General features: G+C 43.2%; 5 protein-coding genes across 14 annotated transcripts; all 5 read right to left on the reverse strand.

Moving 5' to 3' along the window:
- Nucleotides 1-41,721: 41,721 nt before the first annotated feature.
- On the reverse strand, nucleotides 41,722-45,090 carry BCL2L10 (BCL2 like 10). The gene is made up of 2 exons (XM_075045280.1): nucleotides 44,586-45,090; nucleotides 41,722-42,897 (listed from the first exon to the last, which is right to left on the reverse strand). The coding sequence occupies exons 1-2, from the start codon at nucleotides 44,985-44,987 to the stop codon at nucleotides 42,766-42,768; spliced, it is 534 nt and encodes a 177-aa protein (XP_074901381.1). The 5' UTR covers nucleotides 44,988-45,090; the 3' UTR covers nucleotides 41,722-42,765.
- Nucleotides 45,091-46,395: 1,305 nt separating this feature from the next.
- On the reverse strand, nucleotides 46,396-78,775 carry GNB5 (G protein subunit beta 5). The gene is made up of 13 exons (XM_075045281.1): nucleotides 78,557-78,775; nucleotides 76,179-76,322; nucleotides 70,526-70,637; nucleotides 65,949-66,085; nucleotides 64,189-64,230; nucleotides 63,332-63,408; nucleotides 61,666-61,798; nucleotides 57,651-57,794; nucleotides 54,389-54,480; nucleotides 54,219-54,267; nucleotides 51,499-51,595; nucleotides 50,277-50,443; nucleotides 46,396-49,947 (listed from the first exon to the last, which is right to left on the reverse strand). The coding sequence occupies exons 2-13, from the start codon at nucleotides 76,302-76,304 to the stop codon at nucleotides 49,936-49,938; spliced, it is 1,188 nt and encodes a 395-aa protein (XP_074901382.1). The 5' UTR covers nucleotides 76,305-76,322; nucleotides 78,557-78,775; the 3' UTR covers nucleotides 46,396-49,935.
- Nucleotides 78,776-79,038: 263 nt separating this feature from the next.
- On the reverse strand, nucleotides 79,039-116,755 carry MYO5C (myosin VC). Of its 2 annotated transcripts, XM_075045282.1 has the most exons (41): nucleotides 116,614-116,755; nucleotides 113,035-113,145; nucleotides 111,892-112,057; nucleotides 111,446-111,590; nucleotides 110,877-111,033; nucleotides 110,170-110,313; nucleotides 109,188-109,269; nucleotides 108,478-108,585; nucleotides 107,805-107,911; nucleotides 106,902-107,167; nucleotides 106,389-106,470; nucleotides 105,898-106,038; nucleotides 105,492-105,617; nucleotides 104,771-104,854; nucleotides 103,726-103,860; nucleotides 103,272-103,369; nucleotides 101,677-101,763; nucleotides 101,479-101,590; nucleotides 100,340-100,551; nucleotides 99,490-99,655; nucleotides 98,922-99,068; nucleotides 98,161-98,325; nucleotides 97,840-97,933; nucleotides 97,192-97,255; nucleotides 95,788-95,968; nucleotides 95,108-95,201; nucleotides 94,215-94,278; nucleotides 94,048-94,128; nucleotides 93,483-93,663; nucleotides 91,268-91,361; nucleotides 90,439-90,490; nucleotides 90,065-90,230; nucleotides 89,739-89,826; nucleotides 88,932-89,027; nucleotides 87,817-87,971; nucleotides 86,016-86,105; nucleotides 84,563-84,713; nucleotides 83,854-84,136; nucleotides 82,650-82,824; nucleotides 82,055-82,135; nucleotides 79,039-81,800 (listed from the first exon to the last, which is right to left on the reverse strand). In XM_075045282.1, the coding sequence occupies exons 1-41, from the start codon at nucleotides 116,638-116,640 to the stop codon at nucleotides 81,648-81,650; spliced, it is 5,211 nt and encodes a 1,736-aa protein (XP_074901383.1). In that variant the 5' UTR covers nucleotides 116,641-116,755; the 3' UTR covers nucleotides 79,039-81,647. The 2 variants fall into 2 exon arrangements, with proteins under 2 accessions (XP_074901383.1, XP_074901384.1); XM_075045283.1 differs by lacking the exons at nucleotides 111,892-112,057; nucleotides 113,035-113,145; nucleotides 116,614-116,755 and having other exon boundaries at nucleotides 110,877-111,007; nucleotides 111,446-111,550.
- Nucleotides 116,756-117,658: 903 nt separating this feature from the next.
- On the reverse strand, nucleotides 117,659-223,188 carry MYO5A (myosin VA). Of its 9 annotated transcripts, none has more exons than XM_075045286.1 (41): nucleotides 222,825-223,188; nucleotides 202,891-203,001; nucleotides 201,307-201,478; nucleotides 195,450-195,594; nucleotides 179,632-179,788; nucleotides 175,304-175,447; nucleotides 173,983-174,064; nucleotides 172,374-172,481; nucleotides 171,770-171,876; nucleotides 168,983-169,248; nucleotides 168,331-168,412; nucleotides 165,601-165,741; nucleotides 164,681-164,806; nucleotides 162,354-162,437; nucleotides 158,131-158,292; nucleotides 156,013-156,110; nucleotides 155,237-155,323; nucleotides 155,030-155,138; nucleotides 153,283-153,494; nucleotides 152,165-152,321; nucleotides 148,990-149,229; nucleotides 148,203-148,451; nucleotides 146,990-147,083; nucleotides 146,119-146,267; nucleotides 145,270-145,383; nucleotides 142,942-143,085; nucleotides 142,150-142,203; nucleotides 141,227-141,454; nucleotides 138,345-138,445; nucleotides 137,703-137,783; nucleotides 135,564-135,762; nucleotides 133,912-133,986; nucleotides 131,878-131,971; nucleotides 129,021-129,167; nucleotides 128,469-128,623; nucleotides 126,369-126,458; nucleotides 125,492-125,642; nucleotides 124,363-124,645; nucleotides 123,357-123,531; nucleotides 121,911-121,991; nucleotides 117,659-121,033 (listed from the first exon to the last, which is right to left on the reverse strand). In XM_075045286.1, exons 1-41 carry the CDS (start codon nucleotides 222,849-222,851, stop codon nucleotides 120,881-120,883), a joined length of 5,634 nt encoding a protein of 1,877 aa, XP_074901387.1. In that variant the 5' UTR covers nucleotides 222,852-223,188; the 3' UTR covers nucleotides 117,659-120,880. The 9 variants fall into 9 exon arrangements, with proteins under 9 accessions (XP_074901387.1, XP_074901385.1, XP_074901391.1 ...); XM_075045284.1 differs by having other exon boundaries at nucleotides 142,942-143,088; XM_075045290.1 differs by lacking the exon at nucleotides 137,703-137,783.
- Nucleotides 223,189-227,930: 4,742 nt separating this feature from the next.
- On the reverse strand, nucleotides 227,931-240,357 carry ARPP19 (cAMP regulated phosphoprotein 19). Its single transcript, XM_075045294.1, has 3 exons — nucleotides 240,143-240,357; nucleotides 234,952-235,074; nucleotides 227,931-231,448 (listed from the first exon to the last, which is right to left on the reverse strand). The coding sequence occupies exons 1-3, from the start codon at nucleotides 240,185-240,187 to the stop codon at nucleotides 231,278-231,280; spliced, it is 339 nt and encodes a 112-aa protein (XP_074901395.1). The 5' UTR covers nucleotides 240,188-240,357; the 3' UTR covers nucleotides 227,931-231,277.
- Between the last annotated feature and the right edge of the window lie 4,667 nt (nucleotides 240,358-245,024).

The following is a 245,024-nucleotide window of genomic DNA, read 5'->3' on the forward strand; positions in this document are numbered from 1 at the left end:
GTTGAGCCTAAATCCAGCATGGTGCTTCCCTGCCTCTGACTTCTAGTTGTGCTGCAGAGGAACACTGTACAGGCACTGCTGGCTGCTTTGGTGAAAGCCATGCTGGTAACAGGCTTCATCCACGGATCATCGGGGGGGTACAGCTAGGCAGTCTGGCTTATTAAGTAGAAGTAATTCCTTATGTGGAGATGATTAAAGAAGGTCAAAGGGCTTTGTAAGGACCATGCAAAGTGAAATCTACTGCTAGAAAGTGAAGATAACTCTTGAGTGTGGTGTTGGATTCTCCCTTGGTAAACCGCAGGAGTCCTGCGTTGGGAGAGCAGCCTGCAGAAAGTGCAGGGTTTCAGGGGGTGTTCGCAGTGGGTGGAAGATGGCTTCTGTCCTACGCTCATCAGCAATGGCCATCCCTGAAAGAAAAGAATAGGACAGTTAGTTACACGCGTAGCCCTTTGGCTGTGACCTAGCAACTGGATTGTCTTTAAAAAATTATGGAAGAGGCTTAAATTATAAACCAGATAAAGGGACCACTGTTTCATGCCAGGGTGCTTGCCAAGTAAAATGGGACACCCTTATTAAACAAAAAAGCAAATAAGAAATGAAGATGCTAACCATCTTTTAAAAATACCTTTTCTTCTCTATGTGGTCTTTAGTTAAAAGGTAGCATTTTAAAGTATATCTAACAAGAACTTCAGCTGGAAGAGGTGATGTTTACCGTTGCTGAACAGACCAGGACAGAGCATTTGACATGTACTGTCATCACATGAGATCTAATAATTGCAAAGTGGCACAATGCTGAACAGTTTGTTCTGATCAGGAGTTCTCAGCCATGGTCAGTTAACTTTCTCACAATTGTATTTAAGTTTAATTAAATAAAGAGTTGCTATATATGTATAAAATCTCAGCTATTTATAGAAGACTGCCCATGCTGCTGTTAGTGGTGTGATTACCACATGAGTAGTGCATCTTAGCTAGTCTTTGCCTTGAGCACAGCTGGTCTGCTGGGGCTGTAGGCTGGCTACCAGGTTCTGTAAACCAGCTGGGAACTGGGGCAGCCGGCCAGTCCCTGCTGCTGTATCTTCTCTGCCCCTGGTCAGCAGGATAGCCTGCGTCTGCCGCAGTGAGGCCACTGCCTGCAGCTGAATTTATACACCTTGACTTACTTTGTTTTTCCATCACCATGCTATTTGTTTTTCTGTGCTGTAGAAGTTCTCAGAAGCGTGCCTGGTACATACGTTTAAAGCCTTGCTAAATTCTCGCTTTGGTCTGGCTTATTGCCTGGAGGCGTTAGTTTACGAACAGGTTTTTAATGCCTTTTTTACAGGGGGGAGGCTTCCTCCTGGAGAGGTTTTCTTCCATATGGAACTAATGTTGCTCTGGAACTATTTTTGCTATTTTTTTCTGTCCCCTTCTAAACTCTGCGATAGTCAGGGGTGGCAAGTTTTTCCACGTGTGGACTTTCATCCCCTACTCTACAGGCATGTATGCTACAAAACAGAATTGTTCTTGGGGTTCTGAGGAATTCAGTGACGCACTGTGGTGCAGATTATTTCTGGGTATCGATAGAGGGGAAAAGCATCCTTGAACTAAATCTGGTCTCACAAGTCTTATTTCCTTTATTTATCCTCGTGTTGCTTTTCTGTTGCTGAGATTTGGAAATGCTTGTCAAGGCTTTTGTTAGGTTCTACACATAATTAAAGAGTAAACTGTCCTCGTCCTTCCAAAGATGCAATCCTGAGCAACAGCAGCCCTGAACCAATTTGTTCCTTATTCCTTCAGTTATTTTGGTGCTTACAAAATGCTGCAAATTCTTGTTTGTTGTTCTGCCACTGTTTGCGTCAGACTTGAGCTGGACAACCTGGGAAGTAATGCTGTGGGGTATTTAGTAACAAGCAAATAATCCAGATCACTGCTGGCACCCAGCACTCTTGGGCTTCCATTCCAGCGTCTCTATATTTAAAATGGTTATCTGCTTACTCCGAGTGCTATCTGAGAACTCCTTAAAATATTGACTGTTGAAAAGTTCAATGGCTTCTTTCGACTGAGAATTAGCATCGCTGATAGGGTGATTTGCATGCACCAGACCATGTGTGGAGGGAGCTCTGCCCTGGTAGCCCGTGTGGACGTGGTGATAGCCGGGTACGGCCGCGCTCTGCAAATAGCTGTGTCAATAGCTGGCAGCAGTCACATCGTGTCATTGGCTTTCCTCTGGCATCTGTTGCATCCTGACTGCAAAGCAGCCCTTCCTTCTATAGTGAACTCTGATAATAAAATTCCTCTTGTAATCTATGTGCTGGTCTACCACAGCCAAAATTACTTTTAACCTTTATGTCACCCAGCCTGGATGTTATGTGTGGTATGAAATACGAAAGCGTGCTTTTTTGCAGTTGGGTGTGGGACGGCGAACTTACGACTTGTCCGGCTTCGGAGCCAGCGATACCGTTACCTTTCACAACCCGCTCACCGTTCCCACCTTCGGTTCCCTTGTTGATAAAATAAAGGTGCCGGGCCGTGATTACCAGCAGGACCGCAGGCGGTGTGGCGGGGCTCCCACTCTGGGTAGCGCACCCTGCGCTGCCACGGGGGCAGGGGTCCCTTGCTGTCCCCTGGGATGGAGGGACGCTGAGTAAGAGCACGGCTACACGGAAGGCGACCTGGGGAAGGACTTCTGCATTAGTGGGGGACTGGGGTTAACCTGCCCTTACTGATAATACACTCGATCGGTGTTTCTAGGGTGCAGAGTCATTACTAAATTGGTGGCTGATGGTTTGTTGGGGTTTTTCTTCAGCTTTAGCATTTGTTTCCTAGTTGATAGAAGGCTGATACGCTTTGTCCTAATTCAGTATAGTTCTACGTTACTTGTGTCTTCGCTTACACATTTGATTTTTCCAAATTTCTCGTAACTTCTGGTTTAGGCTTATTATATTCTTCTAGTAATCATTTGTGGCCGAGTACAGTCCAAGGCATGTGGGTGACCTCCTGCCTGCTTGGTTAAAGATTACTGGCCACTCAGAATAGATGTGAGGCCTAATAAAATACAGGCTTTCCTTTAGAGCTGAATTTTGCCATGTTCCTCAAGCCATACCCCAAGGCTCTGGTGCTGTGCAGTGTGGAAGCTTCTTTGCCCCATTAATCCCACCATGGCTGGTGCAAGGTAAGTATAAACCTAGTCATTTTTCTGTGTCATCGTCTCCGCAGCATCTTCCCAAGAAGGTGTCTCCACACCAGAAGTATAGCCAGGGTGCAGTTTCTGCCTTACAAGATGGTTGATCCTTAGTCACACTTTCACTCTGCAGCTCAGGCTTCAGCTGTGGATGCTACAAACCCAGACTCTAGCAATAAAAGGACATTTTCTTATTCTCGTTCTTGCGGATGCCGTTCAGAGTGGATTTGAGCTTAAATCCTCAGTGCTAGAGGCTGTAGAGAAACAACATCTCCATTTAATGTCTGTCTTGAGTTTTATCATTTTTACTCATTTAAAGTGATAGACCTAAATAACAGATTTATTCTGACTTCTGTGTTTGTTTGGATATAGATTTAATCAGTACAGCTCTTGAAATAGCTGGATAACTAGCAGAGACATTTTTAAAGCCTATGATTAAGAAAGCAGATAGGTTTGGTTTTTATTTTGTGTTATGTCTGCCTCAGATTTTTTTTCTGCTAATGCTACAGAGTCTCTTAGCAAGTTTGATGTTGACATGTACTGAAAGATTAAGTTACTTCTACATACTAAATTATCTTTTGAACCCTCAGACATTTCACTGATTTTTCCATGATTCTTTATATTCTTTTTACTTGCTTTATGCAGAGAGACCCTCAGTTGTTTGAATCTCTCAATTTTACATCATGCCTAGCCCTGTGAAGTGCCAGTCTATACAGCTATTGAAGTGCAGAGCGGACGGGAACGTCCTTTGGGTACTGCTGGCACTTCCATCCGTATTTCTATTGACCTTGCTAACTGCATCACCTAGAGTACAGCATCGATTTCCAGCGAGACAAGGTATAAAACCTCACCGCGACTGGCTTAGGGACCTGTACAGGGCAAGGAGATTCATCATCCAGGACAGAGTAAAGCAAAACCTGCAAGCCTAGGTGGAGCCACGGCAAGCTGGGCAGCCACTGAGCAGCTCACAGTTCGCAGCTGCCAAAAAATCACCGCTAGCTAGGAAGAACATGAAGGAGTCTGACTGTCCATACCTGTATGGCTCTGGGATAGTTAATCAGTACCTTGCATCATTTCTCTTGTCCTGACAAAAGCATAATTATGTCAGCAATGAAGCATGTTTTCTGGTTCTTCAGCCATCATGGAGCAAAATATGGAAGCACGGGGCTGCTCGAGCAATTTAGTGGCTGAGTGAATTCAAAATGACTTGATGTGAAGCAGGCGGTCGGCCGTGGTGGGGTTTGGGGCCAGCAGCAGGTACCAGCGCCGGCAGCGGAGAGGAGCCAGGCGCGATCAGGGGAGAGTCCGGCTCATCTTCCAAAACGCTGGCGCAGCCCGGGGAGGAGATTTCCGCCCTGCCTGCCAGGAATTACAGTCTGCATTGGCATGGGCAGGAGGAAAAATATGATGGGAAACAGGGAGATGAAAATAACCCGGTGAAAACAGGATGTTGGAAAGCTGGTAACGGAGCGGGGCTGCAGGGCTGGCTGGCTGCGGAAGGCTGCCGAGGGCAGGGAGGCTTTCGCATGGGGTTTGTCTGGGGGAAAACACCCAGTTCTTGCATGTTTGTAGGCCCACACCAAACCCCCGAGGCAGAGGCAGCACGGCTATGCTGGCAGCGGGCTGGCGTCTTGTGTTCTCCAAAATATGACTGATTATGGCTATTAAGACAAACGTGTTCATTCACCTTCTCTCAACACCTGCCTGCTCTCTTTTCCATTGGATGAAGGTCATAAACCATTCCCTACAACCCATCAGCCTGGCATCGTATTTATTTAACTGATATGACCTCACAGGCGCTGCCAAGCAGCAAAACGAAGCTCTATTTCACAGCCCGGCTGTCACTAGGGAGCTGTATTTTTCTCAGCTGATCGCAGCCTGCTCTCCGAGCTGTGATCCATGGCTTCCTTCCAGCCTAAGACAAAATAAAAACCACGGTGTTTTTCTCTTGCTAACTGGCTCTTCCTTTCAGGGGCTGACAGCTACAGTTACCGGTGTACCTTTACAGGAGGGGTCGCTGGTCCCTGCAGGTGGGGGAGCAGGTTCCCGTCGCCTGTAGGCAGTTTGTGAACTGCCCGAGTTTTTTGGTGCAGCTGGCGAGGGGCTGCTGACCGGTGCTCCGCCAGCTCATCAAATCCCTCGCGCACCCATCGCTGAGGCGTTTCTGCTCCTTTGCGAGTGGGGAGAGCTTGGGTGCCAGAGGCTGGTTTCAGCCTGGGAGAACGGGGCAGGCTCATGAGAAGGCTTTACATCGTGAAGTCTCAGTCTCCAGCACGTGGAGACCGTGCTCAGAAGCAAGCATGAACTCGGCCTTAACCCCATAATTTATGAGTTCATTGAGCCATTAGAAAATGCTTACTTAAAATCTCTGAGGCTAAGCCAAACTGCTTTATTCTTTAAGATAAAACAAAAATTGCCGTCTTCCCTGAGTCCAAACTGCTATCTGCTTACTTGCCTTCCATGGTCGAACTGAATCTGCTATATACATTTCAAGTCACCAGTGTTTGTCAATACAATGCAGACTCAGACGGATGCAAAACAGTCCTTGGGTGAGGACCGTGTCATCAGTTTTATTCAGCTGGGCTGGTTAACACAGAGTGATTGGTCTCGATCATCTGGTCTTCTCCCAGTTAGGTGCCACAACCGGTGCTCTGCAGCCTTTCGGCAGAGGAAGGAAAGCTCAGGCAACGGTGAGCTCCCCCAGGCTCTGCCCAGCACCGTGCAGGTCCCGCAGCAGCGAAGCTGGGCTCCCCTGGGTTCCCCAGGTGGATCTGCAGGTTACTTTCATCAGCAGCATTGCGGACGATCTGGGTCCTTGGGCTGCCAGCATGACTAGTTTTTCCGATGGCCTCGGTTTCTCTTCTTCCACGTTCAAAAAATGAGACGGATTTGCCTTCCGGGTCCATAAAATAGTTGAAATGCTATGCTCATCCATGAACATCACAGATGTTCACTACGCTACTTGACTTTTACGACAGGTGAGAAATAATAGAAGGTGATGGACTGCTTAAAGCGAAATAATCAGCTGGAGTTAGCGGCCTGCCCGCCCCGGGAGCTCAGGCAGTTCCCCAGAGCAGGGGGATGCCCAGCTCCTTTAACAATCAGCCCCAGAAAAATTTTGTCCAAGCAGAAATGAAAGATATGTTTTTCAGCTGAACTTCTTCCCTGTTGCAGGCTTTGACATCGATTTTAGCATCTGCGGGCAGTGTCGCAGGAGAGCTGGCTTCAAACCCACGGAGCTGGAGCTGGGGAGCCCCCCGCACGCTGGGGGGTGGGGGGGGCACCCCCGTGGCAGCCCACAAAACAGTTCAAGTTCATGTTAGTTTTAAATATTTGGCTCTAGAAATCTCTCCAGGCACCACTTTAATCCAATTTACAGTGTCTGGCTAAAGTGAAGTATGAGAAGAATTTGCTTAAGCTAATTGAGCGGCGATGTGCAGCGGTGGGGAGCTGGGCGAGCAGGCAGGGCAGCTGCCTGGCAGCGAGCCCCCGGCCCTGGGGGGGTCCGGCAGCCCGGTGTCGGGAAACCTTGGGCTGCCCCCACGCCGCCACCGAGGACAGTGGCAGCAGGTCAGCGGCAGACCACCTCGGCCCTTCCCCACCTTCTCCTTAAAACACTCGCGAAGCTGCTGTAAAAATCAAGCTGGAGACCCCTCTGCTCGTGCCCTTGGGTCATTTGCCAGCGGGGCACGTTTCCTCCAGGCGTCGGGGCACCTGGTTGCCATCTCGCTGCCACGCGCCTCCCCAGCCCCATTGCCGGCCCAGAAATTTGAGCTCACAGAAATTTGGGAATGAGATCGGTTTCGAAGAGTTTAAGCCACCTTCGCTTCCTGGTGAGGGAAAGAAAGCCCCAGCAGATTTTGCAGCATGCTCAAATGTTAGTTGCTTTACTCCTGCACCCCTAAGAAATTTGTGTGTTGTTTTTTCCACTTTATGGCAGGGAAAATGGAAGATGGAGCGGTTAAGGCTCGCCCTGCTGGAGCAGGGTGCTGGCTGGGGTGGGACAAACTGGGCTCCACCAGATGCTGGAGTTTGAGTCACCTTGCGAGAAGCCTTCGGGTAAGGAGAAAAAGTCACTTACGGCTTTAGCTCTTACTTTGTCCCTGAAATCTATGCAATGTCCTGGCCATTTATAGAAACTAATGAACCATGTCATCTGAATATGGAGCAGCTGCAGGGAGAATTGGAGTGGTGATGGTGATTAAAGGTAGCGTCCAGATGAGAAAGCAGCGGGAGAGCTCAGCGCTGCTCCTTTCCGAGAGCAAAGTGCGCCGGTGCCGGGGAGCGGTGTCATTTGGTAGAGGTAGCACATCCCGCCTGGAGACAAGGCTCCGGCCGTGCCACCTTGGAAAGGCGAGTAAGGCTGCTGGGCTGTGCTGGGGTTCGCTGCCTGGCCTTTGCGGCGGCAAAGGAGCGGGGCTGGCCGGGACGCACGCTGCGAGGCTGGGGTAGCTCCCGGCCTCGGAGTGGACGGTGACCGCGGTGCGCGCCGTGCCCAGCTGCGGGGGTGATGCCGGCGGGCACGGCGGTGACCACATCTCTGCCCGGGCTCTCGGAGCTGCTCTGCTTCGTCAGGAGTCCTGCGGGAAACCCCACCGGCCCCCAGGCTCTTACCATCGCGTGGCCCAACGACGCAGCGCGCTGCAGTCTTACCCCAACCCTGGAGTAAAGCAGTTTGTTCTGGCATATGATGGGAAACAAACCTTTTCACGGCCTTGGCAGAGCGGCGTGAGCTGGCCCTAGGGCCGACTTCTGCAGTCACGTGGCTGTGTATCCAAAGTGGTTCAGCTGCCTCCGGTGCAGTTTTACATGTATTTTATGACCGCTGTCACCGTCTTTCCTGCCTTCCCCTCAGGAAAGGGCTTGGGGAATAATTAGTTCATTAGAAAATATTGTTGCGTGAATGCCGAGGTAAGTCATTTTATATTGCTAAATAGTTGGTTCCAATTAATGCTTTTTTTTTTAATTTCTGAGAACGACGCTGCGATCACTCAGGTGATGTCAGGATTGTTCCCGCGCGCTGTACCAGCCCGGACTTCAGGAGGCTGGCCGGGCAGCGCTGAGCTGCCGTCTCCGCCGTGTTGGCAAGACATCCGGAGCATTACAAATGAAAATTTCCAAACATGAAGGCAGCACTGAGGGAGAGGAAAACTTCCCTCCAACGAAGCATTCTGCTATTGTCAGGGCAGTGTGGAGTGAAAGCAAAAAGGATTCCAAGACCAGCTTTCGGCTGCCTGTTGAGGCTCAGATTATAAAACGCCGCCTGAATGCACCATGCCTGAACCAACCCCTCCCCCTGCCCAAACCTTAAGCCAAAGGATTTAAACGAGCTCTTACGTAATATGGTTTTAGTGTTTCCAGTAGAAAGAGGTGTTCTAAATATAACTGATTTGCAGATAAAATAGGCTTATATAAAATGCTTTTACATTTATATAACCCTATATTGGCATTGCACCCGACACTTCCCTCGGCCACCAGCCCGGCGGCGGGGCGAGCGTGCCCGCTGCCGGCCGTGCCCGCTGCCGGCCGTGCCCGCTGCAGGTGCCTGCCTGCCGGGGCACGGGCTCGGGACTGCCCCGGCCTCTGCGGTCACAGGGCGATCCCGTCCTGTCCCCAGGCGAGCAGCCAGTGCCCCTCCGGGGACGGTGCCTGCTGGAAGAGAGGTACTTGGGCTGGTACTTCTCCCGTTCAACTCCCTTCCTTCTCCCTGCCAGGGGTTTCGCTCGCAGCAGCGATCGCAGGATGCTCCCGTGGTGGTCCCGTTAGCGTCGGCCCCCGGGGCGAGGGGGGCACCCCCAGTTTGTAGCAGCAGTGCCGTGGTAGCGGTGATCGGCCGGACTGAGCAGCTGGACGCTGCAGGTACTGTCCCTTGGGGCCAGCTGCTTTGGTCCTTTAGGCGAAGAAAGTTGTTTTGAACATTGAGAGCTGGAATTCTTCTCCATCCCGACGTGCACGCAGGGATGGGTGCGTCTATAGGTATGTACGTATTTATACATACATACGACACAGTGAAAGAGCTGACCGCCTTGGGCTCAGGGTTTGCAGCGTGGCCTCAGGCTGTGGGTTCTTCCCGAGCCGTGGCCACAAGCCCAGTCAGCAGCCAGGCGCAGCTCGCCGTCACAGCGAGGCCGCCTCAACGCTTCAGGCTCTTAAGCTAAATATCTCCTTTGCCGCAGAGCGTGCCATCAAAGGGTGAGCCCTTGTTTGCGACACCTCTTCCTCCAAGGCCAGCTTCATCAAGACTGTAGCTGATCAAAGCCACTGTGCTTCTCGTCCGGCTCAGTAGTGCATCAAGAACCATGACAGCAGCCACTAATAAGGCTAGGAACAATTAGCTTGGAAATAGCGTCTTCTGAGCAGAAAACAATGGTTGCTACGTTACAACCTTTATGTATGGGAAAGATACTTAGCCAAATCTTGCACAACAGCCTTCAGTGCATCACACCAACCGTTTGCTCTTAGGAGAAGGACTGATCACTAAGTATTTTTGGTTACCAACTTGTGTACAACACATACGTAGAATTATACACAAATGTATAGACATATGAATAGATATGCATATCTTGTTTATACACACATACGTATTATCATTCGTATGAGAAACAAGAATGCATTTTTCAGCTACGGTGTATTTTTACAACAGACCAATATGATTTATAGCTCTTTGCCATTAACATTTCCATTCAAATAATGCCTTATTTATGCCCATACCAGAGAAGCTCTTTTGACAACGTGGGAAGATGCTTTTTATTGTGAAGCCAGAACTGTCAGCAGCCTCTATTATTTCTGGTGGGACTGTCAGTTCTCCAAGTAACATGACTTCATTTTTAATCCAGGTCTGTTGGAAGACACTTGATCTGTCCTGCTTTTGTCCGTCACAGAAGGCAAACTTGCCATAAAGAAATGGTATGTGTGACCTTCGAAAATGACTGTCGCCCTTTCCGTCTTGGTCTGTGCTCTATTTGTCATAAAAGCCTGTTTCTGTGGTGCATTACGGGGGAAATGAGCCATTCATCTTTGTCTGCTTCTGCTGGGGGAGTCACTCCCTGCAGACATGTGGAGAGTGCTGGGTCAAGCAGCACTTGGGCATCTTCTAGAGCTGGACCTGCAGCAATTCATCAGTCGCTTTCTTTTTGGAAATCAATAGTCATCTGTAGTACAAGCACTTCTGGCCCCTGAAAGTTATTAAATCAAGTCATGCACAGATTAAAAGCAAAAAACAAAACACAAATAGACCTACAAAGTGGTCACAGAGTGTTTTATGCCTCCCAGCACTGAGACCACCGTAGCAGCCCTGCCGTGGAGGCTGCGCTCGAGCCTCAAGTGTACCTGCAGGTGCAGCAATGTAGCTGGGGTGCAGCAGCTTTTTATATTTAAACTAAAGGCTGTCATAAGTACACAGAAGGCTTTTGGGAGCTTAAATAGGAGGTGTCTATGTAAGGTATGGTTGTGTGAAAAACAGCATAGCAGTGTGAGCTCTGGAGATCGCCTTTTGCTCAGGATACTGACATCACGGCCGCGTCGATGCAGCATTTCGGAGCAGGCCTGCTGCCGTGGCAGGTCCTTCTCCTCTCCTCCCCTCTCCTCTCCTCTCCTCTCCTCTCCTCTCCTCTCCGGGGAGGAGGTACAATGTGTTTTGCAGCTTCCAGGGGGGTCCACAGACCTTTGTAGTCAAACCACCTTGACACAATATACTTAAGCTCAGATTTTACTTTACCCTTTCATCAGTTTTTGTCTCTGTGGTTTGAGTTTCACAGCCTGCCACTGGCTTTTGGGCATTTACCTCCCCGTATGAACTGTCACTGCTGGTGTCCCTGGGGCAGTGGGCTGAAGAGCGTAGCATAGCATAGCCCTTTAAAGAAGGGTCTTTAAAGCAAAGCTGAGCCGCTGCCCAGCTGCCTGCAGCAGCACGAGGATGCAATCCACTGGTGAAACTCGCCAGTCTAATTCTAGTCCTCCGTGGGACAGCTTCACGTGCATCCTTAGCTTACAGAAAGAGGCTCAGCACGCCTTATTCTTCCGGAGAGGGCTATCGATGGGGCTGGGGCTATGCTTTCTGCGAGGGGTGGGTGCCCTAACCTTTCCCTCGATGGCCCAGCGCAGGGTGAGCCGGCAGTGTCCCGGGAATGGGGGGTGTGACAGTGAGCGGGGGACACAGGGCACACGGTGGAGCTGGGACACGCTGGTGGCACCAGCTCAGCACGGGAGGGCGAGACCTCCTGTACCCCTCCAGAACGAAACCTCTCCTTGCCAGCACAGCTGCCTGGGGGCAGCCAAGAAACACCTATGGTCTCCGTGGCGGTTTGCTGTGGGGAGCTCAGCAAATTGTCTCTTTCCTCCCACTTTCCCCCGGTTTAGCACACAGACAGGTCGCAGGCTGCTGGAGCAGGCGAAGCCACAGGCTGTCACGAACGTGGTGCTGAGCACGTGGAGTTTGTTCCTTCGTGAGGGAGAAGATAGAGCGGCATAAACCACTGCTATCATAATGGAATTGGAACCTCCTTCAAGTTATAATACCTCTGTATTAGTATTGAAAAATTCCCAGGGCAACCAAGGTAGAGAGTTACCATGGGAGAAATAAATACACTCCAGTGTATAATCAGGGCCACAGAGAAACCTTCTCTTCCCCCCCAAGTGCCAGATAATACGCCAAAAGCAAGCCAGGAGCAAAACTGAGTTTGCTCTTCGTACAGTGACATGCTGGCTCCCAGGTAAGGCGGCAAAGCATGAAGAACTAATGACCCTTGGTCTAAATGCTTGGTGCTGTCATTGCTGTTTAAACTAAGGGCTCTGCCAGTTCCCACATGCCGCGGCAGTCAGTAAGGTAGAGCAACCCTTCTACCAAACGTGCTAAGGCTGAAGAACATGATAAAAAACGCCACAGCTGCAGAGTGGGCTGCAAACCAGGTACATCCCCTGAGGCTCCTTAGGGATGGTTTGATCTCAACAACAAAAAAAGTTATATTACATATATAATATATAACATTATATATACATGTATATTATAGCATTATACAAAATGTAACTTTATATTATATATACACATACATATATATGTATATGTAAACGTTATAGATGTATAACATGCACATACACATAGATGTGTTGTATATGTGTATATATACATACATATAATGTCTATATATACATATATGTGTATGTCTATAAAATATATAAGGTGTCTATATACATGTATGTGTATATGTGTGTATATACATAGACATACATACAGACACGGAGGGAAGTTGACCTTCTGCAGAGCCCTGGCAGTCTGTAAGCAGGCGACCCAGGCAGCGGCACAAGGCTCTTGTATGCCGGTGCTTGTTCTTTTCGGAGTTTGGTGGTGATGCTTAACCCAGGGGCCTTGCAATGGAAAGTGAGTCCCAGTACCTTGATGCAACACAAACCTGCATTTGCACTAATGACACTTTTCTCCCCCACTCCTGTGAACGCAGACGGTCGCCGCTGTGTTTTCAGCACCGTGCTTGGGTGACACGCTGCAGAGCCCCACGGGGTGGTAGTGACTGTGTTCGCCCTGCTGAATCAAGGGAATACAGTGTACTTCCCACTTTATGGCCTTGACTGTTCAGTGCCCCAGTATGCAGCAGTACCTAGCCGGTCGCTCTTCCAGAGGTAGCTGTCACTTTTGTCTGGCGCTTTTAAAATAAAGTAGAAAGGCAGCCTGAGTGTTGTGCAAACACATGGCAAGTTCTTTCCCTACTGAGCTTTATGCTTACAATTCATTAAGGAAACTAAATTTCGGTTACAGTGATTGGCCCACAAACTAAGCCATCACTAAAAACCCACCCCTTTCCCTTTAGACTGTTTTGCTGTATTTCTGAAGAAGAAGGTTATTAATGTGCCACTTTTTATTTTTCCAGTAAGTATGCAAAAATAAATGCTAAAAAAACTGCTAGAATAATTTTGCTTATTTTTCCCAGTTTGAAGCTGGGAGATAGAGCACATGCCATGAAGATGTACATAAGACTATGAGCCGCACTCATTAAGACTTAAGCCAACTTCAGCAGCAGCTCCTGGCAGCAGCCCTTGGCAAGCTTCGGTCTGTGTGGGTCGGCGCCATTTCTTCGGACATCGCGGAGACTCTGCTAGAGGCCTTCCTTTGGGCACGGCGCGAGCGCTGCTGGGTGACAGCTCAGGTTACTTACCACGCTTTTCCTACTGTGCTGTATTAGCTTATTTTTAATGCTGTGCTCCTTCCCAGCCATCTTGCTATTCCATAGTCCTGAACTTAAAACAAACCGATAGCTATGTGCTGCAGAAAGGCAGGGTGCTGGAGGGAGCGTGGTGTGCTGCAGCAGCGGTAAGGCTGGTTTGAGGGCCTGCATCGAGTGTGCATGAACCCAAGACAGGGCAAAAACTCTGCCCAGCTGGAGTCAGAACGCTGCTATCCTACCCCTGCACGCATCTAGTGTCATCAGAGCTGCACTGCCCGGGTCAGAGGGGTTTGTCTGAACGGCGCAGGAAAGTAGCCCCCTTCCCACCGCAGCAGGGACCCCGGTGCGCGGAGGGGAAGGCATGCCTGTGCCCTGCCTGCACTGCCCGTGCCCGGGCTGGAGCTCACCAGGCACTCGTGCTGCCTGCGTCGGGGGTTCAGCTCAAGCTGCCGCTCTTCTCTTTCCTTGCACAGGGCTCCCCAGGTGCAGGCTGACTCGGTGAGTGGTGGGGACTGCAAGGGGCAGGGGAGAAACTGAGCCAGAACCCAACCGTGAGCCCGGGGGAGCATCACACCCCTGCAGCGTGCACGAAGGCAGGGACCTCCTTCCCCATTTCAGCTTCATTTTCAATGAGGAAAGCCTGTACCCCCAGGTACTGCATTGCCTTTTCTAGCAAAGGTCTCTTGCAGTCTCTACACGCATAGTATGAAATTGTCAAATGCCCAGCACACTTCCCACCTTTCTGTTACTTTCCCACAGAGTTAACCTGTCGGTGCTGGTCTCTCCACCCACACCCGCACATATATGTATATAGACACGTTCCATAGATATAGGTATATGTGGGTACATACACACGTATTAATGTTTATATACACATATATGTGAATATATAAAAAAAATATGCATCTAAATATATAATGTGTATACATAGACATATATGCATTTATGTGTATGTATACAAAAAAATAGAGAGAGAGAGACTTTGCAGTACTTGCAGCCAGGTAGGAAGCACCTGGAGAGGTGGTGACTAAACTCTGGGTTTAATGTCTAAAACTGCAGATGGAAAAAAGAAGTCATTTTACTGGCAAAAATATTCAGGTGCGTACTTTTGCAGGCACAAACCAAGCAGCTGCTTGGTGGCCAGGTAGCCAGAGGACTGTGTGTTGCTGTGGAGGGTGCTACTGAATTCATGCTCATGGAAAGCTGACAGCCACATTTCTGAACTAGATAGACATCTCGGCGGAGAGGAAGGCAAAGGCAGCTGAAAGCAGAGCTGACCCTTGTTAAGGGAGTAGATCCTATCTGTTTCTGCAAGAGGAGTGACATGCATACTTCTGTTAAAGTAACAGCACAAAGCACCAAGAACAACCGCTGAAAACATGCCAGCCTGCTCAGGCAACGTGGGGCAATTTTAGGAGATGAAAGACAAAAGATGAAACGGAGCTACGCCCTTGTGCTTTGTATATGGTGTGGTGAGAGGCTGGCCACCACGGTCCTGTGCTCTGCAGGCTGGCTGGCAGCCTGCTTCTTCCCCGGACACTGGCCAGGCTCCGCTGCAGTCCCAGCATCCCCAACTCAGGAGCGAAGCATGCCGGAGATGTTGCCTTGATTTGCAGACGAGATGGTCTCTTGCTCACCAGAGAGCGCTGCTTGCCCTTGACCAGCTCAACTTGCCTTTCCACCAGCAGGCAGCAGTCCCAGCCTGCTCCTAACAGAGCACCCAAGGTGCAGGACTCCAGCCTTACCCACTGATCTGAGTTTGCAGAGTAGCAGCAATACAAACAGGCGAAAAATGACCCCAGCAACAACCTCAGCCTGCGCTTGACTCGGGCTGCTTTGGTAGTTTCTCCTGAACGACGAGATGAGGGCTCCACTCCGCCTGGAGCAGACCCCTCACTGACTCCCGGGAGCATCAGCACTAGCAGGGCTCCAGGGGTTCAGCCCTTTACCAGCTTCGCCCCGGGGGCATCTGGGGCTCGACCTCTAACCACCACAGCAGGAGCTGGTGTTACAGACAGGGCCTCCTTCACTACGACCTTCACCTCCTGTTCTTTGAGGCTATACCGAAGGAATTTAGATTTAAATTAATCCTTTGGCACCATCAGGTTCAGGACTTCCACCCTGAAGACTAATGAGCTGCATTAAGATTAAATCCCATCAAGGAGAATACCAATGTCTTTGCTCCTCAGTGCTCGTTCAGATCCTTCCGAAACCGCTGTTGCCGTGCCGTGGGTCACACCGTTCAGGCTCAAGGGGCTCATTGCCACTGAGCAGCCCGATGGAGCTGGACCCACGCTGAGCAAGAGGGAGGGCTAGATGGCCTCAGGAGGCATCGTCCAACCTAAGTTTCCCTGTGGTTCTGATACCGAAAGCCATCTCATGGAAATAACAACAAACTGAAAAGAAAACTACCCACAACAGATGGAGACTCTGTCTTCTGTTGTCGGGTTTGTGTATACCGTGGTCACAAACAGCACTTTCTTCTGTACCTGTCTTATCAGGAATAAAAGCGACAGAGAAAATGGACAAGAAAAGAGTCATTTTCTAGTAAAGTCTTTGGCATAAATGAAGAACTGTGACTTGCAGGGCTTTTACTTGGACTCTCGTCTCTCTGGCCGAAGTCCAGAGGAGCTGTAAGCCCAGCCACACTCACCACAGACCACACGGCCAGAAGCACCCAAAATTCATGGCCACTTTCGAAATAGCAACTGCATGAAAGCAGCTTTAAAAAGAAATGAAGGCACAAACCTACACTATGCTCGGGCATCACACAGCTGAACCAAAACCCTCCACCCGCCTCTTGAACTTTGGGAAGACTGTCTCGGGATTTGGGCGCAGATTTGTGCCTGAACTTTGTGCCTCTCAGCCATCTCAAACATGCAGTTTAAACTCTTCAGTAATCTCCGATCTTTCAGGGTTAATGATCAGACGCAACTTTGAAGCCGCTGAACTTGTGAACCAGGATGTGCTGGGAAAGGTCGAGGCATGTAAAGATTAGCACTTTCTCAGGAGGAGAGTGTTAGCTGAAGCGACGGGGAGGGTTTGCGGTTGGCAGGGATTTTGCTAACTGGGGGTGATGCCATGGCCCTGGATATCCGCGGCAGGCCCTGTGCTTCAAGAAGCTCAAGCAGCTTTTCCCCCTTTGGTCTCTTCATGCTCATACAATGCTGTGCAATCAGCAGTTGGCATAAATCCATGGCTGCTGCATTGTGCTATATAGGGTTGTTTGGGGTTTTTTTCAGTTTGTTTCAGTTTGAATGAGGTCAAACCAAATCATTTATTACAATTTTTCTGCAAAGCTCTGCTCTCGTCACCCTGCAGCTACTCACCCAAACCAACCTATCCCCTCCCCTTGTGAACCATTTGGACACAGGTGGAGGGTACCCTGCCTCGGCTGGCCCAGAACTCAAGCCTGGGAGGAGGCAAGCGAGGGGCAGCAGCTCTGCAAGCCCCGCTGGGGGCTGCGTGGCCATGCCCGTACCCCCCCCACCAGGCTGCTCCAGCTCCAGCCTGCTGCCACGGCGTGCGGGTCCCGGTCCAAGCCGGGACAACCCCTGCTTTACCTTGGATTCTTTTGCCCTTCGCTGCTCCCGGGCACAGCAAATATTTCCCAAATGACTTCAATTTTACAAGCTATTAGGACCTTATCTGGTAGGAAAACATAAGCAGAGCAACTCTAATGGGATGCAAGATGTGTTTGTGTGAAAACTCGTTTCTGAAAGAGAGAAATTTGAAAACGGTGTACTTCTCCAGAAGGGGTTTTTTTTTCTTCCCATTTCTGCACGACATACTTGAAAGCTGAATCACATCATAAGATTTTCAAGTATTAATCTTTTCAAAGCCATACTTGACCTGGCATCATGCCCACCCTGTTACCTCCTCAGCAAATCTAGATTTCACCATGGGGTGACCTAAATAAGAAGGGTAGTATCCTTAGGGTTGAGAACACCCGTGCATGAACTGAGATTGCTGGATTAAACATCCCTCTCTTCCTCCTGTTCTCCCCGGGCCTCTCCTGCAGCGCCAGGCGTCCCGCCGCCCCAACGCGAGTGCCATCTTCGGCCAGGGCACCTATTCCTTCAGCCCGGCGCTTCTGCGGTCCTCCCCCAGCTCGACGGCTGTGGGAAGGCAAGAGCTTCCTCCCCTGGAAGAGAAGGGAAAGCCGCAGCCCTCCGGCCGGCGGCGGCCGCCGCTCCGGCAGAGGTTGTGCCGGCCGACAGTGACACCCGCCGGGCGAGAGCGGAATGGCCGCCCCGGCAGCCCCGCTCCCACCCAGCGCTCCCCAGCGGCCGCGGCTGCGGGGGGGCACGGGCACACCTGCAGCCCGCGCGGCCCTGGCGAGGCCCACCTAGTATTTACCGAAGTATTTAAGTAGGTATCACCGTTTGTAAATAGGGGGAGAACTGTGTACCTATACATGCGTATGCAAATCGAATACATAGAGGCATTGTGTGCAGCACATGCACGGGAGTATGTGGGTACATACACGCAGATACGGATGTACATAGTCATACGTGTGCATATGCGTGCATATGCATATAATTTGCATATGCACATATGTCTGTGTGTACACACACGTATATATGTGTGCATATGCATGTACATGCATAGAATTTGTATACACATACGCACGTTTACGTATATATACATGCATAAACGTGTGTGTGTCTCTCTCTAAATCACGTGTGTATGTATATATAAATTGTTTGTGCACGCAGCTGGTGCGATGACGAGTTTCACCTCTCCGGGCCAGGCGGACGGTGGAAGCCGGCTCCCCTGCAACCGCGGCGGGGTGCCGCTGCCCTGCAACCGCCCCAGCCGCCGCGGGGGGGCGGCTGCGCCCGGGGAACGGAGGGAGCCGGGCACGGAGGGACGGAGGGACGGAGGGAGGGAGGCCGGGGTGGAGGGGCGGGGAGCCCGGTCCCGCGGAGGCCGGTTCCCACCCCGGCAGCTCCGCCGAGAGCGGAGGGGTTTAAAGCCCCCTAATGCCATCACTCGGCTGCTGCCTCGGCTGGCTCTCCGATACCAGACAAAATACTCTCCTCGTTTAGCTGTTCTCTGGTGCCGCCGAGGCGGGAGCTGACATAGGTGGCAGGTGGGAATGGAAATACGAGCCTCCATGATTAGCAGAGCGTTCATTTAGAAACACTAATCCTGCCAGGGCAGCCTTGGTTCGCTCCTGCCCTCAGCCACTGCAAACCCCGGCTCGGGCAAGAGGGCGAAGCCCGGCTTTGCCGAGACCGGCACCCCAGAAAGCTCCTGCTGCGGCTTGCAAACCCGGGCGGGCTCCATCCCGCAGGACAAAGCCAAAATGCCGGCCCCGTCCTGCCTGCAGGGATAGTGCCAAAGGCACCCAGGCAAAGCACTAAAGGCCCTTGGAAAATTAACTCCCTGCAAGCACATAAGATCTTCGAACCTGCAAAAAGGAAACGGTGCAAAATTAAGAATTCGGGAGGTGGTGGGACCACCCCAGCCTCTGCCCTTGCCATAACTGGGCTGGAGTCAAGCTGGACATTCAACTGGAGGCCTCCTGCTACAGCACGTGAAGGCTTTAAAGTTCAGCTTCCCTTCACCCGTCACAATAAAACACGTACTTTTAAGTCCAAAGTGCAGCAGAACATCAACGCTAGCCATTAGCAGTCGCATTGCCTACAGCCAGCCTCCAACAATATCAGGTTTCTGCCATTACCTCTTTGGAAAGTCCAAAGACTCCCCTGTGAAGAAGTGTCTCATTTATTTTAGAAGCAGAAGATCCCTGTACCCAACATCAAACACTTATGTCCCACAGTCAGCCTTTAGCACTTCAGAAAATTTCAGATCACCTGCACAATATTGAACTTCTACAGAGTAAGGGGAGGGGAAAATTTTTTCCTTACGTTTTGCTTTTGGCATTGCCAAAGCCCTTTCATGTCCTGATTTTCAGTCACTTGATTACTGCTGCAAGATGCACCATATGATCCAGGCTTATGACACAGCATATGAAGGCAGGGACCTGTTGGCTCTTGTTCCCACAGTGCTGACGGCCCCGCGCTGGCCCTTGACACAGATGCTCTGCTGTTGCGGTGGCGGTGGCATTGAGCTGGGTAACTCTGTCCCTGCAGCACGCTGTGGGCGTAGGCAGAGCACGGCTGGAACTTGGGGCTGCAATTCATTATGGCATCTTGTGAAAGCCCTAATTTCTTGTGCACGTTACCTGGGCTTTCCTCTCCCCAGCACCGACCTGCTGCCCAGCCGCCAGTGGCTCACCCAGGAGGGCTGCGGGCGTTGGAAGGGGCTGAGCTCTGGCTTGGCTCACTTACAGCCAAAAACGTGTGGTAAGCTCTAGTGAAAGAAATCTGCAGTGCTCCCCAATATGTCGCACATGGCATCCTCCACCCCAGCTGCACCGCAGCCCAGCGGCACACAAGGTTTGTCGTGGGGACTGGTGCTGATGATAAGCCATGCGGTGCCTCCGGCTCGCGTCCTCCACGCAGGACTTGCAATAATTATTAAACTTACTACTTTAACCAGCAGCTTTGCCCCTGGGAAATACCCAGGGCCTCCCAGACTGCCTGCCTGCCAGCCCCACTCATTAATCTGCACCACTGTCCCATTGCAGAGACAAGGGCTGGGACAGAAGAAGCTATTGGGATGCAAGGAGCTATTGGGATGGAAGGAGCTATCGGGGTGAAACACAGGCACTGGCAGTGGGGAGATAGTGGGTGCCCTGCTCGCCTCGCCCCAGCGGGACAGGGTGACCCCGAGGGGTGCTGCTCACCCGATGGGACAGGGAGCGGAGAGCCTGGGATGGGCTTCGCAGTCAGCTCCGGCTGCGCCTCTGCTCAGCGGGGCTTTGGCGGCGGCCCGGACCCTCTGCCTAGGCTCTCTGTCATCGTCAGCTGTATTACTGCACCCATTTGCATATGGAAAGGCCATGTCAGCCCTCAGCAAAAAGCCATGTCATGGCCAGTAGCAAAGGCAGCGAGTACCCTGGCCGCAATGGTCACCAACTGCTTTCACAGGCCAAGGCAAAGAGTCTGCAATAAAAAGAAATAAATCCCAAAGCAGCAAACGGAAGCATCTCTGAGCGACAACCGTCTGCCCCGCAGGAGCGCTCAGCAGACCAGGCACCCTGGAGACGTGCAGAGCTGTGCTGGTTTCGCTCTGATCAGATGAGGATGAGGTCGGTTTTTGCAATTTGCGATAACGGCAATTCTGCAAGCACGATGAAAATGTGCGGTAAACCCCAGGCGAACTGGAGCAGCCTGCGCGCACATACCATGCGACGTGGGCTTTTTAGCGGAGTCAGGCTAAGGGCTTTAACTCCGCCGTGCCTGTCCCCCGCGCTCCTGCGGCACAAGGCAAGCCCCGCCGCCTGCGCCCGGCCGCCAGCCACCTCCCGCGGCTGCCTGGCTTCCTCTGGGGCCTTCGGCCGTGCCGCCTCGGAGGGGACCCGCCGTGCGGGTGGCCGCGGTCCCACGGGGCCACGGCTGCGGCTCGGCACCGGGCAAACCCCACAGGCAGGCCAGCGGGGGCAACGAGCCCCGCGGGAGCGGGGGGCTGAGCGCAGCAAAGCGAAGGGCACGCTCGCTAGCTGGGCAAGAACCTCGCTGGTGGCTGCCCCAAGGCTTGCAGCGGGTGAGCAAAACAGTAGACAGAAATCGATTTGCTTTGACGGCGTGTCCTTACTGCCCGTGAACTGTTTTGTACTAATAAAATCATTACAGCAGGGTAGCGAACTGCTCGTTTGTTTGCTTTGCTCACAAGAACCCGACATTGAAGTATCCTTCGCACCTACTTGCTTCGCTCCTAAAATACACGTTGTACCTGGAGTAATCGAGGACATCCACGCTGGCAGAGGGAGCGGCTGTTTATCCTGCCCTCACTCTGGCTGCCGAGGGACTCATCTGAAAGAAAACTAAGATGCCAGTACTTTGAAAGAGTAAACAGGAGAATGCTAGAGGCAAGTCACCATGACCCAGGCACATGCTGATTAATTCGGTTCCCCTCCCTTAAATAGTTTATTTCTGCTAATCAAGAAAGGTTTGCAGAAAACAGGTCTGGTCACAGTAACTTGCTGATACAGGATGCTTACATGGAGTACACCTCTTGCTTGGTATTGCGTTTCGACTGAGAGCCGGAGTAATGCAAAAGGTAATACAGCACATAGCAACTGTGGCAAAACCTGGCCAACTCATAGGTCTGAAAACCAGTTCTAAGTTGTGAACCAGCATCAAGCAGACACTTCATCAGAGAAGAATTTTTTTCTTGCCTCTTCAAAATTTCATTTTTAATCAATGACCTGGATGAGACCACCATAATTAACACAGAATCCAGGTCCTGACTCCAGAGCTGGGCACATTGGACATGCAGTAAAAGTTTTGCTACCGACAAATATAAAAATCACAGCTAAAGCTAAGACAGATTCAGGGATGGGACGTGGCAGTTGGACCAGCCCCTCATGGAACTAACAGGGCTCATCCAATTTATGAGCAAAGACCTCTGAGTGGGAAAATCCCCAGTGGGGCCCAGTATGAGTGCTGCCGGGATGGTGCGTCCCATTCTGGTGTCCACAACCCCTCCCCAGCAGCACAGGAGCTTCTCCACTGCTGAGGGTGAGACATACAGCGTGGACAAAGCCACCTACAACCCCCCAGGTCTGCTCCGGATCACCAGCCCCTGTACGACATCCCTGCCTGCCAGTGCGCCCACACAGCTGTGAGCACACGGGGGAATCCTTGTGCTGTGGAGGCAACATCACAAATAACACTCAGCTGCTTCAAATGGACAACTACAGGTGGCATCGGCAGAAATAGACCCCATAGAAGAGCCACAGAGTCTGTAAAAGTCTTTTATGGCAAGACCAGCTAAGACCAGTCAGGCACATAGACGCTGAAGTGAATTTTAAAGGAAATACTATGTTTGGGGGATCTTTTTTTACAATTGCATGTACTTTTCAAAGTCCATGGTGAGATTATTAGAGGTTCCTCTCACAAGTGAGAAGCCACAAACCATGCAGAGCAAAAGGTACCTTGAAACCATGACCGGATCCATGAGAAAGCCTCTCCCCTGAATGGTATCCCCAGGCCCACAACAATCCCACCAAAAACACCCTTTGGTGGGACACGGTTAAACCATACTGGCCTAAGCAGCTTGATGCCTGAGATGTGGGCTGCTGTAGCCTACTGCTCTCGTGCAGTACTTTTTTCTAGTTATTAGCTAAATCAACTTTGAGACTTTAGTCCTCAAAATAGCTTCAGTTATCCCAGAGGAACAAGGAGGCAAGAAAGCTCAGTTGTTACCAAAGCAAGACGCTGGCAGCTCTGGGCGTCCTTTTCTTCTCTTTGTGACAAATAAGGGTGACCAAAGCTGGCCAAGAAACTTGTGCTATTCCCCAGTCCCAAGCCTCAGAAATAAACGCTCTTGGACTTCTTTTTTGTTTAGTTGTTATCTCCTTGAGGAGTCTCTAGGACACTTTGGAGGCTTCAGATAAGATTATGGCAAATTACGAAGGGAAGAAAGAGTTCATCTCTCGGTATCTTTTTGGACAAACAATCTGAGGCAAACAAGGTTTAGCAACCTCTCTGGGCTTGCAGGGTTTAGGATCCCAATAACTCATCCTGATGCTGTAAACTCGAAACGCAGCCCAGCCAGTTTTCCAGCATGGCAGTCTCTTATCTGCTCCCCCCCGCTTGCTCCTGCTGGCCAAACCCACCAGCCGACCTTTTTCTTGCAATCTGCCCGTGAAACGCTGTAGGGATGATGTGGTTTCTTCACCTTTTGTCCCACTCTTTGGAGCTGTGAGTAGCTGTCGGCTGCCTTGCACCCTGGCTGGGTTAGTGCCAAGTATACCCGGTGGGGACTTTGTGTCCCCAGCGCAACCGACACAAACCCTGCATGTCTCCTCTGTGACCCTCGTGCTTTGCAAAACCCCAAAACAGATGCTCACCAGCAGACTGGTGAATGGGCCCAGTTTTCTGCCCGAGAAGAAGGACCTCCTACAGAGGAGCTGCTCTTCCCGGCACCCCCCTTTAGTTGCATTACCGCCACTACAGCCCACGCCACACACCTGGCACCACTGAGGAGAAAAAGGAAAAGAAGGTAAAATTCCTGTGCCCACACAACGACATCTTTTTATAGCCAAGGGGATGAGGTTTTTCACTCTCTTCCTGTTCTCCACTTTGGGAGTAAACAGGAAAACCAACCTGGCCCGGTAGCTAATTTGGGAGCACACAGTGTCTCTCCGCGTGTGTCCTCGTGATGCTTTCCGCCCTCTCCTGCCATGCCAGGGGCGGCGGGACGGCACTGGGGCCAACACCCCGTGTCCCCAGAGCGTCCCTCGGAGGAGCCGACAGCTCTCGGCTGCTCCTGAATGGGGACGGAGACCCCACCGGGACTGTCACCAGTTACACCCAGAGCCAGCGTCGGGTGCGTGGGGCTGGTCAGCCTCTGTGCTAACGGCGGGCAAAGCAAAGGGTGAGAGCGTGAGCACTGCACCGCAGCCACTCGCAGGGTGGACAGTTTCACCTTGCTTTGCCACTGGGAATGTTTTCTCACGCCCTTACCTAGGGCAGTGCACCCTGACGGGCTGGGACGTTACTCTGCCGCAGTGCTGGGGGGGGGCCTGGCGGAGGGCTGGGGGAGCGTGAGGACACAGGCTTAGTTCAACATATGCAGCTCCCTCGTCTCCTCGGGACGTTCAAAATATCTCTGCAGCTCCCGCCACAGACGGGCTGGGACCCAGCGCCTCTGAGCGAGCTGCAGATGGCCTTGCGCTTCCCTGCACGTGGCTGAATGGGTTTGTGCACACTGGCATCCACGTAGCCAGAACTCATCCTGTACCTGTGGACCTTCACCTGTGTTCATGTTTGTGTCACCACATAATGACTTCCCGCAAAGAGGAACCCAGGATCTCCAGGGAACCCGAGTACGGCACCACCATATGTCATCCTTCCTTGACTCGCTTGGCCACGTGGCTGGGTGATGAGCTAGCCAACATCTGCCCCACACATACACACATGGGTGTCACCACCGGCTCTGAAACTCCTCCCCTTGAATCCATCCACGTGGAACCGAAGGAACACCCCATCCATACCAGCGTTCCCACCTCCCGCCTCACCCAGCCCTTCCCTGGCCACGTTTACCCCCGTGCCGCTGCCTGTGCCTCAGCACTCACCCCACCGGGGGGGGGGGAGATGGATGCATGGCCCCAGGGGGGGCGACCACCGTCACTGAGCAATTGTTCTTACAGCAAAGCATCGCCTCCTCGATGATGCTGTCCAAGAGAGAACACGTCTTTGCCTTTTGCAAGGGAAAGACATCGGCAACTGCAAGAGAGAAAAAAAATAAGCAGTAGTGCTGGCAACAAGTGGAACCCAAACTGTGGCGAGTCTTCAGGTCCTAAGAGATGTAGCAAATCTCTGGCCCGCTCAGCGAAACAGCTAGTGTAAAAGCAGGGAGCCCAGCGGAAGGAGCCTTGGTAGCAACATGATGACTTTAGTCATAGTCACAAGGCTAAAACAGCCAGGAGGGGGAAGTTTTCTCAAATACCAAATAGGAAAGTTGTGTAACTGCTGCCCAGATTCTTCAAACAGGGCCTGATTTCCCCCTCCAAAATTAGGATGACTTCCCCTTCCATCAGTTTCTAGCTGCATCTGTGGCACAGAGTGAACCGGAGGGGTTGCGGTCCCCATCCGCAGGAAGGCTGTGGAAGGAGAACGCCCACCCCACCACAGCTCAGCAGCCTCCGGGGAGTCCCACATGCTCGAGGGGGTGGAAGAGCATCTCAAAAACCGTCACCTGCAAGGCTAATCACAGCAGACAGCTTTGAAGCTCCTTCGCTGAGACATCACACACTGGTAACCAAAGGGCTGAAGCCGGGGGACACCTCCTGCGGGCACTCTGCCGCAACACCTCCTGACATGAGCCAGGGCAAGGCGCTTTGCCGGACCCTCTCCCAGGCCTGGCCTTTCGGGCCACCTGGGACAGCAGCAGAAAAGCTTCGAGAGGCTTTGTCAACAAGACTACAGTAAGGGGTTAGGCTCAGTTGTTTTTGATCCCCTTCCAAAACGGACAGCGAGAGCAAGGCAAACAGAACTCAGACGCGGGTGCAAGAGCTCACTGCGTACAAACGGGTGTTTGCCCAGCGCAAGGACATCTGTGACAGCGGCATCGGTACCCCCAAGCAGCGGGAAACAGGCTCGATGCTGGAATTAAAAAGCCGCCTCAGTCAGTGTTGCTCATTCCCAGGCACCGTTCGTGTGCGTGAATCACTGGCCTTCCCTTTGAATCATTAATCACTGCAAAATCAATACAGGCCACATACGTTTTTTGTGTATCAGCCATTAGTCTGACCTTGTGTCTATCTCTGCAGAGGGTACAAAATAAAAGCATTTCAGATCAAAGCAATCAGCGCTAAATTTACCCAGCACTAGCACCCGGTGGAGCCTGCTGATTTACAGCCACTGAGCTCATACGGAGGTTGTTTTGGTTCCCGAGAGCCCTGGGCAGTTACAAAGCCCTCGTTGTCCTCTAGGGACACGAGCAGGCAGGAGGGGGCTGCTCCAAAAGGATGTTCTTTGGGATTTGTTTCTTTCCTTAAAAACAGGGACTGCTTTTTTGTCCAGGAGCAAGCGTCTATGCCGCCTGCACTCAGGGATAAGCAGATGCATCTCCTTCCCCAGGCACTCACCCGTGGAGTGCTCCCACCCTCCGCGCTCTGCTGCAGCAGAACAAACACCTTGCACAGCAAAACCTGCCGGAGACTCACCATCACCGGTAAGGGAGGCCAGGACTGAAGGCATTCACCAGGGATGGGGCAAGGTAAACTCAGCCCCCTGCAGCCCTTGGAAGCCCCCTCCAGCCAATGCCCCAGCCACCGGAGCCAGACTGCCTACATTTTTTCTGAATGCATTTATTTCTTTTGCGACTAAGATGCCGAGAGCCAGGCAGTGCTGCCAACCAGTTACCATCACTATTGGTCACTTCTGCATCCCACTTCCCGGGTCAGGCCTGCTCTAATTTTGTTAGAGACAGGCAAAGGGCCAGCAAACCGGGAAACCACAGCGCTCAGAGATGCCCCTGGGGCACAGGGACAGGTCAGCCAGGTCCAGAAAACCCAACTCCTTCCAAACGCCCATGAGCCAGAGACAGGTATGCTGCTCTCCTGCACGGACCACTGATGACTGCACACCAACCCCCTCATCAGCCCGTCACAGTGCTTGTAACCATCTCTGGCTAATGCTACTGCAGAGGCCACAGAAATATTTGCCTAAGGAAAGAGGATGGTTTGCTTTTCAGAATAAAAAAAATGGTCTTTGCACTACGTGGGGAGATGGGAAGGTGGGTTAGGACACTGCAAAGTGCAGCCCATGCTCCATGTAGCAGGAGACACACAACTCGGACCTAAACAGTTTCAAGACTTCTCAAAACCTGCAGTCAGAAATAGCCCTGCTTACTAGAGACAGCTCTTTATTGTGGATTGCTCTGGTTTTAATTTAAAATCCTATCCTTTCCACGCTTCCCCAGTTTTGAGCCTCGGGACCGTAGCAGGTCTCTCTCGGGAACGCCGTGGTCCTGGCGAAGGTGCAGGGGCCAGCTGGCCCTCGCAGGCTGGATTTCATCCACTTCTCATTGCAAGTCCATCATTCAGCCATCCTCCCCGAAACATCAAAGTCTACCTTCCTACCACAGTAAAAACGCCATTCAGCCCATGGAAGGCACCCAGCAGACGCCCTCCCTTCGGTTAGGTGGGGTAGCTTTTCACTGCGCCCCTCTGTCCCGCCTCCCCCGCTCCCCGCCTGACACCAGTGCGCGTTTTTACTGGAAACACCTCCGCGCTCGGTCCCCTCTCGGCACCGAAATAGCTGTGGCCAGGCTGCGGCCGGGTGCGCTGCTCTTGCAGGCAGCGCTTTCGTAACTGGGTTTGTGCTGCCTGCCTCCCTCCAGCGTGACATCCACCCCTTTCTGTTCCTCCTCGCAGTTACTTATTTCCAGGGCAGCTCCAGCAGAGTTTTTCACCCTGTGTCAAGCTGGCACACGGGGTGTCACACGCAGGCGCAGCCCCTTTGGCGTCGCCCGGAGCGTCTCCCCTTCCATCGTCCATTCCCAGGCCAGGGGTGCAGGTTGGGTCCAGCCACCCAAGACCCTGCAGCCCCCTCCCCGGAGAGGCAGAGCCAGGAGACCAGCAGGCTTTAGCCAGGAAGGTATGAGGCTTACACGCCTCCCTCCTGAAAGACCACGAAGTTTCTGAATGGTCCTGGGGCTCAGCCTCCGCGGACCGGCCGGCTCTCCAGGCGCCACCAGCCCCCAGGACAGAGCGCTCTGCAGTAGCTCGTTGATGCCATCAGCCTCCTGAAATATTATGGGGCCTTTTAGTTTCGAAGGAAACCACAAGCGCCTTTCTGCTTTAACCTCTCTTCTCACTCACTCAGCTGTAGTTGCAGACACAGCCCTTGCCCTCCCGTGCTCCCTGGTCCCCACGCCGAGCCTGGGCACACAGGGACCCCCCGAGGGACCCAGCAGCGCGGGTGGCACGGCACGGCACTGCAGGACACCGACGCTGCACACGCTAGCTCAGCAGTGCCGGAGGTGAGGTACGGAGCAACCGGGGGTGATGCCAGGCCAGTCATCCCGCACGTGGCTGCAGAGGACGCCCAGCCTTGGTTCTTCCTACAAACGTGAGCGCCCCGCAGACATGCAGCCAGGGGCATCCCATGGTGATGGGATTTTGGAAAGTATGGCCATGACCCGCTGCATTTTCCATCTCTGCGTAGTTGCTCCCGGCACTGAGCAGACAGGCGCATGCACACACTGCTGATCTCAGTCTGCCGGTCCCAGAGTAATGCCTCTGTACATGCAAGGCAGGTTTGCTGCATGTATGCAAATCGTGGGCAGCGACCTCCTTATTCAAATTTGGTAGTCAACGGTACACACCTCTCTGGCTTGGAAAACAAACAACCCTGCCCCATTGCTCTGCCTTGGTCCCTCTTCAGGGTGAATGCCTCTCATGCCAAAGCCTTCAGCAGCCTGAACGCTCATTTCCCAACAGCCCCCGTGTCAGCACCGTGATGGGTTTCTGGGTTTTTTTTGGTGCTTGACAGGCATCATCTCACAGAAGTAAACATACCAAGCTGCACTAGCAAAATTCCCCAAAGACTATACGGGAGATTTTATTCAAGGGTGATTCTGGTTTAATCTTGCAGCTGGGCTTACTCTAAACCTTTGGACTAGAGTGCGCATCAAATAACTCCACCTGCCTAGCTGATTACATTGGGGTATTGTTATTAAAAAAAAAAATTACTTTTGACATTTATAATCAAACATGCAAGTTTAAGGATGGCACAGGGCCAGCACTGGGCAGCCACGCGGGGAGGACAAGCTCCCCCTGACCATGCCAGTGCAGGTCACCCTGGGACAAGCAGCCCCTGCCCACCTCTGCCGGCACACGGGTGCGCTCGTGCTGGAGGGAGGACGCCCACGCGGCTGAACACACCAGCAGTGATTGCTCTGCCCGTGCGGACGCTCTCCCCACCAATGCTCTGCCCGCTCTGATCAAAGCTCTCCATCGTGGCTGCAGCAGGCACATATGCAGCCCATCGCGCTGAAGCCGGTCTCCTGCCCTGTCCCAGCAGCAAGCACAGTGCCTAGAGCAATGCTAACCAAAAGTGGCAAGGGGGCTTTTTTTTTTTTTCCTCCCTTATGCTACTTTTTGCTCTTTTCCTCTGCCTTTTAAAATTCCAGATGAGAAAAGTAAATATTGGAAGGTTATCCTTTGTATCTCATGATCAGATCACAAGTTAGCATGTGACTTGGGAGGGAAAAACAAGTCTTTCCAGCAGATGTCAACGCAGCAAGCGAGCTCTGCTGACTGCTGTACCTTGAAGTCTGCTGCCAAAGTCAATTCTCGGTGCATCCTTGAGGTAAGGAACCTCATGATTCATCAGGATCTTATTCTAATTAAAGAAAACTCAGATGACTTTCATTTTGGCTTTGCCTGTTTAGCAATCTGAATGTGATGTGTATGTAAGGATAAACAGCAGCCCTCGGCCGCTGTTTTGTAAACAGGCTCCAGCTCAGGAAGGGCAAGGGCAGGTTTGGAGCCACCCTGTAAGTTGTGTGTGCGCTTGGGGGACTGAGAAAAAAACTCCCACTGAGCAAAGCGACCGATCAAACAGGAGCCCTGGTAGCCACCCTGCTGGCCAGTAGCCTGCAAAATGGCCTATAATGCAGTCTGAAGGCCGGGGCAGGCATCGGTGAGCGGGGCCACGCTGCCCCAGCGCAATGGGGAAGCATCTTTCCGTAGGGGAGGGGTTCCAGTGGTAACTAAGCTTGCTGCCTTCCCTCTTAAAGCACATCAGGGTTTGCCCATTCCCAGAGGCTGGTGCACGGGTGCTGCCCGTGCTCCGGCACACGCAGGTGCCGGGAGGCCCTTCCCCACCGGAGCGCCAGGGCTCGCCCGCGGCCCCGGCGCGGCTCGATAAGCCGGTGATACCGCATCTCGCTCCAGCGGCCCCGCCGCGGCTCCTGTCACATGATGGGTCAGCAGTTCGTGGGAAGTAGCAGGCTGAAAACTTAAAAAAAAAACACAACAAGTTACTTTAGCCAGCTCCCTCCCCACAGGAAATAAAAATTGGAGCTGAGCTTTAGCAATTTGGGTTTGACCAGACTTACCTCGCCTGGGGCCCGGGGTGGGCTTGTGTCGCCTCGCTCCTGACCGAGCTCCCAGCCACGAAACCTGGCCGGGAAGGGACTCGGAGAAGGGCGGGGGGCAAAGGGGGTTGCTGTAGCTCTACTGGAGCCCCACACCGGGACAACTCTGCACGGAGAAGAAAGTCTCTCCCAGATCTTCCCGTCCCCACGAGGCCGATGGGAAAACCAGCACAGCAAACATTCCCACAGCCATCATCCTCGTGCCCCGGCTCGGCCGGCAAAGCTGATCCCGGCGCATGGTACGCAGCGCAGCACCGAGAGGCTTTTGCCCTTCCTTTGCCCAGGCTCCGCGGACAATCGGGCAGCTATTTTTAAAGTGGCTTTTTCTTTTCCCCGGCAGAGGCATTTGAATGGCTTTCCCCTCACACATGGAAGTGCAGGGAGCACGGACGTCGTCTCTCATTGTGATGGGAAAGGTTATCGGGTACAAAACAAAAGTGAAATCATCCGCTGGCATTCCTGGGACCAAAATAGCCGCCTGCTCTCCAGCGCTGACGTTATCACAGGGGAAGGCAGGCTCCGGATACAGGCTGTCCCGCTCCAGGGCTCACGTACCGACCCCGCAGCAAGCCAACAGCCAGGCTTCCTGCGAGCAAAAGCGAAACGAGGCATTCTGGCCGTGACAACTTAGCGAGCGAGATCCCAAAGTTGCCATCGCTGCCAAGCAGCCAGAGAGGCTCGCACGAGCATCACGCCAGCGACAGCCCAGCAAAAAAGCTCGTCCGTCTCACGTTAGCGTTCAGGGCTAGAGACCTCCCAGGGATGGCAGAGGAGCGGGGAGAGCTATGGCAGGTACACACTCCTAACAGGGGGATCTGTGAGCTGCCGGCCCCAGCGCCTGGCAGCCTGGGGGCTGCGGTGCCCTGCCGAGCCTGCCGGCTGCGCCCGGCCACCCAGCACCAGAGCTGGGGCCGTGCAGGGACACAGTGAACTGCAAAGGCAAGGCTTGGCTCTCAGCTCGCGAAAAGCATCTTTGCTATTGGACTCATCTGGGGTTTTTTTCGTTATTGTTTCTTCCTCTTGCACAAATAGATCAAATCCAAGAGCGAGCATCGCCGCAAAGCCAGGTGCGTCGATCAGGCCTGTCCTGACAGAGCCGCTTCGGCGTTTCTCAACTGAAATTTGTCACAAAACACTGGCTTGCTGAAAGCAGAGCTTGCCACCAGCCTGCAGGCCCACGCGCTCAGGAGGGCTCTGGTGTGGGGCTGCCCAGCACCACCCTGAGCCGGCAGCGCGTCCCCGTAGGACCGAAGCTCTCCCCCTGCCCCGGTCCCCTCGTTGCCTCGTGCCTTTTTGCAGCCACTCGTGTCGAGCCCTCTGCGAGAAATGTCAGGGAAGCACCCAGCTCCGGGGGATGCCCGCTGCCGGCTGCTTCCCGGGGATCTCCTACACCTCCCACTACAGGAAACGCAACCCCTCGTTTCGATTTCTCTTCTCAAGGCAGGACCGTGGAGGCAGGGAGCTGAGCCCCAGGCTGGCCATCCCTGGGGTGGTCCCGGCCAAAACCATTTCTAGCAGCACTCTGAGGAGCCCGAGGGGGGGGGGGTCACGGGGAGACTCCAACACCCCAGACCGATTGCTGCTCGCAGTCCTGCTTGCCCTCTGCAGCTAAGCCAAAAACCTGGGTAAGGGCTGCAGGGCCAGGCCGGGAGGGCTGCGGGGTGCTTTGCAGCTGGAGAAGGCAGGGACACCCCAGAGATCCTGCAGAGCCCAGTGCAGATGGAGCGGCTGGCAGCCAGCACGCCAGAGCTACGGCATTGGCCGGGACGTGGGGAGAGCGGGATTTGGGGGACCCTTCAGTGCTGAGCAGCCTTCCCAACGTGCCCTCGGCACTTGCCAGCCTGGGAGAGGAGCTCATGTACTGGGCATCTGGACTGAAGAGGTAAACCTCCCGCAAAGCACAGAGACTTCATTGGTTAAATATCTCCCTGTGAGACGACTGCCAGGGGCGAGGGGCGAGTCGTGGCAGTGCTGAAGCTGAGAACCGAGGAACGTGAAAACTAGGGGTAAATTTTACTTCCCCCAAACACGCAGTAAAACATTTACCAAAATTGTCCAAGGCATTTTCAAAATAAGCCGAGGGCTCCGCTGCCTGCCAAACCCAGATTCTTTTCAGAGAAGATTTAAGACTCTTCCTCATTTGAATTGCAGTAATGAACTAATACTCTGAGTGCCTCCAGCTGCCAGCAGCTGGCTCGGACTTAATTGCATCCAGGAGCCTTTCCCGGGAGCTGCGGAGCCGCCCCACACCCAGCCCAGTCCAGCCCAACTCCGGGCGGCAGGAGCGGCCCACGGGCACCGCAAATGTTGGTTTATGCAAAACCAAGCAGGTCGGGAAACGCAAGCCAGCGCTGTCCATACAGACTCCAGTGGGGATGGCAGAGCCGCCAGCGTGGGCTCCGGCGCAGCTTTCCTGGCTTTGTTGACGAGTGAAGCTTTATCGCTGTTAAAACACCGTTTGTTGCTGTGACTTTTTCCCCCCTTCTTAAATGTCAACTTGAAAAGAAAAATTCGGGAAAGGTCATTTACCAGAGAGACTGGAACAACTCCAGTCACTTGGATAAACACGTGTAGGGTCAGCTGCTGCAAGAGGGGATTTTAAACCAGTTATTTACCTGGTTGAACAAGTGTTGTGTTTCTACAGGAGGGCAGAAGAGACTTTATGTACCTTGTGGGAGGCAATCAATCTCCTTACCACCCAACTATCCGCTGCCGGGATCGTTAACCCTTCAGGACACCCACGTGGAGAAGACGCTTCACTCAGGGTGGCTAATTCCATATTCTAAGGGGGCATGAGCACCCGTCAAAGCCCCAGGCTTACCCCAACACCACTGCTCTGATCCTATGGAGAGCTGCTCACCGGCAGCCCCGCCAGACGTCTTCCCCAGGCACCCGCTGGGGCTGCTCTGCGCCCCTGCATCGTACTTGGTTCTTCAAGCCAGTCGGGTCACTAATACTTGGCTGGAAGCAACACGTCAGAGGGTCCGTCAGTGAGGAGCAGCGTTACGTGTAGGTAGATGTACGCAGAGCGGATCCGGGGTCAGGCGCGCTGGGTCCTGTTCTTACCAGCAGCGTGAGCAGAGACCTGCTGCACTCCTCAGCTTCCCTCAGCTGCGAAAAAAGGATAACCGGGACATCCCGTTCATAAAAAGGCACCCATTTAGAAGATTAGGGGAATGGGATGGGGTTTTCACTACCCCCAGCTAAGGTGGGGAATTGGAAGGCGAGAGCTGTGCGCCGCAGCAGACGCAGTGAGCCAAGCTTTCCCTTACTGCCTTCCCAAGGATGCTTCAGCATCCAGTAAACACCCTGCAAACCCTGGCAAAGAGCACTTGGAACAGAACCCCTTCCCCTGCTGCCCCTTATCTCCCGTTCGGTGCCCGGCCACCTTCAGCGCATATTTGAGTGTGCCCAGCGCTCACAGCCCTCCTGCCCCTGCGAGCGGGCGGCAGTTTGCCCCTTGATTTGCAGGTAGGCATCAAATCTGGCGATTGCCCCTGCTGACAACCGTAGAACAGGGTAGGAGCTTGCCTGCTGACCCGGGGAGCAGGGAGGGGCTGGCAGTCCCAAGCATGCCCGCTATCCTTTTTGGGGAGCCTGGACAGCTTAGGTGGGGCAGAACCGCAGAGGCTTTCCCGCAAGGTCTCACCCTGCTATGCCGCTCGCCTGTCGGGCAGCGGAGCAGTGGGCATTCCCAGCAGCTCTAACTGCTCCCCTCTGCCCAAGCGCTGTTCCTATTTCAGTGCCAGCAGGGCACGGTCAGAAAATTTTTTTCAGAAAAAATTCCCAGCTACCATAGGCACGGGTGGCAAGGGGCTGCTTTCGCAAAGAGGGCAGCAGGCACGTCGTTAAGGAGCAGCCCCTACAGACACGGCCTCGTGATGCCCTTTAGCTCTACCTGCCGCCGCTGTGCTTGATCTCGGCGGGTATGTTTGTCTCTCACCTGGTATGTTTCCACCCCACCGCTGAACGTGCTGGCTGCAGACAAGTCAAGGACTTGACTAAAGTAATAAGCATTTTTCCGTTTGTCTTCCCTGTCTCAGCCTTCATCCCTATGGCTTCTCAACACGGGAAACTTCAGAAATTCATTAAACAAAATGCATTGACTTTTGCCCTTATTTATAGCCGGTATGCTCATTTATGACCTGCACAGAGTGCTCCGTAGCTCTGTAGCACCAAAACTAGCACACAGACCAGAGCAGTTCCAGACAAATCTGCTGCAAGATGGGCCTCGGAACCACCACCACCGGCCAAACCTGTTTGGTTGATGGAGGTCCCCAGACACGCGCCACCTCCATTCCCTCAGCATCCTCTCGCTGCCCGGTGCGCATCCCGCACCCAACGCTTCCATGAGGGCCTGGCTGTGACCATCACCACCACAAGCTGGGAAGGCTGGAGTTACTCCAGAGGGCTGGCGCCGACCCCACAGCAGGCGGGGAATGGCTTTGCAGGCGCCGGCTTCGTGGTCATCCCCTGCGGCCGCACCTGCCAAGAGATTTCCCGGCGGCAGCCCCGGTTTCAGCAGGGAGCAGAGCACACACCTCTGCCAACCCAGCAGCAGCCCCAGCTTGGACCGTGGAGAAATCAAGCCAAGGTGCACGCTGAGCCAGACCGAGGTATTTCGGTGTAAGCACTCTTCCCACGGCAAAAAAGGCACTGTCTGTGATCACGGTTAGCTCTGTTGACAGTTGCTGTGCTTACTCCTAAGTAGGAGCAGAGCACACAGCCTTATTCGGGACAACTGCTCGCCCACAGGAACCTGAAGGCTTATGTGGACCCTGTAAGGAAACCAGCTCCGGCCAGGCACCCCACGTCAGCCCCGTCCAAAACAACCAACACCGCTCGAACCTAACGACTCGCGTTATTGTGCGCAAAGAACGGCTTTTATGGCCTCCGGCAGCCACGCAAAGGGTACTGCAGCGGTGCGAGGTCAAAGGCATAAGGTCTCTGCCCAGTGGGAAACCACCACCATGAGGCTTTCAGAAGTTAAACTAGACAGAAGAATTGTCAGCGGTGGGGAAAGGGCAGCTGTTGGTCCTGCCAGTAAAAACAAAAAAGGAGAAATCGGCCCACCACCGCTTCCGATCGGATGTGACAGCGCTGTCTGAGGTCCTCAGCAAACCCAGCCTGTGTCGCAAGCGCAGCAGGAGACCCAGGAGCTCCCAATCAGGGGGGAAGCGGCGAGCCCCGGCCGCAGGGACGCGGGAGGGGGAGCCATGGAAAGCGGCCCCCGCTTCTGCTTTTCCCCACAGAAGCCAGCACCACGCACCGGCACACGCACGCAGTCCTGGCAGCCTTCCCCAAGCAGGGGGTGGGTTTCTCTAAGAAAACCAGGGACAGATTGTTTCCTATAGCTAGGGAAATGAAGAGCCTCTCACACCTCTGCGCTGGCCAGGGGAGACAGCTTCAGGCAGCCTGCTCCCAATCACAGCAAAGCATTCCCACTAGGCCCCACGCACCGTTGCAATAATTAATTTTTTGTGGAGTTCAGTCACTTCAAAAAAAAAAAAAAACCAACCAACCAACAGAAAACCCTTCCACAGGCTTGCAGCAATATTTTGTCTGTAAATAATCTAGAGCGCAAGGTCACATTCCCAAGTGAAAGCGGAGCAGGGGAGGGTGGGCAGAAGGATGGAGGAGGGGTGCAGTGCAGAGGGGTGTGCAGCCCGCGCTGGGCTGGGGGACCAGGGGGGGCACGGCAGAAAACTGGGGCTTGGGGGAAGGGGCAGAGCAGAAAGGGGGTCTGGGGGTAAAGAGGTGAGATGATTTCCCCTTTCTTTTTTTGCCGTCCTTCCCCAGGCTCTCCCCGCAGGCACACGACGTGCCAACCCCGGCACCCCCTCCGTTCGTGCCAAAGGTGCCGAAGCCCGCGCTTTGCCGCATCGCTGCCGGAGCGGCCACCGGCACCGCCTGCAGCCCCCGGCCAGGCCGCAGCGCCCGGCTTTGCCCTGCCAAAGGGCAGCTCCTCCGGGAGAAAGGAGATGCCAATCTCGCCCCGGCTCGGCGGTGCCAGCTCGGCGAGTTCAAAGCCCTCCGCCAGCTGCGTGGCAGCGAGGGGAGCGGGAGCGCTGTGGGAAACCACCCACGGCCCTGGATCGAGCGTACAGCAGATGGCAGAACAAACAGCACCGGGATTTCTGTTTCACATAATCTTTTGCCCTACTCGCTCCCACTTTTAACCTTTTCCTCCCACAGAGCAGACCTCCGCTTGGAAAAAGCGACGAGGAATGCTGGAAGGGTTTCAGAGCGGCAGGTGGTGTTCCGCTGGGAACATCACCAAGGACAACGCACAAGACCCCAGAGGATCTTTCTTTTCCTTTTAAAGATTCAGGCTAGTTTCGTGCCCTTTTCGAAAGAGTTTTATGAGAAATTAATTTTTTTTTTCCTAGACCGGGGCAAGGGTAGTGCTGCTATGGCAGAGAGCTGCCTACACAACTGGCAGTAAGAACATTGAAGGATGGCGGGTTCTTCATGCCACGGCTGTGAGCGGGACCTGTGCTGAGCAGGAGCGGTCCTGACGCTGGGACTGCCGGCAGGGCTACTGCAGGTAGACATTCTTCAGGGCATGTAAGGGTTAGGGGAAAAAAAAAAAAGAAAAAAATTCAAACCCCGCACATTTTACAGACTTCTCACACGCCGGGAAACTCGGGGGGTTTTGTGGAGTTTTGGGATGGAAACCGCTCAGCGACTGGCTGCCTCGGCAGGGCCGAGCTTCACCGGCGGCAGGCGGTGGCCGCGCGACAGCCCCGCGCCCCCGGTGCGGGGGACGCCAGCCCGGGCCGGCGGTGCCACCGGTACGGGGCTGCCTGAGGAGACAGGAGCCCAGGCGGGAATCCAGCCCTCCTCGGCAGAGCTGGCGCCGGCTGGACCGCATCCCACGTTCCGCTTGAAAATGCCACCATCCAACCCGGGCACGAAACGCGCAAGGAAGCACATCGCTCGCGGGCTCCCAGTACAATTAGGTTCGACGTTTAAAGCGCTTGTCCGTATCGGAGCACCCGCCACACACGTGCTGGCTGTCAGGAAACAAGCGTTTGCCCTGCGTGTCAAGCGCCATCAGCTGCCGCTGGTCTCGTCGCTGCCATTTTACAAGGTTCTTTTACACCCGACCGGTGGAAGTCGTTCTTGCTCATGCATTATAATACTTAGAAAGTCATCTAACCACCACCCAGCCAGCACAGCACCAACACGACCGCTCCTTCACAGCCTTCTGCTTGGCACCAAGAGGCGGCGTGGCCTTGCTGCCAGGGGCAGGACGACGCTGGATGCATCCCAGCACGGCCACGCTTCCAGCGGGCAGGCTGCTGGGACCTCTGAAGCTTCACAGTTAACACTTAGAAATTAATTACAACAGTCTGGGAGTCTTCTAAAGACACTAATAGCTACAAGGAAGAAGCCAACCAGCCTATTAGCTCAGAGCACTACAGTCAGGACTTTCTCTCTAGCACTTGATGAAGCCAAGCACTTATGCACTTTCACTATTACGCACTGCAAATTAAAATCACCAGCAAGAGCTCCTGGCTTTGGCATCAGGCTGCAGAGCGGGCTCCCCTAGCAGAGCTCCAGATACCATGCCTGGTCCTCCCCGAGGTGCAAGGCAGGACGGACAACTTCCCCGCCGTCACACTGAACCCGGCCATCATTCCCCACAGACCCTGCTGGGTATAAGCCACATTTAATCGGGCGGGGGGGGGGGAAGACTATCCAAAAGCTATAAGCAGGGTGTGGGGTTCCTGCTGTTACTCACCATGGGCTGAGCCTGTTCAGAGACAAACAAAAGAGCAGGTTGGGTCAAACGCAGGAACTCCCTCAAGTGAACTGTTGTCACAGGTCAGAATCATTAAAGGGATTAAATCCGGAGAGCACAAACTTTCTGCAGCGCCTACAGCGGCTTTCTGCAGACAGGCTTTTCTAATTCCCTGCGCTGCGGTGTCTCTTACTACAGGACTTCATGGATTTCAATCGCCCCAATAGCTGGTGTGGTCCCCTACTGAATTAAACCAGCCATTTTAACAGGTTTAATTCTTAGCTGACAGAAACACCTAACACACTTCAGCTCTAACACAAAATGGGTGAACATCCAGAAACCATGAGATTGCCAATTGGCGAGTATCAGTTACAGGCTGCGGGTGCTAGAAACTTATCACGGGCTGGGCAGAAACAAATGGCCTGTTTGAAAGGAGACCTATTTGACAAGGAAAGCCAGGTCCTCTCTTCCTCGTCTCATTTGAATAAAACAAACAGACCAAGCCCAGGCAGAGAAAAAAATCCAGCAAAACAATCTTGTTAGCTCAGCACAGAGTTGATTTTTAGACTTCCTACATTTGACGTCAAGTAAATCAGGATTTTTTTTTTATTATTTTTAACTCTGTTCTCATTTAAGAACGTCAGTTTGTGACAGGATAATTGTTAAAAGTTTGAAGGTAACATTTTTAAGTGCTCCCAATAACAGCAGTAGTTATGAAGGAATTACACTGACTCTTGAAACCTGAAAGTAAGCCATTTCCCAGCTGCGCTTGCTCTCCCCCCATCGAATCTTGTCATTGCAAGGATGACCTGGCTCAAGTCTGGTACAGAAAGCTGCCAGAGAAACAGAAGCGAAACCCAGGAGTTTGTTTTCATTATCTAAACTGGATGAACACAAGAAGTGAAATTATGTGAATAAATGCCACATGCTTGGTCTTTTTCTTTCCAATGATTCTTTGGGGAGTTTTTTGGCTGCCCAATGAGTAAGTCAGTTGTAACAGGGCTCTCCCGTCCTAGCCAGGCTTGGGTACCCCCCTGGAGGGCAGACCCGTGCTGCCCCCCCTCACAAGGGCAGCATGTGTGGGCAGAAAAGGACACAGCACCAGCACCAATTCCTTCAGCGAGACATGCCAGACCAGATTTTTCACATACCACAGCAAAGCAGCTCACAAACTGCCGTATAACACCATTCTGCAACTCACATTTTTTGAGCTCTAACAGCGTCTCATTTTTTCCAAAAAGAAACCCACTGGCTAGTTCAACGCTCTTAAGAAGCCTGATGAATAGATTGCTTTTTCCTTTAACGAGAAGGCAGCTGGGCTCCTGCAACAGCACTGCACTCTTTGCCCGCGGTTACAATGGATGGCCCTTCAGAAGGGAACTGCGTAGGGAGCAGGTGCAGCGCCAGCAGATAACACCAAGAGCTCCAGTAAGACGATTGCGAACGCCACCGTAAGCTGGCACGCCACCGTCTCTGCCCGTTAGCCCTGCGAGGGTCTCTGTACGCAGCAGAGCGGGAAAGACTCGCAACCGGTATGAGCAGCCAAGTGCCGGACGCGGCTCAGCCAGCACCCTCACTTCTCTCCCCTCGAACTCAAGACCCTGCCCAGCACTTGGGTGCCTCGAAGCAACCCACGACTGGTGGCTTCTGCAGGCATAGGCGCGTCGGGGTCCCAGCAGAACCCGCAGCAATTACCGCGTGCTAATCGTTAGACAGGAGGAGGCCCGTTGCATCCGCCACCTGCCCGGGAAGTACCCCGGCACTGAAGGTCTGAGAGCTGTCATGAGGATTAGACACCGCCTTGTACTTAAAACACCGCCTACTCTCCTTCTGCATTTAAAGAAAGGAACAGCAGCGTCTTGCTTCCCTTTTCTGAGGCAGAAAAGAGGATGAGCAGCAGTTTTCAATTAAAATACAGGACTTCATTGAGACAAACTGTCAGGCTGAAACTGAAAAAAAAAGAAAAAAAATAAATTCAGAAGTCATGCAAATGCGAGTGAGTCTAAACTGCCTCGCAGTCAATGGGGCTTCAGTGGTTGAAGCCCCGGTCTTCAATCCCACATCACCACAGCCCCCACCTCAGCAGAGCGTGGCTCCGGCTGGGACAGGCAGGTTACCCCCTGTGCCAGGCTCCGGCAGCCTGGGCTGTGCCCACTGCTCGCAGGGTGGCCGAGTGGAGCACCCTCCGGTGCAGGCTCCCAGCAGAGACCGGAGCAGCCTGGCTCCAGGTGTCAGAAAGCTACAGGCAGCGTTGCTGCTAGGCTGCTGAGCTGCGCTGCAGTCTCCTGACACAGCCTTACAGCTTTCCTAAATTAACCCTGGTTCTTCTAGCTCTTAGGAAACCTACCCCAGCTGCTCCCAGGCGGAGGAAGAGCAGCAGATGCTCTCCGAGCTGCACCTTGTAAAGAGTCAGCTTTATGCCAAAGGCTGATGTGACTTTAATCAAGGACATTTGCAGACCATTTTCTTCTCTTTTCCAGAGCCCACTGTAAAAACCAGCAAAATATCCCCTCTGCTATTGCTTTTGTGGGGCCAGCCAGATCAGGTTACACTGGAAATCAAGATACTGATATTTCATCTTTGTTCTGCTTGGTACTGGAGAGACAGCGAGATCCACAGCAGGACATTTCCGTGCAACATTTCAGCTCCGTTTAGAGCACTTCTTGCCCTGTCGTTTGCCATGCTTTTCAGCGCACGTCCCCCTAAGCATCCCACGTTTTGGGAACTACCTTCGCTTCCTAGCACCAGACAGCTCAACCCCACCATAGCCGAAGTTTCAGGCACCGCAGCCTCCTGGCCGCCCAGGAGGACGGGAGGCAGACCCCGAGAGCATCCAGCTGCCGCAGAAGCAGGCGCCATCCCTGTGGGAACTTGAGAGAGGAACTGAGCGTGACGGTCCCGCGCTGCGGGCTCTTAATCCTTTTGCCGAGAGGAGCCAAGCCGGAGTTTAGAGAACTGGAAGTCGGAGAACAAGCGGACATTTGTTCAGAGCGGGCGGCGTGAGGGGGAGGACCACCAGCTCCTTCCCGCCTCCGCGGGACTTACCGTCCTTGAATGTCCCTTTTTGTCCTTCTCCCCGCATCTGCAGCCGGTCGGCACAACGCCGCTCTGTCCGGCGCGGGGCCGCAGCCCCCGCCGCACGCCTCCCCCGGGGCCCGGTGGCCAGCAGAAGGAGAAGCAGGGTGGCCACTGCTGGCCACTGCAGACCTGGCTGCCAGGCTGATCTTTCCCAAGGGGAAGTCTGCCGCCCGCCGGGTGCTCTTCCCACGGAAGGGCATACCCGCTCGAAGGCCAGAGCAAGGGGCCGGTGGGCGGCCAGGGAGGGAGGCTGAGCGAGGGGCTTAACAGGTATCAGAGCCACCCGTACCAGAGAAACGTCCGACCCGGAGACAGAAGCGTGGCACTGCTTTTTAAAAGAGTTAAACCCAACACCCTCAAAAGTTACAGCTGCTCAGTATTACTAATCCGAGGAGGTTGAACTTCATCACCTATGGCTCAGTCGTCATCATAACTTGTATCAGAAACTCCAGTTTCAGTAAAAAAAAGCATGCATGTGTAAAAGAGAGGCAGCAGCAAGTCTTGGCAGAGAAGAAACAAGAGCTCTTTCGCTCTCTACAAGCGGGAGCAGCTCTTGGAGGAGCCCGTCTGTACCCAGCTATGTTAGTAAACTTCGGAAAGTTCTGGCCTACAAAACCACCCGGTTATTTCCAGTCACAGTGGTGAAGACGGGCCTTTTGGACTGGATTTTCCCCTTAGGCTGTCTTAGCCCTAGTTCTGACTGCAGGACTCCTCCGCACAAAGACTGGTATCGCACCGCTCTGTGCGGTATCACACAGCTCCTTGCTGCAGGGCAAAGCAGCAGGAAGGTGAACAGAAGCTGACGCATCCAGGTAACCACCGAAACGCTCGCCGTCCGAGTACCGTCACCCATCCGATCGAGTAAGCAGAAAGTTAAGTTTTGTAAAATAAAAATACTTAACATTTATTCACCTTTGAAGTCACCATAGTAAAATTGTACACGCTATGAGTAACCCAGGAACGTTATTAAAAGCTACCAGAAACATAAGGCCATTTGTACAACCATTGAAAGAAATACACGGCATGTTGAAAATAGAGTGAAATATTACTCAAACAAGACAACGCTTGATACGCACTAGAGTGACAAGAACCAGCATTAAGTTTTAAACAAAAATAAAGATGTCATGGCTACAAGTATTATACAGTGATAAATACTTCAAAAATATATTAAGATATACGGAAATTCTCGTTTTGTCACGGAAATCCAGAGAAATTCCAGCCTCCACTGGATTTCAATATACCAATTAAGGTTTAATATTTAAATTCCTTTCCTTTCAGTAAGAACGAGTACTGCAGCCATTACCTTCCTGTATCAATACTTATCTTCTTGTAGTGTCATGAAATCAGCCTTATGTTACATTAAGCCCTAATGCCTCTCGCATCACGGGCGCTAATTGCTCTAAATCAAACAATGAGTTGCCTTTCGGTAACAAGTGCTGTGCACCACATTTGAGGCTATAAGACATGTTAAATCACAGTCAACGTTCGCCCACTTTACAGTATTAATGGAAGGCAGGTTCGAAGACTTGCCTCCATGTAAAAAAGACGTCTCGAACAGAAGGTTTAGTAGCGAGTCCACCATAACGTTTTCCTAGCATAACATCGAGCACTCAGAAGTTACAGTACATGAACCATGCTAAAGTTTAGGTTACACCTTCAAAAAGAAAGTCCAGAGGATGTTTGGAGACGGACAGGTTTTGAACATGCACAAATGGTGGTTTAGTACACATTTGTTTGTGTTGTTACTGGGTAGCAAGTGAAGCAGTTTATAGCCAAGGATTTGGTGAGACAATTTTCCAAGCCAGTTTAAAAATATAAACTTCTTCTTAGAGGGTCTGTTCTATAGAAAATAGAGTGGAATCTGGTAAATTGTCAGTTTTGAGAGTACTTTCCCATAGCAAGATCCGCTCATCAGCCTACCGCACCACCAAGAGAAAAGCCAATCCTGCTATTCCAAACCCCGCCGCAGCCATGATCGCATTGCTTATGGTACTGCTCTGGTCAGCCGGCTGGGAGCCATGTCTGCCGAAGAAGCGACAGAAGCCATCCTAGAAAAGCAAGAGAAAGGACATTGAGTTGGTTGGCTCGCAATTAACCGGACTTCTTTTAACGAGTCTTTGAGCACAGGTTGGTTCGCATTCCCAGCACGGCGTTTGTCAGCCGCAGAAGCCTCTACTTAATCACGAAAGTCTAAGCCTGCTGCCTTGGGCACACAAAAATGCTTTGTGAGAACCTTTGCACAAGGCGACTGAAAGCAGCAGCTACCAGCGTTTGCACGGTTTGCTCAACAGTCAACTGCAAACTTCCTACCGAGATGCTCGGCACGTCATTACGTTATTTTCGCCCTTTTAGGCAAGTTTCTGATGGGAGCTGCCAGCATTGTTCCCCCTCATTCAAGTTTCAGAAAGCATCTGAAATGCAGGATATGGAAATTTCCACTTGAAAGACAGGAGCCCGAAGCCGGTCCCATCTCGGTGGACGTGGGACTGACTACACACTCTTGGAAGGGCCAGGCGGACACTGCTCAGAGCTGACCTATGACAGAGCAAAGCTGGCAGCTGCTCTCCCAGATCGTTATTTGCGATAATCAGAAGTGGCAGCAATACAACTCCAGATGGTCGTGTTTGAACTCTGCTCCACAGATGTCTATGTAAACAAGTCATACTCTTAATTTCTTCCGGAACTTTGTTCTTTACACTTTAATTTGTGCGAACGGGCAGCGCGGTTTTGCCAAGTGACAGCGTACGTTGTAGCCAACCCCTGTACTGTCCTCAGCAGTCAGATGGACCAGCGGCCACTGGAAAACCAAGTTCATTTTGGTCTCTGGAAAAGTCAACGAAACCAGCGGCTGCTTCCCCCCGCTTCCTATTTTTAGTGCTTATTTGTACTGGCATCAAATATTCCACTAGGACTGAAAATAGGAAACGTGCAGTTCTGCGGGATAGCTGACATTTTGTTCGGAAACGCAGGCAGGGCCGCGCGGACGCCTCGGAGGCTGTACTTGCCGCACGCATCTCAAGCGGCGGAGAGCAAGAGCGGCCATCGCTTCGCATCGCGACGCCCGCCAACGCCGCTGCCCACACCTTCCCGATACTGCCCACACCTTCCCGAGGCCCCGACCCGACCAGTTTCGGGACCAGCAGGAACCAGAGCAGCAGGTCTAGCCGACGGGTGCCTCCGTACACCGGCACGCCGGGGAACGGGCAACACCGCTGTTTTGTGCCTGCGCTTGGGAGAAGCCCCGCGTCGGGCCTGCTCTCCAAAATCTGGAGGCTGCGGACCTGAGGAGAAGCCAAACCTGCCGTGTGTGTGTGTGTGTGTCCCCTCCCCGAGCCAGCAGGGCCGTTCCCGCACTCGCAGGACCCCGCGGCCGGCCGCCGGCCCCTCCAGCGAGCGGAGCCGGCCTCAGCCGCAGCGCAGGACACCCGCGGGCGCCTTCCACGCCCCCGCGCGTACCCCCCGGAGCGAAGCGGGCCCCGCGGACGCCCGGCGGCCCCTCCCCGCGGGGACCTCCCCGCCGGTACCGCACACGCCCAGCGCCGGCAGAACACCCGCGCGTCTCCCGGGCAATACCCCCCGCCCGGGGCCAAGCCGCAGCACGGCGCCGGGGCCGGAGGAGGGGGGCGGGATCCAGGCCCGCCGGTACCCACCCCGGGCCGCGCTGCCGGGCCTCCCCCCGCCCTTCCTCGGTCTTGGCGCGGCCGCCCCCCGCCCCGCCGCCCCGGTCCCCGCTCACCCATCCGCCGTGCGCCTCCAGCCACTCGCCCCGCTCCTCGGCCAGGTAGGCGGCCAGCGCGGCGGCCAGGCAGCGCGGCCCGTCGCCGCAGCCCCGCTCGGTCAGCGCGGCGGCCAGCGTGCCGGCGAAGACCACCAGCGCCAGCAGCCGGCCCCAGTTGAGGCCGCCCTCGGCCTCCAGCTGCGCCGCCACCCGCTCCAGCAGCGCCGCCGCCTCCCGCGGCTCGGCCCGCGCCAGCGGCGCGCAGGAGCGGAAGAAGGGCCGCTCCCGCCGCTCCAGCTCGGCCGCCGCCCGCCGCAGCGTGGCCGCCGTGGGGCTGGGGGGCAGCGCGGCGCCGCCGCCGCGGTGCTGGAAGTAGTCCTCCAGCAGCAGCGCCGTCTCCTCCTTCAGCGAGCTCGGCATGGCTGCGGCCCCGCAGCAGCAGCTGCCGCCGACTAAGAGGCGAGGCGAGGCGGGGCGGCCCCTCCGCCCGGCCCGGCCCGGCCCGGCCCAGCCCAGCCCGCCCCGGGGCGCTGGGGGAGCGCTCCCCTTCTCCGGGGCGGGGCCCGGCGCGGCGGAACGCCAAACGCGGGGCGGGGAGGGCGGGGAGGCGGCCCCGGGCCGCCACGGCCCGCCTCGCCTCGCCTCCCTCCGCCTCGCCTCGCCCGGCCGGCGGGGGGCTGCCGGCGAGCGAGCGCCGCGTCCGCGGAGGGTCCGCCCGCATCCCCGGCGAGGGCACCGGCTGCCCCCAGCCGCGCGTTGCCCGGGGCGGTCGAGCGAAACGCTGAGCGGCGGGGTGCCGACTGCGGGGTGCTTTGTCATACGGGGGGGGTTTTCCCCCCTTGCTGGCCCGAACCTGTATTCTTTGGATCAAAGGAGCTGCAGGCTTTCGAGGACCGAAGGGCGAGCGCATCGCGTGTTTACCAAACAAATGCAGTGGCGTTTGCTTTTTGAGGGGCGTGTAGGCAGAATCTAGGGTTAGGACCTTCGCGGAGCAAAGGTTGGGCCCTTCGCCGCTGGTGGTGTAAAATAAAACGGCGAGAACACACCGGCCGAGCGGTGTCATTTGCACGGGGCACAGCACCAGGAGAAATCTCAGCTAGAGGCCTCCCCTGCATCCCAGCTGTGCTCGTCGAGCTGTGAGTGCCATCAGCTGCTCGACAGATCATCAAGACTCCCATAAAAACCACCCCCAGATTTATGGCAGGCCCAGCACAGGTACACCCAACTTGCGCTTCCTGCTCAGCACCAGTTTGCAAGCGAGGTTCAGATGGTGGCCCGGTGCAAAGCACGGCTGCGACAGCACCGTCACCGCGCAGCCCCGCGCCAGCACTGGGAGGAGAGGGGCTGCCACAGCTGCCTGGGACCAGGTCATGCTCTCATCTCTCGTCGCACAACAGGCTCAAGGTGCCCAACGCGCCAGCACGGGACTGCTTGGCTTCACTCCACCTATCTTGAGTTACAGCTCTCTGTCTCCTTTTTACATCCCCGTCAGAAAACCTAAAAATAGATGGCTGGAATCAATCCTATTGCGATTTCTCAGATCACTATCAAGAATTGGCCTGAGCTCTTCAGAGTTGTTCCTAAAGTAAACTCTTCGTTTTACGTGCCCGTGTTTGGATTTTGTTTTGTTTTTAACTGGGGAGATCTAGTCTGTGTTTATGTGCTAGAGCAGTAGCTGGACTGATATCTTTACTTTTCACCAGCACTTTACACACATGCTTTTTTAACTAGAGTTTTCCTTACGATTGTTAATCCTAGGCAGGAATTTCCTATTGCATTCCTCACAGCAGAAGAGGGAGAGGCTGCTCTTTCTCTAGCAATATCCTTTTCCACCCTTCCTGTTTATATAGCGTTTTTGTTTAACAGGACGGAGCCGTCTGACAGTGACTTTGCCCTAGCTATAGCTCCCTTCCTCTCCATACATTTAACCTGGTTATAGCCCGCTTGCGCAGCCTTTTGGGACTGCTTTTCCTTCACCTCCTGGCTTGAGCTGAGGAGCGGGTCAGGAAGGTAGGGCCAGTGCTGGGGCTCTGGGATGTGACACTGCTGCTTCACTGCTGCATCCAGAGCTGCAAGGCTGGGACATGCTGGGGAAAGGACAAGAGGCAGGTTAAAACCTCTCCCTCTGGAAAGGAATAGAGGCATTTCTGAGACACAAAGAGCTTGACAGACCAAAGCAGGGGGTCTCGAAACGCTGGGTTTTCCAAAGCCTCCCTGGTCAACCTTTAGTGACTACAAAATACAACGGATACTTCAGTGCCCTGTTCCTCTATCTTCCTTTATCTGGCGGGAAGTCGAGGCCCATCCTGGTTCGCAGCTTTCACTGTTACCTCAGGACCAAAAAGGTGATTTTCACAGGTGCCAAGTCCATGCAGCCTGACTTACGAGTCCACAGGCAGTGGCCCTGAAGTGCAAGAACCACACGATCTCTCCCTGCAAGAACAGAAGTGCAAGATGCGATGTCAGCCTCGTTCTCACTGGAGCTGGTGATGGTTTGGGCACCGATGTCACTCAAAAAGAGCTGGCTCAGCACTTTCCCTAGCCCCTCAGAGGAAAGGAAATGAAACAACGTGCTTAAGTTAAGGAGGTGCTTTTTTTCAGTGTCTAAACCGAGCGCGTCCACCAACCACCTTCATGCTGACCACAAAACCTACACTGAAGTGGAGAGGACAGCTGACCCCAGCACAGTTCTCCTCTACTGACAAGGCAGAAAGCTGAACTGCTGCATCTCAAGGTGATCTGCAAATACGGTTTACCTAAACAGGGATAGCCTGAGCCCTCAACAGCGTTTTGGTGCCCTGCTTTCACTGGCGTCCCACTGCCATGTGAGGAGAATCATCCTGTGCTCCCACAAAACATATACTCTGCATTTTCCAGTGCATTCCCGGGTATAGCAGTGAAGATGTGGAAGGAAAACACCACGTTAGCTGTGAGCCTTCTGAGCAGGAAAACACAACCTGAGTTCTGGCCTCCTGAATGCAGAAGGAGCTCAGATGGAGTTTCAGGTACTTTCAAGGACTGCTCGCTCTCAGTTGCTGTGGCCCACCATGGGTATTTCCAGCAGATATTCCAGAAGCAAATTTCTAGTAGATCTGGATTTTGCCCTAGATTTTTGCAGGACAAATGATCTAAGAAACTGTATGGTGCAAAAAGTAAATGCCAAAAACCCAGAAAAAATAGCTACCATTACAAGTACCTAACTGATGGGACAAATGACTATAGACATGTTCTCAATATGTAAAATACAATTTATTGTATTTAGGCCATTCATAAGTATCAACACAATGTAATATGTTTGAAACAAACTTCTTACCAATAAATACTATCTAAACATTAATATTAATCTTTTGATCAAATGTGTACAGTGTATTGACTCAGTATTGCACAGTGAGCTCTACATGACATTTCCATAGTGCATTCAGTTTGTTACAGGGATAGTTTGCCACAAATATTGCAAAGCGTCAGAGTTGACTTTTCCAAGTGAAAACAACTGAGCTCTTTCATTAGGGACTGAAGGCTGATAAAAATGTCAGTGTCCTAGGTTAACCGGTTATGGATTCATGGAACCTAGTGTTTTCATGAATGAGGAGACTTTGTTTCTAACACAATTTTTATAGAACTCTAAAAAAAAATCCCACCTTCAAATAGAATGAGCGTATTCCCATCAAACTTGTGTGAACAGCCAACTCCAGTGATCAGTGAGCTTGTGATCAAGCTCACTCCAGTGAGCTTGTTTTCTCTTGTTTCAATCTAAATATAAATCATGTCTTTGATCTTTTCAGAGATGTATCTCCCCACTTGCATTTCAAAGGCCAGACCATGCAAGCTCCCAGCATTACTCCAGCACTTTGCTCCCTATGTGCCTCCGCTCAGGTGAGACTCAGTACCTGACAGTATGAGCAGAGGTGACACGCACTAGTCTCAATGGTTTTCAATGTATAAATGCAAATATAATTTCCCAATGGTTCTATCATTAACTGTATCTCAGCTTTATCTGATTAAATCTTAATTCTAGAGCATCAGCTCCGCATGGGGGTAGTCCTGCCAGTCCGTATTGCATTACCACGCTCACACAGAGGGCTGGGTGCTGCCAGCAATGTGGCCGGCTGTACTGCTTCCCTGAAACCCAGTGGCTCCTGGATCAGATGGGCTTGTGAGCACGGTGTCAAATGCTGGCAGGACTGTGGCTCACAGCAGGTTTTCAACAACTCACTGTTGTTCATTCTCAAGTCCAACTGTGACAAAACTATGTCCACACCAGTGGGAGATTACTGTTAAGAGTAAGGACTGTATGATTTGCCCTTGTAAGGTTTGACCCGCGTTTGCATGAACTTACACTGCTCTGACGTTGCAGAAGGACCTTAAAATGGGCATACACTGCCTTAATACACATTTAAGCTACATTGCCCTGCCAAAGTGGTATGAACTGCTCGAAATGCAAATAAGAATCATGATCATAGAATGACTATGACTGACTTGGAAAAGATTTGACCATCAGCATAACAGTGCTTAGTGCTTAGCGTGTAGTATCCCTTAGTGCTTAGCATGTAGTATTCCTTTAAGTAAAAGAAAATTCACTCACCAAGTGATACAATTAAAAATTTCTAAGAAACTACTGGTTAAGTATTACCTCATGATTATGTAAATCATGTTTATATCCCTCCTCTTTGCAGTTTATCAGTTTGTATATATTTAGATTCTTTATATTCATGTAACAGAGATGAAATACTTATTTCTATCTAAAAAGACAGTAGGAAAAAACAGGGATTGAAAGGATTTCTTTTCTGTACAAAAAATACATTCTTATGACAACAGCCAGTACCTTCACAGTAGGTCCGTTGCTCCTCTACTTACTGCCAAGGTCCAGTCATCCATAACGCCATCATAAAGTACCAGAATTGTTTTTCTTTTCACTTTTCAACACCAAAATTCAATGCACTACTATGGAATGTTTCCAAAGTTTTATGCTACATCCCGATAAAATCAATAATCTTTTTTTCTTTTTTTTCTTTTTTTTTAACTTTAAAAAGGAACTAAATTCATGCAAATAAATACATAATGTGCTCTGAAATACTCAATTCTGTGATACAGGTGACTTCAGAGAAAAGTCCCTTTATAATTATCTAAACTAGTTCTAATAAAAGAAGATAATTTCAAAACAGAATTAAAAACATTTCATTTTACTACAAGTTGATGTTTGCTATGTGTTCAAGCAGATTACATTTTCTACCTAGCTGTGTTAATCTGTGGGTTCAGTGTCACTCTTTTGTAGTGTAGTGAATATTTGATTTTGAGGGGTGGCTTTTTTATGCAGTTTTTGTAGTCCAGGGTTTCAGTCTTCATTTGATTCTGCATACAGGATCTCAGGTTAAGCCCAGATCTGCAGAGAAAGAGAGTTGAACAATGGTTTATGACATTAACTATTCTATCAAACTTTTAATTAAAATTTGGCAAGGCAGTCAGCTTAGTGGTATGGAGTATCAGCAGCAATGATATTATTTAAGCCATGTTCAAAATTTAACAGTTCTGCTAGCACTTTGTGGGGATTTCTTTAATTTGAATTTTCTGTTCATGTTTTACACTGTGTTTTTATATCCTCATTAGTCCCTCTAGAGTCAATTTTCCTGTAACAACCCTTCCCCCTTGCCCCCTTTTTTAAACAATAAACAAACAAACAAGCACCCGAAGTAACGTGCTCCCAACACTTACTCGGAGAGTGTGGTCCCAGGAGCCTGAGCAGAACGCCGTCCCATCGGGAGAGACCCGCAAGGTGCTGACACGATTTTCATGTCCAAACAGAATGGATACACGGGACCCTTTCAGCACATCCCAGACATTTATGGTGTAATCATTATAGCCTGCAAACAGTAGGCGACCTACAAAGAGAATGAGGTTTTACACAGTGAGGTCATAAGCAGGTAACATGTCCTGACTGCAGCAAGGGCCTTCGGCAGGACATTCATCGCCCCGTGAGCCACAAGCCAGCTTTCCTGTGCCACCCTCCGCACACAGCGAGCCCTGACCCCTGCCTCCCGCCGGCTAGCTGTGCTCCCCTTAGACACCCCTGCTCCACTGCTGAGCTGTCCATACTAAATGCTGAATCAATTAAAATTTGCTAGTTTAAAATATAGTTAAAATTGAGTTAAAATATAGAGAATCTGTTCAGTCGTTAGAGACAGGGGATGCCTCCAAATGATGACAGACTGAAGAGCACTTCAACAGCTAATGCAGGGTGGTAATATTTTGCTCAGTCTTTACGCAAGAAGTTGAATACAAATGGTTGAATGATTAGTAGACAATTTGGTAAGTGATTCACGGTCCCCAACGGGACATGCTGTGGTGCTTGTGACCATGACAGAGACATTTGCCTCTGTCCCAGGCGGAGCAGCTCACCACCCACTCATCCCCACACAGGGTGACTGGAAGAGCTCTGCATTTGTTCTGGGGCAGGAGAGAGAAGACTTGAGCTCATGTCTCTGGATCTGTAGTGAAAAATGGTAATCATCTCTCTGTCTTCATGCTCCTCTAACATACTTCTACTGTCTATTAATTATTTATTAGCCTTTTAAAAACTATTTATGTAAGTGTGCTTAATAGTCAGTTACATTTCATGTTTCCTTTGAAATCTTTTTAATCATTATTGTGAAATTCTAGCCCAGCTGTAGTTAAAGGCAAAATATTTCCTGCCTTCAGTAGGGCCAGGAAAATACTTTTGATTGCTACAAAGAAACAATAGCCAGCTAGGTTATTTAAAGAGTAATTATTTTTATGGAGGCAAAAAAAGGCTTCCATGCATTAAATTTTTCTTTTGGTACTTACTATTACTTTTAATAACTTTTAATAACAAATGCTTCATCAAATTAAACTGGCAAAATTTTACAGTTCCCCTCAAATCCCAACACTAAGATAACCTCCGAAGTTCAGGTCTCACCACTGAGGGAGAAGTCCACACTGGATGCTCCAAAAATGATGCTCTCTTTGGAATAAATTGCTACTTCTCTGTCTGCACGAAGGTCATATAAACGACACTAGGATTAAAACAAAACCAACACGCGTGCCTCAGTAAAGGCTGGAGTCAACAGCTACTACGTTTCATTGAAAAAATGGGAGTGGGAAGGACCACAGCCTAACAGGCATCATGGGAAGCGGCTGTTTGGCTTCTTTCCTTCTGCTATTTCTGCCCGCTGTAACTGGCACTCCCCTGGAGCCTAACAGGGATCTAAGCAACACCAGGCTGTGTTGTATAAACTGAGTGAAGAACTTGCTTTTCCAAACCGCTTCTCTAAGCCTCCTGCCCGTCCTGCTATGAAGAGATGAATGGTGGGCTTTGGACCATGGCTACCCACTGAAAGTCCCCCTACCCTCTTGCTTCCCCACCGTGGTTTCCTGCATATGAGGGCATCCTGCTGCTGGGGAGGTGCATGGAGAGACAGTCTCTAAAGACGACAGTTTAGCCACAGCTGGAGCCTGGGAGACACAGAAGATTAAATCTCTAGTCATCTTTGAGAACACGGACCACATGGCACAGTGCTCAGACAGTCCCTCAGCACCGGGAACCTTAGATGGTAGTCCTTGCTCTGAGTAAGACAGGATAGCAAACAGCCCCTGCCCTTCCACGAGGCCTCTCTGTCTGAAAAACCTACGGGAAAATAATTCAAGTGAAATAACACATTTTTATACAGATCTTTGGTTTTCATTTCTCATGGAAAATCCCCAATCACCTCTACAACCTGCACTTCCTGTTTTTATCACTTGCCAGTGTACTTAGGCTTGTTTGACATGGAAATAATGTATAGACAGACCAGACTTCATTGCCATGCAGAAAGGCAGTCTGTTAGCCCTGAAATCAAAATGCACTTTTAAAACTATTTGAACTGAAAACCTTCCTTAATAAGTTAAGTTTAAGCAAACACTGGCCATATGGATTTGCTAATATTAAGACTTTACTAATGAAAAATGGCTGGTATTCAAGCCTGCACATAAAGAAGAGGCTGTTTCATTCGTAGGGCGGTGGGGAGCTGCCAGGTATGTGAAGTCCAGGTTTCCCAGTGCTCCATGCTGGTGAATAATTCCATCAGACTGTCCTGATAGGGAGCTGGGGTCACCGCAGGTGACAGCACTGCCACGTGAGCACGCTTTTATGGTTTCCCTCCAGGCAGTCAGGATTATCTATCTGTTCCTCAAAATCCCTAAGTATATAAATCAGGTCAAGGATATCAGTCAGTGTATCAGTCTGTGAAGCTGAAAATACCAACCTCTTCATTTAAAGAATGAAGTAGATGGAAACTGCCAAAACCTCTGTCAAAAGTACGGAGATGGAATTTCCCATTCTCCTGCTCAAGTTGGAGGTGTCAGGAATAGTTAAGAGAGAGAAACCTCATCAAATAAATTAATAAGCACAGGAGCCCAGAGCCCATGGTACTGGGTATAAAAAGAGAGTGCTCTCATTGGAATTTAATGATGGACAATTTCTCCATCTCACTCCCTCAGCATCTCAAGTGCTCAGAGTACCGCATCTGAATGTGCAGAGAGCCACTGGGCTCACCACAGAGCTAGAGGTATTAATTTATAATCACAGCTTTTAAGACCTAAAAGCAGTGTACGTTTTCTCCAGAAGAGTCTTGGAAGGTCTCCACATCCAGTGAAGACAAAGGGAATGTTTCTATTGAGTTTAGCTAGTATTGGAGCGGACTCAAAATATGCTCTGAGGGCAGAGTACTTTAGAAAGAATAGACAAGAGAAAAAAGGTGCCAGGTGCCTCCCAAATGTCTGCTCTCCTCAAGTTACACCTAACTGCCAGCTCAGTCCCTGCAGGGCTGTGGTACAGGCAGAGCCTGGTCCCCCATGGGGACCCAGCAGCTGCAGGGAGAGCCACCAGCCCTGTGCATCGCTCAGGGGCCCGAAGGCACCAGGAGGTAAGTGGCATTTTACATACAATGTGTGACCAAAATTACCTGTCAATACATACTGTGCCCCTCCTAGCAGCTTGCTCATAGATAAGATCCAGTAAGAACTATTGTATCATCTAGGATGACCTGGATGCGGTGGTGACTCATTGCAGTGAGAAGTGTTGGCAGTGAGTCAGGCTGACAGGGAGGAGATGTTTGTGGCCAAGGCCACCCTGGGGCTGCACTCTCAAGATGGACAGGGCCGTGGAGGCCAGCTGACCAGGTCTGCCCAGCTCTGCGCTGAGCCCACGGCCCCTCTGCTTGCCGGGGCGTGCACACTCACGTGCAGGCTCCCTTCGTGCCCTTGCACTGTGCTGCTCCTTCTGACACAAGCTGCAGCATTTCCTCTGGTTCCTCCCATGTTGTGACCAACAACTACATGAAGCCAAAACTCTTCCAGTAAGACAACTAATTTTGACCACGAATCTTCAAAACACAGAAAATCTGAAATGAATATTTGGACAGTACCTCAGGTAGAAAAGTTTGCAGAGGTGACCTATGAAGTGTTACTAGATTTTTCCCTATAGCATTAGATGTACTATTTAATATATATTATATTATAGCATTATTATTTCTGCAACTTTGGTGTCACAGGCCCAGTTTAGTCACTTCAAGTCCTCTGTGGATGTGGCCTAGTCTTTTAGGAAAATCTGACTTGGGAAGTAACAGACCTTCCCTAAATTAGGCTGCTGAATTAACATACCGTGGCATCGTCTGAACCAGAGGCAAAAGCATCTCCACTTGGGTAATATCTGTGCATGAGTAAAAAAAGACCAGAACACATTACATTACTTGGATGAGGTCAGACTTCAAGAATAGAACCAGTGCATTGCTCAACATCGCAAATGTGTCCTCTCCCAGAAACATACTGACCTGACACTGTTGATATCTGAATCATGGGTTTCAAATGACTGGATGCACTGACCAGACCGCATATCCCAAACCATGGCTTTCTTGTCACATCCCTAATAAGACAAAAAAATTCACTACAGTTGTGCAAATGGTGACATTCACCCCTCATGTGCCTGATACACAGCATCAAGCCCAGCTACATTCAAAGGCTCGGAACATCACAGCTCTGAGGGGACGTAACCAGCAAAGCAGCCCCAGAACTGGCTGCACTGGTACCCCCAGGCCCGGTGCAGTTGCAGTTAGGAGCAGAGTGCGTCGCTAAGGCTGGAGCCTCAGCAGTGCCACGGAGCAGCACAGGCATAGCGCTGCCGTGCAGCACGGTGGGGTGCAGACAGGCCTGGGGTGTTTGTGCGGGCAGTCCCACACTAACCGGCACTCGCAGCCCTGCTCTGCTTGCACTGCTGCTATACCTGCATCTGCAGTCTCCCCATGCCACAGAGCTGTATAACTGGCTCATTCCCTCACCACTTAACATGCCCAATATAAAAAATTAATAGCCAGCATTTAAAGTTTTATAACTAATTCTTTTCACACACTGAAACAGAAAGTGAAATAAGTGTGTCTGGAGGGTCTCTTGCCCAGCCTCTTACCAGAGTTAACGCCTGCCATGGCTCCACACCCACGTGCTCAATGGTGTGGTTGGGATGAGAAAAGAAGTAGAACAGCATTTCATCTCGTTGTCAAGCTCTAACCTGCCCTTCCAAGCTGTGCTTTGAAAAGATCATTTAACACTTGGTGCTTGCTGTGAGATGCTCATCACCCTGAACGCTTTGGGCAAGGGGCTCAGCCCATATAGTCTGCAACGTCCTCGGGGCAGGAACCATCTCATACCCCTAGGGCCACGCTCTCAGCTGCTATGTCTCGCTGCTGTCATAGTGACAGGAAAAAGAACACGGACTTTTCTTTTAAGAGTGATGGAAGATTTTAATAAATATGACCCTGCTGAGGGGCAGGCTGTAGGTAGGCTCAGCTCTGGGGGCCTCAGGCTCTCTGAGGCTGTGTGGGAAGCACAGGGCAGGCCAGGCGGCTGCTGCTTCTGCCAAGCTAGTGCATCCTGCCCAGCAGACCGTGCCACACATGTTATTTATTATTAAGCAGATATGATTGCTAATTAAATTAAACAGTGTCTTCACAATCCACATCTTTCTCTCTTTCTTTTTTTAATTCTCTTGTTAAAATGAAATCCTAGGGTTTTTACTAATGATGTCATTATTTAAAAGAGGTAATGTTCCTTTGTACCAAATTGTGGTTTCTGCACTGGGGAAACCAAACAGGATAGAGGACATTTTGGACTCAGCATATTTCCTTCTCAAGCCCGGCCACAGCCCAAACCCAGCCCTTCGAATTGCTTCCATATGCACTGTTCTTACTGACCTCTCTGGGAGTTTGGGGGCAAGACCAATCTGACAAGCTGGTGCTTTGACTCCTAAGGTTTTGAAGGAGAAACCAGCAACCACCTGTGGAGAGATGGGCTCCCTGAGTGCTATCCAACTCACCCCAAGAAGCAGTGCTCAGAGGGCACTGAGCACAACAGCCGGGACGCAGACCTGAGCTCACTCAGGAGGGCTGGGATTTTCAGTTAAGTTGTTAAATGTAACAGCATCCAGGCTGCACGCTGATGTATTAGCGTTGCTTATTCCAGCTCAAGGTTACTGCATTACATAGGTACAATATACAGGGATTCTCTCTATTCCACTATACCTTCAGGTTGCACTGTTCTGGCTATACCTGCATTGACACAATATAAGACAGATCTTCACTGAAGCGGTATTCTGCATATGTGATGAATTAAGCGAGTCCCTGTAAGCACGGACATGCCCAAGCTGCTACATCGACACAAGTATGACATATTCTCTTAGCAGTACCATAGCTGCTTGCGATTCTTTGCCCTATAATAAGCTGAGCTGTTCCCAGGGAAAATGAATCTATCCTTTCTGGGAAGCAAGCTTGGTGACAGAAAAGCCGGGGAGGAGTAATGTACTCGGATGGAATTAGCTTTCAGTCACGCTTTGGAGCAGCTGTGCTAGCAGCAGGCAAACTGGGCCAGTGTGCTGGGCTCTGCTCCTGATGGGCCAGCCAAATTTGATAAAAGAGCCATAACAGAAGAGGTCCAGGTTTATTGTGTAGGGATGGGACCGTGACTCCGAGCACACGTGGAATCCTCTAATCCATGGTCAGCACCCTCTGGCACAAGGGCCACTTCCATCAGCAAGCACAGGACCAGTCCTGGGCTAGTGCTGGTGGGGCTCAGAAACCAGGTACCTTCAGCAAAGTTACTGGTAGCAACCTGCCTCCAGTAAGAGAGGTCATCTCTCAGCTCCTGCCAGCCCTCACCTGCACACTGAACTTCTGATGTGAGAAAGATAAGGACCACCTCGAAAAGGAGCTGAGCCCCATCTCACTCACCTTTATGCCTTGCCCACCTCACTGCCAGGCTGCATGCCAACAGCTCGGCTGCCTGGGAACAGCAATCCCTCAGCAGCAGGACAAAGATCTGGAAGATGCCCTGGGTACTCTCCCAGACCAGTCCTGCAGCCCCAGCGAGGTTTGTGCGTTCCTCTGGGCCAGAACAGGGAGCAGGCACTGACAAAGGGGCTTTAAATGCCTCTGGTACCGCTGGAAGGCACAGGGGACTCTGCAACAGCTGAAGACGTGGCCACACCTCATCTCCCTGCTCCAACTTGTACAAGGGTTTAGCCAGCGTCCACGCTACCCCTTGGCTTCTTGGGGAGCGGTTGAGGGACACAGTGGCACGCACGCTATTTGCACCCCCACTTCAATGCCCTGAGCAGCCCCCTGGTCCACCCCGTCCAGCTCCAGAGAGCTGGGCACGAGAAAGGAGCCAAATGCGGGAAATCGTCCGCTGTGCTGGGCTCCTACCCACAGGGGCTCACACCTCTGCTGTGGTAGGAGCCCGCTGCTCTAACTCTGAGCCTTTCCCTTCCCGGGAGAGGCGTTGTTTTGATCTTGGGCTGGATTGCTTTGTGGAGTGGAATTTGCTAAGTAAGCAGAACTGCAGTCAGACTGGCTGGGTGGGTTTGACCCCACAGTCAGGGGTTTAATTTGCTCCAGCTTGGAAAATGTGCTTGCAATGAGTGGATTGCACTGGGGCTTCCAACACATATTCCAGCACCCTCTCAATAAGATCACGAGCCTCCTGCTTTGCTGCCTTTTCCCTTCCACAATCCTTAATTTTGTATTATGATAGGAAGCTCCTGCTTACCCCAGAGACAAATGTATTTCCCGTTTCAGAAGGGGCCAGGTCCAGGCACAGGACATCAGCTCCATGACCATGGAAACTCTGCAGAAGCTGCCCACTCTCAACGTCCCACAGAGCACAAGTTCCATCTCCACTTGCTGTCAGGATCTATAGGAAGTGGCAAGAAGAGTCACAATAAAAAAATCAGGAGATGATCTTCAAGTTCACAAAGAAACAACTGACATCCTATACATAGACCAAGGACAGCTTTAATTTAATGAAATACTATGCAATAAATCAAAGCCATAAAAACAATGTGAATCTAAGCACAGTTTATGGTTTTTATTTTTAAGGAAAGAAGTTCGAGCGGAAAGGACAGCTGTATTGACACAGCTATACCTATACGGTATTTCAATAATGGTCAGTTTTGTGCAGGGGGGTTTGGAGAAGTGATGGCAGTAAGGATCTGCTGGCATTTCCATATCCTCCAAAAAGGATGTAGAACCAGACTGTTATTCCTGTCTGCTCCTGTATTTAACCCTACCCATATTTAGGCTGCTGGAATTCCACCCAGCTAAAGAGAAGAACTGTTGGAGTTAAGTATACCTGTTTACTCTCTGAATTTTTTTTCTGCTTGAAATAGCCAGGTTAAACCCAATTAATTGGGCTTAAGACATGGATTTTCTGAAAGGGAAGTAAGCCTGTCTAGACAGTTGTTTGATAAGTCCATCACCTCTCACTTGTCCAAAACCATTTGTGTGTGAAAGGGCTTGAACATACACTGACCGAACATAGCTCACAGCTTCCCTCATCTGCTACAGTGCTTGTAGAAAGCACATGTGATCAGCGCTTGTTATTGTGGCTAAATCCTGATGATGCTCAATTGTTCAAAATTTCCCCTTGGCACTCGAAGCTGTTACGCAATCTCAAAATCTGTAGGTTGAAAGGGTCCCTGTGCGCTGGTGTGGAAGAAGGCAAGGGTGAACATAGGAGGGCTCTCAGTCTTGCACACAGGTTTTTCTCACGGTTGGTGAGGAAACTCAAGGAATCCCCGTGGGTAGTCAGAAGTTAAAAAGAAAATATCGTTCAAGAAGATGATGATCACACAATCATGAAACCATTCACAGAGTTGCATAAAGGTTAAACACTGAACATGTTTGACAGATGCTCCAAAAACTCCTCCCACAAACAGAGGTCTGCAAAGCTGCAGAACAGCCTGTTCTGAATCCTGCAGTAGAGAGACGCTAGTACTCTGAGATGATAATAGCAGAAGAAAGTCCCAACTTCTTTCTGGCCTAGATCAATGAACTTCTCTGTTCTGAGGCCTATTTGTACCTGGCTGAGGAACGAGGGCTTTCAGCTCAGAGGATTTGCTCTTGCAATAGGGCATAAGAAAGATACGAGGGGAATCGGAGCAGCTCGGGGCGGATGGGAAGGGTCTGTTGGCAACCCGGAGCTCCAGCTAATGCCTAAAGAGGAACGTTACGGACGCACCTTCAGGGTATTGCCACTGCAAACCGCACCAGACCGAAACCCCTCCCAAAACCCAAACCCTGAAGGGAATTCACAGTCTTCGCCATCAGCCCCCGGCTTGCTGCAGGAGGGACTGGGGCCGCGCCGGCCGGGGATCCTCGCCTGGCGCCTGGCGGCAAGAGCCGGCACTTGCAGCGGGAGGGGACAGCGGGGACACGGTCCCCGCTCGCCGGGGGCACACGCACCGCACCGGGGCCGCCCTCGCCTCGGCCTCGGCCGCCGCCTCCTCCTCCTCCTCCATCGCCACGGGCCTCATCCTGCTTCTCAGCCCGGCCGCACCGGCGCTACGGCTGCCCGCCCTGCGCAAAGCACTTGAGATCCCAATTAACTGCTGCTATTAATACACGCGGAGCACTGCCGCGTGGGGAGCGTTATCACACCGCAGAGCTGCAGATAGACCTAATTTAGGAAGCGAGGCTCCCCAGCTCCCTGCGCACGGAGGCGGGGGAGGTTCTCTCTAGCGAGACTGGTTTGGGGCACCGAGAGCAAGGTGCGCGGGTCGCCCAGCCCTGCAGCTCAGCGCTTGTCTCGGCCCGGGGGGGGCACACGATGAGGAGCAAGGATGGGACCCCCTATTTCAGCACCCACACGGCCCGAGAGCGGCTTTCATCAGTGACGAACCACCCCCGGATCTCCTGCCATCGCACTGCCAGGCGCCCACGGGCACAGCAACGCCTGCCCTGCCTTTCGCTCCTCCGAGGGAAAACCGAGCTGTAGTTTAAGAGAGCAGCCAAGGCAGAGCAGCGGCACTCACAGCACCTAGCAGCGGGTGCTGCAGGGCGCTGGGCTGGGGGACGCACACCAGGGCTGCTCCAGGACAGGGACCACCATCCCTCAGTGACGCAAGCCAGGAGAGCAGAGCTGCTCCGCACGCAGCTGGGAAGGCTCCTGCACAGTGGGCTTGTTACGCTGCGCACCCCCAGAGTTACTGAGTAATTTTAATTCTGTGGCCGCTATGTAAAAGGAAAAAGATAAGAAGTCTGGGATTCTCTAGGATCCTCTACATAACGGTGTCCTAACGGGAGCCTGGCCAACCCACTTGCTTGTATTTATTTCAATAATAACATGCGGTGCTATAAATGATCACTTATAAACCTGTCAATCACAAGAAAATTTCTTTTTAAAGTCTTCAGAAAAATCTCTGAATCGCTGAATATAAGGCACTTCAATCCACTGTGGTATTATTTAACAATAGTAATACATTACCTTCAATATCAGTGCAGTTTGCTGTATTTCACATGGGAAAAAAGACCGAATTTTTCTTTCTTCTTTTAATTATGAAAGATAACTATTTTTTCCTTTCATAGGATTCAATAATGATGCATATAGGTATGGACGAGGAAAGAGAATACTGGTTTTCTATCTCGTCAAAAACATTCCACTTAATTTAGACTGCTCTAATTACTCAGGGCTCCTGCACAGTGAGGTCAGGGCTAAGCAAGCCTTAGTGCTGGGTACCTCCACCACTTGTTTCCATGGCAATGGACTTAAATTAGCACCTCGGAGTCATTACAGAAACCATAGAACGCCAAACAACATACTCTTGGGCATCTCATGTCCTGAAATAGAAGCAATGAGAGCTGGTATTTCCTTCAGAAGAGCTCCAAATATCTGGAAGAAGGGGACAAGGTATTCCCTTTCCAGCAGCTCTGCTGATACAGAGAGTAATGAAAATGCTCCCTTTTGCCACGTACTTTGTTGCAGACCTGCACTGAGCAGAGCTTCAATTAAATTAAAAAAAAACAGAGAGGACAAGGCGATTATCCTGGCTCCTTTCATCATCTTTCATATTCCCAGAGAAAGAGATCTTTTGAGATATTCACTACAGAGGAAGGCTGGCCTGGTCTCAGAAGATCTGCATTTAGTTCCTGGCTTTGCCATCGCCTCCCTCTGTGGGCCTCTGCGCTCCAACCCCCCCCCCCCCACCGGGCTGCGAGATGGGGAGAGCATCACTCCTTTCCCTGGAGGGAACACACCACTGCATGTGCGGAAAACAGGGCTGGCTAGCCATCCTCAAGCTCAGATATCTCACTGGGTATAAACAAAAAATACTAAGAACGAAAGCAAAAGCAAAGTTGGCTGGGTGTCCAGGACAAAGCAGGCAAACAACACGGTCGCCATTGGCTGGCATAGCACATACCCGACCCAGTCCTAGCTGAACTGGGTTTTTAGCTATTTGTATTAGTTTGAGCTCCTAAAAGCACCAGCCAGCACGGACCCAGTGAGCAGAGAGCACACAGGTACCAGCGAGCTCCCTCTGCAGAAGTGACAGGCCTTTGCAGGGTGCAGGCGCGACAGCCTGGCCACAGGCTGTGACAAGCATTTCCTTACAGCAGCTTTTGCAGCACCTTCGTTGCCCCCAGTGAGGGTTTTCCAGCAGCCGCTGCATGGAGCAGGACATGGCCCCGGGTGCCTCAGGTGCAAGGAAGGTTACCTGCACTGCACACGAGTGCAGTTCATGTTAGGTGTTGCTGGACAGCGAGCAGCGGGTAGGGAATGCATTTACCTGCATGTCTGAGTTAGTGAAGCTGCAGGCAGACAAGTAGTTTGTGTGCATTGCAACCGATTTCTTCTTTGCAGCCATATTTTCATTTTTGTCAAATGTCAGAGGGTACACAGAACACTTGTTGTCCAGGCCACTAAAGAGAGTAATAATAGCAATAACAGAGAGAGGAGAACTGGTTAAAACTGCAACGACAAAAGGCGAGTGGTGATAAGAAGGAAACCACCTGTCAGTGCTGCGCTGCCAAACCCTTACAAGTACCGACTTCCCTGTATTGTGCTGTCCGGGATCTCCCTGTGCAGGGAAGCCCCAGCTGCCTCACCAGGCTGGCTACTTTACAGAACTTGAACAGCTGCGCCTCAGTATTTTTTAACCTCATCGAGTTTATAAATGGCACTGAATGAAACCTCATGAAAGTATGAACTGGGAGGTGACACAGTAGTCACCTCAGGGTTAATGTTTCACATGCAGCCAAACTGCCATCTTTCTGTTGACATCCATCATTGCGAGGATCAGTATTTAAGCATCATTATTTATCTACCTTAATAAATTTGACCTAACTCCTATGGAAGAGACGGTATAGCAAGTAGTGGGTGTGAAGACAGGGCTTTTAGAAGAGTTTGGAAAAAAGGTAACAGAAGCACTGACCTCTGTAGCTGGTGTGCCCCTCCTGGACAGTTGCACCAGTTAAACTGTGTCTCCCAGGCCAGATGCGGGACTCTTTTCTAAAGGGTCTGACTTGTGCCTGACCCTTTTCCAGAACCATGGTAGATCAGCCCTGCCCTGGTCCCTGGGATCCCGGCATACCACCAGGTGCTGGTTCTCTGCCTTATATTAGGTGCATAGCACTTAACTGACAGCATAACAAATACAGAATTAGGTAGTGCAATGCATATATGCCCTCCCTGTCTCTCTTACAAGTGTGAAGGTAGAGCTTTCTTGCCATTCTTCGAGTTTTAGTCAAAAACATGCAGTTTCTGGACTCCCTCTCCACACACATTTATGGAGTCTGCATATCTGTCTCAGTCTGCTGCTTTCTAGATTTGCAAGCTACACAGTGAAGTCTCCCTTTGTTCCTTTCTCTTGCCCCAAGCTTGCTTTGCCTGTCTGATCCACCCAGTCTCTTTTTAAAAGATGTTTTGCCAACATCTTATCTCTTTGTTGTCTCCCCTGCATAAACTCAATTTTTTCAAACCTGAGCCCTCAGAAAACTTGGAGAAGACTATTGAGGATGGGGTTACTTCTCCCCACCCTGTCTTGGCAAGATCTATCCACGTGCTGGCAATCATTAGTGACTAACCTTCTCTACATTGTAGAAGAAAGAGTACAAAGTAAGAACAGGATTAAAACCATTCTCCCTCAGAAGATATATCCAACACACACAACCAAACTGGAACAGAGAAGTTGCATGCATGCGGAATTCCTAACCCATGATATAAATGCTGAAAGAGGATTACTTTCCATGCTTACACAACAAATGTTATGGCACTGAAGTCAGTGGAGATAATGTGTACGAGCCATTATGGGAATAGAATCAGAGGCACTGAATGTAGTCCTTCCACCTGCAATCGAGGCACGCAAACTTCTAGCTGTCAGCATCTGAAGGCACCGGACCATCACTACAAATCAAGCTTCTCTGTGTAAGCAGCTGTGGAAACTGGGAACTTACCCACAAGCGATGGCACATCCAGATGGGGCATATGCACAGGCCATCACCCAGGTACATGGCATCGTCACTGCGTGTTCCTGAAACACAGCATTTCTTTAAACTGGGATCTCATTGTTACCCTAATCAGTGCAAGGAGAACAGTGTAGAGTAGTAAGTTCAGTATTTCTGTGGGACATTCCTTGGGTCAGTGAAAGGTACAGGTGTTTCCCCCAGCCATAACTCACATGGAAGGCTGGGGCAACCCTTACCCAGTGGAGCAGCAGGGGGATGGCTTGTCCCTCCTTGACACTTTCCACCTTATTCGTGAGCCCCAAACTGATCACACAGCATGTTTTATTTGGGTTATTCAGTGCTGTAAAAGGTCCCCACTGCTGCAGGTGTAAAAGTGAGTTACAAACAAGCTTTTTTTTCTCAACTGTGTGGGGCAGGATGCCACAAGACAGCCCTGGCAGGGCTTGGAGGAGCAGTGGCACCGTTTCACAGTGACCACTACGGCTGAAGGATCCTGGGTTATCACACACAGCATCTAGTACAGAGCTTACCCAGGGAGGGCCTCTGTTTTGTTGACTGGGTTTTGTCACCAGCCAGGAGCCCTCCCTGTCAGCGAAGAGGCAGGATCGGAGCCTCCTGCTGGAGATCACAACAAACCCCAGTGCCCTGACAGGGACTTGCTCAGAGATGGGTCAAGGGAGGTGGTTTGCCCTGGGCCCCTTGGTTGGAGGTGCTGGTGGAGGTTTGCTGTTATCCCATCATCCCACTGCCTCCCGTGACACCTGTGAGCCCTTCAGCCCTCCCTCTTACCCCACCACCATTTGCCCTGTGCACAGAAATCTGACTTTTGCTGAAGTTTCACTTACCTTGTTGGTAGTGAAGGAATCCCACACAATCACCTTCCCATCCTAAATGAAAGCACACAAACAGAGAGAGAAATTGAGGGCTTCCAGAGACATGGCTGTCAGCCTCCTTTCCAGATTTGAGGAAAACTCTGCTGCTCATTTCCATCCCCCAGTCTGTTATGTCATGAAATTTTTGTCTCCATTTTAACAGCAGCACAACGGTCACAGCAAAGCACTGAGGAGACACTCCTCAGTCGTGCCAGTCATGTCTTTGACCAGAAGAAAAGCGTATCTCCTCCTCACTGAGATGACTGACGTCTGCTTAAAAGACCAATTTATTTTTTTATTTTTTTCCCTTCCCTCTTAGAGGGTTTACGAGAACTCCTCTCACTTGCAGCACACACCATGGACAGGACCATCTCCTCAGGAAACTGCCACTAGTGAGCCCTCGCTTGCCTCCTTTCAGCCATGATGTGTTTCTCCCAGCCTGTAATCACCAGCTGCAAAGCTGGCCACCTCTCCCAAGTGATATCTGTCAGTGGCTCAGTACGGGGCCTTACAAATACAAGAGGTGACCTGTATTATAAATCACTTGCCAAGCTGGCAGCACTCACGGGGACTATTTATGGACATTGCACTGTTTATTCATCTTCCCTTTCCTGTCTTTTCCTGGTTTTCCCTTTACTTCTCACTATACTTACTTAACCTTCAATTATCCATTGATACAATCTGCTAAATAGCCATTGTAAGAACCCTCCACAGAGAGCAACACAATCACTTTGTGTATGCCAGCTACACTCATGCCAGCTACTTTGCCTTATGCGCACAATATTGTTATGCTCCCCGTATCGCGAAAGCGAAATGTTTATTACTGAGCAACAATTGTTGCTGTACCTGGACTCACTACGGTTCTTAAAATAGAGTAAAAAATGCAAAAATGCATTACAACTTGCCCATTCAGCTTTCTGATCTACACACTGACATTTTAACCACTTTAAAAAATGTGACATGATTTAAAATTATTCTCTTTGCTGAGATCACCATGAATGGTAAAAACTCACAGTAACTGAAGGTGGCTTGCAATGCAGATTGCCTATTTTTATCCCTCAAGTGAGACCCCTGACAGATTTCATATAGGTCAATGAACAGCTGTGAGATGCAACAAGCTCACTCACTGCCATACTGGGCTCAGGATGAACCAGGGGATCTAGAAAGTAATTATCTCATTACCTCCTCCAGCTCATGAGACTGGTCTTGAGCAGGTGTTAGGACTATTTCTCAAAATGCCCAAGTAAATGCAGTAATTTTGGCAAGATGTTTGAGGCTTTCAACGTCGCACCAATCATACAGACTGCACAAGAAATTTCTTTGCACAGAAATCTCTAGAAGAATCAACATTTCTTCCTTTCCATTTTCCTGATTATTTTCTCTGAACACAAAACCTCAAATTGTTACTAAATATTTGGTCTGTAAAGAACAAGGAAATAAAAGCGGCCTCAGATGAGTTCTCTATTTTCTATTGTAGTAGGGAATATGGGGAAAATCTGTATATGACTGGACAAGAAATATTTAGGGTATTAGCTACCACAGGTGTAGCAATGATCAGAAGCTTGGATTTATGCTCTCGGAACAAATACATTGCCAATGAACTGCTTTAAGGGTATCTTGAAAACATTTACACTCTACACAGGTATCATCTGCAAAGACTGGCACATCGCACAGCCAGAAGATTAGTATAGTGCCCAACAGTAGCTTTGAAAAACATGTGCCCAACAGCATACCTGGGAAGAGCTCACAATTCTTCTCTTGTCTTTGCACCAGTCCATACAGAGAACTTTATTTCCGTGGCCCTTCAGGGTCCTCCTGGTCTTCATCACAAACTGGCCCAGCGCCTCCACACGCTCTGCCACCTGATGAACTGCAAACAGCTGATGGTTAGAGAGCCCTGCATCAAAGCTCTGCCCTGGCAAATCTCTATGTTTATGAGTAATGTCACTTGAAGGAATTAATCCATGAAGTTTGAGTTATGGTGCAAGCCAACAAATTCTGCTTCAGAGCTGACAGGTAGTAAAACCAAGGTGGGTGGTGTATGAACATGTTCATCAGATAAAGATAAGGATGAATTCACTCAGGGCTTGAATTCCAGGGCTGTAGCTGCTGAAGCTCTTGCAGATCATCACACCCAAGTATAACTGGAAAATAGATTACCCCCTTGCCCCCTCTTACTGGGAAATCCTCAGCCTGACTGAGGCTTGAAAGTGCACAGACAGCCTCCAGGCTAACACATGCCTCAAGGTACTCAGCAGAAGTGAAGACCACTACTGGGTCTTGGAGGAAAAAATCAGACAAAAGAAGGGGGTAAGCACCAAATCTCCGAAGTTTCAACGGTAAAACACTTGTTTTATGTGAGGCTGTGATGTGAGCCTCTGGATGTGAGGCTCCCAGCTGCCATCGGTTCTCGGTACTGCAGCAGTGGTGCAATGTGATACAGGTACTAGCCACTGGCGCTTCTCTGCTGTGCCATCCCTTCTGGTGGCCAGGGGAGCACTGGGGGCCAGGACACAGCTCTGAGTGAGCAGGGAAGCTTGGCATTTGCTGCAAGAGTGCGCTACTCGACTTCTCAACAGTGTCTACGGACATCGAGGACTTCATAGGGACAGCTCTTTCTTTTATAGGAAAGAGAAACAGAGAGGGCTGGCAAGCAACTTTCCTGAGTAGCATCGTCTGGTGGTGGAGAAGTCTGTTCTTTGATACCTCATTTAATAGCAGTACTTTCAGCTGGTATTCTTAAAAACCCAACAAATTTACACTTCCAACTGTGCAAACTCACTTCGACATAAAATTCATCCCACTGCAGCTGACAACTAAAGGTGTCTCATGTAACCCTGATGCCTCATGCTGGGGTCATCTGCCCGTGTCTGGGAGAAGGCGTCATCTGAGGAAACCTATTTGCTCTGCTCCAGCGTTGTTCATCCAGCATGGAGCCGAGTAGGGCCATGATGTATCTTGGCATGCTGTGGCAGCTCTGACACACTTCACACGGAGCATTAGGGAGGGTGGGATCTGCTTCAAGTCTCACAGTAGAGTAGGGGTCCTGGGGCAGGAGACCCTGGCACCAGAATTAAAAATAAGTCTGTCTAGAGAAGAGCTAACAGGATCCAGTGCTTCCCCATGTTGTGTGTTTGTCCACGCTGAAACCTAAGATGATCCAGCTGCTGTTAGCTAAGGGGGCAATGCCTGACTCAAACCTTTTGAAATAAATGCAGCAGCTCACATTGTAATGAGCTGGTGGAAGAAATCTTAAGCTTTTCAATGCCGTGCTGGAGGCTGAGCTCCACACGTCACATGGCAGGTGATTGCTCTGGAGCTGCATTGCTGCCTCACCCTTTGTCACTTTTCTAGAGCTGCAAGAAAACTCATGGGCTAGGAAGGGCTGCCACAGCCAGAGAGCAGGCACCCTTAACTTTGAGATCATTCCCTGGCACAGGGTCAGGGGAGCAATTTCTGCCTAAGGCAGGGACTGATTTCTAGTGGATTAGCTTTTTAAGAGTTGTCTTTCAAAACCAGCAGCCCCACAGGCTGTGCCAGAATTATGTTCTCATCTGAAATCTCTGCTCAACCAGTCTCACCCAGCCAAGGGACAAGTGCTGTCCACCATTCCTGACAATTTGTCCATGTCACCTCTAACAGGAGGTCGAAAGCAAGTTTCTGAGAAAGTACCATATAAACCCACTGAGGAAAAGATAACATTTCCCCCTACTTTTGCCCATGGAAACCTGCCAAATGATCCAATCAAGAGACATGAAAACACAGGACAGGAGGTTATTATGGCAGCTGGAAAGATGCTTGTGTCCAGAACATATCTGAAAAAACAAACGTTTCACAGACAATGGACAAAGTGTTTCCATTATGTCAACGCAGCTGAGACTCTGTGGAATTGCCTGGTTTAGCCTTACTGATTCTCTGAGGACACTTATCTCCAACCACAGCCATAATAATCCTGCACCCGCCTAGCACAGGTTTTAGAGTCAGATAATTATTTTGAAGCATTCTCCAATATTGTTTCAAGATAGTTGAAAATTATGCACTCAGGCAAGTAGATCAGCTAAAGCCAATAAGTAGCTTGAGTGGTTTTACAAAGATCCAGATAAAACAGGCTTTTTTTCTAAAACGTATTGTTTGGCCTGAACAGGGGATGTGGACTTGATGCAGATACTATTGGGTCTTTGATCTTTTCTGTGCTGCAAAGTCAGTTGGTCCTAATGGTCTCTTCTGGCCTTAAACATCTGTGGATCTCATGAACAGAACAAACTGTTTTAGCTACACTTAAAATTCTCAAGCGGTAGAATTGAATCCTTAAAATTTTAGATTGCAGATCAAATGCATGTTTGGTATTTCCTTTTTCTATCCACATTTTTGAGAGCTGCTGTTCAAAACGAGTTGAACAAATAAGGGCAATCCTAGTTCAGCCAGCTGTTTGTTTTGGGAACCACAGAGGGAAAGTCATGATCAGAGCAAAAAAATGCAAAAGATACAATTTTAGATTAGGAAAAAACCCACCAAAACAGAAGAGATGCTTTATTCTGAAACTTACAATCTCTGCAGAAATAGTTCTTGGGGATAATTTAAGTGCAAAAAAGCTCTGATACAGAATCAATGATATAAAATATCATAAGGGAGCATTATTCTACAGCAGCATAAGACTTTTATCTTAGAAATCATGCCACGGCTACGCAAACACAGCTTTCCAATGTAAGTTTACAGATTTTACATATGACAAAGATATAAATATCCTATGACTATCAATGACATGCACAGTTACAGTATCACTGCAATCATAAGTAAATCTCTCTGTGAGCAAAAATGGATTTAAGCATATGCTTAAGAGGTCTGTTAAGCAGAGGCCCCACTACTTCTGATACAGAAATTATACTGTAGGAATATGACGATTTATGGTAATGTTTCTGTAATGAGGCCATCTCCGTTTGTTTAATGATTCCTATTAATAGGACACTCATATAACATATGATTGTCTAATTTAGACAAGAAAATGCTCTATTTACTCCAGAAAAAAAATCTTTTAACCCTCTCCCACCTGAAATTTAAGAATGTTTGCCGGTCCTTCAGTCTTACAAAACACTAAGAGCTAAATCACTGTCTACAGGCTCAGATTCCTTTTCAACATTTAAGTCATCAAAAGGGATGAAATAATGACCCACTAATATTTCTAATAAAGCGAGTTATGCGATTTCAGAGGAGTACAGTAATTTACATGTTTTTCTCAAAAAAAAGCCCTGTAATATATTGTATCACTGTAATTACAAAAATGAAATAACAAAAATAAAAGGATTTTTATATCTCAGGTCAGATGAATTAATACCTAGTTGAGAAGCTCCATAAAAATAAGACTAGCTTATTTTTTTGCTGAACAGGGGTGGGAGGGCACGGGGGGAGGGCAGGATTGAAATCTGTCCATGTCATTTCTGTTACGTTAACCACGGATCTTGAAACCGCAGCTGATAACGGTGAGTTACGCGTTGACAGCTCGCGCATTGACTCACCCTGCACCTCTGAATCAGCACTGGATCCCTGCAAGTTGTTTCCCTGGGGGGGAGGTGTTTTTGGAAACAACGTTCCTTTTTAAGCCCTTCCACCCTGGGTGAAATCCCGGCCTCGTTAAAGCAGATTCCCATCAGCTTCCACAAGGCTGGGTTTACTCTTTGCTCCTGCCACTAAGATGTCCATTAAAACGATGCAACTAAACCTCAGAATCCGCCAAAAGGGGTACTTCACGGTCCCTTCCCCTCCCCGCCCCCCGGCCCGAAGGCAGTGCAGGAAGCACAGCTGCCTCCGCGCAGCCCCAGCGAGGCCAGAAGCGCCCGCGGCCGGGCGATGGGGGCCGGCCGGGGGCCGGCGGGCCGAGGCGATGCGGGGCTCCGGGGCGGCCGTCCCCGCGCCCGGCCGGTGCTGCGCGGCCCCGAACGCCCGGGGAGGCTGCGCCGGCCGCACTCCCCGGCCGCTTCCTATTTACACCGGTGCGGGGCCGCGCAGGATTTGAGCAGCCATCGCGCTGTCGGCTGGAAAGCCGACTGTCGTGACACCAGACGCGTGCACCGGGGTTGGGGGTGGGGGTGGGGGGTGTTAGGTCTCTCTGCACCCTGCTCCGGAGGGGGATGCCTGCTTTTCCCAGGCAGGCAGAGCCGGCTCCCAGCGGCGCTCCCATTTTGGGGCGGCAGCAGCCGCGTGTTTTCCCGTGGACCCGGCGAGGCCAGGCCCGCGGTGCCGGGCGTGCGGCAGCCGCGCTCCCCGCGCAGGGCGGCCGCGGCGCCCCTGGCCCTCGCGCCCCGGCCCCACTCACGCTCCACGTCGTGCAGCTTGGCCCGCTCCTCCTCCAGCTTGCCCTTCAGGCTCTCGGCCTCGTTTTTCAGCGATGCCAAGGTCTCGTTCTCGCGCAGCCCCTCGGTTGCCATCTTTGCAAAGGAAGCGGGGAGAGAGACGAGATGAGAGCGGGAGGGAGGAGGAGTTTGCTCGCCTGGCTCTCAGGGATGCTGCTGAGGCTCCTGCTGCCTCAGCAACGGCGCCCGAGCCGGCCAGGGCTCCCTCCCCCTCCCCATGCTGACGTCCAGGGCCAGGCGGGATGCTCCTCCAGCCCTACGTGCAGCCAGCACCTGAGCGCACACACCGTGCGGAAAAACACCCGCGAGAGCCGGCAGCCCTCGCCCGGACCCACGCGGAGAGGCAGCACGGCAGGCTCGGCGTCCCTGCCGGCCTCCAGGCAGCCGGCCTCGCCTCCCACCCTCCTCCTACACACAGGCTTCCGCTTGCTGGGCATCCCAAGCCATTTTCACAGCCCAAAGGCTTCGTTTCCCCAATACGCGCAAAAGCGTGCTTCTGCTTTGTACCCAAACTTCTTTGTACCAGAAGTTGCATGCTCTGGGGGGAAAGATTAAAAAAAAAGTCATCGGTCACCCCAAAGGCATTTTAAAATATCAGACTGGGAAGACAGTTCCTGTCCAGGCTTAGCAAATCCCAGCTCAGCTCCATCGTTCCCTTATACTCCTATGGGTAGGGAGCACTAGGAGACTCGGTCACTCAGAAGGTCTCCGGCCCTGCTCTTGTGCCAGCAGGACAGATGCAGCGAGTGGTCTGAACCCTCCTCTCTACTATGCTTTGAATCCCTCATTTTTCAATTCGGTGTTGCCAGAGTTTCCTTCCCTTTTTTCCCCCCTAAACACCTCTTTCCCCTGCACACAGATAAGCACATTAGGGTCCGTGGCCTTCCCAGCCCTTGAAAGGGACCAGTTTCCAAAACCCCAAAGGGAACAAAGAACCCTCCGCTTTGGTGCTGGTGTGAGCCCAGGGCACAGCTCCACTGCTCTGCGGACTCTGCTTTGGTGCAGATCGGGAGCGTGTGCTGAGCGCACGGAGCAGCTGATGCTTCCAGAGAGCGAGCCGTGGCACATGGCCTTGCAGCTTTTTGCTCCCTGGAGTTCCTTGAAAACGTCCTCTTCTTATTGCAGTCATTGTCCTCGATCTACACGGAGTAACTCTGCTCATATTGACTCCCATTGTCTCCCTTTAGCCAGAAAACAGACAATCCAATGGCTATTGTTTAACCTGGAGATGTGCCAAGATCGGAAGGGGAGATAAGAAAATACGTGTTTGCAGCTGTTGTTTAGACTCTGGGCACATCCTGGACACAATGTGGGTCTCGGAGAAAAGAAAAGTCCTTTCCCACACTGGGCTTAGCAGCAGTGTCACTGTCCGACCAGGATGCACAGGCAGAGCTGCTGAGCTCTGCCCTGTCACTCCAGAGGCTGAATTCAGGCCCTGGTCTGGCCGTGTGCTCCAGGTCTCTCTGAGTTGATGGATCTGCAGGCAGGAGCTGGGTTACTTTGCTGGAGAGTCAAACGCAGTGGATGTATTTCCAGTCATCTTGTTTGTCCACAGAAACTGGTGTGACCTAACCCCACCAGCCTGATGGCCACGTAAGCAACCCTGGACTTGAAATTTTGAATCCCGAATCAAATTGATCCAGTTACATTCAGTATCACGAAAGAAAAAGTAGGCAGTATACTCTACGGAGTTCACAAACTGCTGGATATGGCAACATCCTTCAAAGCCTCTCAGAGTAAACAGCACATAGGAAATGCTTTCCAGCACACTCACAGTGCCAAGGAAATAAAAAATCAGTATATTTCAAGTGATACCAAAAGAAAAAAACCCACCATCTTTTAGCAGGAAAGTGACAGGAAGCTTCTAGTGTGTTATCTTCATGTCTGAAAAATTAAACCTACTTATACTAAACTCAATAATGCAGCTGTGTCCTGGGCGAGTGGCAGGGGAAGATTTTGAAGAAACTTCATTTTTGAAGGATTTTAGTCTATGACAAATGCCCTACTTCTGACACCTCGTAAGTGTGAAGGGGCCCAGAAGTTAAGTCTAACAAAAAACATAGGAAATTTCCTTGCCTTGATAGGAACACATCAGCTCTAAGGAATTTGGCTTAGATAAAACCTGTATGTCAGATAGTTGGCACAGTTCTGACAGTAAAAACCCCAGATTTTCTTGCCTTACTGATGTGAACAGTCTCGCTGCCTTGGGGAATGGGATTAAAAAGTCTACAAAGAACAGCATGGAAGGTGAGATTCTCTGGGAACCATACATGTTCAGACTGATACATGATACTAGTCCCAAGATGACAGGGATAAGCAGAGCCATGAGGTGAAAGAGAAGCCTCTACCAGAGTGAGCTACAGAAGTGTGTGATACTTAACACGTATTTCATTAGTTTGAATGAAAAAAAGAAGTATTTAGCTCATCTGACCAAGCTACTTAACTACTCATGTAGTTGTTAGCTAACCATGCGAAAAACACAGGTTAGAGTAAGGCCATTTGGGAGCTTTAAGTAAAATGCACCAGATCAGATGGTAACATAGTACTAGGTCAACTAAAAAAGAAAAAAGGTTTCCATTTAGTAAACAATCAAGGCTTTTTGTTTCTCCCTTTTCATAAAATCTAACCATACTGAAGGCTAGGTACTTTTAATAATGTATTAGCAATTGCAATTTGAAAAAAAAAAAGTTAGTAGTAAATCATTTGTTAACACAGTTTAGAATTCACTATACAGAAGGCACGTTTAACCTGAAATGGCAGTTCAGTCAGCAGCAGTGGATGAAGAATAGGTTCTCTTAGTCTGGTCTCTGCTTTCAGATGAGTTTCAAAACACATCAGCACTGGACAAAAGGCTGTGAAAACATCCTGCACAGGAGGTATGGTATGCAGAATATATGGAAAAGCACTAACAAGTAGTTGAACTCCACTTTGTAATGTTATGATCCATTAATTGTGCAGTAATGACTGGCACATAAAAGTATTTGTTGCTGTGGCTTCATACTGACCACCAGCATTGCCTAGGAAGCTGACCACTTCCAAACTGGCTGCTATGTCCTCAGCAGCACTGAGCTTCCAAGTTGCCCAAAACAAGGACAGCTTCTTATAAGACAGCTTTTTTCTCTGATTCTTCCCAATGGAGCAAAGGCAAGCTGACCCTTGGTTTCATACATTTTGAGGCAACCACTCCGAAAGTAGTCAGCTTTCTATAGGGCATTATTCTATAGAGCCGCTACAGAAACATTAATCACCAAGAACTGTGGCAAAACCAGTCGTTTTTGCAATCATAAACCTACCTTCCGCACATGGCAAATACACCAGATGGGGATGCATGGAAGAATGTTGGTAGTGTTCCATTAATAAGGACGCTGGGGAAAATGGACGGTCTAACAGTGTGTGACAAATTGTTGCTTATCTCAAAAGTTAGGTCTTTAAAGTAAGTCTCACTCTCGCTAATTCACCAGCTGAACTCTTTTTAAATTGTAAGCTAATTTACTAATACTTCTGTGGGGAGACTAAACCAGCAAACACTGACGGAGTTTCTACTGATTAGCACCAATCTCCAAAGCAGGCAAAACCCCAGAGAGAAAAGATTATTTTGTCTAAAAGGCAAACAATTGAAGTAGGATGATCTCAACACCGGGAATCAGCAACTTCTAATTCTGTTATCCCTCAATATATGTTGGTTTTGCGGAAATCACAAACACTGGCTGATGAAAATGCATGTGTGCATCTGCTGGACTGAAATTAGGAGTTGCATGTGCAAATCAGGAAGTTGCAAAGAGATCAGCCACTTATACACCACATTATGCACAAGCATCCACAAACACGTGCACAAGAGCGGCAAAGATATATTGTGCATTTTGATGTAAGTCAAAGCATACCCACAGCTCTGAAAAATCAATTCCATAGAGGCTACAATTTCCCTACCCATATGTATTTTCAGTGCAAAGAGCTCTCTGTGTTCTGAGTATTTGTTTTTAAATCTTTTACAAAATAAATATGAAGAACCAAGCTAAAGCCAGATCTACCAGAAAGCCCAAGATCCTGCAGCAGTGCTAATAGGAAGCCTAACAGGCTGTTAGGTACTGACGCAATTCTTCCTGAAGTCTCAGCCTGTTTCCACCTACCAGCTGTTTCAGTTGGTAAGAGTCTAACTTCCATAATGCGAATAATAAGGAGAAAGTTGCAGGAACTGTAAATAATAAACAGGCAGTTTCCTGCAATTCCAGCATGCATTTATCAAGTCATGCAAAAATTTACTGGATAAATAGCTATTTATAGGCTGTTGGCCAAGAATGACCTGAACAAAGCAGCAATTTCAAAGTCAGGAGAAGCAAATAAACCGGGAAGGGACTGTCTTTTGTCTTCCAGTCATTAAATCTAAATTTCCTCCTAAACAATGTAACACATGAACATGTGCTGTGTCAGTCAGTGAACTGTACACAGTGCACCACCTACAACCACCAAATCAGTGCTCTCATTTGCCTGTAAAACAGTGTTTTGTAAACACAGCTAGTTAAACCTTTTAGCATTCCTGCAGAGATCATTTCATCTGACACTCAAATACAACAAACTGTTGGACCCTACCCAGTCATGGTAGAGACCAGTTCTGGGGAGGAAACAGCGAAGGATGTCTTCTCCAACTGATAATACACAATGGTTCAGGAAGATAAAATAAAACTACACCAAGTTGCAGTATAATCAGGACAACAAAATTCTTAAGTTTACAAAAGGAGTTCTGGAGACCGGCTCTTCGGTAGCCACATAGGTTCATGACCTTAGCTTTGTATTTCATCTAAAAAACCCCACTGTGAACTCTCTAGAACAGTGCTCCCTAGCAGGAGAGTGGGATATCACCTCACCAGTAATTGCTGGAGATTAGAAAGCCTCCAACATCATCCCTTCTTCATGCAGGTATTCTGGCAGGACCTGCTGGTCAAGCTAGTAGGTTTGCTAATCTCCCCTATTACAACCTTCTGTGGTGATGCAGACACATGGTGACAGAATACACACCACTGCTGTGCAACCTTTTCCCACCTTATCCTCATTGTAGCTACTTCCAGCTCTCACCCAAGTATTGAACATAGCCTACGAGACGACATGGTCTCAGTATGAACCGTGGGCCACGAAGGAGTTCTGACAGCACTTCACTTGCGTCTCGTTTTTACTGAGACAGACTAGATGAACTTTGTATCCCCTAGTCACTAGTGAATGAGTTTATTGCAATGGTTTAATCTTTTTTTTTTTAAGTTCTGTTAAAGGTAATGGGAAACGCTCAAGATTGTAGGCCAAGCAGACTTGCACACATATACCTCAGAGCAGAGTTTAGACAGGCACATAACATTTGCACAGCTGAGGAATGTGGTACCCTAGGGAAAAAAGCTCATGGCCATTTTTCAATCAAGAATCATAAAAAGTATCCCTGAACCCCCAGGCCACCTCTGTTGCAGGCTCATGGAAACACCAGGTGTCTGCAGAGCTGTTTGTTTGGCAGTCCACAGGCCTAGCAATGCTTATTTGCTGTCCATAAAAATCCAACGTAACAGACCATTAATACATCCAACCCCCATTTTTTGCAGTCTTTCCACATTCTGGCTGATAAAATCAATAACGTACCATTTCCACACATAGCGAGCAGTAGCTGAGTTGTTCTGATTTGATGTAAACAGCCCTAAGGGGCTTCTCTTTGAAGCATTTGTCACATGGACCAAATACAACTGCTAAAAAGGTCTGGTCACACATCTTTGCAGTTCAAGAGAGCTGAAAGAGAGAAGAAGGAAAGAGTGCATTCCAGGCCAGCGCAAGGCTTCCCACTACAGCTCTGCTAGCTAATGCACCTTAGACTGTATATAGACATCTGTAGGCTGGATAATCTCTCTCTGTGACTAATCTCTTGAGCTTGATGAATCATCACTATACAAAAGACAGTCACGTGCTCTGCAGATTATATTTTTATGAAGAAAAACACAAAGCAAAATATATATCGTGTTATAATGTGCACTGATTACACATTGTCAAAACGTGCACTGTGCATATGGATTCACCACATGCAGGAAATTACTCTCAGTTTTTACTTAACTACTGTCAGCAGACAGTAACCAGAAATGCATAACAACAGCTGGATTTCTGAGAAATCTGCACTGATCAATATTTATTGTTTTTCCACTGCATTATTAAGTAGTCAATATTATGCACTATTTTTAAAGCTGAAAAGATGACCTAGGATTCAGTCAGCAGCTACAAAAATTTTATGAACAATGTATTGCTTGAGCAGAAATTGATGCTTCAAGCACACAGAAAGCTGGGTCATTATGAACCCACTTTTGTTCTCCAGTCAGGTATCTCTAGGATCATAGCATTATCATCAACAGAGAATTAAAAACTACCTGAGAGTGAGAAAAACAAACAAGAATAACAGTGTATAGTGCCATTTTTTCTCTGTACATTTTTCACAGGGAAAATGGGACCTTTCACCACTTCTAAAATGAAAGCTTTTAACGTTATTTAGACATATACATAAATAACGAGTTTATGGTTAACCATTAGAAGATATTGCAAGGTTGTTTTAAATAGAGCAAAAGAAATTCAATGAGCTATGCAGATTTTAGAATTTGTTTGGCTGGACATTATATGAAAACCAAACCAAACTTCATTCTATGCACCTGCCTGAATTCTGCTGCTTATTCTTAAGTATTTCAGTGGACTACTTGAAAGATGAGATGATAAACTCAGAAATCCTGCCCATACTGAAATCAATAAAAGTTTTGCTGTTGTCTTCAGGAGATGCATAACTTCATCCCAAAACATGTGGGAAGCAAGCTCTCTTGAAAGGAACTACAGCGCATTAATCTGAAATTTGCAAGGAGCTTTCAATTAGCTACATGCAGTCAAGGAGATTTATATTCCATTTGATGAAAAGCAACAAATATGTTCTGAAGTTTTTAATGCATTCTTTTGCAAACAACGAGCTTGAGACCACAAGCTGCCATCCTTTCAGGGAGCTTCTCTGTGCTAGTCTTGCTTATAGCATTAAAGTGACTACAGCACCAGTGCTCAGTTCTGCCAGATTCTTAAAACTGGACATTTACAACTGAATAACCTGTTATTCCGAGGTTCTTAGAATTAGTATTTCCCACTGAGGGCACCTCAGGTGAAAATCACAGATTGATATACTTGGCATAAAGCCTCAAGACACTAGGCTAACTAGACTTTGGGAAGAAAACTTTCACTTCAGAAGAAGTGTAAAATCAAGGTAATACAGGGGAAAAATGCCATCTTATTTGAACAAAATATCATTACTAGATCTAGAGACTTTAGACAAGGACCTATTAAGTTTGGAATAAATAGTCCGGGCAGAATTAAAATTTGATAAAGTGTGAGAATTTGCTGGAGTAACACACAGGGTGAATCATACCTGCTATCAGTATGTTATTCAGATGAGATTATGATATATTACAAAATTTTGCTACAAGAGAAACCAACAAAACTTCTGAAAAATTAAAAAGCAGTATTATTCCTGAGATTGACTGTGATAATGATGGATTTCCATACTATTTTATAAAGATATAAACTATTTAAACAAAAAAGGTCTAAAAATATTACAACTTCTTGCACTTTAGTCTGAAATTTTAAATTTACTAGGTTTTTAAAGTTACAGCAGAAATTTAAAAATGGTAGCATGGTAAAACATTAAGAAATATGCTACCTACAGAGAAATTCTGTAAAATGAATCTTGATAAATATACAAAATTACCCACCTTTTCAAACAGCAAGAACCTGGAGATTCTCAAGAGGACTAAATAAGCTGTGTTCAACTGCTAACATAGAAAGGCAACCTTCCTATTAAGTCTACTTAAAGGGTATTTAAAGCTCAGCCTCTCTGGTCCTATCACCTCAGGTCAGTTATGTGCTGATGATTACAGTTTAAAAGGCTTTATTTTAACTGCCCTCTTTCAGAATAAAGAACATAAACTATTAGGCAAACTACATCTTACCTGCCTGTTCCATATAGCAGCAATTTTTGGATGGTTTCCAAATGTTAAACATACTGGGCAGGTGACTGACAACTGATTTTTCCAACTATCAAGTTGACATTCTGACAAATAGCACTGTCCATGTTAAGTTTATCTCATATTCTTAACAAAATTTAAAAGTCAAACAAATTGATTAGTGTCCATGCTGGTTCTTCATTGGATATACTTTTACTATTCACCTGTTTTAAGACAATAAATTTAAAATCAGTGAGATTAAAAATTGCTGCTTTTTTGCACTCTTTGAAAAAACTCTGGCAATATTTATGAAAACATGTCTGAAAAGTTTAAAAAGTGCTGAAGGTCACATCTACTATTGAGACTCTACCGAAGTCGCTGAAATCATGCCATTAAATGTTTGCATTTGATAGCCAAGAGGATCTAAGACAAAATGGGGGGGGGGGGGGGGGGAGTGAAAGGCCTCAGCCCAGCAGAGACTTGGGTAGAAGTAACCTGTCCTAATCTTTTCTATTAGAATATAATGGGAACACAGGACTGAAAGGGACCACCTATGCTGCTGAGTCCTACCCCAGAAACTGCAGGAGCCACATGTCTAAACACATCCAAAGATGCCAACAGCATCTTACACATCTCTCCATAAGTCATTTCAGTGCTTTCCCACTGCAGTAATGATCATCATTTGACATTTTCCCATTTGAATGAAATACTTTCTCCTTTAATACCATTCTAGGAAAGTTAACCTCAGTAATACCTCTTCCATGTATCTGCCTTCACTAAAACTGCTCCTTATATTCAGAAAAATTACAGATAACAAACAGAATTTTGTAGCTACACACTGGTTGAACACATTAACGTCAGCAAAAGCAAGATAAGTTTCTGAGAGCATACAGCAGACACTGATCATTTTCAACTTTCTTTTACAAATGTATTTTGCTGATTGCATACATGATGTTAATAGCATACTTCACACAAACCTCTCAAAGTAACCTAGCATCAAATTGTCAGAACAACTTTCCTTGATCAACAATTTTTGTCATAAAGACATACATGCCTTCTGCCACTTCTATGCGATATAGACTTAAGAGCGGGCTGTGATTTTACTCATACCGTCCCAGGTAACAGACATACAGCTCCAGTAACTGTGAAAAAAGGCTATCTACAAATTACAGCAACAAAACTTGCTTGCATTAAAATATTTACAGAAATTCCTGAGGAGCCAAGGACAGCATACCATTCTGACAGGAAGATACAATGTTACAGGAAAGCAACTAGACCATGAAATAAATGTTTATGGTGCAATACAAGACTGACAGTATTAGTTAATGTTCGCATAGTTCCAGGTAACTTCTTTCAAATGATCCCATATTTAAAACATAACTGTTGCATCACTCAAAGCACTACAAATTGATTTAAAACCTACTTTATTTAACAGATTAAAATACTAGTCTACCTACATGTCTGCAATATTTTGTACAGCTTCTATTGTTATTGAACAAAACACAAAATTTTTCCTTCATATATTTTGAATATATCTCTGTGGATATCACCGTGAATATTTCACTGTACATAGTAAACACCAAGAACACTAAAGAGCAAGAATGATTCCTTCTTTATATTTACAGATAGTTCTGTGAAGTTAAACAAACAGTACTAACACTGTGTAATAATAATTAAAAAAATCAAATCACTTATTCCTTCCTATAATATTTAAATTAACTAAATTAATTAGAATCCTTTAAATATTTCAAAGCTCTAGTACTTGATTTTAATAACTATGTCTAACAGACTAGCTAAAAAACTAGCATTATTTACTGAGGAATTTCTAAGGACAGTCAACATTGTGGTGAGGCGAATGCTGTTTCTCCAGTTGTTCTGACAGGGTCCAGTACTAAATAAAGTTACTGTTTGTTGCACTCTGACTACAGGGAGCAGGCTGAACAAAGCAAAATGGGGACCACTTTTGCTTCTAAGGATCCTGCAATGGAAATGAAATAAAGATGAAATGTAAGGAATTAAGCTTGGTTTATCAGTAAGACCAGACCACAGTAGCTGCATTCACTCCTACTCAGTGTCTGGACTGGAGAAGGGAAACCAGCAAAAAACAGAAAGGGAGAAAGATGATGTGCACATGTGTGCATACTCAGTGTATACTCTGAAATACACTGCACTAGAGATGGAACCAAACCAGGATATGACTCCAGTTTTTTAGAGAAACAAGTCTGTAATTCAAACCTGGATCATGACATGAGTTTTATATCTGACTTTTCTATTATAATGACTGATACGAAAATCCAGACTTGTCACTGCAGAGAACAAAACTGAAATCTGTCTTCAAGAAGAGCCCCTGAGTCCTTCCCCTGGCTGAAGAGCTGCCTAGTGTGCCTGAGCTGCAATGCAAGCATTCAGTGAGCTAAGCCAGCATGCCTGCAAAAGGACAATGTGGGTTTGTAACAGCAATTGTCTTTGATTGATCTCAGTTCCCCAGTTTCAATGTAGCTATTTATATTAATTTTTTTTTAAACAATTGTGGAAGGACCTTCCCTTCCCTCCTGCCACAGTCTTCTGGAGGAACTCTTATAAAAGACTTCTCTTACGAAAGGAATAAAGGTATAAGAAGTACAGAAGGGTGAAAGCTACTGTAAAACAGAACCAGTATATCAAGGCAATGAATTGAATTACCTTGGCAAAAAAAATCTCGTTACAGGAAGTGAAGGCAAGAAAATTGTAAAGTAGTAACATTTATCACATGGCAGTTTTCCCCTCTGACTGGTGCTGACAAGGCACCAGTGCAAGCTTGTCAGATAAATGCTTTTCTTGACAGGTTTGGGCTAAAAAACTGTATGGTTAGCTTTGTGTCCAGCTGATGATATAAAGTTATCATTGCAGGACTGTAATGAAGGGAGAAGAGTAAGAAAAGAGAGAAGGAAATCACAAGCTGAAATTATTCCTGCTTTTTAAGTCTTGACTCAAGAACAAGCTTTTAACAGTTTAATTCACTGCAAGCTGCTATACTATTCAGCAGCTGGAGGAATGAACCATGAAAGTCAGCCTGTCTTTATATATTCTCTGACAAAATACCATTGCATTGGTTTTATTAAACCCTTGTGAGAAAGCCAAGTTTGAAGCTGCTGGGGACTTGTATCATTTCCAAGGCATGTGGAGAAGGGGTGAAAGGAAACGTCACTTGAAAGAGGTATTTGGTATCGAGCATCAACTGTGGAACATCCTCACGACTGTTTAGCATAGCCTGAAATTATAACAGAAAAGGTAAGAAAATATTGTATTAAGAATCAAAGCAAAACCAGTATATTGTTTACTTCCCATTGCAAATCTTGCTTTCACATGATGTTAAGGAGACTTGTTTTGGTCAGTTCCAAATGTCTAGAAGCTGAGCAACTTAGTAATAATATGATGTAAAGGTCAAGTATAACTAAGTAGCATCAAAAACTATGCGAAGTATCATGCAACTTGAATATGAGAAATAATAGTTGTCGCTCTTACCTGGACTTTACGAACAAATGATGGAGTCACTCTTTTCTCAAAATCATCTATTGGAGTGTATGAGTTGAGGATCTTAACTATCTGTTCAAAATACAAAATACTATTTTACTATGTCACAAAAAGTAAGGAGAAAAAAAGAAGAAAGCATTAATATGACATCTTTATTGATATTTAATTAAAGTTTCAGTAAAGAATTTTACAATAAAGAATTTTGACTGGTCATGTAAGGAGTTGTTACATATATGATGACTGCTATGACTCATTTCCAGAGGTGTCAGCAGGATCAAGGAGATGCAGAAAAAGCTGAATCGATTAAGGGAAACAACAAAAAAAGCCTGTGACAAGGTAAAGAAAATATACTGTGGAATAAAAACATGGGATAGAACAAAGCAGGCAAGTATTCACCACGGGAGCAGTTAAAATGCTAACAAACAGGAATAAGGAGTTAAAAATTCAATTTAACAAGTGGTGACGTGGAATGCTGAAAAATGCTATTTTTATCAAATGAAAGGCCAATAGCTCTTTGCCACAAATTATTTCAGATAGCTAAGATTCTGCAATTGGTGCTGCCAGATGAAAAAAGATGGTTCATTACCTGCACAGTAGAAAGAGATGTGCAGTGTTCACATATTTCCTTGGCATCATCATCTGTGATCTTTTTGACCTGAAGGAGCCAGGCTGCTTGAGATAGAGGCTCCAAAGTTTCTTTGGCATTGCTGCTTTGAAGATTCTTGTCCTTAAGCCATTCTTCCAAGTAGCTGATATTACATCTGGGTTAAACCATGAACAGACAAGAGAAATGTCAGGTTCCCCCTAACAAGCAAGTTACATTAAAGACTTCTAAAGAAGGAATGCTTCTCTAATGCAGTGTTTAAATTCATACATTTTAAGTTAAAGACTATACCTGTAGATCATAAAAATCAAACAATAGCTCATTGATCTGTAAGTTTAATGCTTTGTATATTTCAATTCTTTTTATGTTTTTATTTCTTAAAGCTTGGATAATAGAAAGCAAGTTGTTAGTTTTGCTGTTTTTTACAGAAAATTACTAATATATATATACTGGCATTGCCTAGTACACTGTAGCACTATATGTCTTTAAAATATTCATTTACAACTGAGCTTGTACAGAAAACGAGAACAATCTTTGCACATTACAAAGCAGAGCTGGGCTTATAACTGATGACTTAAAGGCTAAAGAAGCTTTTTTCTAGTAATGTTCCCAGATGGGTCAAGATTTTACTGATTTTCTTTCACCTCAGTCTGCAGACTGTCTAAATGGAGAACAAATGAACAGTTATCTTCTGCAAAACTGTTAGGAGCATGTTCTCTTGATGCCTGTAACAAGACAGGTGAATCCCAATCTACACCCTCAAAGGCTCTGTCTCAGTGCCTTTCTCATCACTAAGCATGAAAAATGCAAGTCAGCTTTTGTCTGTCTGCCAGCCAGGAGATGTTGCACCTGTTCACTATTGTAAGAAAGAATTAAAAATACTATTTGTCACATCAGGAGTGAACTAGCATGGAAAGAATCCTAAACATGTCTGACTTTAAACTCCAGACTGTAATTTTCTGTCTTTTCTTCCATTAGTGTTTCCATGGAAAGAACACTTTGTAATATGTTATGTTGAGAAACCTGAGCCCAAAATGCAAAGATCTACTTTTTCAAAAAGAGTAAAAAACAGTTGGCTACTTCCAGCCAAACGGTTACAGAATATCCAGTGACTTAGAGATAAAAGACATTACACAAAAGTGTTAAAAATTCATTCCCAAGCTTGTTGCGACTTCACTGGCTTTACCTTATCTGCATTCCTTTTCTACACGAGCACATGTCCTTGCGGAGGAAGAGACTATTGAGGGTGATAGCTCCAATCAGAAAGAAAAGCTGCTTCACTGCCTGTTTTAGAAGCTCAGGGTCCAAGCCATTCTGGCACATAGTACTATAAAAATAGCTGAGCTGTTGCAGGATAGAGGTCATTGTGTAGGTATCTGTGTCGTCTATACTAGAAGAACGTTTACGGAACCCTGTAGGTTTCAAGCCAGAAATTCCCTGAAGACTTTCATATTCCAGCATGCCTGGTACTGAAATACAATAGAAAATAACTGATAAAACCAAAACTCTTAAGGCTCCTTTCAGTTACATTAACTTTATTATTGAACAACACCTACTTTCAGGATATTTTAAAAGTTAAATGATACAAGAAAAATAAGATACTGACAAAGGCTTCTAGAGCACACAAATTTTAAAAGGCCTTTTGTTTTTGTAGAATGTTGATTGGTTTCAAAGCATTATCCCACAGCAGGAGATGTTGTGAGGAAAGAGTCTTTCCAAACCCTGTGGGGATATACCATTCAGTGGAATTTATATGTGCAGAAACACACATGCAGGTACACATGTATAAATCAACAGGAGAAGGAAGTCTGTCCCATCCTTTGCCTCCCTATACATGCTTTATTTGTATACTTTACAAGCTACATTTAAGTCTATTTGGATTGCTGCTGTCTTACCGATCATGGGCTGAATGTTGTTCTCCATTACAATAATGAATTGGTGATAGATACAAATGGCCAAATCACTAAGGATTTGTCTGTATTCTGAGAGATCAAAATGCTTCAAACAGTTCTTATTCTGACGTGGAGTGTTACACTTCATAAATCCCTACAAGTAAGTTGTAAATATAATTATTAGAAATCACATAACATTATAATTATAAATTGTTACTATAATGTAATGTATGTATTAGAGCAACTCATTCCATCTCTGGCTGAACAGTCTCAGAATGAGTCAAAGCTACAGCTAACTTCAATGGATGCTTCCAGTTCTGGGCCTCCTGTACTTAATTTTTCAGTCTGTGTCCAGTTTGTGTTCACGTTTACTCTGTTCCTAAAGCCTGCTGAAGCCAAAGGAAAGACATGCATAGACTTGAATGAACTTTGGAGCAATTCCTAGATCACTTAAACAGAAAGTAAACATCCCGTGCCCCCCCCCCCCCCCGCAAAAAAAAGCCAAAACGCAGCTGTTTAAGCTATGTTGGCCAAAAAAAAAAATTACATTTTATTGCTGCAAAGGGATCCCATTTTTGGACTTTTCATCAGGAAAGTTCTGACTTCAAAAGTCTAGACTGAATCCTAACTTGTGTGAAGTCTTGGGTGTTCATTAGCAGTATAGATTAAAACTCTAAATTGTGGATTCAGACCTTTCTCTACTGTTGCAACTAAATTGTAAAAGACTGTTACTAATTAAGTTTAAATGTTTTCAATCCTCCACTGCTCTTTAGATGTTATCGATATGACCACAAGAGGGAGTACTGCTGTCTAGATAGTACAAAGTTACTGTGATTTCAAGGCTTTAGCCTACCTCTTTGCTTTAATCCTGAAGACTATATTCTTATGTGTCTATGCAATTTCAGTTCAGTCTACCTAAGTTTATAAAACCTAGCAAAAAAATATAGTAAGAGTTTTCAATTTAAAAGAATTAAAAGAATTTTGAATGTCAGGATAAAACTTATCTTAAATAAGCAAGTGAAATAAGGAAAAATACGCATTTTATTGTTTTGCTCCTTTACTGAGATTTTCTTCTGTAACCTTACTTTGGTAGTAGTAGGTGTTTGAATGGTCACATTATAAAATAGTAAAAATGTTTGTTATATATATACATAGCTGGATATCTGAAGTCCAGCTCGCATTAAGCTCATGTGGAAGAGTTTAAATTAAGCAGCAGTTTCTATGTCATGTCTTTAACCTACTTTAGCACTTTAATGTCTCCTTGATTTCACTTGCTCCATTAGTTCTATACTGTCTTATTATTTGTGCAAGACATATAACACCACTGCAGAGCACTGTGAATATGTAAGTATCTGGAAGGAACAGTGGTGAGCTGGTGAATATTTATGTATCTACTATCACTGTTTTTAATTCCGATTAAAGTCTGTCAAAGGTAAAATACTGAAATCAATCCTACCTCTTCCCCACTGTACTGCTTCAAACAGTTAAGAAAATAATGTGTATTGGAAAGCCAAAAGGACAACATCTCAAAGTCTTCTGAATGTTCCTGAAAATGGTAAGTAAAGCAGTCTTATAATGGTATTGTCTCATGAAGTTAATTTAATAACTAAACTTAAGACCATTACCTAATTGGTATAATAGAGCCTATCTATAGCAGAATGAGCATACAGCATCTATAACATGCTAGCTGAACAAATCATTCTGTGTTTTCAGGCTAATATACACATAGCAAAGATCCCTCTTCTATTTGGTAAACGCTATTTAAGACTCATTTATATGACAGACTGGCTACATAAATTATCCTGAACGAAACAGTTCTACACATTTCTGTGCATAGTGTTGTAGTGTACTGGAGGCCTTCCTGCAAAAAAAGTGTGAACAACACCTGTGTACACAAACGAAACTGAACTACATATAAGCACAATTCTAACTATGTTTATGGGTTTTTTTTTTTTGCTAACTAAACACAAGCTTTTCTAATGGATTGTCTTGCTTTTGGCTGGGATAGAGTTAATTTTCTTTCTAGTAGTTGGTATAGTGTCATGTTTTGGAGTTAGTATGAGAAGAATGTTGATAACGCACTGATGTTTTCAGTTGTTGCTAAGTAGTGTTTAGACTAAGTCAAGGGTATTTCAGCTTCTCATGCCCAGCCAGCAAGAAGGCTGGAGGGGCACAAGAACCTGTGAGGGGACACAGCCAGGACACCTGACCCAAACTGGCCAAAGGAATATTCCATACCCAGTATATAAACCAGGTGGGGTTGGCCAGGAGGGCACAGGTCACTGCTTGGGAACTAACTGGGCATCGGTCGGTGAGTTGTGAGCAATTGCATTGTGCATCACTTGTTTTGTATATTCCAATCCTTTTATTACTATTATTGTCATTTTATTATTATCATTATTATTTTCTTCCCTTCTGTCCTATTAAACTGTCTTTATCTCAACCCATGAGTTTTACTTTTTTTTCCGATTCTCTCCCCCATCCCACTAGATGGGGGGAGTGAGCGAGCAGCTGCGTCGTGCTTAGTTGCTGGCTGGGATTAAACCACAACATGGATAAACTGTGGTATAAATTTATTTGTGAAAAAACTATAGGCATTCTTTACACAACAAATTCAACTGCATAAACCATAGTCCATTCCTGCCTGTGCTACAAAGCATGCTTGGTGTTTTATTGCATTATAAATCCATAATAAAGCATTCACATGGCTGAATTTGTCATATAGATGAGACAACAGGCTAACAATTCTTGTTTATAACTTGATTTTGTAGACTGGCTGGCAACATAACTTTAAGCATTTGGGTACTAATGCTGCAGTACCAAATGACATGTCAAAAAAAACATTACACTAGTAGAACAGCAGTGTAAAAACCTCTTAAAATTCCGACATCCGCCTGCTGCCAGACATACGAAGCTTTATGTCCATCTGACTTTTACTAGTGCTGAAAGCACAGGTGCAGTTCACCTGATTAGCTACTCCCTGTAAAATGGAAATACTTTAAATGATTTTGTCAACGAGCTCTTCAGATAAAAATAATTTATGTTAATGCATTCTGTGTTCAGCACAGTAGAACCTTAGCTGGAGGCTTTACAGGGATACTACTACACACTTCAAAAAGAGTGTCACTAATGATTGTTATTCTATTATAGGAATACTAGGAAAGGAAAGCATCAGCATTCCCCAAGTCCTATGCATGCATCTTGTAAACCTTACATTAAAAATCAAAAAGTACAGTACAGCCAAACATAATTCCTACCTTAACAACTTGTTTGATACCATCAATGGTTACATGCATGAAAGATTTCAGCATGTCAGCATCATTCAGATAATCTGCATACCTCACACACATGAATAGGATGTGAGCTGGAAGGCCAGGTATCATATTAACTACAACTCCACGTGGCTTTAAATCTGCATAAAGGAGAGTCATAAGGTTTATTATACAAAAATTCAAAGATTGGATGTATCATTCTGAAAAAGACAAGCACTATGGGGTTCATTTCTTCTGTGACCAGTCACTTGATAATGGATTTACTCATTAATTGCTTATTTCTGAAAACTTCTGTAACAGTATTGTTCATATAAGAGTATTAATTAAGTTTTCCAGAGAGGTAGGAGAGTATTGTAGCAAATTCTAAGGTCCAGCATGGGCTATGCCAGACAGGACAACTTCAAAAAGCAATTTGCATTTAACTACTCAGTGGAGGTCCCACCAAATTCTGGCATTGCTTAATGATGCACCTTTGTTCACAAAGATATAAACATTCACAAGACTGAAGTAGGTGAGAAGAAAAGGAAGATGTTGTTTCCAAGCAGTATTTAATAATGGTACTAATGTACATGGAAAATTTGTTGAGTTTACTATTAATTGTAAGCTAATGCAAAAAGCTGGTTTGGCAGTAAGATTGATATTGTAAAGTAACTCAGAGGAAGGACAAAATTCCTCTAGAAGAGAAACATGAAAGTACATTCCCTTCCAGTGAAGAGAATGATATGGAAAGGACAGACAGGAGAGTAATCCATCACATGTGGATACAAACCCAGTGACTTACAGACTTAGTAGATGACCAGGAAGAAAGTAAATTCAAGTCCCTGTTGTGCTCTTGAGATTTATAGCTTTATAAGTGAATAAATAATAAGAAAGATAATAGAGTCAGCATTATGTAGAGTCAGACAAATGGTTTTTACACAGATAAAGCACTTCTGTACTTGAAATGTCTGGCAGTAGAAAAAGAGCAATATAGAGCCCCCAAGTTGTACTGGTGGTAAGAGAGTGGGAAAAAGGCAACTTTGAACATAAGTGAAACATGGCGCCTAGTAGTTCTTGTTGCAGTGTTCTACACTGAATATCATTGACTACTGATAAAATACCGAGGATCAGATTTTGAATGATCCTTTCTTCATCCTCTTTTTTGTACTCCATCATTCCAATATACTCTTTGGACAAAGTTGGCACATGAGCTTCAGCTGTCAAACACAAAAGCACTGTTACTTGCAGGTAAACAGCTAAGCTAATGTTCACATTAGAACAAACTATTGGAGAAAAGAAGTTTTCTCTGTAATAAAGAGTATGGTCCCTGTTCACAATAATGTTCTTAGCTTATGGTACCAAGCATTACGAGTTAAATAACATTTCTATTATTCATGTGAATAGCTTCACTGGATTCAGTGGAATTACTTGCATTAATAACACAAATAAACAGCAACAATACATGTCTACATTAGTCACCTCTGCAATGTTTTTAAGAGTATTCTACAACTACTTGCTATATGAGAGCTTTGTACAAACTAACTTCCTATCAGGAACCATCTGCCATTTGAAGGGTAATGGGAGGAGTTACTCATCTGATGCAAAACTAACATTCTGCTGGCTCAGAGATAGTTTGTGTGAGGATATGTATTAACTTTTGTTGACAGAACCTTATGCCTCTGACTTAACCCATGTCGTATAGTCTAAGTCTCATATGTGCCCATTATTTAGCTGGGAAAAAAAAAATACAGGAAAGGACTTTTATGTAATTTCTGTTGATGGTTGTCCTAGCAATTTTTTCTGAGGTGTTAGGTTTCTAACCCTGCCCCAAACCCTACCTTTTTCCTTTTTTCAAATATACTTTCCTTCAAATATACACTGAACGTTCAACACTATTAAAAAAACCCCAAAACATAACAATATCTTACCTTTTTCAATGGTCTTGGTAAGAGTTTTGATTTGATCCTCCAATTTTTTTATTATTCTATCTTTCATGTCTAGTTTTTCTTCAAGATCCTGTAATAATCAAAGTCTATGAGTTCAGAGCAGCCACAATTAAAAAATGTCTTCTACTGCTACATGTTATTGCCACAATTAAAGAGCATTATGATGTGGTTTTACTTATATTTGATATCTTTTTTTCTCCCCAAATGAATTGAGAAAACGTCCTGTCCTGTCCGAAAGAAATCATGATTTCTTTCTTTTCATCCTGCGTTTCAGATACAGTTTCTTAATGATGATTTCATTTCCTCACCATGTTTTCCACAGTAAGTCGAGTCGTTTCTTGCTTTATTTTGCTTTGTACTTCATCCTGGATTTCATCTTGCATCAAACCATTGCTCAATCCCTCAATTTCTTGGGTTGTGACTTTCAGCCTCTCTTTTTCTTTTATGTCTACTTCATTCTGGGCCTCATTAGTTCTAAAAATAGATAGATAAGAAGCTTTGTCTTTTATTCTTCTTTTGTTAAAGCATAGTCATATCATATCTGTCCATTACTTATTTACTGTACACAAGGCGGTAAAGCAAATCTTACATTGCATGTGGTACTTTGAAGAGTTTAAGTGACTTTGTCACCACAGCTTATAGCAACTACATTTCTTACATTAAAAAAAAATAATATATTTACCGTCTTTGTGTTCTATCTCCTTCTAGCTCATAATGCAGCCGATTAGACATCTCTTTCATTTTTTTCAGTAATAATTAGCAACAAAGCCCAAAACAAAAGAAAAACAACAAAATCAGATTTGCTTACTGTTCTGTACCAGTATTCAGTAAATCTCTTCTTACACTTACAATTTTGTTCCATCTAAGGAAATTGAATGACATGCCAGATAATGTATCAGAGAAATATCTGACTACTCCACACCACACACAAAATTATATGGAATGAGGAATTTTGACACTACTAACTTCTTGCAGTTGGCAGTAAAACTACTTGCAAATTTTAAATCAGTTGCTTAGGAAGGCACTGCAGTGAGAGAGACTCAGAATCCTCAGCAAAGTATGCTTTCCTAAATTGAGAAGAACTTTCAAACAAGCAAATTTAGCAAGAACTTTTCCCTCTGTCTCTCACTCTGAATTTTTCAACACCCTCTGAAGTCCACCTCACAGAGTACGCCTAAGTTCCAAAACATCTTTCCTTTTTATCACTGTTTCCAAAAGGCATACTCCATTATACGTATTCTTAGCAGAACCCTATTGAATACACTTGCAGACATCCAAACCATAGAGCTGAATGACCTCAAAAAAGTAAAAAAGAGAAAAAAGCACACATACTTGTAAACTATACAACACTTTTTTTTGTTGTTTTTCTTACATTTTACTAGCAAGAAAGTAAGTAATAAGGCAATGAAGTTATCATGTAATATTGCTTCACCTTTAAAATTTCAAATATAGGGACTTCATCATGTTCATCTTAAACAACTGAAAGACTAGGGACCATACTGGTACTTTACCTTTCAGCTTTACAGTCTGTTCTTGAAGACGGTTTTCAAGATCTAATTTTTGATTTTCAAGTTCAGAAACTTGCCGTTTAAGATCTGGGATCACCTTTTAGAGGAAAAGCAGATTTGCATATTTCAGCACCTTCCTTCTTTTCAAATTTCTGCAACAGTTCCTATGACACTGGAAGACCTTCAACTGCAAATAGTCACAGATGGGGGAGAGCCTGTGGAGGAGTACTGCTACCTGCTTCCCTGACTTGTTTAACTTTTCTGGAAGTACCTGCTGCTGGCCACTCTTAAAAATGAAATAGTGAGCTAACAAAATGTTTGGACTGGCTCAGTACTACCATTCTTCCGTTCTAGTTTAAAAGGAAATTACACTTTAATTTCCCTAGCTCAACTAACGTTGGAAAAAAAATCAGTATGTTATAAAATCATTTTTTGTAAAATCACATTATAAGTAACTTTTCCTTATGTTTTCAATTTTAGTAACTTTGTTTTGAAGGTATTTCTTTAGTTATTTTTCACTCAGCAGAAAAGTAATACGGTATCTACTGCCTTCTGGAATAGCACTTCCTTGTGTTAGGTAGGTCTTACACAGTACTAAAAATTAGACTTTTAAGCCTTGCCTGCAATTTGTTAGCAACTTGGTGCTTAGCTGCCCTCTGGTGCAGAGAGCCTCAGAACAGCACAAATGTGTAACCACTGGCAATCCCACAGGCAGCTGGGTTTTCACTATTAAATCATAAAACTTGTCAGCCTGAGAGACAGAAATAGCTTTAAAGAGGCTTCTGAGAAAAAGATGCTGATTTCTGTCCTCTGACTACAGGGAAAGAATGAAGTAACTAAATTCTCAGCTTGAATGCCTCAGTACAATGAAAACTGAAGCTGGTTGCTGTGGTTTGACCCCGTCTAGCAAGCAGCTGAACACCCACAGAGATGCTCACTCCCCTGCTACCCCCACCCCATGCTCCCCATAACAGGGAAGAGAATAAGAGAATAGGGAGAGCAGAAGCAAAAAAACATCTGGGTCAAAATAAAGCCAAACACAGCTTTCTTCCTCCTCTACCTCAGTTTTTAGAGCTGAGCATGACATTATATGGTAGGCAATATCCTTCTGGTCTGCTTAAGTCGGCTGTCTGGGCTGTGCGCCCCTCCAACTTCTTGCCCAACCCCAGCTTAACTTGCTGAGGTGGGGCAGAGTAGGAAAAAGAGAAAGCATTGACACTGTGCAAGCTTTGTTCAGCAACAGCCAAAACACTGTCATGTTATCAATACTGTTTTACCCACAAATCCAAAATGCAGCATCATACAGACTGCTACAAAGAAAGTTAACTCCATCCCAGACAGACCCAGTACACTGTTATTAATACTGACCCATAGAAAGTTACAGTATCACAAAACTGCTTTTCATTAAGGCTGAAATACTGAAAGTGTTCCATCAGAAAAATGTATGGCCTGACGAAGAAATAGGGTTTTTTTTAATTAAGAGGTGAGAAGTTTAAATTAGGTAGGTATTAAAAAATATATGGTGAGCTAACTTTCTGGTCACTGCTAAACATCTGATTCATTTCTAGTTAAAAGTCTGTGTAAACAAAAAACCTAAATAAATGCTTGTTTCTTCATGACTTCCAGTATAAAGCTGCATACCTGTAGAAATTATTATGCCCTTCAAAAGTTCCTCACATTGTTGAGAAACTGCAAAAAGCACAACCAAAATATTTGTATGAGCTCAGCAATGGACACCCTGGCAACATTTTGATGTTTGAAACATCTTTTATAAAAACTGAACATTCAGCCACATAAGCGTACAAGGATTCAAATGTATTCTAAAAACTCTCAGTGTCTCCATAGCTATCAACAACAGAAGCCAAAGCCCGTGTGTGCACTACACACCAAGTCAGAGTTTGTAAAATGGTTGCCATTCTGTGATTAGAATCAAATCTCAATTCAGGTTTACGCAAAAGAAAAAGCAAAAAAGCTTCTGTGAGGCTGCCCCAACAAGCTGTACATTTGGACAATAAATTTGGCTGCCTCCTTACGCACCATGCCAGCATGTAGGGAAAGAGCCTGTATGGATGTGCAATCTTAGATGGCCATATCTGTTCGAGCCTTGAGATTTCAAGGATGTGACCGCAAGATTTTGAGGGCTTTGTGCCACAAACATATTTGGATTGTATTAATAAGTAACAAAAACATACTTTGCTTTACTACACCTTGATCTTACCAGGTTTTCTGAAGTTAGCCTGCTAACTTCAAGTCGAATACCATCATTTATGTCATTTTCCTCTCGAAATAATTTTTGTAGATGATTAATATCTTGGCTAAGATGTTCAACTTTAAAGTTCAAACCTTCAATCTCCTTTTCATATATTTCTTTCTGAGACTGGAAATGACTTTCCAATACTCTGTTAAAAAAAAGGAGAAAGAACATGGCAGATGTAGTATGACCTCAATGCAATGGGTCAAGTTTAAGACAAAGTGAAAACAAAGTACTGTGGTTAACAGGCAGGCATTCCATTACATCACCTGCGCATTAAAGGAGTTGAAAGTTATGCATATCTCAGAGGAAACACATTTCCGCAACTGACACATACACACTTATCTGACTGACCTAGTAAAAGTTTGTTAAACTGATTTTAAGCTGCTCAGCCAGTCATATAATGTATTGTTTGTTCATTTCTTAAACATTTGTTCAGAATTGCACTGTCAAATTAGTTACTCACTGATCTTTCCATTTATTTTCTAGATCACAGCTTTGAGTTATGAAAACACTGAAGTAGTGAACTAACCTTGTAGCTTTTTTCAGGCCCTCGTAAGCAAACCACAGTTCTCCATCCTCATTTAAGTGTTCCAAATCCTCCGTAGAGAGTCTAGAATACAAGGCAGTATCATTAGTGTGCAGGTGAACAAAATGCATTTCTTAAGCTTTTTTAAAGAGACCTCAGAACAAAATTACCTGCTTCTTACGTCTTCAAAATCATAGCTTTCAAGAAGCTGTTTTGTAACTTCTGACATCTTTTCTGGAAAAAACAAAGTTTACTACATGAATAATTTTCTCCGCACATTTCAAATTAAGTTTGATTATAAAGGTCAAACCAACCTCTTCCTAAATCTACAAGGTTCCTTCCTGGTACTCAGTAAATGTATCTGATTTACTACATGAATATGACGAGGGACTTGGTGCTACTTCTGGACATGCACTGGATAGGTATACCACCAATATTTTTTTTTCTAAACACATTAAACTTTCAATGCAAAGTTACATCTTTCTGTTCTGAATTTGGACAACTCATAGAGTTGTATAGATGATCTGTCATCTACTGCTAGGTTAAATGCTGCAGATATAGGTTCGCTCTATGATATTGTTAGCATTAAACAAAGTGCACAACAGTACTGATTCTTATTAACTACCTTTTCCCAAAGAGAACCCAACTCAGCAAGTTATTTAAGCATATTTGACATTTATTGCACCCAAGGCTAAAGACAGGATGAATGAAAGCTAGATAATGTATTGCTTCCATATTCTTGAGTCTCTATAAGCTACTTGTTAAATTCTAAGTGAAGTTTAAATTATTAGTATTGATTTTTAAACACAAAGGAGAAACGTTTGAAATCAGAGCTTCTTCAAAGGGGTACCCCAGATCTCAGTATTCAGTGATCACTCTGTAAAACTCACCTATTGGGGTTTTTTTTCCCTTTGCAAGTAAAGGTATGAATAGAATGAAATCACTACCAGATGGGAAAGAGAACTGGGGTTTTGTCAAAGCTAACATGGAAAAAATCAATTTAAACTGGCCTGGTTCACATTGTACTTGGTAAGTTCTCTGAATTATCTAGTATGTAGCTTACCCCTCAATTCTCGCTTCTGTGACTGGGCCTGCTTTTCGACATCCAATTTTTGTGTCTGCAGCAGTTCAATTTCCTTTTGCAACTCAGGTATTTTCTGAATCAGACAAAAAATTACAGACTGAGACAAGGAGTGAATAACAAGGGCTGAGTATCAGTTAAATCATAATTATAATTAAGAACCAGTTCATTTGGTAAAAAGGCTTAAAATGTGCTGTGTTTGAAGCATCTGGTTCTCAGGCATCAGAGCAGAACAGTAATGTGATGTAGTGAAAACATATGTGTTTGTGTCATGGAATTCACTCAGAGAAAAAAATGTGACTTTACACAAAAGTACTATTTTCAGGTTCAGTTTATAAACTACATTTATGAAAAATCCCCTGAGAAACCAATACTTTCTTGGAAAAAGGAAGAAAAAAAGATCCACACATTTAAACGTATAAATATTCAGGCACAATTACTCTTCAAAACATGCACTTATTTCTGCGAGCAGTAACTTACTCATATTGTGTACTGCATGAAAACAATGCAACATAGTGGTGTATTAAATACAGGTTACTAACTACTTCTAAAAATGCACTGGAGATAAAAAAATTAGTGAAGATAATCTATAAATAAAACTCCCACATTCTCTACTTGGTTTATCTAGCAAAGACTCCAAAATGAAATGCATCATACTTCACCTGTGCTTGTTTTGTAAGTTGTCCTATTTCCATTTTCAAGCCATCCTGAATGACAATTTCTTGCTGAATTTGATGTTGTAGCTGAGTTTTTTCTTCTTTTAGAATCTTAATTTCTCCCTTGAACAATTCAATCTCCTTTTCATAGTCCTGCTTCTGATTTTGGAAATTTTTCTCAAGTATCCTGAACAAGACAACGAAAAGGCGGTTTTATTTTCCTACATTCATAAGTGAAAGAATGGGCTTTGGTTTCATTTTAATTTGAAAGACAGGTTTCATTGAAGAAAACACAAACTAACCATAATTACTTGAAAATGCTATTCTCCATCCTCCAAATCAATCTGCAAAATGGATGATAATGGAATGAGAATGCATCCAGATTTCCTTACATGTAATTCAGATATTGGGACTGAATTCAAGGCAAAACTGAGTTCTTTCCACTTAAAGGCTAATTTTCTAACTGAGAGTTAGCCTACCTGAGCAGCTTTGCACTACATTTATGGCCGCAGTCAGCACTGAAAAAGGACATAGCAACAGAAAGCCCTGCGTCCTTCCCAGTAAAACGTTGCAAGAAGCTTTCCATTTTCTACTAGTCCCTGCTGGAATGGACTGGCTTCCAACATAATACAGCTAAGGGGCAAAGCAGAAAAAATAGCAAAGAAGTCCTCTTAGTATAGTCTGAAGTTATTTGCAGCTGAAATCAGACTGAGCTAGAACACCACACAGCTTCGAACCCTCAGGAACAGTGACTGACTGCACTGTTCACACGTCAGAGAACAGCATTTATCTGTACCTAAGGTTCTCTGTCTTATACTGGAGAAGAGTTACTGGAAAATAAACACTTGATCTGAGAAAAGCACGCTGCAAAGCAACAACCATTTATTGCTAAATAATAGGATTTTTAATACTGCAAATGAAATACCAAAGGGGGAAAAAAAAAAAGTTTTTCCCCTGTATTTTTAACCAAATGTCCTTTACAAACACTGCCTTTCCTTCAAGCTGAATCTTTCTATTCTGTCCTTTAATATTCACTTCACAGGAATTCTGACTGGTATGGCCATCAGCTGCTCCTCCAGTCCTGACTGAAATCTGAGGATATGTCCAAAGAAACCATTATGATCAGGGTTGCCTTTCAATTCTCGGAAAGACACATGGAAAGACAGGAAACTACAAAAGCAAGAACAGTCTCAAGTTTACAATACAATTTCCTGCATGTGACTGACCCACAAACAAGCATGTGCTTTTCCTCAACTATACATGAAGTACTTCAGTACTAGCATTAATGCCCAAGAACACTCACAGATTCATTAGTGATGTGAGCATAATACATTTTCAGCAGGAGAAAGAAAGGCAGGGAAAGAGAAAAAATGAATGCTGTTTCAAAGCAATAAAATTCTGATTCCATACATTCTCTGATTTTCTTCTTTTTGTACATCATTGAAGAGTTGCTTCGTGAGGTCATCCATTTTCTCTGTCAAAAAATATTTCAATATTTCAAAGACCTTCATGCAATTATATGCATTTATTAAAACAGTATGGCCACAACAAGAAGTTTTGCTTTAATAAGTAAACCTTAACATATTTTAAGGCTGAAATTACTCTCTCAAGTGCCAAAAATTACCACAGTAAATTTTACAAGTAATGCTATAGAATAAAAAGGTTCTAATACACTGAAGCGTAATTCATCTAAAGTATACTCAATCTCATGGGCTGCTTGTGTTCTTTAAAATTAGATTTTTAAAAGCAGTATATTAAAGGAACCAAGGACGAAGTGACACTTTGAAGGAATGCATGTGCATGAGACAGGAAACATAATAGAAGAGGTTTTGCTACTGAAAGAACAAATTTAATTTAATTATTAAATTAAATGCATTTGTACTACACATTCTCAAGCAAGAGAAGCTTAGGACCAACTTGGAATTTACTGTAAATTCAGCATTTATATTGCTTTTATTAGAACAAAAGTCATTTACCTTTGCTGAAAACCTGACTTTACAACTTTACCCCACTATAACTCCTTTGTAACTCCTTTAAAACTCCTTTTAGTTATTGTACCTTTCATTTCCTCAGTTTTTTCTTGGAGCTTTATTTCTAAGGTCTCTTTCTGTTCTTGTAATTCTTTATTCTGATTCTCAAGTTTTAAGATTTTCTGTATATACAAAAAGTAAGCATAATATACAAATTACAAAGGAGGAAAAAACAGGTCACAGGAGGTCTTACATTTTAACAAGCATATATGGACTCCCTTCCTTCCCTGCCACCTCCCCTAAAAGTGAAGTTACTTAGTAACTCTCGAATCATACACTTGATAAATTCAGTAACTGAAGAAATTATTTAAACTAAAATAAAAGCACCCAGACGGCAATCAAAATTTACCTGTTCACTGTCCTCTTTATATTTTTTCCATTTCTCTTCATATGTTCTCTTTTGAGCAGTTAACTTTTCGAGATCTAATTCAAGTTTCTGAATTGTATCCATGTCATTCATATGAGTTGAAGCCAGACTGGTCAATCGTTCCAGCAAACCATGATTCTCTCTATTCTACAACGAGCAAGACAGGTTAAAAGAAAACAGAAAAATGCACACCTGAAACTGTTTAATAGAATTTTGAAGGAAGCACCTGACCTATTTCTGCTCACCATCCCATATCAGTCATGATTATTTCAACCAAGGATTGTTTCCATTAGATTAAAGCTACCATCTTAAAGATGATTTGGCTGGTATGGCTCTCAAAAATAAGCTGCAAAATAAACATAATATGGAATTCCCAAAAGTTACTAAATATGTTGCACCAGAGCAGTACCTCCACATCCTTCATCCTAATACAAGTAACCCCATCCAGAGACTGGACAGACTACTCAAGAAACAGTAAAGAAAAAGTTTATTGCAGACTCTTCTCATTGGAAAAACTAACCCCAAAATAAAAGGAAACCCTAGACGATTCTTTTTACCCTGGATGTAGGAAGAATAGTAGTGGTTTATTATAGAGGACCGTATACCTTATGTATTCTCCCACCTTGTCAAGTAAAGTATGGCTATTGTAATTCACATAAGCCTCTAGTCAACATGAGAGCTCTGAATAAAACATATATGATAAAAAAATTAGCACAAATCATAAATTGACTGGTGTCCCTCACCTGTTCTTCCATCTTTTTCTGCAGTTGCTGAACTCTGTATGAAAGCTGAATATTCAATACAAACCGCCGAATATTCTGAAATCTGCGTCTGGCAAGCCATGCACGGGCATATTTCTGAAGGATCACAGCCTTGTGTTCTTCAAGCATCTTTAAAATATTAACATCTGTCTGTAATTATCTCTGGCTCAATCAGCATCAATTATAACATTCTGTGGATCTGCATACACTGATAATGACAATGCTTCTCACGAAATATCAAAATACTGAAATACCAAGGCTGCAGACACATTTGAAGCACTGTAGTAATCGCACTAAATGATCTGCATCAAGTATAAACCAGACAGAGTTCTTGGTAACTCGGAGATTAGATCTAAGCTACTGTGTATCAGTATTTTTATAGTAACAATATATATATAAAATATATAAAATACATAAAATATATAAAAATAGACTAGAAGATATGAGAACCAGACATGTAAAGGGTAGGAGTCATTGCCCTAGTTTCCATCTTCCTTATAGAGCAATAGTGGCTTCTAGTCACTGAAATAAAATTTTTGATAGGCTGTACCTTCCGGTATTTCTTTCTTGCTAGAAATCCTCTTGTATAAGCTTGAATTGTTACAGCAGCCACATGGATGAGCTGGCAAAGTCTCCGGACCAGGTAACCCCGACAGTATTTCTGAATTATTATAGCTGCCCATGTTTGCTTCAGAGTTCTTGCAGTTATAGCTTGCCTTAATTCAAAAGACAATAGAGTTTACTTAGGTCACATTAGATTTCTCATAATCATTCCCTCAGTCAGTCAAATCACACACACAAAAAAGATGATGTTGAAAACAGGCATGCACTTTCTAAACCACAGCTTTTTCTTCAATCAAAGTGAGAGGGAATTATCCACAACCTTTGAAATCTGTTCCACAAGTAATTGTTCTGATGGTCTCTCTCTCAAAATTTCAAAGCCTACATAGTGACATCTTCCTCTTAGTCTGCTCTGTGAAAGACTGGTGCAGTTTCTCTGCTGCATAACTCCTCATAATAATTTGTACACACTAATTTGTAGACCCTTGTAAATTGCTTTTCCTTTCTGCTACCTGATTTCTTCTCTGGCTCTGAAGCTAAGCAGTAAGCCAGCTGACAACTGGGTCACACATCATTAGCTAAGGACTGAGCTTACATGTAGACAGTCCTCTCAGGAATCTGGCAGACAACATCTGAAATCTGCTAAAATACTTTCTTCATATCATCTGAAGAACTTGAACATTTTCAATCCGTAATTACAATCAAGAGGAAATGGAAATAAAATCTGAATGGCTCTTTCATAAAAATTACACTTCCAAATTAGTGTTGGGCATTAGTTTGACCTTCTATATCCCTTCAGCCATGCCCTAACTGCAAATTCATTTATCAGCCAAAAGTACCGCACAGTCCGCTGCCCCCGGAAATACTGCTGTATTATAATAGCTGCTTGTTTCATGCGAAGGAATTTCTTCCGATGCAGCCAGCCTCGAACACTCTTTTGGATCATGATGCATGCGTGTCTCAGTTTATCTGATCGCAGTTTTTCTAAGTAAGCAACCTGTCCTGCTCTGAAGAAAATTTTTGTTCTCCCAAACTGATATTGGTTATGATCCTGAAAAAAACCACAATAGGTATATTAAGTTTTTGGTTTATTATTGTAGACCAGACACTCTCTTCCTTTTATAAACTGTCACTTCAGGCAAGCTCTTCTGAAATTACATGATCTTGGTAAATAAGAATATCCTCTCTGCCTTCTTTGTAGATAGGTGTATATGGGGGGGAAAAAATCCACTTAGCAGGAAAGAACCAGAGGATTACATCCGAAAATCGCACCCTAGTGATCTCAAATAAAATGGAGGATCTGGATTTATCAATCTTCAAGACCTTGAAAGCAACCTCTTCACCCCCTCCTACAAGTCTGGTTCCTTGGGTTCAACAGTACCTTTTGGTGCACATGTCTGGCCTTGAATCAGTGGGAGAAGCTGCTTTCAAGCTCAGGCTCCCACGCTTGGTCTGTGCTGGAGCTATGTGGCAAGTACGCCTGTGTTTGGCCTTATATATCCCTGAGTCTGCATGCAGTCCTGATTTGAATCACTGGCTTGAGTTGGACCAGCCTCATCACTACAGGCTTGTCTAACAAATAGGAGCAATATGCAAAACAGCATGTTTTTAGAACAGTTCTCCAGTATGCTGCATTCCACCATCAAAAGCCCTCTTGTGTGCATAAACTTCTAATACTTGACAAATGTATACCATTTACTGTTCACTGGTTTGTAAATATAGGTAGAATATCTTCCTTTTTACAAGCAAAGATACTAAGCACAGAGAGGTTAAATCATCTGTCTACAGCCACATCATGACTGTGTCAAACACAAGTTTATTGACTCGCAAGCCTATGTGCAACACACTACATCAGGAAAGATAGTAATAACGTAAATATCTTTCCTATTTGAGGAGTGAGATACTACTGTTGGCAAAAGAGACCTTTTATTAATAATAGATGCTATAATACATAATGTGTCAGTGCATACAAACCAACCTGGATTAGCCGCTGCAAAACAATCTTGCAAATCTGCTTCTTGTCATTTATGGAGAGTTCCTGCTGTGTCATAAGAATGCTGTAACGGCTGAAAAACTCAATGTAAGTCCACCTGGAAAATTAAAAGTTAGTAAATGCAATTCATTTAAGAGACACCTAAGTATTTTTTGACATATGGAGGCCCACTGACATCCCTACCTGGAAGGGTAGCTCTGTGCACTAATTCGAATAGTTTCCAAAACACCACAGGCTCGCAGTTGCTGAGCAACTCTCTTTGAATCAAACCTAAAAAAGCAGAGTTATATTTTACATTTTGCTGGGTTTGGCATGCTATAATAGTTAGAACCATTCTACTAGCGGGATTTCTATTTCTGCCCGTAGGACGCAGAGCTCCCTACTTTTTATATGGTGTCTTGGTTTCGGTTTTTTTAAATATGTGATAGGTAGTATCTGGGTTTTCTTCTTCTTCCTCAAAACAAAGGAAGACTGTATTTATTTCTCTCTTATGAAAAGTCCTGTTTCCTTTCAATATTAACCGTGACAGTTCGCATCAGGAAGTGGCAAAGAATCATGCCACTCTCAGCACAAAACATACAGAGAAATAAATTCCCTCAGCAGTCTAAGAAGAAACTCTCTCTACGTACTCTTTAGCACACTGATTATGAATAAACCAGGATTTACTCATTAATATCTGGGTTCAAGATTATCAGCACAAAGCATGGAAAGACCCTTTCCAATGCTGGGCCAGAGCTGATATGCCCACAGAGCACTATGCTACAGTGTCGATCCAGTACTAGCTAAGAGATCCCTGTGGCTGACAAATGACTGTACTGTTCTTTCACAAACTTATGGTATATTCTTCTAGTCTAATTCAGACATGTTTTTATATTATCCAAGCTATTTCCCCCCTCATTTCTATTACACAGAATAATGAGGTCTCACTGCAGTGTCAGTGAAACAGTGCCATCTGTAACATGTTTTGCATGGACAGATTTTGTCTGGCTTCAATAAAATGAGCTAACACACTTTAAAAGCTTAATTTAGAATCAAAGTTTGTCTCTTTCCTCCTACTCAGATATGATAAAAGCTTTTATTTAATTTGTCAGTACACCACTTTCCAGCTGAAAGCTGTATAACTGAAACCAGAGTGCTTCCACGTCTGCCCACAAAACAGACCAATAGCTGCATCAGGGTTAACTCATACTTACAAGTTAGTAGTTATCAAACTGGTCATAGGAATTATGCAAATTATCTGGCATATGTGATTGTATTATAAGATTAAAGTGATATAAAGTTGTGGGAAAAAGCCAAGGCTATGTTCAACACTGGTCATACCTTTTTTGACTTCTAAAGCTCTTCTAAGTATTTCTGTGAACAAAAGGGAAGTTCACAAAGAAAATGGCATTGGCTTTTATCCCCTAAATATTAACTGGTACTAATCCATACTGTACAAGAGCAAACATACCTATACAAAATATCCATCAACTTGAATCAAAGGTGGACAACCTTTCCCCTAAAAATGTTATGACAAATACACAAATATCCAGCTTGAAAAATTTTAGGATAATAAAGAATTTGAAAGGTATCAATAACTATTACTGCATGATTCTATTTTTGTAAGATGACAGTTGTTTTTTTTTTTTACTTCAGCTATCTTGAAAGGAAAAATATGTTCTGTATGGGAAGTTGTTCAACAATAAGAATTTAGCTTGCTTACATTAGCTACTTTGAAATAGAAAAATACTCTTAATTTTAAAGGTAATATAACAGCTCAACACCACTAACATACTTACTCAAAAGGCAACTTCTCATCATTTGGCTTTATGCATCGTACATAATGAGGGGTGGTTGCATTGAGTGTCACCATAAGTAAAGACAAAGAACTCCGGAACTAGAAAATATCAGACATAATAGTTTTGCTAATGAAACATTTACAGCTAAGTATAAAGTCAAATCTTAGGTTTTTAATTATTTGTTAGGTTTTGGTTGGACACTGGGAGATTTTCTTAGGGTTTAGATCTTAAACACAGGAAATCTAAGAGTCCTACTGTACCTAACAGTCTCCTATATATAAATTAACCACACCTACTTATACCCAGACAGCACTACACTGTGGCTGGCTCTTGCTGTCCTGAAAACTGAATAGTCCCCCATGAATAGTAATAGAATACAGTATCATAGTCTCAGACTGCCCAGTACACTTCTCTGAAAGTATAAGCATCACAGAATAGCACGTTTATGTAGTACCTTACTACCAACAGTCATCCGGAGTTGTTTGTTAGGTGACTTTAGAACAGGTCTTGCAGATTTGATGTTTATACTTGAACTGAAAGGTGAAATGGACACTGGATCGTCTTGAAAAAAATTTGCACACAGATGAAACTAAAAGTGTGGTGAAAGAATCACAGTTAAATACTGTGTAACTGTAATAACTTTTAAATAAAAACTACAATTACTATAATGTAAAATGCAAACTCCATCCATCTTAATGCTTAAGCCAGTACTGCAGGATGTTGAACCAGATCTTCAAGCTACAAACAAACAACAATTGAGGAAACAGTTGCAACAGAGTCTACTGTGAACTAACACATTTCACAGACAAACCTCAACAACTGTTGTGTAGGCTTGCAAAAGCTCTTTCAATATGAGCAAACATGGACATAAATACAGAACAGAATTAAAAATAGAACCACTTAAGGTTATATTTTCACAATATTTAATTTAAATTAAGAATATGGTTTTTGGTCAGATTAAGTTAGCTTCTTAATAATAAGCCTGAAGTCTCAAGGCTGTAGACTTGAAAGGGACAGGGCCCTCAAGCAGATGGGAAGTGGCAGGCACATATAAGACATCTGATGTTTTCCCTGCCCTGGCATTCTCTTAATCTCTTTTGAAGAATAAACAAAGGCTGCTGTTAATGATAAACTACCTATCAAAGCTACATGTAATGACTATAGGGGAGAAAAAATAAAAATTAAGTGAATCGATTTAGGTACAAGGATTCCAAAATGCTCTTCTAAGGAGATATTAAGGAAAAAAAATTTACTAAGATAACTTAGTAATAAATGCACATATACAAAAAAGTTGAATACTATGTTTTTCCATCTTGTATGTTATTTTGACATTAAAAATAAACACTTGTAGAATATAAATAAAAATTAAGACTAAACTAATTGATTCAACCTATTTAATAAAATCTTTTTATCAGAACAAATCTTTTAAAATCAGATCTGAACAAATTCCAGTAAAATCAGGTATTCAGAAAATTAATCGTTACTGATTGTTCACAAACCTTGCTCTCTTTCAAGATTTCAATCAATACTTCATGTACTGTATCTCTGTTTTTTTCCAGAAATGCTTCACATTTATATTCTACCTGTGCAAACAGGTGAAATCATTAACTTGTCAGCCAGACATGAACAGTTAGCAAAACAATAATTTTTATTCTCTAAGCTCTGGTGGCTAACAGCTCTCTATTAGTCTTAAACATGATGACTGAAACTCTGCTTTTTCCAGTTTTGTTATAGCAAGTATACATGCATGCATGCTGCAAATTTAGAAGCAGGACAAATTGTCAGAATCCACTATCAACTGCAATTTCCTTCTGCCTTCCTTAGGAATTTCTTTCCTCCTCTCTTCATTATTCTGTGATTTCAAATTAAAATACCCAAAAAAGGAATACTACACTTGAAATGTAAATAACTGAGACTAAAATGTGTATGGACTACAATCTTAACCTTTTTATTACACATTGTACTCTTTTTCTGCCTCTTTATCTTGATGATTTATTTTTATACTCTGAAATTCATTAATCTTAAGCACTTCTTATGTTTAAATGGCATGTTATGGGCAGTATTACCAATAAATAAATAGTAGTATGTATTGAAGATGAATTTTATAGAAGTTCCAAACAAGTGTGGTTAATACTTCCTTTATTTCTTAAGTTTGTTTCTTTTCTGAATGAGCTACTGCTAGAAACAGGGTAAAATAATACTGGGTTGTTTACACTCTACCTTATCAGCAAAGTGTTGAACGATGAAAGACGTGTTTGACATCCTCGGCTTTTCAAAGAGTGCATTTTTATTGACAAAATTATTATATAGCTTTTGAAGCCAGTTTCTATCTGTTCCATGAGGTAACTGTCAAAATGAGAAAGGCAATCTCTTTAACAAAACTCTTTTGGACTGTTAAAAACAGCAAAAATGCTTACTGTCAATAAATACTCTCTGAATAAAGCACCTTCAGTGAGTTATGAGGCCTGATAATAACCAGTTTTTGTGTTTTCAAAAGACAAAAGTGGCTCCCTGTAGCAAATCATTTTAAGAAAGAAGGTTGTATTAATCCACAAATTTGCTGACTAGAGTTAATTCTCTGATGAGTCATAAATCATTGGTATAATCATCATAATTTTTAAATTACCAAGCACTCTTCATCCAGAAGTTCTAAAATTCCCATTTTAGCTTCAATAAGGTCAATGACAGGCTGGTTGTCATAGAAGTCTATTAAAGTCCATGGGATATCTTCCTTCATATATTCTTCTTGTTCAAGTTTAAAGACATGCTAGATATGTGAAAATTATGAAAATGTAAGGTTACAATTAAGGAAGAAAATAAACACGATGTGTGCATGTGTGTGATTGTACATGTAAGATAGAAACAAAGTATTTATATATTTTGTAAGATACTACATGTCTGCCTTGTAAGAAAATAAGACTCAGAAATTTTCATTTATATGTATGTGTGTATGTATGTATATATATAAAAATAAAAACATTTTTATCTATTACTGGATAGCCATTATCCAGAAATATCCATTACTCAAATACAATTAGCATTTGCTAATATCCATTATTGATAATCTCAAAATTGAAGCAAAATAGATAAAGAACTGTAACAAATAAAAGAACATACCAGGTTAAATTGCTGCTGCAGTTTTTCATTAGCATAATTGATGCAAAATTGTTCAAAACTGTTCACATCAAATGTTTCAAAGCTGAAACACATGTCAAATAAGAAAAAAAAATTTCCCTTGACATCTTAATACAAATGGTTGTATCCTTGTGAGACTTCGGAGCTATCCTAATATTTCTAAGAAAATTAAATAGCCATAAGACTAATGAAGGTGCTAAGGCATTTGAAAACTTCCCTAGAAGTTAATGTTACCAGACATAACAGAGGAAATAAGCCAGAGTTAAGTCTAACAGTATCATATCAAAAGCTAAATTTAAACCTCATTCACAAAAAATACTAGTATTTATAGTGGCTGAACATATTCATTACTCTGGATGCTAAAGAACTTCCATGACTGTGACCTTTTAGTAAAACAAACCCCTCCAAATTCATTACCAGCACAAACTAAAAAGTGCCTCTTATCAACTCCAAAGAAAAGGCACAACTTAAAGTAAATTTGTTTGACATTCTTACCCATAAATGTCCAAAACACCAATAAAAGTATGTTGTTTGCCAGGAAACTGCAAAGCTTGGTTAATTCTTTCCACAATAAAGTCAAATAAATGAGAATAGATCTTCTTTGCCAGAGCATCCCTTGCATTAACAGCCTGAGCTCTTGTCATTGGCTTTATTACAGTCTCTGAGGTAGTGATAATCTTTCGGTGGCACAACCATTGTGCCATTTTGTCACAATTTAAATCCAGAAGTTCACAGAATATGTTGAGATGTTTATCTTCCAGCTTTAAAGAAGATAAATAAATATTATTAGATTACATTTAATACTTTAACTGTTGTGTAGACAGTGAAATCCTGGCACCCCTGACATCAAACTATGACTTTTACTTTTAGATAGACAAGGGGCTCTGCTCACTTCATCTGGCAAAATATCAAGAAGAGCTAAAGCAAATAAAACTGGATAGAGCTCCTCATATAGGAGAGAAAAACTTAGACTGGATGACATGCTTTGGATTAAGACACTGGAAGAAAAAGTTACTTTAGTCTATGCTTAGGTGTCCTTGCTTTTTAGACTTGCATAGTCTGCTGGGACACATTCTGAGCAGCTCTGACAATGCTCTGTTTCCTGTATCCTGCAGACAGTCCCAAATGGCTTTTCCAACAGCTGTCGATCAATTGGACATGGGGTTCCAATAGCCACATTTTGCCTTTTGTTCAGACTTTCTGAGCTTGGGCACAAAACAGGATTCGCATAAACACTTGCTGTGATTCTATACAGATAAAGATGGAGAAATCTCTCAAGTTTAGTATACCAGTTTTAATGCTACTCTGAGCCCCAAATATGAGAAAAAGTATTGCTAAAGGACTTTTGGCATAGAATATAAAAGAAAACATTGGTATCTGAATGAGCTACTTCCTTACACTGATGGATGATTTTTCATCTCCAACAGCTGTTATTTCCACGTTGCCTAAGTGCAGGATTGCTGCCAGCATTTTAAAAACATCCATCTGAAAATCCCCCTTCAGACCTAAAAAAACAATTATTGATTAATTAATTGTACTGTTTCTGAGTATTTAAAATAAAATAGCACACTGCTGGATTACTTGCTTTGTTGTGTAGCCAAGAATTGTATAGCATCTCTGCAGACTACTATACTACTATGCAAAGCCTTAGTTCTGCCTACTTTCTGCCTGTCTGATCTGATGAGAGATCAGGCATAAACTCCCTGCACCTCCCCAAGTGCCAGCTCAAGTCTCATCTGGTTTCACATATGCCATATAGGGGCAAAGAAGCTTCCAATTCCTATGGCTAGCGTTCATTGTTAATGGTCAAAATCACTAAGGCTGGAGTCTTATTGGCCCTTAAGCTAACATGCTGTGACAGAAGTGGAATTGGAAGCTTCTTTGCTAACAGCCATTTGCTCTTGCCTAGTACTTCTAAACCAGACCATCAATGCAATGGATAAGGTATGAAAGAAATTATTTTGGTAATTACTAATAATGTTTTGGACATTTCAGAAACAATCCACCCTTGCACATTTCAGAAAAAAATCCAATTTTTAAATCTATTGAAAAGGTACACCCAAGAATTTACCCAGTAAGGCAAATGTCTTCTGAGTCTCCACCATATTTGCTCTGTCATCAACTCCTTCAATTACTGTGCTGCCGCCCATTCTTGTGTAGTTAAATTCTTCTGCACTTCCTATAGATAAGAAGCAAAATCTGTAATACTGGAAAATTCAGGGCTGGGGATAGCCATTTCTTAAAGACTCTTATAACACCAGAAAATTAAAGATTCTGTCAGACAACAGCTCTTCAGCCATGAGCTGGAGGTCCTCTTTTTCTGAGACAAATTCATGTGCCTAACTCGGTTAAGCTGACACAAATTAGTATTCATAATTCCTAGCAATCATAATACTTGATCTAATAAACAAACAGGAATGAAGACTGAGTAAACATATACTTAAGGTCTGTTCCTCCCAGGTGGCATTAAAGCTTCTCTGTAGATAAATGAATCAAGCCCCTAAACTGTCATTATGGCATCTGTCACTGCAGAAAGTATTAGGATAAGATTTTCAAAGACACTTAGGTACTTACTTGATCATGCACTATTCAAGTTACTAGGGATTTGCTACCAAGTTCAATACAAGCAGGATTAATAGCTAAGTGACTTAAAAATGCAAGTCCCATTGTAAGTCTGTGAGATTGATGCTATAAAGCACTTAACATCCTAGCATTTGAAAATCCAATCTTCAAAATACTGCACTGCAAAAATGAAGAGTAGGTTATTTTCTTGAGACCTACCCAATTTAAGATGCTTAAATTCAGGTTGCATAGCAGATGCACACAACTGATAAAATATATGGTAGTTTCTCTCATTCTCTGACTGTAAATTAAGCAAAGAATACCATTACAGAAAGAAAGAAAAAAAAACAATGAAAAAAAACAACAAAAAACCCCAACAAACAGAAAAATGTTCAATATTCAACACTACTGTAAAGACACAATGATACTTGAAGGCTAAATTCTCCTGCAACATAGTTTGGCAAAGAAATTGCCCAATATTAAAATGGCACATCTTAGACTTCAACAAGAGCTTTGAAAGTGATACATTTAATTATACTTTATTTCCATTACCGATATGCTGAGTTCTTTCCCCAAGGCTGTTACTCGAATAATTTCTTCAGCTTGAACAACCATCTACTAGTAAGAACTGAAAAATACTGTAATGAATAACTGTGTAGAAGTGGCAGCTGAAACACTGCACCACGGTAACTCAGAAAACTCTATTTCCAAACCATCCTTTAGGCAGCAGATACATAGAAGTATTTTTCATAGAACTTAAAAAGTTACAATACTACTAAAAAGTAAAACTTTGTAAAAACAGTTTTATAAAATTAAATGCTTTCTTCAGTAGATTATCACAATTACGCTCTGACACTGTAACAAGTCACATGCAATAAGCTCTAGCCTTGTACGCTGTTCCTTTCCAGATACAATTGGCATGTGTTACTATTGTGACTGAAAGTCACAGATTTCTCAAATACTCTTCACACTTAACTCAGGGAATTGTCCCTGAGATACATTCTCCACTTAACATAAGGAAGAACATGGAATAAATTAGTTTCTTACTATAAGTAAGATTAGTTCCTATTAAAAAATACATAAAATGCTAATTAGGTATACTATTCAGAACTTCACATAACATTTTCTATATAAAACTAGTAAAGAATAGTACTTTAGTAGCTATACTGACATTGGCTGTTTTTAACTTTATTTCACCCACCTGAAAGACAACTCTGGATTTCTCAAGAAGGTATGTTCTCATGTTAGCTCCAATGATTTGATAACTCTGATCAAAACTGATTTCAGTGTATTTTCCAAATCGACTGCTATTATCATTCCGCGTGGTTTTTGCATTGCCGACAGCCTACAAAAATTATAAACTTTTAGAATTTGTTTTACTTGCATCTTTCATAAAAATAAGTTTGTCAAAACATGACTCAACTACAATTTCCTAAAATCAAAGGTGGTCAAGGATCAATCTCAGCACTGAGCTGTGAGATTTAAATTTTGAGGCCCAAATTTGAAGATAAGCCTCAAGTCAAATAGTATAACACTACATAAACTAAGAATCAGAGAAAGTACTTTTTCCCACCATAAGGAACCTTAACCAGTTTCTATTCCAATTAGTAAAAACAAACAAACAACTGTTCAATATTGTTTTCTCATCACCTAGTTAACTGGATGTGGTAAGAGAAAACTATGGAGGCAAACTAGTGCCTCCAAAGGGCCACTGGTAAATTAGGCAGAACCTGGGTGTTCCTGAAGCTGACTACCTCTTTCCATCAGTAACATTCAGAGGCTAAACTTCTAATTTAGATATCTAACTCAGGCAGATAAAACATTCCTAAAGATTCCAAAGATTCCCGGCAGCTCCCAAAATTCTTTCTTTGATGAGTACAGACTTGAAAGATACTCTCTGAAACTTACCTCAGTTATTGGATTGGATGCCAGTACTTTATCCTCCACATCTGCATTGCTGTTTGACTTACTCACAGTGGCAAAGTATCTCATAGTGTATCTTGCAGACACAGTCTTTCCAGCTCCTGATTCTCCACTAACTATAATAGACTGATTTTTGTTATTTCTAAAACCAAATAATCAGACAGTTTAAATCAGACATGTCTAAAATGTATGTGTAAATGTAAGTATTATATATATGAAACAAATGTATGAAAACACAGCTGTGGTCAACTGTCATATCGGTTCCATCTTTCATCTGTTCTTCTCTTACCCCTCTTTGGCTGTAACCTCTAGGCTGATGTCATTGCTATTCACTCAGCTAAGACAGTGTTTTGCCCCTAATCAAGAATGAAAATAGTTATGAGTTCTAGAAACTCCTCAGCTGGTTAAGGAATTACTCCTCCTCTAGTTAAGCCACCCATTCAAAGGTATTCTTAATAGCCAGTGGCACATACACAGTTAAATTAAATGACAAATAACACTGACTGCCACTAGTCTTCAAGTGTTATTTATGAACATTAAACAACATACTGAACCTTGCCATTTGCTTGTATGCTTCTTCTGCCACAGCAAATATATGTGGATCCATGTCCCCCATGTTTTGCCCACTATATGCATGGATAATAGCATCTCCATATATTGGCAACTGTTTATAGGGGTTTATTGCAACCAAAATTATTCCTACAACCAAGTGTGCAAAACAAAAATAAAACACAGGTTAGTTCAATGAAATGCCAGTTTTTGGCAACAACAGTTAAACTGATTCAAAGTAGCAATATTTTCTAAACTAGGTAGGAGATCCTGATCAACAAACAAGTCTATACTCATATAAAAATGAGTTAACTTGAATGAGTTAAAATACACTTGAGGAAAACAGTACTCACATCATATTGCAAACTAACCCAAGATTATTATTTTTTATTTTAAGAATTTAAGAAAAACTCAAGAATTTTTTTTAAACCTTGCATTTTACTTTGCTTACCACTATAGGTGTAGATTAGCTTAGACTCCACAAAACGAACTTTAAGATTGTGTAGAACAGCTGGTTCATGGAGATAACTAAGTGCAGTGAGATCATTTTCACCAACAAGTATGTCAGGATTTCGTAGGGGTGGCAGAGCAGTTGGATCAACAGGGTAATTCAGTTCCTGTCAACAAAAATGACTTGAAATATCCTAAAATGCATTATGTTTGCATAAACACAAATTAATCTTCTATTTTTTAAACGGAGCTACAGGGTTGACAGAGCCCTGTCTGATCTTGTATTTCATCAGTTGCATACATTCCACTGAACTTAGGGGACTTGGAGATCACAAAAGTAAGATGGAGCTCTTCATCATTTATGAAAAAGAAAGCCACCTTCTCTTTATTTACAACATTTTGTATTGAAATCTGTAAAAATGAAAACGTGTTTAGCTCTCTAAATGCATGCATATTTCAAGTACAGATGAAAATGGTAGACCAGCTGCAACTGAATGAAAGTAAGCACCTGGTCAGAATTTAAGTCAGCTCTAAAACCATCCTTGTAACCCTTCGGTTTTCTTAAACCCTTTTCTTAAACCTTGTAACCCTTCGGTTTTCTTAAACACTTCGGTTTAAACTTTTAAACACTAAGTTTAAAACTCACTTCTGTTTCTTTCAACAAATCCATTTAATCATATATTTAATAGTTGTCTTTACAGAACAGGAATGCAGAAATACAGAAATACTGTTTTCAAAATATTAAATTTGTAAAGAACTCAGATACTAAAATTAACAGATCTTACATAAAGCACCAACTTTAGGGAAAAAAAAAGCAACAGCTAGTTCTGTGAGAGATAACTATGCCTGCCTCGCACTTCTGATTTACTTCGACTTGAGTTTCAGCGTTTGTTTCAAAAATGAAGTGATCTTCAAGGTTACGTGTTCTATTCTAATGTTATACAGATAGTAGAATTACACTCTTCATATTTTTAGGTAACAGCTGTTTACTGTACAAATTTCAATATGATAAACTTCTGGTCACTGCGCGATTAGCATAAAAGAAAATATAGACAAGTCATTTAGATCCTGTAATGGTGAGTCCTATGTTTCTACATTAACATATCTCAGCAAACCCCACAATAATTAAGGCTTTCCTCCTTACAGTTCCATCTTCTAATTGCACATGGAGAAAACAGTCTCCAGTTTTGTAGTTTTTTGTGATTTCCGCAGACTGCCAAACTTCTTCATTATCAGGGATCCAAACCCTATTGTACTACAACAGAAAAACAAGATAATAGTTAGCTTAGCTATTATCATAATACCAGACTAGCATAAAAAATAGTTTTCAAATGTCAAGGGCAACCTAAAAGCTGAACTGGATGCCAGAACTTTTGGGGATTATTATTAGCTCTGTACAGCAGGCTGTGTTTTTGTGTTTTAGTTATTCTTTGTGAAAGAAAAAAATGAAAGCAGACTCATTTCTCAGACATGCTTGTTCTGCTCCTGGTTAGTGTAGAGTCTGCAGAACAACACAGTGTGCAGGAAGGTGAAAAAGGGCCAGACCGTTGCCAGGCTCTTCAAACCCTCTAACACTGAACAAAGAGAGTAAAATACACTTAAGGCAGAGCCCTGATTTCTAGGAGATTTCAAACGAGCAAGTACCAGAGAAAGCATCTCGCTTACCAGAATTTACACAATCACTTCCCTGAAATCAAGTATAGGATACTGAACTTAGAAAGCATTTTGCCATAGGCACAAATGTATACACAAGGAAGACCCTGCACAGTTACCCTTCTTTTAATGGGACTGAAGTGCAACCTCCAAACATCTTCCCCTCTTCTAGGGCAAACTTCAAAGACTACTGGCAGGTTTCTTTCTTTACAAGCAATCAGCTGGCTTAACTGAGCTCAGTCCCAGTAAGGTACTTCAGCTCTGCCTCAGGAAGAAAACGCCCTTCCTAAAAGCACTTCTTTCCAACAGAAGCAGATGAGTTGTAATTTTCTTTTAGGTATTTGAAGAATTGAGACAACAGAATTACCTCTAGCTTTCTGAAGCATAAATGTTTGAATGTAGATTACACCATTCAAACCATTTGATTCTCCTGTGTTGGAGTTAAAATGCTGAAGCAGTAGCAACATCTTTAAAGCTCTGCCCTAGAAGCTATAGGAAACACCCTAGAAACTATAGGGAACAGCATTCCTTAAAAGGGCATAACACAGCTGGCAACGTCAATAAGTCAGGAATTTCTTCACTGATGTGGAGTGTGCCCTTCTCATCCTGCCAGAGTTTAACAAAGCAGCAGCATCCCTAAAAGCCTCCCTAATGCATCAACTATTAACATTGAAATCACTTCTGTTCAGGGAATTGCAGTTTGAGACCACTTCTGACATGTCACCATCTTCCTTAAATCTTGGTGCAAAATTTTTTTTATACCGTATAGTGTTTATCTCAGAAGGCAATGAAGATAACATTGAAGACTATATTTGGATGTAAGGAGAGGACAGGAGGAAGGACAGTGATGTCAAAAAAAGCGCCTGAAAATCACCAGTACATGCTAGTACTGAGTTTCTTACTGTCCATCTCTCCTGTAATTTGTGATAAAGTAACACTAGAGAGCACAGAACCATTCAGTCCCTACTTGCGCAAGCACCCATGCCATATAATCTTCTTCCAGCATCTTTCTGTTTTGATAGCCAGAACCCTTTGTTTAATTCCCTTACCCTAGCTATATTCACAGTCAGTTGAAACTAACTGTGTTTAAATAAACCTGTGAGAACTGCTGCAGCTGCTTACTTGAGAAATTAACATTAGTCAAGGATTTCATGAAGTGCTAGCATACCCACAGATACCTTGGAGACTCATATACCTTCTCATTTTGGTGTTGCAACTGTTGTTTTTAGCATAAATGACTTTTTTCCTCTCTAATTTGGAGGAAGCCCTGGAAGCTCCAGCAGATCCTCAGAACACGAGGGTCTCTGCCCCAAGAAGCCCACTGAAGACACTGCCAATGGTGGGTGCCTACAGAGGTCCCTACAAACTGCACTGTACCTCAACAGTAGCTTTCTCAACTCTAACCCCTGAGGATCAACATCAAACTATTTAGGGTAAGATGGACTTTCGCAAGGACATCCTGCAAATTAGCTTGGGTTGCTCAGTGACCTCTCCAGCTGAGTTTTCAGTTATCTCTAAGGATGGAGATTGACATTTCTGGTCAACCATATGCCAACCTGGCATGCATGTCAGGTGATGAACACTAATCGAAACCTCAGCCACTTTCACGATACCTCTTTGCTGATGCCTTCAGCATGATGGCATTTTTTCACGCAATATCCAAAATCACAAAGACGTCTTCTAAACAACCCCAACCCACAATGATGACAATGTTTTCATCTATCTGACCAAAGGGAGAAAAACCCAGCTTCGCAAATATCCATTTAATGGGCCTATGAAAGACATGGTTAAATTCAATCAGTTTTAACTTTGCTTTTTCCACGTATATCTGAGTACAAATTGACTTTTGTGTCATTCCTATGCTACATTGGTTTCCTGGCTTATAAAAAATACTTATCTACTCACAGCTGTTAAATTGAATTCTTTACTTGCTGTTATTCTATGCGAGTCAAGAATACTGCCACCAAATAGCCTCAGGGGCACATAGCGTGTTCCCATGTAAGAAGGTGAACTGCACGAGGTCACGGACAAGAAAGGGAGGGAAAAGCATGTGATCGAAGTACTGATTCTTCAGAAAAAGTCTCTGCAGTTCCAGGAGCCTCCATTGGCAAATGTACCCAGCCTACCAAAGTTTGCTTTCTCCAAACCCTGCCTTGCAAGTAAACAGAAGAGAGTTTGCTCATTTTCGTATCAAGTTACACCCACACTCCTTCCTCCCCTTCACCTGCCTAACCTCATTCCTGCTTAAAAAAACCCCATTTGTTCTTTCAGCTGCTCCGAGTGTGGTACCACGACAACAAGTGAATAAATACCACTGCAGCACAAGGCTGAGTAGGAGTTTATTATGGCAGCTGCTTTTGCGATAGAAGAGACACGGGCTTATAAAGCAGTAATATATGCACGTTAATTTTGCTATGTAAAGCTAAGCAAACAAATTACATGTCACAACGCTGGTGACTACAGGAAAAGTGGGAAAAATTGCGCAAAAAATACAGCAGCCGCATTAAGGAGGAAAAACCTTTGCTTTTGTACCAAGTTCTGCCAAAGGTACTCAATATTCGCGTAACAAAAGCGAGCACTCCGCGACTGAGCGGCTGGGCAAGCGCTCTGAAACTTTAGAATTGCCTAATCGCTGGCTAGCGCATCAGAGACCTCCACCTAAAGACGGAAAGCCTCAAAAAAAGAAGTATTTCTCTCAGAAAAGAAGTATCTTCCCACGCTGCCCTGGGATTTCGCAGCCCCTCCGATGTGCTTCAGCTCCGCTGCCCGGTGCGGCTGACGCGTCCCCTCCCGTCAGGTCCAGACCCGCCAACTCTGTCAGTAACGCAAGCGGCTCAACATTTTACCGCACCGCCGCCGCAACCCCAGAAGTCGCAAAACCCACAGGCGCACCCCGGCGAGCCCGGCGTTGCTCGCCCGGCCCGGTCACCCTTTTCCCCTTCCCCTTCCCCTCACGGGGCGGCCGTCGCCCCCTCAGCGGGCGCGGGTCAAGGCGCCGCCGCTTCCCCTCAGGCGCCGCCCCTGCCATGGCGGCCCGGTACCCCCGCGGGCCGCTCCCCGCCCCGCTCACCTGGGTGTAGAGCTCGGCCAGCGCCATGGGGCCAGAGCCGCCGCCGCTGCCGCTCCGGGCCGCCCGCGGGGGGAGAGACGTGGTGCGGCAGGTTCCGCAGGCGGCAAGTGGCCGCGACCCGCCCCCGGCCACCGCCCCCGAGGCGTGGGCATGCGGCCCGGCCCGGCCCGGCTCCTGCGCCTGTCCCAGCCGGGGCCGGGCCTTCCCCGCGGAGGAGGGAGGCGGTTCCCCGCCGGAGGCACGGCTGAGGCGCTCTGCTCGCCTCGGTGACCCGCAGCGCCCGGTTAAAGCACTCCTGTGTGCGGCCCTCTATGCGGACAGCTTGCACGCTAGCTCCTCATTTTGACAGGTACGGAAGCATGGTGGAGATGAGGAGTGGCCCCGGTTACCACATTGGCAAAGCTGGCATCTTGGATGCACCCCTAGGGGTTAGGAATAACGGCCGCTCCAGCTGCCAGAGGGATCAGAGGGGAGCCATTCCTGACCGACGAGGGAAAAACAACAGAAACATTCGTCACCTTCCGTAAGACACCATGAAGGAGTTTCTCCAGCAAACTTGGAGAAAAATAAACAACTCGGAATGCATTTAGTAAGCTTAGGGCACTAGTAGGCTTTATCTTTAAATAGCCTTCCCGAGGAAGGAGATTTGAATAAACATCATACCGGGTTTTGGCAGGCGGATACGTGCCCACGGGCCCACCAGCCCTCCCTGCCTGCCTGGCACCAAAGAGCTTTCATGGCGCAGAAGACAATGTCTTAGAAAAGTACAAATCTTAATTCTTATTTCAGTAACAGTTAATATTTGGTGACCAAATATCCTAGCGGAAGTGGGTTATGTCGAACAAAATATTTTCAAATAATTTCACAGCAGTTTATGGCACACTGCTGGTATCTGGGTGTGTATTTATGCAATCCTCAGATTTTAACCAACTCCGGTGGCAGTCAACGCTAAGTCTGCTATGAAGGCAGAGCAAACCCAAGTGATCATCTGGGGACTATGCCAGCACGCAGCTTATGAACAACCAACCAACCAAAAAAATCCAGAGCAAATCTTACAGTTGTATTTTTATTTGGACATTTTCCAGTGATAGCTATTAAGCTACAGTTTTTATGATGCATACATTTACTAAGTACAACATCAGACACTACAACAGATCAGAGCTCAGGTCATTCTGACAATGTTTTGGTTTTCATCTATGGACTGTAGTGGCATCGAGTGAAAACCTATGTTTAAAGGCTTTTATTTATCACATGATGTATCGGTATCTTAGAAAACCCAAGTGTTTACTCATAGTTTTTGTACGCTATTTGAAATGTGTTCAGTTTAAACCGAATTACGCAGACCTTCAAATTGCAAATGCTGGTGTTTCCAAGTTGGGAACGAATGTTATTGGATATCAATCTACTTTTCAGCATTGAAGTTGATCCTATTTTTTTCTTGTGATAGATAGAACAGACTAACCGCATTTAAGGGACTTAAGCACTTTCACATTCCATCGCAAACTGAAGTCTGAGAGACTTTCAAAATCTGGATAGAAGACTGTGTCCTAAATATCAGAATAAAATGATCACTGGAATAAAAATACACCAAACTGAATGAGGTAATTATTGTGCAAAATCTCTAGAATAACTGTATATAATTCTAAGGGGTCATTGACAAGTATTTTTCCAGCATCTGATAAAATCTATCATAGCAATAGATAATAAATTAAAATATAAAAGATATGTCCACATTAAAAGAGCATAACAATGATTCAAAGGAAACAAAAGTTGTTAAAATAATTCTGCATTATATTCCATGGTTAAAGAGATATTAGTCCTAAGGTGAAGGATATATTATACACTGACACTAAAATTTTACTTCTGAAAAGTGCATGAAAAATACTGCCATGTAAAATGTTAGATGAATTACCAATTACACATCTATTCCAACTTAAAAATATTTTCCTTTAAAACATGTCAAGCAGCATATACTTTTAATGTGATATAAAAGTAATACCAGTCAAACCACTGAGTTTAAGGATAATAACTATAAATTACTAAACACTACTTTTTTTAAGGAAACAAGATACAATAAGGCTTTTTACAGGTAAACAAACTTAAAAAATAAACAAAAATACATTTAGGCATACATTTTAATAGAATAATGCTTAAGTAGTGGATACATTTCTTGATCTACAGTATGAACATACTGTAATGCCAATTGTTTGTTTTTCAATAGAAGAAAAAATTTGTAGGTCAGCATGTTCTCACGTATTTTCTTTCCTAACCTCGTTACTGGATGTGAAGTCTTCCCCATTACATTCTTGCAAGTACAGTACCCCTAACAGCCTGAAAACTACATTATACCTTCCTTATTTGGAGCCACTTAACAGTAGCCGTAGTTTCGGAAAACAAGTAACATTTGAAAAAAGAGTGTTTGGTATACCATGCACAGGAAAACAATCTAAATCATTTAGCAAAGATCATTCAAAACATTTATGCAATGCAGTATTAGGTTCTTGGAAGTACTGGCATGATCCATCAAACATAATATGGGGCATACACATTTGAAAATAAGACAACATGAGCATCTTAAAATGCTACTGACAAAGTTTAGGTTGTCTTTACTACTGATTTTAGCAACCATACAAACAGCATGTCTACCTCTCAAGTAAAACATAACTGAAATGTTTCAGTTTGCTTAACAGCAATTTTTTTTCTGTGAGTTTGCAGGCAGATTAGTACCAGATAGTCTGATAGTGTACCTCTAGATTATTTCTCAATATATTCAAAGAAATGAATGTTAATGCTAAGCTGCTAATTATTATAATACATAAAAAAATATTGCACAATGCAACTGAACAATGTGTGTGGCTTTCTTTTACATGTATATTTGAGCCATACACCACAAACTACCTGTTTTAAAGTTCAGAACTGGAACCTTAAACAAAGTTTCTATGCTTATGTTGCACATTGTGAAATGTGAATTCCATATAGCAGATCCAAGATGTGCGAGACAGAAAAATCTTTCCAGTAAGATGTGCAATATCCAAAGTAACTCAGTTTCTCATTATGCACTCTGGATCTCCAACCATTAAATCAGCATGAATCATAGTCAAATGACAGCATCATAGTCAAAACCTACTTAATGTTCTTGTTAGTCAGCCTTTCAAAGAATGAGAGCCTTGGGCTACTGCAGAAATTTTCTATTAAAGTTTTTAATCTCAAATTCCAGTATGAAAGAATACTTTTTTTTTCTTTTTTTTTTTTTTTTAAGTGGCAACAGAACAAAAGAGATTCTACTCAAAATACACACAGTCATCTCTGGGGTCTACAAACAAGTAACATTAGACAGACTACAAAATCTAAATAAATACTAAAATCATTATTGACTTCTGATCATTTGCTTCAAGATACTGTATTTTTAGCTAACTACTTTTAAAAATAACTAAACATGTAATTTCCAGTGTGCTACTTGTGCTTAGTTACCATTTTCCTCTACAGGTGTTAATTGATACCATTTGCAAAAATCCAGTTAAAGTAACAGACTGCATTGGACTGTAAATAAGGTTGACAACAAAAAATGAAATATCTTATTTTTAGTGCTTAGTATGATACTGTCATACATTTAAAAGAACACAATATGCAGCAGTGATTTAGTATGCTTGGCAAACCACAGTACTAACAAATGAACACCTAAGTTATAGCATATAGTGAGCTATAAGACTTATCACTAGAATTTATGTCAAACTGACATAAATAAGGAAGTGGTTTAAGAAATCATTTTAAATATTGCCAGTTTGTGTTTCTCCATTCCAGTTTTTACAAATTAAATGTAACAGGCTCCCAAGTGACTGTGTATTCTACTACAAAATGCCTTACTTTCAAGTCTCCCATGTTCAGGACTGTGACTGTCCCTGTTGGTCCCCGCCTATGAGAAGACTACATATGGAGTTTAATTTACATTATTTAAATATGTTACTAAAGATCTAAAAATGTCTCTAGACAGCTGAACACACAATTTTTGTCCAAGCCCGATTTCCATATTCTGGAAATGTATGGATCAGTGATGTCCTCATAAATGCAAAGACTGAACATAAATGCACATCTTTCTATTAGCCTTCAATCTGTGGTGCTGTTATGTAGTTTTCCAGCTACTTTTACTACAGATCTGGGAAAATATAGACTGTTCAAAAAATGTGTTTTCAGTGGCTCACTATGTTTTAATGGGTAAAGATATCAGGCAACCGATTCTCCATCTAACACTGATGGTACATCCTTGGGATCAGACACGTGATATGAAGCCCAGGCCCAAGCTGGCTGGGATCTGAATGGTTTCTAGTGCCAGAGAGGATGGATTAAAAGGAAAAGTAACAGGAAAGATATGTTTAGCATCCATGAGCAACTGAGGAGAGTCCTTCCTGTCTCGCAGACGCATCTGGAAAGATAAGAAAGTGATTACGTGAGCATTTAGCCACTTAATTGATAATAATAATCTTGTAAAAGGTAGTATTTCATCTGTGCTTACAGATACACCTGTGTTCAGACACACACTCTATGCTAACTTGACCAGACACATTTGCAACAATTATGCCATTAAATTGTAGTTACTTTTGTCATTTTCAGTTCTGCATATCTTCCCCTTACAATGCAATCTGAAGATATGTAGATTCCTTGCAAAAGGAAGAATTTGCCCACCATCTGATAACTCCATCTTTTCAGTAAGTGCAGTTATAGTTTTATCTCAGTTCTACCTTCCCAATCTCCCTTATCCTGCTAGTAATATAATTTGCTTTCTAACAGACCAGAAAGATCATCTTTGTTTCTTTCATTTTGCTCTACTGGCTGCTTTTCTTTGGAATTTTCAAAATGTTTCATTTTCATCAATATATATAAAACTAGAAGGGCTAAATGCAGAACTTTGGAATGAACATAGGCCTCAGTTTTCAAAGCAGTTGGAGCTTCTCATGTAGACACAGGTCTCACAAAAGCAAATTTGCATATATAAATATTGCCACTTGAAAAGTTGGCATACAAGCATGTTTACATACACAAAGATGTATAAGCACAAAACCCTTTCACCTTCCAAAAATCTCATACATATTGACAGGGAAACTAACATTTTCATGCAAGTCTTGGAGGCAGTAAATTGTGATTGCTTAAAATTTTAAGGCTGACATCACCTTTTCAACATAGCTAAAAAGCCTAGTTTACATCAGATTCCTGAATGTATTTCAGGACACAAGCTATTTTGGCTCATCAGAGGGTTTCTTAGAAATAGTCAAATGATTTTTGATGAAAAGATATAGCCATACCTGTATTGTACGTATAAATGATACCAAGACTCTCTCTTCAAACTCATTTACTGGAGTATACAAATTCAGAACTTTTACAATCTGTGAAGAACAACAACCATTCTTAGGTTCATTTTACCGATGAATCAACAGATGCATCCATGGTTACTAATAATATACTTTTAAAATAAGCTATTTTAAAAAGAAAATTCTTTACAACTATTTGTTATTTTTTTGCTTTATTGATTCATACAGAATTCCATCACCTGCTTAATGCTATGTTATACGACTGACTGCTTCAGAACATGTGTTCTTTGGAGGCAGAAACTCTAAATTTCTACATGTGTGTGGAAAATACCAAACTATGGAAATCAGATGATAAGTAACTAATTGTGTTCCTAACCCCCCTGGAAACATGCTGTATTTCTCACCCTAATTTTGACCCTATAATTATGACCTTCTGTAGCTTCCACTCAAGAGAGTCTTACGACTTCACTGTTTTTCAAGAGAGTGAGCTATTTCTCTAAATATAGGGCTAAAACCACCAAAGGAAAGAACTGCATCACAAAGACTTTAAATAATAATACAGGTTAAACTTGTAAAACTTATAAAAAATTCTCTTTGTTTTTTTACATGATTCTCTTCCAAAAAAACCACAACACTTTTTAACAAAGTTAAAACACTTGAAGCATATGGAATTCTAATTTCAGTACACAACTAACAGGTTTTCCTGCAATGTGAATTACTAAATAAAAACAGCTATATCAATCCAACCACAAGTGCTGACACCATTGTGAAAGAAATAGAGAAATTTCTTTCTTTTCCTGATGGCAATATTCAGTAATCATCAAAGATGTTGTATTGGGTCTGGCTGAGATGGATCCATTTATTCCTGTACATGCTCTATGCAAATGTAGCATGGTTAAAAAAAAAGCACAACTTATCTGTACAAAATCTAAGCTTTCATAAATAGAAGCCTTCAGTTGTTTACTGAGATACACTTGGTTCAGCCTGCTGAGGCTAATGGGTACAGTAACTTAACACTTTTGTTTGCAGACCCCGAGACAACAGCTCTGTGTGAATTGTCCATTAACTTAACTGGGTACTAACCCTGATGGCAGAAAGATCATTTCTTAGTATCCTAGGCAGAGCTATCCAGAGTACAGAGACTTCTTTGAGTGAAGAGTATTCTCTAAGGATTTTCACAAACTGAGAGACTATGTATAGTACTACACACTACACTATCTATTGAGACTTGTTCAAAATAAATCTTGAACATCAGACTTCAAATGGGTCTGACCCTTTTTTTACCCCTGCACCTTCAACTGTTTTAGTTGTACTAATGCAAAACACAGTAAGAAATCTTTGATCCATGTGCAACAGCAGTGCAGGCAGGCATAGCAAACACCAACAGAGCAGAGAACTGCTCAAAAGCGATAGCAGAACAGATAATGAGAGTTTGCTTACCTGGGCAGTAGTCAGTGCATTGCACATTGAACAAATGGCTTCTGCATCTTCATCTGTTTTCTTTTTTACTTGCAACAATTGTGCAGCCTGGATGAGGGGTTCCAGTGTTTCTTTAGCCCCACTATTCATCAAATTTTTATCACGTAGCCATTCCTCCAGTTGACTCACATTGTATCTGTACAAAGAGGTAAAAGTATCAAGACATTAATGCTTGATTATGGCTAAATTGAAAGCATGTGCAATTTCTTTCCCAGTGTTTCTTCTTTGTTCTTACATGTTTTTCCTTCACACTTGTCATTTCTTGTAATTTTGTCTTCATACTGTTTCCTTCTGATTAAGGCAGGAAATTTTGATTTTCAAAACAGTTAGAAACTATGGCCAAAGACTTCCTCTAACTAACTTTTCCTATTTGTTTTTGTTCCTTTTAATTGCAGGAATGTGATGAGTGTAAGAAGAAAGGCAAATGAGATTTTATCCGTGCAAATGTACAGTGAGGCTTTTCAAGGGACTGGAAATGCCTTGGCTAAATTTCCTGGCATATGCCAGTAGAACGCATTGGACAACAGATGCCAAATGCAGGAACAGAATAAGATGGCTTTACTGCAGGATGCAGCAAACTACAGTGTGGATGAACACAGCAGGGATCCACTGCACCGCGAGCATCCAAAAAACACAGCAGGCATGTTTGCTATTCTTCTCTAAAAGCTCAGAAAACAACTACCAACATTTCACCTACAGTTCTGATTCCTACTTGATGATGAAATACTTTCGTTTTGCTTCTACCACATTTCCTTGAAAGCCAGGTAGGATTTGGCCTAAGTTAACCAAACTCTTTTTAATTGAACCTCACAAAATCAGTTTAACAGCATCTGCAACTGTTTGTGTGTGGAAAAATAAGTAGTCAAAATGTATCTGCTATTCCATTAAAATGATGTTCAGCAGTGTCAAGAGTTCACTAAGATTTCCAGCGGCACATTCAAGAAAAGTGTAACATGAGTTCTCCCACCTTATCTGCATTCCTTTGCTCCACGAGCACATGTCCTTGCGCAGGAGAAGATTATTAAGTGTTACAGCCCCAATGATGTAGAACATCTGCTTGACAACCTGTTTGATCAGCTCTGGATCCATTCCGTGCTGACACATCACTGAATGGAAAGAGTTCAGCTGCCGAATAATAGAGTCCAAAGTGTAGGTTCCTTCATCGGCAATGCTGGATGTTCTCTTCCGCAGCCCTGTTGGTTTCACCCCTGAGACACCTTGGATAGTCTCATGCTCCAGCATTCCTGAAACTGCATTTGATTGACAACATTATTATAATGACTGAAAATTGCTGATATGCAAGCATATTGTGGAAGACAGCAAAACAGTATTTACACAGGAAGAGCAGGCTGGGCTTTCTGCTAGCCACACTTTACCATGATTTCCAGCAATTCTGTGTCCCACTATGTTCTGCAAAATCTAAACTTACAGGGTTTTTACAAAGATTCCAGCATGTGTGTTTGAAAGGAAAGTCTAACTCTAGCTCAGCAAAATACTTATTTCCTCCCATGGTCATATGAGCAGCAGAGTTAGCAAACCAAGAGCTGTTCCATTCTTCTAAATGTTGTGATTAGAAAGCTTAGTGAAAAGTTGTGTGAGAGTACTGTCTGACAAGAAAAATGAAAAGTACTTTTAATGAAAAATATAACTCTGAATGTGAGCTTCATCCCTGCTAGCTATTTCATTGCCAACTGCTGTCCGTAATAACAACAAACCATTTTTCTCCATATTCATTTTAATTATGAGTTCTCATGTAAATAAAGTCTAATTTTTCCATGGGATATTTCCCAACAGACAGGGCAGCAAATATCAGACTGTCCTAACAGTTTCTTCCTGTAAATGCATGATATATGACAAGCTTGAACAGGGTATATTGATTTGTTCTGTTACTGGCAGAAGAAACAGCCACAGTTCACTTTTTCCCTCTAATCCAACCTGTCCAGCATAGTCCTTGTCATCTATAAACAGAATACCACAAGAACTGTTAATGAAAGTCTACTGGTTAGGAAGAACTACAAGATGCAGTGTATTACCACCATCACAATTTTCCTTTTGGTACTATGGTGTGAAGTTTAAGGAATTCAACTTTGCCTTACCAATCATTGGTTGCAGAATGTTTTCCAACACTCGGACAAGTTGTTGGTAGATCTGAATAGCCAAATCACTCAGTACTTGTCTGTATTCAGCTAAATCAAAATTCGTGAGGCAGTGTTCATTTTGACGAGGTGTATTATGCTTCATAAACCCCTGAATTCATAAAATATCAGAAATGAATGCTTCAATGGAACACAATAATATTACACAAACCCAGTATTTGTATTTTTTCATGCAACTGACAAATAATACTTTCAAAATAATAGTCAGAGACCCTCAAAACTTTAATTTGGAACTTCTTCTGATTGAGGCCAATGGTAGGATTTGCTTTTCAATTGTGATTTGTGCAACATCTGCTTCCTTGACTTGAAACTTCAAGTATCTGACACAGGAACAAACTGCCAACTTTCTGGCAGGTAAGACCCTTCCCTCTTACTCCAGCATGAGCGTTCTCACCTGACCATTTATGGCCAAAAGCCCAGTTAAGTTTGAAAAAGGAATTAGGCAGACCACAGCTTCCAAACGTAAACTGGTCTGCCATACTATGGTTAAAAGACCTAACATGGCCTTCTTCACAGGCAGTGCAGTGAACCATTACTAAACAACATAATGCTAGCAGCCAGATTCTTCTACTTAATCTGAGTTAGCATTTTTGGGAGCACAATGTCATCTAGCCTCTGGGCCCCCAGCCTGCAATAAGGGAAGCTGGTTCAAATCTTACCTCCCCCTGCTTTCCACTGATGTCATCACCATCATCCCAAAAAGTATAGCCCTTTTAGGAGACTTTGACTAGTTTTGAGATATTACAGGAATTGTTTAAGAGCAGTGTTCTCAGTAGTATTGCAGAGCAAAAGAAACCAGAGTAGGAGCACAGCTTACCTCTTCTCCGCTATATTGCTTCAAACAGTGCAAAAATCGGCAGGTGTTAGATAGCCAGAAGGATACTGTTTCAAAGTCATCACCTCTTTTCTGAAAATAAAACCAAACACATTTCAACAAAGACTGGTAGGAGAAGTAAACTAATAAAATGTTAGCTAAGCAATTAAACACTTGAAATCCACTTTCTTATAGCTACTTAGATTCTGATGTTTTGCAAAACTTTTGTGTATTTCAGTAACGTATTAGAAAAGCAAGGGGTTTGGCAAAATACCATTAAACACCATCCCTGTTTTCTGTAGTATTTTTCAAGAACTTTCAGAATATGATTTCCTCCACAGATATGATCTTTCTGTGTTTTACAGACCCATCCTAACTGCTCTGTGCAGAAATCACAGGGCAATATGACTGTATTCCCAAAACACCCATTCTGTGGCCCAATGGCTCTTGTGAAGAGTCCAATGGGGAGGATGGGAATGATGCAGACCCAGGAGGAAGAGCAGAGAACAATTCAGTTTTCATGAATGTCACTTATATCATAACCATTTTGGCAGCCTGGTACAGAAAACAAAACAAAACAACAAACCCTCCTCACCAAAGAACACAGGATCTAGTATATGTTGAGTAATTAAAATTTCTAGAGCTCTATAGCATGCACTCCATTCACTTAAAAATGTCCAAAAGTATCTATGAATATCTAAGCTCCTGCAGGATTGCTTACTAAACATTTTTTCAAAACTTGTAGCTTGATGAAATGCTTGGCTTTTGAGCCCATCTGTCTTATTTAAATACTAAAAACCTCCATGAAGCATAAAGCATATTTATGTCTTAATACTGCCTTCAAGATACCCCTGGCCTAAACTCTCCTAGCCAACTCATTGCAAATACTTTAGGCAGTAACATATTATCATCAATGTAATCTGTAGGTGAAGCAAATGAGGAAATCTGTGAACCAAAACTGCAAATGAAACATTTTAATTAAGTGTTCTGAAGAATCATAGAATGGTTTGGGTTGGAAGGGACCTTAAAGATCATCTAGTTCCAACCCCCCTGCCACAGGCAGGGACACCTTCCACTAGACCACGTTGCTCAAAGCCCCATCCAGCCTGGCCTTGAACACTTCCAGGGATGAGGCATCCACAGCTTCTCTGGGAAACCTGTCCCAGCGCCTCACCACCCTCACAGTGAAGAGTTTTTTCCTAATACCTAATCTAAATCTACCCTCTTACAGTTTAAAACTGTTATGCCTCATCCTATCACTACACTCCCTGTTAAAGAGTCCCTCTGGCTTTCTTGTAGCCCCCCTTTAGGTATTGGAAGGCTGCTATAAGGTCTCCCCAGAGCCTTCTCTTCTCCAGGCTGAATAACCCCAACTCTCTCAGCCTGTCTTCATAGCAGAGGTGCTCCAGACCCCTGATCATCTTCGTGGCTCTCCTCTGGACTCGCTCTAACAGGTCCATGCCCTTCTTATGTTGGGGACCCCAGAGCTGAACACAGTACTGCAGGTGGGGTCTCACAAGAACAGAGAAGAGGGGGTGAGTCACCTCCCTCGACCTGCTGGTCACGCTTCTTTTGATGCAGCCCAGGATTCGGTTGGCTTTCTGGGCTGCAAATGCACACTGCCAGGTCATGTTGAGCTTCTCGTCAACCAACATCCCCAAGTCCTTCTCCTCAGGGCTGCTCTCAATCCACTCATCGCCCAGCGTGTGTTTGTGCTTGGGACTGCCCTGACCTACGTGCAGGACCTTGCACTTGGCCTTGTTGAACTTCATGAGGTTTGCATAATTAACAAAGACTCACTATGCAAACTTTGACTACATCCAAAACCTTATAAGCGTAGGTTCAGAGGAGGAAGACTATTCAAAATAAAAAGAAGGTAGTTCTTTTTCCACTAATTCAAAGCATCTATGGTATCATATGGATAAAATGTTATCAATGTAATTTGTTGGTTATTAAGACAACTTTTTTGTGACATCAGTGGGAGGAGTTTACTGATCAGAAATCCAGAGCCAATTCATTCAAAGCCATTTCCTCAGTCCTCTAACATAAAATCAAACCCACATTTTAAATTAACATTTTTCTAAACCAAGCAGACTAACTAACCTTCAACACTTTTTTGATGCCATTGATAGTGGAAGTCAACAATGACCGCACTTTTTGGTCATCATTAAGGTAATCCGCATGGCGTACACACATGAACAAAATATATGCTGGTAGTCCTGGAATCAGGTTGACAGCTACCCCACGTGGTTTCAGCTCTTGGGAAAAACAAACACACATTGTTTTGTTAAGTGTAAAGTCATTTGAAGATGTTATATGAGGTAATCGCAACCTCCCCAGTTAATAGTGCACACGTATCTATACATGGCCGGTGAAAACTAAGAACAAAACTAAGAAGAGCCCCTTTCTTCATAAATATCAGAATGGAATAAAAAAAATATAACTGCCTGCTAAAAAAATATGCAGACACATTAGTATGTACTATACTTATCAGGAAGGATGATTAGATTACAATAGACACTTAGGAATTTTAGATAAACTGAACACTGTCAAAACCAAAATAAGCTATTCATTTCATAATGCAAATTCTGCGTTCTTATCATTCATTGTTCAAAGTGTGTGGGAGCAGAGGCTGCAAATGAGAAAGATGCTTACCTAAAATAAGATTCTTGACAAGTTTTTGTTCATCTTCCTTCTTATATTCTAACATCCCTTGGAAGTCCTTTTCTTTCCGTGGAATGTTAACTGGACGAATAGGTTCATCAATGATTTGTCCAGGTGATATGTTCTCCATCTGGCCCACTTCAGAGCGGAAATAGAAAGAAATTATATAATATTTTCCAGTGAAACCAATGCATACCAGAGGAAACTATGACATTTCTAAGGAAGAACTCCAGCATATACAAGTAAGAAATATTTTCTTTGGTTCAGTATAACACTTACCAACAAAACTCCCATTAAACAAAAAGACAGATTGTTGATAAATATATCTCGGGGTGGCATTCTTCCTTTGAAGAAGAGTGGCAGTGTGTGAATAGCACCCATTAATACAACCTTACTGCCGATTTCCCAGATTTTATCATATAAAAGCACAAAGGCGAAGCGATAGCTGTTAATCACTTAATCCCAGATTAATACTGCAAAGGTCACTGTTAATTGTTCTGCAAAATGCCAGTATTTTTCAAGCTTCATGCCTATTGTGGTAGATTTACCTCTACCAGCAGCCAAGTACCCACACTGGCTCCAGCAGGACAGGGGAGAGACTATTGAGAGCAAAAGTGAGAAAACTCACGGGTTGAGGTAAAGATGGTTTAATAAGTGAAGGAAAGGCGGGGGGAAGCAAAGCAAAGGCAATCACTCACAACCCCCCATAGGGGGGCCGATGCCCAGCCAGCCTCCAAACAACTACCTTGTATGCAGAAAACGCCCTCTTCTGGCTCCTGACGTTAAGTAGTATGGAATATGGAATACTCCTTTGGCCAGTTTGGGTCAGCTGTCCTGGCTGCGTGCCCATGTGCCCTCCCACCCCCCAGCTTACTGAGAGGGCAGAGTGGGAAAAAAGAGAAAACCTTGACACTGTGCAAGCTCTGTTCAGCAATAGACAAAACACCTCTGTGTTACTGTGAGAGACTGAAAGAGTTAATGTCTCAAACATTGTGGTGGGGCAAGTTCTGCTTAAAGACAAACCCTGCACAGCAAGGAGCCAAGGTGAAAAGCCCATCAGCTCAGACAGCAGCAACAGGAGGGGGAGGGCGTGCTGGAGGGTGCGCAGCTCCCTGTTCTGATACAAAGATCAAACTATGGCCACGTCTGCAGGGAAAGAGAAGTCACTCCCCAGATGACCCCCAAGCCCAAAGGCTCACAAACTGCTCATTAGCCTGACGAGTTCAGGTGCCCACCTGAAGGAGGGGCAAGGATGATAAAAGGACACAAACTGAAGCCCTGGGGATGCAAGCCCACCGGGACTGGACCCCTCGGCTGACTGAACCAACGCTGGACCCAGGACCAGTGAAATCTCTCTCTCTTCCTTCTTCTCTCTCTCCTTTTCCTTTTCCACAATCCCTACACCTCACCCGTTTCAAGATATAAACCACTGACCATGTCTGAGACTAAGAGTGGATCCAGCCGCCCCTAGACCCTTTTCTGAGGAGGAGTCTGGAAAGCAAGGGAGTCTGCTCTGAACCTCGGGACTCGACGGGAGGGATCTCCTTATTCCCTGAATCGATGTGTATGGTTACCCTGGGTTACAAGGTTTACAGAAGTAGTCTTATGCCAGTTCCCGTTGTGAGAAACCCTGCCATCTACTACCACGCCTCCCCAGTTCAGTTTGCTTCTGTCATAAATAAAATCTTTAACTGATTGTTTGGTGTCGTTTCACCTTAATTTAGCCCGAGGGAATTTCGAATTAAACACAACTCCCTGGTCTGTCCAGTCTGGGTCGTGACAGACTTTTAAAGACTTTTTAAAAACAAACCTAGTTTGAGTAACCTTTCAAAAGGATGTATGAAATATCCAGCTTGTTGTGTACAGTGCCTCACGGTATCACATTCAACACCTACGCTCCACCTGATTAGGTTGCTGCATGCAATTACAAACTATTACACCTCCTGTAAGTGTGCTAAATGTATGCACCTGTCAAATGGGGTAGAAAATGCAGAAATCCAAAATGGAGCTCAAGGAGAGTTCCCACTAACTAAAGGATAATATAGTCCTGTTAATCCAGGTTTAACTTGGTATCCCTGTTCTTTTCAAACACTGAAGACTACACAGTCACTGATCTCAATCTTAGTACTCAATAAAACAACTCATTAGGCAGTAAGCCTGGAAAAAGCAGATGACCATAAAAAGCTTCTGAAAGGTTAGGACCAGGATTATTTAAAAACAAATTCATACTTCAACTTTATAAAATAATTAATTGCTTTTAGCAATTAAAATTACTTTACTTATACAGAGACATAATAAGCTCTCAGTCTCACCAGTCCTAAGATCCTAAGGCAAATCACACTGATGCCCATAAAAATAAAATTAGCTTAGTCCATATCTCAGCATTCTCATATTCAAGTTTGGCCAGCATCTCTGAAAGGAAACCTCAAGCGGAGAAAGACAGTCTCAGCATTCTTTGCTCCAGTGATATAGAAATTCACATTCAAAGGAAAACTGGGTCTATTATTTCTGCCTGGTTCATATTTAGTATTGCTTTTGTCTTGAGAAAAACGGATACGGTCTTTGAGTACACAAACAACCCAGGTAACATTCCTTTATGTTCAAATGTTTTCCGCCTTCAGAGAAACACCAATGTTCTTTACTCATCACTTCAAAATACGACAAATCTTCTAAAGGTTTATAAAGGAACACACAGAGCACTGAGCGTACATCCTGTTTCTGGAATCATTTAACAGACACTGAAACTACTGAAGACCTCATGCCCTCCCGACTGCTAAAACAGATGGAAATGATGACAAAGGGATCACAAAAAGTAAACTAAAATCTTTCTCTCAAAATACAGAATTACCTTCAAGTTCACCGATCTTCTTAGCAAATACTTTCAACTGTTTCTTTAACTTGCGAACAGTTTTGTCTTGCTTTTCAAGCTGCTCCATTAAATCCTATAAATTAAAATGAGATAACGATTAAGATACGAGAAAAATCCCATAATGTGTGACAAAGACAAAACCGGTGCTGTTAGAATTACAAGGCAGTGAGGAAAGCTGAACAGTGGTGCCATCCTCTGGCTGAGGTTTGCAAGCTGGTATGCTGCCTGTAACACAAGCCAAATATCGCAAATATTATTAAGTTATGTGCAGCATGACAAAGGCAAAGCTCTTAGGCAGGTATATTCTGCAGACACTCGGAACTAGGTCAGTTCTTACAGCAGAAGACATTTTGCTGCCAACACATCTCCCTAACGCTTCCTCCCTGCTCTTCCAAATGCCTCACGGAAATAATTTTCTTTATTATTCAACAGCTACCCTGTATTTCTACATCATTTATTCATGCCTTCAGGACTGACTCATTATTCAGACCTATCCATTTTATAAGACAATAAGAGAGATACCTGCAGAAAGACCATAACTTGCACTCAAATTTACCAAAATCAAACATCCAAACATACAACACTTCTTGTGATGCTCTGCCATTTCCCTATTGCTTGGTGTCATCACATTTCCTTACACTGAAACTGGTGTCTTACATCTTTTTATTCTGTACCTGAACAATATCTAGCACCTAAAGTCCTACTCTTGAAATAAACCTGTATTCTTCTTTCAAAGGAGCACTCCCCAGAAATCTATCTTTGAATAATTCTGTGATCTATGGTAGTGCATTAAAAAAAAATCATGTAATTAATAAAGGGGAAGTCTTTCTAAAGGAAGCAAAACCTCAAGCTCAAAAAACCTGAAAGCCATTCCAGGTTAAGGGTTTGAGAGCAGCTTAAAAGAAAAATGCTCTTTTTCAAGCATGGTTCTTCATGGCACTGGTAAAAACATAAGGGACCATGAGCACCTTGTATCACAAGCATCACCTGGGAAACTACACCTCTCGTGAGGTATTGAAAAATATTAGTGCAGCATGGGCAACAACTTAGAATTAGGCACAAATTGTTCTTAATCATGTAGTAAAGAGTCTACAACACAATATATTTGAGCAGTAAGATATTAGGCCTGTTGAAAGAACAGAATCAAGGCCATGCTTCATATTCAAAGCAGTGTTCAATTTTACAACAGAAATCCTGCTAGTAACACAATATACTTGCTGTCAGATATAACAATTTGTCCTGAAATTAATAAAAAAAATATATGTAAGTCCAACAGACTGTTTCAAATGTATCAAGGAAGGGATGTGATTTCTGAACAACAAATACGTAAGGAGGAATAAAGTTCTTTCTATGGTTCCTCTAAACAAATTGACCAGATTTCACATCTCATTAAGATTCAGAATCTCATAAATTATATTCTTTCAAGCTTACATATGGTGCTATCTTTAATTATTATGGAAATATTATTTCCAATTTTATCCCTCATATTTTGCATTTTTAAAAAATATTGAAAGGTTATGCATTTTGATTCCGATAGATTTATTCATTCCAGATGTCGGCACTGTAAAGAGATCTACGAACCAATTCAGGCTATGACTGGATTGCAGGCATTATTCACGTTGGTAAGTATCTTTATGATCAGTCCTCTATTTTGCTGAACTGAATTTAAATGTATCAAAGTTTTAAAGCAAAGAGTGGTTCTGAAAATGGAGCATCTTTTGCATCACGTACCTCTTTTTCAGGGCAGTATTAAGTAGTATTCAAAAAGAAACTGCTTTGCTCACAGCGCAAGACTTGTATTAGTAACAAAACTGTGCATCAAAAAGAGACACAGATTACACAGAGGACACTAAGACTAACAAAAAAAGCAGTGAGGGAAGTAATTGGCATTGTGAAGATCTCCGCAGGGGATTTCCTTTGAAAGGAAGAAAGGGAGGCAGCCTGCTTTTCAATTAGTGCTCCAGAAACAGCAAACGAGACAACAGAGAAACAGGATTCACGTGATCTACATACAATCATCCGTTTGTAAAGTGAAATCCGGTACGATTGATACTTCTTGGGATCATCTGCATACAACTCCTCACAAAACTGTAAAAATAGGTACAGGATTGTTTTTGCCCCTCCCTTTGAGACACTGGTACTTCAGTAAGCACTATATAAATTAAATCAGATTAAACCAAGATCGAGAATCTCTAATTTTTAGGTAGTTTAGTCCTTCATCGTGGTGTTCACGCCAGCCTCTCCCAGAAAGAAGCTGATGTAGATGAGTTGCAGAAGAGTCATATCTTTTAAAAATGGGCAGTATTAATACTGGGAAAGCCTGGACTATAACCTTTGTGAGAACCTGGACAGGACATTTTCTTATGCTAAGCAAGATGGGGTTGCTGTGAATACTGCAATTCTAATGTCACACCTGGAAATCCTGTAAATTATTTCCACTCTAGGGCTAGGAGTGGAAAAGCAGCATATACAAGACTTGGAGTAGACTTGCAATACTCAAACATCAGAAGTGAAACAGCAAGGAATGAGTCTATATTTAACAAGTAAAATTACATTCACTGTATTTGAAAATAAAGAGAACTCCTCTGGGATGTAATTACATGACTGTGTTGTCTTGGGAACACAGAATGTGATGAGTAGGTCTCTGGGGGGAAAAAAAAAGGCTAAAAATCGTAACATATGACTAAGCAGCAGGAGGGAGCTGTGAGAGACGGAAGCATTCACCATTTACCTTTGCCAGTGGGAGACAGCTGCTGCTGAGGCAAACTTACAATATACTTTCGATCAGTTTTCCAACATCTATTAGCGGAATTATCTGATGCTTTCCTCAAAACCTTTGGTACTAAGACAAGAGCCCGACAATGGTAACTTCTGTAACATACATAAGCAGGAAAGACTACACCTTGGCTTGTTTAGAGGAAGCAATGACACTCAGAGCTAGGATTTTTCTTCCTGAAGTAGCACGGTTCCCTTTACCAATAAACAGTGATAAGCCAACGACATTCCAACATGGGCCTCTCTGGAAAATTTCCCCAGGAATGAACTAGCCTGCACATGATGAACATACTCCTTTGCGGAGGTAAGGAGCTTCACCCTACCCTTCCTTCATACAAAAATGTTGTGCAGTAAACAAGGAATACCAATTATTAGCTAACTGACTTCTGACCAAGTTTCTTTTTCTGGAACTATTTCTTTCTTCAAAACATACTGAATAGTTGGAGCTCATAACACAGTGGATTATCTGTGTAGCTTCAGGCAGGGAGGGGGGAAATGGGAAGAAAGATGGCATTAAATAATTGAAGAACTACATGAGAGTTTTTCAACAAAATAAACAAACTAATATGAGGAAACACCACTACTTGGCACCAATATTTTTTATGAGTTCCCTGGATATCAGCATTCTATTTAGCGATGATTAAACTGATCAGTTGAAAGCTGGGACTCAGGAGTTTTCTCCATGCCACAAACTTTGAACGAATTCCCTGAAACATTATTACTTCATCAGCAATCATAAGTCTCTCTCTCCCATCAGCTCACCTACTAAAAACCCCACTGCACTCACGCAATTTTTTACAGGAGGCTGCCATCTGAAAACTGATAGGAACTTAGAGGCGCAGCAGGACTGTAAGTCCCCTAGCCCGCCCCTGCAGCACCATTTCCCTTACCAAGTTCTCATTAGTCAGCCGGGTGATCTCATGCTGTAGACTGGCTTCAATGCGGGCCTCTGGAGGCAGCTGCAGATTCTGTGCTAGGAGCTGCTGCTGGCGATTGTTTTCTTCCTTCAGACTTTGGATCTCACCTCGCAGCGATTCCAGTTCGTTCTCGTGGCTCTTCTTCTGCGACTGAAGCTGAGACTCCAGCAGCCTGAAGAAGTTGAGCAACAGTTGTGTGAACGCACTTAAAAAGTTACATCCCCAGTTCTCAGAGGGAGTGGAAAGCTTTAGCTGCTGCTCAGGAACAATTAGCCATGGCTTGCAAAAGAAAATGAAAAAGGCAGAGTACTCTTTAAACCCTTCAGTATGCCTTCTAATTAAATTAAGCTTGCATGATCAAAAAGTGGAGAGAAACTAGTTGTGACACTGCTTTGCATTTCCTTTGTGATTGAACACATACTGTGTACGGTGCCACTGAAGAACATGTGGCAATAAATGTAATGCTAAGTCTTCCCAGATTGTCACTGCTTTTAAAGGGTTTTTAAAGAGGTTTTACCTCTAATCAAATCAAACGAACTGTGTAAGATGAAGAAGACACTGTGTTTGCTTAAGCTAGGACCCTGCAATATTAACAAAGGAAAATCTTTTTAGAGTTACTCTGTTCAGTCAGAAACCATTTAATTGCAAATGCACATAAATAATCTTTATATTTACATTAAAACCAACGTTTTGCAGAGGGCTGTCATTAGTGCACGAAAGGTTAACAACAGAATCAAACTCAGGACTGGGATCCGGGAGCTCTATTTTATCTTCACCACTGACTCACTCTTTCCCCTTGGGCACATCACGTCTCCAATTCTTCTCATGTGAAATGGGGATAACACGTACCAGCCTCCTTCCAAGCAGTGCTGTGGGGATCTACTCCTGCTTGCAAGGCACTGTCCAAGTGCTCTGACTCATCATTTCATACATACGCACATGGAGGAAATGACATTACTAGTGACTACTAGTGTTCAATTAGACAATCTTTCAGGGTTTAAATATGCATAAGGCAGGCACATTTATTAGTAACTAGACTGATCAAGCACGCAAGGGCAAATAGTAATTTACCTGCATTGCTCTGCCATTTAACATAAAGCTTCTTGTCTCTACAGTGCTAGGACAAGAAACGAAGAGGTGCAGAGCAAACAGTCTCACATCCTGCTCTGCAGAACACTTGCTCTAAGTTAGATCTTCGCAGGCTTACAGAGCAATGTTAGCTGTAGAATTTGTTAGCACCAGAAAAGGAAAGACTTTAGTTAGTAGCATTCATTGCAAAATACTTCCTTCTGTAGTTACCGCTACCAACTGTGTATACTGAAGAAGATCAGCACTGCCTATCTATTGAATTAGTTGCCAGTGCAGTTCTAGGAACCATTTTGGAAGTCTGGGACACATGTATGGATACGGGGCCCAGATGTGCACACAGAGCCAGAACTCCATTTCCTAACAAGGTGAACCTCGCCCATTACATAACCAGCATGCAGTCTTTGCGGAGATTGCAGTGATTGCACTGAGGCTTGAACAGCACCATGATGAACTAGAGATGACTTCTGTTTGTTGGTTATTTTGTGTCTTACATTTTGAATCTGGCACGGAGAGACGTGGGAGAAGAATGTTCAATTTACTGAACTTGAGTCACAACAAGGAGAGCAAGACCCGTAGCTATTTGAAAGTTAAGAGTACGCTGAAGCTACTCAAACAATCGTTTTATAATTACTAAAATGATTGTACTTCTTTAGGCTGAAAATCTGTAAGGGACATTAATTTTGATACCCAACGTAAAGGCAGACAAATAATACATGGCTACAAATTTTTTCCTGTTGAGGAGCTTCTGGTATTTTACAGTCCACTTTTGCACAAGTATTCTTATGAATCATGTATTAGTTGTTACACCATCTTAACACTTTAAATGATAAAACTTGACAAGTAGAAAGGTTTGGGGACAAAGTTTGAGGAAACTCTTTAACTTGTGTAACTTGTGATGAATTTTTTCCTAACTGTTAAAGCAATAGAGATACTGTAGCTAAAGCAAACCCATAGCAAGGGGCACAGTTAGCTAGAAAAGAAGACACAAATGAAGAAAAAAACCATTCTGAGAAGTCTGGTAACCTGTTGGCTTGTTTTAACCCTTCATAAACCAGCCAAAGTTCTCCATCCTCATTCAGCATATGATAGTCCTGGGGAGATTGCCTTTCAAGAAAAGTATTTAAAAAAATACAAGAGAGATACATGATGGTGATGAGATGACATGTTAAGGACATTACACACTAAAATACAGTTACTATAAAAAAGAAACAAAAAATGCCCTAAAACAACTTAGCAAATTACTTCTCTTGTTTATACGTATTTCTTCTTAATGACGAAATTCAGTTCTCGGTGTTAGCCCAACTGGTTACAGCATTTCATGCTGTTACAATAAATGCATTACAACAGGTTATTGTGACCACTACTGGACAAAAGGTAACAAATCAGCACGGGAACGGCACCCAATTTGAGCAATGTAGCAGTTAAAGGCTAAGAAGATGTAAATCCAGGAAGCTTGATGCTGCATTTGCCCATTGTTTCTTAATCCTTTCACATATTGCATACAGCAATTATACTAATCAAATCAAATTACAACCCCAGCTGTAAGTGTTCTCTAAGTAGCTAGACTTAGATGGATGGAACTTACTGAATGTGATATACGCAGTGTGTCACACCAGACCCCAAGTGACCCCAACTGATCATAGATTAAAGAAAGAGAACTTGTACCTGTTTGTTTCCTTCAGTCCAATATACGCCTGTGCTATTTCTCCTTTGTCTTTCATCTTTTGCACATCCTCCAAGAGGATTGTAGAATCTGTCATGGTATTCTGGTAAAAGAATGATGATTTCCAGGGTAAATTTAACAATGCAATTGTTCTTTGAATCCATGTTTTTGTCACTTTACCCACATGGAACCCTAATCCTTGAGTAGCCACATTAAAATTAGCATGGATATGAAAGCAGGAGGTTGATCCATAATTTCTATGTCCATTTGGTGTATCTTTTAAAATGAATGCATGCAACACGGTCAAATATCAGTCTAATAAGTGGGTTCATGTGTTAACCTCCTTTCATTTGTTCATCACATAAAAGGAACCAAATAAATTTCATGAAATGACAAATTTGCGTTTTATTTCAAATTACCAGGAACAGCTGCTAATACTAAAACTGAAGAAGCATAATTTTGCAAGCTCAATTCTATTAATATTTCTTAAAAACAGCATTACATGTAGTCTTTCAAATCTCATAAATAAGGTCTATTCCTCACTTCCTATATTTTAAGTACTCTGGCGAAGCAGGAAATAATTTACAAGTGCTTGAGATTTTTTAAGTTTGATATCGTCATAATACCATTTTGTTTCCATTTTGAATGTTTACTATGGCATTTTTGCTTTTTCTTCAGTAAAACTTGAAATACTTAACAGATGTTTACAGTCACCTCAGTTAGTCTGATTTGAGTCATTGCTGTGGAATAATTACAGCGGAACCACAGGACTCCAATAAACATAAGAGTTGGAATTCTGACTTTTCTTTTTGACTTTCAAAACAATCAAATGCTATTTTCTCAAGTAAAATTTTGCAAAGTATTTACAATACCAACTTTGTGGACATAAATTTTGGAGCCTCGGTCTCTATGCCTAGTATGATTTGTGTTATCTAATATGAAACCCAATAAAATAGATAAGCTCCTCAAAGAATTATTCCCAACATCCTTATGAAACAATCGTTATTTTTTTACTGTTATTTTATTACACAGTAAAACTGCTGTATCTCACCTGCCAATCTATCAAGCTTTAGCAGTCTGAACATATTTATTATTTTTGTGCTGATGGAAAGAAATGCTACTTACTCTTCTACCTTCAAGAATTCCCTTCCTGCTGTAGTTGCAATATTTGAATTAACAGCCTTCATTTAGAGTCAGTTCAGTTTCTCATACTCCTGAATACTATGTGTTCAACTACATTTTCTAATCAAACATTCAACGCCTACCGAATATCTCCAGATCACAATGTGAGTCCTCAATGTTTGCTGCATGCTGAGGATAACAAACACTATAAAGTAAGGTAGCTCTTCATACCACAGACTTTTTTTGGTGAAATTTATGGATTTTGCAAGTTAACAGAGATCTGATTCCTGAATCACAGTGCTGCTCTTACTCTCCAAACACACTCAGCAAGATACATTGGTTGAGCCGACCAGACCAATTCCTGAATCTTTCCTTTCATGTTCAGGTTACCATAAACCAACAGTTCGAAATTGCTAAATCCACTTGTTTTGAAGTAACTTGTTCCCTTGCACGGAGCAGGAAGATGGGGATGCGGGGCACATAGGATAGTGAGAAAGGTTTTTCTATAACAGCGAAGTAAAGTGCAAGAACAACTTCAAATACATGTAGGTTACTTAATGAGAGGCAGGGAAATGACAGCTCAAGTATTGTTGAGGGTTTTTTTAGCATTTAAGAATTCTGGTTTATAACTGTAGAAGAAAATGTGTACCTTATCCTCCTGGCAATCAAGTTGGTAGGCAAGAAAGAAGAAAAACAAATCATTAAAATAAAAACAAAAATCTGTCTGTGCTGTACCTGTCCAACCTAATAAGCAGAAGCTATCTGCAAACTGGCCGTTAGCCATCCCACAGGTCACTTTCATATTTCCCTCATACTCATAACTGCTGTAAAAACAACACTTGTATCTCGCCATTGCTGAGAATAAGTTATTCAAGGATTACTATTCAAGTATTTCTCTACAATGTTCTAAATATTACAGAAAAATGAGTCTTGTTTTCTTTATAATTAATCATTTAAAACAAGCTATTGTACACCTTCATGCATCACAGACTTTCAATTTATTTAGGACAAATGTAACTATAACTTTGCAGTAGCAAAGAAAGAAGACATTCCTTGCTGCAGTTATGAAACACTAGATAGCTCAGTTCAGTGGAAATGACTAGTTCTTGGTTTTACGTGATACCTTTTCAGGTTGAATGACTCTTATCTTCAAAGCTATTACTCCCCTAAGTATTAGAGCTTTTTAGAAGATATGTATTTCAGTGGTTGTAATCTACTTTTCTCAACACAACCACATAGCACCTATCAAGCAATAATATGGAATTTATATATCCTCATAGGTCATCTTTATGAAATGTTATTGATTTGCAATCATCTATTACCCCGCACAGATTTAGAAGAAATTGTTCCTTGTACCTCCTACTGAACTATTAATTAAAAAGAATTCCTGAGACCTACTGTAAATTTTCCAGTCAAACTACATACTCACTGGAGAAATGACAGTAATCCAAATAAGAATTATTTCTGCATTGTTAAAGGAGTCTGGGGAGATCCTGGCCAGACCACTGGTATCTGCCAGCCTAGTGTACAGTATCTTTACATGCATGCTGGTAGACAAACCCAAAATTGGTTTATTACTAGAATCTCCCAATTTGGACTGCTGGTATTTGTGCACTAATAATGGATCAATGGATTACTTAGAAAGGCTTTCAAACCTAGACCATTTTTATCTGCCTTTTCAAGCACACCGTTAAACTAAATAAAGCACATCAGTGATGCAATGTAACTTTACTACACAGTGCATCTGCTGACTATTATTTACCTTGGGCTGAATAGCCTCCTTCTGGCTAACGAGCTGAGACCTCAGGATGAGGACTTCTTCCTTGCGTACTTCCAGCTCTTCACTCACTGAAGTCAGCTGATCCAGGAGGACTCGATACGCAGGGGCACCAGGAGCAGTTACCTCTGGAGATCGCGTTTCTGTGAGGGCCTTCTGCAGCTCATTCAGCTCATTCTTCAGTTTTTTATTCTCAGATTCAAGTTCTTGACGCTGCAAGAAATAGGGACAATGCCGTCACCCAGCAGCATTCCAATGTGCCTAAAAACCACAGGTACAAAACTATGGATAGAAATGGTAAGAACCATGAGTAACTGCAACAAATCAATCAATCTCTCCCGTATCCCTGGCCTCTTGGCTACGGTGAGTATTGTTTGGGAGGATTTCACTGACAGGGCTAACCTTTCGTCTGAAGCACAAAATCAGAATACATGTACACGAATCACACAGATTTCATGGGAAAAAAATTACCAATCTTTTTTTCCTCTTATTCTCCCCTTAACAAAAAAAAGTTTACAACAAATAGTGGTCAGCAAGCTAAGAAGATTCTGCATCATTCAGTGATATTATAAAACATTTTTAGTTTTAGTGGTCTAAGGTATGTGTTAATATAAATAATGTGTTTGGAAAAGAGGGCTACATTTATCACTGTATTTTCATCACACTAAGTGTTTCAACGGAGAACTCCTCCTGTTTTAGGGGATCTTTTTGTTCTGCAGCCCCAGCCACACATTCTATACCTCAAAACAGGCAATCCTACAATAAAATGATTGCTGGGGAATTTTTGTTCTAGTTTCTCTAGCTAATACTCTGAAACAGGAGGCCTGATGTAATTTTCTATGCCAGCACATACAATGGGTGGCAATATTCTCACTAGAAAATAACAGAAAGCTCATTTTTAGAATTACCTTGAGCGACTCATACTCCAACTCTGCACCTCTTATTGGAGGCCTTTCCTCCTCCTGTGAAAGAATACAGACAAGTGTGAAAGATAAAAATCCAATCCTTCCTATTCTTTAATTTAGTTGAGGCAGAAAAAGGAAAGGGAGCTGAAACTGTTTTTCTATAAAACTGGAAAACACTCATTCTGGTACTGCTGAGTGCTTTAGTTTGAATACTGGCATTGTCTCCTTTCATTCACTTATGAGTTTATGACACATAATAGGTTAATATAAATAAAATCACGTACAAATCACACAACGGGTGGCATTACCAGTGAACAAATCACTGGTAACAAAACAGAGCAGGATGAATCCCAGGACGCTCAAGAAATTCACTGGTGGAAGAGTAATAAGAAACAATTGCCAAAACTAGTTTCATATTTTTTAAGTCCTTACAGAGACCAAATCAGAGGAGAATTGCAAATAAAATGAACAATTACTTATTCTCCCCTTCATATAAGTAGATTTCTATATTGCTATTCCTTAACAAAAACAGCCTTTTTTTTTTTTTTTTTTTCCCCACGCAAAGTCCCAGCCACTTTTTGTTCCTGTTAACTTCCATCAGAGGATCTCAAGGACCTTGGAAAACTAAATAACCAGTCCCTAGTACCAAGCACCAGGCATAAAACTTGTTGTTAAATAAAGGAACTCCTAGAGGAAGGTAAGGATTTACTAAAAGCCAGTCAGCATTCACACAGCTACTATTTCACAAGAACGGATACTCTGGCATCAGCATTTGATCAGCTAGAAAGAGTCCACCTTAGCTTTAGCACGGAGAGCCTGTTCTTCCTTTCTGTCCAGCTCATCCTGCAGGGATTGCTTTTCTTGCTCCAGCTCTGTAACCCGTTTCTGCAGCTTGAGGAACAGAGACATATCCAATGGTGCCTTCTTCTCACTTGGTTCCTGCTTTAGAAAGAACAGAAGGAAGTCAAGAAGTTTTCCCCTTCCACAACACAAGGAAGCGTGACAGTGAGTAAAGATGGGAAACAGACTGGGGAAAGAGAGGAACACAGAAATGTTACTTGATTCTGAGAGTTGACTACTGACATCTAGAATATTTCATCAGCTGTCACATGCTATTTTAAAAAAGGATCTACTAGTATAAAATGTATCTAAGCCTAAAGCCTAGCAAAAGAAAGCACTAAGAGACTACCTAGCAGACAGGAGGTCTATAACTAAGCATACCTTTTATTCTTACTTGTTTGGAGGGGGAAAGGAGAAAAAAAAGTCTGTGGTTAGACTCACCTGGAAACAACTATAAATAGAGGCTTTCTTTTCTTTTTTTAAATTATTTCTACAGTAAATTCTTCAGCTACAGAGAAATCTCTCTGCTGATTGTACATTTATAGGTTTAGTGGGATGAGACATAAAAAATAGGTACCAGAAGATATATGTTATGCCTTTTTCCTTTTATTATGCTAATTATAGAGCCTGTTCTGAGCCTAATCCACTAGCTTGTTCACTATTTTTGGGGCAAGAACCAGCATTTGTAATATGAAAGTTCATCAGAAATTGTCCATCAGCCATTTTGTACTTTATGTAGCAAGAAGATCAAAGCATTTACTATGAAGTGCACCATAAAATTTTGAAGCCTAGAAAAGGAACTAGAAAATTAATATTAATGACGGTAGCAGACAAGCAAGCACAGCCGTTTCCACTTGATCTCCTTTCACTGTTGAGGGGAAGAGTCATAAACCACATCAACAACTCAGGAAAAAGAAAACAGACTTTTGAGTTTTTCTGGCTTTACTGGTTCGCATTGAGATGGACCCTATTTTTTAATGTGGTTTTGTACCATTAATCTATATTGTTAGTCTAGAGTCAAACTGGAGTTTGAAATCTTAAGGGGTTAAACAAATACAGATTTTATCTTCTTGGTGCTACATTTATTCACACTCTTGTGTGAGTTAATTTTTTTCACTTATATTCTAAAAACCAAAACTGGCTCTAGAACAGCAATTCAGTAAGTATATGAGCCAAAGGAAAAGATGACATGGGGGTCATGTGAAATCCAATCACATGTAGTTGCACTGTCCTTTTCCTGATTATCCATGAAGGTGGGAGCATCTTTCTGAAACAATTATGCAAGGTGAAAAATATAAGTGGGATGGCAAATTATGAAAGAGTCCACATAGAATATGTGTCAGCATCAATGTGTCAGGGTATTTGCATCCATAGTAGAAAACAGTTTTCTGCGGAGGCTTTCAAGAACAGTAATGACAGCCTGTAAAAAGCAGCTGTGGAGGTAACTAACCTAGACAGAGGGCAAATGGAGTGAGCTGTGCGATGGCTGACAGTTAAGAAGATCTCTAGAATGCACAGAAAAAACTTAGCATCTGCAAACTGCCAAGCACAGTCAGACCACCAACCTGATGGCTCTCTGCTGTGTTAGCAGTCACACTTCTTTGGGAAGGGCCAAAAGGGGGAGTTAACTTTGAAAATACTAAGAATGGCTCAGAGTTGCACCACAAATTATTCATTATTATTATTCATTAGCTGAATCAAGAGAGTCATCTTTCAGAAAATTTTTAAATATCCTGGGATTCATATCACTGCATATGCAAAGGGATAGCATGTTCTCGGAGTTTTTTCATCTCTATGAAACAGAGGAAAAATAAATCAACATGAGGTTCTCACCCCTAACAGGGGACTCACTCCATGTAGCTACTAAGAATGTGTCTAGCCACCTTGCTACTTTTAATCCTTGAATATACAGTATACAGACTTCTCAGGAAGCCTCACTGGTTTTCTGAATTCCCACTTTGTGCCGAAAAAGTGATTGTGCTTACAAACACTGGCAAGCAAATGTTTTACAGATGCAAATCAACGGGATGGCCAAGTATCTAGTCTATGTTTACTGTAATACCAAAGAATTCAAAGCATATTTTCATAAATTCTTTTTACATAGGACCACAACTAACTAGAGAATGAGCTATTTCCACAAAGGAAATGGAAAAAGTTGGATTAAACTGTTAGATATCTCCATATAAGCATATGGTGTTCACAAGCACATACAAAAAAAAAGAGATAGGAATGAGTTCAACCATTGATCAGTGAAAAGTTGGGGGGGGGGGGGGTTAACATTACCTCCATCCTCACTGGTAAGTCTTCTGCTTCTGTGATCTCAGAGCTAAAAGTATATTCAGATTCATTACTACTGTGAGTTGAATCCGTTCTTTTGTGTCCAGGCTTGGGGATGTTCTGAAGTGCAAATGAAACAAGTCAGTACCACTATATGGTTTTCCCTGTGACTGTCTTTTCACAACCTATAATTTAGCTTGGAATATTTGGTGTTATTTCACAGCTATCAAAATTTATAAGAAAAGATTTTTGATTCTGGTCTCTCATGCCACCTAAAGCCTATGAGATGTAGTTCACAATCAAATCTATGGAGCAGGTCAGATCCTACACCATCAAGTATTGCTGCAGAAAGCAGAATCAAGCAACAATGCAGCATTTTGTGGGAAAGAAAGGCTTGGTTTACAGGAAGCACAGGCAGCAATTCTCTAACTTCCCAGACATTGTACTGAGGAATATTTTTTCTTCCTGCCACATAAAATATTCCCAGAACTACTTTAAATTTAACACTAGATGAATGTGGCAGAAACAACCCTAGCACATGTGAATAACTTCAGGGCAAAATAAGGGCGGACAGTATGTGCAAGACCACTAGCAAAGTCACAGCAGAAATTTAGCTTTCTTCACAAATACGAAAATAAAAATAAATTTTTTTAAAAAAATCAACCACAAATTTTAGATGTATTTGTTTGGGCTGAGCTAATCTAATCAACCACATTTAAAAGGAAAAATTCTCTTTTCCGGTACAATTCACCACCACACAGCTGACAGCAGAAGCAGTTACTAACGTACACTACTAGATTCTGCCTAAACACATTTGTGAACAGCTTTTGATTTCTCAGATGTTTTGACACGTACCACCATTAAGTTCATTTCATCCTTGAGATCATCATACCGCTCCTCTAAACGGCTGAACTCATTCAGCAGGTTCTGGTATCGTAACCGTTCATCATTCAGATCCAGCTCTAGCTGTTTTGTTTCCTCCACGAGCTTCTTTTCCATCGTCTCTGCCATGGAGAACAGGAATCCAAAGTGAGAACCCCACTTCTACCTACCATGCAGTGCATCCATCCTGGAGGTACAGGCATGTGTCTGTACCAGGAACACAGATGGTGAAACAGTCTGCTGTGTGCAGCTGGTGTGTGGTATTTGTGCTTCTGTAGGCAAATATTAAGCCAAATATATGAAGGACCAAAGCATTATTGTGGTAACCACAGAAGGGTTCACTCAAGTTAAGTTAGTTATTCTGCTAATACCTTGCATTAGTAATTCCAGGAGGGAGGAAGAAGGGGCACCAGCCCAGTGCTGCATTATGTAAAAAGCAAAATGTGAGATGTTTTATGCCTCATGCACACTGACCCTCCTCATCGCAGCTGCCTCCTTCACAGCCTTCACATCTAGAGTTACGCTCTTCTGGCTGCTGTCTACCTAGTCACAGCAGCCAGAAGAGCTGCAGTAGATTAATTGTATTAAATATCAGAGCCTTCTTTTAAAAAGTAAAATGCTTTGTAACAGTCACCCTCACCAAAAAGACCCCAAACCCTTAGGACTTCGTGGAAACTCAAATAGGAAATAATTCTGATGCACGTGAGTTCCTTGTTTTAAGAAATGAAACCATTAAGCTAAAAAGGAATGCAATCTAAGGCAAATTAGCCCAATCTATGCAGTAGAGTGTTGCTTTACAAGGTAACATGAAGTAGAAAACCTGAGTGAAGAGAACAGAGCCAACCTGTTATTTCCTTCGCCTGGTCATGGATGCGGCGGTTCAGCTCCTCCTTTTCTGTTTTCAGTAATGTGTTCTGCTCTTTCAGCTCTGATACCAGCTATAGAAATAACAGAATATTTGACTCAGAATGCAGTTCATCTTTTATCAGTAGCTCTAAGAGCAACGACATCTTTGTTGTGAGAGTTCAAATACTTAAACATTTCTTCAGAGAATGAAATCAGTGAACTAAATTATGACATCTTCATTTCCCAAATTACATTTCTTAAATAAGTCCCACTGCAGATTCCCCTGTATGTTCTGTACTCCATTTCTGATCAGATGCCAAAATTGCCTTGAACCACTCCACTATGCCATAATATCTTTCAGTAAAGTCCTAAAGATGTAATTTATTCCTTAAAATAGAAATATTCCTAAAATAGGAACAAAATTGGTTGTTCTGTTTTATATTCCATTGCATTGGGTAACACCATAATCTAACATCTTCCCTCTGCCCAAAAATTGTGCCACTTTAACCGTGCCCAAGTTTGCCAGTTACTTATTTGTCTCTGATTACGGTTACTATGCATTCATTTTGCTTAATCAATTAGTATTTTTCCTTTTGTTTATCTGATCCTGAAATGTATCACTGCAGCATCACATAACGATGGAATAGCTCTTCCAATATTTGAAACTTGCACCGTTATCAGCAAGTAATCTTGACGGGAAACAACCTGTTTGATATGTTCGTGGTTAAAGCAAAGACAAGGGGTTAGTCAAAACCTGTTGAACTAGACTGTGCACACATACATGTGTTTAGTACGCTAATTGTTTAAATTAGGTAGGATATAAACAGGTACCTTTGAATACTGTGTATGGGACAGATTTCTGATATCTATGTGATTACACTCTAGGTAGGTAAAATGATTTCTTTTAATGAATGCACTACCTCTGACTAATTGAGGAATCTTAAGAATTTGGATTTGCAAATACTTTCAATATCAAAATCTGAATAGATTGAATACATATATTTACATACAATATATAGATTTAGTATATTCTTCTACCATAGGTGTAGTTATTTAGGTATCAAGCCTATTTAGGATTGTACAGGTATAACACTGCTTAAAAACACTGTAAAAATATCAGCCACACAACTGAAGCAATTAAGCCTGGGTAAAACCTGAGTGAACACTGGGCCCTTGGGGATCTTCTCATACATCTGAGACTGCATACTTGCCTGCTCGGTTTCATGTTTGTATTTGTCTGCCCATTCCTCAATGGTCTTCTTCTCAGACTGAGTTTGGTGCAGCTCCTTCCGGAGCTTGGCAATCTCCTCCTGAAGGCTGAGGACACGGTTGGTTGCGTTCTTAGCCTCCTCCTCACTCATCCGAAGCCTTTCCACATCATTCCGCAGCTTCTCTGTCTCCGTACTGTACGTGATCTCCAGGTTGCTCATCTTCTCCAGCAGAGATTTGTACTCTTTGTTCTTTGCAAAACACAACACAGACATAGCAGTGTTGGGGAAGTTCTGGTTTAAGGGAGCCTTCTAGTTCCCTATAGAATATACCCAGACATGGGAGCAAAAGAACAGCTTGCTCATTCCAAAAAAGTTTCAGTCTCTTTTTGCAGAACTGCTTAACGAGGTGACAGAACAGTCCAGTCTCTAAGCCTGCACATTAACATCCCAAACTAAAATCAGAGAGGGAGCCCACATACATCACACCTGATCACCTCACCTTCCCTTTAAAAAGAGCAACTGACTTCCTTCAAATGAAATACTGACGTTAAGGGAGCAGATGTTTTCTCTCAGTGCTGCTGAGAGACACAAACGGATGCTTTATTGTCCCAGTTCCACTGTGGCCCCCTGGCCTCCCTTTCTCTTCTATCAATGTTCTTCAGCAGAAAAGAGAACTGATACCTTACAATAAAAATTCAGCGCATTCTTCTCTGAATGCCCACAGTGCTACTGAGAAAGGAAATACAAGATTTCTAAAGATTTTCCCTGAGGCCAGGGAGCTTTTTACCTGCTCATCAATTTTTCTCTGCAGCTGCATGATCTTGTTCTCCAAGCCAATGTGAAGCTTCTTGTAGCGTTCTACAGACCGGGCCTCTATCTTCAGTTTCTTTAGCTCTCTCTTGGCCATCATGCGCCGGTAACAGCATTGCAAGTAAACAATTGCCTTCAAGGTCCTACGGTAGTGCACTCGAGCCAGCCAGCCTCTTATATGTTTCTGAATAATAATAGACTTGTGCTCCCGAAGCATCTACAGTTAAGAAAAAACACCACAAGGGGTGTTAGAATTGCAAAATGCACCTGCTCAGTTAAACAGACTCCATAATGAGAGGTGTAAAGATGATGTACATAGAGACACCTTAGTCTGAAAAGAGAAACTTCTGGTGAAGAGTAACAAGAAATGAATATGGAATTAATTTAAACAAAAAAGAAGAGGAAAAGAAGACAGGAATAAGGAAGATGACAGGGAATAAAATGAAAAGGAACTAGAAGGAAAAACATGGAAAGGAAGAAGTGAAACACACCAAAGAACCAGACATTCCTTTCTGTTGATGTCAGATCCAAGCTAATTGCAAAAATATATGGTACCTTGCAAATACAATCCCTTTTTTTCTTTAATACATCTTTTCTCTTGAAACATCTTAGAATCATTGACATATGCTGCATAGGATTCATCAATATACAGTTTAAAATTACCACACTTGATACACCATGCAGCTAGTACCCACCAGAACCCAGAGTACATTGTAGCAGCTATTAAAAATAGCAGCCGTAGTCTAGCTCACCAAACTACAACTTCCAGTCAGTGTTCCTTTTTTAAATTTTTTTTTTGTTTTGCCTTTTTTGACATATCTTAGACTTGCCAGCATGGAAAAATCTCCATTTATTCTGATCAGAAATTTTATATTGTAATAATTCCAACTTATTTCATGGCAGAAATGTCAACCAAAGCTTTGAGCTGTAAAATACCCCAACTTCATAATAATTTTTTAAAAATAATTTTTAATGGAAAAGTCAAGAATGCCAGCAACCTTCATCAGTGTGGTGGCCAGAGACTTCCACTAGGAAGAGTCTACCACTTGTTTTTGGATCCTTCACCCACTGATTCAATCAGAGATCCACCTGGTCTGGAGCACCTGAATTCCAGCAGACCACAGCTATGCTTGAAGAGCATGCCCAAACCCACAAGGCTTTCAGGGCTCTGAGCTTCTGCAAATTGAACAGTTTATTATAAAGAACAAAACTATTTAAGATTTTATATTATTTCTTGGATTTGGTAGTTTAAAGATCACATTCTTACGCTGTTTTACCACACAGCTGATAACACAAACTAGTAGGGCAACAACAATTTTATTTTCTTTTATACTTCTTCAAATGAACTGAAATGTGTTAGAATTGCACATTTAGAGATCAACGAATTTAAAAGGTTCACTAGCAAAGTGGCAAGATTATAAGGCACACAAACCTTCTCCCTTAGTGTTTATTTCTGAAGAAAAAAAGAGACTTGAAGTACCAGCACTCAGTTAAATAGCACACTGAGGTAAGGAAATAGCTTTCTCAAAAGCATAGCAAGGTCAAAAGCCAAAGTCCTTCTGACTGCCTGTCGTGCAGTTGGCATTCCTGCCTCCTGCCTCCTTCTTACACGTTTCCTGGAATAGTCCTTCAGGTTACCCACAGGCGTCTGAACAGCTCGAACACAACTAGCTTTCAACAACGTTTTCACCTCAAGTTTGGCAGCAACAAGTCACATAAAATACCTCCATCGTGCGGGGACGGTCCTCATCTGCCAGTGAATTCTCACACCCATGCAGTCCAGGGAGGAAACAGGACACTCCAACGTAAGGTGAGAGTATCAGAAAAGTTACTTAATTCACCAGGTATTTCCCAGGAAAGCTTATGTAAAAGCTGTGGAGGAACTAGACTCCTCGTTAAGCCGAGAAGCACATCGCAATGTCTCGGGCAGAAGCTTTCCTCAGGATGTGTGAAATAGATGATTCAACCATTTTAAATTCCTTATATTAGTCATGTGACTGCAACACATGCCCTCTCTTCTAACAACAACAACAGGTACATTTCACAATCCTAACGAACAACACGTGTACCATCTATTACTGACAGAGTCACAGCTCAGCCCCAGTGTGCGGCCATAAGGCAACCTTTTAGTTTCACTCACTTGCAATCATCGTGAACTTCAGAACAACTGTGTTTACCTTCCCCTGGCATGCAGAGCTTCCGCTTCTCTCTCTGGCCATCCCTGTATCTCAGCTTTAATAAAATTCAACCTTAGGAGGACAACGTATACACAACACACCGCAGGTGCGTCGTCAGAACTTCATGTCTCGCTGCGGTGAACAATTCACTGCTTGAGGGGGATAATCCCTGACAGGCAAGTCTGACCACCCCTTACGGGGACCCCTCCAGCAATCTGCCATCTCTATTAAGAAGGAATATAACAGGTTTATAAAACTCTGTGCTACAGGACAGATGGGGTGTGTATCACTCATGCAACTAACTTCAGGCATTTTCCTAAGATGGCTTTTAGTCCACATATTGCTGTGACCCATTTCTCACTTTGTCACATCTGTCAGATCACTGTTAAAAACACATCTTACATAATCTCACAACATAAAAAAAAACAACCCATGCGTAAGTTTTAATCTCCTATTTCTGTGGGTATCTCTTTGCTAACATTAATCTCCTTCAGTATATTCCATCAGCCATTTCAGAATCATTGAAATTAGGGATGGAATAGGAATAGTAGTGCATCCCATATGTATATTGATGTGAGCAATACCGATTTGGACTCATGGAGGCACATTCACACAAGGCCATTTTCAATATGTATTATTTTAAGTGTCTCAACATTCTATGTAACAAATGAAAAAGTGAGAAATGCTGTAAATCCCTGTTAGATTCTCCACTGACTGCACTGAAGGTCTAGGTACATCCATATTAGATGACATGAATATCTCTAAAATGACAAGTTCGTTGATTGCAGTATCAGATCTTTCTAATTTCCAGGTGCTGTCCTTCAATCCATGCTGTGGTATTTTGTTTGTGCATTATGTGTAACAGCATGCACACAAACATTTCAGATTCCCAAGGGGACACCACAGAGCAGCTTCGTCCTGAAGGTATGTGGAAATAAAGCTAGACTGAAGAAGTAAAACATTATGATTTCTTACCATTTGGTACTTGTTCCTGGCCATGTAACCTCTTAGGAGAGCCTGAAGAGCAATAGTAGCAGCTCGCATGCATTGGTATCTTTTGCGGACCACATACATCCGCTGGAACTTCTGAATAGTGATGGCAGCCCGTGTTCTCCGCAGGAACTTGGCATAGCTAAACAAGAAAAAGATTACAAATAATACCTGTAATTATTTTCCAGTGCTTGAATACTATTTTTTTTACATCCTGTAACTTTATCCTCTTTCTCAAGAGCTACATTTTCTACGTCCATTTCTTCCTAATGTTGTGAGTGATCCAGAGTATTTTCTTGCTACTCTACTGTGTGGCAGTTCAACAGAATGATAAATTAACAGAAACCTTGCAAGATTTTACAGGGAAATATTTTCACTTCCTCTGAGAACTGTGCTGTAGAACTGACAAGATAAACTCAGCTTAATTTCTCATCACCTTTTCTCCAGCTTTAAAGCTATTTCCACTATGCTACCTTCCAGATCTCCTCTCCTAACCTCAACCTGTAGAAAATGTTTGCTCGTTCTTGGCCCTCTCAGCAAGACAATTACAAAGCATCTTAACATAAGCCTCTTTCTGAAAGTTGATTCTTAGTCTTTGTAACTACCTTGTCTTTGAATAATACCACCTGTACTCCTACCCTTTCCTCTGGCCCATCCACAGCCATCCCTCAGAAGTCGATCCAAACAAATGACTCCTGACTGATGTACCTCCCTTCACAGCTGCACCCTGGATGAGCAATGGCTTCTCCAGAAGGACAGACAGACCCAGCTGGGAGGGCACCCAGCAACTGGGCTATAAGGACTCAACCAAGAGTCCTGCTTTACCTCACCTGCAACATATCTCCTAGTACTACTTGTACTCTGCTCCCACTAACAAAATACTGTTCTAAGCATCATACAGCAAGGGTGCTACTGTCCTCTCAGGAAGGTCAAAACCAGGCAGGACAGACACACTCATTATATTCAATTTCCTTAATTTCCCTGGAAAATCATTTCCTCCCAGCCAGTATAGGAAGGAGAGAACAAATGTATCACATTTAAATGTCCTACTTAAAGGGATCTGAATTGAGGCTAGTGTGGGTTTTCCCATGAGCGTTGCTTACCATCGTGCTTGGTACCCTCTGACATATCTCTGAATGGTGATGGCAGCCTTCCTCATACGCACGTACTTCTTTCGCATCAGCCAGCCTCGGATCGTCTTTTGGATGCGGATACAGGCAGCTCTCAACTTATCTGCCCTTATTTTTTCCAGATAGGCTACTTGACCAGCCCGGAAAAATATTTTTGTCTTACCAAACTGGTACTTATCCTTGTCCTATTTTCAGAGGTAAAAAGAGCATCAGTTACAGCATTAAATGTTAGTGGATAAAAAAAATGCATGAAGGGCTAAATGAAAGTACAGTTAGTAAAGAGGCAAAATTATATGTGGAATTTTTCAAGTAAACCTAGACTTAAATTATGTAGTGGAGGAGAGTATTTTCTCTGTATGATTCTGCTAACAAATTAATACAGTAAGGCCACAAGCATGGCCTAAATGAGTAATGTGAGATTTTTGCTTAGACAAGAACGCCACAAAGATTGTAAGAGACGTGGTAGGCTACAGGAGGTGATGAAGGGGCCCAGAGCATGAAAGCAATACAGGCAATGCACATGTACAATTTCCTGCTTAAATTGTAGATGATCCCTCTGAACAGTCCATCTTCAATCACATTACACAGTACAAACAAAACAGCTGGGGCTTCAAACATGTACATCGTTTAAACACATCGTTTACAGCGTCAGGACTAAGCCAGAACAAAGCTTCTCCCTGCTGCTCAAACACATCTGAAATTTCAGAACTAAACCAGAAAGAGAATAATACTCTATCTCTATAGGCTGTAGTACTCCTTGGAGGGAAAAACTGAGAATATACAAAGGTACATTGAAAAAAATTCATTTTGTTGACTGTTTGATGATAAGTTAAAAGGAATAGCAGTCAAAGAGCTACAGCTTAGGATACATTTAACACTATACATTAACACTATGAATACAGACACATGCATATAAACCAAAAGACTTCAGTTAAGTCCACCCAACAACACAGAATTTTAAAAGCTGAGCCCCAACCTGCCTGCACAGTATTTATTTTTTTTGTTTCCATAATCATCCTAACATTGGCATTGCACTTCAGCAAGGTAAGCTTTCTTGCTTTTGTATCTTTGTAAGCTTTGTCTCCTTCTCTTCCTAACTGACACTTCTGAGTAAGTCTCAATTAATCGTCTTCTACTGAGAACTGGCTGGAACTGGCTCTTTGGAGCCTGACTGCCCTCCGCTGTTCATCGGTCCTTAAGAAATCCCAGGAAACACATCAGTTCAGGTGCAGAGCCAGTGGTGCGGATGGCACAGCCTGGGAATGTAGGGCTGCAACTGGAGGTAGGAGGCAAAGCAAGAGGCTGCTGAGGTACGAGGACAGCCACAGTGCTGCTAGGCAGGGAGACAGGGTCACAAGGACGAAAGGAGTGAAAAAGGTTGACTTCAGCACAGGAGCTGAGAGGACCAGTGTGAAAGACACGAACGCATACACAGACAGAAACACCTCCACGTTAGAAAACCTCCAGGTAACTCCAACCTTACTTAAGATGTGGTTAACGCATCTCGCCCTTAAGCAAGTTAAGGCTCACCCTCAACCCACCCACACTTAAAATCACTGTCTTCCTTTCCTGTGATACACTGGGAAATTCTGCAGTTTCTGTGCTAATATGGGTGGTTTAGTACTTTGAAGAACTACTAAAATAGCATGGCTATGAGGGCGTAAGGGACGCTATCTTTACTCCTTCAGATTCCAAATGCTCTCAGCACTAACTCTAGTACCAGAATCAGCTTCTCCAGGACATTTTTACACGTCTGCTTTCGGTCACTAAGGACATCTCTCTGCTTCATCAGAACACGGTAACGGCTGAAGAACTCTTGGTATGTCCACCTGTCCCAAAAACAGAGACAGTGTCAGTCCCAACAATGAATAATTCTCTTAGAAAGGAGAGCTGCAGCTGAAAGCAATCTAAAAAGTGGCAAACACACCTGGAGGGGAAGCCAGCTGCACTGATTCGGATGGTCTCCAGGACACCACAAGCTCTCAGCTGCTGTACTGCCCGCTTTTCATCAAATCTAGGTAGGAATAAAAAGAGGCTGTGGGTGTGGGGCTAGTTTTGCATTACATGGGACCTGTGGCCCTGCGCACACCCAGGACAGGAGTGGCACAGAGGGGGAGCAGGGGTGGGATGTGATGGGTGGTTAACAAATCCAGCTAGTGCTTCTGCAACTCAGCGATAACAGAGGACAGCCTAACTGGGGAATTGTCCGAGCCCATCGGCTGCTGCAAGCTGCTTGTCCTGTCCTGCTTCCCGCTGGCCTGCCCAATAGCCATGGGAGACTTTGTGTGCCCAGATTCTAAGCAGACTTTTGAGAAAAGCTCTAAGCAAGTTCAGATATGAAAAAAGATAAGGAATAAGACATTAGAATCTGCAAAGCAAATTCCAGAAAATGTCAAATGAACTCAAGGAATACAAACTGCCAGTCACATTTAAAACAGCTAACAACGAAAACGCTGGTATTTTTGCTCATATATCACCAAAAAGAAAAAAAAAAGCATCAGGAAGTATTTCTCCCTCTATTAATCCCAAAACATCTCCTGCCGTAGGTACACATACACATGCACAATGAGTCCATAACAACAGAAAGGAGGCACACCACTTCTCTCCCGAGTGAGCAAGGTTTAGCAGAAACTCGATCCTCCAAGGCCTTGGGCAATTCCCTCCCACGCACCGGCTATACGAACCATACATGAACCAGCTTACGTGAATGGAAACTTGAAGTCATTAGGCTTAATACAGCGCACGTAGTGTGGAGTTGTAGCGTTCAGGGTTTCCATTAGCAGGTGAAGAGAGTTTCGAAACTTTGAAAAAGAAAAAGGGAAAAATATCAGGGAATAGCCTCAATAAGCTCAATCATGTTTGAGATAACCTCAGGAAGTGGACCTAGGGATATTTGCTTATTTGTAATAATGCTTTTGGTAATAAACACCAGCTTGGTTTTGTTATGGCAATAGATTTTAGTTTCAGACACCACCTTTGAGTGAATTATGATACAGTGAGACTTCTAAATCTTAGGCTTTACAGGAGCAAAGCTCCCGTATCAGCGTGTGATAAATTACAAAAACACGGCATAGACTGAGTTGTTTTCAGTTTTTGACTGTCTCATCTACCCTAATCTTTGTCTAATCAATCTCTTTATGACTAAACCTCATGGCATATTACTAAATAGCCATTTAATTTTAAATAAATTTTAAATCAAATTTAAAATCAACAGTGGTAAAAAGATAAAAAAGGTATCAATCTTTTCAGCTCCACTGATCCCAGTGTCAGACCTACTGAAGGGAACTTTGAAAGTCCAATATGCGAGAGTTTTAGGAGCTTTACTTTTAAAGTATCAGGACCACAAATACCTAACATACTGCAGTATATCCTTCTAACCACAGAATACTCTAATAAGTAAAGGAAACTATGAAAACACGTCTTAGATGTTTTAAGCGTATTGGCATGGATTTCCCTCTTTCTGTTAAACTCATGATTCCAAGCCAAACTCTGTTTCTACACAGAATATGATAAAAATCACTTTTGTATTAGCTTTCTTTAAAATTTATAAATTCATATACACGGTTGATTGATAGGAGTAGTATGAGAGTATTCCTAATACTTCAACTCATAGTTTCAGTCTGACAACAAAACTGTTAGGCCTCTACCAGTCTCAGGATACTGTCTGTTTGCAAAATCAGAAATGAAGTTTCAATAAAAAATGGTAACTGGGCAGGGGTTCTCTTGCATGAATTGCAGATTGGAATTTGCAGCCTGTACCACAAATACATGCCAAACAGATTTGCATTCTGTGCAGTAGCATGAATAACTATTCTTATTCCCTTGCTTGGGGAAGGTTACAGAGGAATTATGAATACGCAAATTAAACATTCTCTAATTCCCTGATTCTCACTTAGCAGTCTGACTAGCTCACGACACTGCACAGACACTGTGCTAACATCTTTGTTAGGGATCGACAACCATCCAAGGCAGCAGACAAAGCCCAGGCATTTTTGGTGATTTTATCAGAACTCTGAGCCCCCTAGAGATGTGGTTGGTTCATCTTCAAGAATAGACAGAGGACCCTGATACAAAGAACTTACACTCCCTGAGAGCTAATTTATATTCCAGGCTGTCCTACAGTAACATAAAAAGATTTATCCACACAGACCTCCTGGAAGCCCCAAGCAAAAGAAGAATGCCACTACTCACTAGCAAAGTGGTACAGGCTGGCAAGTAGATAAAACCTGAGTACTAAACTGTCAAAAAGGTTCCCCTTGGCTCCAATGTATAGTCTGAGGGACAATCTGTCATATATAAAGCACTGAGTGGGGACATAACCATCTTGAGAAAACACCTGTTAAATCTTTTGAGTGGAAAGTAACAAAGAAAAAGTGAGTTCTCCAGCCATACTGATCCGCATACTTTTAATTTAATTCTGGCACATACACGTGGATATTTTATGTTTAACCCATTGATAACTGGAACCAAGTTTCCTGGGGACTGAATTCCCACTTTTGATTTGAGTCAGACAACGTGGCACATGATCAAAAAGACCCAGTATAAGATTTTCAAAGATTCTCAGCATCCAGCATGTTAAATCTATCTTGAAAAACATGAGTTTTGGTTTTGGCACCACAATAAGAACTGAGCTCCCTGAAACTGTGGCCCAAAATGCATTAGTAATTAGGGTATTTTTGCTCCAAACTGTAAGTCATAATCAGCTGCACCTCTCTCAAAAATCACAAGGGATCCCAAGAAGCACCAGCACACCTTGAGACCTATGAGACAGAGGGAGGTAGAGGGAGAGATTACTTAATAGAGCTGCATCTTCAAACTCACCTGGTGTCCCACAGTTTTCTTATGTTCCTTGCTGGCTTGACCTGGCCTGGCCTTGGCTGGTTTTATAGCCGTTCGAGACAAAGGCACACGCCCCGAAGGGGTTGCTGACGTGGGACTGAGGACCTTCTCCTCATCCTGGAATAACTCTGGGAGCAGCTTAAACTGGTACAACAGCAGAAAAAATACAGAGGGTAAGAATCCAGCAAGTGATTGCACCCATTTGTGCTTAAGGTAGTTAGAATCCAGGCTCAGTTTTTGTAAAGCGCAGGTTTTTTGTTGAACTCCACACAGGGTCAAACACAAAAAAGCATTCAAGCTAGTAGTATAGTGAGTGGGCCATGACTTAATACTAAACACTTTGTGGGTTTGATCAGTGAGTCTCCTTCTGAAGACAAAATTCTGATTTGAGGGTTTTTTTCATAGAGCCAGCAACAGCTTCCATGTGAAACTGTTAGATACTGACAGCAGTTTCAGAAGTACCAATTGCAATTATATATGGCTGCTTTGATCTAAGGAGGAAATGACGGGGTCCTCTCATATTCCAGTGGTGCACCAGACTCCTTTGTGGTTGAGAAATATCTAGGACACTGAATAACCCAGCAGGCAACAAAGAATATTCCTGCTTTATCACTCTAAATTGAAATAATCAACCTCAAAGAGGAACCATCAACTAAAAAAAATCATTAGCCAAATTTATCTGACTGAAGATCTACTCTCAGGCCAGTGGGAGTGGAAGAAAAACTTGAAATATCTTTCCAAATATCACACAGGCCTTCCAGTTCCCTTTCTCTAATGGCTACAAAATACACCCGTATATAATAGCTGCTTTGAAGTAACTTACAACTAAAAATAACACCACCACGTCTTTCTACTGACAACTATAGCACTTCAGAAGCATTATAAGAGTAAGAAAATCTGAACTTCTCTACCTGTCAATGAATAATCTTTTATCTAGCATCTGTGCATTTTCTCCCAAGAGATAGGAGCATTCAATTTTCAGTACTAGAAAGTGCTTGGGCTAAGTACAACCTAAAAAATAAAAAAACCGGTTTTGCCTTATAAAACTTGGTGAGCATGCACGACATCCAATGAAACATGCTGCACAACAAAATGGTACTTGTGCCCTGTGGTTGTGCCAGACGGGCTAGCAGGAGGCATCAAACGTTCCTCAGTAGCATTCAGCACAGCACTCCAGCGTAATATAATGACTATGAATGCTACAAAGGTATCCTAAGTTCCTGAATTAAAAAAAGGAGTACCACAGCTTAGCTTTATCTCACCTGAGTCTGCTGGACTAGGAGCACGATCACCTTAGACTACCTCTGTAGCTGGTGGACAAATGACATTTCTAGGAGGTGATTTAGCCTGTCTCTTCCACTGACTCAACAGAGTTCAGGGTGATTGGGCCACCGCCACCTCATTCAGCTGCCCGCAGTCGGACGGAGTGAGTCGGTACGCACGGGCGTCTGAGCTACAGAGCCACGTCTTTTCGTCCCAGACAAAAACTGACCTGAATGCAGCACGCTTTCTCTGAAACTCCTGATGCTCTCACGCACCAGGGGTGGGAAGGGGATCCCCAGTGTCTTGACTGCAGGTGGCTGAGCTCTTCTAAGCTATCAGTACCTAAGACTCATTTCCTTTTCCCAACTCTGGGAAAATCTGCCTGTAAAAATGGGCAAGTGCGTTTCAGAGGTGCCACTTTCATAGACACTGCCTCAGTTACTGCGTGCAGAAGACAGGAGCAATCTATGGCCGCCGGCAGCAGAGAGCATTGCTGAGACGATCCACACGGTGGGGGCATTCGTGTTTTCCTTTGGTTTTGGTTTTCACTATCTTATAAATTTTCTTTGTTTCACAGAACACTAGGAGCGTTCAAAGAGAGGGAAAACACTGATCAAAGGGCAGATAATTCACATGGTAGAAAACAGGCAAGCAAGCATTTTTTCCCTGTAATTTTTTCAGACAACTTAACAGACATGCTGCTAACAATCTTACAGATCATTTCTTTCAATACAGAGCCACAACACAAGATTTTAACAACATGCCAGTAGCAAGCATAAAGGCTGAAGACTGTTGTGTTGCTTTCACGATACATGCATGGAAACTGAACTAGTTCAAAGAGGTCTTGTGGGTGGATTTGTAGAGAAGGCCAAAATAAATAGCTAAACACTACAGTGCCTGCCAAGAGCAGCGTGTGTCATGCACTTCGGAAAGCAAAGAAGCATGCGAGCTGTATGTGAGAGTGGGCATGGGCAGGATGACAGATGATGCAGTCAGTTTAGAATTACCTTCTGTTGAGTGTGCACAGCAAACCCAGAAAACAGTGACAACAACAACAAAATCAGAAATGCAATCCCACTATAATTACTAATAAAGAAGGCCTGCTGAAAAATAGAAGTGAAACATTCTTCTTTTGAAAATCCATTTTCTTCACAGTTGAAATTCCTTTTTTTTTTTAAAACACTGGTTTGGGTGAAATTTACCATTGAGGAAAACAATGTTGTTTCTTGGTGTTTAGACTGAATTGATTCAACCTACTGAGCCTGCCCAAACTGTTGTCATGCTCTCACGGCAGCAACGTCCCCACTGCCCCTTACTCCCTGGCCTACGTCCTTCAGAGCAGCCCTGCACCTCTGCCCTGCGCAGCACACTGCCACGCTGTGCACAGCCGGAGCTACACCGGCACCCGGTCCCCGCCAGCTCCCCGAGGATGCTACCTGCCTCCCACACACACAGCAACTGACTTCACTGAAACCACTTCAGCATTTCTCTCAGCGGAAAGCCTGCTGTGGTTTTTCATTATAATACATGTTTCAATCATTTCGCTTCATATATCTGCCCAGAATAGAAACAGAAGAGAAAAATGTTGGTTTTCCTGATAGAATAGCATAATTTTAAATAGCCTGTCCCTGATACCCAGCTTCCTGGGCCATTAGAGCTAGCAAATTCCCAACAGCCATCACAGCGCAATGTCAAGTTAATTGCCTTTACATTTCAGAAGAGCACAACTAGCATTTTTGCCATTAAAAAAAGCAGACGATGCCACTGAAGGCCTGTTCTATAATATTACTTCATGCAGTATTTTTTAGTTCAGATGGGATCTTCCTTTTCATAGACATCAAGAAGGCAAGACTCCGTAAATTCTGGTTCATGTCCTTAGGGTCTATACATTTCATTCCTCTCTCATTTTGCTTCTGGAACAGAATTTGTCTCTCCTCCAGAAATTTTCTGCTCAATTGTCAGGCCACAAACAAGGAGCTTCTGTTTTCAGATTACAAAATTAAGGGCTTAACTGTTAAGCCTTCTTATACTACTATAGTATAGTAGAAGTCCTCGATGACTTTACAGAAAATGTAGCAAAGTTTGGGGTTTTTTTCGGGGCCGGGGAGCGGAACCAAAACAAATAAAAACAAACAATGAAATCAGTGGCTAAATATAGACTGATCTCACATGGAGCAAAATTAGCCTACAGGACTTTCTAAATTCATACAGATGGCCAAGTAAAACACAAACTATGTTCAATTCTAGTTGGTCTGGTACCAAAGGCAGAAATATTTCGTAGGTGTCATGGTTTAACCCCAGCCAGCAACTAAGCACCACACAGACGCTCGCTCACTCCCCCCCGCCCTCAGTGTGATGGGAGAGAGAATCAGGAAAGAAAAAGAGTAAAACTTGTGGGCTAAGATAAGAACAGTTTAATAGGACAGAAAGGAAAAAAATAATAATTATAATAAAAAGACAATAAAAGGATTGGAACATACAAAACAAGTGATGCACTATGCAATTGCTCACCACTCACCAACCGATGCCCAGTCAGTTCCTGAGCAGCAATCCGCACCCCCCAGGCCAACTCCCCCAGTCTCTATACTAGGCATGACATCACATGGTATGGAATTTTCCTTTGGCCTGTTTGGGTCAGGTGTCCTGGCTGTGTCCCCTCCCAACTGCTTGTGCCCCTCCAGCCTTCTTGCTGGCTGGGCATCAGAAGCTGAAATACCCTTGACTTAGTCTAAACACTACTTAGCAACAACTGAAAACATCAGTGCGTTATCAACATTCTTCTCATACTAAATCCCAAACATATCGCTATACCAGCTACTAGAAAGAAAATTAACTCTATCCCAGACAAAACCAAGACACTAGGTTTATAGGAAACTTTATATGACCCTTAATTCAAGGATTGGTAATTGCAAAAGAAGAAAAAAAAAAATCTTTATACTAACCTTACTTGATTTTAGGACCTTAATTTGTTCTTCATAAACTGTGTCTTTATTCTTTTCCAAAAAGCCTTCACATTGATATTCCACCTGAAAACCATCATTTTACAAAAAAAGTAAGTATTAAAAATATTTAATAAGAATATTTTGCATAGAATTCACCAGCTGTAACTTTCATATTTAAAACAGGTAATTCTCATGGATGTTGAAAAGATGAGCTCCCAAGTGCATCTTTGTTAAATATAGATTTTCCTCAAAGAGAGTGCTTTCCAGTAAAACGTAAAACATTAAAACATATAGAGATGAATACTGTTATTGCATTATAGCAGATATATTTCAGTGCTGAGAGATGCTTGTGGTAAGACAGTGTGATTGAATGGTTACAGTAAAGGTGAAGAATCAAAACGTGTGTTGAGCACCTCCTGCACTGAAGTTACCAGGGCTGCAAAATTGCGTGAAATCCAGATGCAACTCAGAACAAAGTATCTCATCTCACCTCATCAGCTGAGAGGCAATCAGTAGATCTGCCTGCAGCTTATTATGAAGATGCCTCATTTGTACTCAGAAAGACTATTTTTACCAGAAACAATAAAAAGTCTGAATGTTGTGACAATATATAACAATCCTTTATCACAGGGCTGTGGAGTCTCCTGGACCAGAGAACAGTCAGAGCGTCAGATAAAAACCTAGTATTTATTTCGCTGTCCTAATTCAAGGCCGAACAAAACCCCAGAACTATTGTCAAAAGTCTGTACCTGAGAATTTGATATTAATTAACGTAAGGATGCTAACTGTCATGAAGTGCCTCACACTAATTCTTCAATCTTGTGTCAGCAGAAGCGCAGACTATAAAATACAGGAGCAGACCCTTATAGCAATGTTGTTCTTTCAGAGCAGACAGACTGATAGCCATCATCAGCCCCTCTTCCAGTACAGCCATTTATCGGTGCTTACACAATGACACTACACCCCAAGCTGCAAAACATTTCAAAAAATTCCTAGGGGGGGAAGAAGGCAGAGGATCTCCCCAAGGTCTCTTTACAGCTGAAGGCCCACCCTGAACATTAACGACCTGGGTACCACTCATGTCCTTACTGCGGGCGACGATGCCACGAGAGGGCAGCAGAATCTCTGCCTTCCCCCAGAGAAGACAACGTCAAGGCACAGAGGTTACTAACCTGCCAGCTACAGCTTTGTTTTTCCCTTCGAGATGTCTGTAGGCATTCACGTAAGCCCACAGGAAAGCCTAAAATGCTTAGCACAGACAGCGCATCAGAGCTTAGAGCTTTGCCAGTACCTGCTCGGAGCTACTTTTAGCTCTCCTCGGCCCTCGCTGCTCAGACTAGGCATAGGAAAGCCTTGTTTTCAAATATCAAAGTTTAGCCTAATGAACAGTACATGAAACGTTAATTAAATCCTTCTTGTTCTCTCATCCGCCAAATAAAACAGAACTCATGAATCTAAACAGTTACAGGGACGTTCTTGCTGCTTTCATTTAGGTAACACTAGACGCAACGAGAACAAGACCCTCCTTCTACACATGAATTCAAGAGCCTGGGAGAAAGCAAGTGGAGGCAAATCAAGGCCTCCAACCCCCATGTCAGCACATACAGACCTACTGGTAAGAATCCCAGCACTTCTCCAAACTTTTTTGGACAAAGGTGACAATATTCTGAGGCAGCCGCTTTGTTTAACAGGACAATTAGCTTGAACAGGATTTTATTTTAAATTGAGGAGCTGCTCAGTTTGATGATGCATTGTGGGAGCTGAACAATGCACGCACTCCACTGAGGCACGCCTCGTCCAGCTTCCTAGAAATCGCCATTCACTGACCAGCAGAGGTGAGGGTGGGAGCAGTACACACCGCTCCGGCGATAAGAAGAAGGGTGTGTTAGCCTTCTTCCTGTTTGCACATTAAGATGGCAGCAAAACCAACATCGTTTTGTTGTTGCTCTTTAGTTAAAATTACAGTAAGATACCTAATTTTCTATTTTGTGCATTTCTACATTGGAATTGATGGAATTGATACAATTATGCTGTGAATTGCAAGCACGCTAAGCTGTCACGCTTCGAAAAAGGATGGTTGGTGGTTACAGCATGTGACGGGAGCCAGGTGCTCTCATTTGTGTTCCTGGCTCTGCACAGCTGCCAAGCCAACTTTCTTCTCCTGATCGGGTGTACAGGCAGGCACACGTTTTGCAAGAAGCCTGGCAGAGCCAGGGATGCCGCTGCCCAGTCGCTGCCTGCAGCAGCCGCCCACCCCAGGATCCCTTCCCACGCACAAGCTCAGGAACACCAGCCACGGAAAGAGGTACTGGAGGAAAAGTCCTCACCTTGTCAGCAAAGTGCTTGATGATAAAAGCCTTATTTGACAGACGTGGTTTTTCAAAGAGGGCACATTTATTCAAATGAGTATTGTAGAGTTTTTGGGCCCACGTGTCATCTGAGCCTTTTGGCATCTATGGAAAAGAACACAAAGCCGTTTAAAACGTCTTGAAAACTTTTCAGTAGCGAAAGAAACTAAGAAGATGCGGGACAAGACTTCGTGGTTCGCTTTCAAACTCCAACTCCTCGCATTTCCAGCACTGCCATAAGCCATGAAGCCAGTAACCAGCTATGCGCTTGCCCTTCTAACACTCCGGACAGGGCACAGCCCAGCGGCAGGTGTAGCTGCTATGTGACACATACAACCCTACTAACGCTCCCAGTGTCACACACCTGAAGGCGGGGGTCCAAGAGGTACGTTATCTGACTGAGCAGCATCTCAGCGGGTCAGAACTCATCCACCACCATTAGAGATTTCTTGTGATGCTTTGTGATACACAAGAACCCCAAGCTGGGTTTCCACTGAAGTAGACACCATACGCCATCCCCTGTACATGGCTTGGCATAAATTAAACTAAGATAAAAGAGAAAAGGTGAGACACCGAGCAAGAAGCAATTTGGAGAAATCTGACAGGACCAAGGACTCCACTTGCTACACTCGGAAAAAAGAAAGTTGCCAGAGTCAAAACAAAGGTTGATCAGAGACCCAGACTCAGATACAGCTACATGATGGAGAGGAGGGGAAAAAAGCGTGACTAAACCCATTTTTTCTCCTCCTGGAATTGGCAATTCTGTTTGTATGTTCTCCAAATCCTTTCAACAACAGAGTGTCAAAATGATGGCTGTATGCAGATGGCTTTTCCCTGTGAGGCCCCAGAAGCAGGACGGCTGATGACCTCTTTCTCTATGAAAGCCCTTGAACACACACCTTGCACTCCTCATCCAACAGATCGAGAATTCCCATTTTGGCCTCTATGAGGTTGATGCAAGGCTGATTGTCGTAGAAATCAATCAAGGTCCATGGTATTTGTTCCTTCATATATTCTTCTTGTTCCAGCTTAAAGACATGCTACAGGGCAAAAAGAAAACAGTTTTCTGTGAAATAAAATGCAGAATAAATACATCGAACTCTCACTTGAATCCATCTTGGCACATTATCCAGGCTGTCAAGTGACACACTAGTTCATAATTCAGGCTGTCACGTGACACGCTAGGTTCAACTGAATAAACCCTTTAACAAGTAAGGGTATGAAAAATAAATTAACCTTTTTTCCTGGCCTAAAAACAACAGACTAAATTAAAGCACTTATCCATATTCTCTGCAAATAAGGTCTATTTTTTCCTATCTTTCTACTATATTGTCCTACAATTACTACAAGCTCTTTTCTCTTATGAAAAACCAACACAAAACCCAGAAAAAGCCTCAAGAGCAGGAACAGCAACTTACAAAGTGGGATGTGCCATGAATTTATGGGTTTGAAGTTATGAATACTGCTCTATTTCAAGTAAAATTTCACTATAAATACTTTTCAGTTTGCTTGTAAAAGAACAGAGCTCCATTTTCTCTTAAATGGCTGCTGATTTTTTCTAAGATAACGCATTGCATTAAAATTTACTCTTCAGCAAAAACCTGCAAGAATGACTCTAGGCATATTAGCACAAGAAATCCTTTAAGCAAAATTTTGTGGAAGTTTTATCTGGTTATGAAGATCAATAACAATGTAGTTGTATATTTATTAAAAAATATTATCACAAAATAAACTGTGCACAGGAGATGAGTTAAAACTTCAGGAAAAAAGATAAGAAGATATTAAACAGGCAAACTATGGTCTTAATAGCACAAGCACCCTTTTTAAAAACAAAAAGAGTGCTGACTCTAGTTATTTTCAATGATGTTTTATCTCCCATTTAAATTTTAATGCCTACTAACTGTTCCGGCAGGCAGAACTCAACTCAGAGCATACCCTACCAAGCAGCAAAGAGCAGTGCTGTGGGCAGGGTTTGGGGGGGCTACCACAAACACCTTTATTTGTGAGCTGGCCTCAGTTGCCCCCCGAGCTCAGTGCACAAGCCCACAAACACCTCACAGCTCTCGGGCATACGTCTGCTAGACAGCAGAAAACTACCCTGACAAAGTGGTTTATCCCTTTTATTTCATTAGCTTAACGCCATCCTTTCCAAAGCAGCGCTCCTTAACGGCGCCCGCGGGAGCCATTCCCACCCCGCCGCTTAACGGCTGCGTTACACGCCAAGTTAATTCCTGACAGGAAAGCCAATGGCAGCGTTTTATTGGCAAGCCGTATCCAACCTAAGTCCTGAAAGAAAACATAAACCCATTGCTTCACTGTAAAGGAATTAGCAATTACGTGGTGAAAAATGTCTTCAGACGTAATCTTCCTCACGGGCTGTGGGTGGCCAGGCAGGGGACGGGTGGCTGGGGAGGCCAGGCAGGCTGTTGGAGACACAAGCGGCGGCCAGGCAGCGCCCGAGCAGCCTGCCCTCAGTCGGGCTCCAGCTGCCCCGGGCGGCATGTGAAGGCTTGCTGCCTGCCGCCAGACACGGGGCTTTAATTTAAAGCAACTTCCACCCCGTGTAGCTGCACGGCAGCCCAGTGGGTCCGTGTCCACCGAGGCTGGGTTTGGTAGCCTGGCGGGGCACCAACACACAAGCCTCGTTGCCCTGTCCTTCGTGAGACGAACCCTTACAGCAACGGCGTGAAGACAGGCAAGGGAACACGGCGACAGTGATCTTTACTAAAGAAGCGACCCCTTACAATTCCTGCAGTGACTAGATTTTTGCTCGAGAGCTGAGAAAACTCCAAGATACCTTCTGCTTAGCAGTTATGACATCCCGCTTATGGAGCTGAAGCCAGTCGTGGCACTACCAGCACGGAAAGGGCACACCGGGGCTGGAAAGCCCAGCCACCACTCCAGCACCCGGCTTGCTCCCCGGCATGCATCCCTGCCGCTGGGATGGACAACGGCGCAGGGGGATCCAGTCCTGTGAGCTCACGCTGCCACGGAGGTACGCTCGTAAAGAGAGTTCAAAGCTATGCCCGTACTGCAGCACAGCCTAGCAACAGACCTGGCATAAATAACTTGCCTCGTCATTATGTAGGTAAGATACATAATTACAAACATCACTAAGGCTGAGGAAAGAGAGAGAATCGTGATGTCTCTGGAGGAGGGCAAAGAGGCGCCTCTTGCCACACGTCAGTCATCAACTTCAGGATGCGGCTGAAAACCCTCAAAAAATAACGCCAGGAGAGGAAGCGCGGGTGGCAGGTTTCCAGCAGCAAAGCCTGGCTCTCTGCTGCCCGTGCACCGGCTCTCGCTGGAGGTTACGGAGACACAGCTAACTCCAACTTCATCCGCACGGTGCTCTCATTGACAGGCAGTCTCGGGGTCTTAATTGCCAAGCACTGCTTCTGTCTTATAATTGTTACTGTGATCGGAATTTCAAATAGTCCCAGAGCAGCAGTTAGTCATAAAATCTATTTCTAGGAGATAGTCGATCTTTTCCCATCCCCCAAAGCCCACGGCCAGGACAGCTGGTTAATAGACTGAAGGAATTCATCGTAACCACTAGGGACCCAATTAGCAGGATGGACTTGGGTGAAGGGAAAGGGAAGAGGAAATGCCAGTCATTTCCTACTTACCATATTGAATTGCTGCTGCAGTTTCTCGTTAGCATAGTTGATACAGAACTGTTCAAAGCTGTTGATTTCAAATGTCTCAAATCTAAAATATGCAGATACTCAAAATTACTAGTGCAGTGAAAAAAACTGATTAAATGACCCATAATTTTAAATTCCCTCCCTCCAGTCAAATTCATTGCATTATTCCAGGTACGACCAACCACAATCAAGCAACAAAGCACACAAGGAAATGGCAAATTGCTGCACATGAGCAATTCGGTGATGCTCCCTCTTTAGGCAGGGATGAGGAACACAGAGAAGAGACTGATGTTCCTGGAGAGCATGTTTCGTTATCATTGTCCTCTCTAGAAGGGCCACCCTGGAGGAACCATGAGATGACAATTCCCTTGTAACTTTCCCCAATGCAATACATAAAGGAACTACCAACAGCAAAAATCTGAAATCCCACTATAAATGTCAAACCTGAAAGTCAAGACAAAGATCTTAGATAGCATGTCAAAACTTAACACCTACTTCCTTCAGCTGCAATAAGCAGCTGCTCAGGGTTTGGTTTTTTTTGTGCAATCCACGCAGCGCTACGTGATAAAGACAAAGATGCTTTGCGGTAAGATAATTACATAAGAGGTGTTGTATCTCTGACAAAAAGACTCACCCGTAAATGTCCAACACTCCAATGAAAGAATGCTGTTTTACAGTAGCGTGAAGTGCTTTGTTCACATGATCTACAATCCAGTTAAAGAGATTAGCATAGATATGCTTGGCAAGCGCATCTCTGGCATTGATGGCATGAAGTTTAGAAATTGGCTTGATGTAGGTTTCGGTGGCAGTTGCGAGCTTCCTATGGCAAAGCCAGTGGGCCATCTCTTCATACTCCACGCCCATGAGGTCACAGAAAATGCTGAGGGGTTCGTGCTTGGGCTAATAAAAACAATCTCATTAGGTCTTGAAACAGTATTACCAATAGCACACATGCAATCATGCAATCAGAAGAACTGCCTGCTGCAGTAAGCGGCAACAGCAGCTTCCTCAGCTCTCCCTCCTTCAAAACATAACGAGTTCCCTACCCACTTAGCACATTCACATCGCTGAAGTAAATTACTGATTCACAGTTTCCCCAGAGGCATTTTACTATACTTGTGTTCACCAAAAAGCCCCCCACAGGGAACCCACAACCTTCGCAAAAATGAATCACCTAGCTTCACAGGGATGGACTTGGTATTTTGATTTCTTATAACTGGCTGTCTCTGTTTTGAGTGAAGAAGCTACAGAAATGCAGAGGACAGGACATCAGCTGTGTGCCGGGGACAGAATGGACTACAGCTCCTGAGTGGTGCTCTCGTCTGCTCATATACATCCATGGCAGGGAGTGACGGGCAATGGGGCATCGCAGCCCAAGCCAAGAACGAAGAGGAACAAGTGTGCAAAGGCTGTAGTGCTCTGGTCTCAGTATTTAACACAGTATTTCCTCAGTGAATTCTGGAGACAAACGTTAAGAGATTGGAGCACTCAAATGACGTTCTCTAACTCTCAAATTGGACTGTACAAGTGAAAAAATTGACCTTTGTTTAACCAGGTAAAATCAACTAGCAAGGCTTGCACACTGAGATGGTTATATAAGACTTCTGCATAAAAATCCATGCAGTGTGTTTACCACTCCATGAGTGAAGATACTACACTTTGTGACTAACAAGCAAACTGATAACTAGAAATCAAGGAGGACAGACAGGTCTTTCCTCCTAAGGAACTCCCCTAACACTACTTCCTCATCACGTTCACTTTGCACCCGATGGCTCAACAGCATGCTGACAAGCAGCGTCTTGACAAGGACAGATTATAAGGGACTGTTGCTACATGCCCAGTAGCTTCAGGGTACATCAGCTTTATCTTTCTATTTCCACGTCCTTATGACTTCTCTGGGGCTTCTTCCAGTCCTTACAGCATACAGGTCCCATGGCAGTGCTGATACACCTCCAAAATCCAGTTAACTAAGCATGTTTTCTTTCAGTTTAGCCGTACAACCTTAACTGGCTCAGAAGACAACAATAAAGTAATAATAATGAACACTGCACAAAAGAGTGTCACGTTAGGGTTACTCAAGCTGACATTGAACAAACCGATTCACTCACACAGCACCACACAGAGCCCTTCGCTGAGCTCCCCGGAGCACCACCATTGCATCACCACACCAGTGCTTCCCAGGCAGACCAGTCTGCACTGTGACAGAGAGAGCTCTGCAATGACATGGCTATTGTCAGAGAACAGCACGGCTCAGGTAGCGGATGCCATTGAGCAGACATTCACCACCACCTGCTAGATAGATGTTTATCACGTCAGGATAGGATTGCACAGGAACTTGCAGCTTTGTACAAGCTCATTCAGTGGGATTCCTGCATTGGAGATACCCATTACAACACAGACGAGCTCATCATGCGCTGGGGCTCATCAGCTTTCTACCTGTGATCATTAAATGATGCTTTCTTTGTAGTGAAAACCTTTTTAAGACACACGGAAGAGCCAGACTGCTGCTGTGGTTTCACAGCAGCTATCCATTAGGTGCCACGGACAGATGGTGTCAGACCAGGCACACTCATCATCTGCAGCCCAATAAGGGACCCGTTGTCTCAGCTCCAGAAACTGCTACTGCAGATTCTTGAGAAAGTGACTGATAGAAAAATGAGAAAAAAACCCTGCAACTGTTGCTACTATTTGAAGAAAGATGAAGGCTGTGTAGTCCAGCAGTAGACGTTCAAGGAAAGGCAAAAGGAGAAACTGGACACTTGTGAATCCAAGGAATCAAAGAGTGACAAGCCAGATCTTTTTTGTTTCTCATCTGCAGAATATGGACTTCAGTAAGAAGCCTTGGGCCTCACTGGATGAGGAGTTTTTTTCAGATCAGACTATGCAGTCCTCCTTGTCGACCACCACAAAGGTAAAAAGGACTGCTAAAACCATGACACTTAGATGAGTCACAAATATCTGTATATCCTATGCTAGTGTCTAGACATCCCAGAGGACTTTGCGAAGCATTTGCTTTGCAATTATTTAGGCCATTTTGGCATTTAACATTAAAAAAAATTCCTGCAAAGCGTTTACTGTGGGCAGGGAATGTATTCGTGTAGGAATATAAAGACCTAAGACACCTGTCCAGGACTTCAAAGCAAGCCTGTCTGGTAGACTTTTCTAGGACAGATCAACTACAGTTTTGAAACAAAATTAAGGCAGCCACTGTTATAATACAGACAGTACTGTCTAAAGCCTCTAAACTGAGGAGAGTTGAATACATCTGCAAAAAGAACTGTGGAAATGTTAACAAATTAGAAATAAACACACTGCTTGTGTTTTTATATTGTTACTCCTTTTCAGAAGAGGTCCCTGCAAACAAGCAGAAGACAGAACTGTCAGAATAGAAACCATGCCCTTCAGTTCATCTACTACTCACAGGAATAGTGCAGCTGTCAGAATCCCGAGATGCAAACTCCACGTTGCCCAGGTGAAGGATGCCAGCAAGGATTCGAAAAATTCCCATCTGGTAGGAATCACTAATCCCTGAAAAATGATGAATAAACTGTTTTGAATGGAGAGAGAAATAAAGAACCACGAGCTGTAGTTGATGAAAAATTTTATTAAGAAGAGAAAAATGGTGACCGCTGTGTGTTTTTTTCAGAGACTTTGGCATTTGACAGTACTGCTTGGCTCCACTTCTGTTAAAAATGTTTTATAACCAGATACAAAAAAAATCCATTAAAATGAACGACTTAATTTGCTGTTTCAAAGTGTTTTGTCAGTGACCTCCAACGCTTTATATGCTACACCAAGGGAATCCACCATTTACATTCATATAACACGTGCTTCTCCTACACTAGACGAGTGATACCACTGCAATTTAAATACCTTCTTCATGCAATGAAAGTATCTCAGTCCCAAAGTTTATCAGACTCTCCTGTTTTTACACACAACAGAGTATGAAGAAAATATACAGAAACAATGTAGAAAACACTTGCTGGTATATCGGATTTGGGATATGACTGTGTTTTACAAATTACCTAGCAAAGTGCAGGCCTGCCTGGTGTTTACCATTTCCTTAGCATCATTGACACCATCAATCACAGGGCTTCCACCTTGCTTTGTATAGTGAAAGTAATTTGCATTCCCTGTAAGAGAAAAAACACATCTTTTACACAGACTGATGCAGAAATTCACAGCACATCTGTAAATCTGTGTAACGATTAAGTCGCTCCTGGCAGAATCCATGATTTGAAATACATCAGTATATTTTTGCCTTCTGGCTTAGAGGACCCACTTATTCTGGAGAATTTTTTCAAGATTTAACAATGCAAATAAGTATTCTTCAGCTACCTGGTTCCTACAATAGGCCCTCAGGCATATTCTCTACCTAACCTTGATTCAGACTTCCACACCTGTGGAATAATCACTTTGGAAGCAATTATTCTCCAGGTCTGAGCCAACCACCCAAGTGGTAGGTGCAAAGTTGACAGCAGCAGCACTTTGAAATTCTGTGGCAGATATTATTATGCTATTATTGCATCAGGATATTTAAAAAATTCTATTTTGCCCATTTTCTTCTCATTTCTAATTTATGGTCTGGTTTAGTCTTACGAGTATCTGTAATCTGTTCTGTCTGAGAAGTCGTGGTTGGAGAACTGATAGCTTCATACCACTGTGGGGACAGCACTGGGCTTCACTGGGAGAGCAGTAGCTCTCCTGGGTACTGTGTAAATTCCTACGGTTTCAGTGGCCATGCTTCCAGCTGCAGTAACAGACTCCTTATCTTCTGATCTGCTAAGGTTTCAAGAATGCTGAAAGAGGAGTCTGCTAAATGGCTTCCTTAGTTATAATTGCATCAGTTTCTTTCTTTCCTGTGTCAGCAGATGTGAATCCTAAATGTGCCAGGATGGTGCTGAAGAGCAGAGAAACACTTTAAAACCAGAAAGATATTTCAGAAATTAGCACTGACAAGCTGTGCAGTTTTCCCACTGTGAAGTTAACTTTAAAAAATATACAAGCAGCACTGAAATTTATATTCAATTTAAAAAATGATCAGGTGATTGCCAGTCCCAAGGCCATCATCACGTCCTTGTTTTACAAAGTACCAGTTCCTGTTAAATGAGAAACCTTTCCTTTATCAACATTTTAATTTGAAAAATGAAAAATTTCATTAACAGTTTTGTGATCACTAGGTTAGCAGAGATGGTAAAGTAATTGTTGGTTAACAGCCCAAGTGAAAGTATGCAGATGCAAAATAAAGCTTTTCAGGTGCTTATACCAGAAATGGTAAAATTATCTAGTAGCTGGAGCCATGGAAAAAAGGTTTTAAAGGACCAAGAGAAGAGAATTTCACCCTCGCCACTGGAAAACTACTCTGGAATCCAGGACATAGTAAGTCCTAGTGATTAGAACTGCAGGGTGTTAAGAGTATGCTGAAGAAACAAATGTGTTACTTTCGTTTTATCTAAAAACCACGAAGTCTGAGATCTGCCATTTTAGTTATTTTCAATATATTTTAGTATTTGAAGGTTTAAAAGTTTAGAATTTAAAAGCCAGCAATTCTTCATTTAGTTCTATGGCTCAAAAAGCTCAGAGATGCTGCTTTGTACCTACAATTGCACAACACAATGAATGTGAATTTCATACCTAATCGTAGAGTTTTAAACTCAGGTAATGCTGCAGAGGCACAAAGTTGGTAAAAGATGTGGTAATTTCTCTCCTCTTCTGCCTTTAAAAAGAAAGGAATTGATTATTTTTCACAACTTAACAAGTGCCAGAAACATCCATGAGTACAAAAGAATTATTATGTTTAATGCTTTCTCTAGCATTACATTAAAAGCATAGAAGCCACATGGAAAAAGAAAAGATAAATCAGCATCTATCATTTCCTTGTTGATTAATTTAATCCATTTTCACCAGCGAGTAGCATGCAGACATTTTCATTTCAAAAAAATGTATGATTTCACTTTTCAGAACAGTGGATTACTATTAAATATAGATCAGGATTCTATGGGTGGGTGAAATGATCATACTTAGAAGCTTTTCATTTTCCAAAAATAACTAATACCATTTGCCTCAGCATTTATAGTAAGCTGGTGAAGGGAGTATCTTTCTTGCCAAGGCAAAGCTGGAATTTTAAAATGAAGGACAAACACAGCTCAGAAGGTTATGACTCATGACCAACACCATAATTCTGAACTTAAGCACTCTAAATTTCATAACTTCAAACAAAACAAAAAAAAAAGAAAAATACTCTCTTTCAGCTAAACCATGTGCAATAAGGCTCTCATTTTTAAAATATACAACAGTATTTCACAAAACACCCCTACATAATGCAAACTGTAATTATTTATCTTATACCTTTAGGCAGCCACTCAAGGATAAGTCATTTTTACTGAGCTCTAGACTATAAGGTAGGCAAAGATGGAGGAGGAGTGTGGGAGACAAAAAGGTTGTGGATATGTTCAAGTATGAAATACCAAAATGAAGAGAGTTCAAGGAAGATGAAATTACATATTCTCATTTGCCTAAATAATGGCAATTAAGACTCATTTGTAATTATTGCAATAGCAGTGAGTTTTAACAAGAGATTGAAAGTGAGCTAAGATGGCAGCTTTAAAAACCACAACAGAGAGCTCTTCTTGAGCATGAGTGGTTTCTGCTAGGTTTTGAAGCCCTACTCTACAATACTATGGTATGCACAAACTCATACCTAGTAGTGCACTGGAAGTATTTTAATGTTTAAATACACAGCCTTTTTAATACACATTTTACAGCTACGAATAATTCATATAATGAACGGCTGACTTGGTTTTCTTTCTCTCCCCCCTTCCCACATGTGTTATATTACAAATACACTATTACAGTCATCTCTTAGGAGAGATAACTAGTATAATCAAGCAATAGCTTTCTTTTTTTTTTAGCATAGTCACACAAATATACAGTGAGATGATTACATCAGTATTACCTGAAACACCACTCTTGATTTTTCCAAGAGGTAAGTTCTCATGTTAGCACCAATGATTCGATACCTCTTATCAAAACCGATCTCAATGTATTTCCCAAAGCGACTGCTGTTGTCATTCCTCGTAGTTTTGGCATTTCCAATAGACTGAAAAAAGAGAATATTGTAAAGGTTAAACAGCTTTTAGAGATTATCAAATCTATTTAACTATCTACATGACTCATAAACACTTAACAACATTAATTTTGTCCTGGTTTCAAAATAATCAAGAATTTAATAAAGAACAATCTCCACCTGGTCAGCAAGTAACACCAAAATATGGTTATTTCATGAACGTAAGACTGGGAGCTGATCTCCCTAGCAATCACTCCCTAGTGATTTCACTTCCACTTAGTCTAATTTTCCAGGTGAAAATCCTTTTATTGCTCTCTGAAGTCTTCTAAAAAGAATCAAAGAGTCTAACAGAATGCTCACATACACCCAGATTTCTTCTAAGGACTTAATAAAACTATAATAATTATTTCACACTGTATATATTCATATACGTATGTGTACAGATATATGTATAGTACTTGCAACCTCTGTAAGTCTACCTATCATAAACCCAAAGTCCAGCAAACAGCCCCTATGTCCTGTCCAGCTAACAATTCATTATTATTACTCTACAATGAACCACATTTCCAAACTACTTCTGCAAACATATTATAAGATATTTACTGTGTGCCTAAGTATAACCTAAAAATTAACATGTACAGAATCACGTCATTTGCCTGAAACTGAATCCCTTCCATAGCAGCTTGGTTACCGACTCGGAGACAGTCTTCAATGCTGCCCTATGTGCCTAACTTTCTTAGATTAATTCCATACAGCTTCATACACAATAAACAATATTCAATGTATTTCCTCTATAATACGTGGTTTTGGGATGCCCAGGGCAAGTGATGACTGTGGCTCCTAAACGGTCTCAGTGCATGTCTGCCTTACCTCATCAGCATTAGGATTCAACCCACAACAGGCACCAGCTGGATCTATCAGAATTCAAGGCATGCAAATCGCCAAATCACAACATGCTGAACTTCAAAGAAAAGCATTTTCTCTTCTCAATTAGATCATGTTTTAGACATCACATAGCAACTCACCTTCCAAAAAAATCCTAAAGATATCTCTGTATCAAAAGGAATGGCATTTGGGAGTAATTCAGATACAGCACACTGTGTTTTATCATATGCCACTCTGTGTGTGTGTGTGTTATCAAGTACCTAACTCCGAAACTAAAGATAACTAAAGAACACAGAGTTGTATGTATGTCCTACTTTCCTAGTTCATGTAGCCATCCATAAGAACTCTGTACTGAAATAAAACTTGGGAAAAACAAATGAGAGTAAATAGCAATGCTGCGTATCGGTATTCCAAATCTGTAAACAAAAGGCGAGTGAATCAGGAAGGGCTAGCTGGGTACAGCATGGGAAGCGGGGATTAGGCTTTCAGAAACCCCATTACGGCAGCAGCAGCACACACGCCTGACCAAGCAGATGTCAAAGTGGGCATCAGATGAACAGTTGCTATAAAGGATGTAAGAACAAATTGCATCTCTGTAGTTCTACGGAATATGGAATTCATTCAAACTGAATGTACTCATACTGCATTTCTTGTGTTTGAAAATTACTGGTGCTGTGATAGGTTTTGTTGTTGTTGGTAGCAATATAATATTACAATATTTTCAGAAACCAGCTATTACTTTGAAAGGTATTACTTATAAAAATAGTTAAGAAAGTCTTTGGTATTATAAGATTGCTTACCAGAGTACATACTAAGCTGAACAATTAGCATAGCTATACAGGGTAACAAAAGAGTGAGAGGCAGGAAATTACATATAAAGATGTGGTTTAAGACTTCACAATTTCTATATCTGCAATATGAAAACTGTATGTAGTCATTGACTAGAAAACTAATTATTCAAATAGTTGCTGGAAATGTATAGTAGTCACTTGATATTACAGAGTATCTAGTAGGCAAAGATGATGTGAAATTCTGACACTAATGATGGTAGCTCATAAAATGCTGATGTTTAGGTTGTCCAAATAGAAATTAAAAAATAAAATTACCTTCTGCTCCTAAGATTTTACAATCATCTTAGCAAATGAGGAGTCTCCTGTTTCTAAAATGAAGTATTCATTTTCTTCCTAATCTACATGGGTTAATTTGTGTTTCTGCTGACTTATCAACTGAAGAGTTCGAAACATTAATTTTGCTATCCTAGAGTCTGTCTCAACAGCACACTTCACAACACTCACTCTAAAGCTTATTTAAAGTTCAAGTGTTTGAAGTTAAAAGGATAACTTTCATCCAATTATAACAACTTTTAAAGTAACTGAAATTTTAGATATACCCAGGTTCATGAAATCGTTGTTACCCCTAGAAAATAAAAATAAAGCACCATCATTGTTTTTTACTGGATGAAAAAAGGAATGGATGGAAAGTTCATTTCTAGTCCTCAATTAAAACTTCCTTGCTTTGGAAACTAAATCAGACAATTAGTGGTGAGCTGATGGCCACTGACTGGGAGGTGGGGTCCAAGGACTGAGAGAGAAGGACGTTTGGTTCAGGCTCTGAGACCGAACAGAAGAAGTGGCACAGGGAAACCTGCAGACAGTTTGTATTTCACCCATCAAACAAACAGCAAACTGCAGACCCACCCTGCAGAGTCTCCTACCGTAGCTGTCACTCACCAGACAGGCAGTGAGTACCACCGCCGCGGTACGCAGGGGAAGGCAGACGAGGCGCTGGGCACCCCCTCGGTCCTGTGAGCCACGCACCGAATCTCAAGGTGGCCAAGGACGGTGTGACACTTACTGCAAAGATTGGAGCTGCGAAAGGAGCACTCTGAGACCAGCTCACACCTGCAAAACTGCCATTGCTCCCCGGGGCCCAGGCTGCTTCCGCCAGGGTAGGTGCAGTTGAAGGCAAGGCTCAGCTCCCCGGGCTTCCTCCCGTCACTGGACATTCGGATCCCTCAACAGCAGAGCCCACCGCCACTCAGGGCACAGCTTGTTTTATCCCACAAAACAGTTTCAAAACACCACACAGCACCACAAACCAGGCACAATTACCTTGTGACAGAACACACACAACTGTGACGGGGCAGCTATAGTTTGAGTATCATGAACTCCTCAGGCCAGGAGGAAAGAAGCAATAAAACATAGTTAATTTTTAAAAATACCTGAGAAAGAAAACAACGGCAGCATTTTGCATTTCACACTTCACTGCACACACGCCATTTACTCATGTCTGCCCACTAACACTTCACACTATTGCATAGAGATGCTAAACATCTACCAAGGCATCAGCTGTCCTAAGCGTTTTCTTAGGTTGTCCACAGGCACACGCATGTGCGTGCTTATGGACGGCGCTACTTCTCTCAAGGAATTCCCCCAAGACTTTCTCTCTGATGAATCATTTAACATAGTTCCTTAACTTCAGCTACAACTCGAACCTACACACATAGGCAAAGACACAAAAAACAATTCAGATGAGCCTAAGAAATGTGTTCTGCTTGGCCACGACATCAGAATTACAGCGTCTAGTGAGCTTCCCAGAGAACAAAGATCCTGAAGCAGAAGGGAACTGCACATGTGATCTCACGGTCTAAAGCCAGCACCTATGCTCCCACACCGACGGCTTTGGGACTTGACTACAGTTAGTTACGCTAATTTCCAGAACTGAAACGTTAGTCTGAGCTAACTATAACAAATTAATATCTTCTCTTGTGTTTTTCCCCTCTGAAAGAAACTGTGTGCATCCCATGTAACTTTGCTTTCTCAGTCTATCTTCCCTAATCACATTTCCAAAAATTGAACATTAGCTTTACTCAACAACTCTCTTCACTTCAAAGTATAATCTACCTGCCCCCACTATGTGATGGGGTACACGTTCAGTGGGTAAGACCAGAAGTTTTAATCCTCTTTGGAATTTTACACACAAAAACCGTCTTCTGCACTTGCATTTGGCAAGTGGTGTGGGAACTACCAATGTTACAAAGCTGAACAGATTTAAAGCAGTATTCATACAAAAATAACTTTGTTATGTGAAATACATTACCAATACCGAAACATTACCTCCCATCTTCTCTCAATCTTTCGTAAATACTACCCAAAATGATGCCTAAAGCACCTCCTGGTAAATGGATTAAAACCAAAATTTTAAAATATATTTATTCTAGGTTCTTTGATGCTTAAAAAAAAAGCATGGATTGCTCTCTTTTGAATGCTTATATTAGCCCCAGAATAATAACTGCAGCTGGAGGGTGGGGGTTAGTGCGGTAGCTCTCTTACCTCCATGATGGGGTTGGAGGCCAAGACTTTCTCCTCAACATTGGCTTCACTGGCAGACCCACTGACCGTGGCAAAGTACCTCATGGCATACTTAGCAGAGACGGTCTTTCCAGCTCCAGATTCCCCACTGACAATGATTGACTGATTCCGCTCATCTCTGAAACACAAAGACGTGTTAATTACCAGCTGTTCTCTCAAGGACGCTTGTCCCCAACTTGGCAACAACCCTTCCACCATAAATGTTAGCAATACAGCAATAATGTAAACGCACGTGGCACAAACAAGGCTGTTAGTGACCAAGCTGCCCGCATGGCTGATTGGACTGCCTGCGCCCGCGATGCTCAGACAGGGTCGATGCTGCTGCGACAGTCCAGCCAGCCAGCAGAGCTGCTCTAGAGAACCTGGCTACAGTAAAGTACCCGTTACCACTATTCTCTACGTGCTTCTGCAGCTACTTCTAGCCAGAGTCTGTGGCACAGTGCTCCACTAAATTATCAGCGCTCGTTAGTAAAGATCATTAATGCCATCTTACAGACAGAGAAATCAACAGCAGAGTCAGCAACAGAAACCTTTCGTCCTTCTGATCTAATCACCAGCTTTTCCCAGAATTGTTCTGAATCTGAAAAATTCAAGCAGGGCTGTTCAGGACACAGATAGCAGCTCTGGAGCAAAGACAATGCCTTTGTTGTAAAGTAATTTCTTCTCATTTAAAAAAAATAATCTCCATTTGCTACTAAAACAATTTTCTCTCATCTCAAAGAGGTCTCAATCCATAAACTCCAACTGTATGACTAATAAACACACTACAAAATAACAAGGATAGAAATTAGCATTTATATAGCCTGAATCTTTTAAAATAAAGACTATGCATGCTTTATACAGTATTTTATATTTCCAAAGCAAAAGAAGTTAAAATGAATTAGATTTCAAAGTACTCCTATGAGCTGAGTGAGCTTAACTTTATCTTACATACTGGAAAGCAGAGAAAGAAGGAATAAAATTTTACCCCAAAGCTTTACAGAGCTGGAGCTGGAACACAGAAAGTATAGCCGAGCCCCAGACCAGGCTGCACCTACAGCACAGTGACTGAATGAAATTTCAGGCACGCACACATTCAGGCAGCACATATACAGTCTGCATGGCCTCCAAACGCCTGCTGAGGCCCTCAGTAAATGCTATGCAAGGGAAGCAAAGAAATATGCATAGAAAAACTATTTGTAGCCTAAAGGTCCTCCAGAAGATCTGGGATTCTGTTTCTGAGATGGTAAAAAAAAAAGCTGCTGATGAAATTATGAGGCTAAATTACAGACCATGTTGTTACTCTCAAGCTGTTACCTATCGTCAAAAAACATCACCAAGCCCCCAGATAAGAGCACAGCTCCAGCGCGTACTTCGTGTTGCACAAAAACGTAGGCTAAAGGAGCCCCTGGTTACGTCGCGCATCTGCAGGACAGCCAAGGTGGGATTCACTTAACCGAATAAAGGCATCGGTTGAAGCAGATTTTCCACATTTTGGTAAAAGGAAATAAGTTGAAATGGCTGATTTGAGTGCTGATTTAAATTTAATAGGAAAGCGTTAAGAAGATCAAAGCAACCTAATTTTATGTTCTCAACTTCCATTTAACACATGCGATAGGTGCGAATGCCTACAGCACAGTTCACACATTCACATACACCAAGCTGTCAGTCTCAGGGGGAAAGTTGTGGGAAAGCGTAACTATTCAGCTTGATACCGGGTTGTGTGTCGTCCAGGTTACAGAGACTGAACCGCCAGAGATGCCAGCCTTGGCCACAGCAAAATGACAACACCCGCCGATGAGACCTCTTGTTAGAGTGGGCATCAAGCCTGCTGCGCGCGCTCCTCAGGGAGGTCTGTGGTGCCTGGGATGGCTTGCAGTAGCGATGAAGATTTCCAGCTGGGAAAGGAAGAAGAAACGCTCTTGCTTCTTCCCCGTTCCCCCTCCCACGGTCCACTGGTGGAAGACAGACGTGCACGAGGGACAACCTGTAGCTCTGCACATCAGGCAGTGGCGTGAGTTATATGGATGCTCACGGTCAAGAAGAGCAGCAGAAGGACGTGGGAGAAGTCCAGCCAAACGCATAACACCTAGGCTTAAATGGGACAACCGACAACAAACAATTTTCCTCTCACACAGACAGTTCCTGCAGTGAGTCAAAAACAGAGAACAATTTCTTCATAGGACCGGCATAGGACTGCTCTCTCTCTTATTCCTCCTGCGCTCTTTCAAATAGGAAAAAAACCCCAACCAACCCATGCCATTCTAAAATATGAAACTTCTGATCTGATTTCAGGAGCTGCCTAACACAGGAGATGGACAACAACATAACAAGCTTTTCATTTGTAGATCCCCAGCTCTTTTTCATGTATTAAATATCATTAAATATATGAAGACTCGGGAAGCTCAAGTCCTACAAAATGCAGCCTCTGACGATTAAGCTTATTTTTAGCTTAGTTCCCGAAGTACAAAAGGCTCTCAGAAAACAAAGTAATGCAACCTCAGTACTACAGAGTTCTGGCAAAACTGTTAACAAAAAACTAACCTCTGTTGCCAAGAGAGGAACACTGAAATAAAGGTGTCTCATTCTAACCGTCACATCCCTGAAGGACACGTGTGAAAGCATGGAAAGCGCACGCTGGTTTTGCAGTCCCTCGTCCCTCCTCGGGAGCTGAGGAGCGGTAGGAAACACTAGGCTCTTCAGAGCACTGCAGAGGAGGGAGCTCCATGTTTTCAAAGACAGTAATGAAAAGATGAGGTTGAAATAATCTCTCCTTAAGAATACCCTTGCTAATTAGCCTAGAGTTTCCTTCCCCCACGTCATAAGATACGATTGCTGCCACCTCTTCTGCAATGAGTATATGTGTTTGCAGCAGCTACAGCGACCATGAGAAACAAAGGGCTCACTCATGGTCTGCAGCGGAGTCCTCTCGCATCGCCCTGCCAGCGCTCCATCCACGCTCAGACCCGCTCTTGTCTTCAAAAGTACATTAGTCCATTGTTTTGCTTTAACACACTGGAGTGGCCATCCTCTAGCATATTATTCTTTCTGCTTTTTGGCAGAGAGAAAGGAAAACACAACAACACACCCGAGATCACACTCGACATTTGAAGAAGGAGAAAGGACAGCATAACACAACACCCCAAACACAACAGTGGCAGGGGATGAGCAGTTACTGCCACAGAGCCAGGGAAGACTTGGCATATAGATGTCCTACCGCAGGCAGCAAGATACTTAAGTCTTTCAAAACTGAGGGTGAGGTAGTCCTGCCAGGCACCTCTGTCAGCTCAGCAGAGGGTTCTTTCATGTCATTAAACTTTAAAGAAACAAAATGTGGTGAGAATTATTTTTAATGGTTTGGTATAAGCAATGGTCCCTCTAAAATATAACCTCTGCTTCTGCCAAATGAAAATTTCATAATCAGGCTGCATTGAAAACAAAACAAAGTAACAAAAAAGCAAACCAAAACAAAGGAAAAAATTCCCAGAAAACACAAGTAAAAACACCCTGAGTTCTTTCTCAGGTATAAATAACACCTTTGGAGTTATTTTTAGTTAAATCATTAGCCCTCAACCTTTGACCCGCCATTTTGAGCACTTAACATGTCACCAGTCAGAAAAAAAAGCTATAATTAAAACTTTCACCCAATGAAACAAGTAAGTAGGGCAACAACATTATGTGTGACACCACTTTGCAGCCTGATGCCACAATCCATTATCTATGCAATACTTCATCTTCCTGGAGCTTTTTCTCTGAATAAAGCACATAATTAGATGATTTTAAAATTAAGATTACTTCTGAATGGAGGGAATATTTTAATGATGCTTTTACAAAGACAAATGAGGGAAAGCAAGCTGTGAGACGAGAAGGTGGAGTCCTCCTCTTTCACCCAAAGGTGGATAAGGATTGCATCCTAGGATACAGAACTACATTGTAGTGATAAGATACTAAGCCAAATTATCTTGAAAAGAGGTGTTTAACCCCAGCAGACTGAAACAGATTGACCGGGAGCAGTTTACCATTCATGGAAACACAAAGTATTATGTTCAGGCATCAATCAGGATCACATTCAGCTTTTGCCATTTCTGAAAAGTGCAGAAGAATAAAGGAATGACAAAACCAAAATAAAACTCAGTTTTAAGATGACAGGCCCAAACATTTCACAAGCTGAAATGTGAAATGATAGGCTGAGATTGCTTGCAGCAGCAGGGGACTTGATTCAGAAATCTTCCATATCCATTCTCTCAGAACTATACTTTAAGAGTCATGTGAGGGTAACAGCTAGTTCTTGTCAAATAAAAGAACAGTAACACACTATGGAATAAATAATCGATAATTTAAAATAATGTTATCTATCACAAAAATAATGCTGATGTCTAATTTTGAAAGGTAATATTGAGATGCTGTATCCAAGCCATACACAACTCCACTCCTTACAACAAGTAACGGCCATAGAATGAGCAATAAATGTCACTAATTTTTCATATCATAATTCCAGTAAAGGACAGAAACAGATTTGTACGTAGGCTGGTAAATTTTAAAGACAATTTTGCTTCACCTACAAAATTCTGTTGACAGGCAGTATGTTTATGAGGAAACTCACTGACAGAGTGCCAAAACAGAATAGATGTAGACTTACCTAACTCCTGGAAGCTTGAGATTACAACCTACATTCCAGCAGGGTTTGTTTTCTGCTTTGAAAAACCACTGCAAAATTCAACACTGAAGGTAGCTTCTGCTCAAAGGAGGTTCAGCACTGGGGAAAAAAAGAGTGCTACGAACCGACTTGAGGTACCTTACACACAGAAAAGGGTTTTGCAGAATACGAATGAAATGACAATGCACAAGAAACCAGAAAGTGGTTCAAAAAAAAAATAATCTCGTTTTCAAGATGTGAAAAAAACCCCTTTGTTGAGGATGTGCATATATCTTAATGCAATACTTTTAATAGCATTGGCTACTACTAACTTTAAATTCTATATTTCATAGAATGCTTTCAGAAGCGCTCAGAATGAAGGAAACGCTACTCCCATGAGATCACAGCTGTCAGCCGCAGCAGAAGCAAGAGCAAGACTGTCACTGGGCACCTTCAATGTGTACAGAGTACTGCAACAACACTGACTAATCATTGACAGCTCTCATTATCTAAGGCAGCTTTAAACTATTTCAGTTGACCAATGGAAAAATTAAGGCAAAAAAGAAAAAACAGTGCAAGAAATGAAACATTAAAGTTACTAACATTAAATGCAGAGTTGTCAATTTTCAAACAATTTTTATTCCTTAAGATCACTACACCCACTTAAGCTGGTTTCCTCAAAAACCAAAACAGCTTATTGCATCACAGTCATTATTTCCACAGCAAACTGTCCGAACAGATCAGGATAATCAAGACATATAGACTGAAAAATCCCTACATATATCTGTTTACTTTCTTCCTATATACCAATATAAAATCCCTCTCTGAAGCAGGAACACTAAAACAGTTAAAAACCTATCCATCAATAAGCATTTCGGAGGGGATTAAAGAAGCCCAGAGCTATTCAATTTGATCATCAAAGCACAACATTGTTTTTGTGGGTTTTTTGCTTCCTATGACTGATGCATTAGATGTATCACTTGATCTTGTCTTTCAGACTCCTGACTCCACAGCAAATAATGTCAAAGAGATGTTAATATAAGCACACACACCACAAAAACATCAGCCTAGGAAAACAAATAAAAGGAACACAGAATTACCGACATCAACCTCAATGCTCCTATCAATCCATTCATACCCAAGCCGCCAGCACCTCTACCTGGCAAAAGTGTATCATTAACAGCTGATTTTAAAAGATTCTGATATGGACTTTGAACTGCTTGCCTGTTGATGAACTACTTCAAAGTTGAGTTGTCTGAATGCCACATAACATAGATTAGATTGGCAGAAAAGACCAGAGTGATATATCCTTAATATAAAATGAAGAGACCAAATAACAGGGCAATTTGATGAGAACAGGAGTAATTACTTTGCCTTTGATCCTACATCATCTGCGTTTCTTAACCCTGAGGACGCTGCCAAGGTGCTGATGTTTTTAAGGAAGCTTCTTGTCAGGGTGGTTTGAAGGCCACCACCTTCAGGACATCTTCTCCCCTCAATGCTCCAGTGCTAAGAAGTTTAATTAAATTTAATACCTTTTTTTCGTGCAGTCGCTACTGGTTTCTCTTCTTCTTTTGGAATAACAGGTTTAGGTTATGGCAAAGGGCACCAACCCCATGGCATATGACAGTTTCATTTTTTATTTAAGTCCAAACAGCACAAACTGCTGCTAAAGGTCTGATCCTGTGATTTCAAACATTGAAATCTCCTACTGCTTCAATGCAAGAACAAGAACATAATAAATATCTTTTATTTCACCTAGCAGCGACAGTCTGGTCTGCTTTGTCTCACTGCTGTTCCTCTACTGCAGTTCTGTGGTAATAAGGTAGACTTGCAAGCCTGAAATTGCTTTACGTTTTCAAAACAGCGGATTTTGAATGATAAAGAACCTGACACAAACTCCCAGGGAAGGAACCTGTGACTCAGGGAACGTTTGGGATAGATCCTGTTCTCAGCATACACACGTAATTACCACTAACATCAGCGTGCGTCGTGCCCATCAGAGACAGAAAAGGAACTTAGTGATATGCCATCCTACAGCTGAATTACAGCAGCAGGAAAACCAACTCAAGAAAATAACTTAACAGCTAATGACATTGTTGAAAGGTCAGATAGGATTCATCCTGAAATGCTTGTTTGAAGTCTTGCTGTACTTCCATTAGCTACAGCTACTCTGAGAGCCATAGGATTAACCAGGGGCCAAAACAAACTTAAGTGACATGTTTTACACCCTACATTATAAAGCAGATTTTGAAACTGTGCAAGGATACACATGCATACATGCAGCTGACATGATTAAGTGTCTCCAGCAATGCAAACATAACTCTGACCTAAGTAAGCATCCTATTTTTTGCAATCGATCTCTCTGCATCCCCATTGCGTATTTGTGACAGCATATGACCAAAATAACCTGCAGTATCTACAGTCTAAACATTCACACATCTCTGTATCTGAGAGCATGACTAAACAAATCTGTTTAATAAAGATCAGTTCCCCCCCCATGAGGCAGCTATAACAAAAACAAGAGCACAAAAATTTTACCAAATAGCTTCCTCATTGATAAGATGAAATAAAGGAAGTTTACACAATAGGGCTGAAAATAAGCAATGTGGAAGTGCTAAACATCATTGTAACTGCTTTATCAATATTCCCAAATAACTTAAGTATTGATGTTATAGAAATAGAGAAATACATTTAATACTCCACCCATTCCAAACAGCTTATTCAGTCTTGGAATAATTACCAACGGAAAAGATTTTAAACTCCTTTCTTGTGAAATCCATCAGCTTTCATCAGGTATCAATACAAAGTTAAGAGTTCTCTGTAGTATCGAATGTTTTGTGAGCTTCGCAGAAAGCAGCTTGATTAACTTAACAACAAATTTAGGAAGCGACTTCCCAGCTGCAGAATGCCAGCCCCAGTAGGCGAAAGGGAGCACTGTTCTCAAGGGACTGGGCATCTTCCAACATAGGAAAGAGGATGCATAGCAGACGAATGCAGGGAAAAGAATAAAGCAACAGGAGGACAAATCCATGGTATAAAGATGAAATGATAAGGTTTTGCACAACTCATCTGAAGGCTCACTAAATAGGTCTGACTTCAATAGATGTTGAAATAAATAGAGTGTTTCCTAAAAATACCAGTGATTGTAAACTTGAAGCCAAAATACGTCCATATTTTTTTTTTCCTGGAACACTCTTCTTTTTTCAGCACTCAATGTGGTTTGGGAGAGCTAGGAGGATTTCTTCTGCAGAGCTCACCAGCCTGTGCTCTTCCCAATCCCTGCCCTCCCCAGCCCCCTGTCAGGGTAGGTCCCACGTTCACTTTTTGGCAATCGTGCTCCACTTTGGTGTGACGCTTCCATTGTTACAGTTATTTGCTTTTCTAAAAGACCCAAAATTGCTTTTCACACTTACCCTAAAATGAAAGGCAGCTCTAAACCACCCCCCAGCCCTGGAAGGTTTAACACGAGTCAGTGCAATATATTTAGCTTCACCCTTGCCTAAGCGCGGTGTTGTGTGGCAGCGAACACGGCTGTGCATGTTTAGCAGCACTTGTTCAGTGCAAAGGCCTTTGAAATTCAGCCCAGGGTGTGCAGCATCTGTTAGGAGCCATTATAAAACCTGGCAACTCTACAAACCCAGGATTTGCTTTTCAAATAGATGTCATTGGACTGTTCAATAAGTAAATAAATAAGAATTCATTCAGCAGTTTTCTAATGCCCTCGGACTGATGGAGATCAGCAGCAGCCAGGTCCAGGCAGCCTTCCCGGCACCTCTCCCATCAAGGGCAGGAGGCAACATCTTGCCCTTCATCAACCTTCTGAACAAACTATTTTAATCACAAAGTTCTCTGCAGCCCTAAGTAAGTTCCGCTAGCCCCTGTTTCTGGATTTGGCTCTCGGCCTCCTTGCCGTGGGAAAGCACCCCGCTTTGTCCTCTTACTTTCCACCTGCTTCCTCCAGCCCACGTCACACAAGCACATCTTTCCATTCCCTTTACGGAGCGGCTGAGCCCCTTTCCCTGGGAGGTCACCTTCCTCTGGAGAAGTCTCCCCTGCAACCAGGCAGCACCGATAAATGCCAGCCCAGTGCTCTACCTTCACCTGCACCCCAGGAAATCCCTCTTCCCTCATTTTTCCAGTTTCCTTCTTGCAGTGCTCCTTTGCACAGCGGGCACAGCCCCTCCTTCCCCGTGGAGCTACATCATCCTGGCGTTCCCCCCGCCGAAGCCTCCGAATTCACTTGCATTGGCACATCCCAAAAGGTGCGGCCTGACACAGATAATTATTTTTTCCACCCTCAAAGGGCTGTTGTGTGGATTAACAAGGTAACTTTCGTGAAACACCCAGAATGTGTAAAGTGCTATGTAGGCGCTAAGGATTATTATTAGAGACTAAAGTGCTTTGAACTATTCTGTGGCGATGTGATGGGGTGGCGGGGGTGGGAAAAAAAAAAAGAAAAAGTGAGTTACTAGTGCTATGCCCCAGGAGCAAGCATCACTTCTTGTGCAGAAAAGCCAGCCAGCCACATTTCTTGGTCTGTTCCACCTGCACACCCTGTACCTGTCAGTTTATTCTGACTATCTGGATCTAACATGCTCTGACCTGACACATCCTGGTCTTCACAGATGCCACTCGTTAACAATTCAGAGAATTGTTCAGCTGCACTTTGAGCCACAACAATTGCTCCCAACTAAGCACTAAATTAATTCTTTGTAAAATCATTCATTTTTAATAGGCATGAAACACTAGTCCAACAAACCACGCTCTTTAACCACATTTCTAAATATATTTCCAGTATAACTGGTTTTTTAAGCCTAACAGCATTTCTCACTGACATCTTCCTTAGTTGCTGGAGAAAAAGAGGATGTTCTGAGCACAGGACCGGGGGCTGGAAGTTCAGCGCCTGGGGCCAGCTCTGGCCTGATCCAGGCATGGTCACAGCATACCATCTCTGCCTTACTTGTCTCCTATACAAGCAGAAATTGATATACCCTTATTAGAGGAGACGCTGGTGAATGCTTGTAGAGTGCCTGGAACACATGAAGCTTTCCGTGAAAGCAAACGTTATTATACAATATACATTACCTGGCACAGAGACCCCTTAATGCTGCAGGAAATGAAGGCATGCAAAATACAGCATGTTAATTTTTGTACATTGAAAACATACTAGCTTTGGGAGAATGTTACCGGGAAACCCATTTAACAGCTGTGCTATCAATTACATATTCTATTCTCACTTATTTTATTGTCAAGCTGGTGTGATCAAGTCAGCAGACACTGGATCAGGATTTTCCATTCAGGAGCTCTATGCCCTGCTTTTGCCGCCTTGGTAAACTCGCAAAAGTTGCTCTCCCACTCCCCATGCCTGTTTCAACTTACAAAATGGAAATAACGATACTGATCTCTTCTGTAGAGGACTTCGAGATCTGCTCACGGGAAGTGCCAAACGAAGGTGAAATATTACTATTACACAAAACCTGAATTCTCTTGAGTGTTCTGGCTGCAAACTCAGCCACTCTGAAACACCTCAAGTTCTTAAGCATCTTTTGGTCCTCTTCAACAACAGCTTGGTAAAAACATTCTGCAATACTCTCAAAACCAGCAGGTGTATTTTGGGGTGTTTTTTAAACTAGCAAATCGCACCACTTGCCATTTTAATTGTACCCAGGAAACACAGCTCTTGACTACAAAAATGGCAAAAGGTGAAAAGATAATGAATTGACGGTAACATCTCCCAACACATACAAATGAAGAAAACCGAGGTCAGCACATGCTGCAAAATCATGACAGATTGCACTCCAGAGGAGCACAAAGATGAGCCAGCACTATGAAACTGATTTATCTAGGGATTAGTCAGAGGTCACTCCTGCAATAGTTTAGGAAAGCTCATTGCTTAGCTACCAGCAGGACACCTCACATGAACTCTGGCTTCCAGCTACAACCATATTTAACCCTTCTGTTGCCTAAAAATAATCACTGCTGAGACAAGTACGTCCCTGAGGTTACGTCGAGTACCCCGTCTGCTGTCTTGTACCCGCAACATCACAAAATGTCAGACCCAAAGTATAAGAGACTATTCCAAAACAATCCGTTCTCACCAGAAAGGACAATTTCCCTTTTCATTCTAACTTTAACAACAGAGCCCCAAAAGTACCATCTTTTCAAAATAAGTATTTCATTTACAAAGTCATGTGCCAAAGCCGTAAGTCAAAGGCGGCTGTTGTATGTTTGTACGGTACCACCACACAGGCTCTCGTTTCGTAACCAGATGCAGATCCATGATGGGTTGTTAATCACCCCCCTCCTGACTTCTGCCAGGGGAGAACGGAATATCCATTTATCACTCGGAAGCAAAGCAGCAGCTGATCAAACATGCATTTTTATAAGAGGACATCATCTTGGGATGCCTGGGATAACTGGAGACTGTCAGTCAAGGTGCTTTCAAAACACCTACTCAACAGCTCACCAAGCTTCCTTTTGAACAAAAAGCGACAGAAGAAAATCTTCCTGTACCTGAGAGCCATCAGACACATGCCAAAAATCTGACAAAACAGAGAGGCAGCCTGCTTATTAAAGGTAATTTAATGAATAGGATACACACTGACATTGAATAAATCATTATACTTTGTCCAAACAGAAAAAGCAAAACTTTGGAGCCCGAGGCTTTAAACACTGTTGCTTTCCATCCTGGTATTCATGGAGTTTTAGATGGATCTCATCAGTATGTAATTCTGTTTGCAAATGTTACTTTCAACTTCCACTTTGCTAGACTTTACTAATTAATCAGAAGGAAATCTCCAAGTTAATTTATTAAATTGAAAAGCACTGAACTCTGCTGTATCTGTCATCAACCACAGGTAGGTTGGAACAAACCAGACCAACAAAGTGCTGATTAAAAAATACATTATCTTAATTACTGCAGTATACCCTTACTAGGCAGGGGAAGGGATCCTGTGTAAGAGTGATTTAGAACTTCTTTCCCCAATAGTGTTAAGAAACTGATAATCATAAGTCTCATACATTAATGCAATTCTTAACAGTTTCAAGAGTATAATCATCAACACCTCCTCTTATTGCAAACCATACAGTTAAAAATGGAGTCTTCTACTGAACATTACAAAGAAAATGAGCTGCACCTGCTGATCGTTATGATTCCTACTGAGGATGTAGTGCTCTCAAAAAAACCAAACCCAAATACTTGCCAACTGATGCTTTGCCTCAATTTTCACAGTTACCACAGAGGGGTAATTGTGAAGACTGAACTTCTTTTTTGTTAATAATTTGGAAATGCTGACTTACAAAAGTGGTATGAATTGCAGTTCAAAGGGTTCGACAGATGCAAACACCCGCACGCTGACGTTGTGGTTTATATTTCTGAGACAAAAATAAGTTCTTCAATAATAATTCACCTCCTTTTAAATCGCTCGTCTGCCTTAAACCTTGTCCCGAACCTGTATACATTCGCTCAAATGAAGCAAGCTATCCATGAGCAATACATTGCCTATCCATGAGAAGAGAGAGACCTCTGAGCGCAGGTCCCAGCTCTTTCCAAAAGCACAGCTTGTTACAGCTCTTCCTTCAGGAGCGCAGCAGCCCCCAAACGGCTCTGCACGAAGCCCTGTGGTGGGGGGAGCCCCTCGGACAGGTCCCCGTCGGAGCTGGGAGACGCTCACTGGTGGATCTCTGCCCCCTCGGACAGAGGAAGAGATCTGCTCTGCAGCCCTTCCTTACACCTGCGGTCTGGAGGATCATACAACCCAAACCAATAACGTTGTTGGCAAGTTGGAGGCGTACATAACCCTAAGTCTAACACAATTTAAATGCAGTTGTAAAACTAGTTCATTGCTTATTTTGGGCACAGCAGAGGAAAGGTGTTGGAAATGAAGCCGTCTGTGCAGAGGAGTGGTAGGAGAGATGGAGAGAGAAAAGGTAAAGGCACAAAGATACAGATGAGGAGGAGGGAATAGAAGGGGAGAGCGGAGGAGGGGAAGGGAAAAGAAAAAAAAAGAAATAATAATCCAAAATGAGATTAGTCTTAAAAGAGCTGTGCACATCTTCCTGTGCTGAAAAAGACAAGAAGCTACTTAGCAAACAGTAATCACTTATTTATTGTCAGCTATGGATAAAAATGAGCCATATTCCTTTTCACTAACCCTCCACTGGAAACTGGTGGCAGAACTGCTGTTTTAAGAGGAAATAATGGATGCCTAAATGGGCACACCACTTCACAGCCCATACATACCACAACATTTGGCTCTCTATGCAGAAAATTTCACACGCGAAGGTATCTTTATGTGCTGCTCTATACTGCAATTAACCCCAAACAGTTGCTGAATATCACTTTTCGTGTGCAAGCCAGATGTGAGCTCCATCCCTGTCATTCCAGCAGCCAACGTTTTTGCACTGTATTTTTTCTGAAGACGCAGTGCAAATATTTAGTGTACAATCACTAGCTTTCCTGATTGCTGCCATGGGGCACTTTCTTTGGCTGAAGAAGACCACAGAGATCATTTAGTTACAACCATGCACATGGAAGGAGTTTCTCAGCCACAGCAGACGAAGTAATGAAGATGGCAAGAATGAATTCTAAATCATTAAATTATAAATTAACAAGAAGACTTAAGGAGTAAATATTTAGAGGAGCTCACTGAAGCCTTATAGATAGGAGCATGTCGAGCATCATGATTAATTACTCCAGTGATCATTTAAACATGGAATTAGGAAAGATTAGAAACAACAGAAAAATAAACCTCACCAATTACATGCATAAATATAGATTAATGCCATATGAGTAGCTACCATATGAATATTCAATGCAATTATTAAAGAGTTAAAGAAACAGTCACAGACAATCTGATTTTCATTTTTAAATAAACAGCTACAGAAATATAAATCTGCACATTTTTTTCTTTAACTTCATAATCCAGGAGTAAAAGGTGATTTGTTCAGAGTGTAGAAAGTATCACTGAAGTTAAAGGGCAGGACAACTGATTAAGGAATTGGAAACAGCATTAGAAAACTAAATTCAATGAGCAAACCCAGTATGTCCAAATCACAGAAAAAGTTCTTAAAAACAAACAAGCCAAAAAAAAAAGATAGAAAAGGAAATAAACATTGGGAAACTAAATAAACAATGAAATTGTTAATTCAGGTTAGAGGAATTTTTTTCATTCTCATTGTGTGTTCAGATTTCATTTTGCACCTATGGAAGTACTGTCAGTTATTCATAAAAGAATAACAAATTTTTTATAACATGTTGTAGACACACGAATGAATTAATTCATTAATGCAAAAGGATTATTTCAGATCATTTCCATGCTTCTATAGTTTCTCATCATTTGTTTCAAGAAGGAACTTCTACCGCATCTTATTTGTTGTTATTCAGGACAGCACAATTGCTGGAGGGCATAGTGAGAGCTGAAGAGCATGCAATTAACACAAAAAGGGAAAACCACAGCAGAAACTCTAGCCAAAATCTCAGCCCCCTCAGTCTTCCTCTGACAGCAGAGGATGCAGATGGTGGCAGATAGAAGTCTCCACTGCACAGGCTTCAGCTAACAAGCACACAGAATACAGGTGATCCAGCAATTTGAAATTTCAACACAGGTAAGAGGTAAGCCTGCTTCAGACAGTGGTTACAGGCAGCCAGTGGAGAGACATCCCCCTTCCACTCTCTTCCTTCCACTGGTTAATATTAAGAACAAAAATTCTGGGAATTTGGATTATATCCATCATTGACATATAATTGCAGCTCACTGTATACCGTGCCTCAGATGTAAAATAACGCTAATAAATTCTTGTTTTGTAGAGCTTTTAGAGGGACTTGAGTAGCAAGTCTGTTTAAAACAACAGGGATCTAGATCTAAACCAATAGCGATCTAGACTGAAAGAGCCACAAAGCAGATGTGACTGTTGTAATACACAGTTTTGCCTTTATACTCCCATAATAGATTATATGTCTATTTTCTTAGCAGAAAGTGAGGCGAATACCTCTGCCATTCAGCAGTGCAGATGTAGAGTATATTTGAATCATTGGCTATTTTGCAATTACCCTAAGTCACTGTTGCACCATACTGTTTTCTTCTGAAATTATCTGTTACATGGGAATCGTGAATCACCATATTCACGTACGCAGCTGACTAACTTCACAGCGTATGGAGCATTTTATTCATTCTAGCTCTCATATGGATTCTAAAATGAACAGATAGCTAATTTCAAAGATGAACACTTCATCATTTTCAACCCATTCTCCCCTTGCCTCCCCCTCCCGCAGTACGGCTTGAGGGCCATCGCAATTTATCCAGAGCCCTGCCACTGTTTTACTTGATTAATTTGATCATGGGCTGTATTGTCAACACAGAAAACTGATTAAATAGCTTGCAGCTAACCAATGAGGATACCAGGGACCATCCTGTCAACCAAAGACCACACAGTAGCCCAAAAGATCTTTATCCTAGAAACAAAAATATTTCAAAAGCTCCTCAAATTGGCAGGCTCTTGGGGTGGAGGGGAAGAAGTTTCTAATAACCACTCACCTTGGGTGACAAGTTCATTTTCATGCAATACTTAAAGAAATGAGGATTTCCTGCGCAGCTGTTACAGTGTCCTTAGAGACGCTGTTTTCACACGCTCTATGCAATCGTCCTTCTGCTCCCTCTTAATTCTAGTCAACAACAGCCACAGGCAGATTATGTAGCTGGGACTTGACCGACATGACTAGGAGCCTATAATAGCACTCATAAGCCAAGTGATTTTTTTTCTGTTGTCAGTATCATATATAAATACAAAACAGTTAAGAATTTGGCACTTTTCTCTTTAAAAATCCACTGATGATTAAAAAGTATCTCCACATTTTGCTAATCAAATCACAACAACATAATCTTCTAAAGCACTAGGCTAATTTTAGACCTACATATTGACAAGATCCGTAGTTATTCCTGTTACCTGTCAGTGGCCATGATCTCTATGGCATTCATAACGCTTTACTGTTCGCTAACTTAAGCAACTTATCCTCTTGTGAAATGTACTAAAATGGTCGATAAAAGACAGATCTTGCAAAATATTTCATGAGCTATAAATTAAAGAGAAGGCCATCGGCCAGCAATTTTAAGTCTTATTCCTTTTAGAAAAACAATGAATTCAAGACTCGTGGTCTACAAACCTGGCCATCTGCTTATATGCTTCTTCAGCCACCGCAAAGATATGTGGATCCATGTCCCCCATATTTTGGCCACTGTACGCATTGATGATATCTTCGCCATAGATAGGCAGTTGTTCATAAGGATTTATGGCCACTAAGACGATACCTACAAAGGAAATGAAACAAAAGGAATTATTAATAGCTGTTTCAAAATAAAACAAACCAAAAAATGGCTTTAACACCAACTATTGTTCTAACATTTCTAAAAATATTAACTAGAGAAGAATAAGGACCTGATATTACTGCCTTCAACAGATACTTATTCTGACCACAGTTTTGTGTACAAAAAGTATCAGAAGAGTTTACTTCTACCCTGCTTTAGGAAACACATCAGGGACAACTTTTTACTTTTTCTCTCTATCTGCCTTTTCTAAAGTTAGCATGCACAAAACAACCAGATTCAGAGCGTGTTGACTTGAAATACCACCTGCTCAGTGAAGTAAACCAATGAATGTGCATTGTACTTCCCTGTGTTTTACTGCGAATTACAAATGTTAATGTGATTTGTGAATTATAAGTACTACATGGCTTCGCTGACTGTCAGTTTGGATATGTGAAGTGTGTTAGCCCTTCAGCCGTTATGCTGTGCCCAGGAATAACACCTTCAGTTTTCATAACAAGCAACAAAGTAGAGTCATGGTGTAATCTGGATTCTAGGGCATCTCTGCCAGTCAAGGGGATCAAAAAAAACATATATGTAGACATATTTCGTAGGGCTGATACACAGCAGTACACAGTCATGTCAGGAAATTAAGTAATTACGACTCTAGAAGGCACCATAAAACCCTCATCTTATACATCTGTGTATAACTACTTACACCTTCCATTTTCTAGTTTTTCCACCCAGTTAAACACGTATCTGTCTTTTTTAATACCACTTATTACTACAGTATTTCTAAACGCATGCCATCCTTTTACTCTCCCCATGCAGGAAAACAGTCTTACTCCATACATCCTTCCTAGCCACGAAGTGAGATCTCAAATGCTTTTGGTACGATTTTCTTTTTCATGAGAAACTAGGATTGCTCTGCCCACAGGGATGATTTGACAAAGATTACTTATACCTTTCTCTCCTGCAGCATTTACAATGGGTAGGGAACACTTATTTGCTCCGCGCAGGGGTGAAAACACTGATCACTGCCATGGGAGACCCAGCCGTGTCAGGCAAACTGTGCTCTCTTGACATGGCAATTCCTCCTCACCTTGACAATGTGATAAGGGGAAAAAAAAAAGAAACTCTAATTTTAACTGTGGCCATTTTAAAAATATAATTTCTTCTTACATATGTATTTTGGTGCCTAGAAGCGACAATGCAGGTACAGATGGCTGCACAGTCACTATAGCAAGCATGCTACACACGCTCCTTGGACAAACCATCCCTGAAGAACCTGCACCAGAAGCACTTCCACAGCACTCAACTCACTTCTATATCTGCTCAGAAATTCACACGTGCACACACACAGACTTCCTCAATGCAGATTCCAGCCCTCTGCCCTGTGCAGCTTACAGCGTTGTGCTGTCTGTCTAAGAAATTTTCCAAGGAAAAGCTGGGAGAAGGGAAGTGAAAGCATCCACAGTCTGGCACTGCCACTGGAAGCATCATCCCATTTTAAAATCCTGTCATGCATTTATAGATCAAGCACAAACCATAGCAAAAACATTAAACGACAGTAGAATATCTTTCACAAAGAGATCCGAGAGACCTCAATCTATTTCCTCAAGTATATGGCAAGTTTTATGTCTAGACACACCCATGTAAGTCAGTGTTTTTCCATCAGCCGTGACTTCACTAAAATGACTCAGGAGCTCAAGTGAAAAGTCTCTATAAAAATTTATGCCAAGTTTTAACGCTGTAGTGATGAGCCAAGAAATAAGAGGGGTGTTAGGGAGGGGAAGGGACCTCAGTACTAGCAGATTCAAGGAATATTTTCAGTGTCAGTTTTTAACATCTGCCCTTTGTAACTGTGAAAAAGTAGTAAAAAGTTAAGTAAGGCCACGCCGCCGAGCCAAGCCTCCCAGGCTTGCAAGTCTCATCAAAGAGGCATTAAAAAAAAGCTGTGTGAGACTTCAGACAATTCCTCCTGCTTTTGGCTACGTTGGCAAAAATAAACCCTTGAATTCAAAACAAGCAGCCCCATGACAAGTCTCCAGCATAGTAAATCATTAAACTTCAGTAGCAATCTGTAAAATCAACAAGCAACTACCATCTGGAAATACCCAAACCAAGTGAGTTAGGAATTACATGCTTTCCATGGAACTTTTAAATCTGTCTCACAGGACTATAATCCAGATTAATTTACATATAATTTCTCTTTATCTCCACTAAATCATATTGCTATTTTAAGAAATATCATGGCCTTTCCCAAATCAGATTTATGTGTGTTTTCATTCCTACAATTTCACTAAATTGAACTCTGGCTACTCTTTTTGCCATTCTTCTTATACATACCCAAAATAAGTGTATCTAATTCTTTTATCTTGAACATATTCACCCATGTGTGGACAAATTGGATATTAACATAGTTTATTAATTTAAATTAAAGTTTGCTCTCCTGCATAGCAGGCAGTACTTCATACATCTGAACTAAGCAGCACTATTCATTGAGTTTTCATCACAGCCATAGCCGTTTTCCCACGTAAGCATTCAAATTTTCCTTTGTAACTTTTCAACTTCCTTCATTAATTCTTCATTTCATATTCCCAACAGTAAAGCAAAGTTATAAATCACCTCTGAATTGCTGGCGAAAGGCTGACTTGAAACTAAGAAATGAGGACGTTTTCTGTTTAAAAGTTTGGATTACTTCAAAGTGAAATTTTAAATCATTTAATATCCATTTGACATATCACACTAAGACAGCATGGTTTGAATTCACTTCTAGGGCTGTGGACATCCCTCCATCCCAGTTCTAGTTCTGCTGGTTGAGAACAATGTTACTGTAATTTACGTGGTGGATTAAAGTGTTTCAATCTCCTTTGGGCTAAATCAGCTGGGTTGACTCTAACCACCTTCACGGGGTATTTAAACTAACCTGGCTAATGTGCGAGTCAGATTAAGGAGGCAAATACAGTTCCTTCCACAGGCAGAGCTCTAAGGCAATAACCTCTGCAGAGGGGAAGCAACTTGTACTCAGGATGGGAACCGATAGAGCAGTTTGAAAGGTCAATGCTCGTGGCCAAAGGATCACATTTTTAAAGGCCAACACGCCAACTCTATTTTCCTTAGTTTATAACATAACGTACCTGTGCCTACATCCCAAGCTAATAAATCCACAACATACTGCATTCCTCAGGTCACCGGACAGCATTAAACCTCCTTCACCCGGACTCTGACCACTGGGAATCCCCACCCTACTGGATCCATGTTTCCAACAAACCCACATGCAGCTCCCAGAATCATCGCTTGAGTCTTGTTTGGAAGCAAAACAGCCGACCAAGCTCCGCCATCCCAGGCCCTCTGGCAGACCCATCCATGAAGAGCTAAAGGCCTTCCAGCCGTGTGAGAAACTATAAAACCAGCCAAACCCACAACTAAAGCTGCACTCCAGAAAACATGAAAACAACACGCTTTCCCAAACACAGCAAAACAAAACTAGCAGACAGCACTTTCCTTTTGAAAGCCTCTTAAATGACGCTGAACACAGCGCATGTCTGCAAGCAGCCGAAACACAAACTGGGCAGGCTGTCTTACGGGAGGGCTATGGTGGTATCAGTAGGCACGGGACCACGAACCTCAGACTGAAAACCCCCCACAAGCTCAGGCCATGAGACTCCAGTCGCACAAAAGCCCTTTCACACAACGTTCCCCCATCAAGAGCTTTGTCGTGGGGGCACTAGAGAGAGAAACACAGGCAGTGTCTCAACTGGGGGAACTGAGGCGGTCCCAGTGCCGGGACCACAACATGCACCCTCAGCAGGGGTCACCCGGAGGGGCTGTGGTATCTCCATCACTGGAGACGCTCAGATACTCAGATACATTGTCTGGTCCAAGCCCTGAGCAGCCTGGTCTGGTCAGACCTGTTTTAAGGAGGGAGCTTCACCGAAGACTTCCAGAGGTCTCTTCCAACCTAAATTATTCTGTGCCTCTAGTCATGCTCTGACTGCATGATGGGATGAGACATGGGTATGAATCATCGCCCACTCCTACGGGAATGAAGGCTGGCTGCAAGCAGAGGGTGGCAAAGCCTGATTCAGTCCCCCACGGTCTGGACGCTGCTGAGAGCAGGACTGGGAGCAGAGGCGCTCTGCTGAACATCCGCAGATTAGGAATAGCCGGAGTGAGCAAAATGTGGTGGGACATTAATGCCTGCAGTCTGTCCATCACAACGCGTTTAACGTGCTGGTTGCCTTAGGTCTCCATACCCATCGCTATGGGTGGAACTGTAACAGTGACCAGACGAGGGAAAAACTGACCCTTGGCATATTCCACATGCAGACCAGGACAGGACAATGCCTTCAGCTGCAAAACACAAATTCCTGCTTCAGACGATTAGCTGATATCTGTCAAGGGCCGCCTTGCAACATGACTTCCCCACTCTATAGTTTGCAAAACAGTGCCAAGTACAATGAAATTATAAACAGCAACTCTAATAATATACAATAACATCAAGAAGGTTCAGTATACTCTGGCTTGCGATACAAAGAACTGGGACTATCCTACGAAAGTCTGATTAGAGACAAAGTTAAATTGCGTATTAAAAAGAAATCATGGGGCACGTATTCTGCTGGCATATAGTGGGCTACAATGAATATGCAAATGATAATTTGACTACACGTACTGGTAAAATGTGTCTTTGGCTTAATCAGACAATTATGAGAAGGACATTTTCAATATCTGGTTTCTAGCAATCACATCTTCATATTGTGTTTTGTTTTACTGAGCTTAAAATGTAAAAAATCCACTAATGACTTAAGCCATTTCTTATGCATTAGCACCATGTCCAAAGTACAGATAAACTAGATAAATATTTGAAAAATTTACAGTTTATGTATATTGAAAGGATGTATTAAAAGGTAGCAATGTATTTAGACTAAACACTGAGATTTAAAATAAACACATGAACACAGAGAAAAAAGCCCAGAAGCAAGAAATCTAAATTTTAAGCCTAAACTATCTCACAATGTTTCTTTAAAATAGACCACCTAGCTGCAATTCTGCACTTATGAAGTGGTCATTAAAGTAACTTCCCCCCATTCTGGCCATCTGAAAATATCACAGGCAATTACAACTTCGGGTAACCTCTACTGGGAGTTAAATGGTATTTCTAAAACCAAGATTGTACCTAATTGTGATCGGACGAGCATTGGCTCATGCACTGTTACAAATTCACTCCTATAGTTGCACTGATTGGAAAACATGAAAAAGAAAAGAAACTGGTAACTTCCATACAGAGATGGAGCAGCTCAATGCAGCGGTAGGCAATCACAGCTGGGCAAGAAATCCACCAAACAGCAAGGCGAGCCTCCTGCGTCTGCACCATGTGAAGCCCTCCTCCAGTCCATGCCTAGCTAAGGAAGCCTAAGGAAAACACCAACCAGCCAGGAATCCCACTGGCAAGCTAAAATTGCTGAATACACATTTTATAAACAGAGTCCATTGAGAAGCTAGAGGAACACACAGCGAACTCAATTTTCTCTGAACCTTAACACTTTCAAGTCTACTTGATGCACTTAACGACCACAAACATAGGGACTTTCATAAGAATAGCCCAACATGCCCTATCAATAAATTAAGTTAAAGGCAGACATACAATAATTAACTTTCCTTTTCCTGTCTAGGGCATTCCCTATAAAGATTATGGTATGAAAAGACAGTACTTGCCACAATAGGTATAGATTAGTTTAGAGTCTATAAATCGAACTTTGAGGTTGTGTAAAACAGCAGGTTCATGGAGATAACTGAGTGCTGTGAGGTCATTTTCACCAACAAGTATGTCAGGGTTTCGCAAGGGCGGGAGTTCCTTCGTCTTCGGATCTAGGCAATATTCTAGGTCCTGAAAATCAAATGGAAACATGTTGAAAGAGCTGGTGTTTAGGTTTCCTCATTCAGTCCCTCCAACCATTCTTCCCAGCAAAACATGCCCAAGTTACAAAAACACAATGCAAGATTTAAATTATCTGGTGATTTGAGTTAGCAGTTCTTTCTCCAAAAAAGTCATTTAAAATTTCCCAAAAGTGTTTTCTATAGGCGTAAGAGACAACCATGAAGAGGTATCATCCTTTCAGACTATTACTTAAGCAAACTCCTTGATTTTGCTGCCAAATCTTTTTATTAAATAGAACAAAATATATTATATCATAAATCTAACCATTTTTTCCACATTATTTTCCTCTTGAGCAGAACAGACAGAGGAAGCAGATTCCCATCAGTCTATAGTCACCTTCATACACCGTAATACGAGACGAGAATGTTGGCAGAATGCCATGAAGAACACATAAACTGAAAAAATGCCACTTACAATTTTTGCAGATATAAATTAATCTCTAATATAGATGTTTTAATTGCATCTTTCTCTAGACCTAAATCGCTTCATTTACCTGCTAACACCCCCATTCTACTCCAAGGAATGTGCGAGTGTGCAGCATCACCCCACAGTCTGGAATACATGGTGGGAAAATTAATCTTGTCAGATTAAAATGGTTGTACTCATCTTGCCATATAGAAATGTGAGTGAGTCAAAGACTGAAATTCATTCAAGTAAGATATTTTATTTAGAAGCTATTCTATATAGATAATCTGTTCTTTTTACTTCATTGCTATGTAGGCCTCTACATGAAAGTAGGATCTAAGCTGCCCACTTGTATGAAAAAAAAAGAAATTAAAAATAAATATTTGACCAACTGTAGTAGATCTTTATTTTCCATTAGAAGATCTGAGGAATCACCATCATTATATGTTAAAATCAAATAATCATTTAACTGGCATGAAAAAAAATGAACAGGCCTTCACTAGAAGGATGTGAGCTCTTCATAGACACGTCATCATTTCCCTACACCATATACAGCATGATTTTCATAATGCACTTAATCCTTGCCCCTTTTTACCTTTATTAAACTTATGATGGTTACGCTCAACTTAAAAGTCACAGTTCTTTCTCTACAACACTGTTCTCCTAGCAACACTGTTCTCACTGGAGTATCAAACTGGGGTTATAGGTTTAACAGCATAAGTATAAAAGCAACAAATTTTTTATTTTATTTGTTTTAAAAATCAGGCAAAATGGATTCTTGTAACTCAACAGTGTAATTTGTCACACCAAAAAAATACTACTGAAAGTCAGTGGACAAGAATAATTGCACATACATAAATACGGATATATTTTGATGGCACAGCTTCCTGCGTTAGATACATCAGTCTCCAGTCAAGAACAAGAACAATCAGCTTACGAACAATACGCAGACCTACCTTGCCCTCCTCAAGTCGAAGCTGGAGGACTTTATCTCCAGGTTTATAATCTTTGAGAAGTTCTGCTGACTTCCAGACCTCCTCTGGATCAGGGATCCAAACCCTGGCATACTGCAAGACAGTAACAACAGCAAAAGATCAGTGACTTCTTGTTGCAATATAGTTAGATCATCAATATACACAACACCAAAACTGGTTTTTTTTCTTTTTTTAAATACATGTTTAACAGCCAAACTCTTAAGCAAGAGACAAGTTAGTATGTCTGAGGTAAGTTATTCTATTGATAAAAGGCTACATGAGCTTAATTTTATTGCCTACACAGAAAGAAAAAGGCATTTCCCGTGCAAAATAATGTTTCAAGATATACATTCAATCATGAAAATCTACAAAGAAAAAAAATCTGTGTTTTCAGAGACATCAAAAACTTGGCTATCAAAAAAATTACTTGGAGTAACTCTTCTGAGTAGGTTCTAAATGCATTTGCAGCATAACACTATATAGCTTTTTTTTTGCCTTTTTTTCTCCCCCTAAGAGAACACTTTGGCACATCTGTGTTAATTCAGGCAAAGCTACCTGATCTCAAGTATTAAAAGCTTTTTCCTTTGTAATTGCAAATAGGGCAAGCTTAAAACGGATTATCTCCAGAATGCCAAAAGAAAAAAAAAATTAAAAGATTTGGTTGAAAAGGCCTCCAAATAATAGAAAAAAACCCCACAAACCAGCATTCCCACTAATGACCATTTTCACGCAAACTTTATTCATAAAGTAACCCAGAACAAACATATGACCTTTTTCAAAACCAGAAAGAATAGTCATATTTTTAAATGAGTGACAATATAATGGTTATCTCATATTCAAGAATCAATTAAAGGTGTATGGAAACCATCTAGTTACTTACAGAGTTGCATGTACATGCAAATATGTACATATGAAAAGAGCTCTTGAGTAACACAAGGAAAAGGCTATGACATTTTTAATATATTAAAGCTTCTGAACTGATGCTCTTGCAATGCCTAGAGAGCACTGACATCATCCCACACCCATCACCTTTGCAAACAAACCAGCTTCTTGGCTTCAGAGGTGCAGCCATGTTGCAAAACATTCTCAATCCACTAAATTATTTCAAAATAACTGTAACGTATTTGTCAAAGCACAGCATTTGATGGCAGAGAAAACTGCGTTTGGTCATACAGCTTCATCACCTAACCTTACACAACTTGTTTTTGCATAGCATCTTCTGCCTCAAAGAATGCTGAAGCTTTTTTTTTTCCCCTCTTAACCCAGTTTTCCCACTACTTAAAATTATGAACTTCTACTTCTACTAGGGATTTTCTGAAAGACCAAACTTCATATTGGCTTCCTCTTGCAAGACAGGAAACGATAAAATGTGTTCAGCAAAGGCAGCAGGTTGGGGAGCAAGACCCGAGGAGCCCCTGCCCCTGGCCCAGGAGAGAGATAAGGCACCCTGCCTAGCTGGAAGCTGCCAGGGAGGCTCAGTGCCTGGAATTATTTCGAACTTCACAAATCAATTTGCTTCCCATACCCAGGATGCTTCTCAAGAACAGTGCGCGTGAGTAATTTACAACAGCCTAAATCAATGGCTTTTACCCTTAACACACTGCAGCCTTTAAAGCACTGCCGCTGCCTTCATCTAGAAAGCTCCCAAACTCCTGAAAAGCTTATGCCATACATGGAAACCAATTCTATCTGCTGAGTGAAAGGAGAAAAATAATGAAATAAAGAATTAAGAATTCACTTTCATTATTCCCACTACAGAACATGTTATGCTCCCACACCGGGTCTGTCGTCATCTTCACTGGATGTTTATGCCAGCCCTAAGAATCTACTTTATACAAAGACAAGAAACTTTGCTCTTTGTAGTAAATATGTGGTTGCGGTTTTTTTCTTCTTTCAGCTTTATTAGTTTCATACATATTTGCTATTGTTTTCAGTACAAAAGTGCAGTATTACTTTATTATTTACATACCCTCTTCCCCACTCCCCCAACAGATATGAATATTGATAGACTATTCGAAAAAACGAAAGAACCCCAAAACGATTCTTCAGTATGTGCTCTTCCCATTCACAGAGCACTGTATGTAACAGCAACGGAGGCCAACCGCAGGCAGTGGAGCAGCCGGGAAATCAGCCGCAGAAGCCATGGTTTGGGCATTTGGATTATTTGGTTGGTTTCAGCCCTGCTGTATCCAAAACTCGCAGGCTAAGGAACCTCGTTTGCATTAAAATGAAGGTATGTGCTAACAAGTGTATGTGCCAATGCAAGTACAAACCTACAGAAAAATTCCAAAACAATTAACCAAGATGTGACAATAGAGGTACAGTATTAGAGTCAAGTAGTGTGCTCAGGACCAATGCCTCCTTCCCTTCCCACTTGGTTTCTAAACAAAGGATTCCCTGTAAAACTTCATGAACACACATATATCCAAACTTACCCCCATGCACCTGTTCACTGAACTCTTCTTTTACTTAAAAAAAAGAAAAAAAAAAATCAAAATCCTGCCAGAAAGCAGGGAAGTTTTTTTTAATCTAACCAAAGATGCTACAGCGTCAGACACAGCTGAAGACTGAACGCGTACCACACTTTGCCCAAGTTTCCCCCACCCCAGCTGTAGCAGCAGTTCCCCATCCTCAGTATTTCTGATGGGATATTGCTTCCCTCTCATCACCAGAATTAACTGAAAGGAAAGTAAATGTACTACAAAAGAGGAAAGCATTTAAATACTGTCTAGCAAAACAGGTTAGCAGGCTGGTTTCCACTAGGCTACACAAAGAAAATTTTCCTGATGTAAAAAAGGCAGCAGCCTTGTAAGAGACAAATACTGTTAACTTCAGGCAGCAAATGCTGTGTAGCAGTTTCTAACTTCGTGATCTATGCCAGCATGAAATAGGCACCTTTAATTTATTCAGCTGAAACTGTACATTTTCTACTGTCTAGAGAAGGGAAAGAGCAGAAAACAGATCACCATAGAAACTGGGTTACTACAGACAGCTGAACCTTCCACATGACATAACCCTATAGATATTAAAGTTATCCTATGAGCACTAAGCTGTAGCTTTTCATCTCTAGCTTCATTGCCTAGCCTTAAATCCCTGCCAAAGAAAACGCCTGGTAAAAAGAACAGGTGGGAGGAAAGAGAGAGATGTTCCTAATTATAAGCACTGAATCATTTCACAACATTCTCACCTCATTGATTTAGCAGAATGATTTGCAAAATCAGATTTTCATTCTATCTTTTATATAATAAGTTGATGCCATTGCTGCCTAGCCTTTAGTGGGATCCAACCCTATAGGAGAAAACAAAGCACCACAGGACCAAGGGCCTCTCTCTTGCAAAATACCTTGCTCTCTACTATTCCTCCCTCTTTATTGACTAGTATATAAAATCAAGCTTATGACTATATTAAAACAAGACTAAAATACAATCAGCCTTCTAAAAAGGGAAGGAAATTCTAGCCTAAAAATGACAATAAATTCCAAAATTCTAGCACTGAAATGACAATAAAAATTACGGCAAGAATCAAATGAACTTTAGCGAAATTGTGCCTGATTATGATCAATGAATATATTGCTCTTTGTAATAGTTCAATGTAAATTTTGAACCACCAGAATAAAACTGCTGATAGGGGAGATAACAGTATGATTTACTCAAGGAAAGGCGGTGAATGAAATTTTAGGTAAAAATTATTATCTTTCCTGTCTCTCCAAGCTTACCAATAGTGTCACCTGTACTTTACATTTCAGTATTGATTTGGCTCTAATAAACTCAGCTTTGCTATCCAGGTGATAACGCTGTACTTTCTCTGCAGGTATGCTTCTGGCTCACCACTGATGACTTCTTCCTATCCTCACTGGAGATGTAGGACTGGAAGAGGCATGAGGAGGACATGCAGCCCATCCTTCTGCCCTACCGCAAAGCCACACCATCCCTCTGGGCTGGAGACAGCAGCCAGCTATCTCCAGGCAAGCATTCACAGGACCATCACTCAATCTAAACCAGGTTAAAAAAAATCAGAATGAAAATATAAGGGACACAGATGACATACCCTTGAATTCAGAAAGAAAACAAAGAATTAAATGCATATTGACAGGACTGTTCCAAAACTCAGTTTCTTGCCTAGACTCTCTTCCAGCCTCAGCAGACTAACGTAATAAACCCCACCACCTCCAAAATCTCATGGAAGTGTGGAACTGCCATACTTTGTTGAAGGAAGAACAAGTTGGGCTGCTGAAAGGCAATGGCTTAGTGATACCTATATAGTGACTCTAAAAGAATTCACAGCAGAAAAAAAACCCAGAGAGAAGTTTTCATTTTTTACTGGTGGGTCTGAAAGCTGGCTGTATTACCACAATCTTACATAATAAGAAAATATAACAGGAAATCGCAGTATTCTCTCATACCTCATGATTTCATCTTGGATCACATGAAGAAATCAGCAGACTATAATAATTATCTATCAAATGAGACCATATGACTCACAAAGCCTCTCTTCAGAGATATGAACCTCTTGAAGTACTAATTGACATTGCTGACAGAATGGAATTAGCAATGCAAGCGGCTCAGCAGTCACTTCAGTAGTCAAATAGTTTTCTACTTCCATCGCACAATCACAAACACTGCAGGAGATACAGCTATCTTCCCAGCTTAACAGCTCTTCTGGTAAGAGCTGAAAGAGTTCATGAAATGATCTACATCCTAAAATGAAAAAAGAAATTTCAACTCTTAAAAAGCTGTCCCTAGTTTCTCAGCAAGACCTACCCATACAAGTGAACTTCCATGATTTTCAATTCAGCAGAGATCACCTATTTATTTATTTACAGACAGCCTCAAAAAATACAGTCTTTCAGGTGTTAACCATGAAAAACTCATGAAAGACATTGCCCCTCTCTCTTTCAAGAATGGCCTTGGTTTTGGGTAGGAAGAAAGCAGCTCGTTAATGTCTGGATCAAAGAGATACCATCAATTCTGGCAGCACTAGCTGAAGGACCTGATGGAACAGCAACACCCGGTGAAAGTCAGAGACAAACTTGACCAAAATCATTCAATGTGAACCTGTTGCTACCTGAACATAGCCACCTGGAGAGAGCAGGCTGCATTATTAGGCTGGAAAAAAGAAAAGTGTCTATGCTAACAAGACGTAATGACAAAACAGAACACAAAGTCATAGAAGTTCACACTGCAGAAGTGTTGAACTTGTTGTCTATGCAAAATGCATATTTCTGACCTGTGTGATTTCCTTGGATGGGGCTGCTCTGAAAACATAATTTGATGCTATTAGAATAATTTCCTTTCAGCTTTATATTTTCCCCTATACTTGGTTCACAGTGCCATCACCATGGATGATAATACTGAGGCTAGAAACACTTGAAACAGAAAAGTTTAGCTTTTGTATTAACAACATAAGCAGATGCACAGCCAGGTGAGTAACAGGTCGAACATGTCTTAACTTGACCAACCTGGATCCCCTACAAAAAGATCCTGATCACTCGCACAGGAGCCAGGAGGAGGTCCCATTTCTTCCACTCCTGAAACCACTAAAATCTCTGCCATCTGTCCTGAGATACGCAGGCAGTCCCAAGGAAGCGTTACACGTCTATTAACAAAGTGCTGCTGCCAATTGCAGTTTGAAAAGACAGACAAGACTTTACTCTCCTTTCATAAAAATGCCAAGTAACCAGGGAGGATTGGAAAGTAGAGCATTTCCATAACAAGCAGCCTGCTGCAAAACCTCTGACCAACTCATCTAAATTCTTCTTATGGCCTGAGGGAAATGGCATCATTAACTTTGCAAAAGAAGCAAAACAAAAATTACCGATTTTCTTTAAGGCAGTAGCATTCTTTGGACACGGAGCATATTTTCTGTATTGTTGCTCAGCAACAGCCATTTATATACCTCTTGTACAGTTTAAGGCCTGACGTTCAGAAAGCGTTAATTTAAAAAGACATTTATATAATGATATATAGTGGGGAAAATATATGTGACAATTTGTATTAATGTTTTATCTGAAAAATAATCTCACAAAGTTACTTTACCTAATAGGAAGATCAAAAGCAGCCAGGGGACGGTGGTGACCCAGGCTCTGAGCTACACCCTAAGACACCACCACCACTATGGGCTTGCATACTGCTGACACTGGGTTTGCAAATTTGGGTCAAAGTGCGTGCAGTACTCGAGCTTAGGCAGGTAAGGCACTGTATCCTTCACCACGCACAAAGAAACGAATTGCAGCTCAATGAAAAAACCACATCTGTTGTACTTGAGTATGTCATCTACTGTATATATACCCACTGCATTTGAATCCTAAGAATATAGAAGCTTTTTTTTCTTTTTTCTTTCTTTCCTTCCTTCTTTTAAGCATTTTTATAAGGCATTCTTTGTATTTAGGGCCTGGTGACTTGTAACAACAAAAACAACTTGTACGTTGCTTGCCAAACACGCCTTGTTTGTACAAGGTACAATCAAAAACTATCAGCATCCCACAAAGAATCACTGCAGCAAGATTCACAGCTTCAGCCACTCGAAAAATGTCTGTTGACTTATATTTACCTGAAACTTCACCTTACTTCAGAGTGATGCAAAAGAAGCTAAATCCCAAACATGGGGTATATATACACATGCTACTACAGGCAAATTTGATCACTAAACAGAAATGTACATTTTTATTTCTTTAAATATTACAATTATTAGCACCCTTTCCACTGAAACTCAGAGAAGATTATCACCCTGCAAATCTACACACTGGGCCTGACATCGAGGCCAGAAAACTCAGTGTTTTACTTTACCCTACCAAATCCATCAAAGAACAGTTACATTCCCAGGCTGTAGTTGATACAACTTCTATAAGAAACATTTTTAAGCAGTTAAAACACATGAAACATTGTGAATTTTCTTCATCTTTAAAAACACAACTTTCTACAGTTTATGTTGATTGCACTTGACCTTCTCTTCAAACTGTCATACAGAGGGAGACAGTTGTGGTTTATGCTCCGTCCTTGTTAACCCAGGCAATACTTCAGCTATCAAAATGTTGCCCGTTCACCCCCCTCAGATGCCACATGCGGGAACAGCATTTGTCAGCTCCCGTTGTATTTCACAGACCCCCTTCTCCCCAAGCAGCCACCCTCAGCCAGCAGCCCCAGTTTTAATCTTCTGCTCTGTGACTCACTCAGCTGCGATGCCGGTGGTACCCACCGCCGAAAACCACTGGACACCAATGGCAAGTCACACGCAACATGGGTTTGCCCGCACGATGCTTCTGACAGGGCTTAATTCAGGCCGTATTACCAACTACAGAAAAACAAAACACGTTTCAGGAACCCCCGTGCCGCTGCACCTGGGGCTCCCCGCCTGCCCCCTCCGCCTACGGGATTGCATACATCGCCAGCCACCGGCAAACCTACAGCTGAATAACCCGCAACAACAACCTGGCGAAACAGCAGTACTTCTGTCTTGCTTGCTGCAGTACGCTATTCTCATTTAATTCAGCACACTTCCCCAGAAATGTTCGTTTAAAGTAAATCAGGCTTCAAAAGATAGATTCAAAGAAAAATCAGTGTTTAAGAAAATGTTGTGTTTGGAACAGTTTTGATCTCTAGACCTGTCAAAGAAATGAACACAGCCCTGAAAGGTCTTCAGAAAAGATGGCAACTACAGCTACTTCAAAACCACCAGTGTTCTGGTCACTACTTGAGACACAAACCAGCTAAATAACCACAATAAGATCAGCAAAAACATTGAGCAGAAGTGTGACGCCTACCCCAGACTGAGCAACAGGAAAATATCCTGACTCACACAAAACTTCATTTGGGGTCATATCCACACAGAGAGGCATACTCTGTATTGCATTTCGATCCATACCACCAAAACGAAGGCCAACGCTGAATTATATATGTTAGTGATTTCAAAAAGAAGTTAATTATAAGTCTGCCTTAAAACACCTAATTCGTCCAACCTGAAAAACATGTTACAAGAGTTGCCAAAGACTGGCCACAAAAAATTTAGGGGCAAATTTAAGGGCAAAACTACAGCCATCCCCTGAATATAAAGGTAATGGGACATGTTGCATTGAAGAAAGAGTATTAGGAAAAGGATGCATGATTTCACCTTTGTGTCCTCACAGTGATTGTTGTGCATGTATTACAAAAATACTCCAATTCAGAATTTTTAAAAAAGCCAATACTTACGGAGTACATGAAAAAACATTCAACATGTCATGATTAACTCCACGGGTGCCTCAATTTAAGATCCAAGAAAACAAACATGAGGCCAAATGAAACAAGCGGTTGTAGGATTTTGTTTTAACGCTAAGATGATGCAAGCCATAATATAGACTTCACAGCGTAATTAACTAAATGCTGAAGTAAGTATTATTTCCAGACCACTGGTACAAATTCAGCCAAGACCCTCATGGCTTCTTATATATTTTTACGTGCTGATGTCACACAATGAAACCTTGATTCCATTGTCTCCAGTTCTTAAATGGATTGGAGATCTTACAGAAGCTTTTTATAATTATTTTCCCCAAAGTTTCTAGAAACCTCACCCACAGGAGGCAGGATAACCGAATCGTTTCTCGCGACATGCGACGCAGCCCAAGTTTTGCTTGGGGACAGAAGGGGCTGATAGTGGTGGCTGCAGCTGGTTGTTCATCCTGGGTTCATACACGCAGAAAGAAGAAGCGTTGTCTTTTGTCTGAGTGCCTCTGCTGCAGCGCAGAGCCATCTGCATCACTGCCATGAGATTATTTGGTGTCTCTAGCACTTGCTTAGGCAGGAAGGGAAAACAAAGGGTGTATTGATCAGACAGATGCACTGCACCGTGCCATGCTACAGAGCTGGAGTTTGAAACAAGAAGTTATTGAGAAAAAAATAGTGGAGCTGTAATTGATCACCTAGTTCACAGAGGTGAAATAAGGCTAAATTTTCTGATATCTGTAAAACATCTGGAGTATGGGCAATTGCCGAATTAACTGTGAAAGCTTAATTTAAAAGTTAAAAATGAAAGGAAAGATATTTGGCATAAACTTTGATAGTACATAAGGCTGTACTTTTCCGAGCATCTTTCTGTAAAGTTGAGCTCAAGTCCAAACAGTATTCTTTTGCTTTTACTTAATCCTAGCCCCACCCCCCCAAAAGTCACACTGAAAGTAGAACACCTGCTTGAGGTTCTAAAAATCCAAAATTAACTGATTATTTTTGTTAGAATGACACAGAAGCCCCAGGCTGAGATGTAGTTACATCATTAAACCAGAGTTTTTACTGACTTACCTTGAGTTATTCGGGGAAAAACTAGTTTTACTCAGCTAACCCAGAGCATAACTCTGTCATTTTGGTGAAGTCCACACCACAAACTCCTTTCTGCCATATTACAACAGCAACCTGACATCAGTGAAGCACATCTAATGAACCTATATTTAGTCCCACCATTTTTGCATGGGAAATTAACAGTAAGTTCCCATGCAAGGAAACCAGAATGACCTGGTATGAAGAACCTGGCAAGCTCTAACTTAAAACCAGCGAGCAGAGTTAAACCTCCCCACGAGCCTCCACAAGTGTCAGGGGAAGCTGTGAAAGCAGAACTAGGGTTAACGGCCACAGTGTTGCTCTCGGAAACTCTCCGGCGAGAGCGGCTGCGTTTCTTCCCCTGCAATCTTCAGTCCTGCCCTCGTAAGTCGCCGGCGCGAAAAGCGCACACACGAGTCGAGGCGTTGGGTGCAGCGGGGCTGAGCTGGCTGCGAGCACCGCCGGGACCCGACTGCTGCCTGCTCCAGCCCATTTCATTAGTGCAATTCTAACCCTGATTAGCACGAGAAATTATGGAAAACACCGATGTTGGAGGGGGGAGTGAAATTAAAACCTTTCACGCTCATTGGAAATTGTAAACCATATTGGGCGTTAGAGAAACTATTCCACTCCTTTTCTCTACAAGCATTATCTATTCGATTGTTTGCAAAAACTCTCTATTGCCTTTGTATTTCCAATACATAAGATTGTCACAAGGAAGAAGGGCGCTCTGACATCAAATTCTAACAACTTCTGCAAATGCTCCTCCTCATATAAGATTCTTCTAAGGGACACAATGTCCTAAACAACGAAATTATTGTCTGGCATGTCTGAAAAAGTCTTCTTTATATATCTCCAGATCATAAGTCAAAACTCTACTTATTTTAAACCTTTACTAATAAACTTATACAAATAATTATATACTTGGCTATACAGCCTTCACCTACGTTAAAACCAAGAAAACAACCAAACATATTCTACTTACTTTAACATACATACAGTCTAAACCATCTATTTCCATCCCACATCTCTCGTAATACAGATTTTCAGCACTTTCAGAGGCAGTTGGTGTTTCCTTTCCAGGCAAAACAGGCTCAGTCTCCATTGAAAATATTTCCGTATTTCTTGTATTGGTGTACACTAACTCATAAGGCAACTTGGGAATCTCTCTGGTTTCCTCAGCAAAACAACTGAGGTCATCTGCTTTAAAGATACTTATGAATAACCCATGGAGTCTGCAGAGAGTAACGTGTGACAAGCCATGTTGGGGCAATGAATTCCCACATTGTTAGACAGACTCATAGTATTTTTAGTTTATTTCTCTGGCTCTGCAAAGTAAATCACAAAGTAATTGCAAAATTCTCATGTCTTCCGATAATCACATGGAAGAACTCAAAGACACTGTTGGTAATTGCAGCAAGACTTCATCATTTTTCATATCCCTTTACAAAAAAGAGACCATCTGGGTATGAAAGTCACTCAGATGAGAAGTCTCTGTTCTTCTATATTTAGGACTGTAAGCTAGAAATGTGCAGTTTACATCCAACCACACAGCAATCTTAGGAAACTTGACACAAGAAGTCACACGTCGTATTTCCCCCTTGTGTTAACTACTATAAAGATGGAATGAGAGCTCTTCAAAGCAATGCTGCTTTAGCCTTTACATTTCATTTTAAAGCGAGGGCTCTCATCAGACCACAGTGTAAGTAAGTAGCCTGGAAGAGTCTGCTCTCAACCATCCCCACTGTCTCCTAAGAGCTAAACTCAACAAGCCACTTCTGCTAATTACCAGTGGCAGCTTTTATTCTATGTGAACTACCCTGGCAGCCTTACCTACAGCCACACCTGAAGAGGGGTTAAAAGGCAAAAATGAAGACTTGATAAGCAATGAGGGAAATGCAACAGCTTTCAAGATGTTCAGAAAATAACCACAACTTTCAGCAAACACCACGGAGGTAACAGACTTGAAGATGACCCTGCAGGCACAGCTGCATTCTGCATTCCTGACTGCTTCTCCTCCGCTTTAATCTTCATACTGCTCCCTCAGACCCTTCATCAGCATGGTGAGTTCTCATTCATACTTCCTTATTTGATGTTAGGTTTTTACCTTCTTCTCCCTCTAACATTGTAAGACGCTTTACCCCACCCTTGAGTACCACCTCCATGCCACTATTATTCAGGGAAAGATCTGTGACAACAATTGCTATAGTCCCCGATTAACAGGCCAAACAAATTAAATCCATGCCACTAAAGAGAACAGATGGTGTTAAGACACAAGATCTCTGCTTTTCTAAGTAATCCGTATTCACCTCTTCAGAATTTGCAGTAAAATTTGCAGACACTCACATTAAAAGTTGGGTCAGCATCTGCAATCCACAGACATTCAGTAAGAGTGAGGTCTTTAAACTTTTATTAGCAGTGCCTAATGTTTCCTGTGCTTACCTTCCAGCTGCTTAATGCCCAGGATTCAGCAAGAAGGGCACTCCTCTAAGGTAATCGCACCAAATGCTTGTCCTCTTTTTAAAAACAAACAAAAAAACACACACAAAAAAACCCCACAAACCTTTTAGCCAGCACTAACCCCTCTTTACATTTTATTTGTATATAAATAGACTGATGATAGAAATAAAACTACTAACTACAGCGATTAACTGAAAGCAGGCAGCAAAGCAGCTATATTGTGACAGAAAAGGCGTGGGTTATGACCCGGATGGCCAGGAACAGGAAGACCCCAAAATCATCAAGATCATCAGCTCGATAACTCTGGTGTTTTTCACATTTGCACAGTGCTGGGCAGTTCGGGTTATCCATCATCTCACACAGCATTTCACATTAGGCTGCTGCCTGTTGCAAACTGAGAAAGTGGGCTAGGCTAAAAGATGATGAGTGGAACCATTATCTCCCTGAGATTGTGGGGGTCCTGAAAGCAGAAGCTACTCCTGAAAATACACTCTTGCTATTAAATATTAAAATTGGGTTTTAAGTAGACAGGTCCTAACTTACTGCATCACTGCATACACAGAGCTAAACACAAAGAACTTGACAAGACAACATCCCTAGGATATGTTTTCATTTGTTTTCCTGCACAAATTATTCTGAGCAGGTATACAACAGCAAAGTTATTTCCCTGCAATAAGAGGAAATAGAGAATAAAAGGCCCAATCTTTCAGATTTACATGCTTGATTTCAAAGCATAAAATTAAGCAATGAGATTACTCACATGGAATAAAGATAAATCTCTGCAGGATCAGGCTTGAGCAAACCCAGGGTTGAGCAAAGCCAAGCAACACTGAGAACGAGGAAGAAATGATTCAGTCCTAAGCAAAGGGTGGCACAGAGCATGGCACTGGCACAGGCATGAAAGTGCTGTTCTCTGCCAGGAAAGTCACTAAAAGCCTTGCTATTAGCATTGGTAAACGAGGCCTTAGCAACCCAATCATACAACTCTCCATCCTGGATGCAGCTCAAAAGTAAAGCCAACAAAAGGAAAAAGTTACTGTACAAAGAGCCTTTGAATTCAGCACAGTTTGAATTTTCTCTATCTTCCATGACCTTTAGATAACAGGTTTAATTTCGTGCCTAATGCATTTCCCCTTATGTAAAAGTTTTGATACCAATTTAAACCAATCAAACTCTTAGGAGCATCGCCCCCAAAACAAAACTATGTATCTGTTGCGGTGTAGCATAAGCAGGGTTACGGTCTATTAAAATAACTTAAGCAGAAAGATACAGCTTGAGGAAAAAGCCAAAGTCACAGAGAAGATGAAAATTTCCAAGAACCATGGGTTTATCTGACCCTAACACCCTTGTATTTTCTGCAACAAGAACCACCTATAACTAAGGGAAAATAGGAAGCTCTTCCTTACTATTTCAGCAGCAGAGAAGACAAGCAGAAGGTGCACACTGCTGCTTCAACTCATTCGAGTAGTTTGCTAATGAAGCAGCAGGAACAATTGCCTTGCCCAAACGCCGTTTCTTGGCCCTGGGCCCAACTGTACAAATATTCACTATCAGAGTCAAGCACGATACACGCAGTAGTAAACACTGCTCCACTACAGTGAGCACAAAATTAGATCAGAGATAACCGCTGTACCTTCAAGCATGCGAAAGAAAATGCAACCAAGTAAAGGAGCTCAGGCTCCGCTCGTCCCTAACTTCATACATGCAAACCAACATAAGCTGACTTTAATCAAGACGCATAAAACAAACCACTGTCTCTTATCAGAGCTCTTGCTGCTTGACAGCACAAAGCGCAACTGGGTCCATTACCTTCCCCCTAGCCAAGATGCCTTTCAAACTAGCAATGTCTGCACATATGCTCATATATACGAGCAGGTATCAAAGACTCCAGTAATACAAGCAAGACTTCAAACAGGTACATATTTGGGTATGCTTTGTGTTTTCGAGCAATGAAATCTGAATTCAGTGACTGTCCCTGTAGGACCCCCCAAGTGGCCGGCTCTCTGAGGTCTGCTGCAGAGGCTGCTCTGACTTGCCAGAAATCCAGGCACCAGCCCACCGGTACCCACAGGACAGCAGACTCGCCAGCTGCGCGCTGCTTTTCCCTCACAGCAGAAACACCATCTATGATTAACCTTACCATCACTTCTTGCTTTTTTTAAATCCTATTAAAAATAGACCATCCAGAAACAGCGAAACCTTGCGATACCGGCCGTTTCTGTGACTTCCTCCAATTCAACTGGTTCAATGAGCAAATTTCAATAACAAAAATGCTTTCTTTAGTCCTACAGAGATTAAACAATGAGTCTCATTAAAGAAAGAGACAAATTACTTTTTTATTAGAACGCATGGAGAGGATTAAACTCCCAAAGGCCCTGTGAGGAGACCCGAAGAGCGAGGTACATCTGCCTGACCGGCTGCCTATCCCTTCCAACTCCACCTGGAGCTCTGGCTCACCAAAAGGTAACGGTGGTCACTGCACACATTTCCTGACATAGCAGGAGCTCGACAACACTTTATGTGATCATTTATTTATCTAAAAAATAATAGTAATCCATTACCTGAGCCATCTGGCACGTGCTATAAAATCACTGCAGTAGAAACTGACTGCAAATAACCAGTGGCAGCTCAATGTACAGACATTACTATTCTGCAAGGATTGTTGATGACACTTTGTGGGGGATCCCACATAATCCACTAATATCATTAGGTAAATGTTTTAACATGATCCTCCAAGAATTAAACAAATAAGACCAATTATTATAAATGGGACCTTCACAATTATTCTTTACACGTAACGAAGAATTCACACAACTTTCAGGATTAGGTCTACAGCAAAAAAAAAAAAAGTAACATAAAGCTATGATCTCTTCTCTCCCAGAAGTAGCTCCCAACAATGCTACACTTCCAGTGTTTCATTAGGCCTACAGGATATGCCTTCCCAAAAACTATTTGTGGGCTGCAAGAAGCTTTCACAACCAGCTTGCTACGTCTCCGGCCCCACCGCCCTGCCCAGGGTGGTATCATTTCCTCCTCCGGACACACGCGGCGCCCAGGGGAGCAGCTCTGGCGCAGACTGGGCTCCAGCTCAAACCACCACTCGTCTTGCTTCCCAAGGATCACAGTTTCTTTTAACAAGAAGATCACTGACATGTCGCAAAACTGCTGTTAGAAAGCTAAGAGTTTTTTCAGTTTCTTAGGCTGACGTGGTTGGCATTCAACTACAGGAAACTTTTTTTTTTTACAAAAACATAATAAAATGTCAAGGTTAGGCTAAACCAAGTATTGTTAGATGGCTGGGTAATTACATCCCCAGCACCTTCAGTTTAAAAGCAATAGGAATACAGTTGGTGCACACAGCTGTGAGTTGTCACTGGCAGAGTTGCGATCGCATTTATTCCAGTGACACAGCAGGTCTCTGAAGCAAAAAAGCAACTGAAATACCCCTTCTGCTGCTGCTGCATTAGATTTTTAGAAGAGGCAGAGATACAGTTATAAAATATACTGTAAAGGCTCACTGTCATTTGCAGATGTAATTGCTTGACAGTACACATTTGATTTCTGCAACAGCCTCTCTGCTCTGAACTGCACGGGTCCAACTCAGAAGCAGAGCGGGATGCCCAAGTTGAGCATGGAGACGAACGACTCGCATCTCTGCATTACTGGGCTGCGGGGCTCTGGAAGAACAAAGCAGCGATCTACTGAGACAACTGGTTACTGTTTAATGTTTAGAAAACACTTATGTCACATGCAATAGCTCAAACAGCAATATACAAGACTAATAATTAAGGCAGCTTTTTTTTCAACCCCCAAGAAAAGCCCGCTGATAAGCACAGAAATTTGGAAACACAGTTACATTTTCTCTCTTACGCTTGGCTTGTTTTTTGCTGTATTTCCCTCCCCGTATACCATTAACGCACCCAAGAAGAGCCATAACCTGGTCAGAATCTGCCTTTTGCCATTTTCGTTTGCAAGGACCCGGCACAACTGAAGGGGAAGACCAAGTCTTGTAATACCCTGGCTTCACACCCGAAGCAGCTGCCTGCACACAGCCCAGGAAAGCAAGAAAGGGCTCCTTGCGACGCCGGGGACTGCACAAGCGGTTTTTTGTTCTATGCAGTTCCCTCTGACACTTCCCTAACTCAATTTACTGCTTATAAACCCTCAAACTGAACCATTTCAAGGAGAGAGCGGCAGGACTGAAGGTCAGCTACTGAGTTCAGTTTGCCCAGACTGCGCTCTCCAGCAAAATCTGTTTACTGATTTCTCTACGTTCAAAGGAGTATTTCCACTCTCTTTTAAGTGAAATTGGATTAGGCCCTAAGTTAGGAGCAAGCTAGCTGGAGCTAGCTGCCCCTAATCTCTAAGATACTGGAAAGGGAAGAACATATTGGTAGCAGCAAGAATAAAAATAAATTAATGTCTAACTGAATGGATAGATAAATAAATAAATAAGCACATTGGACACAGACATACAAAACTGAAACATAAATCCCAAGAGGGCAAAGCAGCATGCTCTAGGAAAGCACAGCATGAAACACAAACAACTCAAACCCAGGGAAAAAAGGATGGAAATGGAGAAGAAAAATGACTGAATGACATCAACTCTTCACTCTGACTTTAAAAGAGGCAGCAAAAACACAGTGTCTGATCTCCTTTGTTAATTTTCACGTACAGGCAACGAGAGCACGTGCTGGAGGTCACGTGTCACAAAGGTGACATCTAACACGAAATGTGGTGGTTTGGCCAGTGTGGAGAAGTCAGATGAGTTCCAAGTCTAGGCAAAGCGTTCTCACTTGTTCTTGACTTCCAAGGAAAGCAGATTACGCTTAACAAAAGCCAATGCATAGTCTAGATTGTCCCTATCAATGTTTATGGGCCAGCAGAAGTAGGTGTTTATGGGTCAGCAGAAGTAGGTATGTATCTGTTGTTGGTCAACAGTTACTGAAATGCTGATCAACTACATCCAAGCACTGCTCAGCGGGGACAGAGAGATTCAGGAAACATATCAAGATTCTCCTAAGTTTGTTTCCAAAGTCAAAGAACCAAAACTTTCAGAAACAATCTTACAGCAGGACCACCAACCTGCCAATGACAGATGTCCAACAGGACAAGTTAAACAGAGCTCACAGGCATAATAATTTAAATAAGAATGCCTGGGATATAACCCATGGAGCAGTTTCAAACTGCTGCATCCCAAAATTGGAGCTAATGCCTTCAAGCAGTCTCTATTTGCAACAACACCAGGCACAGGAATACAAAGCCCACCCAGCACGGTTCGGGCCCATTGTTCACAACTACCTCCTGAGTGTGCTAGAGCCAGTCCTTTAACTTAAATACAAATTTCTAGATTAACTACGACCATGCACATCAATGAGGCTGTCTATATGGTCACCAAGTTTAGATATACACCCGGATGAATCAAAGGAACAGGGCTTTTCACAGGAGTGGCACAACTTCTTCAAAAATGTGTATTGCTGGTTTCTAACAAAAAATAATGTAGCTTGGGAAAATAAGAGTTCCTTTATGCTGTTTCAAGACAGCACATGTGGTTGGGACAGTGGGTGCTCTTTTTATACTTGCATGCAAAGAAACCAAATTTGAAGGCTTAACAATGCATATTAGCAAAACTGGACACACCGAAGCATACAGCATAAAGCCCCACTTCCACCAACAATAGCTGGGAAGAAGTCTACTTCTGTTCTCAGACAGACTTGAAGCGATGCTGACAACTTCTTTGCAACAGTGGTCCTCCAGTCATTAACATAATTTTACAAACTGTTGTTCCAAGTAACTCACGTGAACACAGCTACCTGAACAGCTCAGGCAAGCTGGGATGTGGGTTTCCAGTGGGAGAGGGTGAGAGCGCTGCCAGGTACTGCACTTCAGGACACACACATGCACACACAGAGTCAGCAACGATGTGCTGCAAATTCATACCCTACCCCGCTCGCCAGCAAAATATCTATGCCAATACCATATGTTAAGTGTCGATGCTATCCTGGAAGCTCTGGTACTTTAAGCAGCTGTCCTGAATGACAATCCTGACTCTGCCTGCCCGTATAAAAAAGATGTGAAAGTCGCTCCTCCTGTGCCTACATATGGCTCTAAAGAGGACAAGAACAGCCTGTGGTGTGAGAGTAAAGCACAGAAGAATTCTCGCTGGCCTTCGTCACCCAGCCAGCCCCTATCAGAGGATCATCCCTGTGCTTGTCTGACTTTGTGTTTGCTCTTTTTACCTCTGCGTGCTATGACCTTAAATCCATTATTTATGTTACTTAATCAAGGATGAGATACTGAACGTGAATTAAACAGCATGATGGCTTTACTTGGGGAAAAAGCCAGCAGAGAGAGAAGACGGCAGAAGCAGTCCCTCTTGAAGGCCCAGCAGCTTTCCCACCCCGGCGCCCGATTCAGAGCCATGCCTTCCTTGGGAACTACAAGGGGCCCTGAACTTTCCACTGTAATGCAGTCCCAAGACAACAGGACACCCACATTTTTGGGGCAGCTTCTGGCCAAAGGATTTAACCACTCAAGGCAGTGAATTCAAGCTCAGACAGGGTTGGAAATTTAAAAAAAAAAAAAAAAAATTATTTCTGATCAACTCTTTACAAGACATTTTAATTCCATAATAAGAACATCTACAGAGAGAGATAAATCAAGAATACCTTTCCAAAATAACTCCTTACGCAGAGGACGTCTATTGGGCACCTGGGAACAACTCTGCAGTACCATTGCTCTTTTGACCAGAATGCTGATTTTCACCCCGTTTTGCCATGACAGTTAACAGAGATACTCTTCTGTGAGACACAAGACACCAAGATGCCTCATAACAACTAACGTGTTTAGCATTCTTTAGGGACTGCAGGCGTGCACCTCACTTCCTCACATTCAACCTCTCCTACACAAATATACTATTCAGATACGGTCAAGACTACTGAAAGGACTGTCCAGTCTGATTTGTACTGATGCACAGTCAACGTGCTGTCCACCGTATCTGAGCGGGAGGACTCTACAAATAAGGTGAGCTATTCATGCCAAAACAAAAAGGCCATTTCTTTTCCTTTCTCTCCTCACACAAAGAGCTAGACTGGAGATAATTTCAGAGTATTTCATAAAGTGGCTGAAGGATGTAGATGGCACGGCTTTCGATAAAACACACTTTGACTGTGCAAGCTTTTTGAAAGAAGTATTTGGAGTCTGCTATGTTGTACCGTGGTGCTCGGTTCTGGTGACCCCAGTGATCCCTTCTGCCCTTAAAAACCTGCGGTCTACCCCTTTTTCTCAGATTTTTGCACTAGATCAAGGCAGAGCAATGAAAACAATGCATTGCTAGTGGATAAAACACCACTTCCCCAGCTCTCGATTTGCAGGCTTTGCCACCATCAAGATGCGTAGGGCAGTAACTGTTTCCGGGTAGAAGCTGACGAGATACTAACACCCAAGACTAAAAAGATGAGAAAAACGTCCGTTTGAAAAGCGTGCGAGAGTCACGCACCGCATCGCTGCTGACTGCAGGGCCGCTGAACGACTGCCAAAAGAAGACGTATAATCGAAGGGTGCAGTGTCACCAGGAAGGCTAGCTTAATATCAAAGCGTCTGTGTTGTAGAAGGTGTTTTTCCACCCGGAACGGGACGGTATTTCTGAAGGAGACAGCCGAGCAGCACGGAACCGCGTGGAACGACCGTTCCAAGCCAAAGCGCTTCTCCCAAGGATCGGCGCATCCCACCGAGCCGCCCCAGCCGCCTGCTCCCGGCCAGTCCCCGGTGCCCACGACGGGAAGGGCGGGCAGCACGGCCGGTTCCCCTGCGGTGCTCTGCGGGCGGGCGCCGCCGCAGCGCCGCTGCCTCCCCGCCGCCCTCCGCCCGGCCCGGCCCGGCCCGGCCCGGCCCGGCGGGCAGAGCCTCTCCGGGGAGCGGCGGCGCGGCGGGGCCGTGACTCACGCACCGGCGGCGGGGACCGGCCCCCGCGCCCCGCCGGGATGCGGGTCCATCTCGGGGCGGCTGCCGGGGCCGCGGATGGCAGCGCCGGCCCCTGCCCGCGCCCTCCCTCCCTCCGCTCGGCGCGGGGAGCGGGGCCGCCCGCCCGCCCGGGCCGAGCCGCGCTCCCCCCCCCCCGTTGCCGCCGCCTCGCCCGCCCCCGCGCAGCCCCCGGCCCCGCCGCCGCCCTACCTTCGTGTAGAGCTCGGAGGCTGCCATGGCGCAGGGCGCGGGCAGGCGGCCCCTCTGCGGCAGCCCGGCGGCGGGAGGCGGAGGCGGCGGAGGGAGGGAGCGGAGGGAGGGAGCGAGGGAGGGAGGGAGCGAGGGAAGGAGGATGCTCAGGCGGCGGCCCGGGCGCGGCGCGCCATGTTGCTACCTGGCGGGCGGCGGGGCTGCCGCCGCTCTGTGCATTGTGGGAGCGGCGGGCAGGGAGGCGGGCGCGATGCCTCCCACCGGCGGGCCCCCGGCCTCGGAGCCCGAGCCCCGGGGGTCGCGCAGGGGCTGTACCGAGGGCGGAGGACCGAGGAGCGGGGCTGCGAAAGCCCCGCGGCGGCCGCCCGCCCCCCGCCGCCAGCCCCGGCTCAGCCCGCTCCTCCCCCGCCTCGGCGCGGCCCCACAGCGGCCTCCCGCTTTGTGCCAGAACCGGCGTTCCTGCCGCTCTCCTCGTCCTGCTTTTGGGGGTTGGGGTTGGTTTGGGTTTTTTAACTCTTCTCCTGGGCTGAACAAATGACTCGCTTCTTCATCAGGGACGTTTGTAATTTCTGTTGCTCTCCAGCCCGTGTACCGCCTCAAGTGCTCTGCAGCCCGGGCGTCACCAGCGCCAGGTACAGGGGAGCGATCCCTTCCTTCCACGGGCAGCTCTCCTCTTAACGCAGCCAGGAGATGAGCCTTCGGTGCGGCAGCCTCAGCTTACTGGATTTACATCTGGGTTACAGCCTGCTCCAGCCTCTGTGCGCCCGGCTGCCATCCTACCCCACCTGTCCCGTTACTCCCATTGTGCGTTTCCGCATGTGTTTCTCAGGTGCCAGCTTTCCCGTTTTTTGTTTTCTCTCTCTGATTCTGATCCCATCCTTCGAATTGTTTACAGCCTCTTCCAGCTTGATTGCATCTTTACCATTCAAACCACTAATGAAAACACCGAAGACAACTGGGCCCAAGACAGTTCCTTCAATAAGCAAGTCCAGTTCCCACCACAGAATGAAGGTACACATCTTTGAAAAGTTTAACATCCATGTCAAAAGAGAATGAAAAGCATAATCCATGTTCTGCCTAGGTCTTGAGACGGCACCTCATTGTTTCAAGGATCATTAATGCATGTTTTTTACAGCTCACATTATGGCAAGAGTTCTTTTGACAGCAGAACTGAGCTATTACTATCTTCCTGTATTTTCCTTTTTCACCTTGGGAATGCATCCTACCAGCCCAAGTGGTGCAAAATACAAAACAAGTTTGAAACAGTTATCTTTGCTACGGTCTCCGCCAAAGTGCTTTGACTTTTTAAGTGGTATCACCTCTGCAAAATTCAACTGTTTAGGTAACAGCTCTGTACTCAGTGGGTAGTATCTGTACTCTCCCTTAAACTTGCTGTGCCTATCAAAGAAACAAACCTGTTCTACAGAGAAAACGAGTCATGGAAGAGATGGGTGACCTACTCAAAAAAATCACTCATCACATTTGTAACAGCCAGAAATAAAAATCAAGCTATCTTGACTCCCAAAATAAACACTCCCAATACATGCTTATAATCTAGTTGTACTCCACTGCTGCTATCTGAAGGAAAGGAGATGGAGAAAGTAGCAAGCACAAATGAAAAATAGGTAAGATGAAAATATGGAGCCTTACCTGGAGTTGTTTGTATTAGGTACAGATACATGGTCCTTACAGCTAGTAAACTAAGGCTTGTAAATTCAGACAAGAGGTTAAAAAAACCCAGATTTTGCTGGGAGAGTTCAGAGTTGAAACTCTAATGAGAATTGAATTAAAAAAATACCTTCCTTCCCATGTTCTGCCAGTATGTCCAGGATTATCTATCAACCACAATTACTGTTACTGTCCCATACCTAGGAAGCTCACTCCCATCAGCAGAACTGGACATCTGCTCTCAGTCCTATGAGGAGCCCAGAACTGGTTCCTGTGAATTGCTGGCCAGGTCAAAGGCGAGGTTTTTGGCTAAGAAGTTTGCACTGCTGCTCTTCATGTGTACGCTATGGCAAAACGGAGATATCTATACTAAAGCTACCAGTCATCTTTCATGTGTAATACAAAAGTGATTTGGGGTTCATTTAAGAGCGTGATCATTCCCCTTTAACAGGCTTAATCTAAGAATCTGGATGTTACGAGCCATAGAAATCTCAGTTTTGTTTTCAGAAGGGACCTTAACCTCCCCTCTGACTGTGTGCTGCTTCATATCCAATACTTAGAATTCTTTCTTCAGGATGGTATCTATTCTAAATTCAAAGACACTCATTTCAGGAGTTCGCTTGGACTGTGGATTACTGTATCAGCCATTCACAGCTGGAGCTCAGGAGCCAAATGTTATTATAAGCCCCAGCAAAAATTAGATATTTGAGTCCAAAATATGCTATGATTTGACACAATTTGCATAAACCAGGATTTCAAATCTGTCATTAAGGACAGGAATTGGGGGCACCGAAAGTTGCCAAGAAACAACCTGTTTGTAATGTATCTAGACTACTTAATTATTACTTTACGGTGCATCTCCTGCATCAAACACTTGCTGGCAAGATTTTAAATGTCTTCATTCTCTTATCTTGCACAGCATCTTTTCAAGAAGATCATTTATGGCATTTGATTTCAGAGCATGTATCCCAGGGTATTCCAGCTGACAACGTATGGCTGATGTAGCTGACAGTCCACATGCAGAATTTTACACTGAATTCGAATCCAATCAAAAAAAAGATAGAAAATAATCCTTCTATGAATTGAGATTAGTTTATGTAATTTTTTTCAGAAGTGACTACAAAGCATCTGTCCTATCTTTTTTCTTACATCTGTGTTCTGTTTACATCCATGATCTGTTCAACTGTGGCAGAAAAACTCCCTTCTCTATTAGGACTTCCTAGTCTGTTGTCACGCTGTACCACAAGCAAGCAGTGGATTCTCCGTTGGCCAAACAGAAAAGGGAAATCATTAGAGGCACAGAAACAATATATAAGGGTAACATAAGGAACATGAAATGGTTTATGTGGCACAGTGGATGGGCTTATCCACTCCTTCAGAAAAGCATTTGTGTATTCAACACTGACCATCAGTTTAACTCCAAGTGGCTTTCACTGGAAAGACAAAGCTAACAGAGAAATTCATACACTAAAATCCTCCTCCTACCCTTTCCTATATTCTCAGACTACAAGGATTAGGCCTGAAACTTTTAGCTGTAGAAAACAAACAAGGCTGGTTTCAGTCAGTACTGACTGAAGAGGTACCAGTTAAGAACTCCAAAATGTAATGCAAGAGATAACGTAGGAAGAGAGAAAACCATGTACTACACACATATTACCCCAGCAACGCTTGGGATTTACTTCCAGGTTTGTCTGGCCTTCCTGAAAAGACAAGACAAAACCTACATGATTAAATTCCCACGCAGAAAGTTTGCCTCGACCCATCTATGCCTATGGTAGGAAGATTGCTCTTGTCTCCAAAACATCACATACATATTTTCTTTTCAATCTATTAGCCAAATGTTTTTCAACAGTATAAAAACCATCACCTGAGAACAGACCTGAAGTTCAGAAGAATTCTCAGCTCCTGTTCTTGCATTTAAGCATCCTTGTGGTTTCAGCCATATAATTCAATGCCACACATTTAAAAAAATACAACTCCTGTTTCTCAAGGAAGACTCTTACAGTTGTTTTTTCCTCAAACCCAGTAAGGAAACAACCCTACCATACTAACACAGACAGCAGTACCAGCAGAGGTTGAACCCAGTCTCTGTGGAGACTCCCTGTACCAGGAATGTCAATGACAATCATTTGATTATTCTGTAATATTGTCAAGGGAAGTTGACAGCTTATCCAACCATATTCCTCTTTTATTTTAATAAGAGCTACAACACTGTTCTGCAATAAGGTAAAAAAAACCCCTAACCCTACTGAAACATGTTTATTAAATTTAGACAGCATCAGAAACAAAAAGTACTTCATCTTCCCATTTTAAACCAAAGTCAAATAAACATCCACCTGACATGGCTGGAGGCCTCGTCAGTATTTTCCAAAGCAGTAAATAAACAGACTTCTGCGCCTGCTGTAAATACACAAGAATATTTATCATTAACATATATCAAGCAGCATCCTCATTGTAACAAAGATGCACTGCCCAAGAAGGATAGGGACAGTTCAGTCATCTGCCCCTAAAATAAAGCTTTTCCAAGCACATCAGTTGAGCTCAAGGCTATCTGCCTCTGTGCTAGTACTCCAAAAACATTTTCAAGATAAATATTTAATGGGAATAAGTGCTTTGAATATGCACAGAAGTTTTCAGATTTCAAGTTACTCTGGATCTATGGATGCTAGAAATTGGGATGAAAAAGCCAAAGACATGAATCTGAAAGAGGGTGACTTGCTTGTACTAAAGCAGGAATAAATAAACCACACATTCAGCCCAACTCCAAGTTAAAAAAACAAACAAAAACCCCATTCATCCTGTTTGCATGCTCCCCCAGCCTGTTCTTCCCAAGCTCACAGAAAGTCCCCCAGCCATCAAATAAAGAAGTTACTGCAATCCTGCCTCCCTTGACATGGTCATCATCTGTGAGCACAGCCACTAAACGCAAAGCTTTTATGAGCACAGGTCTGTGGAACCATACCTGCCTCAGCTCTAATTAGAAACAGATTTGGGCAATAAGCCTGCATTTAAATGGTTTAGTCTTTGCCAGAAGACTGATGCCACTCCCCATACAGAGATTCGGGTGTTACTTTAGGTTACTAATGCCAGTGTTAATGCAGCCTTTGCACTGCCTCAGCATATTTGAATAACACTACTTTAATTGGGTATTTTTCTCCTGTTTGTTAGAGATGCAGAGTATAGAGGGTGTTACTATGACCTTGGTGACTGAGCCAATTGTGTAAATACACCACGTGGATCTTGAAGTTGCACAAAGATCAGCACCTAAGTCACAGCCTGAATATGAAATTAGTTGGACTTTTTACAGCATCCTGATTTCTTGGAAATGTTGCCATATTCAGGCCAATAGTCTATAGCAACGCAAACTTCTATATGCCAAGCTAATTCCCAGATATCCCCTTCACTCAGTGCAAGGGACCAAAACAATCATCTGTTACGGAGTTTTCAAACAATAAGCTTTAATTGCCTTATTAGAAAAATAAGCACTGAAATATATATAAATGTGATTACATTAAAGTAATTCTGTAGTCTAACATACTAGAAACCAAAGCCCAGTCATATTTTTAATGATACAGAGTAGCAAGATTTAGGTTTTAGAAATTTTCCGTAGAGAATACCGAAGTATGCAGTATCTTTTAGGAAACCACAGTAAAGACGAGACAAATCTCCACTTTGCAATAAAAACTAAGTAGATCAATTTATTCTGTATACTATACATTGTGTAAGTTTGTAAAGAACAGTTGACATTTTTATCACCTTAACATCTTGACTGGGTGTAAATATGTCCAACAAAATGTACTCCTGTGGCCTTTACACAAACACTGTCCTACTACATCAAGAACAATGAGAGGGAAGCCTTTGGTGCTACAGATTTGGGGACATATCTGTGAAGTTGTAATTAATCCACTTAACTACCTCAAATAAAATGTCGGTGCTACCTGCTATTATAAGCCTACATGAGTACTACCCTAATAACTAAACACTGTCTATCTTTAAGGGCAAGATATGAAAGGGACTGCCAGTCTACAGTGCGGACAGGTTTTCTTTGAAAAAGGCAATTATCAAATGGTAAAACTCATATAATACATTATGTACATAAGTTTGGATAGCTGAGTTATCTTGCTGGAGTAAGCTGAAAGTAAGCATTGATTTGCAGTCATGTTTGATTTACTGTTAAGTGATTATTGGACTTAAGTTTTATACTTAAGCGTATAGAATCAAAATAGCCATGCCTGCTGCTGAGGTCTGTCAGACATGAAGGCTCGTAATCAGTCATTGACCTAGTCAGTATTACAGTACTTCAAATATACACATGGATAATATATTCATAGCTGAATTTGTGGTAATCTTAAGAACTGCAAGTCACCAAGTGAGCATCGGAAGAGCTTGTGTTGTCCAACCAGCAGGACAAGCTGAGTTGTAGCTAAGTGAGTGGAATGTTTAAATTTAGATGGCTATTTTTTTAAACCTTTCCAAACATCAAGAAAGCTCACCTTATCTGAGCTACAGATAGTGGCACCAGACAATACACAACAAGTCACCTTAAACTGTTCAAAATTTGTTTCAGGCCCAGTCCTATCATTAAGTTTTAATTTCATTTATACATACAAAAATAAAGAGGGATTTCCACATTAGGACAAACATCTATAAAAAGCAGTTTGCTTCAATATATCCAGTTTCCTTGCTATTCTCCCAGCCTAATTTCTTACTTGAAGAAGTCAAGTAGGCCCATGTCTTCAATCTGTTCTGCAAAAATCACTGATTCTTTATAATAGTAGTCAAGGATAAGAAACAAGGACAGGCTTGACAGAGCCCATTTAATTACTAGAAAAGGGCTATACAGACTTGAAAAGAACCAGGTTAGCAATTTCAATATTCTCTGGAATGATTTCTCTGAACCAAAGGCATTATATAGACACCGATATACTTTGCTCATCTTCTGATCAAAACAGGACCAAATTAAGATTATCTGTTTTCTCTTGATCATTTTCTTATGTTTGCTTTTAGAAGAGAGCACTGCAGAAAATATGAGCCAGCCTTCTTTTTGACTAGCAGTCCTTTATCCTGTAGGATCTTTCCGAATATGTCAACACAAAGCGCGTCGTTCTAAAAGCACGCACCTTTAAGAGTGTTTTCTCTTATAATACCCACAGTGGTGCTTTGTTTTTAATAGGCTGTTTCAGAACTGTTTCTTTAAAGAAAAAGGTATTCAGTAAAGTGATCTTTTTAAAGAGTTTCTTATACTCCCAAAGAACCTATATGAAAATCAATTACATTCTGGATCATACCGCACTTTTAATATTCTGATTTCATTGAACAAACATGCTTTCAAATGCGTCAAGTTACCTGTCTAGTATCAACTACATATTTTGGCAACCTAGTACTTACGACCTGCATCATAAAGATGATCTGAAGTGCATTCCTATTTTTTGACATGAAAAGTTATCTATTTCTCAATAGGGCATTATATAAATACAACTTCCAGTTCTTTGTTTCCCCAAAGCCACTGTATAACAAAGAGAAAAGGAGATAGTTTACTACCACTTCAAGAGTCCAAGAAAAAAAAGAAATATATACCCTTCTACTTCCAGAAGTCTAAAATAGCCCAAAGACAATAGCATATCAAACCTTAGCAAGCCTAGATTTGGTGTTTGCCACACAGGAAACTCTCTAGAACAGTACCTTTAGCCATCTTCCATGTCATCAGACAGAACATTTCAGCTTTAAAAGCTTGAAGAGATGCTGAACAGAAAGGGCACTTGCCTCCAAACATAGGTACAAATTCCAGATTTATATTTGAATGCTGGACATTGTTGCAAAACAAAATATACAACCGCAAAAGCATAAGGCTGAGTCAAGTGTAAATGTGTTTCACAAATTTCAGGTATACAATTTTTACTTTCAGTAGCAAGATTCTGGGCTCTTAGTTTCAGGACAAGACTTTGAAAGATACAGAATCACTTGTGCTTTGAGTGGCACATTACCTGCTTTTTAAAATGTAAAACTAATAGACGTTTGCAAAAGGTTGTGCAAAACTATTGTATTTACAAAAATGGCACAAGAGTGAATTCAACAGTCTATGCACATGCACACTTCATTCACATCTTCAACAAAAGTGTGTCCTAAGCTACGGAACTGAAAAGAATACCAGCTTCAACAGGCAGTTGTCAATAAGCACTAGATTCACAAGAGTTACACCAGAATGGGCAAATATTGCCCAAGTAAAAACTCTATTGTTAAAGCTGAAACAGGTTTAAGGCCGTTCAAGTTCAAAAGCAGAAACAAAATTCAATCAGAGCCCTGTCTTTGTTTTTATACATGCTTTACCATCTAGCAACTTGTGGTCTAAACCTCTATTTTAGACAACAAACCCAAACACAGAAGAAAAACCCAACACAACTGGAGGTTATATTAAATACAAATATGCTGTAATTAAGATGAAATAACAAAAGCAGAAACATTAGAAGTTGTAAAACTTGCGATGTCACTTGCTAGAACCAGTCCTACACTAGGAAATGGGCAATATGTACATTTTCAAGTAGATTACATTGCTCTAACCAAACTTCTCCTTTTTAATCAGTGCATTGTTCTCAACTAGTCCAAATACTACACGTTTTACTCTTAACAGTACTCCCTTACAATAGCAGCACATGCTATCGCTACCTGCAAAGCTGTCAGTCTCATGACTTAGTGTAAGAAAGAAAAAGGGGGGATGTGAGGGTGAGAAATAACTATTAAGGAGAAATAACAGGAATGAGAATAATCATGCAGTTCAGCTGTTCTCGTCAGCCAGCCAGCTTGCTAGCAACAAGAGATGGTTTCCGCTGTGGAAGATCTTGTGGAGTAGGAATATGGTCACCAGTGACTTCTGTCTTGTCAGGAGCTGCAGTAGGCAGTTGCTTATTCTTCATCTTTGCTTTTGCCATGTTGTAATCACCAGAATCAAAGTATTTTTGCTAGAAGACAAAACACACATGTATTTAAAAGCCTGGAATCTTACCAGATGTATACAATGAATTACATGGTTACATAGATGCTTTACATTTTAAAAACAGTTATAAAATCTTTCCAATTTGGAAAGATAGCTCTATGTCAATTAAAAAAAAAAATCCTATCAAGACTATTAAGCACACATAGCTAAACTCTTAACAATATGCAAGTATACAGTTAAGGTTCTACATATACCATTAAACTCACACCATACATGAACATTATTTTTGCCCTGGTCTTCCCAAGAGCTCTGGTCTCCCACAGGTGAAACCTTGGCGTTTGTAAATTTTGTTGCAGTGAACAAGTTCTGCTACACAGAATAACCAAACAATGCATGAACTAAAGCTGGAGAACAGAGCTTGCTCTATCATACCAGAAGATCAAAGTAGCATGAAACTGCATGCTAACAAGAAAACCTGTTATCTGCATACATTACAACAGTGAAACTATAATCCCTAAAGTTCCCAAACTTATTATTTAGCAAAGTCAAATCTACTGTGCACTCCTTCTGAAAAGCACTGTGTGAAGGTAATTCTTATCCCACGCTCCAGGTTTCTTCTGAATACAAAAGTAAGTACATTACATTTGAATATCTAAAACAGTGTTCCTTAATATTCCAGCAAATTTTCATTAGCATTACCTTTAAGAGTCTTTTTTGTTGTTTGTCACATTTCTCAAAATATTAAGTTATGTGTGGATGTTAAAGCCAAATGACTGTTACAATTTATCTGCATCATGGTAAGATGAGGCATGGAATTTCATCCAAAGTCTGCATCAAGTCTTCAACTGCTCATTGACACATTTTGCAGGAAAAGTTCTATTTTGTTCATCACTTACTATGAGGTCTACTGTTAAGGTACTTGTAACCCATGGTTTTGAACAGATTGTCACATGAGGCCAAAAAAATCGGATTCAGTAAAAAGATTTACACTAGCAACTGCTGCTTACAATTGCAATCATCTCTGAAGAGAACACTCCCTCATTTGCTTTATATAGGCTTATTCCTCAGTCAGTTGAACAACAGCCATCACTACCTGCTATGTTTAAGTGCTTCCAGGCAGGTTATTACTACCATACTCTTCATTTTGCATTAGTACTAACCAGCTGCAAAATGTTCAGAATCAGCAGTCATTAAGAGAGAAGTAAATTGAACACCTGACTTAACAGGCCTTTACCTAAGGGTGGGGGGCATGTTGTTCATGCAAGGCCTCCCGAAGAAGGCTTTACATGTTCCCTGCCAGAGCCTCAAAGTTACCAAATCTGTTTTTCCCATGCATTCAATAGTACATCTGAACCATGCACTTTTATTTGTAAACCTTCCCAATTAAATCCTTTTGATGGTATAATCCCTATTTACACCACAATCTTCTAGCACTGCATCTGCAGACTAGACCTCAAGTTATAACATAATCTGATTTGGAAAACGGCTTTCATATTTTGTCCTTCAAGACTGAAGCAACCAAAAGAAACTTTTAAACAGCATCTACGTAATAACAGAATTGCTCAATCATTCAATGTGTTACTGCCGTTAACAGATATCTATTTCTGGCCATGTAAGATCTCCAAATAGAATCCCTCTACAGGAGCGTGGTGTAGCATGGTTCTCGTCTACTCTTATTCTGGAGAAAGTGTGCTAATAATAGCATTTGCACCCAATGCAGAACACTTCTGAAGAGCAAATATCAATGAGCAGAGCATGTCCTAGTTGCCAAATTGAAGAAAATCTGGGCTACAGTTGACTACATACATTTACAAGAATATCTGAGATAACCTACGATCTTTCATGCATTAGAGTATCAGCCCATTTCTTCCTTTAACTTATTCCTGTATTTTCCTCTGATTTACTCTAGCTTCTCATAGATGGCCCGATTTTGATCATCCCTTTCAAAATGACTGTGTCTATCCAGGTGTCTTCATGTCACAAATACTATCTGAAAACATACTCACTATCCTCACTCTATTTTAAACTTCAGCAATCCAGGCAGTCTGAAGTACACCAGGCATCTATATCAAGTAAAGATGCTTCCTCATTTAAGACACTGAGCACACTAAACAAAAATAATAAAAAAATGAAATTGAAGAAAGTTATTACCACCACATCAGGGGTGGAGAACTGAAGAAGGCAGATTAAGAATTGGAATCCACAACCTTACATCATCTTCCATCAAAGTAGCAAAATCCCAAACACTTAGTCAATTAAGACGCCCGCTGGTCTACCTCTGCTCAACTTTGAAAATATAGGCTGCAACAACTTTTGCATTAAGTAGTGCTATAATCAAGATGAAGATAGTGTACAGATTGTTGTTGTCGGTGGTGAGTTTTCCTCACATTTGCACCGAGCGCAAGCAGTCGTAATTCCTTTATGGCCATCAATCCTTAGGGAGTGGATGCTGGTCTGTTTTCCTGAATTATCACAACACATACTTACCTTCTCTCTTCTGTGTCTACACATACACTGAACCCACTGAAGTCTCATTTAGGCTGCCTTTGACCACGTAACAGCCTAACTCACAGAAGGAGTCACCTAATCTACCACCTGCCCATTCCCAGCAGCCTTTAACTATGCTGCATATACTCCAACTTAAGAGAAAGCTTATCCAAAAAACCTGCCAACAGTAACAATTCCCAGGAGATGTTACCAGATAGCACAGAATTAGATCAGCACTGAACTGCAACAGCTGGTTTGCGAAGGATTTATACCTGGAATAATTGCGTGCACTCAAAGGGCCCAGACAATAGTAAAAAACCAACAAACAAACAGTGTGACAGCAATGAAAGCACCATCAGAAGTAGTGATATGCTAGGATTATTCCAAGAAGAGAGTTCTCGCATGCCTGAAAGGCATTACATAATCACTTTATGAATAATTAAACTAAAAAAATAAACAGTTGAGTAACTAAGAAAATAACAGACACTGGTTAAATGTGGAACAATACTGAAATACTAACTCACTCTTCATTCTTCTATCATTATTTTCTGGTTAGTGTGTATATTCAGAATTACACTGCCATTCTCAAGCCACTGATGTCAGATGGTGCCTGGCATAACACAGCAGATACTAAGCTTTCATGTGCTAAAACCATGGATAATAAGAGTGGAAATACATTAGGAGGACATAAGAATGGACAAGATAAGATCAGTACAAAACAGGGATGAGATTCTGACCCTTCGTGTTTACTATAATGTTTTTTATGAAGTCTATCACAGCAGCAGTCAGCCAGCCTCTAAGTTTAATTTTTTCTAAAAAGTGCAGTTGAGCCATTGATGCTGTAAACAGCTATCCTGCCAATTTAGTATTTGTTTTTTAGAAATGAATTTCTCTTCCTTGTGCTTTCACAGACAAAGTTTAAATTTCTTAACACTCTTTTATTCACGCAAAGGCCTGTGGAGTGGGAAGAAAAAAAAAAAATCACAGATACAGGAATTTTGGAATTTCTTGTCCATACCCTGTGGACAATAAAGAACTCACTCCTTTTTGAAGCCTCTTCCTCAAGAAGTCTGAGCCTCCCGGCTTCTGGCCCAGATGAGGATATCTTGCTTTCAATTTTGCTTCTTCAACTTTTTCTGGGCTGATCACCTTATCCTCCATTTCCTGAAAGACAATTAGCAATACTGTAAATGAAATCTACAATAATGAACTATTTATGCAGAATACATTTGCAGGTAATTCACCAACATGCTGATTGCTGCTACCAAGTGAATATTCCAATTATTTTAATAGACATTTTCATACATTCTCTCTTGAATACCGACAGCAACTATAGGAGTTCAGCCTCCCATCTTAGATACCTTTCCTGGAGATGTGTTTGAATCTAATCAATGCATTTCTCTTTCACATAAAAGCGGTCTATACTAAAATTAAATTATTCAGTTTTGAAAAAAAAATAAATCCCCCAAACAAAAAAAATTTTTTGGTCAAAACAAGGGTTCCACTACAAACAAACAAATGTTGAAAGCTGGGCAAGAGCCACAGGACTTTTTTTTCCAACTGCCCCTGTTTGATCATGAAGTTGCACAGCCAGACTAGCACTTGCATTGACACAATCTAGTTTGTATGACTGCTCTAACTGTAATGTGTTGATATTCACTCTGAAACAGTGTTAAAGTACCTCAGTCTCAAAAACATGCCTGCTATCATATTAATAGCAACAATACTGTAATTCTCTATACATGTCTATAATTATTGTAAAATTATGAGGATGAAGACAGTTGGATAGTGCATTTGTGTAAAATAAAATGCCTGTTCTATGAGTGTACTGTAAAATACGGATGCTCAAAGTAATCATTTGAATATACTCATTTGGCAAAAACTGCGATTTGTACATCCAGTCTTTCAACGCTGACCTCTACTTTACACTCATCTATTCCAGTCCATGTAGCAATTTGATGTATGAAGTACAGTTTCTTCTATTAGATAATTTCTAAAGTATCTTCCATTCAAAATTCTTGGTTTGCTACTTTCTAGTATTTGGCCAAGGCTTTTTTTTTTTTTTTTTTCATGCAAACCATTGCTAGTTCAGGGACAATACACTGATTTGCACTGACTGCTGAAGTTCAAATCATAGTAATTCAAGAAGTCACACAAAGACTTTTAGGCAGGAAAGAATTGCCATTGAAATCAGGAGGGCCTCACATTAATCTGTGACTAAGGTTCCAAATCAACTTAGAGCTGCTTAGGCAGCCACTTCACACTCTTTTCTATCTGCGTCATCACCCTTTGCATTGCATCAGTCAGCATGACTATATATACTGCACACGAATGAGTTACAGAAATTAATTCAACAGAAAAATAACTTTTTTTTTTTTTTAAGTCCCCCCCCCCCTTCTTGGGATCAGTTTCCACATTCTGGATATCCAAGCAGCTGCACAAACAGGTATGTTAGCACAGCAGCAGGGAGAAGAAACACAGGCAGCTGGGAGCTACTTAAGCCAGAACTGCTAAAGAACTACAGCCACCCCACTAGCCTACCCCAGTGCTTTGCTATACCTCTTATAAAAGCTCCAAGTTCTATAATATTCAACACCTCTCTGGTAAAAAAAACCTCAGAAGCAAAGGCTGTAACAACAGATTTAGAACATAACATTGTCTAGTTGCTCCATTAGGCCAAGATATCGCAAGACAGCTGTGTACAATACAGTGGGAATCTGAATTAACAGTTCTACCAAGAAAAGATAGAAATTCTCATAACAGTTTAAGAGAAACTTCTGTGAGGACAGGAACCAATGCTTTTTATTAGATGAAAACACAGCTATGCAATACAATGCAAAATACAAATAAAGGGCAAAGTCTCCCTGACACTACTGAACATAGAACTATACCATTGCTCACTACTTGATATCATACTAGCCAAGACCACAGTTTTCATGTGTTACAAAGATCATTCTTCAGCTGCTGTTCTTCCTATTGTGCTTTATTATCATGCCGACACTGACTGGATTTTCTCAAAAGCAATCCTTTGAGCTGAACACTTTCAACAGCTAATGCTGAATCACTGGGTACTCACTGTTGAGCCAATAGACAAAGCATTTGAGGGGGCATGTTTTGCCAATACTAACCAAAAGGAGGTATTTTTTAAGAACGGAGGGCCAACAATAAATAGCTTACATAAATATGTATTCATGATGCATCAAAGGAGACATTTATGCGAACTCACAGGGCTAACAAATCATCGCACAGCAGGCAATCAAAACACAAAATACTGTGGTATGCATCAATGCAGCTGAAAAGGATACAGACTATGGTCACTTACCCTTGATGACCAAGAACAATTAAGACTCAAAAAACTACGTAAGAGAAATTAATAGAATTTCAATACAAAGACTTGGGGTGTCAAACAAAACCAGCTGATGGCAGGCTCAAAAAATACTTAAGACAACAGTTCTTCCTATAAAATACAGTTAAGCTGCAGAACTCCTTGCCAAAGGATACAGGGGGTGCCAAGAATTTAGATGGATTCAGAAAGCAACTCGATGTGTTCATTTGCAGCTCAGAGGCTTTTAAACCACAGATTGTTGAGACCTGGGATAGTTTTCTGGGGAAGATTACTGCATGCATGCCCTGACCTTCCATTCTTCTGTGGACTAGATGGTATTGAGCACTCTTGGAGATGTGTTGTTGAGCCACAAAGGCTTTAACCCAAGCCAGCAAGGCCATTCATACATTTACAACATTCTCCCTTGAGTTACAGAAGGAACAATCAAGTGACTAACAAATGATTGGGGGGGTAGGCGGAAATCAAGACATACCACGCTCTTCTTCCTTGTGACAACCACACAAAGAAATTATTTTAGTTCTCTACAGGAATTTGACGCAGCTAGTGAAGTCTGCTTACTTCATTAAAAGGATCTATCAGGAAGGCAGTAGTTACCTAACTCATTTAAAGATAGCACTAGCTTTTAATCTTTACGGAGGTACTAGCAGTGTAAAGTTGCGTATCTGCTGGGACAAGTGAACTGCATGGCTAAAAGAGCCATCAGCCTTTTCAAACTCTGGTATGAAGAGCTCATCCTCTTTAGCAAAAGACATCAGACAAAACGTAAAGCAGAAAAATGGGAAAAACATGACAACAGCAGAACTGTACACCAAACTAATGCGGCAAAAGCCAGTCCAGGAACAAAATGCACCACCTCTAACAGCTTCCTGAAAAATACAGGCTTTTAAGGCAAAAAGAGAGTCAGTCAACCAAGCATATGTTCTCCAACGTCTAAAGCTGCTTTGTTGCTGAACTTCCCCCTGCCACTATCCTGAGTTTTCACACCAAGAACAGGAAATGCTGGTCTTTGGCAAGTTTTCAATTTATATCGCTCTCTTGTTTAACACCTTTCTCGCCTAACACATGCACAAGCTTCTTACAGCATGTTAGAAAAGTTTAAAAAAGAGGTCTGATCATGAAAACACTGCCTCGAAGTTCATTTAGGGGCTTCATCTTTTTTAAGCATACATAAGTACTGCAAAATGGGTTGTTTACGTAAGTATTTCAGAGCTAAGCATTAACTGAGTCAATGTTCAATTTTGCCTACCCAGACAAACAGTTTTAGTGAAGGTTAATATTGCAATGCCATAATAACACTGATACCACAGTATCCTAATAGGATATATACTCACAGAAAACAAACCTTTATTTTATTGACATTATTAATTTGTCTTGAACACCTAGATTAAAACTAAATTAGCAGATCAGTAAGGGATTCCTGTCTCTCAAATAAAGGGTAATTTTCCAAAACAGTGCATAAGCACTGCATTTCAAGACTTCAGTCTGAAACTCAGCAAAATCAGCCCCAGTCACCTGACTTTATCAGAACACACTAGAAGGCATCACAATAAACCGGCTACCGCGTGTTTTACTATGCTCTTATTACAGAGCTATTCTAGGAGTGCTGCATAGGCCAGGGATTTATTTTTATAGGCTCTGAACAGGAACGGTATCCCTTCAGTAGTCCACCTAACACGAACATTAAGTTGAGCTGCACAACACACGCATTTAAGAATAGATTACAAACCTGCCATAGAAGCTGGTTCTGATTACTATATCTATTGAGAAGGTATCATTCCATATTAACCCCCCAAAGTTCGCCTACTTGTATGCGTAACTCATATTACAAATTATAAATTATTAAACAAAAACTTGACAGCTAAGGTAGATTAAGCTTTTTCTTTTAGAGTCCTTGCGTTTCATAACTGCTCCCTATCAGAAATAGCTGTGGAGATTGCAACTGAGTCCACATAGCAATGACAAGACTGAAAAACAAACGGCTTCTTAAAGTCACAGCCAACAGAAGGAAACTGCTAACAGCATACAGTCATCTGTGAAGCCAAATCCCACTTAAGAAACTGTAAAATTATTAGTTACAGAGATGACATCATAACGTCATCACAAGATAAAACCCAGGCAGTTATTCTCTAAAAGTCTTAACTAGAACAGGCCATAGCCGTTGTGTTTTGGCTATTTCGCCTCCTAAATGGCTTACATTAATAGCTGAAAAATTTCTAACAGCGAAACGAAAGTTTAGCCACCGGATCATCGCCGGTCTCCAGCCGCTGCGACTGCGAGCTGAAATTCTCTGCCCCGGGACGCCCTGGCAGGCAGAGCAGCCGGCCGAGAGCGGGGCCGAGGCCAGTCTAGGGAGCGAGGAAGCGCCATTAGCCCCGCCAGGCCAGAGCACGCCAACGATTTACCAGCGAACAAAAAATCTCCCAAGCACAAAAGCCAACATGGTGGTGCCGCTCCTCCGCCTCCCGCCTCCGCCAGCCGCGGGCGGCGGGGCCCGCGCCCTCCCCGCCGCTCCGGCCCACGGCAGGCCCCGGGCCCCGTCCCGCCCGAGCCGGCGGCAGAGGGCGGCTGGGAGAGCCGAGCCGAACCGAGCCGCCCGGCTCCTCCTGCCCTGCCGCGCGGCGGCGGAAGGGCCGGGGCGCCTCCCCCGCCAGGGCCGCTGCTCTCAGGGGGCTCCGGGCGCGGCGAGGAGGGCGGCCAGGCCCGGGAGACGCTGCCTTAAGGGCCGCGGCGGCCCGCGAGGCTCCCCCGGGCTGAGGGAGGGAGGGAGGGAGAGGCCGGGCCGCGGCGCCCCCGCTCCGCCTCAGCGCGCAGACGGAGGCGGGAGAAGCCCCGCGGGCCTCCTCCCGCTCCTCGGCGGGGCTGCCGGCCGGCCGGCCACCCACCCACCTTCTGCTCCTCGGCCGAGGCGGGCTCGGGGCTCTCGGCAGACATGGCGCCGCGGCAGCAGGACGGCGGGTTGAGGGCAGGCGAGGGAGGCGCGACCGCCACTCCTCCGCGCAGCGCAGCGCAGGGCTGCTGCCACCACCTCCCGCACAAGATGGCGGCCGCTCGCACGACGGCGCGCCGGCGGGCCCAGACTTCCTCCGCGCTCTGCCTCCCCCGGCGGCGCAGGCCTCGCGCCGCGCGGGAGCCGCTTCCGTCTCCGCCCCCCCCGCTGGCGTCACGTCCGCTGCCGGGCACGCTGGGAGGTGCAGTCCGGCGGGCGGTGGGCCTGGACCCACGGAGCCGGTAACCGGAGCCGGCCCGTCTGAAGGGCGCTAGGCCTTCGCTCAAAGCACGAAGTCCCAGCCGCTTGTAGAGACCTGCCCGCAGCGGCGGGGCATGGCCGAGCTCCAGCGGGCAGCCTGGGCGCCGCTTTCAGAGGCCGAGGCTTGGCCCCCCCACGGCCCCGGCGCCTCCCTGCACCCCGGGAGCCAGCTCGGTACCCACCACCCACACGCTGCTCCCGGGGGCTGGCCTGCGCGGCCTCCCTGGCCAGCCGTCAGGGTAAAGGGCAAAGAAAGACCTTTGCTGCTTGGCTAAAACTAGTTCTTTTGGCTACTTTCACTGATCAAAACACGAGGAGCTGAGTCCTCAGCAGCTTTAGTTGAATCCCAGACACCAGCTGACAGAATAGGAGGTCTCAGTCCACTGAACCTTCTTAACAGCGTGGTGTCAAGTTCTATAACGTATTCTCTTCGCTCCCCATCTACTTTTCACTGTCTGGTTCTTGGCAGAACAATAACCACCTCCCGTGGACTCTCTTAGACTTCAAGAATGTAAATGAGAGGTTTAAATAGCTCACTGTTAATAAATCTTTAGGGGTCCCTAAATATGGGCATTATGTGAACAATAAGGTATAGATTTTACTTAATACTCTGTTAAATGAACGTACACTCGCACTTTTCCTAGGCAAACCCTCTTTTCCTGGCACCTTACACGGCATTCCTGTGATTTTGACCTCCAGCCCCCCTACCAAGGGTGTAGCGCCTGCATTCTGCGTGCCTTCTGGCTGAGAACCAGCACACCCTCTCCACCCTGCATGCAGGTGTGGTGAACCAGCTTGAGCACAGCTCAGGAAGGATGGGCAAGGACAGGCTTTGTGTGGTTAAGGTCCAGAAGACAACCTGAGACAGGTCAGAAGAGTCTCTCAATCAAAAGAGAAGCTGTAAAGTCAATTATTTTGCCACAGCTGAATTTTACTAAAAGCCCCCCAAACCAGCAGTTAGAAGCGTTTTTTTGAGCAACTGAGAGATTCATCCAGAGACCAGGATTGTGTAGTAGTAGCAAGGGACTCGGGGAATGTGCATATCCCTTATTCAGAAAGGGATACAGCAGGGCAGATTGCACAGGAAAATCGTAGAAAGCACTAATGAGTATTTCTTTCCTAATGATAGAAAAAGCAATGATAATGGTGGGTGCGCCACATTTGCTTCTAGCAAAACCAAGGAGAAAAGGTCTGAAGGTGTAAAAACCAGAGCAACACACAGAAGAATGATCATAAAAAGAATGAAGTTCATAGATTTTGAAAGGAAGAAAAACAACAAAGCAGCGACAGCAGACAAGAATGCAAACTTCATTAATTTCTTTCAAATCTCTTAGGAAATTAGTGTGAGGCAAACCACAGTTTTGAAGATTCAGCGGTTCCTTGATGAAATTATTTCTTTAAGGGAACAAGTGTAAACTATACAATGTAGAGGAAGGATGGGAAGTAAATTAAGAACCTCAGGAAAAGCACAAGTTCCTCAATAGCCTCAAATACAAGAAAGCAGCATACAGAAAATAGGTCACTTTTTTACAGATGTGCATCTAAAGCAGATCACGAAGACAAAGGGGCACAGAATCATCACTGAAAATTACTGAACAAACCTTGTGAAGACCAAAGGATTTAATGTTTCTTTTTTTCAATCTGGCATGATCAAGATAGCTAGCGTATCAGAGTATAACCTCAAACTGGAATAAGGAAAGATCGGTTTATAGGATACTTGAATCAGTTATTTTTTTCCTTATCTGGTACATATTTTCAACTTGGATGACAAATTATCCTTGAGGGTTTAGAGAACTGACCTGAAGCAATCTCCAATTAATTAGTGGTCACCTATATAAGAACCTGTAGAAAATGAACGGGCTTCCAGGAGAACGATAGCTTCACCATTTTTCTGACTTCAAATAGGAGTAAGGGGAGGACAGAATACAAGCTATATAATCTGAGAAATCATCTAATATAAGCACTTAAAAGAAACTGAGTAGCTAGACATGAATTCACAATTAAGAACAAGGGTTTCACGCAATCGCATTTCCTTTAACAAAAAGGAAACAGGCAGTGTGAAGAAGTGGGTGAAGGTGGCTCAAGTTCCAGGTGCCTTCTGGCATTAATAAGGCTTCTGACACTTCCCCATGCAAATTAGGGAAACTTAACTAGATGAAACTTTAAGTGGTGGATGCAAGTTTTGTTGGAAATGGCTATCAATTGTTCTAACAGCAATGCTGTATTTAGTAGGGTTTCACAAAGGGCTTCCCAGAGCCAATATTGCCCAGTTTCATTGGTGACCCAGATAACGCACTATAAACTTTACTAATAGTAGCAGATTACACCGAGTAAGAGAAGCTACAAGAACCCTAGAAAATAATTGCAATTCAGATTCAAACAGAAGATGAGATACAAAATCTTGGTTCAACAAGTTCAACAGTGACACATGCAGGAAAGCTACCCTATTGGGAACAAGCAGGTAGGACACCTCTGTTATGCAGGGTAACAAGATGAATGCAAGTTGACATCTCCTGATACTGAAAAATCAAGTATTATAATGGGATGTATAAAGAGGACTTTAATCGGTAAGACTTATCAATCAAACCTTGCAGTCTAATTGGTACAGAGAGGCCCTGTCTGGGATGCTGTGTCCAGCTTGAGGCACTTCAAGACAGAAAGCGACGAGCCAGAATGATGAGAGGCACAGAAAATTACATCTATGAGGCAAAGCTGACTGAACAGTCTGGGGTTGTCTTAGATATAGAAAAACAAGACCAAGAAGGGAGATACAATAACTAAATTGTCTTCTTTGCTTATAGTGAAAAGGCCAAGTAGTATTTGACTTCAACTGCAGCAAGATTTAGTTGGACGTTAGAAATCGCTTTCTTGTGGTAAGTATTGTTTAACACTGGAAGAGATTACTTGGAGCATGCATCACTGGAGGCCCCCATAAACCGCTCAGAAAAATTTCTCAAAAATAAGTCTATATGGTTGAGCCTATTGAGGAGTAAAGAGAAGCAGCAAATGACTTCTGAAAAATTAGTCTAGTCTCATTTCTTAACCTATGCATAGAAGGTCATGTAGAATTCAGTTTGTATTTTATGAACATTCAGCATTTCTCCAGGTGTGCCCCTAATGGAAAGTGTTAACTCAGATCAAGATGTAAATGGAGAATGACTTAGTTAAATCAAAGTTGTGCATGGATAATCTAAGGTCACTTTCATTCTGAATCCATACAGGGACTAAGTGTAGTTTGACTATTTAAGTCAATACAAATTTATTTCCTAAACATGACTTGTAGTGACCACATACTCAAAATCCACACTTCTTTGCTGTTCAGAACAAATTAATGTATTACTCTGAAGGGAGAAAAGGATGGCTTGAAGAAGTCATTTAAAGTTATCAAGATACAAACATACAAACATTGCATATTGTCAGTGCAAAATAAAAGGTTAATCTACTACAGGTGAATTGTGACTTTTCATTAAAAGTGTATCCTTTTCTCACACTTTTTTTAAATCAAGTACGCAAGCAGATGTGCACCATGACATAAATAAGTATTTTGAGGATACATGCTGTTTGCTTATGACTCAATAGTAGCTACAAAGAAACTAGGACACATTCTCATTATACTAGTCTAGATCCTAGTTCTGTACACAGTACAACTGCAGTTGTATTTGACTCTTCTGCTACAAAAAGAAACCTTTTTCTCAGTTTTACAGGGCACACAAATGACTAGAAACTGCAAACAATCTTTCCCTGTACAGTTTTTCCCAAGTCTCTACAAAACAAATGCTTGCTGACCTTTGAAAATCTAGTGTAACAGAGGGGAAAATACTGCTGAAGTGGGAAACAGACTCAGTAATATCTGAGCTTTGCCCTTTTGTAGCAACAGCCATTTGAATATACAAGAGAGTTGATAAGTATCATCTGGAACGTCTGGTCTCCTTTACTTTCCCTGGCAAACTTCCTGGAGATTTCACGATACACTGACTTCTCTCATCTGAGGGCAGTGCTGAATATACAAGATGTACATTCATTCTTTCTCCAGAGTCTTCATCAGCTAAGCATGTTATACTCCCAAATATGAAGGTCACCTTTCATATTACTGACACTCTGAAAACCTACAGCAATGTAAAGAAAAACATATAAACCAAGGTAAGACAGTTGAGAAACACTGAGATCCTCGGCAAACATTGTAAAGCTTCATTTTCATTATTAAATATATACCTCAAATATAATCAAATGCTTCTAACTTTATTTCTCTCAGTTACACAGTTTAACACTTAGCATAAACTGTTTATCTGACTGTGTTTTGTTTTAGGAATACACATACATAGTGGAAAATATTTATATGCCCAATGTAGCATTTCTAGTAAAATTTCCTGTGGCCACCTAGTGGCCTAAATGGAACTGACCTATTAAAAATATTTAGGATTACATGAAGATCCTCCTTATCTAAAAATAAAACAAAAAGTACAAGTTTCATAGCTTTTGCATATATTTAAGATATAAATACTAATTTGTTTGCAGAGTACA

The sequence above is a fragment of the Buteo buteo genome, chromosome 13 (genome assembly GCF_964188355.1).
Source record: "Buteo buteo chromosome 13, bButBut1.hap1.1, whole genome shotgun sequence".
NCBI classification, from domain to species: domain Eukaryota; kingdom Metazoa; phylum Chordata; class Aves; order Accipitriformes; family Accipitridae; genus Buteo; species Buteo buteo.

Bases quoted from the DNA above. Each gene is read 5' to 3' on its own strand.
- MYO5A (XM_075045284.1), bottom strand. From the start codon at position 222,851: ATGGCAGCCTCCGAGCTCTACACGAAG. The intron at 169,249-171,769 runs GTGAGTAGTAGA...TGTTTTTATTAG, and splicing joins CTGACAGCTGCACTATTCCT to CCCAAGCACGAACCCCTCAG. The intron at 121,034-121,910 runs GTATGGCTATAT...TTATCTTTCCAG, and splicing joins CATTTATACGTACAATACAG to ATGCGTCTGCGAGACAGGAA.
- ARPP19 (XM_075045294.1), bottom strand. From the start codon at position 240,187: ATGTCTGCCGAGAGCCCCGAGCCCGCCTCGGCCGAGGAGCAGAAG. The intron at 235,075-240,142 runs GTGGGTGGGTGG...ATTGTCTTTCAG, and splicing joins CCTCGGCCGAGGAGCAGAAG to GAAATGGAGGATAAGGTGAT. The intron at 231,449-234,951 runs GTGAGTTCTTTA...TTTGTCTTCTAG, and splicing joins GGAAGAGGCTTCAAAAAGGA to CAAAAATACTTTGATTCTGG.
- GNB5 (XM_075045281.1), bottom strand. From the start codon at position 76,304: ATGTGTGACCAGACCTTTTTAGCAGTTGTATTTGGTCCATGTGACAAA. The intron at 66,086-70,525 runs GTGAGTGGGGCC...AGCTGTTTGCAG, and splicing joins CAAGCTGCACGACGTGGAGC to TTCATCAGGTGGCAGAGCGT. The intron at 61,799-63,331 runs GTAAGTTCCCAG...TACTCTCTTTAG, and splicing joins GGATGTGCCATCGCTTGTGG to TGGCCTGGACAACAAGTGTT.
- MYO5C (XM_075045282.1), bottom strand. From the start codon at position 116,640: ATGGCGCTGGCCGAGCTCTACACCCAG. The intron at 113,146-116,613 runs GTGAGCGGGGCG...TTTCTGTTGTAG, and splicing joins TGGCCGAGCTCTACACCCAG to TACAATAGGGTTTGGATCCC. The intron at 107,168-107,804 runs GTAAGGAAGTAG...TCTTCTTTAAAG, and splicing joins ATGAAAAATCATCCATCAGT to CTGGAAGATAAACATCTCAA.
- BCL2L10 (XM_075045280.1), bottom strand. From the start codon at position 44,987: ATGCCGAGCTCGCTGAAGGAGGAGACGGCGCTGCTGCTGGAGGACTAC. The intron at 42,898-44,585 runs GTGAGCGGGGAC...TTGCTTTTCTAG, and splicing joins TGGAGGCGCACGGCGGATGG to GATGGCTTCTGTCGCTTCTT.